Source organism: Acomys russatus, chromosome 20 (assembly GCF_903995435.1).
Source record: "Acomys russatus chromosome 20, mAcoRus1.1, whole genome shotgun sequence".
Classification (NCBI taxonomy): Eukaryota; Metazoa; Chordata; class Mammalia; order Rodentia; family Muridae; genus Acomys; species Acomys russatus.
This window is the reverse complement of record NC_067156.1, coordinates 34882222-35170579: the sequence shown is the minus strand read 5'-3', so window position 1 is coordinate 35170579 and position 288358 is coordinate 34882222. Positions and strand designations below refer to the sequence as shown.

At 43.7% G+C, this 288358-nt stretch overlaps 1 protein-coding gene across 1 annotated transcript; it reads left to right on the top strand.

Moving 5' to 3' along the window:
• Nucleotides 1-66577: 66577 nt before the first annotated feature.
• On the top strand, nt 66578-183430 carry Sema6a (semaphorin 6A). Its single transcript, XM_051163069.1, has 20 exons — nt 66578-67360; nt 128946-129082; nt 131226-131343; nt 135502-135562; nt 136474-136536; nt 137230-137331; nt 142853-142943; nt 145001-145120; nt 145804-145892; nt 146813-147030; nt 149611-149742; nt 151085-151240; nt 152527-152703; nt 153246-153386; nt 153473-153553; nt 155641-155699; nt 158228-158248; nt 158367-158417; nt 163707-163871; nt 181702-183430. The coding sequence occupies exons 2-20, from the start codon at nt 128983-128985 to the stop codon at nt 182901-182903; spliced, it is 3147 nt and encodes a 1048-aa protein (XP_051019026.1). The 5' UTR covers nt 66578-67360; nt 128946-128982; the 3' UTR covers nt 182904-183430.
• The last annotated feature ends 104928 nt before the right edge of the window (nt 183431-288358 follow it).

Genomic DNA, 288358 nt, shown 5'->3' with positions numbered 1-288358 from the left:
AAACTGACAAGATTCACTAGGCCCCTCCCTCCTCAAGCATATATAGGCAGGGACCAGCTGAGCAGACTGAAAACAGCAGAGACCAGCCAAACTGTCTGGAAGAGATAGAGAACAGCCAAGCTGCCTAGAAGAAAGCAGAGAATGTCAGTTGAGCTGCCTAGAAGAAGCTCAGACCAACTCAGATTACCTGGAGAGGAAACTCTGCCAACCTGTTGGGCTGCCCGAAGATAGTGGAGTGTGCTCCAGGTCCCTAAATTTCATGAGCTATCCAGCACCTATGCTGGGGTGGGCTTTGGCAATGCAGCTGTCTTTGCATTATTTCTGCTCTATAAGTAACCCTTCATTCACGTTTCTGTAAGTAACCCCTATAAAACTCATTGGTTCACCAAGTTGGACTTTGGTCTGTCATCATTTCCCTTTCTGGAGTGATGAGACGTTAGTGTCTCTCCAGGAATAGTGTAACAAAACATGAACTGGTCCCTGCAAGTTGTCCTCTGACTTCCGTGGGTGCGCGATGCCAGGCGTGCACGAGGACACACAAACACACACGTAATGTATGCATACTGTCTTAGTTGGGTTTTTATTGCGGTGATAAAAATACCATGACCAAGAGCAACTTGGAGAAGAACGGCTTTGTTTTCTTTTATAACTACTGGATCACACTGTATCACTGAGGGAGATCAGGGTAAGAACTCAAGGCTAGAACGGAAACAGAAGGCGTGGATGAATGAATACTGCTTATTGGCTTGGTCTTCATGGCTTGCTCGCTCAGCTTGCTTTTTTTTTTTTTTTTTTTTTTATTAAGATTTATTTATTTATTATGTACACAGTGCTTTGCCTGTACGTACACCTGCATGCCAGAAGAGATTATCAGATCACACTATAGATGGTTATGAGCCACCATGTGGTTCCTGGGAATTGAACTCAGGACCTCTGAAAGAGCAGTTCGTGCTCTTAACCTCTGAGCTATCTCTCTATCCCTCAGCCTGCTTTCTTGCACAACTTACAGCCACTTGCCTAGGGTTGGCACTGCCCGCTGTGGGCTGAACCTTTCTACATCAATCATAAATCAAGAGATGCCTGGCAGACTCACCTATAGACCCATCTTACGAAGATATTTTCTCAGTTGAGAGTCCTCTTCCTTGATCTATCTAAGATTGTGTCATGTTGAAAAATAATAAACATACCAACAAAAACAAAAACAACAACAACAACAGAAACAACCAGGACATATACATAAATAAATGTAATTTTTTAAATGGTAAGAGGCAGAATTGGCATATGAAAGTGAAAATTAGTTGAATTCTACTTTGTATTTTAAGTCTTGGAATTTGGATTATATTTTTCAGCCCATTATCTCCAGTTCTCACCTTAGAAGAGGAAATGTTAATTCTGGCTTTGTGAACACCACTAAGCTATTAAGTAAAAAAAGAGACAATGAATATTAAAGTATTATTAAAAATAGAGGCTCTTTCCAAATAGCAATATGGAGGGAGACCCTTTAACATAAGAGAATCGCTAGTTCTACAGACACGTTGGATGAAGGTGTGTTTGAGAAGCCTATAAGGTCCAGTGGCATTTTAGATTACTCCAGAAGCCAATGGATAAAGAAGACACCAGTGATCATGTTGTCTAATTTTCACATCCCTTCTGATTGGAAGAGTATGGATTCTATTTTAGAGAACTTTTTGCTGGACATAGGCCTGATGGGAACTTGAGTAAAAACCCCTCATCTTGATCTTGGTAAGTATAAGTAGGTGCTATGGATCCAGGGAGGGTTGAGCCTATTCCCCTCCTGAGGACATCTTGAGAGACTTCCTATGCCTCCTGAATCCCAGATCCTCAACTTCAGCAGCTCTTTTATTCTTTCCTTCAGTTCTTTGGACTCTTCCACATACTTGTAGAAAGCCCTTTCAATGACATCTAGTCATAATCTCTGTGTTACTGAGTTAACTAGTATGAGACCCAGGACTTGCAAATTTCCTGGATGAATTAACTGAGGGAGAATACTTTCCCCTGCAATGGGCAGCATGTTTTAGTAGTACCTCAAACATAAAGGGTTCTGGGGGAAAGCAAAGCTGCTCTTGTCTGCTTGCTTTTGCTCCTTGTTGGTAAGTACCTCTACCCTGTCGCTGATGTCACTGTTCCCATTCTTTGTTGACCCAGATTCTTAAGCCCTCCAAAGTGGTCTCAATACCAGTAGCTCTTCAGAAATCTCAGTGGCCAGCAGCAACATATTGGGATTGCTGATGCATTCATCTTCATGGTCTGAGTAGCTATCATGTTCTTGGACTCTCTATCGTGCAGTCAGTGTTAGACTACCTAAGCTATTCTAAGCTATTGTGTTGTATCAATAAAGATTTATTTAAAGTAAACAATATAAACTGAGAATATATGGTGTGCTCACCTCTGTGACTATCACCCTTCCAAAGGTGGGTTCGTCAAAAGGGAAGTTGGTTGGTGCTATGTTATCACAGAATTAAGTCACAGGAAAGAGCTGTATTCCAAAATCCTCACAAGAGCTCTACAAGCAGACAGATATCCAGAGCCGTTTTTATGATGTTTCCAGATGATCATATATGGAATAAAAATCAGATTTTCATATCCAAATCCAAATAAAAGCACCCTGCCTCATTTAGTGTGTATCTAAACATTAACTTAATTTTAGTGGTTCTTCTTTCAAAAAATCCTGTTCTCTAACTGTTGTAGTTTAGAAGTATGGCCTAATAAATGTTTATTATTAGGCTAATTATTATTACAGTGGTATTCTTTAACCCGCTAGCAACAAATGAAAACACAGACACCTGTTATATTTTAAAATAGCCTCAGTTCACCTGGGGCAGGGCAGATATTAGTCCCCTAAACTACTTCCGATAACTCTCTACACCAATCCCATGCCATCTGGTTCTAATAATTTCTACTGAGGTGCCTCCCATCAATAATCCCAAATACTTGCTAATGTTCATCATCTGAGCCAAATCCTCCATCCATACAACCCATGTGCTTCTTCTCCACATCACCCATGGCAGCGGCCTTCTTTCTTCTCTTCCTCTACTTTCTCCTTCCCAAGATTCTCTTCCAGTTTCTGACTGTTTCTTTTCCCAAGAACCTCTCTGTCTTCCCAAGCCAGTGAACTTTAGCCATGTCCATCCTATTTGCTTGTCCAGGTGTATGGGCTTTTTATTGGTCAAACAGGAGAAAGTTTTTAGGCAAGCTTACACAGTAATATTTTGGGTACATTAAAAGACAACAAGCAGTAATTAACAACAAAATACATCAGACCAACCTCCAACATCTAACCACTGTTAACTAACAAAGCATTCGACCATGCTAATAGCCTCTCTCTGTTCTGTGATGTCATGGCCCTATGCAGAGAAGACCTATGAACTAGGGTGGCTTGGCAGCTGGAAATGAACACCATGTTACTTGCATCCTTCTCCCATCTCTTGTTGATACTGGCTACCAGATGAAGATAATTGGACAGAGCGTCTACATGTAACTTTTACCTGCAGCTGGGGCATCTTTTCAGCATGACCATACCAGGGGAATGGAATTTCTCACATGAAAGCTTGGACTGTCCCAAACCTGAGTCTCTTTCTTCCAACTTCCTCAGAGGTTATGTAGCGATGATTCCACAGGGCATTGTTTGATTACAAATGAGTCGCAAGCCTACTCGGATTCAAGACAGGAAGTCATCAACACCAACTCCTGGTGGGTACCTATGTCTCCTTATAGAAGTGATGGAGGGTATGAGAGAGTGGTAGTCATCCTTGAAAAAGTATAATGTGCCACACCTTCCCAGATGTCATTCCAGTTGCTGCTTCTCTAAGCTCTCATAGCATTCAGTCTTGAAAGTGATGCTTACCAAATTTCCATCTATCTGTACCATTATTGTGGACATGGTACATCTTAGCCATTCCCCTAAGAGCTGCAAATCACCCCCCTTTTGTTTCCCTCTTTCTCTACCACCAGTCTTCCACAGCATATAACACTTAGTAAACACTTTCAATACTTGGTAAGCACACAAAGTAAAATGTATTTAGGAAGTGTGGATTATTTTAGAGCAGTTTCAGCTATGACTATTATATGCCCAAGAGTTAATCTCAGGCTTGAGAGAGGGCTCAGTGGCCAAGATTACAGGTCCTGTGGACCCAGGTTCAATTCCAAGTACCTACATGACATCTCACAAGCGTCTATAACTCCAATATGAATATCAGACATCTTCTCAGGCCTTTTCAGGCACCAGGCATGCATATGGTGCACAGACATCCATGCAGGCAAAATACTCACACATATAAAAATACATTTCAAAAAAGATGAAAGAGAGTTACTCTCAAGTTGTTTTCGAAGGAGGTAAAAGGAAAGAGGAAAAAAGCAAGGGAAAAATTTTTAAAAGGATAGAAAGTGTGTTACTTCCCCAAATATTTAATTGGTTTATTTTAAAGACTTGAAAGGAGAAAGAGCAGTTCTTCATTTTTCATGTTCACTAGCTATGAAGCTGATCATCCCTAGAGAAAAATCCTCAAGTATGTTGACAGGACTCTTCTTAAATATAAGATGAAGACTCTTAAACAGTCCCTCAGTGAGTCCTGTCAACTGTGCTGCAGTCCCCTTGTCCATCTGTGTTTGCGTTTTCCCATCTACTTCACACCTCACACATGAATATCTTTTCCTACACTCTCATTTGCACTTCCTGTCTTTCGTGCTCTTCTGACAAAATGAAGCAATTCGGGCAGAAGGTAGACCACCTCCCCTCTCAGCCACCCTCCTCTGCACATATGCCCTTCACTTTCCATCGCTCTCACTCACCTAGGGCCAACCAATCTGCAGTTACACAGATCTCCCCATTGCTCACACAGCAGTCTGGCTCCCTGTCCATCCCTACACCAGTTCCATCCACATATCAAAGTCGCTTACTTAACAACTTTAAAAAATACTTCTTTGGGTCTTATTTCTCCCACATGTCCTTTCCTTTTCTCTAAAAACAAAACAAAACAACAAATCTTCTCTGAATAAAAAACAGAACCAACCTACAAACAAATGACAACACTGGAGTTTTGTTTTTTTTTTGTTTGTTTATTTGTTTGTTTAATGCTCATTTTATTGTTGGGCCTTTTCCATACTGTTTCGTAGCCTCGTCTGGAGAAGGTTTCCCATCACTACTCCACCAATAATTTCCTCAAAGGTTTATTTTATTTTTGTCTCATGTGTGAGGGCCCAGGTGCCCACGGAAGCTGGAGAGCATCAGAACTCTTGGAACTAGAGTCATATTGTCGCGAGCTGCCTGACATAGGTGCTGGGAATAGAGCACAAGTCCTCTGCAAGAGCAGCAGTCACTTTTAATAACTGAGCCATCTCTCCAGCCCCTAAAACTTTTCATAATCAAAGTCATCTTGAGCCATCCCAGTACTGAATCCAATTTCTGATTCTGTTTCCTCGTCTCTCAACCCATGAGCATCCTTTGGTGTGGTTGGATTCTCTTCTCCTCTGTATGTTTTCTTCAAGAGCACCACAGACTCCCCCACAGTCTTCCTGATACTTCCTCTGTATCATTCCCAGGATCCTCATCCTCTCCTTTATTTCTTATTGTTGAGGTGCCCCAGAGTCAGGCCTTAAATCTCTTCACCTACCCTCACTACTTTTGTAAGGTCTCCACTCTCTCGGCTTTAAATACCATCTATATAAGACAACTCTCAAAGCCTGGCTCCACTAGAATGTTCTGCAAACCTGAGACTCATTGGCTCTACTCCAATTGTCCAGTATGCTCGTCACCCTTTGCGTGCTCCATATTGAATTATCTGAAATAAAATTTATACTGTTCTTTCTGTAGTCTTTTCCATCTCAGATGTTGGCAGAGACCATTCTTCAAATTCCTGATGCCAAAACACTCACATCAGTCTTGATCTCTTCAATTTCATTTAATGTTTGTTCTGTGGAGAACTACAGCTGGTTCTCTCTAGTATCACACAAGTCCCTGGCATCCTTGCCATAATGAAAGTGCTTCCTGAGTGGGCTCCCTTCTGTTCTGCTCCCTCCTCCACTGTCTGCTTTTTAACAGCGCAACCAAAATTATGAATCAAAATATCAGACATACCATGTCTCCTTGCTGTTTAAGTCCACGATGCCTCCTCACCTCACTAAGAGGCAAAGTCTGTGTTCTAAGATGGCCAACGAGTTATTACATGACTTGACTCCTGCATATTTTACTAACTTCACCTTTTATAGTTTCCCTTCACTGGCCTCCTGCCTTCCTGCCAACACTCTGGGCTTGGCCTTGCAATAAAAACTTTGCCCTGACTAATCCCTTTTGTGACATGCTCCAAGCATTTGAATAGCATATCACTTCCTAGTCTCTTAAAAACACACACACACACACACACACATTGCTACCTTGTCAGAGCTACCTTGTCAGAGAGTCCTGCTTGAATCTGAATCCTACAGGGGCCACTGACCCCCAGCATCCTTAACACGCCATCCACAATTCTATTGATTGGTACATGCTTTATCCCACTGGACCTGCTCTAGTGAGAACCGTAATATACCAATTTATTTTTTTTTAATAGTTACTACTCAGTCTCTTATCTCACAAGAACAAGAAGCTGTTTCATTCACAGAGTTGTCTTAAGCCCCTAGAATACTGCCTGACGTATGTATGGTAGGTGCTGAGTGAATAATTTCTGAATGACTAACTATTGGGAAGACAACAGTCCAAGCATGAATGAAATACAGGTCAACTTACATGAACTTATTAGAGATCTAGTTGCCTTAAAAAAAAAAAACTCCAAGTTGCTTTCTCAATACAACATGAAACTATTAGTTTACATTTCTCTTTAACCTACAGGGATAAGCTTTGTAGTACTTAATTATAAGTACAGAAGAGTAGAACCAAGGAGTGAAAAGGTAAAGGAAGCAAAAACAGAGTGATGCTAGAGAGTATGACCAACACTTACAAAGAGAAAGGCAGAGTTTCCCTGTGGGGTTGCATATATTGGCCCAGCTACTTTAAGGACAGCATGGCAGTGTGATCTAAATCATTCCTAATCTCGGAAACTCTATTTCCAGTTGGATGTCCTATCACAACACTTGCCCAACCGCAGGTGGCATTCCTGTAAGGTCATTTCTTTGCAGAAGAGGAAGCAATCCATAAATCCATCAAAGGGGAGCTGATGCTATAAACAATAGTAGATCATCCAGTGTAAAATAATACTATGTGGCCATATAAAAGAGAGAGAAATTTTGGTACTGATGTGGGAAGAGTTCCAGAGTTCTGAGGCATGCTGATGGGGCCTGGGGGGAAGGGCAGAAGTGAGATTTTGATAGGAATGCATTGCAGGTTGCCTTTATGTTAAAGAGAGGCCCATAGAAAATCTGTTTGCACCTGCTATGCAGGGATCTAACACAAATAATTCATCTAAGGTAAGCAGCAGGGACCAAAACTGTTCAACAAGCAAAACTTATCCCTGCATATATATGCTAATGGAACATTCAAATAGTCTTAACTAAGCCTCATGATAGTAATACTTGGTTAAACTTATACAGAATACATTAACACTGAAGCATATTATAAATTGCATGAGGAAAATTGATACTATCCCTCTCTAGGGGTGGGGCTATAAGAGATGTCTTATGGCTGTTTCTTCATCTGAAAGTTTAAAGGGCAAATGACCACTGTGCTTCACCCATAAAATGAAGTAGAACATATAATAATATCAGATTGGGAACCCAACAGCTATATTCAAGCTCTATCTTCCTCATTCGGTAGCCTTAAATGCACCGTCATTCCCTCATGCTTTCTTAGTGGTGGGGTGATGAAAATTCCCAGACCCTGGAAGAGGATAGTCAGGGTGTATCCATATAACAAAAGGTGAAAGGTCACAGGGAGGCAATGGGAAGGCTAAGAGTAAGCCTGCCTCCACTGTCTAGATAAGACTATGAGAAACATGGAGTCACTTCTTATAAGAGAATTGGCATGCTATCGCTCCATCCGTTATCTACGTCCACTTTGAAAATCTGAGAGGAAAGCAGTCCCCACGGAGATTGGGCAGATAACTATCGTATAAAACCACAACACCAAAGACAAAGGTGCTCGAAGCAGGAGCATAAAATCTGGCCAAGCCAATCCCCAGGAGCCCACTTAACATTCACAGGAAAACGGACCACGAGTCTACAGCTCCCACTGCACAACCCAAGCAAGGCATCTCACTCAGCAAGATGTCAGCTCAGATCTATTTATTTTCCAACTTAAAGTCCATAAGATAGCCACCGATGGCTTGTTTATACTCTCCCCGGACTTTTATGGGCTACATCACCTTGAAAATAGATACAGACAATGAGTGCCTACAACCCACTCTCCCCCGTGTGGTCCCGTATCCACCCTTCCTTCCTCCTGCTCGGCCTGACTCCTTTCCTTCCCGGTGATTGTTTTGGAGTGCATCTCAAGCACTAGTTACAGGATTAAGAAACAGCAGAGCTGCTCACTGCCGCTAGCCAGACACCGAAAGCAGACACTAGATGACTGCTCTTAGATGCAGTTGCAGAACTCATACCTGAAGAAAGGTCAAGGAAGCCGGTTACGGAAAGGAACAGGGATTTCAAGCTGGTCCAAGGGGGCTCCGAAGACTGGCTAATGCTCACTCTTTGTCCTGCGCTGGTGACACCTTCAATGGCTTTTCTGTGTGTTTGTCCTACAGTGTTTAAAAAAAAAAAAAAAAAAAAAGACAAACTCTGAAGTGCTTTTGAGGAAACAGACTCCATTTTATTAGCGAGCAGGAAGTTCAAGCACACCAAAGTATTAGGTCAGTTCCATCCCCACATCCAGTATACAGCCTAAAGGAAACTAATCCCAGGAACAAATAAATCCTACCGGGTCCTCACATGTTAGAAGTCGGCTGTCAAATTATCCAGATATCCTAAGTGCAAAAATCTGAACTCCCCACATTACTGTGGTAGCCATCCCCAAATAAAGATGCAGCGTATGCAACCTTCGAGCTTAATTAACGGTTGAAGTTTTGGCAGTGCTGTACAGGGGCTGAGAGCAGAAAGGAAATTGCATGCTTCTGAGACATTGCTCAGAAGAAAAGCCCATCTGTCAACAAATTGTAATATGGAACCTGTCTTTCTGCCTAGGTTCCAAGCTGTGAGTTATAGAGAGTGCCTCCAGAGAAGAGAAGAGACCACTGCAGGTGACAGTCCCTAAGACCTTAAAAGGAAACTTCACAAAAACCTCCTTTCCTTAGAGGAGATGAATAGAGGCCAAAATGTCTGAATTTAGAAGTTGAATTCTCTAGAAAAAAGCATCAGGAGTGTAGGCTAAGCCACCTCATTCCCACTTATAAATACCAGGTTATAATTAATGAATTAAAAAGTGTATGTTGTATGAGTGTGTGTGTGTGTGGTTTTGTTTTTGTTTTGTTTGTTTGTTTGTTTGTTTTTTGAGACAGTGTCTCATGTAGCTGAGGCTGGCCTTGAACTAGCTATGTGCTTAAGAATGACACTGACCCTCTAGCCTCTACCTCCCAAGTGTTGGTGTATATACCATCACACCCATCCAAAAGGTATCTTTCACTAATGCAATTGTTGCTAAAAGTACGTTTCACAAAAATTGTAAGGTACAAAGAAAGGAGTGTCAAAAGGCATTCGTTGAACTATATGAAATTACTGATTATTTTAGCCACTTTTCATTTCCTGCGAAGTGACATAGTGACCAAGGCAACTTGTTTCTGGGGTTTACAGTTTCATAAGGTGAGTCCATGACCGTATGGCAGAGACTATGGCAGCAGGCAAGCATGGCCTTGGAGCAGTAACTGAGAACTTACGTCTGTATTCCAAAGTGTGAGGCAGGGAGGAAGCTAACTGGGAATGGTGTGGGCTTTTAAAATCTCAAAGTCCATCCCCATTGCGTGCCTCCTCCAGCAAAGGCCACACCCCCTAATTCTGCCTTAACATAGCTACTAACTGAGAACTTAGCATTCAAATATATGAGCCTATGGGGGCCATTCTTTTTCAAACCACCACACTGATACTTAGCCTTGTTGGCCCATGAATTATTAATTTTGTATAGCTCAAGATTTATCAAAAGGAGAAATAGAAGGCTGGTTTTCTTCTGATTATTCAATAGTAAGGATTTTCTAAAGGCCAAGATTTGCATCAGAATTTGTGAGTAATGGGCCAGGAAATCTTTCTTGGGCCAAAGACACTCACCAGCAAGCACAGGTTTTTTTTATGCTCTAGGTCCATTCAAAGATGGTTTCTTTCTTTCTATGTATGTATGTATGTATGCATGCATGTATGTATGTATTTATATTTTGGGTTTTTTTTTTTGAGACAGGGTTTCTCTATGTAGCCCTGGCTGTGCTGGAACTTGCTCTGTAGCCCAGGCTAGCCTCAAACTCACAGAGATCCACCTGCCTCTGCCTCCCTAGTGCTAGTATTAAAGGTGTGTACCACCACCACCCAGCCAGAATGGTTTTCTCAGCCAAGAACTTTGAAATGGGTAGAATGCCCACAGATATGAGTGATGGTCCCCCAAGTAAACGTTAGAGGTTTTCTCAGCATTTAGCTTTAAGTTAATATTACTTTCCAACTGAAAGACATATGAAGTGGCTCTCCTACTCCAGGGGAGTGCCCCACAGTGTTCCTCACAGGTAAGTGCCCACTGTTTGGATGCAATTGCTTTCTATGTTTATCCACGATGGTATAAGATACAATGAAGCTGCAGTTTTGCTGACATGGCTATCCTCTATTTTGAGACAATCACTTTCATTACAGGACACCCCAATTTTAGAAAAATTAATTCTTACATTGATTCAATACCAACACTTCAATTTCAAACTATTGGTCATAATTTATTATACCAGGATCAGTAAAGCCAAAAAGCACAAAGAACAATCGGTTTTCAGGGTTATATAACATTTTCTAGTTAACTATTTCTGCATGCATTCTTAGCTAATTGATACAGTTTGGGTTCTTTTTTGTTGTGTTTTGGTTTGAGACAGGGTCTCTCTTTCTGTCTCTCTCTCTCTCTCTATGTCTCTGTCTCTCTCTCTCTCTGTGTGTCTGTCTCTGTCTTTCTCTCTGTCTCTGCATCTCTGTCTCTGTCTCTCTCTGTCTCTAACTCTCTCTGTCTCTGACTCTCTGTCTCTCTCTTTTCTGTCTCTCTGTCTCTGTCTCTGTCTCTGTCTCTCTCTGTCTCTCTCTGTCTCTGTCTCTCTCTGTCTCTGTCTCTCTCTCTCTCTCTCTCTGTCTCTCTCTCTCTCTTTCTCTCCCCATAGCCCTGGTTTTTCTTCAACTCACTGTGTAGACCAGGCTGTCTTTGAACTCCTAGAGATCTACCTGCCTTTGCCTCTTGAGTGCTGGGGTTAAAAGTGTGGGCCACTACACCTGGATTAACTGACAGATATTTAACAAATAAAAGTGCAAATGTCCAGGCTAAGGATATAGTTTGTTGGTAAAGTATTTGCCTTACATATCCAAAGCCCTGGATGTGATACTCAACATCAGAAGAAAAGAAAGGCAGAGGCGGGGGGGGGGGGGGGGAGAGCAGACACCCAATTAAATCTGAAATTGAATTTTGGACAACAATGAATAACTTTTAATATGTTTGCCTGTGAAATATCTACTATATAATTACATTTTAAAGTATTCATTGTTACTAAGGAATTTAAATTTAGCTAGATCTCCTGTATTAGCTGATAACCTCACTCCTGTTTCTTCATCTAGCTAACTCTGTCCTCTTCCTATGGTCATTGCTCATTTGCTTTTACTGCCATGCTCAGCAAGATTAGGTTCATCCCTAAACCACGGCATGACCTCTACAGAGCACCAGAGCTACATTGCCCCTCCAGCACCGTCAGCCACTTCTACCCAGCCCATAATGATTTTACCCCATCACTGAACTATGAGAACAGAGAACACACATATTTAAGCCCTACTATACCAGAGGAAGATAGGGCGGTTCCCAAATGGAAGGGGAGTAGGCATCTCTGGTATCTCTAAACAGGTCACCAGAAAACAGCTGACCAGTCCTGTTCTGCTTCCTTGCTTCTCTGACCACTGGACCCTCCATACAAAAGCAAGTGGCTCCCGGAGACTGGAATGTTTCAACTTCAGCAATCTGCAAGCTCTAATAATAGCGCACAGGATAATGCTGCTGGCGCTTTCCTCAGCAAAGACACTATATTTTTATTGTTTAACCTGTACTTTAAGATATTTGCTATTCGAATATTTATTTTAGCTTTCTCAAATTGTGGTTTATCTTCAAGCTTTCGAGGTAGCCAGAGCAGGCAGATTTCCATCTAACACATTGTATTGCTGCTCAATTAAATATTCATCAACCGGAGTCTGTGAGCCAGGGTGAGGGCCATGGATCCATTTATTTTGACACTTTAACTAGCAGTCTGGATTAAAGATGTTGTTTATCAACTGAGTTCAACTGGTTGTTAATGAGAGGAAACACAAACAGTTCATAAGACATAGATTTGGCTTTTATCTTTAACTGCTACAAAGCAGTGATTAAGGTAGGAAGGTAGCAGGAAGGGGAGACAGAAGCAATGTAAGAAAAATGGAAGAAGCGAGCAGGGATGGGCACCAACTGCTCTGTGTATTCTGGTTCCTCTCACTAAACCCCATGTATTCCTATTGGCAACCATTTTTGTAAGTGTTATGCTCAAATTTTGAGAGACTCCCTGAACAGATCACCCAAGAGCCAAGTCCAAATGCAATGGCAAGGAAGTCTTTATTGAGGTTAGAACCTGGGCCACTCTCCTTTGCACTGACACAGAAGATGCAAGAAAGTGGCCTCAAGGCTCAACTGTTTATAGGTTTAAGCCAAAGAAATGGGTTTTACAGTATATGATTAGATGACATTTGGGCAGAAAAGCTGCAAGCAGGGAGTTACAAGCCTTGGCATTTCATGGTTAGGTAATAGGTATAGGGGCAAGTTGACCTACAGAAAAGATTGGTTTAAGCAGTCATGGGGGATTTAGGAACTTTGGCCTAGGTTCTCCTAATTGGTTCTTGATATGTGCCAGACCACCTGCTGGTCAGCTTAAGGAGCAGAGAGTATATTTGGACTTTCCCAAGGTGAGCTGATTGTGTTGCTAGGGAATATTTTTCTGTTTAGACTAGTTTGTGGTTTTTCTGGAATCTGGGTTCAGCCCTTGGCTAGATTTAACACAAAATGGAGTGTCTTTTTCAAAACGGGGTTGTCTGGTCCATACAGTAGGTAGCCCTGATTAGATAGCCATACTATATCCATCACTCTATAGCCCTCTTTTCGCCTAACAGTATGCCCTGGAGGTGTTCCATGTTAGCACTGGAATCTTAGCCTCACCTGTTTTACAGGAGTATTCCATGTCATTGTAAAAAATGCACAGTTTATTTAGTCTCCATTAAGTTGTTGCCCTCTTTAATTACAATCACAAATAATTCTGAGCTAAATATACTTATTTATTCTGTCTTATGTATAATCAAAAGTTTTAAAAGTATAATTGCTGGATGAGATGATTCATTTATTTAAAAACATGGAGGCCTGGAGAGATAGCTCAGCAGTTAAGAGCACTTGATGCTCTTGTAGAGGATCCAGGTTCAAATCCCTGCACGAACAATGTGACTATCAATCATCTGTAACTCTTGGTTCCTGGAGTTGTGACTTCCTTTTCTGGGCACCAGGCACCAGGCATCTGTACATGGCACACAAAAGTACATGCAGACAAAGCACTCATATACATAAAATTTTGATTATATATAATATATTGCATTTAATATATTCATATTATATATTAATTATAATATAGACATGTGGGGGTTGGGGAGGTATTTCCATTGGTAAGGCGCCTAGTGTGCAAGTGTGAGATGGAAATCTAGGTCTCTAAAACCCACATAAAAAGCCAGGTATGGAAGGCTGTTCTTGTAACCCCAGAACATTGGGGTGGGTGACCAAAAGAAAGGCAGAGCTTTGTAACTCATTGTTCACCCCAGTCTAGCTGGATGCATACACTTCAGATTTAGTAATCCTATTTCAAAAAATAAGGTGGTGCCAGGCTATGGTGGCACATGCCTTTAATTCCTGCACTCAGGAGGCAGAACCATGCCAAGCTCTGTGAGTTTGAGGCCAGCCTGGTCTACAGAGTGAGTTCCAGGGCAGCCAGGGCTATACAGAGAAGCGCTGTCTTGAAAACCAAACCAAATCAAACCAAACAGTAAAATTAAATAAATAAATAATAAAGATAGAGGGCTGGAGAGATGGCTTAGTGACTAAAAGCTCATAATTGTCTCGCAGAGGGCCCAGAACCCATTATTCCAGAGGTTGTCATGCCTTCTTCAGGTATGTGCATGCATATGGTGCACATACATACACCCAGGTGCACAAGCATGTGTACATGCACATGAGTGTAGACACAGATGCATAAGTTTTTTTTTTTTTAATATTGCTAAATGGGCATAATGTTACAAGGACTCCTAATGACTTACTGATGTGCACATAGATCACCGAATCTATCAACTTTAATCAAACAAACTTCTTGCAGTAGATAGTAGTTAACACAGAGACTTACAATGGTCAATTAATAAGAATAAGAGACCAGAGTTCTCAGCCCTAAATGGGATGTTTATATCACTCCCCTCCCCCAAAGATTTGAGACTCTATGAAGAAGGATTTTAAGAGCCAGAGGTAGTGGATGATTACAAGGACACAGTTGTTTTCCCAACACATCAAGGCAGATGCACACACAAACTCACATGATTTATCCGGTGGGTCACTCTGACCTTTGTCAATGAGATCTGAGCCATTCTTAGGCTGTGGCTGTAACATTTGTCCATTTGCTATTAAAGATAAATGAGAGAGTTTCCAGACCACCGCAGTGTGGGACAGCAGCCCTGCCTCTTTGTCATCATCAGGATTCCTTAGTCTCTCTGGGAAGGATGGAGGCTAGTCTACCTGCATGGTAGACCTTGGCACAAAGATCAGACAGCAGTGTAATTAAAATTAGTCAGACTTCTGACGAGTTTTCTGAAGCGAATGTTCATTCTGGAAACTGAGACCTTCCAACCCTAGAAACCCTGACATAAGCAGGGTCATGTCTGTTTCTATTCCTTGCTTCCCAGATTCACAACGCTACCTATGCAGAAACTGTCCATAAACTTGCTGCTAACTGGAGTTGGACACTGTGTCCTGGAAGATGATGTCCTCCTCTAAGCTATGTGGTTATTACAAAATTATGTCATCACTTTATCAGACTTCATCCTCTGGGTGTTGCAGTGTGTGATAAGGCCCATGAGGACTATGATCATGGGTCTATTGCTGCACCTCCTCAGCTTTAACCAGGTTCCTCAGTCCAATTTATGCTAAATAGGCCCCCATGTCAGTGAGCCAGGCATTCTGTAGCCCTTTGATAACCATGCTGACAGATGCCTCTAGGCAAACACGACAGACTTGTGCCCAATGTACATGTTGACTCAGTCAATACACATCACTGGCTCTTCCAAGATGGAAGGTGTCCAATGTAATCATTTGCCACCAACTGGATGCTTGATCTCCATTGAGGATGGAGCCAAGCCAATGGCTCAGTGTTGATTGCTGTTCCTAGATGTCTGGACATTTATCAGTAGCATGTTAGCCTTAGTGAGAAGGATTCCATGATAGTGGGTCAATGCATAATTTTCACTCTGTCACTAGGACATGAAGCTGGTAACTGGTGTCAGCCGAGGAAGGACTATGCCTACTTTGGGGTTTATTGCTTCTTTCATGTCAGATGCTCACTGGAGGCATTACTGTCTAACACAAAGCTTGTCACACATCACACTCCCTCATGTACATGCTTCTACACACTTCTTCCACAGATGTCTCCATTTTGAATCCCACACGCTTTCTTTCCTTCCAGGTCCTCAGCATTCAAACATGTCACTTATTCTTAAACATGATGTTGGCATTCAGACCCAGGACAAGCGGCTGAGGCGCCTTTTTAACCAAAGTGGGCCTGGCCTTCAGGTTCTCCCAGCATCCCTCAGTCCCTACCTGTTACAGCATATGGCTGACATACCCGGCCCTCTACTTCCTCTCCTCCAGAAGATCTTCCCTGTCTAACCCAGACATTTTGGTTCCTGAGTTCTCTGCTTTTTCTTCTCTCTCTTTCTGTGTTTCTTCTCTCTTTTTCTCTGCTTCCCCTCCCATCTCTCTCTGCATTCTCTCTCTCCCTGTGCCCTCACTCTATCTTCTCCCCATTTTTTCTGTCTCTCCCTGCATAGCAACTTCCCGGGACCCATTTCTTGGGACTGATGAAACCTCCAAGAGCTTCTCCCAATAAGCCTGCATTTATATACCTTTAATTTGTCTTGAATTGGCTTGTTTCACCAGCTTATTACATGGGCTCCCAGGTGCTTGTATGTATGTATGTATGTATACATATATATTTTAACATAAATTGGTCATTATGTATTCCCCAAATATCTTTACTGGTATTTTTTCAGGGCTACCCCTGAATAAAGCTGTACAAAAGCAAGTCATTTTCAACTTAACCCCTATAACAGTCACTTGCAAACCAAATTTAGCCTTTAACTCTTTCATCAGCTGGGCAAGGGAGCCTCCTAACCACATGCAGTTATAGGTGTAACCTGAGAGATATGTGTCACCTGCTCATGTTGTTCCCTGTGTCTTGACATTGCCCGTGCCCAACCTCAGATGTTGCTCTTTCATCCTGCCATGAATGCACTTTTATGATGCACTGATTCTCACAGTAAGACATAAGACAGTGAGGACTGGATTAAAAGGCAAATAAAGGGAAGACGTCCGTTTCAAGATGACCCTGCTCCCTACCCAGCAAAGGGGCAGAGCCCTGACACCACAACCAGTGTTCCCAGTAGATAGCTCCACAATTCTTCTTCCCCAATTAACCAGTTAGTAAGGCTACTTCTCAGGGTGCTGAACAACTGACTGGACAGAAAGAAGTCAACAATGTACTTAAGGAAAGTTTTGTTCTTCCCACTGGAAACTCACCTAGTAGGGGAACAAAGCATTTCTGCAGAGGTGAGCCTACCAGGGCCAGGAGACATAAATGCAATTAGCTAGGAGGACTTATTAAGACCATGAAGGTCCCATGGCTGTCCAGCTCCAGTGCTGTCCGACAAAAGTTCTGCAAAAGCCAGAGTGTTCTACAGAGTTTCGACTGGCTACACATGGTTCCAAAGTGCTCCAGAAATGTGGCTGAAGGGGCAGAGAAACTGTGCTGTCTTGTTGTATCTCGGTCAATTTACATTTAAATGGCTGCAGGTGGCTTGCAGCACCTGCCCAGCTTGGAGATTGGGGAATGTGTAGGCCTTGGTCCTAGGGAATGAATACCTATAGAGGCAGGCCCCATGGAGTGAGTGGCAGCTCAGACACCTTCAGGTAAAAAAGTGAAAGCATCCAGTGAGTGTGGCTCAGGCCTTGGAGTCCCTGAAACTCAAGTCAGCTCTTGTCAGACGTTTAATTCACAGAAAGTTGACATTCAATTTAGAAGGACAGTTTATAGAACCTTTGTGGGTATTAACTAACAGTGGAGCATCTGGGAGGCAAGCTGTCCACTGCAGGTCGTTAACACTGCCTCTGATCTCAACTTCCTAACTTCACCTCTCATCTTATTCTGCATTTCCAAAGGTAATCCCCAGAACAGCACCCAAGCCCGGATCCTTGGTCTAAGTCCCGCTGTCCTGCTGTGAAGGATGTGGGAGGTTAACAGCACCTCCTGGGTGGGACATTCACACTGACTGGCCTTTGAAAGCGGAAGGCATGGATAGCTGAGTGTCAACACGGAGGATGCTCTAATCACTTCTTAGGGTGTGAAGAATAGAGCTTGTTTCATAACTTCAAAAATAACGACATTTCCTTCCACGCTGCCTTTAACTACCCCACTGACAAAACTGCCTAATAAAAATAAGCAGCCTTGTTGCATTGGGAGAAGTGAGATTCTCACCTAATTTTTGCCGTCAGTTCCCAGGAGTAAAAGTCTAAGGGGGAGCTGAAATTTTCAGCGGAGAGCCCTTGTCTGGAAGTGACGTAATTCCCACAAGGCGGGCAGCCAGAAGCTGGGTTTGGCAGCTCACCAGGGTTTGCTGGGGGCTGACTTCTCTGTTTGGCTCTTTAGCAAGTTGCTTTTGTTTTGGTTTGAGATGTTGGGAGTGATGTTTTCAACTTTGCAAGTATTCTCAGGTCTGCTCTCTCACTGTTGTTGGAAAAAAGAGAGAGCTCTCTTTGAGATTAGTAATGACCTTGATATTCATGTGGCAGGAGATGTGGGGGAAGTTCAGAGGTTTTTGGATTTTAATCTAGCTCCTTGATGGGTCCCGCTGATGAATGTATGTTTTAATTTTTTATCCATGTCTCAGCCACCACACTGCCTATCAATAAATGAATACATAAACAAAATTCATGAATCTGGCCTTGGGATTTGAAACAGAAAAGCCTTGCTGAGTTTCAGGGATGAGTTTTAACATCAGAGACCTTCATCTTGTTATTTATTAGTCCCCCGTGCAAAACTGTGTAATGGAGGAGCAAAGTAGGTCACTCCAGCTGCACTAGAATACAAGGCAGCAGAGGTGCTACCAGGAAAGTCCTCAGCCTGCTGTGTCCACTGTAAGAGGACACAATCACAGCTTTTATTTTGCTGGTAATCCTGGAAATCAAAGTCCTCTGAGTGCATTGACTCTTCCACCTTTGTCAAAGCAACAATAAAAAGGTGGCACTGCCAAGCATCTCATGTGGAAAAGAGAGCATGTTGTGTGTATGAAAATCAAAAGTTCTGGGAAACTCGTGGCCCAGGTCTGATGCTAATTCTTGTATCATTTTCTGCTCTTTCTTGGGGTCTTGTTTTCTTATGAGAATTGATAAAACAGCATCAGTTAGCTCATTCTGATCTCTTTAAAGTCACTTTGTACTCTTTAAAGAAAAAACAAAACACAGAGTTCAGTGGCCGTTCTTCATAGTTAAAGCACTTTACCAGTTTGTAAGCCCAGCTCTGGTTTTTGAAAAACAGGAAAACACACACACACACACACACACACACACACACACACACACACACACACACACACACACACACACACACACACAAAAAAAAAAAAAAAAAAAACCCCACCAAGTTCTGACAATTTACTATCTTAAAGTGAACCCAAGTCAGTTCCCTGGAGAGAGGGGAAAGCAGCAACAATCACATCCCAGTTTCTTCAAAGACAAATACAGCAGAGGGAAGGCTCAGAGCAAGCAAAAAGGAAACAATATGTCCTAACCAGGCTGCCTTTCGTCAACAATTGTAAATTCCCTTCTTATTGTCTCTTTTCCCACCTCCACTCAGAAGGCCACCTGGAGGGCAACCAGCCCTAAATTGACGCCTAGAAAAACATGAGCATTTCCTGGGAGCTTATTATTTGTCTACCCTTTGTTCAGTATTTATCCCATAGGCAGGATGGGCTAAGAATTGCATCCTCTACAGAAAAAGGTTGGCCCGCCACTACTTTCTCGCCACCATCTTCTGCCTATATTCCTGGTAGCATCCATGACATCAGGTAGAGTATATAGCACTTGTACACTGTGTGTACCCATTCTCCTACTGTGACATCAGGCTAAAGGAAAAAAAAATTCTCAGAACTGAAAGGAGTTCTGCCACCTGTGTTACAGCAACGGGTCCCAAGCACAACCTCTTTGAATGATCATTTCTCTTACAGTTCATTTAGATAAGGATACCTACTTCACAGAAACAATACAAAGCTCAAATAAAATGATATATAAAAAGTTTATTGCGTTTAAAAAAAAAGAAATATAATAAAAAATGAACAAAAATTAAAAACAAAAAGTTTCTTACTAGGCATGGCAACATGGTGGCTCATGCCTGTTATCCCAGCACTTTGAGGAGGATGGACACAGGAGGATGAAGAGTTCAAGGCCAGCCTCAGCTATACAGTGAGTTCAAAACCAGTCCAGGCTACTTGAGAGCCTGTGTCAACAACAAGCAATAACAGAAACACTAACAATAATAAAACCACCTAATCTCAGGTGGCAGAAGCTCCAACACCGATGCTTTGTCTTGTTTTTATTCTCTTGAAGAAAACATTCAATGATTTTCTCAATGAACAAATTGCATGGACTTTCTCTATCTCTGTTTATTTCTCTCACCTAAATAAAGAATGACAAGATAGGAGGAGCAGAGGACTCCGTGAGATGAGTGCCCACCCAGCTGTGGACAGGAGACAATCAAGTTTTCTGCATCCCACTGGCCTCAGCTACAAAAGAGAGACATGGGATTTTGAGGATTCTGTGAAAAATGAGCTGGTACATGACTGGGGTCAAGAAAGGAAATAGTAACAAGAAATCAGTACTCAAAGCAGTCTGGGAGAGCTAATCACAGTCTATACATTGCTTAGAAGAGCAATTAGGTGCCAGGCGGTAGTGGCGCACGCCTTCAATCCTAGCACTCAGGGGGCAGAGGCAGACAGATCTCTGTGAGTTCAAGGCCAGCCTGGTCTACAAAGTGATTTCCAGGACAACCAAGGCTATAGTGTGTGGGTGTGTGTGTGGGGTGTGTGTGTGTATGTGTGTATGGGGGTTGGGGGACTTTGCCTTTGAGACGACTCCTTGACTCCTTGCAATACCCAGTGGCACAGGGGACAGGATGCAGGAAGACATCAATTCAGCCAGTGTAAAGTCTACTAGGCAGATGATTGGTGACACAACCAGCAACATACAAACACTCAGAGCAGATTAGAGATGATTCTTCTCCCCAGGTTCTGGCATGCTTCAGTGTGGCATGGAGCCACAGTGGAGAGGAGTGGGAGGCAGGAGAGGCCCACGCAGATCACACCACACTAACACCTTCCTGTGTGCTCGCATCCACAGCTAGACCCCAGGAAGATGCCATACCATCCGGTTCTTCAAAATACATATTAAGTGTAGACGGTGAAAACCGTAAGGGACATCACTTTCAAAATGTGTCCCCTCAACAAACACAGATTTCAAACTGAGTGACAGATAGACATTCCCTCCCTACTTGGCTCCCCTTCACCTGAAAAAATGACCCTTCTTACAGGATGCTGAAGTCAGCCAAAACTTGAGCCACAGCTCATCAACAGGACCCTGAAAGAGGTTATCAGGCAGAATGAATAAAATGTCTTTTCTAGTGAGTGTTTTCTTGAACTAGAGTCTGGAAGACACCTGGCTGCGAGGCAGAAGCACGGTGGTCCTGGAGACCCGCCAGACATCCACCCATTCTGTGCTCAGTACAGAAGCTAAGCAACAAAATTCTTCACATTTCTGGAAAAGGTGTTGGCTTTTGATTCAAATCCAACTTAATTTCCCTCTGAGATAGCCAGAGGCGGCCTGTTCTTGAGAGAGTAGAGGGTTGCCTTTGAGGCCTTGGGTTGGTGACTCCAAAGCTCTCTCAGGCAGGGTGTGATAAGTGAAATGTACGGAGGTGGAGGAACGAAGGCAGCTGGATTGTGCTCACTTATCCGAGAAGATAGCTCTGCATTCCCTAACAAACACCAACCAGGAACACAAGAAAGGAAGCCAGACTTTTTTTTTTTTTTTTTTGCTAGCAAGTAAAACAAAAACAAAAACAAAACCAGAATAACAACCCCCCCCCCAAACAAAAGAAAAGAGTGGGGGGAGAAAAGGGACCAAGATTTGCCCTAAAATATACTTTCTTTGTTACCAGGGCTTTGATTTGATCTCAGGTATTTCCCCCCAGGTGCTGTGATATAAGATATTAAATGCTTCCCACAATTTTCTCAGATCCCAACTCTGAAGTAAGGTCCACATTTCAACTCTGTTCCAGTCAGCCTCCATTTCTCACAGTCAGACTTGCGACTGTGCAGCGCTCAGGGGTGACTCTGGCTATCTAGCCTGTCTTCCCTATGTATGAATGAAAGAAAAGGTGACACAGGAAAGCGTCGCCTCTGAGACCCTCTCTCCTTCTCTTGTAAGTTGACACAGAGCCTGTGCATACTGTTGAAGAAACTGGGCAGGGTTCTTTCTTCAAAGTTAGGCTGTTCCTTACCTTTGCATCTGGAGGTTCAGTCAGAACAGGCATTTTATCATTATGGTTTGTTTCTTTGTTTTTCCAAAACGGGGTCTTTCTATGTAGCCTTGGCTGTCCTAAACTCACTATGTAGACCAGGATAGCCTAAAACTCACAGAGATCCATCTGCCTCTGCCTCCTGAGGACTACAATTAAAGGTGTGCGCCACTATGCCCTATTCATTCTGCATTTTTATGCAATGTATTGTTGAATTTTTAAATTTTTCTTCTGTGTATGTATATGTGCCTGTGCATCTGTATGCACACAGAGAAAGCCAGAAGAGGCCATTGGACCCCTTGGAACTGGAAGTTTAGGTGATCATGACCCATCATATGGTACTGAGAACCAAGCTTGGGTCCTCTGCAAGAGCAGCAAGCAGAACACAGAAGTACTTTCAACTGATGAGCCATCTCCACAGTCCCTCATTCTATGTTTTTTCCACTAAGTGTCTAGCACTATCCCTAAGCATTATTAGAGTAAACAGGAAAAGTGTAGCAAAGCCCAGAGCTAAGCTTTTGGCCAAAAGGAAGGCTAGCTTGTAGTCTGTACATGGTTGGAGCACCCAAACCAGTGGTGCTAGATAAACTCCTTTGACTTAGTGGCTCCACCAATCTGACCTTTTAAATGGTTTCCTAACAGAATGAACCAGCTCCTGGGAAAGTCATTCTGACTGTAATTTGCTACTAATTGTAGTTTCAAGTGAGCTACTCTGGGCACGGCAGATAGTGAGACATAAATTCAGGTCTCTGCTTTCAGGATGTCCTTGGATGAAGGTGACACTTGAGTTCTTACTACCTAGGCTTCTGGAAGGTGCAGGATTTCTCTGTCGTCTGTGTAGATAACTCTATTCCCAAATTTAGGTAAGTACCCAAATTATTGGAAAAGAAAAGAATGGTTCTAGGTGGCATTTGAAACTCTGAAAAAGTCCGAGAGGCTAATTATACATTTTGCTTCCAATGTGCTGTCCCTTTGGCTGTTCACCTTCTGAGATGTTTAATCTTCTTCTGACCACTTACTCTTCAGGTCACTGTCACAAATTTTGGTCCATGGATCACCTTCAGCTCACCTGACCCCAATCTGTTAAGTCAGAATTTAGGTGTAGTATGGGAGGATGATGCCAGAATTGGCATTTGAAATATGATCCCAACTGCTCATTAGGTCAGTTGGTTGTATGTGGTACTGATAATAAAGCGATCCCTGGGCTGGAGGTATACCTGCTGGCAGAGTGCTTGCTCAGCATGGACGATCCCCTGAGTTCCATCCCCAACACTGGAAGAAACAAAAGGATCTCCCAAAAGATTCAAAGTACATGCAAGTTTGTCTCTGTCTTATAGAGAGTAAGTTGGTTGTCAAGAGGGATTTTTTTTTGTTTGTTTGATTTGTTGATTTTTGGTTTTGTTTGTTTGTTTGTTTTGTTGTTGTTGTATTTTTAAAAGCTTTATTATTTATTTATTATGTATACAGTGTTCTGGCCTGCAAGCCAGAAGAGGGCACCAGATCTCATTATAGATAGTTATGAGCCATCACGTGGTTTCTGGGAATTGAACTCAGGACCCTTGGAAGAGCAAGCAGTACTCTTAACCTCTGAGCCATTTCTCCAGCCCTGGTTTCAGTTGTTAAAGCAGGGTTTCTCTGTGTAGCTTGGGCTGTCCTGAAACTCACTCTAAAGACCAGGCTATCCTTGAATTCACGGAGATCTGCCTGCCTCTGCCTCCCGAGTGCTGAGATTAAAGGGGTGTGCCACCCTGCCCAGGTTCAAGGGGGATTTTTAAATCAAATCTTCTGTCTTTATTTGAGTGACATGGGGATCATGGAGTTGGAGAAGCCGGGATGAGTTCCCACATCACCCTCCAGGCAGCAAACCTCCACTGATTGTCCTTCCTCTCTTCACCATCACAGTCCCAGGTTGGCCAGGCTGGCTCCAGAGGTGCCTTCAAGATCACGAAATATATTTCAGGGTTCTTTGTATTTTGATCTTTATCTCCTTTCTCACACATCCCACTACAGGTTATCCAGTGGCTGTTTTTCACATCAGCCAGGCCATGCCTGTCTCTGTTTATAAAGACCTGCATCGGCTGGAGAGATGGCTCAGAGGCTAAGAGCATTGGCTGTTCTCCCAAAGGCCCTGAGTTCAATTCCCAACAACCACATGGTGACTCACAACCATCTGTAATGAGATCTGGTACCCTCTTCTGGCATACATCTGTACATGCGGGCAGAATACTGTAAGCATAATAAATAAATGTATTTAAAAATAAATAATAAAGATCTGCGTCCCCACAGTAAGCATCACCTCTGCTCATTGGCATCTCTTGGTCTCTCCAAATGAAGCTCTGAAACCAGAGTCCTTGTCTAACCCATTCTCTGAAATTGTGTTTTGTTTAGAATTAAGAACCCATATAGCACAATTCACATTTAATTTGTATAATTCCCATCTCACCAGCCACATTTTTAAGTCCTCTCACCAAAGAGACAATTAGACATTTCAACATCTTTCCCCCACGGCTAGCACTGAGCACAATCACTGACTGATGGAACAGTTTCCCACCAGCCCAGAGAACTGTGCATTCACCTCAGCAGTCTGCAGAGCTGGCACTAGCAACTGAGAGTCAGCAGTGTTACATAAGAGTGAGCATCACACCAGGGGCTGGAGACAGGGGCTCAGAGGTTAAGAGCATGTGCTTCTCTTCTTCTAGAGAGATGTGGCACAGATCCCAGCATCTGTAACAGGTGCCTCACAGCCACGTGTAATTTCAGTTCCAGAGGAACCAAAGCCGCCTTCTTCTAGCTTCTCCAAGGTCCTACACTAATGTTCACATACACACAAATGGACATATATGCATAACTTTAAAGATAATTGTTTAAAAGAGAATTATATCAAAAGGATACATAAGCTGTTTTTTAAAGCTCAACTGTGCTCCTGACACTGGTCCCTTGCTAAGAACATGGTTGTTCTAGTTTGCTTTCTACTGATATGGTAAAACACCAAGACAAAAACAACATGGGGAAGATGGGGTTTATTTCAGCTCACTACTCCAGGTGACATCCCATCACTGAGGGAAGCCATGGCAGGAACTCAAGGCAGGAAGTGAGGCAGAGCACAGAGGAGTACTGCTTACCGGCATGTTCTCCATGGTTTACTCAGGCCGCTTTCTTACATCACCAAGGACCACGGGCCCTGGCGTGGCACTGCTCCAGTGTTCTGGTCCCTCCTATATTTATCATCAATCAAAAAGATGCCTCCATGGACTTTCATATAGGACAGTCTGATGGAAGAACTTCTCAAGTGAAGTTCTTCCCAGATGACTAATACTTGTATCAGGCTGACGAAACAATAATCCATCTCGACAATGAATACACCACTCACTAAGATCTCACAGAAACCCTCACACCACTCATGGAAACAGACGGTCCTTCCTGGTGGTTATAAAAATTAATAGAAGATTATAGATTATGCATCATAGGATAAAAATTGCAAGGGTGGGATGGGGAACCCTTGGTGAGCCCGTGCTCACCCTGAGAAATTAGGCCAGGGAGAGAGAGAGGAGAGCAAAAGGCTATCTCAGAGAGGGGACATGGACAGGGGAGAGACAGAGGCAGACAGGCATGAGAGAAGGTGGGAGGGAGGGGGTTTGCTGCTGAGAGAAAAGCACAGGAGAAAACAGAGAGAGAGAGAGATGAGTTGGCTGGAGGCTCTTTTATACACAGCACACCTGGTGGATGGTGGTGATGATTAAGCAGCCACTACATCCCTGAGAGGAGGCTAGTGAGAGTCTGTTTACTAACAATGCAGAACTCAAAAACACACACAGTACCTGACCTTGGACATGGGATCAGAAAGAAGGGAATATTGTTTGGCTAAAACTGACTCGGAGCTCAGATATAACACTGTGCAAAACTCCTCCCCCATACATACTTCCCCGCAACAGAAATAGAAGTCATAGACAAGCCTGCCCAACCATGAAAGAGCTTGAGTACACGAGGGTGAATTATGGAAACTAGATGATCAACCTGGTTTATTCAGAACTGATGAAACCCCTAGACTTCTCCTTGGATTGCCTGCTAATAAAATGGGTTTGATAATAGCGTCCCGCTGGCTTCACACTGTGGAGATTAAGGAATGTAATATTTGCAACTCCTGGAAAGAAGGTAGAATGCATTGTCCAGTCTGTGGAGGTTTGAGCCTAAATGCTTTGCTAACCAATACCAGAGCAAATGTGAAGAAATTGTGTGTGTGTGTGTGTGTGTGTGTGTGTGTGTGTGTGTGTGTGTGTGTGAATATGATGTGTGTTGTAAACAAGAAAACATTTGTTAGAGTCCCAGTGGGCTCATAATAAAACTTGGTTGTACTGCTCAACTGTTCTCTTGTGATTTTCTGTGAATTACAACAAAGGGGCACTTTAGGTGGTTCCATAACAGTCCTCTTAGGGAAGTCTGACAGCCTATCAGATGACACAGGGTATTGTTTGTCTGAATAGCCTTGTCTGCAGTAGGCAAATTTAACAAGATAGTTACCCTAAATACTCAGTGGGTAGAAAGAGCAATAACATATGGAGATGTGTTTTTATTGCTTTTCTTTTCTGTAACTCCCATAGAGCATAGTTATATGTGTGTACCTCTCAAGAGTGCGTAGGAAGGTTTGGAAGAGGTGATGGGGAGACACCAGATATGCTGGCCACTCGATATAGCTCCACTCAGTCCAATGGGTCTTATCATGCAGATTTGCATGTTGAAGACATTTCTCTTCAACCTTTAAGACACAGATTCCACATCGCACATTGTCAGACCCAGAAGACTTAAATAGATAACACACTTGACTGTGTTTAACAAAATGCTTTTGGTGAGATCTGCTAACACCTTTGCATTAGATGTGTTTTTCTTCTAATAGTCATTTAATAACTAAACCATAAAGGACAAAGAATCCTGTGTCTTAGAAATATTGCTTTTCTAGACTGCCTGTCTGTGTGTCTCCCTTCAAATATAACGAGAAGACAGTTCAACACACCCCACAGAATCAACTGGCTGGGACTCATGGGGGCTCACAGGGATTGGGGAGCCTGCAGGGGTCTGGCCTAGGCCCTGTGCATATATGTTACAGCTGAGTAGCTTGGTGGTATTGTGGGCGTCCTAACAGTGCAAGCAGGGGACCCTTCTCCTTCAACTGGGTTGTCTTTTTCCGTCTTAATATGATGGTCTGTACCTATTGTACATATTAGTCTTGTTGTACCATGTTATGTCATGTTTTGTTGATGTCCCTGGGAGGTCTGCTCATTTCTGAAGTGGGAGGAGAGGGAGGTCAGAGAGTAGGGTAGAGACTGGGAGGGGGGAAGGGAGGAAAACCTGTGCTCAGGATGTGACAGATGAGAGAAGAATAAAAAAATAATAATAATAAAATAATAATAATAAATGAAGGCAGTTCAGTAAGAATCCCTACCTACGCTTCTTTCTACAGCAAGCACACTTCTAAGCTTTGACCATCTGAACTCATCTCTTTCCTGTCACAACCCTGGGAGGAAGGAATGACCTCTACTTACCTCAAAATCAAGAAAACCAAGGCACAGAGAGGACTGGGAGCTTGCCTAAGGTCACAGAAATTCAGTCACTCTTGCCGGTGATTAGCTCTGTGACCTTAGGCAAGCTCCCAGTCCTCTCTGTGCCTTGGTTTTCTTGATTTTGAGGTAAGTAGAGGTCATTCCTTCCTCCCAGGGTTGTGACAAGAAAGAGATGAGTTCAGATGGTCAAAGCTTAGAAGTGTGCTTGCTGTAGAAAGAAACGTAAAGAGTGACTGGAATCCAGGCACAGAGATGGGGGTCAAAGCTCCTAATTGTCCTTTTCACAGGCTGATGAAGAAAGATTTTATACTGAATGTAATTGTCTTTGAGTCGTTAGGAAAAATGTAATGTGTCCCTAGGCTTTTCGTAGGCCAATTTTCAAAACTCTTGTTTAGCTTGATGGTTAATGATGAGAGAGTCGCAAGTTACCTCACGGCTAACTACACGTCATAAATAAATCAGAAATGGCTAATTTGAACAACCTAGCTCAGAATTTGCAATGAAAGCAAGGGGGAGAAAATATTTGAGAAAACTATCTTCAGAGGAAAAAGCAATAAGTAAAAATTGACTCCCTGAGGTAAGTAGACTCTCCTCTTTGCAATTCACCCAAGCGCTGGGAGGTGACTTACAACTCCCAGCCTTCGCTCGGATGTGAGCTAAAAAGTGCTTCTTTTAGCAGCTCTTGCAGGATAAATTATGACTTCAAAGCATCGATGTCTCCATTCAGAAAATGGGTCTCTGACAAGAGCTCTAGGGTCTAAAGAAACTATAACAAGCAAAGAAATATGGCAACAAGAAAAATGAGTCCTTAGCCTGGGTTCCACCCCCTCTCATCCATTTCACACTGTATTACAGAGAATTTCATTCCGCCTTGTCACAGAGGGAGGGCACCTGCAGGAACAAACTCAATTCCACACACTGGGTCTGGTCCACACAGGCCACCAGGATGAGGAGCCCTATACTTTTGTGAGGCCTGGTGCCTCTCACAGCGTACCCTAATGGACTCAGACCCTTCCAGGTGGTTGGCCAAGAAGTTAAAGCTTCAGCTGGGCCTGGGAGTATGGGGCCAAACCCCTGTCAGCCTACAGGCAATTCTGGTTGAGTGAGTCCAGTGGCTTACTTCTGCCCATAGTGAGGTTTCTATAAATAAAGGGTGAATACAGTCTTCCGTCACAGTACTGATGTGAACGGGTAAAGCCCGTGTTTACAAACAGGAAGAGTGACTCTTTCCGACAGTGTGAACACCGGCCAACATCAGTGATACAGATATTGAGCCCTAAGATGTCAAGAGATGTATGTCACTACGTACATGGAGGGAGCATCAAGGTACACCCCACCCTCTAGTGAGGAACTTGATAGGAAATATCATTCCTCTGTAGAGTTGACCCTACAGCCGGTGAACATGGCAAAGAGAGGCTGGAAGCAGCCTGCCTCCAGCCGGCACTCTGGGCTTTGCCTCTGTGTGAGGCCCAGCACTGTAGCTTTTTGGCACTGGAGCCCAGCTGAGTTTCAGAGCACTTGTCTGCTGTTCTGATGCCTTACTTGGCTTTTGGCCTCCTTTCTCTCCAACCTGGCAGCAGTCATAACGTTTCCTCCTGCTGTAACCCCAAAGGAAGCAAAGTTGCATGTGGGGCTGGGGAACAGAGGGAGGGGGAGGAGCTACAGGTCACGATTTCTTGAGAGTCCTACCTGCTGGTATCACGCAGTAACTGTTGGTTCCAGAGCAAGCTTTGTGTCAGGCTCTCTAGATAGTGCTCCCATGGGCTCTATAACGGATATACTTTGTTCCCACTTTTGAGAGGAGACAGATAATAAGTTACAAAGTAGGTGTGACTTAACAAAACGCCAGCGCTAGGTGGCGGAAGCTGGACCCAGGCCCTCCATGGCAGAGTCAGTGGCTACCACAGTGGAAAGTCATCTGACGCTGGCTGCATACTACATGGTCACTAAGGAAATGGAAATGTCATCTTCTTCTGGGACAAAATAAGGATTAGGACAAGATCAGTGCTCCAGCCTTTCCTTGTGTCTACACTGAGACACAAAACCATAGGAAGCAGACCCAAGGCCAGGAAAGAGTATGGAAAGAAGGAAGAGTTAGCTGGAAGCCCAAAGTGGGCAAAGGATTGGATGCATGAATACATGTAGAGAAAGTGAGCGGGAGAGCCACAGTAAGGTCTTTCATCAGAACACAAGTGCCTAGGAGGGCTGGGGAGATGGCTCAGTGGGTAAAGGACCTTGCCGCCAAACCTGGTGGCCTGAGTTTCATCTCAGAGACCCACATGATTGAAGAAGAGAATGGATGCACTCGTGCAAGAAGTTCTCTGTCTCCACACATGCTCTCTGTAGCATGGACACAACACACATACATAGTGTGTGTGTGTGTGTGTGTGTGTGTGTGTGTGTGTGTGTAGATAGATAGATAGATAGATAGATAGATAGATAGATAGACAGATAGATAGATATCAAAAGCAATACTAGGAAAAAATAAATAAGGAAATCACATCAAAGAAAGAGGAAAAGCATGAGACCAAGTCTTGTCTACGGGGCAAAGACCAAACATCTGCTGTGAGCATCGCTGAGGATCTGGCCAGGTTTCTATCTGGCTGTGACAAGAGCCATGGCCTCACCCATTTTTGGCCTTCAGTTCTAAGTTGATTCAGCAACTATCCTAACAGACGCCTTCTACTAATTAATCAATTCACTGGCTTCTGCCTATTAGGAACTGCTCTGACAACTGTACGGGTAGAACATATATAGAAGTAACAGTGCTGGGGGACATGCCATATGAAGTCATCAGCTGCCTTCTCAGACAACTGTTTCATTTCAGTACTCTTAAGAACTAATACAAGCAAATGTTTTGCTCATGCATTTGTTTTTAAATTTAATTTATTATTATTATTAGTGTGTGTGTGTGTGCATGTTTGATGTGTGCATGAGTGCAGATGTGCATGCATGCCTTAGTAGACTTGTGGAGGTCAGAGGACAATTTTTAGAAGTTGGTTCTTTTCTTCTGTCTTGGGTTCTGGGCATCAGGTTGGGGTCCTTAGGCATACACTGCAAGGGCTTTTTTTTTTGCTGAGGTAGTTCATCCCCCCCCACCCCCTGGAGTTTTTAATGAGTTTTTAAAAGTATTTAGACTGACATTTAAAGAGAAGGCGTAGAGGAATATGCCATGAACCTTCACATTGCCCTGCTTGGGTTTCACCATCATTAAAATGTGGCCAGACCAGACATCAACCATCGGGGCTTGGGGAGGAGAACGCATACTTCACCTTGAGGAGGAGCTCAGATTGTAGTCGGCACAAGGCAGACTAGCTTGGGAGTTTGCTTTTAGGATTCTGCCCTAGTCTGCCTAGCAACCTGTGATGTCATTGCATACCTGCCACTGGGCATCCCCTGCCCAGGAGTATTTAAAAGGACAAACCCACCTACCTCTTCCTCTTACACCCTTACTTCCCTTTTGTTTCTTTCCTCCTCCTCCTCCTGCTCCTCCTCCTCCTCCTTCTTCCTCTCTCTCTCTCTCTCTCTCTCTCTCTCTCTCTCTCTCTCTCTCATTTCTCTTCTTCTCTTCCTCTGTCTTTGTCTCTCTTTTTCTCTCTTTCTGGGGTGCTTCCCCTTCCTTCTCTCCCCATTCTCATATAGTAAACTTTTCCATATAACATCTGTTCTGTGGAGCATATTTCATATTTTACATTTCATATCTTAATTCATATTTAAAATTTGCCTTACCCCCTTTTTGTCTCTAGTATTTAGGAAGTAATATAGGCTTGATCATAAAAACCCAAGGTTTTCAGGACGTTCTCTCTTAGCGAGTGAGGCTGCCATCCATGTTTCTAAATGTTAAGCATGAACAGTGTGGGGGAGGCCAACATCTCCAGGCCATCCTGTCTCAAAATTTATCCTCCCGTCATTATTGAGAGCTCTGGAGTTTCTCTGAATGTTCTGTGATTAATTTTTAATAGACATCAGAAATGAAAATAACAGCCCTTGGGTGGAAGAGAGAGCCATGGGGAGCCACTCTATATGCCACTCACCTATAAGATGCCAAAAGGAGGAGGCTCACAACCTTTGCAATGACATGCTTTTTATTTAGTGCACTCAGTGATTTCATTAGACTGACAATATAAATCTTAAAATAAAATAAAATAAAAATGGCGGCAAAGTCAGCAGGGGTCCAAGTACGGATGCCATTTTGCCCACTGCTAGATAAGTGATTTCCATCACCAGACCAGAGCCTGTGTCCTCATTAGCATGTATGAAATGAGAGCAATAGGCATTGGGAGACTTACACTACACCACGTCCAACTTCATTAAGAAAGAGAGCACAGTTTTAGGAAAGGAGTCAACCTTTAGCAGTCCCTCATACCTGTTCAGTTACTATCATAAATCCATCATATGCACTCGACTTTAAAAGTATCCATGTACTTTCTCTACCTATTACAGGCGTTAACAAAATTTGTCTATACCTGCGGATCGCTAGGGTGCTGTGATCTTAATTTGCGTATTGGCTTATAGCCAAGATCTTTTTTTTTTTTTTTTAATTTATTCTTGTTACATCTCAATGGTTATCCCATCCCTTGTATCCTCCCATTCTTCCCTCCCTCCCATTTTCCCCTTATTCCCCTCCCCTATGACTGTTCCTGAGGGGGATTACCTCCCCCTGTATATGCTCATAGGGTATCAAGTCTCTTCTTGGTAACCTGCTGTCCTTCCTCTGAGTGCCACCAGGTCTCCCCCTCCAGGGGACATGGTCAAGTGTGAGGCACCAGAGTACGTGAGAAAGTCATATCCCACTCTCCCCTCAACTGTGGAGAACGCTCTGACCATTGGCTAGATCTGGGTAGGGGTTCAAAATTTACCGCCTGTATTGTCCTTGGCTGGTGCCTTAGTTTGAGCGGGACCCCTGTGCCCAAATCTGTCTATCATAATGTTCTACTTGTAGGTTTCTAGGACCCTCTGGATCCTTCTACTTTGCTGTTCTCTCATGCTTCTCTCATCTAGAGTCCCAATAGGATGTCCTCCCCCTCTGTCCCAGTTTCCTGGTAAGTGAAGGCTTTCGTGGGACATGCCCCTTGGGCTAGTATGCAGATATAAGTGAGTATATACCATTTGAGTCTTTCTGCTTCTAGGTTAACTCACTCATTATGATCATTTCTAGCTCAATCCATATAGCCAGGATCTTACGCATTCCAGGCTGGCCTCAGATTTGCCCCGCAGCCAAGGAGGACCTTGAAAATTGGATTCTCCTGCCTCTACTTCCTGAATGCTGAGATTACAGGTGTGCAGGACTGAGCCCTGCTTCTGCCATGCTGGGCATCGAACCCGGGGCCTTTATGCTAAACAAGCCCGCTGTCACTTGAGCTACATCCACAACTAATCCTGCTGTGATCTTTAAGCAGACGATTTAATTTAATTATAACCTTAAAGTCTGTACCCAGTACCCAACTTAACTTAGCCACCATTCAGTCAATATCAAGTAAGTGTCAGCGGGTGGCACAGGGTATGTGTAAGAGAGAGCCTGGGTTTCCAGTGGCATTCAGACAAGGCACGGGTATGAAGTACAATGAGATTGAAAGAGATTCTGGAAATACATAAATAACCAAAAGTGCCTCCGGCTACAGCAGTGGAGGGTGGAAAGACAGAAGGAAGAAGTTTCAAATGGAATTAATAGCTGAACAAATAGGAATGCAAATAGCCACCTCCCCCAGAGGATTCTAAAACCTAGTAAGAGTAAGTAACCAATAAATGTTGTGAAAGAGTTACTAATGGACGTTTGTCAGGGATGGGAGGAAATGACAGCATTTTAGGAGGAGGTGCGAGGGCTAAGGTCAAATGGCCTTGATCTTTTGAGAATGATGAAGAAGTGTGATTTGAATGAGGAAGTGATGAAAGGTAAACTGGAAAAGAATTATTAAAATAACAGCAACAAGAATACACCAACAAAGCCTCCTGGTCCCTGAGAAGAGAGTAACCTTCCAAGAACGACTCACAAAACCCTGGAAATGCATCAGCCCACAGGGCAGGCTCATTCATGAGCAAGTACAATAGGAGAAATACCTTGAAAATCACTGGGCATTGTTCTCTGGCTTGTTTACATGGCAAAACCAATCAGAGCCAGGTGTCTCTGCAATGTCATGTGTTTATCTCCCCTGTGGTGGGTGGCGGTGCTGGTTGCTCAATGATATGAATGTATTAAATGTCATTGAACTGTATGCTTGACATGATTCAAATTCTACAGTTCAGTTATGAGCATTTTATGACAAGCCAAAAAAAATGTATTTCTTCAGCATTCTAGAGGTAGAAGCTAGAAGGTGGAGAGGCCAGCCTGATCTACATGACAAATTGTGGACCAGCCTGGGCTACATAAGGAGACTTTGTCTCAAAATGGAATGTAGCTCAGCCACAAAGTGGCTAAAGTATTTCCTAAATGCCTGAAATGCATAGAGTTTACATCAGGGAGTTTTGGTTGTCATTACCAGGCTCATTGCCTTTAATTTTTCTTTTTGGTTTGTGTGTGTGTGTGTGTGTGTGTGTGTGTGTGTGTGTATGTGTGTGTGTTGTATGTGTTCATACACAGGCCATTATGCCCACAAAGAGGCCAGAGGAGATCATTAAGCCTCCTGGACTGTCATCTTCCACCTTATTTCCTTGAGAATGTATCCCTCACTAAACCCAGAGTTAGGCTGGGAGGCAGCAAATCCCAGTGATTCTCCTGTCTCCACTTCGCATTGTTCTAGGGTTGTAAATGTGTATGGCCACACTCAATTACAGGAGTGCTGAAGATTTGAACTCAGGTCCTCATGCTTACACACCAAACACTCTTACCCTCTCAGCTCTATTCTTTGTCAAGACATAAATACATGGAGGCCTCAAACATGCACACAGTCATTATGTATGTAAGCACTAGTGCCTGAACCCAGCACCTCCATCAACATACTGCCATGCCCAGCACTGCAGTGGTCCTGTCTACACCCTCCCAGGACCTGATTTCCCTTGAAGCTAACTGTATTTCTGATTTCTACCATGTTAGTTGGGGACGATATATGCTGATTCCTGTGTTTTCTCTGCCCCTTAATGACACACCCACTTAGGCTTTGTTGTTTGTTTTTATTGTGTAACTGGCTTAGAGCAAGGCCGTCTTAGGATCTCCAGTTCCCACAGATCAGCATTACAGGCCCTGGTTAACCTGGGCGCTCTGCGAAGGACCTTTCCAGACTGATGTCAAGGTGTAGGCTGGGCTGTTAGCTCATCTGAGGCAGCGTCCTCCTGTGTTGGCAGACTTCGCAGCTGTGCTACCAAGGCCTTCTGGGCTTGCCAGATCTTTCAGCCCCTCTCAAGGACACCTCTGTCCTAGCCATTCATAGGCCACTCACAGGCCCCTGCCCCAACACAGCTGAACTCTCCAAGGCCAGGTGAGGGGGCTAATGATTCCTGCTTCTCCAAAGCTTGCCTAATTAGCACAGGCCCATGCAGAGAGAGTAGTTAAGTGGTTGGTTAGCTGAAAATCACTGAGGTCGGACTTTCATCTCATCTACAAAAATCTCTTTGCCTTATAACACAACATTTTTTGGCATTCACAGTCCCACCCACTCTCAAGAGATCATTATGCCTGGCTCATGGGGTGAGGAAGGGGGTTCTCAGATTACCTGGAATTCTACCCTCTTCAATTGTTTCTCCTGTATTTCAGCTGACCATGAACACAACAAGATCATCATTTTTCTCTTCAACACATTTGACATAGAAAATTTAGAAAATTAAGCTAAGCTGTTGTGGTAGTGCACACCTTAAATGCAGCACTCAGGAGGCTGAGGCAGGTGGATCTCTGAGTTTGAGTCCAGCCTAATCTACAGAGCAACTTCCAGGACAGCCAGGGCTGCACACAGAAACGTGTCTTGGGAAAAACAAAATAAGAAAATTTAGACCGTTGCAATTAATTAATTAACAGAAATTAATGTAAGGCTTTCTATTATAACCAAATGTAGTTAACATTTCAGTTAATCTAAAACATAAATATACACATGTAAGTATGTATTGACTAATATTAGATAGGAAGATAACTGAGTTTTAAGGTGCTGTAGTCAGGCATTTTGTCATAGCGCTAAGACAAGTAAAAAATACAGAGAAGAACCTTGAATTCTGATGTGATTTTTGAATAAGGGTACACGTAAAGGAATCATGGGAGGACTCGGTGCCCCTAGAAGCCTGTCTTCAGAGAATACCTTTCATCCATGTGACTTAGTGGAAAAAATTGGAAACCGCGGAAGATCACAGTAGTGCTGGTTAGATTTAGAGCTCTGTACTTACCTTAAAATTCAAATTTCTCCTTTGCCAGTTCCTCAGGTTAGTCAGAAGCTGGCATGAAAAGCACGCAAACATTTGTTCAAGTTGTTAAAACACAACCCTAGTAGAATTTCTGTTTAAAAAAATTATTAGTGTATACTCATTGTACAAAATAGTCAATTTCATTGTGACGTTTATATACACACATATAATGCACTTTGATCATAATTCCCCCCTCATACCCCTAAAATTCTCTTTTGAAGGTAGGGCACCATAAGGGACTGCTTTCAATATATATATGAATAGGCCTTTATGAACACTCAGCCCTTCACAATCGTACCTAATATGAATCTTCCATGGGTAGAGTCTTCTGACTCAATCCCAGGAAGAGTTAGTACTTGTAAGCCTTAGGCATGCATGAGTCATAGGTTTTGCTGTTAATACAAAACAGTTAACAAACAAAACCCACAACCATCAAGCCAGCCTAGGGTACCCGTGATGACAGAATGTTTTTAGAGATGCTAACTGTTAGCTTATCAGGTTGCACAGTTGTTGTATTTGAGGCTAAATGGCTTTCCCAGCATCCATTCGGCATCCATTCATTGTTGTATCTGGCCCATATATAATATTTTTTTCAGGTAGCCATACCTCCAATGAGCCATTGTGCCATGACCAAGATGGAATGTGACACGTTTTCCATTGAAGGATGGCTATGATGCTTGGGCCTATGAAGCTCAGGCCACAGCCAGTTGCTACCACATCTCCACAAGCACAGCAATTGCTTCAAGAATACATGACACAATAGCTAGGCCAGCAGGAATGGAGACATTTTAGTGACTGTGAAGAAAACATCCTACTCTTTCTTGAGACCTCCTTGCGATGGCTGCCCAAGGGCAAAAATGGGAATTTGTCGGCAACCATATAGATATACCAACGGATGAGACCAGCCTCACCATGAATCTTACATCAAGGTAGGAAAAACAGGATGTGTCTCCCTACCACACTCCCATCGATGACATTGTCAGCTTGTGAACTTAACTCACCCAGAGTTACATCCTGCTTTCAGAGTTTTCAGTTATATGCACCAATATATGTATGGGTTGTTTTTTTTTTTTTTTTTTTTTTTACATTTATTTATACATGTGCCATAGTGCACAAAAGAGGTAAGAGGATAACTCCAAAGAATCTGTCGGTTCTTTCCTTCTCTCATTTGGGTTATGGGATCAAACTAAATCCCTTTCTCCCCATTAACCGTCTTTCTCTAATACCTGGTGTTGGGTGTTGGAAGGGACTGGGGTGGAGCATGAAGAAAACCCAAGGAAAATAAAACAGATCAAAAAGTACGATAACAGTGCCCTTCTGCCAGTGACCTGCTCAGACTCCATCTATTTACTTGCTCATATTGCTGAAAGCCTAAGTTTTTTTGTTTTTGTTTTTTTTTTTAGAAACAAACTCTCTGTTTCTTCCTCAGTTTTTCCCTAGAAAGGGCTGGCGGTGTAGGATGAAAAGGCACCTATTTGAAAGAAGATGTCTTCTTGTTCAAAAATATAGCAACCTTAATTAAACATACTCCAGAGTACAAGTGAATAAACAGATACACATTAACACTTGGAAAACTCTTGTCCTTGAGCTAATGGTGCCTGCTGCTGCCACTGCAAATGTAAAGAAAGCACTGAGTGAGGTGAGGCAGGCGTTTGGATCCTAACTTATGACCGGGGTGTCTGAAGGTATTATGAAAAGCACCCCCGAATCCTGAGGAGATGCTCCTTTCAAATCTTCATTTTCCCCCTTTTCTATATTTCCCATGTTTTCATTCCTTTCCAACAAATCTCTCCCATCCTTCCCCCTCTAGCACCAGATCAGTTCTCTCTCACTCCAGAGAACCACACAATAGAGTGGGAAACAGGGAAAACCACAGCTTTTGTGTCTTTGTTTTATAAAAGCCTAGCCCTTTGGGGGAAGAGATTCTCTATTCACACCCTGAAGAAACAGGATGAAGACGGTTCACCAAACTTCCCAAGATCTCTGAGTTTAGAAAAGAAGGGAAGGGGCGGAGGCCTGGAGCCAGTCCCAGGAGCAGAGGGGCCAGCACTCCACATAAGCAGCCCACTAGGAAGGCTGCCAGCCTGGAGCGGGATGGCCACATTGTGAACACTGACAGAAATATAAGCAGCTTCACAAAGATCCCCAGGCTCCCAGCATGACATGGGAACAGCAGAAGACCATGAAAACTAGGGACAGAAATGACAAGCTCTCAGCCTATCCTGTCTCCAGCAAAAACAGAGAACCCAGTGTCTCTTGGCCCCCAGAACTTGGCTCTTTGAAAGATAGCAGAACTGGGCCATAGCCCCAGGGGACAAGTCAGAGTACCCAAAGACAGATGAAAAATCCACTGTTTCGTATGTTGACTTGTTTTTCCACGGACCCAGCTGAGTAGGCAAATTATAATAAGATCTCAAGTACAGATAAAGAACGTATGAGAGGGAGAAACACTGCTTACAAACCTGAAGTTAGTGTGCAGAGCTCAAGGATGCTGCAGAAGAGTTGGGTGAACCCTCTGGAAGAGTTCAGGGTCTTCCAGATACAGAATAGAGCCTGGTGAATCAGAACCAGGCACACAGAAAGAGGTCAGACGCAGCAGTGTACTAAAACCAGATAGGACCATCTACTGTCGATCCCCACAACCCTCAGCCGAAAGGAGGTATTTGACCTAACATCCTGACAGTATGAAAGTAAGGGTGTGTGGAGGGAGGGCAGCAAGAGCTCAGCGCTGAGCATGAGTGTATTAATTCACTGAAATGGGAGCAGGAACGTTCGTCTGACAACTGCACAGGAGGAGATAATGAATGGCGAGATAAAAGCAGGTCACACTTAGAGGGTCCTGAGATCCTGACTCAGAAGTTTGAGCTGGCCACTTTAAGCAAAAAAAATCTCACCATAGGCTGTTGAAATTATTTTTACTGCTAATCGGCCAAGATTATCTCTCGTTGGCAGGATGACTGGCAGGGAGACTGGGCGGAAGAAGAGTAAATGGGAGGCCGTTTCAGTGATTTAGGGAAAAGTGGGATGAAGGTTTAGCTTTGAATGAGTAGAAAAATAAGCACAAAATGCTTTGCAGAGTGGGATGGGTGTGGTCAGCTGCAGCTATGGGTTTCTCATTCTGTTCAGGGAACCTCACAAATAGATTGATCTCTTCAGAGCCCACATGGTTCATTCACTCTAAGCCTTGCCACTTGTCAGACATCAGGTGCCATGCTGCAGTTGGCTGTTTCTAACGACTGTCCTCCCTAGTCCTGGCGGGGTTGGGAAAGACCCACAGGAGGAAAAACAAATGTTTTCATCTTTATAATGCTTTCATTCTTATAATGTTCTGCCCTACTGATGGGTAGTGCCTTCTGACACTTGACATGTGGCTGCATGAAACAACAGGGGGGGACAAAGGCTTCGAACTATAGGAACAAACTATGAGTTCCTGAATCTGATCGTCCGGGGGAAGTAAGAAAGAGCTGACAACAGAGCCAACAGAGTTTGTGCAAAAACTACCTCCAGCAAGTAAAATACATTTAAAAAGCAGGCAAGGGGGGGGGGGCTAGAGAGATGGCTCAGAGGTTAAGGACACTGACTGCTCTTCCAGAGGTCTTGAGTTCAATTCCCAGCAACCACATGGTGGCTCACAACCATCTATAATGTGATCTAATGATCTCTTCTGGTGGGCGGCATACATGCAGGCAGAACACTGTATACATAATAGTAAATAAATAAATCTTTTTTAAAAAAATCAGGCAAGGGATGAGAAGATGGTTCAGTGAGTAAAGGTGCCTGCTGCCAAGCCTGACAACCTGAGTTTGATCCCTGGTCCTGCAAGTTATCCTCTGACCTCCACTATGTGATCTCTACAGTGGCAGATGCACACACACACACACATACACACACACACACACATGTACGTAATAAAGTTTACAATTTACTTGTCATAATACTGATAACAGCAAAGCAACAACAACGACATTTAAGCATGCAGGGAACTGCTTCAATGGCACGCAAAGGTTTTCAGTTGAAAATCTGAGGTTCAAATCTTGACTTTAATGCTGAACTGTGATGTGGTCTTTGGCAAGGTTCTTAACAGATTAGCCCTGAGGACTTGGGTGAAAATTAGGAGCAGGAATGCCTCTTGGCAGGTGCAGTACCCTGGAGGCTGGAGGCCTAGTCTTTAGACCTCCACTTACCACCTTGATCGACCACCCACGTGCAGTAACAACCGGCACCACTATGTATAGTGGTTCTGTTATTTGACGTGTCTGCATTTTCATTTCCTCCTCGTACATTGAAAGAAATGAGAATGCCTGCCGCATGGGGGCTGTTGGGGGGGGGGGATTTAATTGCTATAGAGCATGTAGTGTTTAGTACAGTGATTGGCGCATTTTAAACAGGCTGCGATGGTTTATTGTGACTACTATTATTACTACTCTAAATCTCGCACGTCTTAGGGCAGAGGTTGGCAAACTGTGACCCATGGACTGACTCCACCCCACAGACAGCCTTTGTAGAGTCTGAGAATGAAGCATCATGCCGATATTTTTTCATTTTAATGGTAGGAACACAATCAAAAGAAGAGTCTCGTGACACATGAACATTTGCAAAAATGCAAATTTTATTGTCCATAAAAAATTTTATTGTCCCTGATAAAGCTCTGTCAGTACACACACACACACACACACATACACCGTTTTACTCATTTACATACATGTCCATGCACATACTTGTCTATTCATTATGTAAGGCTGTTTCTGAGTGACAGAACTCAGAGGTAGCAACAAAAGCAAGTCCATAAAACCCCAGGTATTTTCCTATCTAGGCCTGTGAAGATGGGTTTTGCAGCTCCTATTATAAAATGCTTTCAGCAGCAGCAAGATTTGCTCCTCCATCATTTCCCAGGATTAAAAGAAAATCAAAATGATTTTTTAAATTCTTAAACACCCATGAGCTTCAAGCTGTTAAAAGGGAAGAATTTTCAGTCTTCCCAAGTATTTGGGAATAGCTTTCGAAATACTGTCACTTTTTTTTTTTTTTTTTTTTTTTTTTTGTGGGTGATGACAATGTGCCTAACATTAATTCTCCTTCTAATACACAAAGATAGTGGCAGCTTAGTGCTGTGCTGGGGCCAAACCAAACACACGCCTGCAAAAGCTGTCTAGAGTGAGACTTCACAAAAACGGAGTCAGAGAGGGGAATATATTTTCTATGGAGAGATGCCAAGCAGTTTTTGGCTGTCATATCATGTCACAATACATAAACGCCAAGTAAAAAAAAGTTCAGTCAGTCATTGAGATTCTTTATCTATTTGATGACAAAACCCTAGATATTTGGAAATGTCTGGCTAATCGCCTATTTCTTGCTTTTTGTACGGATTTGGTACTCAGTCTGTTTTGGTTAATGAGAAGAGCCGGATATTAACCACTAATACAAAAAAGAAAAAATATTCTCTCTAGCCTCTCCTTAAGCCTTCTGACTCTGTGTCTTCCTTTTTTCTCACACCTTTCTTTGCCTCCTTCTTGGGTTTCTAAATTTTTAGCCTTTACCATTTTTTCCACCAAAACTTTTCCTGTCAAAACTTCCCAAGATTATCATCGTCGCCTCAATCCCATAAGGAAGAAAATGGTTTGCTTTATAATATTCGAAACTCTCAATTAAAACCCAGCATTGATGCCTCCAGCGGCAGAAACCGCTGCTTACTTTCTAGGAAGCTGTTTTCTGTACAATTTCCAGGCAGAGAACCCCAGAAACCGGACCAAGTAACATTTACCTTCTTTAAACTCCTTATCTCAGGTATTACTCACGGCAATGAAAAAAATCTCACTACTCTATCCTAGGTCAAATCTAGGAACTCCCATACGTGGAGATACGTGCTCCAAACCCTGAGCTGTACAACCTGGATCTAATCTTTAATTAGACGAAGAATAATTGTCAGCAAGTACCTTACAGCCTTCACACACATGGGCTCAGGTATGTGACGTTTCTATGTCTTTTATTTGTGTTGAGGGGAAAAATAAAAAAACGAAGAAATAGAGCCAAGATCATCTCAGTTTTTATACTGAAGTGTCTATTCTTCAACCCGGGCTTCAGGCTCTCAAGGGAGGGAGGGAGAAGTCAAACTCTTTCTTTCCGCCTTCCTTGGCTGACTCGGCATTAAGTCTCAGAAGCAGCTCTGTAAGTTCCTAAAACGTACACCATGAAAGAAATTCCTACAAGTTATTTTTTCCCGGAAGCATACGAAGCCTTACCCATCTCCTCAGAAGTGAAGCTTCCTGCTTCCCTCAGGGAAAGGCCAAATGTTTCCTAGGAAGACGTACAAAGCCAGGGTATCCAGCCCACACGCCTAGGCTCACCCTGTCCCGGGGTTCCGCTCTTTCTGGAGAAAGTATTCAGCCAGGTCCACACAGTTCACTCAGGTGATGGGAGGTCCAACTCCTCCCTAACCCCCTAAAGAGGGCATCAGTGTGGCTCTGCTGCAGGTCACCATCCTAATCCTAAAGAGACCGTGAACCTGGGATTGTCTGGAGATGCAAGGGTCAGCCTGAATTTGGGGGCGGAGCCAATGTCATCACAGGGGTCTTTGGGCTAGGTCAGAGAGAAGACTTGAAAATGCCAAGCTACTGACTTTGAAGGGAGGTTAATAAGCCAAAGAATGCAGGGAAACTGCTCCCACTTTAAGAATTTCCATAAAGAAAATAGCCCTGCCCACGTTTTACTTTTAGCCCAAGGAGATGCATGATGGACTTTTGACCTAACAATAGGATAGATAAAATACATTTGTGTTGCTTTGAGATTCTGATATGTGTAATTTGTTATAGCAGCAACAAGAGGCTCAGTAGCAACCTCTGCTTCTACCTACTTTCAATGCCCTTGGCCACCTTATTTTACTTCGCAGCATTTACCACTATTAGGCATTGCATTGCTTTCCTGCGCTCGGTGTCTATCTGGCTCCTCAAAGTGATGTAAGCTTCGTGAGAGCAGAGATTCCCCTGGTTCCTGCCTCTCTCAAAAATGGAGAGTGCAGGCACTCAGTAGCTTCTGGTCAATGAAAAACTGAATAAATCAAGAAAGCAGTACATACTAAAACCAGATCCTGTTACAACATACTTTAGATATTACTGATACATGTGTGTCCATGTATGCGTGTATATGTATGTTATGTATATGTCTGTGTGTGTGTGTGTGTGTGTGTGTGTGTGTGTGTGTGTGTGTGTGTTGTGTCTAATAGTGGAGTACTAAGGGATAAGTAGGTATTAAGAGCAGCAATACCCATACAGTGGTAGTATGGAGGAAGTTGACTTTGTATGTGATACAACAGTGCCCTTGACTCATAATAGCCAAAATTCATCAATTATTTTATGAAGGCTACTGATTGATCCACATGAAAATGTCCTCCTTCTAAAAGCTCAGAGTCATTCTGAATGAGTTGTCTCTACCATTCAGCTAAAGCCTTCAGCAGGAAGGTCCCACCTACAGAGCAATTATCAAAATTTGAGCTCCAGTCATACGGACCTGATTATGTACTTTGACAAATTTCCAGATTTATGTGGCCAAAGAAGAAGAAGTCAACCTAGTGCGATAAAAGCTGCAAAGAAACAAATAAATCCCCAGGAATATTTAAATTCATGGTGTATAAAACAGAAGACAATCTATACATGACAGAACAGAGAAAAATCTGAGGAAATAATTGGTCCCAGAAATAGACCTTAAAGGATTTATGGACCCAATTAGCAAATTGGGGCTTGGTTGGCAGTTCTGGTTCTAGTGTAATGATGTATTTATTTAACCACCTTCAGAGAGTCTTTGCACTTAAAAAAAAAAAAAAGTAATTTTCTTTAAAATACTAATGATCCTTCAAAGAATAGAAGGATAATATCTAACTTTCTTCAGCTGCCTATAGACCATTTGGCTATCATGCTTACCACAAATAAGCCCTCATGCCAACCAATTAAGTCAATGAGCATCTTTTGCCCACTGGTCCATGCGCTTTCTTGCAGTGTGCTCAGAGCCAGGGCTTCTGTTGTAGAAGTTTTGTACACCACTTTCTAAGAATGAGCCTTTGTGAGAACAGTACAGTGAAATACCAGACCCAACACAGTTGTTGCCTGCATTTGGGGTCGTCGGAGAAGGAAGGATAGTATGGCATCAAGCCTTCTTGGAAGAAGTAGAAGAAAAAGTCAGAGGTATGAGGAAGGCTGGGAGGCATGAGGAATCCCAGCAGGATGGAGCAAACCCAAATCCACCTTTCTATTTACACTGTGGATTCTTTCCTGCATTTTCAACATGGAGGACTGTACTGTATTCTTGTATGAGCTATGCATGCTGATGCATATAGGGACAGTTTGCCTTTGTGTGGTTGATGTTTTAGTCTTTCAAATGGTCATATTTTGTTTCTTCTTTTCCCCATTGATAGATAGTTAAATTGTTTTTGGCTCTTGTTTTGCTTTTGATGTTACAGCAATGCTGCTATCATCACAATGAGAGGTAATAGTTTTGTTGCTCTTCCTTATGTATACGTGTGAGAAACACTATAGGGCAGCCTTCTAAGAAATGGACAGCATGCACCTGGAATTTCCCAGGGCTCCCGAGTGAATTCTCATAGGTAGCCAAAGAATCCAAAAGGAGTCCGTAGCTACTTCAGTTCTTTCTTGTTGGGTGGAAGCATGGCCTTTAAGTTTAGGCAGCACGGCTCTCCCACACGGGACTTCATGAAAGGAAGAGGCAAAACCTTGTTGTGTATGTCTAATGAGACTCTGAAGTTTACATACTATTACTGCATATGACAAGCCAGTGAGAATTAAAGGATAGTGTCAGTATTACGTAGAGATTGGTGAGAAAACCAAATTCTTTGGCCCCAACCCCTACCTCAAAACTCAGAAAAGCCATAATAAGAGTACTGAAGCTTTTGTTGTTGTTTTTGAATTTTTGATTGTTTTTGTTTTGTTTTGAACGTGGTCTGTCAGGTGGTTCTGATGTGAAGTCATGTTTGAGAACCAGTGGTCTGGACCCATTTGACTAACCACATGAGTCGCACAATGAAGCCTTAAAAATGAGAGTTCTTACTACTTGGTCAAGCCACCTGTGACAAACTAGTTATTGCAATTGAGTAAACAGACTCCTGATGATGATGCATGTGATAAAATGTGTTGGTCATATTTTATGAATGGAGTCTGATCCCCACTTAATGCCTTTGCTATTGGGATATGAAGATGCTGGGACTGTTAATATGATCAAGAAACACAGGATGTGACAATCCAGATGCTAAAGTCAAGTTTATGGTTGCAATTAAATTGATATGTGAGCTTCATTGGGGAGGTTTGGAAACCATGTCACCAAAGTTTATAAATATTTCATGATCAATTGTGCAACACAGCTGCAGTTTCCAAACTGTAGAGCTCAGAAAGTTGCAGTCATTTGCGTTCAGAATTCTGTTTGCCTAACTGAACTTACGCCGTGTGTATGTGCTTGCAGCCAGAACGGTGAGAGTGGCCTCCTTTGGAACAATTCTGAAATGTAACCCTAATTGACTCATTGCAGCTTGTTTGCTTTCTTTTTATTTATTCACTGTATTCTGTTCAGGACCTCTAAGTGTGTGTGTGTGTGTGTGTGTGTGTGTGTGTGTGGTGTGTGTGTGTATGTGGTGTGTGTGTGGTGTGTGTGTGTATGTGGTGTGTGTATGTGTGTGTGGTGTGTATGTGGTGTGTGTATGTGTGTGTGGTGTGTATGTGGTGTGTGTATGTGTGTGTGGTGTGTATGTGGTGTGTATGTGTGTGTGGTGTGTGCAGTGTGTATATGTGTAGTATGTATGTGTGTATATGGTATGTAAGGGTTTATGTGGTGTGTAAGTGTGTGTGTGGTGTGTGCAGTGTGTATATGTGTGGTATATATGTGTGTATATGGTATGTAAGGGTTTATGTGGTGTGTAAGTGTGTGTGTGGTGTGTGTGTGTGGTATGTATATGTGTATGTGTGCTCCTCTGTGTGTTCCTGTGTGTGCGTTTTATGCATTGAGTAAATTTGTGCTAAGGTGCTCCTGTGATATAAGGTGCTCCTGTGATATAAGGTGCTCCTGTGATATAAGGTGCTCCTGTGATATAAGGTGCTCCTGTGATATAAGGTGCTCCTGTGATATAAGGTGCTCCTGTGATATAAGGTGCTCCTGTGATATAAGGTGCTCCTGTGATATAAGGTGCTCCTGTGATACTGGGACAACCTCAAGTGTCAGTCTTCCCAACTTGACAGAGCCATGGTCTCTTCTTGTTGGTACAGTGTTGTTCATCACTGTGGATACCAGGGTAGCTGGCTTGTGATCTGCTGGGAGAATCTTCTTTCTCCACCTCCCACCTTGCTGTAGGAGTACTGGAATTACAGACCCACCCTACCTTGCCTAGCTCTGTGTGGGTTCTGGAGACTGAACTCAGGCCCTTACATTCGCTTGGTAAGGACTTTACCCATTGAGCCACTTACCTAGACCCAGGGTTTTTTTTTTTTAATGGCCTAAAAATGGTAATTGTTTTATACAGAGTTGAGTGGTAAGATAATCCTCCCACGCTAGTCTCATTAATAAAATGTGATAATCCATTTTTCTCTTTAAAGTGCTGAATGACATATATTTACTTGTCCTAATTAAAGAGAGTTAAAAATAAACTTTGTTTTAAGAATTTGGGGACATGCCTGGAGATTTCTCAGAGATCAGCAAAACTGAATCTAGGGACTACTTTTCTAAGACTATTACAACTCTGGAGGTTCAACTCTGAACTCTTAGTTTGGTGAGAGTGAGAATCAAAACTTTTTTCCTGGTCTCTGCTATTAGGCTTTGTCTTTTACATTACAACCCTGCTCCCACCAGTATTTCTTCTCAAAAACCTTGGAGGGACTCCCCAGCTGACCTACCTTATTTCCTGTTGCTGTGATAAACCGTGAAAGCAACTTGGAGGAGGGAAGAGTTTCCTTGGCTTAAGGGATCCAGTCCACTATTGAGGGAAGCAAGGCAGGAACCAAAGACAGGAACTGCAGTACAGACTAGGAAGGAATTCTATGTGCTGGCTTGCTTCCAGGTTCATGTCCTTTCATAGAGAGCCCAGCCCTACCAGCCCAGGGAAGATGGCACTCATAGTAGGCTAGGCCCTCCTCCATCAATCAACAACAATAACAACAAAATGCCCTATAGACATGCCTACAGGACATCTAGTGAAGAAAAGTCTTAAGCAGTAGTTCCTTCTTTCTAGTTATGTCAGGTCGACAAACAAAATAAAACAACCAACCAAGGCACACACTAATGAGTGAATGTTTATAAACTCATTTCATTTTTTTATATTGCCATTCCTTAAAATTTTTTATGTCCACCCACTCTCACTACATTTGCAGAATCCATTCGTTATTTAACCACCATTTCTCCCACTTGTTTTTAGCTATTTTTCTACTTTACTTCCTGTGTCTACCTACTGTGTGCTGGAGCAGCCATTCCAATATTTAATGTGTATGCTTTTGTTCATGCTTTGACAAAGTGCAGGTTGTTCTTCTGACTGCATGTATTTTTACGTTCGTGGTATTGTGCTATATAACTAATTTTCTTTCATGTATTTTATACTTAGCATTATATGTTTTGATACAAACTTAGTATGATGTATACTATCAATCTGTTTTTGATAACCCCTTTGCTTTTTGAGGCAAGCATCTTACTATATAGCCTTCACTGTCCTGGAAGTTGTTATGTAGACCAGACAGCCTTGAACTCAAAGAAATGCCCCTGCCTCTGCCTCCCTGGTACTGGATTAAAGGAATGCGCCACCACGCTTGGCAGTTTTTTGCTAACTCCTATGTAATTCTTCATGACCCTTATTCCATCAAGAGTAAAAGGATCAAGGGCTGCAGCTATAGCTTGGTTCTATACCTTGCTGAGCACGTGCTGTGCCTGGCAGTTGATCCACAACACTACAAACTAGGAAATAACAACAACTCTCCACTACAGTGACAAAAGAGGATAAATGTTCAGACAAAAAACTTAGATGTTTCTACAGAGGGTTTTTGTGTGTGTATGTGTTTGGTTGGTTGGTTGGTTGGGTTGGTTGGGTTCGGTTTTTCAAGTTTCTCTGCATAGCCCTAGCTGTCCTGGAACTTGCTCTGTAGACTACCCCTGCCTCCCAAATGCTGGGATTAAATGCACCATCACTGTTCAGCAGTCTTATTTTAGTTGCTGAATGGATATTTAACAAATATGTATACACAGTACAATACGTGCTCATCACTCTGTTTTTGGTGTGTGTGTGTGTGTGTGTGTGTGTGTGTGTGTGTGTGTGTGTGTGTTGGTGACAGACATTTATTGGATAGTTTTCATATGTTTCAGATGCTAAGCACTGACAAGAAAATAAAGATGCTAAAGGAGGGAGGACCTGCATTGATTACCTAAGTCTTGTAGATCATAGCACAGATTTAAGGTCAGTGGAAACCTCCTGAGTGGCTTAATGCATCGAGGTGATATGCTGTAATTTGTGTCTTTATTCTGGACACAGGATGAATAGCGAGTTAGAAAGAAGTAAGGGCAAATTCCATGAAACTACCTGGGGGGGCTGCTGCAGTAATACAATAAAAAACAGGGACAGTGTCAGTCAAACAGAAGAGAAAATGGTGTGACATATGTTCGAGACAGAACAAAGAGGCTTTGCTAGTAGATTAATTGTCGGGGAGAGCATGAGGAATCCAGAAGAATCCTGGAGTCTCTAACCCCGAACCAGAGAAGGTTGAATGTCAGGTAGGAACTGGGCCTCAGGATCTGATTCTGCAAGGATTGCTGAGGAGTGGCAGGTGCATCGAGAAATCATCATACACGGATGGACTTTAAAATTGCCCTGCTCAGAAGGGTTCTGCGGGGTCAGAAGGAAAGGGACCTAACTCCTTGAAAAGCAATTTGTCTGAAAGTCGGTGTTAAAGAAACAGGGTCTCAAAACAAGACCTCTCTATAATTTAGAAGAGAACCAGATTCTACATTGTCACAGGGCAAATTTGGGTGGAGAGAGAGCTGTCTGGTGGACAGAAATTACTCATTTTGTCTGGGATAAGACCCTGACAGGTTTTGGTAGAAAGTTGACAAACAATGCTGATTTCCATCGCGCTTGATGAAAAGCTGCACTTCCCTTCCTTGTTCAATGCAAGAAGCCACACAGAGCAGAAAACAGATTTTCCATGATAAATACAATTCAGAAGTATCAAAATATCAAGGAAATATCATCAGTGAGATAAAGCCAATTAATATTCATTGGGGCCCTGGAGACCTCCCTCTGAACTCAAGTCCTATGTTGAAGTTTCTGCTTAGGCTTTGGGGGAAAGCATGTGCAAAATGGAGCAGTATGTGCTAATAGGTAAAGGCCAGATGGAAACATACCTACATATACTATATCCATTCTCAAAATCTTGGCTAAAGTGTACAAATGTTTAATTTACTTATTATAGTGTGGACATGGTAATAGTAAAAATGTCATGGCACTTTCTGAAGTCATGTCCTGCACGTGATACATTTACTGATTGCACCTTGTTTTGATTTTCAGATTTGTATGTCCTGGATGAAGTTGATGGCTCACAATGCCATCACTGACTTGGGGCAACAACATTATAGGCAGAAGAGCTCAGAAGAGCTAATCCCACCCAACAATGTTAGACTTTCAAACCTAAGCTTATATAATGATGTTTTGAGGCTAGAGAGATAGCTCAGGGGTTAAGAGCATGGGTTGCTTTTGGGAAGACTTGAGTTCAATGTCCAGAACATGGCACTGTGGCTCTCCTCTTCCTTGGGAGGCTGTTGGCCACCAGCTTACCAGGGCAAGAGGAGCAGAAGACAAGAGACAAGGCCTAGAAGACCATAAACATGATGGAGATCAACACTCTGGAAACCACTTCAGGAACTAGTATGATTTTAATCAGGCTATATGCCCCTTGGGAGGTGGGTAGGGGGCTTTTAGGATAGAAGTTCATAATTGATTGAAGCCAGGCACTTCCATGATGCTTAACTTACATTTGGCAGCCCGTTGCTATCATATGAGTGGGAACGCAGTACCTAACCATCTTAGAGACACAGGGAGGGGAGAGCTAGCAGGCAGATGTGTCAAGGGCAATATATCAAATGTGGTTAGGGGCATCTATGTCTAAAGACACTCTCCAGATGGAGTCAGGCAGACAACTGGAGGCCCTGCTGGGGAGAGGGAGTCCTGCACCTAATGCCAAGCTTAGAGGGGCTGTACGGCCTGCAAGGACTACAATGTCAAACAGCAGGGTTCTTCTAACATGGCACCTCACAAGTGGCTGTAACTTCAGATCCAGGGCATCCAACATCTCCCTCCAGCCTCCTCACACCCGTGCACATAAGCATTCATGCAGTCAAAACACCCATACATATGAAATAATAAAATATTAAGTGATGCTATTAATCAGGATGTAGGGGGTGGGCGATTCACTTGCTGCAAACAATGCTGGCTTGGAAACTGTGAGGGTTAATATAGATTGTCAACTACACAGGATCAGCATCTCCTAAAAGCTGTGTCGCTGGGCATGGCTATGAGGGACAACCGAGATTAAATTAATTGAGGTGGGAAGATCCATCTGGATTGTGGGCAGCATATTTTCATGGCGAGGGATTGTGGATGAGTATAAAGGAAAAGGTGAGCTAAGTACTGACATTCCTCTCTTTGCTTCCTGACTATAGAAACACTGCGGCGAGCTGCCTAGGCTTTTGCCACCATGAGGGTCCCTCCATGATACACTGTACACAAGAACTATAGACCTAAATAAACTCTGTCCCTTAAGTTGCTTTTAATTGGCATGTTTTGTCACAGCAAAAGGAAAACTGAGCAATACAGAGCTCTCACATTTAGTGCTGGCCTACTATCAATATGGTTATGGGGGGTAGGGAGAAATTGTTACGCTCATCTCTCCATCTTCAAAGTTCTACCTTAGTTATTGAAGAATCTGGTCTAGGCCTACAATCCCTTGCTGTGATTAGTTTGATACCGAATGACATCAACATATCTCAAATTGATGTAAGAAAGAAGGTAAACCTATTGGTTTAATAACTGAAAACTCTTGGCAGCTGCCTTGATGGCATCTTCTGAGAAACAGAAAAAGGGGCTTTCAAGTGAGCATACATGTTGATTAACCTTTATTTGGGGGAAAAATCAAAGCCAAAAACTTGAAACCAAAAAATAGCCTTGCTTGCTCTCAGATCCAATCTCTGTGAGTGGGGGTGGGAATGTGGAGATGTGAGAGTAAGAAAAAAGGAGAGAGCAGGAGGGAGAGAGAGAGAGAGAGAGAGAGAGAGAGAGAGAGAGAGAGGAGAAGGATAATATCAAGGCAGAGAGAATAAGAGATGTAGAGAGGCACAGGCACAGAGAGAGTGTTGCCAGTAACTATGTGACCATGGCCAGCTTGCATGTTAAAGCGGAAGAGTCCAAACACTGCCTCTGCAGAAAAGGAACGGAAGCTGAGCCCATTCCTGTGTTGCCATGGTTTTCTCCCCAAGAAGTCTTAGAGGTTCTCAGGCACACTCTTCTGAAGTCTTTACATCAACAAAAGTCTTGGATTGATGCTAGCCAAAGCTGACAATGCTGTGAGGAAGCTGGTACACTTATGCGTGACTGGTGGCCTCATTACTGGGCACAAGGCTTTGGAAAGTTATTGATCAATTTTGATCGATAGTCATAAAATGTGCTTATATTTGATGACTCAGTTATCCCCCTAAGGAGTTACTGCAGAAGAATAACTCAAATTTAAAAATGCATGCATGTAAAAATGTTTATTCACCATTATCTATGCTAACAAGCTGGGAATAGTCTAGATGCCAACCACGAGGGAATAAGTAGGTAAATCATAGCACAGTTGAATGAAATATTGAGTGCTCATTAAAGGGCAATTATGAAGAGTATATAACAAGCATGCTGAGTGGAAACAGATATCTACAGAAGTATGCATACCTTTTGATAACACAAGATGTGTAAGTGCCAGATCCAGAAGTCTCTAGGGATGGAGTTGAGTGGAGGCACCAAAGGAAAAGAGAAACGATGGGTGAATGCACAAAAAGCCTGGGATCCAGCAGATGGAGATGGGAAAACCATAACACCCAGAAGGTCACCTTGGTTATTATATAGAGTTGAACATTGAAGCGAGGTTATTTCATGCACCTGAACAAGCAGCTGGGGTTATTACATTCAATGAACATGGCATTGGGGTTTATACAGTTGGATCAAGCAGACAGGTTCCGCTAATCTAGGCCAGGGCAGGCTCTGTGAGGAAGCATCTTCAGGCTGTAAGCCTCTCTCAGGGAGAAAGCTATGGTACATATTTCCTATACACATTGTTAAGACACAGGAAGGCTTCGGCATTTTTCTGTGGGTCTGAGCCTAGGATCTTTGATGTGGCCATGTCCTTGTCATCAGCACACGTTGTTCTCCCAGGACTTGAGTCGCTCTGGGCTTCTGCTGACCTCCCACATGTAAGTATATAGCTAAACTTCCAAAAGGAGCATCTAAGAATAATAGTCATGTGGTTGGAGGGTGGCTATAATGGGGAAGTTGTTTCTTTTTTCAATTTCTTACAATATTGGTATAATAATGAATTATAGCACAAATAATTTATACAAGATTTCTATGACTACAGAAAGATTATCTCAACTCCTTCTTAAGGAGTATTTCAAGGATTAATGAGGTGTGTCTAAAATGTTTAGGAAGAGCCTGCCACGGCCTGAAGAAACAGTAAATACTGGCCATCAATACTAAGATAACACACAGAACATAGCTCATACTGTTACAAGATAGAGTGCCTTTTTCACTGGAGCCTTTTCTAGTGATAAGAGAAAGTGAGTTCTCCACACCATAAACCTCCCCACCAAAACACACTCCCTTACTCTACTGGTGTGACCTCTACAGATTCATGTTGGATGCATGTTATTTCTAGGGAGTTTGTGGCAAGAAGATTTATTGTCCGGCCTTGGACCTGAAGAGCAGTCTTCCTGGGAAGTTTTGCTGGGAGGATCAGAGAGTATTGTACATGTCTGTCAGTGCCTTGATTAATATTGGCCAAGTCCAGGCAGTGGGGTGGAGAAGACTGATTTTACAGGAAGCAAGAAGAGAAAGTTGACTTTCAAAAAATAAGCATGTAAGTAAAACATGAATGCATCCCCTTTCTGCAATCTGAGAACCTGACAGCTATCATTTCAGCTCAGCCTGAAATCCTCCGTGATACCTATCTTAGCTTGCTCAAGCCACCATAAGAAAATTCCACAGACCAAGTGCCTAAATCAACAGACATTTATTTCCTCACATGTCTGTAGACCGGAAAGTCTAAGAACGGGGTCGTCACCAGATTTGGATTTTAATAAAGGCTCCTGTTTTGGTTCACAGCCAGCCATCTGCCCTCTCACTCTGTCCTCGTGAGTCCACTCCTTGGCAGACATGGTAGGAAGAGGAACTGGAAGACAGAGAAAGACAGTCCTATAATATAAAGGCAATTATCTCATCTACTCTGGCTCCACCAACATCCCTTCTGGCTTAACTAAGTTACTTCAGTACTCCAGGACTTCAGTACTACAAATGAAACCATTTTGGAGTTGAGGCTTATCATGTGACCTTATTCTGCAAAGATGAGAACAAATGACTACTCTCCCCAAACAGGGAGTTGAGGGCAGACCACAGTAAGGATACCACCAAAATCCAATTTGGCGAGCCAATGAGTTTTATCAGAGTTACTTGCAGAAGTATGGGTGAGGAGCTACTTAGAGAAGCAGAAATGACTCAAAACCAACTGTGGGCCCAAAAGCTCACCCTAGCCTGGACAATGTCTTATGAAAGCTGGAGACCTGGAGCAAACTTGCAGAGCCTGCAGGCAGCTCAACAGCTTGGAGTTTGTCCTTTGCAGGTAGCTCAGTTGTTTGAAGCCTCTTCTGGCCAACTTGGATTGCATGGGAGTATCTGTCATCAGTTCTTACTGCGTGAATAGGGAGGAGCTAGTGTATCTGCTCAGGTTTGTGGCCTTGTGAAGCTCTGAGTTGTTATTTCCTAAGCCTTCACAATCCTGACTTTAGGACACCCTGGATCTTAACAAATTTCCCTGTGGAGTGGAACATTGCACCTCTGAGGAAACTGTTATACAACAAATCCACACAGACATTTTTGGGAGGACCCAAATATTTAGTTTATAACAACACCCTTTCCAGTTATGACTTCTATCACCATTCTTGAAGATTTTCCTGAAAATGAAAAAAATATATATAGCCATAAACTTTATGGAATTATTTTTGCTCTGAAAAGTTTGAAAAATCTTCCTGACCATAGATTTTTCCTTCCTTTCTTTCTTCCTTCTTTTCCTTCTTTCATTCCTTCCTTCTTTCTTCTTTCTTCCTTTTTTTTCTTTCTTCCTCTTTTTATAAAATACATATAATATCTTGGTGAATTTTCACAGCAAGACATAAATATTGACTTAAAAATTTAAGATGATGTTTTTATTCTTTGGGATGACTTTTAAATTTTACCTGTTGTATAATATTTAAAAACATGATTGCCACACTGACCTAACTATTCTAAATAATTGATACCACATTACTAAACGTTAGCGTGTAAACTCTTCTTACACTTGACTCAGTCAGTCAATGGGAGGCTTCAGTTATGCCTCCTGACGTAAACTCTGATGGCTTCTCAAAGTGAGATGATGGAATATATACATTATCAGTTTTAATAGCAATTGTTCCACTGTTGTCCAAAATGGCTGCATTGACTCAGAGCCTTGTGAGGAGGCTCCTTCATCACCCTGGCCAACATCGATATTATCAAACATCAGTACTCCTGGCCAATTTGATCAGTACAAGAAAGAAAGGTAGCTTACTGCTTAAACTTGTATTTTTTTTCTGGGTGATGTTGCAGTACAGTGTGTTCTGAGCTATGTATTGGCGAACCACATTTCTAAGTGTTGCCTTTTTGTGTCATTTGCTCGTTTATTCCTAGCATAAAACAAAACAGAACAGAACAAAACAAAAAACCCTTCTTATCCAGTCTCTATAACTTCCTATATGTTATGCCTTTGCTAACTGGGTCCTAATACATTCTCCCAATATGCCACCAGCTTTCTTACTACCATTATGGCATGGTTTGACTTAAAAAGTATTAATTTTGGAAATAGTCAGATTTTCTGATAGTTTCTCCTGTATAGTTTTTGCCTTCCATGTCTTAAAAAGGTCTCTTCTGTCCCAGGATCAAAACTGCTCTCACCAGGTTGTAGTATCAAGTATCAAGTATCAAGATGAGAGACGTGCCCACGTTTGGCTTGGTACATGGCTTGGGCTGAGCTCAAAATGTTTCTATCTAACTATCCCTAGGGCTAGGCCTGAAAGCTTTTAGCCTCTATACAATCTAGTCTTCTGCAAGCCTGGACCTTGAAGGTTTCAGCTTCCTGCCTCTGTCTGCTAGCTTAGGCCTAGAATATTTTTTAGCCTCCAAGACTTATGTAAGTTGAATAAGCTCACCCTTTCTAGCTCTTTCTGAATTCTGGCTGGCTGGTTCAACTCAGCTGTTCTAACTCAAACTCCTCTGCAAGCTCACTGATTCTCTCCATTTCTGACTGAATTGTTCAGCTTGGGAAAACTACCTCTGAACTCCATGAACTGAACTGCACCAAACTGCCTGCACAAACTCTACTGTACTCCTGTACTGGCTGTCTAACTCTTTCTGTGTGCTGCTCTTAAATAGACCCTCCCTCCTTCCCTCCCTCCCTCTCTCCCTCCCCCCCTTCTCTCTCACTTTCTCTCTCTCTCTCTCTCTCTCTCTCTCTCTCTCTCTCTCTCTCTCTCTCTCTCTCTCACTTTCTCTCTCTCACATTATTGGGCGTATCCTATCTCTCTCTCTCTCTCTCTCTCTCTCTCTCTCTCTCTCTCTCTCTCCTCTCTCTCTCCTCCTCCCGCCTCTCTCTCTCTCTCTCTCTCTCTCTCTCTCTCTCTCTCTCACTTTCTTTCTCTCACATTATTGGGCGTATCCTATCTCTGACTTATACTCCCATATCTTTCTCTGATTCATCACTTTGTCTGCCCCTCAGACATCACTGCTTGTGATTAAATATGCATACTTAGGTATGTCTGTATTCCAGCCAGATCATACTGTAACCCAGGGTATGTTTGCATTCCAGCTAGATCACACAGACCTAGGAAGTCTTTGGATGGGATCCCTTGTCAGAGCAGCCATGTTGCTGGATTAAAATTCTTCTACATGATGGTGCCTCACATCTTTAATCCCAGCACTCAGGAAGCAGAGGTAAGTGGATCTATGAGTCTGAGTTTCAGGACAGCCAGGGCTATACAGAGAAAGTCTGTCTCAAAAAGTAAACAATGAACAGACGAACACAGACGAACACAAACAAACAAAAAACTCAAACAAGCAAACCAACTTCTCTAACACAGTTAGGTCTCATATTCCATTTTCATTATAGCTGCATCACATTATCTTTTTCTTAGTTGACTGTTAGTTGTCCAGTGCAGACATCAGACATGTTGGAACCTTATTCCTCGGATGGAGAGTTGCCCTGGCAACTCACTGCCTTTGGACCAAGATGCATGTGAACACTGCCATTCCTGCTTCTCTGTGAAACAAGTTGAAGGGCAGAGCCTAGGGCAGTGGTTTTCAACCATCCTAACGCTGCAACCCTTTAATATGGTTCCTCAAACGTGGTGATGCTCCCCAACCATAAAGTTATTTTTGTTGCTACTACATGACTGAATTTTGCTATTGTTACAAATTATAATATAGGTATCTGATATACAGGAAAACTGACATGTGACCTCCAAAGGAGTAGTGACCCACAGGTTGAGAACCATTGGTCTAGGGTGTTCTTAGTCTCCATAAAACAAATACAGGTTGCCTGTGTAATTTTAGCAAAATCAAACATTAAACTTGAATCAAAGCTTACTTTAAAACTAATCCCTCTCAAAAGCCAATCATCTTCTTTACAGATCTAATTATCAACCTCTGTGTTTATTTCTTTTATAACTAAATGTTTCCCTATAATTTGGTTTTTGGTAGAATGAGCCCATATTCAAATATAGATAATTTGCTAACATTGTGTTAAGGAAAGATTTGCTGTTACATTAGATGCCTTTGGAACCAACGTCTGTTCTGTTAAATTACCAGCAACATTAAGCACCATGTGCCACAAAGTTATTTTGAACTTTTATGTACTTTTCAAAAAAGCAGAGATAAGGGACATTTTAGGTGCTTGATTCTTCTGTCCTAACACACTGCAGTTGGGGGTTGGCAGTCATGATGGCCTGAGTCATTTCCAAAACATTAAACTTTGGCCAAGATGCCTTAATACCCAGTTGCCTCATTTGCTTTGTCTGTTGAAAAGGGGTAATAAAAACACTTGTATATTAGAGTCATTTCAATGTGTAAGTGGCCCAATGTCTCCAAAAGGTTCTAGAAAATCATCTATAGGACAGTTTCTTAAGTTGGGGAGAATGTCAGCTCTGTGGGGTGCTGCTGTGATGACATATTATGTTTGTCCATTAAAGTCTTTGCACGTTTTCAAGTTATCTTTCTATTATCAGTGTGTAAGTGTGTATGTGTGTGTGTGTGTGTGTGTGTGTGCATCTCTCTCTGTGTGTGTTCAAGAGAGTGTCTTTTTCTCAAAGTCATTGTTTAAGAAAGTTGAGAGATGTCTTTCTGACCAGTACCCTGACACTCAATATACTTCCAAAGAAAAGCGAGCTTCACACACATGTAGGGCTGACTCAAGCCTGAGTTATGAAATGGATCTAACAGACTCTGGGATATTCTACAAGCCCCTGTGAGGCTTCTAGATCATGCTTCCTGAGTATAGACAAAAGTACCTTTTATGGGCAGCACTCTAGAAACTGCAGGGATATTATTTCAGAAAAACTAGGGCTCAGGGTTGTCTAGGCCATCTGGGTTTTGTTTTTTTGTTTGTTTGGTTTTGTTTTTTCTTTCTGGGTCTTGAGCCTGCGCACTTTTATTATACATGCTATCTTTCCCACCTATCATCTTATACCTTCCTCACTTTTCCCTTTTCTTTCTTTCTTTCTTTCCTTCTTAATCCTCCCCTCACCCATGGTAAAGACATCTGAGGCACAGTAGGAAGATAGTGATCTGCAGGCCAGAAACTGAGAGTCTGCAGCTGAATCATCATCATGGGCTGAATGTCGTACCTTGACCTTCCATCTCAAGAACTGTAAGAAACTAAGCTTCTCTTCTTCGAAGAACAGAACACAGATATCTGGGTGGATAACATATGATGTTATAATGTAACAGATCTGTTATAATGTAACAAGTGTATGGATGTGAAGGGCTAAGCGGACTTCAGCTAGAGAGAAAAGACCAACCGGATCATCTACACCAAGCCTCCCCTTCCCAACCTCCTTTCTTAGGTAGCCATGGGGCCAAAAGGCTGTGAGCTTTTAGTTGTTGTTGTTGCTGTTTTCTTTTCCTACCAAACCTTTAACAAAGGCAGGTTAACAAAAGAAAGACCTTAACTGAGGCTTTATGTGGTAGGGGTAGTCTTCAGAAATAAAGACCCAAAGCCCCAGAGAAAGCTTGATTTTTGTGTTGGGTCTTAAGAATAGGATGGAGAAGACACTGCATAAAACCTAAGGATAATGGGGGGAGGGAAAACCCAGATGGGCCCATTTATTCTGATTCTTCTTGGGATCTCTGTGTGACATTCCTTCCTCCTAAGCTAATGAGGATCTTAGATTGACTGTCAGGCAAGGTGGGTTAGAGAATTACTTTATGGCCAGTTCACACACAAAGGAGAGAGGAACTCAGGGTATGCTTTCTAGGTTTTATGACTGGTTTGGGGAAAGCGAGGATCTGTTTTCCATGCACCATATTAGGGAAGAGGAATTTTCATTTCCATGGCTTGACCTGACCTGGAAGGAAGTAACAGGAAGCCAGAAAAATTTTGCTTCTGTCAGATCTTCCATGTCTTATAGCCCAAAGTACTCACCATGCTAATGTACTAGACTTTGGGGTTGGATTTCCTGAGTCCTGACAATATCCATTCTTACTCTCATGACTAAACAGTGGCCACCCTTGAAAAGTAAATTGCATTATTTTGAAAATAGACTGAAATTGTCTACTGTAACATTAGGCCAAGACATTTCATTCAAGAAAGCTCTATACTTGAAGACATTTCTTGACTTGAGTTTATGTACTTTCTTCCAACATTGCCTGGTATATAGTATGGACACTTATCGGCCTTACTATAACTGGCACTAAACGTGATAAACCATGTTTATACACTTATCTGCTCAACAAAAGTTTAACACAAATATTGGATGTGTCAGTCACTTCTGCTATTTTTGCCAGGGACATGACAGCAAATAAAAGAATTTTTTTTTTTTTTTTTTGCTAATTTGTTTGTTCTTTTGGGTTTGTTTGTTTGTTTGGCTGGTTGGTTTTTGGGGATAGGGTATGTTTCCCTGGCTGTCCTGAAATTTGATATGTAGACCATGGGCACTGAAATTGCAGTATCAGGTTTGTTGTTGTTATTGTTGTTGTTGTTGTTTTTGACCCAAAGAAACTCATGACATACTGGCAGAAAACAGATAGTAAGCAAATAAGGAGCAAGTACCTATAAAGTCAGATGTCAAGGGAAGCTAAAGAGCGGTGAATAGTGGAGGAAGTAGGCGAAAAAGGGGAATTGTTATTTTGTATCGAGTCAGGAGTGCTTGCTGAGAAACCCCGTCTTCAGGGAGGATCTGCTGGAGATGAGGAAGCATGCAAAGAAAATGACCACCTCCCCTTGGTGGGGAGGCCTGATGCCACTCAAAGAGAGAATAAACAGGCTACCAAGATGAGACTTGATAGCCTATGACCATATAGTGGGGGAGGAGGTCCCCCTCGGTCTTAGACCTAGGGGAGGGGAAATAGAGTGAAAGCAGGAGGGAGGGAGGAACAGGAGAATATAAGTGATGAGATAACAATTGAGTTGTAATCTGAGTAAATTAAAAAAAAACACAGGTGTATAGATTTTCAATTCAGATGCTATGCCTAGTATTCTGTTTTCAAGTGATGAACAGGAGGAGTGCAGATCATGAGGAAGTCCTAGGGGCCAGATCATTTGAATCTCTGGCGGTGTACCAGTTACATGTGTTAGTTACACTCACTTCAGCCTAAATGTTATAGGTGGGAACTCTCAGATCTAGCTAGGGCAAGGTTAGCAGTGTTTTATAGAACAATTAACTAGAGACTTCTCTTGAATACAAAATCACAAGTAAAGTTAATTAAAATTATTCTTATATTTTGTTGTTATCCATATATAGAATAATTTCCCTAGTCTATATATATATATATATATATATATATATATATATATATATATATACTCAAAACTATTATTTTTATTATATTTTAAATTACATTTATTTATCTATATGTGTGTATAAGTGTCTCTTGGCACATTCTGTGGACATCAAAAGACAACTTTTGGAAATCAGTTCTTTCTTTCCACTCTTGTGGGTTCAGGCTCTTTACGGTTGGCTGCAGGTGACCTTACCTGCTGAGCCATCTTACCAGCCCAAAGCATATAATTTTTAAAGTATACTCATTGTTGTTGCCCACAATTATCCACCATGAGTCTAGGTATTTGAAGCAGCTATCTCCTGTTTTACAGTTTCCATGTTAAAGCAAGGGTAACGGCAAGCTGTTACAGTGTCTAAGGTTAGGAAACAACTCCTAAACACACATTCATTGGAAAAATCTCTCAGTTGATATCAATATAGTTTTCTAGTGAAATCTGAAAACTAAAATAGGGACAACCTGAAGCATAAATTTGTCTCTGAGCATGCGTGTGCCACAGTCTAGCTGGAGCTAGGCCTTCTGCAAAGAGAAGGCCTTCACGTGGGCCTCATAAACAAGTGTATTTCAGTTTTCATCATTTCTCTGCCCAAATAGCAACTTACAAAGTGGGATTCAATCAGTTGATTTATCTAATTTTGAGTAGGATAAACTACATTTAGGCAGTTACATTTCTAAACAAACTCATCTCAAAGTAGATACTGTTAAGTCTAAATATTAGGAAAAAGGGTGATTACAGGGTTAGGCTGGAAAAAAAGAAAAAAAAATGATACTCTTGGCTCTGTATCATGTAACAAGTGAATCCAACTGCATCTAAAGGGCTTTTGTGAGAAAAAAAATAGAGTTGTGAGTTCTGGTTTACTTAACATGCATTGTCCATTCATTATCTTATTTCTAATCTACCATTCTCTTAATCTTGCAAACAATAATTTGATATGTGAAGTGAATGAGGAAGGCTTTGCTGTGGTACAGTGGAATGATTGTTATGCTCTGGGGAGGCAGCAGGGTGCAGCTATTCACAGAGGGGCGGACAGTAAGGCACTGTTAGCAAGCCCCACTCGCAAGGAACGGATTCAAACCGCGGCCTCACCTCTTAGAGTTGCGCTTCTCATTGCTCCCAATTCCCAAACATCTTGCCGTATTTACTTATCACTGGTGTCTCTAAGTCCTGTTTTTCCTTCGATCGAAAATGCCAGACACTGTAAGGTGGCAGTTATATGTCTGCGGTGGTCTCTACTCATCTTTAGACTCTGAGCCACAAAACAGGAAGGGCACAATTGGTTTCTAGTGCTTCATTTTCTTTATCATTTTTAAATAATGCTCTTTTACCCGCTGATCTATTCCTCATGTTACTGGACCCTTGAAGAGGAACTTGGCTGCTTTTACTAGCTCATCCCTTGCTTTATGAATGGAGTTCTCGCTGTCTGCTATGGCCTGGGGACAACAGCAAAACTAGAGCCTGTCCTAGGGCTCACGGCTTCCATCAAACAGGAACAGAAGACACTCAACGCACCATCCTACACCTACGGTTCTACAATTCTACACCTACAGTTCTATGGAGACAGTCTTTTAAGAATGAATGAAGAGAGAGAGAGAGAGAGAGAGAGAGAGAGAGAGAAGACTCTCTTGAAGTGAGAGATTTGATACAGATACCTGAAGGATGAGTAGGGTTTTTACCATGAAAAGGGGTGGGGGGGAGGAGGGAAAGTTGCAAGCAGAAATATGTAGACTGGCCTTACATAAAAGGGAGGAGTCCAGCTTTTTAGGAACACACACACACACACACACACACACACACACACACACACATATACACACACAATTTGCCATATATGTGCTGGGAACCAAACCTGGGTCCTCTGGAAGAGCAACAAGTTCCCTTAACCACTGAGTTGTCTCTCCTGCCAGAAAATTAAGCTATATAACCATGTCATATTTCTTTAAAAGAAGAAAAGAAAGAAAAAGGACAGCAAAGAAGTGTGACAAAAAATTGATATTAGTTATAATTCTGTGTCTTTTGGTTTTATTATTATTATTATTATTTAATTTTTTGGAATCTGGAAGAGAAGCAGGAGACCAGTAGTGTGGCACAGAAGTCAGGGGCAGAGTGTGCTTCACAGGAAGGGAAATAACCATTCACTCTGCTGAGAATTCAAATAAAATGAAAACCTTAAAATACCCATGGCACTAGATGCAACTCAAGAATTTGGGGAAAGCCTTCTTGATGGGCAGCTACTAACAGACTCCAAAGGACCAAGTGAGCAGAAGGACTAGGTGACCACTGATTATCTTTGACACTTGGCTTTGGAAGAGACAAAAGCAGAAGGTGGCCTAGAGAGGAAGAGAGGACTGGTGGAGGGCTTATTTCTAAGCTGAGGGACAGTGTTGGGGAGATGCAGAAAAGGGGCTACGGTCAATTGGGCAGGGTTCCTGAGAATGGGTCAACTATGGAGAACATGGGAAGAGACTGGCGTCATATTGAGAGAAATACTTCCACCACGTAAGAGGAGACACTTGAGAAACAAGGAGAGGAGTAAGTAAGCACATCCCAGTATGTTACACAATAGCATCTGCATAGTCCAGCCAGGGCCAGCCTCATGCAGCTGAATCTGTCAGCAGTCTCAGTCTGACTCCTGAGGGCCTGGAAAATTCCTGAAGAGTTTCTGATCTTCAATCCATGTAGGGAGGCTGAAGGCGCTAAGCCTAATGTTATTGAGGGATGGGAGCAGTAGCGACCACAGATACACTCACCATCAGAAAGCAAAGACAGCAAGGCAAAGGACACTGCCTTCTCCACAGAGCTGTTTTTGTTGGTCAACTGTTGGAGGGTGCCCTCACAGCGCTGTTTAAATGTTTGTCTCTTAGTTAATCCTAGATCCCATCAAATTGACAGTCAAGATTAACCATTAGAATACAGCTGTCCAGAGTAAGAGCAGAGACGGCTGATTTTAATATAATTCAGGGCTGGCTAATGAGGGTCAGATAGGTGTTGTTGAGAGAGCAACTAAGAAACTGGAGAGAGGGGGAGGGGAAGTAGAAGGAGGGAGAGAGGAGAGAGAGAGAGAGAGAGAGAGAGAGAGAGAGAGAGAGAGAGAGAGAGAGAGAGAGAATGCTCTGTCTCTCTGTGTATTAGAGAAAACAACATTTTAGAACATTCCCAGGATGCACTGTGACAGTGGTTCGGTGAGGCTGCACATTAGAATCAGCTGGGAAGATTCAACAGATACCCATGCCTATGTCCCATCCCAAGTTGAAGAACTTGAACCTTTGTACTTGGGCAGCTGCATCCTTAAAGATGGTCCCTGGGGGTTCTCATAGCAAATGGATTTTGAAACCACAGATCCAAACAGAAAAGAAGTTTGGATAAGATGTGTGGGGTATAGACAGGTTTCTGGTTGTGAGTGCGTACATCCCAAAACTTGGCTCTCCAGGGTTCCCCCAGGATTTCATACCCACAGGGTCAGAAAAGCCAACAGCTCTTTGTCCCAGGCTTTTAATTTTAAAGCAGCAATGTGTCTCATCAAATGCCTGGGTGTATTCTTTCTTTCTTTAAAGGAATGTTGGATGAGCTTTCATTTTTCAGTCTTATTTTAACACCTCCCCCCCCCCCAACACACACGTTTTTAGGTGATTTGAGGTAAGTGGATGTGGTCACATAAAGATCGATCGAAGGGAGTCACTCCAGGCAGCTTCCCGCCTGGACCTAAGCGACACCTAAGTCTCAACAAATATCTTTTTCCTCTGGGCCTCCATGTGACCCACGTATCTTGTGGAGGATGACAGGTATGCTTGCTAGTGCTTACCAGGCACGGAGTGTCCTAGATTCTCTATCCAGACCTGCTAATCCACAACATTCCTGGGAAGTGAGTAAGTTAGGAACCCCTGGGACAGGTGAGTCAACCGTGGCTCCAGAAATATAAGTGATTTGCACAAAATGACCAGACCAGCTACTATGTAGCCTAACCCCAGGTGGCCTCCTGAAACACTCCACCCGGTGCCACTAAACTACAAAACAACCTACGGGTTTTTAATTCCAGCGTTTTGTGATTCTTCACTCTCATTGGCTTTTCCGCTTCATTAGCAGGGTAAGTTGCAGACTCCAAAAGCTTGAGAGGGGCAGCGATTTTGCTGAAAGGTTGTTTGGCTTTTGGGAGCGTCTTAGGCTGTTGGTTCCCGCCTCCTTCCCCGGTTCCTGGAGCATCTTTTCTCAGGCAGGTGTAAAAGTAGTGACACGTGGTCAGGACATGGGCGCCTAATTAGTCTGTGAGCCTTTAGGATCTAATAATTGCCAGGAAGATTCTGGGTGGTATTTCTTTACCGTCAAACGTAAATTCAAATTCTTTCCCGCTTGTATTCATAATTTCAAATTAGGTAAATTTAATCTCAACTCGTGGTTCGGTGCTACTACAAGTTAAACATGGAAGTATTAATATTGAAAATAATTACTCTTTAAACAATATCTTGAAACGCGATGTGGGGCACTTCCAATATATCCATAAAGCAAACAAGACAGCTTAATTGTTTGTTTCTCCAAGGGAAGGAGCTAAACCGGAATTAATTTGGTTCAGTCTGTGAAACAATTCGTTTGCTCTGCCTAATTCTGCCAATTAAAGAACTTTTCCCAGACATAATTAGCATGTAAATCAGCGGTAGGGAGCGAAGAGGGAGCCTTGGCGACCAGCTCGGGTGGAGATGCCGGATGAAGGACCGACTGCGACTGAGTCTGCCCCCCGCCAGTTTAAACTGGGTGCTAGAGAAGTCTCCGCCAAGGGAGCCTGTCGCACCAAGCCCCAGGGCTAGGAGGGCAATACAGGGCAGCAGCCCTCACCCAAGCTTCTAGAACAGGAACAAAACGGCCACCTCCCACGTCCAGTCTTTTTCCAGAGTCGCGCCCAAGAGCCGCGGGCGCTGCGCGCGCACCTTGGGCCGCGCCCCCAACCACTCGGGATCTGTATCGGTTTTCACTGGCCTAAGGAAGGGTGGGGATACCGGCCCCTGGTGGTAGTTTGGGAGAACAGCAGAACTGATTTTCGCCTTTAATCATTCTTCCCACTCTTTCCCCAGGTGGTTTTGTTAGAGGGGGAAAAAAAAAAAGCCTGAGGGTGGGGGAGATGTCGAGGACGTTGTCACGAATTCGTTTTTCTTTCCTGAGCACTCTCGAGCAGATGTTTGCATATGCAGGAATGGAAATCAGGGAACATGGACTTAGTGGCACTAACCCCAAATTGGGAAACAGGTACAAAACGAAGCTACTCAGCCAACCTGGGTCTGAGACTCCGATCCTCCTCCCCACCTGCTTTTCTCCGCTGACCTAATGTGCAGTGGATGGCTCCGGAAACTGCTTGGCCACCCAGCGTTAGTTTCTTTGAAGGCTGCGGCCTCAGTGGGCACCATCTGCGAACCCTACTCTGAGAGCCGCAGCCCAGGCGCGCAGTTGCTTGCGAGGCGCAGCCGGCACGGTCGGGAGAGCGCCTCGAAGGGGGGAGGGGACTGTGGCGTGGCCTGACCAGTTGGCACAAGACTGTAACTGCAAGACTTCTTTCCTATTGTAAGTCCAAGCAGCGGAGGGAGGCTGTGCCTGCCATTCTTCATGCTCTCGTAACAATGGAGCCTTGGAAATTGTTGCGCTTTCCCTTTTCCAAGAAGCTGTTGGATTCTTTTTGGTATTGTTTGAGTCTTATTTCTAAAGTTTACTCATTTCTAAGAACAATCCTCTTCGCGGACTTTGACACTGAGACGTTTAAAAACAGATCGCGGTCGTTAACCACGTTCTCATCAACGCAGTTCATGTTTATTCAATGTGTGCTATGACCGAGTGTGTGTGAGAACTATTTTTAACCACACCGTCTTGTATCTAATGCATACAAGGTAGGAAGAGGAACCACCACTTCCAGAATCTGCCTTCTGATACAGTAATCAGAAATGGGAAGGCTCGCCATCTCTTTAAAACTTTTCCATTTAAGAAAATCGATGGAGAAACTCTTTCTTGTAACTCGCTCCTCACTAAGTCTATTTCTATTTATTTTTCTGATTTGGCAGGGCTCAGCAGTGTTGTCTGAAATTTATTCTCTTTTTCTTCTTCTTCTTCTTCTTCTTTTATTTATTTATTTATTTATTTTTTCCTTTTGCTAGAGCAGATGTGGGGGTGGGGAGACAAGGGTTGGGCTTTCCCCTAGAGTCGCCCCCTTTGGACCTCCCGGGTTTGCGCCCTAGGGAGGGAAACTGAAGTGGTTAGAAGCAGGGCGGGCGACTTAGTCCGAAGCTCCACCTGCACCCTCTCCATCCCTCGCTCTCTTTCCCTCGCACACACTCCCCAGCTCTCCTTTGGGTCGGACAAACACGCCAGCCCAGGGAGGCGGGGTTGCTGGAGGAGAGTCCTCTCTGCGCAATCCAGTCCGGGACTTGGCTCCGCCCGGAGCGTCGGCCTCTCCAGTGACACAAGAGTAGTGAGCCGCGCGGGGTGAGGCAGCAGCCAACTCCGCTCTCCACACACTCGGCTGCCTAGGCGCTCGGGACGCAGCACAGGCGCTTTTCCGCGGGGCCGACTGCCCGAGATGCCCGCTTAGGAGCGTGCGGCCGCGGCCAGCGTCGCCACACCCGGGACACTGCGCTCGGGGTTGCAGAGCCGGCCAGAGCCCTGCACCTCTGCCTCAACCCCCACCCCGCCCCCCGCCCTGAAATGACTAGTTAATGGGCGCTGGCACCGCTGAGGGGACTCAGAAGTGAATCCAAGTGGAATTTGGATTTGGAAAAGACTTTCTTGAACATTTACCCCGGTCCTCGCTGGTTTTTCTTCTTTTTCTGTTTTTCCCCTTCTTTTCTTTTTCTTTTTTCGGATTTTTTTTTTTTTTTTTTTTTTTTTTTTTTTTTTTTTTGCCTTCCTCTCCCCTCCTCTTCTGTCATTGGAGATGAACACAGCTCGTTTGCATCCCAGAAAGTAATCGCCGTGACTGTTGCCCCCAAAGAGACAAGCACACATGTAGGAATGACAAAGGCTTGCGAAGGAAAGAGCGCAGCTCAAGGCCCAGAGCGATCTTCTCGATAATGGATTACTAAATGGGATCCACGCCGTGCCAGTCCGCTCCGAGCCGCGGCCGCCTGCCCGTCGATGCACCGAAAAGGTATAGCCCTGGCGTCCTTGCGCGCCCCACCTCCTGGATCCAGGCTGGGTTGAGGGTCCCGGGGTTACCCCGGGTGCGCGTTGCGGGCTTTGTAGTGTCTGTGTTTTATTCGGCTTCATGTCTCTGTTTCCTGAACGTTGTCCCTTTCTGGGGGAGAGTCCGAGCCCTGCCTGCAGCTCTTTTCAGTCCCGAACCCCAGAGACCCCGGGTTCCATGTCAGGAGCTTTCCCACCCGCGTCCCACACCACCGGCGCCGCCCCGGACCGAGACCGTGCGGATGGCTGACCTACCCAGCGGTGTGGTGTGGTGTGTGTGTGTGTGTGTGTGTGTGTGTGTGTGTGTGTGTGTGTGTGTAACCCGAGGCTAAGAGCTCACTCTTGAGCCAGTAGGAAGGAGAGCGGCCCTGGAGGGTGGGATTCTCGAAAGCTCCGGGTCCTGGTGTCGAATGTCGGGGCAGGGGAAAGGGTTCTGTCCTCGAGGGCTAGAAAGGGTTGGGGAGTACAAGGCTGTTTGTGTCCAGCCACAGGTTTAGGTTGTGATGTCGGAGAAATGGTTGTGTGGAGAGGGTGAAGAAGAGATGATGAGAATCTTTTGTTATCGGCGCGGGGTCTGGGCTGGGCTCGGTGGAGTGCGTGAAACTTGTAATAGCCCTGAGCATCTGCGCACCCTGTCTCTTGGTGGGATCCACTCTTCAGTCGCCGCTGGCACCAGAGGTTCCGGGCTTTGTTTGCTAGAGAAAGTGCCTAGGAGCGGTGTCTTCGTATTGCATGCGCCCCCGCCCTAGGTCCTGTCCCCTGCCTCAGCTCCCACCCGAGCAAGCAGGGCACCATTTGTCGCAGCTGCGTCTCTCTCAAGCACCGAGCTCTACATTCTAGGGCTGGATCCTGCTGCGCCTTCCTCCAAGACCTGTGCGGTCTCTCTCGGGAAAGGATGTACCCCGGGAGAGGGAAGGGTGGAGAGACTGGTAATAGATAGTTCTGGCCTTGCCACTCTGATGTAGGCTCTGCTAGGCTGCAGATTGTGGGTGTCCTGGAGCTCTGTCTCTCAGGCTGTGGGGCGCCTGAAGCAAGCTGGGCAGTTCCCTGTTAATGACCCTACTAGGTGGATAGTGTCACTTTTCCCAGTTTCAGCGTTTTACTCAGCGCCCCACGGAGGGACGCGGTATAAAGCAGGATCCAGAGGTCCCGCGGGCGGTACAGAGCCAGGCTGCTGTCCCAGTCTTGCATGTGTCAGAGAAAGAAACCGAACCCGGACATTTTTCCCGCTCCCTCACCGCCCCTTTCCCAACGCCTCCTCCCCTTTACAGTGCAGGGTCCTGTACCCGGCGGAACTGGAAAGTTTCTGTGATAGCTAAAGACTCCTGGAAACACCAGACGAGGGCTCAGCGAGCTCATTCCGACCTCGAGCGAATTGAGCGGACAACTGGGATATGACTAGGATCTAGCTGCCTGTTAACTGGAGAATGGCACCTCCTGGCCCGTAGCACTTGCCGGACCAGGGTCTCAAGCAAATAGAGCCCGGCCGGGGAAAGGGGGCGCGCGGGGGGGGGGGGAATGGAGGGGGATTGGAGACGTATTGAATTCTGGATGCTAGTATGACCACAAGTGTCGGACAGAAGCTTGTGTGAGGACGTGTGTAGACACTGGTACTGGCTTAATGACTCACGAGTTTCTAGCTCCAAGAGCAGCATCTGGAAGCCCCTGTGCCAGGCGCAAGGCTTTGCGGCTCGCACATGTCCAGGGAAGAGAAGAGCAGGGCCAGGTGTTTGTGGAGTGGAGGAGAGAGGAACGATTGGAGGCGCTGTCCTCCTAGCCTGGGCAAGCATTTCCAGAGGCGGCCTCCAGTCCGTGGAGAAGTGGGCAGTCCCGCCGGCAGTTCCGCCTCTGTCGGTGTAGAGCAATTGTGGCTGCCTTAAGAGTGTGGTGACCAAGCACAGCCACAGAGGGATCTCTCTCTCCCCGTTCACTCTGGATGAAAATCGAGTTACTCCTGAATGGAGATCCTTGAAAGGAACCAGAACACAACCACACTGTATTTGTAACTTTTCTTGGCATTTAATTTAGTTGTATTGTTCTTAATTAATGGGTCTCAGGGAAAAAAAAAAAAAAAAAAGCTAGCGCTTAAAGCCCCTCAGCTTCGGTTTCCATGTGTTTCTCGGGTAGGGCATTCAAATGCCTTTGCCTTATTTTTCCTTAATCCTGGTGATTTGGGCCTTCCTTCCCCTGGCGGACTTATATTTTGGCGTCAAATCCACCATCTGCTACTGTGATGGCAGGGGTTTAGTGGCTTCAGATACATTAATCCTTTATTTAGCTTGCCCCACGCCCCAGGTAAAGATGCCTGTGCTCCATTTTTTGAATGAAAACACCACCCTTTCCCCCTCCCTGCCCAATCAGCTACCAGAAGGCAAGATAACAAGCATTTGTGTGGTTTATAAATTCCACGTTTAGTCTTCTACAATAAACTTTTATTAAACTACTCCAGGCACCAGAGTTAATTATTAACCTAACCTTAAACACAGTGGCAAATCTGCGTCTCCCCCTATTAACCTAAACTGTCTGTTAAAGCATAATTGTCCTAGCTGCTTGCTTTTGGTTTACCTATTTCTGTTTCTGTAGTAACTTGTACTTGAATCTTAGGTGTCCTGTACTCTTGTTTTTTATTTTAGTTTCATACATTCTTGAGTGAAGGTCTTTGCAAGCCAATATAAGCAGAACAGAATGAGCAACAGATCCGAGACCTTGATTTCCTTAGGAGTCTTTAAATTCATCTTGATGCAAAGAAGTATTCTATTTGTGTTCCTTATTTGCTGTGATTGGGAGTGGTGGCCTCCCTCGTGGGTCACATTTTACAGCCATGACCACTTTGCAATCTCCACATCCCCAAGAGCACAGGCTGTCTGCTTATATGAATGCTGCACAGACAGCCTAAGGCATTCCCTTTGGAATCTTTATCTGAAGACTATGTGTTGGACAAAATGCCTACATTTAAATAGAATAAAAATACATATGCCCTTGTGTAGAACACTCAAGGAAATGATGAATGAATAAGTGGATGAATGAGTTTGTCACACATGGTTCACTATTTTCTTGTAGAGCAGGCAGGCTTACTCTACCTGCTGTAGGAACAGCCTATGCTTTTAAGTGAGTGCCTATTACACAGTGATAATAAGGATTACTCTTTGTGTACACACACACACACACACACACACACACACACACACACACACACACCCCTCAAGTTCTCTCCACATCTAGTAAATGCTTTTGCTATCATTTTTAAAAAAAGAGAACATTTGCATTTTGAGGAGGCGTGTAACGCTGCACCAGTGAAACTGAGTGTGTTTCAGGATGGCAAGAGCTACCCAGGCTGTTACCATTGAGCAAAAATAAAGCATGCAGGTTTGCAGAGCTTGGGCTAAATTTACAGTAAGCACCTATGCTTTCGAAGTGAATGGGTAATTGCACGTTCAAATGAAATGGGGGGAAATACTGTTTTGCATAAGGAAGTTTATATACAACCCATATACTGCAGTTTATTTCTTTTCAGAGGGTGTGTTGATGGGTGAAAGGGCCTCTTAGAGTGATGTGTGGAGAGCTGGTATACTCTCCCATCTAATTTGTTTACACAAAGGGAATCACAGAACAAGCCAAACTAATTGAAATGCCTTAATTAGGCACCTGCCATTTCCCTCCACGTAAACTCTATGTCTACACTGCCGCTCCCAGCCACACCCTTTCTCAGGTTAAGACAGTTTCTTGTCTTCCTCCCACAGCCCACACTTTTTTAAGAACTTTGTGTTATAGCACCTGTGTTTGTGCCAGCGGAAGGTGAAGCCTTGGAGCATCCTGCTGTGCCCTCCCCCATCAGGGCCTATTCTCTTAGGGTACCCTGGAGCCAAATAGCTCGGAGATATTTTTATTTCAGAGTGAAGGCTTTTCTCATTTGCCTTAAAATGTACTGCAAGAGTAACTGAGCTATTCTCTCTGGCAACCACATGGCTGTCTCTTGGGGATATGGTAAGGTAGGAAAGGGAGGGAGGCATTTAATCCCTTTGAAATGGGCAAATAAGATGTCATACCCACAACTCCCAAGGGAGAAGAGAGTTCAGGGCTACTCAGCATGGGACTAGTACAGTGTGGTACATTGCATATATACACAAGGGCATCTTGCTTTGTGAAACACAGGAGCTCTTGCAAAGTGTTTTTATTAGAGTAATTGTAATTACACTCGTGGAGAGTCATATTCCACTGCTAGTACACGGATACTTATATCGCCTCTTCACCCAGACCACAGTGGTAAATAGCCAGGGCACGCCGGGTAGGTAGCCCTTCTTGGACCTTATCGATATCTCAAATCTAACATGTTCAGAAAGCTTTACTCTGGTTCATTCGACCCGAATTAGCTTTCTTCATCTCCACCGTGCTAACTCCACGACTTGCTCGGGCCCCGGAGCTTAGCTTCAACTCCCGCTTCTATCACACCGCATACCTGTTGCAGCATTGTACTCCACCTGCAGGATGCACAGTACCACCCAGTCTGTCCCAGACAGTGGACCACACACTCTGTCCTGGTCTACCACCTCCCTGGCCCACACATGGTGTCCCTCTGCTGGGTTATTGTGTCAGCATCCCTCTGCTTTTGGGTCCTATCGACGTCTCTCAACAGAGCAGCTAAAACCCAACAATAATTACAAGTACATAAATTCCTCAGCTAGCTCAGCTAGCCTATCTTTTTCTACTAAAAGATTAAGTCCATCCTCTGGCACAGGCCCATCCCTGGCTCTTACTGCTCCTTGAGTTTACCTGCATCTGCAGGCATGTGGCCCTGGAGGTCCTTCGCGGGGTCTTTTGCACAGGCTTTGAGGGTGGGGGGAGGAGGTTGGAGAAGCTCTTTCTCCAGATTTCTGCATGATTTGCTCCTCATATGCTGGAGAAGTTTGTTCAAATAACACTTTCTCAGAAAAGCCTTGCCATGCACCTGATTTACTTGACCTCTGACATGAAGTTAAGGGTACTTTGGTTTTTTTGAGACAGGGTTTCTCTGTGTAGCCTTGGCTGTCCTGGACTCTCTTTGTAGACCAAGCTGGCCTCGAACTCACGGAGATCTGCCTGCCTCTGCCTCCCCGAGTGCTGGGATTAAAGGCATGCACCACCACACCTGGCTGAAGGGTACTTCTTAACCTCTTGTAGGCCTTATTTTATTATTCTCAGAGTCTGACAAACTATTATCCTTGTTTATTTTTGGCCACCTTCTGGAAAACAATACCAAGAAGGTGCATAGTATCTATCTTTATGTTTTATTCACTATAGTTAACCACTCCAAACAAGCAAACAAACAAACAAACAAACCCCGCCTGGGCCATCACAGGCCTTCCATCTTAAGTGTTTGTTGAATGAATAGAGAAAGCGTCTTTCTGTAGATAAGTGGTCCGAGTGTGTTATCTTTTTTTCTGCCTTGTTTTTTCTTCTGTCTTAAATGAGACCCTTCCTTCCTGTGTCTATGACTGTGCGTCTGCTGTCTTCCACATGCACAGGCATAATTTCTCCTCTACTATTAGTGGAATAGTCACACAGTGTGTTGTTTTTCCAGTGTCGATAATGGATTGGAGTCTTTTCATTCCCACAGGCTCACCCAGTCCCCTTCTAGGGCCAGGAGCACACATCTGTTAGACACCTGGTTGTAGCTGGAGGGAGACTGCACTAGGGTAAATCAACTTGCAAAAGGAACAGAGCTAAGAAGTAGCCAGCACGGATGGGGACCAAGTTTCTGACTCTGCTTTCCTTTGCTCTTCATCCTAACCACTGACTCTGAACCTTTTTCCCCCCAATAATTTTCAATTTTTGCTGTTTTGGGGGAGAATGTAACCTTTATCTTTGTCTTTGCCCTATGTCAGACAGCTGTTAAAGAACCTAGACCCTGAAGACTTGATCTCCAGACTCTTATTTTCTTGGATGAGACACTTTACTTCCCTGAGGCGGCATTACGTTGGATGAGTTCTCTGAATTGAAAGCCTATTCTTTCCACCTTGGAGGATTGTGGACAGGATAATATGAAATAATAGGAAAAGTGAATATAGTTTATAAAACAACTACTGGAAACGCGGAAAGTTTGATGTCAATTCTTCTCTCCGACTCAGACCCTGGCGTTATGTAGACCCTACATTGTCTTCTATATCATCAAATGGGCGTTGTACACTGTTGACATAGTTTGAATGTAAACCACATTATGAAAATTAACAATTTCCTGGGAATCATTGGAAACACACAGTCCATATCTAGTGTGGATTGCAGCTGAATCAATCAGAATGTCAACTGCATCAAGTAAAGATTGCTTTCAATATGACCATTTCTGGCGCAAGGTCATGAGAGTGGCACTCTGCCAGATATTATAAGGGGGAAAAACACAGGAACAGAATTATTCTGCAATCATATGCATCAACGTCAATGCAGCCATTAATGTAGAACAGATATGTCAGGGCAAACTAAGGGTACTGAAGAAAGTTTCCATATTTTTAATAATAACGGCAAGTTCACTGTGGTTGGGGAAGTTTAAACTGCTTATGGAATGCAATAGATAGGTCCAGAACCAGTTCTGAGGTCAAGTCTGGCAGATGCAATATGTGTGTGTGTGTGTGTGTGTGTGTGTGTGTACGTACAGATATCAGCATATGGAATGTATGTGTGTATTTACAAATAGGATGACTTTATTTCTTCTCAGTTTCCATTTGTAAAATTTGAGATTGGTGGTAGCATTGTAGATGCTGGAAGGACTAAGCGGGCTAACACCTGCACATAACACAATGCCTGGCACACACAAGCACTCGTTAAATACAAAGGCTGACTTTTATTTGGGTAACTGCAGTCATGGAAAATGGCCTGGGAACTGATTTCAGAAACGCTGATACTGCTTTGTGGGGGCAGAGTACAGAAGGAAATGGCTGCAGGTCTGTAATGCAGAGAGTGGATACAAAGGAAGCAACCCTTGGACTGCAGAGGAACAGTCACACCACAAGCCAGACCTGGCGTTACAGGGTTGAAAGCGTGTGAACCATCTGCTTCAGAGGAAGAGGACCTATGATCCTTTTCTAAGTTAGGAAGTTGAAATATCACACCCAAAATGTGGAAAGGGAAACACAGGCAAAAAAACAAAAACAAAACCAAAACAAAACCCCACAACATTGTACAACTAAAACAATAGCAATATCAGGAACCAAAGGATTGTTGTTGTTATTGTGGCTGTTGCTACTGCCACTTTCTAACATTTAAAAATCAGTGCACAACCTTTACCCATACTTAGAGTCCGAGGGTCATCTCTTCAGGGATGAGCCAAATTCCCAAAGAGAAAACTACACAGAAGAAAAGCCTTGCTGCCTGTTGCATTCTTCCTGGAGGCTCTGCCTGCAGGCTGCCTCTACAGGACCACTTTCAAGGTTGGCTGTATGGTCGGTCTTTCCTGACCACACTTGAAATAAGTTTGGAAGAGCAGGCTCTCCAAGCAAAAACAAAGGGCTGCCTTCTCTATGACTGGGAAACACTGGCTGCCTGGAGCAAAGCCCAGGACTTATTCTACTGACTGATACCTTCCCCACGGAATCTGAACTCTGAGTCAAGGGACAAGACTTAACAGTGAGGAAAAAAGAAATCTGATTTCTAAAAGACACAACAGAAGGACAAATAAACTGATGTTACCAGCAAAGTTCCCTGAGGATGCTACCTGCCTGTGTCCTCCAGGACTCCCTCCTTTCCCTGAGAATTACAGTTATTTTCAGCTCCAGAGGCCAAGGGGTTTTTGGAAGTTCTGTAAATGGAGAGGTGATGGGAAGAGACAAACAAGTCAGTGACTAACATGCCCCAAAGACTGATGGTCTGGCCTCTTCCAGGATAATGAGCAATAGATACTTCCACATGGATACCACCTTTAGACTTGGAACTTCCCTTTAACATGGCAACACACGCCTCTCAGTGGTTTCCAATTCCTCCTTGGCCCACCTTCTGCCATGGTGTGATTTGGTGTGTAGATAGACTAGGCTAGGGCAGGAACTGGCATTTTATACAATGAAAACGTAGCCCTGGAAGAAAAAAAATCATTGGATGGGCCAGAGAAAAGAGGAAAGTGATGTCTTACTTACTGTGTGATGCTATATGGGAGTTCTGCAGATGAGGAGCAGGCTGAGATGGGGCCTCCTTTCCTTTTGCCATTGGGTATTTTTTTCCCTAAGGAAAGTCGTCATCTTCTCATCGGTGTTACAACATCTGCAGTACCGCCCTCCCCTTTACCAGACTCCGAATGCCCTAGAGTGAGCTACCTAAGAGAACACTTATAGGTCCAGTGCCTGGCCATGCTCCTGTCCCCAAAATGGAATGCTTCATGAACAATCGCATTCTGCCAACATCCTCAGATGACCCAGTCCCTGTCCTTCCTCCTTTCTACCTCAGAGAGCCCTGTGACTTCATTCACATATTTGGGGCTTTGAATGAGTTTGCTGGGTTGCTCTTGGGCCTCAGGCACCCAGGTGGGAAACTGTTTCTAGTCAGCATTTCTTCCACTAGTCTAAAAACAAGTGAGCACCTGAGTCACTAAAGCAGAGACTCATCCTTGAATGGTGAGTGGGAAATAGCGACTAAATCACCCCAAGACTTCGGAACTCCAGCGCGTGTTGCAGAATGGTGGTGTGTTGGGTTGTTTGGTTTTTGTTTTTGTTTTTGTTTTTGTTTTTTTTTTTTTTTTAGAGAAGACTCACTAATGGTTTTTGAGATGGATTCTGCGCTAATTCTGCTCCCATCATGAATGATGGTCCCAGCTAGACACTGTCTCGGGGATCTTCATCTATTAATCACGGAGGCTGCTTTTTATTCGGTTGCCATAGTTTCTGTGCCTCAGCTAGTATTGGGGTGTCTTGGGAAAGATTTGAGACATACTAGGGCTTGCAAGCCCTGCAGTTATTTTGGCAATGGTGCTCTGGCAGAGCTGAAAGCCGCTTCTGGTGTAATTCAGTGCTAGATTAAAAGAGGCAACTTCAGAGATCATCTCCCTGGACCTTGTTATGTGCGCATCCAGCTGCTGCTTATTCCAGGACTTGCGTCTTCGTCAGCCTTGAAAAAAATCCCTCCATGAAAAAAAAAAAAAAAACAAACTACAGTCCAAAGGCTGATGCCACTTTCGTCTTCCAGAAAGAAGGCAAGGGGTGCACACTCCTCATTAAGGGCTATTCATAAATGTGGAGGTAAACAAAGGTATTCATGACTTTGCTGACAATTTCATCTTCTCCTAGCTTGGTTTGGGCACTGCAGATTGCTAAGTGCAATGACATCACAAGGGTCATGCCTTGTGTTTGGCCTTGCAATGGGAAGGTTTGACCCTTCAGGTTTAGTTTTCGCTGTTCTTAAAGTTCAACACTAATTACTGAGGTGTTTGAGGCTATTTTGTTGTCATTTACAACAAAAGGATAACCATGGACCAGTCAGTCTCCTGCCTGTGTCAGCTCTCCAGCAGATTAACATTTTTCATGTCTTTGTTGTTACAATATTTTGCCTTGGGGTTGCTGATTAGGGAAAGTTTTCTAATTGTGAATATATTGTGTGGGTACATCAAGAAAAGATTTAGAGGAAGCGGTTGCTGCAGGAGGGAGAGACAAAGGCTGTGGTGCTTTGCCTCCTGTGTGAGGGAGGCCACAGCTGGCGCGTGCTTTACCCAGTTTAGTCCTGTGTCACACATGCTCCTTAAAGTCTTAGTTCCCATTTCTCAAGTGGACATTCTGAAACTCCTGCATGTCCAGGCCAAGCAATTTGATTCCTTTGCAGATTAAAACATGAAAGAAAGAAAGAAAGAAAGAAAGAAAGAAAGAAAGAAAGAAAGAAAGAAAGAAAAGAAAGAAAAAGAAAAAGAAAGAAAGAAAGAAAGAAAGAAAGAAAAGAAAGAAAAAAAGAAATCATAACACCCAAAGGAGCAAATTGGGCTGAATTCTGGACATGCAAAGCAGCCAATGAAAATGCAGGAGACTCCAAAGAAGCAAGCTTTGAATTCATTACAAATGGGACTAATCTAGAAAATTAGTCACTTAAAGAAAAAAAAAACTGGAAAATGCTAGTTTTTATTTCAAAGTGAGCTTCAAAGCAGCCGTTTTAAATTTCCCCAGATCTGGCTTGCCAAAATGCCTGTGTAAGATCAGCAAGCGTTTTTGAATGCACGCGCTTGTTATAAAGATGACTCCTCACCCAACCACACTGAATGATTGATTTTAGAGACCAATAATATGAAGTAAATGAAAAGGGTTACATGGCCGTAATTGCTACTGGCTTCTCCAGGCTTCTGAGCACCGGAATTCCTTGTGGAGAAACACTTTTAAGTGTCACATCAGTTTTTGATCATGTGGTCTGCCTGCCTTACCCATAGGTTGCAATTACTGGCTGGCCCTTGTGTCATCTCCCCCTCATGTATCTCCCAGATGGAAGGAAAGCATGCTTTTGTAAATTCAGTAGCTTGGTTTTTTGGAGGGAGGTGGGGCAGGGTAAAAAGAAATGTTCCTGCTCACTTTGCAGTATTCTGCATATGTTTGCACATATGGATGCATACACATAAGCACAGGTTCTCATCCACACACACATACACATACATGTGCACACAGCCTTGTACACACATGCATGCACAGATGCACACATGAGCACACGCACACACACACATGCGCATAATGTAGAGATGGAGGAGAAGGGGCAGGGAATGACTGCATTTAGGTGAAGCATTGCCAACAGCAAGCCTGAGAGCATGTACCCACTGACCTGTGAGGCAAACCAAACCACATTGGGCTCTCTGTGTGATGGAAAGAATGACCCTGCCTCTTCACCAGAATGGCCATGTAAAGACAGCAATGACTGGATCCTGTGAGCCAGGGAACCTCTGTGCCAGTAGAGCTGCTATTTCTTTACGTTAAGAATTTATCTGTCCTATCTTCTGATACTTGCTGGCTCCATTCTGGGTTCAAGACTGCTTCTTCCAGAGACTAAAATGGCACTTTCGGTGGTGTCCCCATTCCTTCAAATAGAAGTGTACTATATGTGGGAGGCTGAGGACCAAGGGGCATTTCCTTTGCCAAAACAAAACAAAACAAAACAAAAAACCATCTTTAGTGGGTGCTAAACATAGCACTCAGGGAACTTTGAAAACTCAGGAGGAAGCAGCCTCTAACTTTTGGTTAAAAGTGTCTTTCAGGGTCTTGAGGTTTACAACAGATATCAAGAAACTGAATTATAAATGTTAATGTGCTATTTACATTCAATTTTTAACTAGAGAGCCTAATAAAAGTTAGCTATAATATATAAATGCCAACTTATGAATTAAATTTCGGACTGAACAATCATTCTGTAGCTTATATGAAACCTTAATGACATATAGTCCCATCTAGTTTAGCATAATTTGTGCTTATAAATTATAAATGCTTAGCTTTTACAATTAGACTTACCCATCTGTAGGCGTCTTAATGAGAAATTACCAAAATTGAATTAATTTGTAATATCGACGATGCTGTGTTCTAGAATAGTGATTACCCAAGGTAGTTTTCAGAGTCACCTCCCACAGCGTGCAGCAGAACATTATTTTACTAGAAAAATCCTGTGGTGTGATCCATGTTTGGCCAGAGGAGAGATGTTGAAAGTGAAAAGAGCAGAGGAATTCCATACGTAGCCAAGACTTTTTTTTTTTTTTACTTTTAAATTTCATTTATTTATTATTATTTTGTGTCTATGCATGAATGTGCATGCAATTCTTCACATGTGTGCTGTGTGGGCATATGGAGGTCAGAAGACAAATTTTAGACGTGCTGTTCCCTCTTTTCACCTTGTTTTGAGGCGTAGTCTCTCTTGTTCCTGCCACACCTGCCGCTCTGATGTGTACTGCAAGCTAGCTGGCCTATTAGCATCCAATCAATGCTTGCACATCTGCTTTTTCCATAGACCCGGGGATCAAATATAGGTTTGCCAGTAAGATTTTTTTATTGGCCAAGCCATCTTCCTAGCCAAGTGATGTTCAGAGTCCAGGGATGTTTCTATTAAAAAATCAACTGTTATATACAAGGTGTTTCCTCTCATTTGTGATGAGGGGAAGTTGAACATCTTAAATATGCTGATTAATTAATTCTCCAGGGATATTTTACAGGGTGGAGCTTTTATGTCACAATTTGCTGGCCCTAGAACACAAGCCCCATAACTACTGCCCAGTCACCTCCATTCCCAAGAACGCAGAGGACACCATATTCACCTTTGCCGTGAGAAAACAGCCACATCCAGCCTTAAACAGATCTCCCCACACCCAGCACACCAGGTGTGGAAGAGAAGACTTCGGAGTGCTGGGAATAGCTTGACATTATCAGATTATTATGGAAATGCAAGTTCTTCCCGGCAGAAATAAAAGGGCGAAGACAATGTATTTTCTTCCATGTTATCAACTATATCTAGCCTTCTTAGCCATGACTGGAGGTCTTGTTCTATGCAAAGTATTCATGATGTGCAGGCAACGTACTTTGCCCATGTTTACTGTGTGCCCTGCACCCCTTCCCAGGTGTACACAATGCTTGTCCTTATCCTCAAAGGAAAAGATGGGCTGCCAGCCGGAAGCTGCTCTTATGGGGCCCGCCTGTAAAGGAAGGCTTTCCTTCCAAGCAGTCTTCTCAAGTCCCACATCAGGACTGGCTGGATATATTGATCGTTGTCAAGAGTGTTCGTATTAAAGACTCTCTTATATAGCGCTTATTTTTTTTTTTCTAGGTATGTCAACAAACATTGCCTCACATTTCAGCTCATTACATCTCTGGGTTGTAGGGCAGGTATGGTAATGGGTTAGGTGGGGCAGGTGTTATTATGCTCAGTTTAAAGAGGAGATAACTGAGAGTCAGAGAGGTCACATCATCTGCTTGAGAGCACGGCTCTGACCAGAGAAAGGCCTGGGACAAGGTCTCCAACTTTAAAGCCTCCCCGCCCCCCCCCCCTTAAATCTGAAATGTCGCTGTGTTGTTTACACAGACTTTAATAATTTGTGAAAGGACTGCAGTTTCTAGCCACAGTTGAACCCCGATAAGGGGCACATTTAGAGGGAGCTGTTGGAGAACGTCCTCAGAGGCTGCAGAGCGACTAGGTCCTGAATGCTTTGCTTCTCAGAGGAGGGGTGTTGCCTTGTCCCTGGAGAAGTATTAGGACAAAAGTCTCCTGAAGAAGACCCACTGGCACTAGAGGGTGTTTTTATTTGGGATTCTGCTTCGTGGCTGGAGTGAACACGGTAACATCAGGTAGCAAGTCTGTGACACTGACCAGATGTTTCTGGTGAGGATAATTTCCTAGGATATTGCACCTTGCACCTATGGGACAGAAATGCATTTTTTAGCAGGAATAAAGTAGACCTCATAAACACAGCTGGAGCAGCTCTTCCCTCTGGCAGCCATCTTACTCTGACTCAAGACTAACTACCACTGTAATGAAAAGAGCAGCCGGGCTTGATTCAGCACTTAGACAATTTAGTACTTTCTCCAGGTGAGAAAACACCCTACTCTGCTGCACCCCAGTGCGGTGAATGGGTTTAGAATGTGCCCGTCAGTTAGTTGTGAAGCTGTAGAGGGGCCTGTGCTTCATGGTTTTCTTTGTTTTGTTTTTTAATTTTGCTTTTTGGATTTATTTATGTATGAGTGCTCTGTCTGCATATATGCTTGCATGCCAGAAGAGGGCATCATGACCCTCTATAGATGGTTATGAGCCACCTTGTGGGTGCTGGGAATTGAACATGGGTCCTCTGGTACAGCAGCCAGTGCTCTTAATCACTGAGCCATCTCTCCAGCCCCCATGCTCCATGTTTTTAGCAAGAAGGTGACATCACCAAGTAGATCTTTTCTGAAGTGAGGATAGACTGTGGGTGGACAGAAGGAGTAAGCTCTGGTTGTTTGCGAACGGTCCAGGAGGCCTTGGGACCTCATTGGATGTGTGAGGTATAGAGTCAAATGAATTTGAAATAGCCCTGGGATGTTCAACTGGATGAGAGTGGTGACACTGGCCAAGACAGGAGGCTAGGTTTACAAACAATGTATTTAATTAACTAGCAGCCACCACACCCAGTTCTTAAGTCACATGCAATAGGCTGCATACCAAAGGCTTCCGTACAGGTCCACTGTGCACATCCTGCCTCTAAGTGTGTTAAAGGCTTGTAGATGGAGGGTTTCTTGTGTCACCTGACAGCACTGACACTTTCTCTAGCCTTGAGAGGGTTCGCAGTATGTTCAATGGTAGGTAGCAGGAAAATGACCCTGTGCATCCATTGTCCGTGTGAAAACCAGTCCAAACATGAGCCACCAGCTTTTCACTTCTTTCCTTCTGAATAGTTGTACTTTTTGAAAACTATTGAGTTTTGAAATTACGTATCTATATGCTTGTCCCTGCCTTCACTTCTTCTGGGGTATCTCTAAATAAATTATTATCTTTTAAGCAACTGAAATGGCACAGGTGACATTACCACAGAACATAAATAATAGTTCAACAGTGCTGTTTATTTAATGAGACTGTTAATAAGACAACTAGTGTGTGTGTGGGTGTGTGTGCGCATGTGTGTGTGTGTGTGCGCGCGCAGGTGTGCATGAGCGTGCTCTTGTGTGGGCTGCATTGTACTAAAATTCAGCACTGCTCATACAGTGGAAAGGAGAATGTGATGTTTAATGTTTTACTAAAAACATCTTCATTGTATAGGAGATTGATGTCTCACATATTTCATCTTGTGGTTCTAACCTTTATATAAATATTGACATTGTATAGTTACTCAGATGAATCTCCCAACGTAATGTAAATATTAAAAAATATTTATCTTTTTGTAGAGTCCTCAGAAGGATGAGTATTCTATGTTTACTTTCATGTTGCCTTTTTCTTACAGGGTTTTCTAAATTAAACTTGTAGCATAAAAGTCTTATTCTTATCTAATATTCCCAAAAGGAGACTGAATAGTATGACAAAATAACAGAACAACATAAGCAAGCAGTAAGAATAATAAAGACGAGAAACTTCAAGTATTTTCAGGTGGCTTAATAGACTCCAGTTTCTAGACGGGAAAAACCTATATTTTAAGAGCACATTCAAATTGAAAATGAATACTTTGATTCTTTGAAAAAAATTGGCACCATGTTTGAGTTGGTGACATAATGCCGAGAGCGGAATTTAGATCACTATCGATCGCATGTGGACTTGCTGCACAGATGTGGGGCGGCTAGTTTCTAATTTCACTGGTAGGCTGCCCTCTAGCGTCACTTGGTCTCAGCACACCCACTTTTGTTCAGACTCCCTGGAAGGTGAAGGCAGTGTTACCGGGTAATCAGCAGCCACCCCCAGCTATATGGGTCCCCTAAAGTTAAGACACTTACAATAAAATGTGTGAATGGTTGTGATAAATTAAAACATGCCCATCACAAATGTCCTTGATGGCAGAGGACCATATTATATGGAAAAACACATTGGTGACTGTAAATCAAAGCCAAAGTCAGTCAACATCAGACAAGTTTCAGGACTAGCAAGTAGGAGAACTTTGTTTGTTTGTTTGTTTTCTACTTTGTGTTGCAATAGATCCATAAGTGCTAAAGCAAGCTCTGCAAATAAGTTTAGAAGGAATTTTCAATAAGACTAAGTAAAGGTAGTAAGTGTCAAGGGACTATGCGGCCATCCTTGGCTTTCTCAGCCTGGTGCATTTCCCTGTGCCAACCCTGGAAAAGTAAGTTTAGCACTTTGTTCTCTGATGCTCTGAAGAAGCCTGGCTAGAGCCATGCTGGGTGTGAGTCCTGTGACAACAGTGAGTGGCAACTCTGCTCTTCCTTGGCTGGGGAGTGAGTGTCCTCCAGGGTCTGCAGTAAGTCCAGAGGAGTCATCAGACTCCAAGCACATCCAGCATGCAGCGACAGAAATGGCTGCCATATTTCATAACAATGGCGGTGTGATGCTGCCGCCGCTGCCGCTGCCGCTGCCGCCAGTGGTGTTTGTCCTGGCCTTTTAAAGGACAGATCAGAAGGAACGATGAAGAGTGTGTTGATGCCCGGCCAGATTACAGCATTCTTGTGTCAGAGAACAGGCACCCTACACTCTGTGCCCTTGCTCGAGACTCATGTTTGTAGAGCAGTTGCTCGCTGGATTGGTTTTCTGAATGCAAAGTTTAGATTGTGGGTGATATTTAAAACCGTGATGCTCAGAGATTGTCACTGGAAAGCCAGTGGAGAGTTCTCTTCTCATTTAATGTTAGACCAAAAACCAACATATAAATGCAAACAACTTTATTTTCTGGAACAAAACACTGTGCTTAGCTGCCCCTACTGGCACACACTGGCCTATCAAATCGAGGCATGAGCTTTACACCCTTGGCTTCCAAAAAAACCTAATTCCTGAGCAACAAAGCGGTCAATAGAAAAGCAACTCCCTATTCTGACCAAGACTGCACCCTGTACTTTAGGAAGGCACCATGAGGACATGGAAAAAATTGGAGACTAAAGAAGAGTCCGGAGGAATGGCTCAGAGGTTAAGAACACTTATGTCTCCTACGGGACTTGAATTCCGTAGCCAGGTCCAACTGCCTGTAACTCCAGCTCTAAGAGATCCCATCCTCTCTTCTGGTCCCCACTGGGCCCCCACATTCAAATACACAAACCCACACACAGGCACATGGGTGTGCACATGATCAAAAGTGAAGTCAATATTGTGTACATATCATCAAAAGTAAAATAAATATTTTAAGAAAAATGTATATGATGAAAGTAAGTGGGCTGGGGCTGTAGCTCAGTTGGTGTGGTGCTTGCCTAGCATACACAGGCCTGCAACCCCATAATCTCAGCACTCAGGAGATGGAAAAATCAGATACTCAAGATCATGCAAGTCTGAAGGGAAACCCAGTCTCAGAAACAAAATATGAGAGAGAGAAAGAGAGAGAGAGAGAGATCGGGCTGGAATTAAGGGCCAAGCTGATCACTAACCCTCCAATAGGCAAGAATTACTTCTGGTCTTATCTACTCCAAATGTTTACTCAAATGGGCAGTGCAGTCTAATTCACAAAAATAAGGAATTTGTTGGGTCAGTGTTTGGGGAATGTGCTAACAAGCAGGACCCTGAAGATGGGGTGTCTCTGGAGACAGAGGATAGGAATGGGGGCCCTCCCCAGTGGTATTCAACCAAAGTTGGAACCAGCTGTTTGGAGTTTCTTATGAAATGAATTCGGACTCTGAGCAGATGCTGGTGGGCAGATGTTTACAACACAAAACACCACTTCATCAGAATAGGCACCGGCTGGCACTGTCCTAGCCTCTTCACAAGTAAGGCAGGGATGGGCGGGGTCACCAATGGCCTTCACCACCCAAGCCTGGCTGTAACCTGAGGGTGGAGGCCCTGTTGGCACACTGAGCCTTCTCTGCAGCCAGGGACTTTGGGTTGCAGGACTTCTTGAGTAAAGCCTCCAAAAGGGTGTTTAATACTTCTTTATGTATGCCTATGCTTGTGTGTGTACTGGGCAAACCCTTTCAAAACAGTCAGCAAGTCAGAGGCCATTTGGATGTCACCATTCCCTAGTTACTAAGACAAACCCAATACAGATTTTTCCCCGTAATTTTGCTTTCTGTGCAATATTTGTGAACAAATGTCTTTTCTCTCTCTCTCTCTCTCTTTGTTTGTTAGCCTTGGCTGTCTTGGACTCATTTTGTAGACCAAGCTGGCTTCAAACTCACAGGATGGCCTGCCTCTGCCTCCCCCAGTGCTAGGATTAAAGGCCTGCCCCACCACGCGGGCTTGAATGAATGTTTTATAAAAGTTATTATGTATCGCTTTCACACGAATATCTCTAACTGAACCAGTTTAGTCCATTCCCCCCTTTGCTAATTAACTGGTTACAACTGCAATGGGGTTTTGGTTATACACTTTAGCTAAAATGTACTTTAAAAAAAAAAAAGAAAGAAGAAAGAAAAGAAAAAAAAAAAGAAAGACATTAAAGCAAGTGCTTTGGGGGCAAACTGGCTTGACAATGGCTCATCAATAATTATATGGGCTCCGCACCTACCTGTGTAGCCTTCAATTAGCTACTTTCAAATTCAGCAGTCATTGGAGTGTCTGAGGCACTTTTTTGAGTTAGAATTCTCTCATCTTTTCCTTAAAATTTTGCAAGTTGGGAACAAACTCTAAGTCACTCCTGGTGTGTACTGAAGGAATCTGCTAGCCTTCCATGGACTGGCGGATGAGTCTAAGTCAGAGTGAGAATTTACAAATGGGATGTAAAACCTTTCCATCCACATTACTGTTCATTGCTTCTCTGTACAGTCAGGCCATATATAGACAAAGAGAGGGACGCTCCCTAACTAGAGGGCTCTCTCTGTGCTCTACGCCTGTCACTCCCAGTCATTCCTTCTTTCCAGAGATAAAGATCCAATCTGTACTCCAGGTCTTCCCAAAACATGATCTGTAACCCAGCTAGGATGCTGGATGCATTTTTTACCAGCCATAGCTTTTTATTTAAAAGAGATTCTAGTCTCTGTTGAAGCTGTGTCGTCCAGGCGGGTGTGAAAAGGCTATATGTTTGTCCTGATCCTGGCACTCATCCTGCTTGCAAGTATGTTGGGGTTTTCCTGACATCTTACTCTCAGCATTTTTCTCCAACAGTAAGACAGCCTCCTCCCCTCTATTTTCCAGCGAGGCTCCTGCTCCCGTGAATGAAAGGCAGCTCTGACTAAAGGAGCCAGAATATGCCCAGCAACCAACGCCGGCTACTATTGAGCCCATTGTTTTCTCCCAGCACTGTGGAGCCAAATCTCATTTTATAGCACAGTGTATTCTAGGAATTCCACGCTATCAGGACAACAGGCTCTCTCTAATGCCTTGCTATTTTCCCCATTTGCTGCTGTCACAGGCAGCGCCACACAGTCCTGCAGCAGACAATTAGAACTTACTCCTCCCCAAGGCTCTGCTCTGCCCCATTTGCAAGGGGACTACAAGGCATCAGCTGCCATATTAAGTAGACACTAATGACAGCAAGCCTCGATCAGTGAACGCCATGGTGGAGAGGATGTGTTTAAGAGTTGATTCCTGTGAGGGACTAAACCTGGAATTCAGACATGCTCCCACTCCTGGGCTAACGCTGAGGTTTAGCAGAAGTTGGGCTAAGATTATGCTTGATGGATTTTTCAAATACTTAAGAGTAAATGAAGTGAGTGTGTTTAAAGTTAAACAAATTAATTAAAAAAAAAATTCTCCCAATAGGGTCATAGAAAGTAGGCCTGATACAAAGTTACATTGTGTGCTAATCAATGTACTGTACTTATTCAGTTTGGTTTTTCTCTACAGTTTTCAAAGAAGACTGCAAATTAGTATTACTGTCCTATTTTCCAAATTAGGAAGTGTCATTTGGAGACTTCCAATGCATCTTGGAGCCTGTCCTCTTGCCACTTGGGCCCCTCATGCTTAAATCTGGGTTGTGGAGTCTGCATCATTACCAGCTCACCCCTGAATACAATCCATACACTTTTAAAAAAAGACTTTGTAGTGTATTTTGGCAATGGCTGAATGACAAGTTATTCATTTTTGCCATGTCTGGAAACACTTGGGACCACTCATGAAATAATTTCCTATTGGATTTATAAAGCTGCCCTATAGCTAATATTCCCTGTGAGGTCAAGTGTGAGGGATTATGGGTGTGAACGGGCCTTCTTGCAGTGTAGTGGTAGTCGTTCTACCCTCTTTAAATTGGTTGTCACCTCCCTCTCTGTAGAGAGAGCACACAGCCTAATGCACATTTCGGACGGGCTGTTTCACCTTCCTTCCCCTCAGGTCTCTTTAACTAGACTCTTCCATGGCCTGTGCACTGGCCTGAGGATGGCGCAGTGCCATCATCTTCTGAAGCTGACTCTGGAAGACTTCGTTGAGGACCAAATCATTAATTGACCCAGAAGGTGGCCAAGTAATCAGTGTAGTGTTTCTCAAAGGTCTTTATTCGCGGACTCATTTCATTTTGACGGAACTGCACACACCTGTCTTTGCCTCATTTTGAGAAATGGAAGGCGCAGGCTTCTCTCAACAGAAAGAGAGCCCGTGTAAAGTTATGAGATTTAAAAAAAAAAAAAAGTCTTTTCCCCCCAGATATTACTCTGTGTACTCTCCAGCTTGACAAACTAAAGCGAGTTGAAAGGATGGCTACTGCAAAATCCTTCTTTTCATAGGTATGCCAACATTGGAGGGTGCCCTAGGCCTCAGACGGTATATTTTCCGCATGGTTTGGGGGTGCAGGGTGTTAAACAGTGCAAGGACTAGCCAATGGCTCTGCTTACAGTGCTCTTGGTCACTGCTACTTCTTCTGCAGGTGTCAGTGACATTCAGGGGCTCCTGAGTGGCAGGCTTTTCTCTTGCTCTTCACGCGGGCTAGTCTAGGTAACTACAGGGAGCTCGACAGACAGGGCAACTGTGTTTTACCAGAGAATGCTCATGATACACATCAGGCTGATTGTTCCAAAGCTCTGCCTTGGCTGTCAGGCAGCTGATGGTTCCTGATGCTTCAAGTTGTCCCCAGACACTCGCACATCCTGAGGTTATTGATGTTGTCCTTGTATCTCTGCATTTAATTGCAGACACAAAGCTGATAGTGGAGGTTTTCATTACAACTTATGTAATACCTAGTGTGTACATGTCCAGTAATCAGAACAAGACTTAGAGGTGGCTGGAGGGACATGACTCCAGCAAAGAGAAGGACGTGCGGAGCAGACAGCATGGCCAGTGTCCGTGTGCTATCACTCACTGGCTTTGTGACCTCGGGCAACCAGCAACCTCATTATGTCTTTATTTGCTGTCTTGTACAGTTGGAGCTGCCTCGTAGGTAGCCATAAGGATTACATGAGTCAATATGTGTAGACGGATTTAAGTACGTGTTACACTGTTAATACTGGGGAAGAACTTACCACCCCTATCGTCTGCAGATTTATGTAAGCATGGTGGGGAGAGATAAGCCCAGAGAATTTGCGTGTGTGTGTGTGTGTGTGTGTGTGTGTGTGTGTGTGTGTGTGTATGCACATGTACACATATGCTACAAAATAGCATACAGTAAGTACTGGACACTTGGATTTGGCCCTTGTAGCAGCCTTCTTCACCCATTTTAATATCTTCACTGCTATCAAAGCCATTATGTCCCACCCTCTTCTTCCATGATCCTGCTTCTACTCTTCCGTGTTTCTTTTAGTAGTGGCAAGCATCTCGACCAGGTGACACTTCATGAATGCAATAAAGTCACCAGTCATTTATGCACAGTGTTACTTGTTGAATGTGCTCATGGGTGACAAATGAGTGAAAGTGGAGCTAATTTCTTCTGTCAGTGTTGGAATCCCGTTTTGTTGATTTGTTTTGTTTTTGAGACAGTGTCCCGTGTATCCCAGGTTGGTCATTTACTCTCAACATATTTGCTTGGTTTAGGATGGCCTTGAATTCTGAATCTGCCTGTCTCCACCTCCCGTGCGATAAAGATTACAGGTGTGTGCCACCATACCTGACTTTATATTATGCTGAAGTAATCAAGCCTAGAGTCTTGTGAATGTTAGGTAAGCACTCTATAAGCTGAACCATATCCTCAGCCCAGAAATCTGCTGCATCAAAAAATCCTCAAGTTTGGGCTGGAGGGATGGCTCAGAGGTTAAGAGCACTGGCTGCTCTTCCAAAGGTCATGAGTTCAATTCTCAGCAACCACATGATGGCTCACAACCATCTATAATGAAAGCTAGTATCCTCTTCTGGCCTGCAGTCATTACATGCAGACAGAGCACTGTATACATAATAAATAAATAAATCTTTTTTTTTTTTTTTAATCCTCATGTTTGTGACCCAGGGAGTCAACGGGAGTAAATCCCCTTCATTTGCCAGCAGCCATAATCCATTCTGGAGGCTTCTGACTAGGGAACCAATCAGAGAGTAGCATTCCTTGTTCAGGAGATGATTTCGGTGCTGATCACATGGTGTCCTATCTGTTTCAATGCACCACGATGCTCCAGCCAAACCTAAGGTGTCTCTAATATTGTTAGCTGCAGAACACCAGAGTGCTTGCTTGTTCAAGGTCCTCTAACTACAGGGCACAGAGATGTCCACTGGGCACCTCCTGACAAGTCCTTCCAGAGCTGGTCACTGGGGAAGATTACGTCAACCTGTCTGGGAAAAACATCTCCTTGTTTTCACCAAGGTTAGGGAAATCCAGTCAGAGGCAAAGTTTCAGGGCCAGAAGACTCATGGGGCTCTTCATGTCACACGATTTGTTGGCATTGGCACTTTAGCAGTATTGTCTCACAGATCTTATTTCAAGTTCAAGACTAAAAGGCAGAATAGTGGTGTCAGATAACCCCAGTCTCGATAATCTCCCTTTCCTAGAGTAATCCAGACATGGCTGATGCTGTGTCACTTGTGAAGACCCTACAGTAAGTATGCACATTCTTGCTCTTAAGACAAAGACCTAGGAGGCTCAGAAGGAAATGTTGGGGAAGTTAACTACTGAAAATAATTAGCAGGCATGTGTGAAATTTATTTCTTGGAAACGACAGTGATCACTTTAGGTTGGGTAAGCGCCAAAATAAATGAATGAGTGAATACAAACAAACCAACAACTCTTTAAACCACCAACTCCTTTCCAGGCAAACTATAAAGGGCGACGTGTGCCTTCTCATGTTCTAGGTTGGGCCCTGTCGCCAGTGTAAGTGTGACGTTACAGTGGCCATTCAGCAGAAGCATGAAGGATGTAACTGGTATTTTGGGGCCACAGCTAGTTACATTTGAATGTGTGTCATGATGGTCTATATAGATATTATATGCCATTGTCAGAGAGATGTCTGTGCAAGAATATCGGGTGAGAATTCTAACTATTGTCTGTGAGCTGGCGGGTGTTCTGAAAAGTATGAGAATTTGCATGTAGCCTAAAGGATTGGGGGTGGGGGGAAGGACTCATGAACTTTGTGTAAATGGTATGTTTCATTCCTGTGGTTGCCAAGAAGGCATTCAGGTGGTACATTCTGTTAACAGTAATTGGATATTTATGCCTCATTAGAAGAGTGTAACTTCCTAGTTATTACAAATAGCCTCGTTTTTGTTTCGTGTCTCGAGTTTCTACCTCTGCTTATGTGTCTAGTCATTGTTGACAAAAGGAAAAACGAAGAGTGGATAGACAACTGGGGGGGGGGCACTGGGTCTTCCAGTTGAAGCTGTCTCCATGGTAGCCCCCATTCCTTCCTCTTCCTGACACAAAGCTATTTCAGTATTGTCTTCGGTCAGACAATAGCATAATTAAGAATCTGTTTCTGGTCCCGCTGAGCTGTGGTGTTCTTTTCTTAATGTCTCAGGTTTTCCTATGCCATAGAATGTTCAAAGCAGGGGATATATTCAGTTTTTAAAGGGAAAAATTTATCTCTTGAATCAGTTCTCAGATACTAGAAATTCATGAGGCTTATAAAATAATCTTAGCAGATCTTTGGTTATATTCATGCATTCAATACGTGATTTTTTTTTTCTTCCCAGGTTTTGGGCATTAAGAAGAAAATGCATCATGCTCACTTTATTGTTCACACACACACATACACACACACATATAAACACACACATATGTACACACACACACACACACACACACACACACACACTTATTTGACCTTTCCATAAGATAGAACCAAAACTCCCTTTAAAGCTAGTTTATAGTACTATCTAAAACCATGTTCCACTTCTTGTGTGGTGCTTTCTAGAAGGAGGAAGTGCAGGTAGAGGATGCTGCACATTCCATTGTGCCTTTTGTTTCTAAGACAGAATTCTTTTAAGTATAAAGTACTTTGGTATCCATTGTGGTTTACAGAAGGGCACTGCATGGTTGTGGGGAGATGAATCAATGTCATCCAGATGGTGAGAATGAACCTTCTTATTTCTTCTACTGGCTCCGTATAATCTGCAGGCAACTGTCCCCTGGCCTCAGTGCTCATCCCACTGAAAAGCACATTTTTGGGGGATGGGGGTATATCTCAGACTCCTCAGCTAAAGATGTTATGTCAGTGAAAACTGTACTGTGAATGTGCTAACTCTTCCATGGCCTGCAACACTATCTTTATATACCATGCAATGCAAAGAGCTTTGCCCAAGCAGGAGTTTATTTGTCATCCCAAAGCCCATTCTTTGCTCCAGTGTCACAAAAACTGTGATGTTCACCAAGATACAGAATGAACTCTGAGAACCATGTTTAACCGCCTTGACATGAGACTACCACGTATAGTGTCAGGATCCTGTCGTTCTTCCCCTGGAAGCAAGAATTAAGGTTCAAAAATCTAGTACCATGTTCCGAAAGGAAAGCAGTCAAGGAGCGTGAAGGCACTCTGCAGTGGCCTGAGCTATTCCAGAGAGCCCAGTTGTCCTAATTACTGGAGCTTTGGAGCCAGTTTAAGATCAATCAACCCAAACATCCCTATTGGTAGGTGCGAATGAAGAGATAGGATAGATGGTCTTACACAGTAACCAGCACAGACCATGAGGCTAGAAGCCCCGACCCCCCCCCCCCCCCACACACACACACACAAAGTGCAACCCAGGAAGGGATACTCTGCTTCATGGCTGGAAATGGTATCAGTTTGCAACACCTAAGGACACTGTATCTCTCAGAAAGAGGAGTGTGCATATTGCAAGCGTCTAAGTGTAGTATACTTAATGAGCCATGCTGGTCGTGTCCCCTCCTTATTTGCAGACTGCTTTACATTCACTGGTATTGACTGGAGGTCGCTCAGTATCTTAATAAAAGTATCAGATGTATAGCAGTTTACATCATTGCATTTTCTCCTCTGATTTAGATCCTAAGATATTATCTGGCAGTCTTAATGCTTGCTTGTGAATAGCACTGTTAGGAAATAAAGCTCCTAACTTTGTAGGGCCCCACTGTTGTAGGGGCTCCCTTAACAGTGAAAACAAAGTCTCTTCTTCATCAGTGTATTACTAAAGAGAATCAAAAAGTGGAGTAATGAAGGAAAATGATAAAGGCTTTTAAAAATCTCCTTTTTAAGAATATATAAAACTGATTCATTTTGGATACCACTCCTTCATATGTCTAAATACTGAAACACAGACATAAATTGCAGTGTGGATACGCTCAGAAGGCTTAGTGTATGCCTCGGTAGCAATCCAATTAGGATGACCTGGAAGAAAGGGATCAAAGCAGGGTTTTCTATAACATTGAATATGGAATTTTTCAGCTATATCAATGCCCACCTTTTCAGGATGCTGAGTACTCATGGCATTACCAACCATTTTTCTTTAATGCTACAAGATAAAAAAGACAGCTTTTTTTTTTTCTAATAGATTTTTTAGAAATCCTTTTAAAACCTTTATAGAACATCAGGAAATAAACTGATTCAAAGGCAGGGCACAAACAGAATGACTTAATGGAAATAAGGCAACAAACGCAAGGGGAAAAAACTAGGTTTGGAACCTAAAATAAATTGAATATATAACACCTTTCCATTTGGTTCTCTCTCTCTCTCTCTCTCTCTCTCTCTCTCTCTCTCTCTCTCTCTTTCTCTCTCTCTCTCGTGAGAATCTGTATTTCTGTATTTATGGAAAAGCCAGTTGATTGCTTATCAGGTCAAAGCTTGTGTTTGTTCAGGCCCAGTGATCAGGAACAGTACAAAGAGATAGGAATGGCTGCCGTGTGTAGGGATGGGACAGGGAAAATGGGTGGGTTCTGCATAGGCTGTGAGAGCCCAGTCTTGAAAGCTCTGGAATTCCCTGCAGTGCTCTTATGTTAATTGGAGGGGGGTTGCTATAAGGAACTGTAATGAGTATGGGGGCTTCCCAGGCAATCTCCCGGCCCCAGGGAAGCGCTCTCGGTAATTACTTAGTTACAGCCCATGCTTGGGTTGAGAGGCATCTAAAGCCTCACTGTGAGCCAGCTGCAGCAGGGTGACCTGAGTGTTGATTAGAAATGCAGATGCTCAGACTCATGCCAGCCCACCCAGACAGGACTCAACCGGTCTGTGATTGGCATGCAGGTTCGAGCATGAGAGGCACTGCTTGAAAGGACACATGGACTTGAGGTATAGGGTACAGAACTGGAGGTTATCTTAGGAAAAGGAAGGGCAGGCTATTTCTAACTAGCAAGTTAAGCACTTCATAGACACATGAGGGTGTTTGTGAGTAGTTTATCTCTCAAGATGGAAAAGGACCACAGTGTCTCTGGGAAGGAATGATCTGGACCTTGACTTGCTTGGGACTCCACATAGTACGTGCAGACTAACATTTACCTATGAACCCTGGGGCCACGTGGACAAATGCAGCCGAGGTAAGAAAACTGGGTGCTACTGAGGATTGTCATTTCAGCGGCCTGTAGGATTATAATTATCACCAAGTTCTAGGCCTTTCACATCAGTAAAACATGACACATACTTACTATTGCAATGACTTATCATTTTATTAAAGCTTCTCGCTTCCAAAATGTTTTATAGCCAAAAAAAAAAAAAAAAAAAACCTCAACCATCCTAACAAACAACTTACAGCTCAGAGCTGCGTCCCTTAATTCTGTGAGGTAAGTGATTTCTGCCCTGGCACCTGCAGAGTTATGACAGATGACAGAAAATAAGGACGCAGTGAGGATGGTGGGATAAACAGATCCCTCCTTAGAACAGGTTGTCACCACATCTGAATGATAGATACCCCTGAACTTACATCAAAGACTGGCCGTGCTCCTTTTCCTCACTCAGTGCTGCCATTTCCCGGAGCAAACAAGCCCATTAGGTAGTACGTGAGCCAGCTACATAGTTGTCTGTAACAGTGGAGGGTGAGGCAGATAAGTCATCTGCCAATTCATCTCTTAAGTCAAAGTTTAAAAGCAATAAATACCGAGGTAGAGAAACATTGACCAGAAAGGATGACATCATAGTAATTACAAGTCTTTCTTTGTCCCTGGATTTTTTTTTTTTTTTTTTTTTTTTTTTTGGTATAATGGTCTCAGTCTGTTTGACAGACGGACTCCATTCTCAGGGTCATGGGAGACCTCTCCACAGAAGTCTAAAAGGAAGCTGTAAAGTTGGTAGATACCACAGACCCTGTGTCTGTGTTACCACACATTTATGTCCCAGGGTCAACCTTGAAGAAAACTGGGAAGGAAATTCTTTAGTGCACTTTGACAAGGAAGGGCCACTCATTGTTACGAGGCTTGGAAGGGTTGCCTTCAGACTTCCTACAAACAGCAAGGAAACAACCTGTAATTATGTTCCTAGAAAAGAGTAGGCTGGCCCCACCTTTCCCAAAACCTAAGTTATTAAGGAGAAACATTGAGGGATAAAAGAACATTCTTTGTCTTATCTTTACCAAGGTGAAGGTGCCATGCCTAAGAACACCATTTCCTGAGATGCATGGGTAGAAGCCTTCAGCTCCAGGTTTGGGTTTGTGAGCGTACCAACAAGCCCACACATAATCAAAGACCCTCTGTGTGTACTTGAAGGAGCCCCACCCCCAGAGGTCACAGACCTTAATGGAGAAGTAAAGAAAACAGAGACCTCAAGACAAAGAGACAAAGGCAAAAGAGATAAGGGCGGGGCGGGTCCTGAATTTAACCATAGGTTGATCAGGAACATGGAGGCGTGGCCGCGGTATCACCCCAAACATGCTAGCTTTATCACATCACCCCTCTTTACTTTTTCTTCTGCCAGCCAAAACTCAGGCCAACATGTGAGAGTGTTTTTTGGTAATCTGTGTTCAACAGTCCTGGAGGGTCAGGAAGCCAGTTAGATTATAAACCTTTGGATAAGATTAACGTCACCACGTGTTAAACACCCTGACACCCTTTGGGTTTGAAAGTGGAATTCTTGGCCTTGTTTTCAAAAGTACTGAGTTTAGGTGTTAATGGCAGGTTTTAGCTGAGCTGAGTGAGGATTTCTCTGCAGCCAGTTAGTTATGTTTTGGGCGTAATGCAAATAGCCTGGGGTGGGGAGAAAACCGTGTTCTCAGCAGAACCTAGCAAAAGTGAAAAGCAGAAAATTAAGGACGATAAGGCGGCAGTTTTGAAGAACGCTTCAAAAAAGATGAGAGCAGAGGGCTTTCGAATGAGAGAAAACCACTTCTGAACAGAATCATTGTGTCACCTATTATATGGGATGGGGTGGAGAAGGACACTTTATGGTACCAAAGGGTCTTGTGAGAGTCTTCCAGACACATTAAGTACAATTGAATTAGTTGAAGTGCAGGGTACCTCTTTTATGACTTAAAAGAATATAGTTATTGTCATAACAGTAAAACCTGTCACCTCTCCATCGTACTTGGAAATGCCTTTGACATCCTCCTGAAAGCAAAGCTAGCATTTCCTGAGGTTGGGGTAAAATCCTTCAGCGCCCTGTTTAGGTTTGTGAATATTCTTACAGGCCTACATACTCCACATACTACCAAATTGCAGCATTGTAACCCAGAAGTAATAGTGTCTCCAAAATGCCAAAAATTGAGAATAAAAGAGGGAAAGGGGCAAAGATTTGAGTGTATGTGGGAGCAATAGCCTCTGGTAGTGAGGGAAGTAATGACAGCCTAGGAGTAAGTAGAGGCACTGTCATGGCGCCTGCACTTCCTTTCTCACCCCCTTCACCACAGACACTTCCTGCTTCTCAAGCTTGATGCAAGGACCGCTTTATTCAGTTTCTAGAGTGATGGTGACACTACCCTTTTTGGGTCCCGATTGATGACTTTCCAAAAACTTCATCTTCAAAGAAATCCAGACTCTTTGAATCCCAGTGGAACGTAGTGTATGGCTTTTATATTGTTAGTTTATTTGATACAACAGATGTGTGTACCCATGGTGCTTTTAAATTCCGTGTAGTAGAAAGTTAAGGGAGGAGGAGGAGACAAATGTTTTCTGGATGCTGTTAATGGAAGATAAAAGGACAGGAAGAGCTGCTGCTGTAAGGAGGTATTAGAGTTACATGTCTGTGCATATATGTAGACGGCTCGGAGGTGGTTCTCATGAGAAGAAGCACACTAGAGCAGGAAGAGGAGACTGGTCTGGAGGCCCTTGAGAATGGAATTTTACTTCTCACAGTGATGAGATACTTTATTTTTAAGAACACCCAAACATCGATGTGTTTTGGTAGCAGACTGGAGCGGATGAGATGCAGGATCCGATTAGTAGATAGCATCCGAAAATGATGTAATAATTATTCACAGTCCTAAACTCGTTCGGGCTGAAGAGTCTTAGTGGTTAAAAGCACTGGCTGTTCATCCAGGGATCTCTTCCCAGCACCCACATGGTGGTTCACAAGCGTCTGTGACTCCAGTTCCAGAGGATGCTGTGACCCCTTCTGGCCTCTGTGGGCACCAAGCACGGGTGGTTTGCAGGCATACATGCAGGCAACAAAAACAAACAAAGAAAACAAACTCGTACACATGAAATAAAACCTAACTTTAAAAACTTCTGCATATCTGCTGAAGAGAAGATAGGGAGACTTAATTTAATGGCTCCCGAAGAGTCAGGTACAGACTCCTCAGAAAACACAAAAAAGATGAACGGGGAGTTACTTAGTAGTACCTTTGCCAAGACATGATGTGTGTTTCTGCTAAGATTTCCTGGCTGGTTAAAAAAGACATCTTTAGGAACATTAGGGTTGCTGTTGTTGTTGTTGTTGTCGTCGTCTTTCCTGGTGTCCATTCATATGTAAGATGTTTCTAAGTTACCCCTAACTGCTAATTAGTGTTTGAACTGGTAATGACAGTCATGCAAACTTAGCACCCACAGAAAGAACTTGTATGGGCAGCCTCTCAGCATTGAACAGGCACAATAATTAACTCTCTACTTTGTCCCATTTGTGTGGCAGGGCTTCCTTTGAGAACATTGGTTTCACATGTCACTGGATGCTCATAGTCATTTAAAAAAAAATAAGCATAGTAATTTTTTTTAAATTCCAACCCAATCTATAGCATAGGACTTCTGAAAACTAACACATCAGGTTTAGGCAAAGACCAAAACCTTTCAGGTATTAACTTGAAGCTGCCAGATTTTGAACATTTACTGAGGAGCAGACACATTGACTACGTCCAGTTTGTAATCTATGCAGCAAGGACAGCATGTGGTTTCGCTGGTTGCCTTCCTCTCTGTCCCCACTCCCTTCACTGCTGATCCTCATGAATATTATCAAACGTTTGCAGCTGGAGAAAGACACGATCCAGATCTGACTCCCGAATTTTGTCCCAAATAATATCAAACAAGGCAGCAGAAAAGTCTGCCCTGTAAGTAATTTATGTTGTCATCTTAATATTATCGAGATTGAGAATTTTATTATCTTGGGGATGGATTGAGAGCTTTGACATGAGTTCGATGCCTGTGATGGAAAACATTATTTACACAAAGACTCTTTCCTGGCTGCTTTTAACCACGTGTAGAAATACACTATTATCTAAGTGCCAAAAGATGCTGATCTGAAGTAGGAATTGTTGCTAGGTGCTGGTGCCAGTCAGATAAGAATAAACGATGCAAGTAGAACCGATAACCTAGGCCATTCGTTCCCATACTCTCTCCCTCCCTCCCTCTCTCTCTCCCTCTCCCCGTTTCTCCCCCCTCTACCCCCACTCTATCTTTCTCTCTCTCCTCTCTCTCTCCCTCCCTCCCTCCCTCTCCCATCTCTCTCTCTCCCTCTCCCATCTCTCTTTCCCTCCCTCCTCCTCCACCTCTCTTCTAGGTAGTTCATATTTATAATGTGAATTCTTTGGAATTATAAAGCATGACTGACTTTGAGACAACAAACAGGGAGCCTCTGGAAAAACTCTAAAGCCCACCCCCAATGTTGCCCACTTTATGGCCAGCCATGTATCTCTCCATAGCAGGGTTCACATCAAGTGTTATACAGGTACGAGAGGGAGTTGATTTCCTTGATATTTCAGAGTGAGACAAGAGCCGGGCCCACCAAGGAGAATGATAGTGAGAACCATGAGTCTTCCTGTGAACCCCCAAACCAGGAGGTCACCCAGAGGGAAGGACTTAGAATGTGGTAGAGGTGACACAGGCCCCGGCAGAAGGCAGCTTCCAGCCATCTGCTTATGTATGTCATGATGGCAGAGTTGTCTGTCACTCCAAGGCACCATAAAACTTTCTACTCACTTACTTTAAGGGAAATGTTTGAAATAATTTTCAATCAAGAGCATGATGATGCAGTTTTTCCACTGAAAACATGACTGTTTTAGTGTGTTAGTGTTACAATAACTATATGTTTGAGCATGGTATCTGTCATTATGTAAAGAAAACAGACTAACTTACTTAGCCAAAATGTTATGGTGCAGAAAGGAAATTATGTAGAAGTTATACAGTGAATAAGACAAAATAAACTTGTAATGGGAGGGAAACCTAGCAGTAAGAAAGCAACAGCAATAAAGAATGGGACCTGTTAGCTCTCAACTTTTAATCCACAAGCTAAAATCTAACCAGACAAAACTGTATACTGCTTGCTTTTGGTTTAAGATATTAAGAACAAGTGAGGCATCTGAAAACATAAATGATTATACTTTTATATAAAAATTAAGAGGCTCATGTTCGGACCGGAAGTAAAATAATAACTGAGTGTAAAGTATGTGGATTTCAAGAATTCTGGGAAATAATTCACCTGAACATCTGCCACTGGTGTTAACCCACCCAGGGGTGAAAATAAAGAAGCAAAATCATTGGTCTTTTGAAATTGTGTGTGTCTGTGTGTGTGCATGTGCACTCGTGTGTTGAGGGGATTTAATTAGGTACAAATTAAAGAAAGAGTGCACATGTCAATGCAAGAGCAGTTGTTGAAATGTGCTGCAGTGAGGAACAGGGGCACCAGGCTGGCCTCCCAGGAGCCTTCCTCCAGAGAATAAGCCTGGCACATGGGAGCAGCTCTGTACACCACTCCACACAGCTGCAGCAGCACGACACTCTCCCTTCATGACTCTTGCTGGTTTGTTTTGTTCTCAGATTGCAAAACAGGGCAACCGTTTTCAAAGCATATCATGTTATGTGCACACCCAACAGTCTATAGAGCTTTAATTACCTTCAATTTAGGAGTAGGTGACATATTTTTAGGAGGAACACTGTAAAATGACACAAGAACTGCCAGAGCAACCTACGATGGCCTCCAGCTTTAGGAGGCAGAACCACAATGCAAAGCTTCATTCACACAGCAGACTTTGCAGAGTTAGCTCTTGTGGCTCACAACTCTGACCCCAGCACTAGAGAGGCAGACACAGACGGATCCCTGTGAGTTCGAAGCCAGCCTGGTCCACATAGTGAAAACCTGCCTTGAAAAAACTAAACAACCAAACAACAACAACAAAGAGTTAGCTCCTTCTAAAGGAAGAAATGCTGTTTCTTGGCACCTCCCAAGATGGAGGCCTGGTCCTGTTGTGTATAAGGAGGAGAGTGGAGAGGTGGAGATATTTAAACCTCTGACTGATAGATAATGAAGAGTTTGCAGAACACAAACTATTTTGCTTGCTGTTATTAGTGACTTCCAGTGCAAACTATAGCCAACTAACTCAAAATAAAATGTGTCGTTGAACAAACACGCAAAGAAAAAAGAAGAGGAAACGTCAGAAAGTGTACCAGAACTGGCATGCTTATGAAGGTCACCTGTATGGGACATATTGGGCGTGTTGTAGGGTGAGGGAGTTTAGTATTAGAGTGATGGTCATGCTAGACATGATCACTGTTTATTATGTTTACTGATTTGTATTATGAGGAGCTCACCATGCACTAGGTGTATAATTTATATATGAAAAACAGCCACATAAAAATAACGAGTAAGCAAATGAATGAGGTGGCACATACAACATTACCAATTATTACTGAGATTAAAAACCGTATCTTGTGACTGGGATTGTAGGTTAGTTTGTAGAGACCCTGGGCTACATGACCAGCACTGCATAAGCCTCCCAGGAGTCTCTGTACATGTGCAGTTTTGATGCTGGGACAATCCGGGGTATTGCTTCTTGGCCAGCCACATACTACTTCAGGGTACCCACTGATCATCAGGAAAAAAAATTAAAGTGTTCAGCAACAAATTATTTTGAGAAAGACAACGATGCTTTTAAAGGATCAATGAGCCTTATCACTAATATTGGAAAAAACGAAGTCCGACCTTTGAGCTTCTTTAGCTGGCTGAGAGGTACACTATTCATGTCTAAGGGCAGCTGATAATTACTTACACTAAGCACTTGGCCCACGTTTTCAAGAGCAGATAAAGCCATTAAACTTCTGGCTTGTGTGACCTGCCTACATCTGTCTACCCCTCCCAGGCTGACTCTCATATACCTCTGTAGTTACGCTCTATGTATTTCCCATTACCGTGTTCCTCCCTCCTCCCCTCCCTGCCCCCTCTCTTTTCAACGCCTGAGATAAAAAGCACACTTCTACTTTTAACAGCTGTAAGCTCGTCAAGCAACATGATTATGATGCCCACAGCTTATCTTGGTAGCAATCCTAAAGACATGTTAATCTTATCCCTATTTTGAGTCAAGTCACTTGAGATTTGTAAGAATAAAGGAATTTCTTTCCCCCTGAAGCCACAACTAGAAAATTCTAACAATGAGAGAGCCTCAAGTCACTGAAGTAATCCCTAAGGTGGTCATGAGGTCTCCACAGAGCTTTCTACACCACTTCAGGTGCAAAGAGGGTAGAAGGGCCATGCCATCCCCAGCAAAGGGTGTGAAGACAGTGGTTGTTTATGAAATACACAGGTGCCTTTAAGTGAGTCCTTTAACCTCTCTGAAGAACAAGTTTGTCCCCACGACTGAGGCATCAACTTCCCTTATTCTCTGGTTCGTCCTGGCCCTAAGCTGCCTGTGATTACATGTTCTTGTACTGTCTCAGTGTCAAAGTGTTCGTTATGAAGATGTTGCTTCACAAAGATAAGTCTGTGTGTGCGTGTGCGTGCGTGTGCGCGTGTGTGTGCGTGCACGTGTGTGTGTGTGTGGGCGTGTGTGCGCGTGTGTATGTGTGCGCGCGTGTGTGTGTGTGTGCGCTTGTGTGACTGCTGCCTGCAGACACTCACCTTCTAACTGCTGGCTAGGTAGGTGTCCCTAACACTGTCTCACTCTTGCTAGGGACTTCATTCTCAGGGACACCTATTCTTTTTGTCCACACATGCTAATACATTGTCCGCCTTGCCTCCCCTAATGGCCCCTGAGTCTTGAACTTGGAGCCGGCAAAGTGCTGCCTTTGTCAAGCACAAAAGAACACCAGTTTGGTGGCTTTCTTTCTTTTCTTTTTTTTTAATCACACAAGGCCTGAATGAAAAGCCTTTCGACTATTCAGCGGCCACTTGCATTGTGCAGCTGGCCCTAGACTGCTGAGAACATCTCGAGGCTGACAATAGGGTACCTGACGGAGACTCCGCTCCGAGGACTTATTCAGGAGCCCCCGGCCTGGGAGCGGTGCCAGCATGCTCTGGGGGAAGGTTGAGGCCCTTTTCTTGGGCAGACCCTGATAAGCATATTGCAGTGTGTTGTCACTGTTGTTTGCCGCTTGCCTGTCAGTGAGGGTTTCACAATCTTAGTGTAGTGCTGGCTTCCCAGCAGGCTGCCTCTCAGGGCAGGTTTTGTTCCTGTTTTGGTCCCACCTCTGTGAAATGTACTGTGAGACTCGGGTCACAGTCCACGCACAGTGAGCGATACGTCACTGGGTGGACTAAATTCCCATGCCTCTGGCTCCTCGGGACAATGTCTCTTTCTTCGCCAAGCTGATGGTAAATATCGGGGCAGCCTCATCTATTTAAAACCAGCCAAGCAGGAATCCTGATGCGGGGAAGTGGAGTCTTTTATTTATTTGTAAGTAAACAGCGGACTCAGCTCTTCTTAACTAAAATTAAATTCCAATCACTCCTCACGTAATACCAAAGGGCTAATGCAGCTTCAACAGCACAGAGGGAAAGGGATGCACTGAGGCAGATTTGCTGTTTCTGGCTGCTGTTTCGCACCCATGCCTAATACCTGTTTTCACGACAGATGACCCCTGTGCGAAGAAACTCACACTCCTTGCTGACAGAACAGGGCAACTCAAAAGCGAGATGGGCATCTTTATTTGAAATCATTCTGTTCTTGGAAGATAGGATTGGATTGATTGAGATACTTGGGGGTTGGCACGCAAACGTTTGTGGATTTTTATGTTTAACTAACTAAAGGGCTGTGCCAAATGACCAGGATGTATTTACTCTTGCTCTGCGGTGACCTCGGGCTTTGGAGCAGTCTCTGTAAGTGGAAATCTGGTGCTGAGAACTTGAGCGAGTCTGAAGAACGCGTTCTACGAGCCCCGCTGACCATAAGCTCCGCACTTAAGTGTATTATAATGTGGTATATTTTGAAGCTGGACTGGGCTGGGTAGATGCTTGCCTGGCATAGGTGAGGCCCTGGGTTTGATTCTCAGGACCACAAAGACTAATGAATTAACCAATTGATTAATTAAGTAGTAAATGCTATCTGTGGAGAGGAGCTATGTGTTCCCAACTTCCTCAGAGCTGAGATCCCCCTGGTATTCCAGGGTATGTTAGTACACTCAAGGATGAACAGTATGCAAATGATGTTGCCTCTAGGCTCCCTGTGAATCAGAGCAGGTAGGCTGTGACCCCTTCAAGTTGAAGTTAGCCTCTTCCCCATAACCTACATTGCTGTCTAATACTTAACACCACAACCTTTTAGCCTGTGTTTCTTTTTTCCCCCCTTTTATTGAAAATAGATTCTTTTCTCACATAGTATAGCCTGATTATGGCTTCCCCTCTATTCCTCCCAGCTCCTCTCCACCTCCCCTCCCATCCGGATCCACTTGCTTTCTGTCCCTCATGAGAAAAGAACATTGGCTGTACCTCTTGCTGGATACAAACTCAAAACAATACTATACTACTTTTATCATGGTGCCAAAATCCAAAGATCACACACCTTCCCTAGGCTGTTGCTGCTTGCTCAGACGACACAGTAGCCTCCTATGCCAGCGTGCATTTTCTGTGTCTGGTCATTTCTACCCAAGTCCTTGTCCCCTGGCCTTATCCCCTAAGCAGCAGTGAAGCCAACTGGTGCTACGGTTCTGTTCTCTACCCAGCTTCCCTGTCTCCTCATCAGGCCAGCGACCTTACCTTAGTACTTGGCCCAAGTTTTACCACTTTCTAGTGCCCCGCTTCTTCCTCTGTGGGTCTCTATGCTGCTCCCCCCTCCTACTCTTAGGCTCCAGGCTGCCTTTCCACGGTCCCTCTAGTGACACTAGTACCTACTCTTACTGTGTTTTCCATATTCAAATGCTTTTCTCGTCTAGGCTGAGTGGCTTGATTTACACACACACACACACACACACAAACACACACACACACACACACACACACGGGTCACTAAGTGCCCTTTCTAGTATTTTTTTTGCCGGAAAGCTTAACATATGAATTTCTTCAACTGCACTTCACTGAATAGGATTTCTGCAGTTCCAGAAAAGCCTTGTATTGTAAAGGAATGCAGTCTTCATCTTTTCATTGTAAATTCAATAACGATGTTCCTTAGCACCGGGGCTCACAGCCTGGAGGATGTTCATAGTAACTCAATGAGCATGCATATGCGGGCATTGATCTTCTCAGCTGAGCCTCACTCCCGCATTAAAGAGAATGCTGTGGTGAGGAAGGAGAGCCGAGATCATCTCCAGGCCAGGAGCTAGCTCTACTTACTAAGCTCAAAAGGCAGTTTGGCTGGAAGTCAGGGACAAAGCACCAGCTCCTGGAAATGGAGCAGCGGAGCTCTGAGCGGCACAGGAAATCTGCCCTTTGTTCTCTGCTCTTTGGGGAAGCACTGATAAGACTGGGTACAAGTTAAGTTAAGCAAAACAAAATGGTGGCATCAGTATGAGCGGAGAGATGGAACGCTACGTGCATTTAGGAAGAAACAGGCCTTGGATCTGGCAGCTAGTCCTTGATTTGATGGAGGGTGCAAGTGGCTCTGGGGACGTTACTGGGGGTGAGAGACTCGATTCGGAGTGGATGGGAGAATGAATACGCAGTAAATGCTGCTCATAGCTCAGGCAGTTGCCTTCCGCTAAAGAAAGGTGGAAGAAAAGAGGTAGGCATGTTTATAGAAATGCCTGTGAACTAGAAAATGACACCAACAGAGAAAGGGCAAAGGGGCCGAGGGCCTTGTGGAGAAGCGGCGGGCCTGGGCAGGCTTAACTGAGGCAGGGTAGCCTGGGAGTCACCGGCTGACTGAACGTTGGTGGAAGGGCTGGCACCTCCTGTCTGTTGTTAGGTCCCAGGGTAAGGGAGGAAGTTACTGCTACAGGGGCAAGAGGCTTTGAGAAAACAAAAACAAAACAAAATTTTTAAAAAAAGCAAACAAACTCGGAATCCTAAGCTGCCTCAGGGAGAACCTCTTTCTAGCAAGAGGAAGGACTGGCAAGCAGTTAACAGCTTTTCTAAATTTGTTTTTCTGCCCTTCAAACATTTCTCTGCCTCAGCTCTACCTCACTCCAGAGAGAAGTGTGCTGAGATACTTTGGAAAGATTTTCAATAACAAGAGCTTTCTAAGTAACTTTCGGTTTCTCCAGGAAATCATTCAACCAGAGTGCCCTTCCCCCAAGAATTCCAGTTAGTCAAAGTTTTACTGAAACATGTCAGCACTGAAAAATGCAGAAGGCAGCTAAGTCCATCCAATCGTAAGGCGTAAGAAATTGCACATCTGCGCAAGAGCAACAGTGTGTGGCTCTTCCTCCGCCAGTCATTTCAAACCTGCCACATCGGATGCCAAGGAGCACACTGGCTCAACACAAGAAGCACAAAGGAGAGGTACAGCTCAGAGCAGATAGACGGCCTCTCCTCTGCGGTCCAGAGCGTGCCCAGAACACTCCTGAATATTAACTTAGGAATTACCCATTAGCATTGAATAGCTTTACATTTTTATTTACTTAGCTTTTTGTTTTTCTTTTCCTAGAGACAGGGTTTCGCTGTGTAGTCCTGGCTATCCTGGAACTCACTCTGTAGACCAGGCTGGCCTCCAACTTGCAGAGATCAGTCTGCCTCTGCCTCCCAAGTACTGGGGATCAAAGGCATGTGCCACCAGTGCCCAGCTTAATTACTCACTTATGATTGTGTGTGTGTGTGTGTGTGTGTGTGTGTGTGTGCGTGCATGATGTGGTGAGGGGAGTATATGTAAAGATCAGTGAACAACCTTGTGCGGTTGATTCTCTCCTTCCACCTTTTTGGGGGTTCAGGGTTCAGGGTCTGGTCAGAGAACTGCACACAAGTGCGTTCACCTGATGAACCATTTTACCAACTCCTAATAATTTAAACGTGAACGTGAACAATGAAAGAGTCGCAAATGGCCAAAGGGCTACCAAATATGCACTACAGGATTTATTTAAAAAAAAAAAAAAAAGCCCTGTAAGAGTGTGTACGGTGCATACACAGAGAGCCAAGATCAGGTGTGTTTGTGAGCAGTTGGCAGAGGGTGTAGAGAAACCCGATCCTGCACATGGTAAATTATGAACTGTTTACACCTGTCGACTCTGTCTGGGTCACTGCTAATGATACCTTAACAACTGGCTATGTGTGACAAAAATGTGAAGAGCCAGCTCGTTCAAGTTTTGTGATGTGGGTGAGGGCTTTGCCACCAGGTTTGGGTGGTCTGAAAGGTGGCACTTGGGGATGCGTGGGTCAATGGGAAGGTCCTCACACAGGGTCCTTTGGACTGGCCACAGGCCATAGCATCAGAAGAAACCAAAGGTCCTAAAAGGAGCAACCAGGAAAGAGCACTGTTTACAACGTTGGTGTGCAGTCACTGAATCATGTCCTGCTCGCCCTCATGGTGTGAACGTGGAGGGATGTATGATGTGTGCACAGGTATGTGTACATGCGCGTGTACACAGGTGTGGAGGCTAGAGGTAGAGGAGGGCTGCCTTCCTTGATTAGTCCAGGAGCTCACCTGTCCCTGCACAGGAACAGAAATATCCTAGCACTGCCTTTACACACGTACCAGCTCTTAACTTAAATGTGGCTGCTCCTCAGGCTTGGATCGCAGGCTGAGTTTCCTCCCAGCCCCTGTTTTCCTCTCTCACCCCCTTTTCCATTTTATATCTTTCTCCACCTCTAGGACAACAACACCCTGTCCAGACTAAGTGGTAACTAAGTGGCACATATTAAACGTTTAGTGCGTTGAAGATCAGAGAAATGACTGTGGTTAAATCAACAATACACATAGTAGTTAGGACTGTGGGCTGTGGAGCCAGCCCGGCCAGCTCCAAACCCCTGATCCCCACTTACTAGTTAGCGTGTGGCCTTGGGGAGTCTCCTCACCTGTAAAATGGGGGTAATAACAGCTTACACCTGAAGGTGCTGTGAGGCCAAAATGACTGACTCATTACATAGCAACAGCTTGGCCTGAGCTCAGGAAACCTACAAAATACAGTTTTGTAAAAAATCCCTTTGAGTGAAGAACTCACTTAATGAAAATATACTACATAAAGTCAAGCCGGTACTTTTGGTCACCCAGCCCCTGCATTTCCAATAGCCTGTTCTTAAGTTATAAACGTCTTGTAAACATGGGCAATCACTCCTCAGAATCCAAATGAAATTGTAAAAAGTCCAGTATAAATCTCCCAACAGCAAGCTAATTTTTCTAAAATATTTTTCCCTTTTGGAAGAAAAGAAAGGCTTACTAGAGTTTTGTTTCCTTTTTAGAAATAAATTCACATCTTGGATGCCAAATATCAATCTCACTATAGTGTGGACCATCTGAGTTATAATTTGTTAGCCTCCTGGAACACACAGGCTTCTGATGGGGACGTGGGAAAGAGCATTTATCTTTTCAGTTCAATGAAAATGGAGCCCACAATAGTTTATAGAGAACTGAAAGGAAAAATTCATACTTAAAAATTAAGACCATGTGTGATGGGGTGTGTCCACATAGCTGCAACTCTAGACTCCATGAGCTCACCGTCCGTTCAGAGATGGCTGTCTCTTACTAATGATCAGAAGCCTTAGCAAGTCGTAGATTGTGTAAGTGCGTAACATTAACGGTGGAAGTGTAAACAAAGGAGGTACAACACTTGGCTCAAATGGATGGACCTGCAGCCACAGTGAATCCCAGCCACCTTCTGACTGGGAAACAAAACACTGTACTTGGAGAAGAAAAAAAAAAGAAAGAGAGAGAGAGGAGCTAGAATTCCAAAGTTGCTTCCTTAATGTACAATTTTCTTCCATATAACACCATTTTATATAGATAGTTATAAGTTTTAACGATACTAAAATAACTCACTGAAATAGAAAGCATGTCCTTATTTATATCGAGGATTCTTTATTCGCCCCAGCTAGATTCTGTTTGGCCCTTGGTCTGGATTTGTTGAGGCCTAAGGTTAACGATTCCCTCAGAGACCGTGGAAACATCCACCCGCCGCCATCAGCGCTGTGGCTTATTGTCGCTCCAGTTTCCCAACTAGAATCCATTAGTTAATTTAACAGTCAGAGAAAAACCCATTTGTCTCCTTCACTGGGTTTCACAGTCAAAGTGACACCTGGGCAGCACTGTCTGGTGGAAAGGAGGCAGTGAAATCAACCAACCCCGACCCTAAGCCCCACACTGGAGTGTGCAAGCCAGGCCTAGCCGTTCACAGCCCTGGAGTGGATGAGTGTGGGGCTGGATATAGTCAGAGAACCACAGCAGCTTGCACAGTCCACGGGGGTCTATGAAGTATCCGTGCCAATGAAGCACAGTTTTGTGTACCATCAATCAGGAGTTAGGCAAACCACTGTTTGCTTTTGGGGAACTGGAAATGCAAACATTTCAGTTCAGCTTCAGCCGGGTTTTGAGACGAGAGGGAAGGATAAAGGGCTTGGAGAAAGACTGCTAGAATGCCGACACTTCTGCCAGGGTCCTATCGCAGGCTCATTAGCTGAGTGGGACATTTGAGCCTAGTCTGTTTTAACATGCACGGAGTCCTTGGTTTCACTCTGATAATTCACCTGAGCTGGCGTTCCGTTCCTGCAGTTCTGCGGCTCCTGTAGTATCAGCTTGGTATTAAATGCAGACCAGAGTGGGGCTGGCAAGAGATACTCAGGTCTGTGTGGTTAATCCTTCTTTCAAGAGAGCGGTTCCCGACATGCGCATTACATCCGTGGGTGTGAGAGATAGCAGGAGGTTTGCTACAGCTTGTTAACCACTTTGGTTTCAAAGAACCATGTTAGAATTGGAGGCCGGCCGGTGGTGGCGCACGCCTTTAATCCCAGCACTCGAGAGGCAGAGGCAGGAGGATGGCTGTGAGTTCCAGGCCAGCCTGGTCTACAACCAGAATCCAGTACAGTCAAGGCTACACAGAGAAACCCTGTCTCGGGGGCGGGGGTTGGGGGGAGAGAATCGGAGGCATCCTGCTTCAAGTTAATCACGTAAGAATATCATGCAGCCATTAAGGAGATGGGCCGAGGAAGAAAGACTACACATTGGTTGATTGCGTGGTTGACTCTGGTGGGGCTGGATAGGTGGAAATTGCTTTACAACTTGATCCTCTTGCTTGATAAAGCCTAAAGGAAACCTGACCTACAACATAATCCCCAGTGAGAAGAACCTGCTAGTGGAAGAAAAACCAGTATTGTTTTCTCCCACTCCTCTCCCTTTTACCTCAAGTGTTAGTTTTCTTTTTTTAAATTCATTTTTATGACCGAATAAAACATGACATATTTAACATTCATCTGTTGATGGACACCTAGGCTGGTTCCATAGCTTGGCTTTTGTAATTTTTGCTACAATAAACATGGGTCTGCAAGCATCTCCCTCACACACTCACTTTGAGTACTTTGGAACTATGCCCAGGAGTGATGTACCTGGGTCATATGGTGCTTCTATTTTTAGCCTCTTGAGAAACCTCCACACAGATTTCCACAGTGGCTGCCCTTGTGCGCATCCCCACCAGCAGTTTGCACCCCTTTCCTCTATATTTGCTCTTCTTTTAATAAGCGTCTGCTTTGTGCCTCTTAGACTTGCAAGTTACTAAATTAGTGTCACCTGAGTTGGACTTTTCATTCACTAGACAGGTTTGTATGCTCAAATCTGAGCTGTTTGTCTGCTATAATTTAATCCTATCTATAGTCTTGCCCAGCACTGATTGGCTCCTACCAAAAACAAACAAACAAACAAACAAAAAAACTTACTATTTTCGCACCATGCTTATTGGTTCTGGCAGCCTAAGACTAACAATAAGCCCTTGCTAGAATTGACTTATTGGACAAGAAAAAAATAAAACAACTCTCAAGTGACTCACATACAAACACACACACACACACACACACACACACACACACACACGCGCGCGCGCACAAACAAGTGTTGGGCAAAGCGTTTATGTAAATGCAAAACTGCAAATATGTGGAGCTAGTTTCCTCACATCAGTGGTCAGGTGGCGGATGGATAGGATTTTCCCCATCACCTCACTTACACTTTCATGTTTTCATGACTTACTGGGTTCAGACCACTTTCTGAAAGCATTTTGAATCACACATCACAGTGTACATGTGAAGCATTCGGGCCAGGGGAATGCTTCCTCTCCTATCGTGTGGGACCAGGGTTGTTAGGCTTGGCAACTGCTGTGACCCACTGAGCCACCTTGCTGGCCCATTTCCTGAAAGTATTTATGTAAGAAATGCTTCCTTATATGTAAAAAAAAAAAAAAAAAAAAAAAAAAAAGAAGCCCATGTATTTTCTTGAGCTGAAGCAATAGAAAATGTTTGTGTTATCATCATTAGAATCACCACCAGCACTACCGTCATCATCAATATTTTAAAGCAAGCCTAGATCCAATTACTTAATTTGACAATGCTTATCTTCTCGCCGTGGTTAGTTTTTCTTATCCAACACCCACATAGCCTTTGCTGGCCTCGAACTAGCTATGTAGATCAGGCTGGCCTCAGCCTCATACAGAGCCACTTATCTCTGCCTCCCTAGTGCTGGGATTGAAGGGGTGTATCACCATACTAGGCAATTGCCCATTTTTGTTTTATTTTGTTTTGTTATTGCTTTTTAAGTTTAGATAAAAAGATGTTTAATGTTAGGTATGACTGACAATAATTGCCTTCTTCTTGAATTCATATTTTGCTGGTAGTAGCTTTGGTGACGGTGTTAACTTTGTTGTCAAGTGCAGATAAAATAAATATCATCAGCTTTTCACACTCAAGGGATTCTGGACCAGCAACATTTCTCTGTGTTCTTTTATTGTCCATATAATTGAATAAAATATCTACTCTAATGCCATGATAAGGTCACAGATTTAATAATACAGAACTTGGGAATACAAAATTTACTTTTCTCAAGATAAAAAAAATTTTTTTTCTCTGATCAGCCTTATATCCACTTAACTGTACTCCAGTAATGTAATGAGTTCAGGGAGTCCATGGAATGCTGGGATGTTGTGTTACCTTGGGAATTCTCGCATCTTACATTTCATGAGCTTGTGGTTTTGAGGACAAAGATAAACACGGCATATCAGTGTGCTGGGTTACCAGGATGTGTATATGCAATATGCCTTTCAAATGGAAAATCTAGTGCAATCTATAAGAACCACTTACTTCAAGGACAGCAACTCATATAAAATAAAAAGCACATTGACCAAAGCCATAGAAAAATCTACAGCATAACACATACAGAGTTGTTCCTGTGTGTTACACATGCATGTAGACTGTATTTTGCAGTTTCTTATTAGCACATCTGTCTCCTTCATGAATTGCAAATTCTCCGAGGACAGGGGTTGGGTGTAGCACTGTTCACTGATTCATTTATTTATACACCAAGCATTTGTGAGCTCTTGCTGATTTCATCATCTAGTGATGTGGAGAGATCACGAAACCAAAACCGTCCATGAGATGGCTGTGATAGAGCATGCGCAGATGCTGGGTGGGAAGAAAACGAAGAGAGAAGCTAGTGATGATCAGTTGTCAGTGGGAACTGGGAGACTTCACAGGAGAGGTCGTGTTTGGGGGAAGTCTTAAGGGAAGGGTAGGAATGCCAAACACAGAAAGAAGAAATGGGGTAGAAAGCTGGGCTGTAGAGGGGACGTCAATAGTACAAATCATTGGTGGTAAAGCCAAGCACTGGCTGAGCGAAGAGTAGTACAAGATTCGAAGGGAAACAAAAAAAGAAAACAGAAGTCCCAGAAGAACCTCCTTCCAAATTCTTTGCTCAACCTGTCCAATTCACGTGAACTGGGAGAATTTCTGAAACTTCGCCATTAGAGTAATGGAACCTAGAGCGTACTGTTAATCCCCCAGCAGTAGATAGGAGAGCCCCAGTGTGGAGTGGAGGCGGAACAGCCCACCCCACTGCTCCGTGAGAGACTGTGGATTCCTCTGTCCTGCTGCCCATCCAACCCTCACCCTCATCTCTGTGAGGCTCATGGCATCTCAATAGGGCCTAGCTGCTAAACAGACACTCCATGCTCAGTTGGAATTGTTGGAAAGAATTTGAAATAGACCCTTTGCTCTGGGGTGATTGTAGTGTGTCTGGCAAAAAAGCCACGGGCGGAATAAATCATGACCAACACCAGTGGCTGCAGGTGGTGCCTGTCTTTTTACATAGGCATGACATTATCCTGGAAGGAATTCTTTCAATGCAGTCAAAGGCCACTATATTCTGGTCAGAGTAGCAAGAAAACACGGCCAATGTCAGCTGTTGTTATGAAGTCTGGGATCCAGGAAAAAAACCCTGAAACTGTAGTGATAAGATAGTTTCAGGGGAAAAAATGATAATGTGTAGATGTGAGACACCTACACAAAGTTCAAAATGATGAATCACACAGATACTTAAGTTTCCCAAATGGCAACTCCAAAGGACATCGAGAGAAGATGCGAATGCACATTATACATTTTTAAAAATGGGTTGGGAGCTTTTCATCCTAAGGATGACCAAAGGAAAGGAAAATGCCATTAACCCATTTCACATTCAAAGAACCTGAAATTTACCAGGTTTAAACAGCCAGGCCAAGGCCACACTGGTCACTCATGAGAGGAATCTGCCAGTCACTAGAATATTCGTTCCCCGAATGCAGAGACTCTTGTCTGGTGAATCCCAGTACGTAAAGCATGCTCACAAAGGAGGTGCCTCGAATACTTAACCCAGAATTCAAAGTCCACATTTACAAAGGGCTCAGGGTCCAGTTAGCCTCAGAGATTATAAACCCTTGTACCTGCTCTGAGGAAAAAGAATTGTTGAGATAGGCAAGCAGGCAGGCATTCACATGGGATAAAAAACAAAGCAGAGTGAAGACATATGAGATAAAGAAGATGCAGGGCTGGAGATAGTGTTGCCTAGATCTTTACCCCAAATATTTTTTTTTCTTATAGTAGGAGGAAAAAAATATGTTCTTCTTGTCATTAGAACAATTGCTGAGGCAGCACGCTGAGTATCTGGCTGCTGGTGAGTCACTTCTAAAAGTTGTGTGTGTGTGTGTGTGTGTGTGTGTGTGTGTGAGTGTAGGAGCCATGTAACACCGTGTGACCTTACCCAGATTCTATAGGAGGAAATCCAGTAAACATCATTTGTTCTATATTTGTTCTGTAACCCTGACTTCAGCATTTGCTAGTGGAAGCTCTATAATAACTGGTAGGGTTTTTTTGGTGGTGACTGCTAAAATTTTCTTTCAAGGCATGACAGCTGCCCTCCTGATATTTATGTGTTTCTTGCTAGGAGCTCAAGATCACAACTCCAGGGCTTATAATGAGGAAAAGAACACAATACAAATAACGCGAAAAGGACTGCGAGTCGGATATCACCGGAGAGACCGATCACATATTCTAGCTGCTTTAATTGGAAAACGGCTCTTTCATGGGGTTACTCTCCCTTCAGCTGAGATAATTAAGTCTGGGCTGACATTGGCGACCAGCGCCTGATGATATATAGTTAGTCACTAACAATGCAGCAATCAGTAATCAAAATTTATATTTCCCAGGTTACGGGAGCACAGTTGAAGAGAAAGGCAGTTTTGATAAGGCTGGGAGATGGACTTCCTAAGGCGGTCTTCACATGACCTCTCCCACTCCTCAGATCTGGGCGGGTTAATTAGGCCTGCTTTCTCTCAGCCTTGCTGTAAGAGAGGGCTCACCTATCGTCTGTGTTTACATTAGGAATACCTTGCAGGCCCCATGCTGGAAAAGAAGTTGCTGTATGGCTCCCAGTAATTTTTAATGGATTATTATATTGGTAACTGGGTTGGTGTGAGGGGTAGGTGGGCACAAAACAACCCCGGATGTTTTTAAAGGCTCTCCAGGAAGCTGGCCCAAGCACAGGCTTTTGAATCAGGGTTAATTATCCCTGCCTGTGGATGAAAGTTTAGCAATGGAAGGGATTGAGATTAGAGTTTGGAAACTTTGTGTCTGTGTGTGTGTGTGTGTGTGTGTGTGTGTGTGTGTGTGTGTGCGCGCGCGCGCGCGTGCGCGTGTGCGTGTGTGTTAGAAGTTCCCAAACTGGGTCTGTTCCCTAGTAGAAGCCCCTGGGGATCTACTAAAATCTCTAAAGCCCAGGTCACATGCCCCCAGGACAATTAAGTTACCATCTCTTGGTGTGGTGCACAGACATCTTTAAGTTTTGTTTGGTTGGTTGGTTTTGGTTTTGGAAACAGGGTTTCTTTGTGTAACAGTCCTAGCTGTCCTGGACTCACTTTTTTAGACCAGGCTGGCCTCGAACTCCCAGCCATCCACCTGCCTCTGCCTCCCGAGTGCTGGTATTAAAGGCGTGCGCCATCCACGCCAAGGCAACATCTTTAATTTTTGAAGCTTTCCAGGCAGCTCTAATGTGCGGACCAGTTGGAACGGCGGGAAGGTTCCAGCCCGCAGTGTCGAAGGTGTTCTGTGGTTGCCTATGGACATGGTAGTATACCTAGCAGTAGAAGGGAAAGAGGGCAGCCACGTCTCAGTGACATCGCTTGCGTCCAGGTTTTTCAGGTTGGAGTTAAAACTGGAATAAGAAAGTATTCCCTACCCAGTGAGAGGCCTTGAGCTCCACGAGTAAATGGAGTAACAGTGACCCACCCACTGCACGAGAGGATCAACTTCAGGGGCGATGCAGTAGAAGGGGCCACGTAGGGCAACGATGCCAAGAGTCCGTTGTGCTTCCTAGAGTCCACTTCAATGTTTGTAAATGGGATAAATGCAAAGATCAGGCAAAGTGTCCCTTTGCTTTTCTCACCTCCAGACAGGAGAGCGCTAGCCGGAAGACCCTCTTGGTGATCACATCCCTATACCATGCGTAGCTCTCCACGCTGCCGTGTTTAGCTCAGTAGCCCTGGGCCGTGCTATAAAATCTATAGCAGAGAAAGGGCATCCATTCAACTTCTACAAAGCAAGTGTCCCTTGGGTGTGTTTCCAAAGAAGGATTGGATCTTTTTCTTTTCTTTTTTTTTTTTTTTTTTTTTTTTTTTTTTTTTTTGGCACCGAACGGGAGTGAGGAAAAGTTAGTGAAGTTAGGGATCGCGGGACAGGCATCTGTGCAGACAGGCGCTCCGGAGGAGGAGAGGGAAAGCCCAGAGAAAGCGGGAAGCCCTGACTTTGGGGTGAGAGAGAGAGAGAGAGAGAGAGAGAGAGAGAGAGAGAGAGAGAGAGAGAGAGAGAGAGAGGAGAGAGAGAGAGAGAGAGAGAGAGAGAGAGAGAGAGAGAGAGAGAGAGAGAGAGAGAGAGAGAGAGCATCTGCTTTGGACTTGCTGACTCCTTGCTTTGCATTTCACTGTGTTCTGCCTTTCTGACTTGGCCTCTCTTACCAGGATTCTGGGAGTGGAGAACTGGGGGATATTACTGGGATAAAATTTCAGGTTTGCCTCTGGAGATAAAGTTGTAGGGATTTGTTGTTGTTTGTTTTCTGTTTTTGAAATACAGTAATAGCTCTTTTTATCAGAAAAAAAAAAAAAGAAAAAGAAAGAAAGAAAGAAAAGGAAAAATAAATAAATAAATAAAATCCCTTCCTCTCACCCTCCTCTCCCCAAACCATAAAAGCAAATAACAAGTGTATTTCCTTCTCCCTGTGACCCTTTGTCCTCCTCCCTAAGAGACACTGTTGCAGATGCTTACATATTGGAGCAAATATGCACAACATTTTTTTTAATCAGTCAGTCTTGGCTTGCATTTCCATTTTCATTAACAAAAATAAACCCTTTTACAACCATTGTAGGACTTTATACACGGAGATTTAAAAAAATATTCAAAGATACTCAAATCAAACCAACAGTTAACAGTATGTGTGCTTTTTTGTCTAAGCAAGCTATTCTGAGTGAGGATTTTACACACATATTCCATACTTTTAAAAACAGTCACACTAGCTCAAATTTATATTAGCACAAGACAGAAGTCTTTGTTTCAGATTATTTTCAGCAAACCAGAGGTGATCTTTTTCCTTTCCCTGGCCCACAACTTCCCAGCCTTTTATTTATTCTCCAGCTGAGGTCTATGTTCCAGGCCCACGCTAAAGGGTGGGTGGTACATTCTGGTCAAGGTGCTATCTCTTATCCCTTCTGCAAAAGATTTGCCAGAGACCTGCCCATCCCCTCCCACACCCCCCAAAAAAAACTTCCTCAAACTGGAGACAAAGAAGAGCTGCAGTGTGCTGGTTTCACACACTTGTGTGCTAAAGGATGAGAGTGGTCAGGCAGACTTGCTCTTCCCACCCACATGGGGAGAGGAAAACTATCTACTCCCATGGTCCACTGAGAGAGTCTAGGAGGACAGTGTGAATGGGAGTTCAGAGCCCTTGGAGCTCCAGCCAGCAACATCTGTACGTCTTCTTTCCAGCTGGCTGGCCCAGATGTTCTGATGTCAGGAGAAAGTTATGAGTCACTGGGAAGGGATTTGAAACAAGAGTGAAGTTAAATCAGCTCGTGGGGTCTGTTTGTCACTGACAATTGAGTCTCAGCATCAAGCCAGTGGCTGACATTCCTGGAAGGCCACACACCCTGCCACCCTCTGGGACTGAGCTACCTAGAGTGAGATGAAGCGGGATTACATGGATGTTGTGGGGCTCCACTCTCAGAGACCTCCGCCTATTGCCCGTGTTACTAATTATATTGTTAACCTCTGTCTCCATGCAAATATGCTTTGACTATTGACCTGTATACATACTCCCTGGCCAGACTAGAAAGCTGAGTGAGTGACACGTGGCCAAAGCCCGAGGACTCGGGTCTGTGGATCCGAGGCACATTATTTCATCAATAGAGGAAAGCAGCTGCCCAGAGTCTAAATCCCAAGCAGGATTTTGCTGGACACTGTGGTTTCCTGCTGTAAGCAGTGCTTTCCCAGGATGGATTGTCAGAGGATGTAAGAACCATAGACAAGCAACCTCCCCACGGAGACCATAAATGCTGTGTAGTTTGGCTCCAAGTCCTCCGTCTGGGTCCCCTGGATACTATTTCTTCTGTCCTTCTACTCACCTGGTCCTGCTGTACCCCAATGTAGGCCAATTCATGTTTGTGTTACTGGGACCGTGGGAAATCTCTCTTCATTACCAGAAAAGAAAATGTTTCCTCACAGTTGCTACTCGTTACTCTTACATTCATCCAACAACTGCTGTCTTCAAGATTTCACTTCAGATAGCTGAAAATGCCTATCCTTGCCTTTGACAGCTCTTCCTTTTTTTTTTTTTTTTTTTTTTGGTTTGTTTTTTAATGTTAATTTATTTATTCACTTCATATCCCAATCATAACCTCCTCCCTCCTCTCCTCTTGGTCCTGCTCTCCACCCCTCTTCCCCGCTCCCCTACCTCTCAGAAAAGGGGAACCCCCCAACCCACCCCAGCACATCAAGTCACATCAGGACCAAATGCATCCTCTTCCTTGGTGGCCTGGCAAGGCAGCCCCACCAAGGAGAAGTGATCGAAAAGCAACAACAGAGTCCACGTGGACGTTATATTCCAGTAAGATAGGGACAGACCATCACAGATGAGAATATAAATATGAAAATATCATCTAGATTCAAATCTATTGCAAAAAATAGGAATAAAATGATACAAAGTAAAAAAAAAAGTATGAGGATATTTTGAAGAGCAGAGGAGGGCATATCTGGAGAAGTGATGCTTTAACTGAATGACAGTGAGCTGCCTCCATAAACCCGGGTATGTGGTCCTTCTAAAGAGAAGGACAGCAAGTCCATATACAGCCTATGCCTTTGAGGAAGGCAGGGCAGACTGGGTTGGAGCCGAGTGGAAACTTTTGGATTGGAAATGCAAGAGGCAGGAGGTAGGTGATACCTTTTAGCTGGAGTGTGAATTGTAATTGTGTTATGAAAGGGATATGAAGCCACTAGAGAGCTTTGTGCAAGGCAGGACACTTCACCATATATGTTGTTGTCCTTCCTTCCTTCTTTCTTTCCTTCCTTCCTTCCTTTTCCTTATTTTCTTTCTTTCTTTTTTTTTTATTTTATTTTTTTTATTTCTCCTGACCATTAGTTGTTGTATAGAGATTAAATTGAAGGAAGACTAATTAGAGAACTCCTGCAGAAATCTGGACGGTGAGAGGTGGGGTTGTATCAAGAGGGCTGCAGTTGCAGATACGCAATTGGACAGTAGGGCATGCGCTTGCAGTCAGCACCTGGATGGTGCCTATCAGTCTTAACAGTATAGCTACAGCTGTTTCTGTGTTACTTGCCTTGGTTGTCAGATCCTGGCGGAGCCCATGGCTGCTCTTCCCTACTCCCCTTCCCTTCTCTTCCCTTCCCTTCCCACAGCACGTCCAGAGCAAGCGGACTAGTGAGTGAGCAAACAAAGTGAACTCCAAAGGCAGTTTCTGTGCTTTGTTGCATATTGAGAGTGATGCTTTCCTTCAGTGTTTACACACTTGCACGGTGCTTTCTGATATCTCAAGGTTTTTTCTGGCAACTCCCCAAACACTAAGAGAGGGTTCTACGAGGTACAAAATAACTGTTTTCCTGGAGTAAAATTACTTTCAAAGAATGGAACTGTCACTGATAACAACTCACAATACTTTGGAAGGAAAGGCATCCTTCTGCGCCCCACTCGCAGCAAGATGGAACTCTCACCCAAGCTTCATGTGACATCCCACTTTCTGCCCTTCCTACATCGAAGATTCTGGAGAATGCTTAGACTCTCTGCCTTGCCTTGGTGCTTCTAGAACGAGCTGATTAAATGGACATATGAAGAGCATATGGACCTAGTCTTGCATCACACTTGAGGATGACTTTTCTCCCGACTCTTTGGAGAGATGAGGACTCTGCTCACTAAACAGGAAGAACATTGTTATTTTTAATCTTTTGGGTATTCAGCGTGAGCTTGGCCTCCCTCCTTTCTGAATTGATGCTCCTGCTTTATTCACCTCCAAGTTTCACAGCTGTGCAATCCCATTGGTGCGTTCTGACCCTTCAGTCCTTTCCAGGGTGAACCTGGACAACCCAGGTAGACCTTTGCATCCCAGTAGCCAAGGGATCACAGGTGCTCAGAGCCCTTGTCTGTGCCCTGTGCCTCTGTCTCCTCTCAAAGGAAGACAAGCCGGTGCTTGTTTGAGTCTTCCTACTGCAAGAGGGGCACTAGCCTGGACTCCTCTGATGCCAGATGTCCCACATTCACTTGTCACTGATTCATCATTTCTCTTTTGTTTGACCCTAAGCACATTAATTTGGTATCTGCCTGTCATATTCAAGCTCATGGACAATTTCACTTTTCCTCCTATTCAGATATCTCTGGGAGAGATTCCAATTACACGGAGGATTGTGCTATTAATTATAAGAATTGTGATTTCCCTTTTGATGTAAGGGTTAATTGGTGATAACCATGTGTTATCTTCTCCCCAGGTAAATTGAACTATAGCAATTAACCTCATGTACAGGTTGTATGATAGTAACGATTTCCCTCCATTTTGCTACATAGTTAAAATTTATTACCATTGTATCTGGTGCTCAGTGATCACTTAGAAAGGACAGAGATGGTGAGCAGAGGGCATATCAGAAAGAGAAAGGAATATGGTGGCCTGAATGACAGTGGCCCTCATGGCCTCATGTATTTGAATACTTGGTCCCCAGTGGATGGAACCGTTTAGGAACTGTGGCCTGCGAAGTAGGTATGTCATTGGGCGTGGGCTTAGAGGCTTCAGTAGACTGCAGAATACTCTTATTCTCTCCATCCCCGCCCCCTCTCGGAGTCTAACTTATGCATCAAAATATAAGTTCTCAGCTGTTCCTGCTGCCACGACTTTGATCCACTATCACAGACTTTAAACCTCTGAAGCTGTAAGACCCAAAATAAACACTTTCTTTTGTAAGTTGCCTTGGTCATGGTGCTTCATCACAGCAATAGGAAAGACAAACCAAACCAAGCGAAACAAACAAACAAACAAACAAACAAAAACAAAACAAAATCTAGGACAGAAATTGGTACCAGAAAGTAAGCTGTTACTATTACAGACATAACTATGTATTTTTATGGTTTGTTTTAAGTTTTTGTTTGTTTCGGGGAATATGGAAAACTTTGGGACTTTGGACTAGAAAAGAAGTATACTGCTATAAGCAATACTTAACAGGCCTTCCCAGGAGCCTGGAAGACAGTGCTGAGAGCCATGTGGACTGTGGAGGCCCAGATTAAGAGACTCAGAGAAAAGCAGGGATTTTAAACAGGAACTGGTATAGAGGTCACCCTTGATATTTTGGCAAAGAATACAGCCGCTTTTTGCCCTTATCCTAAGAATTTGCCTGAAGCTTGATTGAAAATGAATAGCGAATTTCTTCGGCAGAGGATATTTCAAGAAAGTCTAATAGAAAAGTAACGGAAACTGGGAGGGAGCGTGCGTGTCTTCCAAGCCCCTGTTGTCCATTGGAGAGATCCTGCAAACCCAAAATTCCAAATTCTCCCTTTTGTTTCCTAGTTCAATAAGCTCTGGTTTAAAAAAAAAAAAAAAGAAGGAAGTCAGGTGGGGGAGAGAGGAGAAAATAAATGAAATGAAATTTGCAGGTGTTTGGCAATTAAATACACAAACAAAGAAATGCTGCTATTCAGACTCTGGCAACAAATGGAAAAGCCCCTTGCTTCACTATTACATAGGGGTAAGAGATCACTAACTGCTTACATTGTAGACATCACGTGGGAGAAACTACCACCAACAACAGAGAAAGGCCTGTGATCCGTACCCTCTTTACAAAAGAAGGAAGGTTGAACCCCTTGTACTTGAGGTCAAATGGGAGAAAAAAAAAATTAAAGCTTATCCAAGCAGAGGGGTGTCAAGCCTTGGGAGGCAGCCACTTCCCACAGGACACTTTAAAGTCCTCCCTACCAAGATTATGTCTGATTTGTGAGCCTCGTTTATTTTGTGCAAGTCTTCTCCTGTTGGTGTCTTGCAGGGAGAGGAGACACAGAATAGAGGAAATTAAGAAAAGGCAACTCAGCAATTGTTAATCACTGAATTATATCCCTGAAGAAGAATGTGACACCAGAAGAATAAATCAGTTAAAAAGTGGGTTTCTCTTTTTGTTTTTTTAATTCTCTGAAGATTTCACAAGAGACTGTGTGATGATCAGAGTTTCCTGTCTCAGTAAAACAGAGTTGGCGCCTCTGTCCTGAGATGTTTCTTTCCTTACTACTTATCCTGTTTCCACTCTCTTCCAAGGCCTCTGTTTTTTAAACCTTGGAAAACACATGTTTCAGAATTTAAAATTTAACAGGTGACAGAGAAGTGGAGAAGGAACAGATACCCAAATCAGGTCTGTAGTGATACTTAGCAAAATTAAACTTACTATTAGTTTTGCAGTGAAACGTATAAATATTTACCTTAAAAGCAGTCAACACATGGCCTCATGCTAGTTCAAGTCAAATTGCTATGCCAAATAAGGAGGAGGAGAAACTTTTTGGCATTTAGGAGGTTTGTTTTGTTTTGTCTATAGTCGCCAATGTGTGCCTGTATTTCCAGAGTTAGCACACCGCATGTGACAGAGCGGGGTGAAACAAACTTTGTTTTCCTTTAAACTTAGGGAGAGTTGAGACAGATTTAAAAAGAGCTAGGAACACCAAAATGGTTTGTCCAGATGCTGACCACCTCGATGCACTCTCGTACTTTCCAATAAACAAGCCCGTAAAGCTGGATCTGTGCTCTGACCCGGAAGTCACCTAGGAAGAGAAGCAAATCACTAGGTAGTGGAGACATTTAAACAAAGTCCCGACTTCCTGGAACTTACTTTCATTGGCCTTAAGGAAGCACTTATTGACGATGTTTGGGAGTAATGATTGATTTGAAGGTAGTACTTCTTTTTTCTTTCTTTCTTTCTTTTTTTTTTTAAGTGAACATTTTAGGGAGTGGTCTGACCGAAGTTGACTCCAATTTGGGCAACCAGCAAATGCCTTTCCCTCTATCCCAAAGCCAATTGATAACTGCCTTTGGGAAAGTCCTGGGTTATTTTGCTCTCAGTATATAAAGCCAAACTCATGAGTCACTGTTTTATGTGTAAAATACATGAACACGGCCAATAAAAATGGTATTAACTTAGGCAAACTTGGCAGGAGCTACCCAATTTGGCAACTGATTTAAATATGTAGGCTTGCGATTTCACCAAGATCATTAGCACATGAAGCACGCTTTCTAAAAAGCTACCTCAGTAAGCATCCAAAGGAATGGAAGGGAATTTGGGGAATGGTGCTCCTTTCTCATTTGTTCTGTTTGTGGGTGTGTGTAGACATACTCAGACATTAAAAGGCTCTTGTGAGCACCGAGGCTTCACCAAGGAGTTTTCTCTGTTAGGAAGCCGTCTCTGTAATGATATTATGTCTCTTTTTGTACAACCAGAAGCCATTAGTCAATTATAAGTTCTATTTTCGGCTCTCGCCGTGCAAAGGAAGCATCAGAGCTCATTGCAAGAGGAGGGAACGGAAGACAGGGTGGCATAGGCAGCCAGCGCCAGAGGACCTGACCGCAAGAGAAATGCTCCGCACTTGTTCTAATCTTTGCTTTTTAAAAACAAAGACAAACCTTTATAAGGAAGAAAACAAGAAGGGATTGTAGAATTTCAGAGCTCCAGTTCTTCACGATTGGCAGCATTGCTGTGAGGTGAGAGGCCATTTCTCAGGTTGTTTGGATTTCTTCTGAACCATCTTTGAAGTTGATGCCTATTCCAAAGCTGGGAGAGGACGTTTCCTTGCAGGATGGAATCCCAGCAGGCCAAGGAGAGGAAGGGTCAGGAGGTTAGAATTGTGGTGGAGGGAAGGGGAGGCAGAGGGTGGTGTCTGTTCTCTATTAACCAACTGTACTGAGAGAAAACAGGATAAATTAGTAGACAGAGTTGTCCTTTCCAAGCACAGTGATTGCTTTATTTTGGTTTGCATCCTCCCTATGTGTGACAAAGACCATGACAAAGCCACAGTCACGGAGTTTTTGTAGTTTGCTCCTCTCAAGTCATTCCGTACATAGTTTTCTGAGTACCTGGGGAAAGTACCTGAGACCTAATGTGTGTCACTTAGACCTAATGGGTCTTTAATGAATAAAAAAATGTACAAAAAAAGTCAGGGGACTAGTATAAAATGGCACACAGGCTCAGCTGTGGCTACTCATAATGACATCCTTAGAAGAAAGTCGTCAGATACGATCTTCACCCTAAGTTACAATACTTTGACTTAAATGAAGAACAAAACATCTATCCATTATTTTGGACAAATGCTTGCCTTTCTTCTTTAAGCAAGTTTTCCTTTGCTACAAGAAGACCAGAGTAAGCGTGTCTAAGTCCAACCAGCATGGAGCTGTCCACTAGCTGCTTTGTGTGGTCCTTATGTCTGAATGGTCTGATCTCCTACAGTAACAAGGGTCACAAAGCCTTCCTGGGCTCTTCCAAAGCTCCTGCTGGTCTTCTCAATCCACTTACCTCTGCAACACCCCAGCCCAAGGTAAAAAAAAAAAAAAAAAAAAAAATTACTGTTGCATTTGTGTTCTATCTTGGTGCAATGCCCAAGTGCTGTCAGACCCATCCACTACACGGGAGAGGTCCAGGGCATAGTCACGGGTTCCCATCTCCACATCAGCATCTCTGCACAGTGCCTGACTCCTCGTAGAAAACAAAGTCAGTGAGATGAAAATCAAATGAACATCAGGCAACGAGCCAAGGAGAAATGAATGAATTTTGGCTCCTTTTCAGAAGGCAGCATCATGTCGGGAGAGCTCCACCGAGGAGCAGGGAACCCTCAACTGCTGTTTGGCTTTGCCACTTTCCTTAAGTTCCACATTTGGCAACTGACCTCGCTTCTCTGGGTCTCAGTTTTCTTAGCAGTGGGATGAAAGGAGTGGTTGTTGCTGCAGCTGGAAGCAGACATTTGAGTTCAGTGACATTTTTTAAAGTTTAAAAGAGACAGGAATGGCAAAAAGCTGACCGTGCCATGGGCACACAGGGGTGGGCCTTGCTGATTTCTGAAATCAAGATGCCTTGCCTCAGTGTTTCTAGGAGATCATGACTACAGTAGCAGAGACCAAATAAGCCCTTAGATTCTATCTGAAGCATCCAAACAAAGTCCATGGAAGGCAGTGGCTCAGGGGTGTATGTTTGGGGAGGGCCAGCGTCAGGGAAGAAAATACATAAGAGAGAAGAATCAAAAAACCATGACATGCCTTCTTCTACCTGAAAGATCACAGACATACGCCACCCTTTATTGCAAGAATGAATAAACAAACAAACAAACAAACATTCCAGAAGTACTTCTGAATTTACAACTGCTTTTCTGTGCCTTTGTGCCTGTGGTTTCAGACCTGAAATGGATCATCTATTATACCCAGTCGATATTTATTACAAGCCTCCATTGAATGCCATCATCGTTCTCCAAAAATGTATAGAAGTTGGGTCTGTGGCATTTCCCTTTCCTCCAAAATGGGCGCTTTTATGTCTCTGTTAATGGGCAAGAAGAAGAGAGATGGTGCCGTATTAAGACACCAATGCTTTATTAAGAGGCCGATGCTTTATTAAGAGGCCAGAGCTATCTTTCTCCTTTTCTGTGAACCTTTAGCTCTCAGTGCAATCATCAATGAGCTGGCGCTTCTATCTCTGTGGTCCCCCGATGGCTGCACACCGTGACCATTTCCACCACAATCAATGGGTCCAAGTTGTTTCTAATTTCATTCGGGAAGTGTTCGTTCACCCTGCTCCACATCCTGTGGACGGCAGCACCCTTCTCATGCTGCAGTCCTTGAAGCAGGCCTGGTCAGGTCAGTGAAGGACGCCTGCTAGTGAAACACTCATTAATTCTTTACATTTTCTCCTAGTGTGAGAATAATCAGCGGTTTTCCATCTCTGACAGGTTCCCCGGCCTTCAGTGAGTGTGTTCTCTGCACAAACACTTGCATTCTCACTTCTCTGTGGGTGAAGGCTCCTCACTGCCTTGAGAGAGGTAGCCACTCAACCACAGAAGCAGGCTGCCTCAGTCTTACCCTTGACAAGTGACACTGTTTTCTACGAAACATCCGATTTTAAAACATCACCATCTAGGGAGGCTGGAAGGAAGCAAGTGGTCCCACTTAACACAATGGTGCCCCGGCATAATCAATCCATCCTAAATCTGTCGTCCAGAACCATTTGCACCCTTCTGTTACCCTAGGTCTGCCATCACGGGCCTGTAAAGTGGAATGAGCCCGAGAGCCTACATGCTTTGAAAGTGACTGTGTACTCAGTTTATGGGTTTTTATGACTAACGCCATTGGGGACTTTGAGCTATGCTATCCGCATCAACCAGTATTGAGTTATTATCTGAAGTGAAGTTTCTACTTATGCCCCCCTCCCTTACCCTTCTCTGGTCCCCCTTCTTGATGTCCTAGGAAGGACATAAACTTTGCAATGATGCACATCTGGGTTTAAGAGCTATCTCTCCCCTTTGACTATTGTGCCTTTTCCCGTAATGCACTATAGATGTTCACTATGCGCTACCTAGAAAGGAACTTAGCCTCCAGCCCGGGCCTTGGTTTCCTTGTAGGGCATGATAAGGCCTGTCTGTCAGGATCACCATAATGTTTTGATGAGGCTCAGTGTACACGCCAGCTCACCTCCCGGACTATGATTAGATCCCGACAGTAGCGCTCTCTTTGGGCACCTTAGAACTGCTTGACAGACTTATGCTTGACCCTAACATGGAGATGAATGACGCAGTGTGGCCTGCTGGTGTGACCCTCAGCAGAAGATGAAATGTGCAGAGCCTTCTACCCTGAGTCCATTGGCGTCCACTAGAGAGATGCTAAAAGGTCTTTTCCACCTGTCCTGTTTATCACACATAGTAACACACACACACACACACACACACACACACACACAGACACAGATTGTCTCACTTTCCAGGTACTTGGACCTTTTCCTGCCTGGTTTATCATAATCTCAGAGCCCGGCTGCTTCTCCCCGTCTTAGGACCTCTCCTCATTCTGGGCTCTTCATTGGTCCCCTGAGTCTTCTTCCTGCCTCCAGATGCCTCAGCCTAGAAATCGCGATAAGGTGGCCTGACTCAGGGTCACTCCCCGTGCTGCTGTGCCCCCTAGTCTCCTTTCTCTTCTCCCCTCTTTCCTTCCTCTGCAGCTTCACTGGGTACAGTCTCAACCTGGAGGGATTTTTATAATCCATTACATTTCCTGTCCTTTCATTTTACAGGTGACAAAACCGGGGAGCCAGGCAGTCCAGCTGAGTTGCCTAGCACCACACTATTAGCATGTCCTTCCTTCTAATAATGACAGTGTGGATTGATTATTATTAAAACTTCCTATGATATCAGTAGAAAATGTGTTTTTAAAGGAATTGCTGAAGTTTCAGAGCAATTAACTTTGTTCATGTGGAAAAAGCCCCACCATTACTGTTATGTCCTCCCTCTATTCCAGGCCTCACTAGGGTTTCCAAGACTTGTTTTTCACATCATACCACTTATTATGAAAACCTTCTTTGGGTGTGAACATTCCGGAAGATTCCATTGTTTGTACCCAAACAGACAAAAGTTGTATCTGTACAGTCAGGTCCATGGGCCAATGATACCCACATGTTTCCTACAGCTGGACTTGCAGACAGTAAGGGGAACAACCCCACATGGTCTTTAAATCAAGCATCATCCTTTCACTTATGCGTGTGATGCTGGTCCCACAAGATGAACTTGGTAAAGCCGGCTAGGCTAGGTTTAACCACTTTCATCCGTGTGATGAACTTGTTAACCACCCGATGACGGGAAGACAGAGGGACATATAAAACGACTCTGCCTCCCTGGCGGAGAGCCCAAGTGTGAACCTGGAGATACGTCAGTGACATATCTGAGTGGTAATGCTGACTAGAAGTGAGCATTAAAAGAAGCCGTGGGGCTGCCCAGCAGATTTCTCTGCACTGCTCTTCCTGCCAACTTCAGGGCTTGAGAATCTTGCCCCATGTAATCTTAAGGTGGAAAGAATTAAGATACAATCTTCCAAAAAAAGTGGGACTTTGTCAGGAGCTCATAGGACATTTGTGCAGAGGTGGGTGCAGTTGTGGAAAGACAGAGGCATGTTGGTTGTGTCAAGGGGGAAAAAAGGCTTTTAAAGCATATACTGTATATTTCCCAACATTCTAAGGGAATGCAGCTCTGCCTTCCGAGTCGCCTTTATTCTCACTCCGTACTGTGAACTCAGGCTGCAGTTCTGTTCCTTGCCTCATGTTTTTCACCCAAATGTAACCACTGATGTGTGTTGTGTTTGTGCCTGGTTACTGGTTGCTCCGCTTTAATGTTACACTGACCAGCGCTCCTGGGAAGCAAAGGGGGACCTCAGAGCTTCTTTCCTTTGTGTTCAGATGCCCCAGATTAGGGAGTACAGGCAAGAAGGGAATGAATGGGCCTGTTGTTAACTGTCCTGTAAATACATGCTATGTCTGTCTCTTCCTAATGGATTGCCTTTGCGAACAAGTCATCATTCAAGGTTTAATTTTAATCTGCACATCAGAGATCGAGATAGAGAATTGTTTAGGCTTTTTTCCCTCAACTTCTTTCCCGCTTTGATTTTTTTTTTTTTTTTTTTTTGAGATAAAGCAAATTAATTAATGTGTACTTTTCAGTTGAAGAAATGATTAAGACCCAGCTGTGTCTGTGAAATTATAACCTACAGTGCACCCGGGACTTGTTGATGCTTTTTTTGGCATGAAGAGAAGAGACATAGGTATCTAGTATTAAATGGTGTTCCATAAAGTGTAAGTTAGCAGTTTGTTTGCCAAATTGACTTTCAAAGACATTTAGGTTGCTGGGTTTGACATTTCTAAACACGAATCCTAAATGATTGATGGACTACTGTAGAATAGCTTTGTTCAAAAAAAAAAAAAAAAAAAGATAATCTTTGGCAAGCTGCTTCAAAGTCAGCTTCTCTGCAAAGATGAAACGATACCCCATTTTACGTTAATTTCCCGATACATCAATGCTTATTTGAAATACTCCTGAGAATGATGTGATATTTACTGTAGCGTGAGGCTGTGTTCGCTGTATCTAGCAGTTCCCTGGGACTTTTATTTCTAAGCTGTAGAAGAATCTTTCTACACATAAAAGCTACCTTAACAGGATACAGCTGAGCAGAACATAGCAGAGCAAATGTACAGAGATACAATTCTCTTTCAAAAATCAGTAGTGCTGGTCCAGGGTGCCAGTTCAGATTCTGGTCACAGACGCGGAAAGGATGTACTTCTTTTTAAAAATAGATTGTGTACCCCAGACAAAGAACTATAGGCAACTAATGATGAAAAGAATTGAGAATTGATCTTCTCCGCAATGAGCTCCCTAATATGGGGTGGTCAGCCCTAAAAATCATATAATATAAGTAACACTAATCAGACTTGGCAGATTGTAATTATATATTTATGCATATATATATATATTCATCAAAGAAAAGAGTTTGATAGAAAGTAAGAGGGCATGGGAGGGGCTTGAGGGAGGAAAGGGAAGGGGGTAACAATAAAATTATATTTTAAGTAAAAATGTAGATTTTTAAATGAATTTTAATAAAAAATAATTGTAATTTTTATTTAGGTCTAAGATCACTGTAACATGACATAAACAGAAGGTTAAAACTCTCAACTCAACTAAGTAAGGGGCTCTATAAGAAATAAGAAAATGAGGTCAGTTGTGTGTTTTGTGTGTGTGTGTCACATGCTAGAGGCAGAGGTATGGTACTATCATAGTGTCACTAGGTCACAGTATGACATATATTCTGACGTTTTCGTGAAGTCAGTTTTGATCATTATCAATTATAAACATTCTTCACTATTGACAAGGCCATCACATTTCTGAGAGCTTCCTGGCTGACCAAACAAAACATGTGTGGCAGTTGGCCATTTTTGACCTCTGTAACCCTCTGTAAAGGAAAAGAAAAAAATGGCTTTCACTTCATACTCTTTGCAATTCAGAATTTCATAATTGTGAGATTGCAGCCACGGTGGCCTGTAATGGCCTAGTCAAAGGAAGTGGGGCTTTTTGTAAAAGTGCATGGTGCCAGGGTGACATTGGATACAGTGGTACTGGATACAGTGGGTACCGGGCACTGTCTTTATGTAAAATACTGTAACCAGTGAATTCATTGTGGCCAAGACAGAAAACAGAAGCCTTTTGTCTTGAATTATCTTCAAGACCATTGCATTTTATGGAATTGAATGAAGCTGACTTGCAAAAGGAAAAGAACACAAAAAATAAGCAGCCTTCTTCGCTCTTTGCAGGGTGAAGTAGAGAAATAAGTCTCCCCGCTGAACTACTATGAGGCCAGAAGCCTTACTGCTATGTCTCACACTGCTGCACTGCGCTGGGGCTGGCTTCCCAGAAGATTCTGAGCCAATCAGTATTTCGCATGGCAACTGTAAGTACCACACTCTCGCCCCCACTGGCTTTTGAGGACATTTTAGCCTTCACCGGGCCAAGCCAAAAGTAAAAAGGAAGGAGGGAGGGGACGCAGGAATTTTAAACTGTGTGTGTGAGAAAGGTAGGCAATTTATAGCTGGGTAGATGGATGGAGGTAGGTGGATGGGGCGGCCACTAATGCCTTCATCAAGTGTTGTAGGAACACCAAGTCTTTGAAATGTCCCTGGAGCCTCCTGATGAAATTTCGCTCTACACACGGAGGCATGCTCCTGCCTTCACACCAACGACAGGGGAGAATATTGCTGTCAGTTGAGCAGTGAGGCTGTTACATGTCTTCATCTGTAACTTGTATGTAGAAAATAATGGGCATTTTTTAAATACTTAAGAGGAAAAAACTTGTTTAAAAAAGTGTTTAGAAACTTGCTAGTCTCTGCCAGGGACTGACTTTGAATTTATAGAGGATTTAGTCCATTTTTAGCTTCATTTTTGGTAACTGCTTCTGTCAGAGGTAGATGCTGGAATAATTAAAACTTATAGTGACTCCCGAAAAGAGGAAAGTTTTACCTCTGTTTTAGAAAGAACACCCTATTTCTCATTTTATTGTCTACTCTCCAAAGATCATTGTGTTCCAGTAAAGGTAAAGAACATTTTCCTCAAGCACCGTGTTCCATGTAATTATGCCCCCCCAAAACACTGAGTGAACCAAACCAAAAGATGTTCAGGATATTAGGTAGATACACCAGTGCTCAGCTTCCAACTGAAATTTATGAAAAAAGAAGAGATTATTTTATATATAAAAATGAGGAGCCAAGACTGAAATATGTAACAGTGAGAAGACAAATTGTTAAAGGTCAATGCCATACTTCAGAAATAGCTAAGTTCCCCCACACTTAGGATTAGACACCAAGTAATCATTTATTTATCTTCATTTATATAAGAGTCTATCCTTGGTGTCCCACTACCTCAGCCCAAATATGTTGTTGACAGTCATTAATGGTCTCGAAATCCCCTGATAACGAAGATGTAAGAGTTGTCATAGCAACCCCCACGATGACCAGATACATGAAATTAAAGGACCGTGGAAGGAAAAGCTTAAGATAATTGTATACCAAGCCTATTTGGGAGTAAAATATATTGAAGCTCTCCAGTAACACACTGCTGTGAGAAAGGCCAGATACCACGGGGTAAAAGTGTAGTCACCCAGGCACAAATCTGTGAATGGTTTCCTACTCAGAGTTACATCCCCATAACTCCCCAGAAAACATAGCCTTTTGAATGTGACTCATCTTTCTTTCCTCCTTTTGGAGGATTGCCAATGCTCTGGAGACCATAGGTTTAGAAACAGAGAGATGTTGAGCTTCAGGTATTTCTAAAGGTCAGCTATTATTACACATCACAGACTCAGCCAAAGCGCACTAGAGGAAAGAAATGTGCTATAGGCTCTGCCAGATCACCCGACTGGCTACACTCACTCTGACCCTGTCCTGTCAAAGCCCACTCTTCTGTGAGATTAGCCAATTGCTTAGCTCCAGAGTACACTTCCCACAGTTCCTAGAATGCCAACCAACCTAGCAGAGCTGCCCTCAATGGCAGATTATTCCACCGGGACGCCTGTGGAGACTGTATTTTTCTTCTGGCTCCTGGATGAAGGCTCTCGCCTCCAGACCACATTGCCTTTGTGGTGATTGATGGGAAGGCAGCTTTGAAATAGTTTTGTCCGGAGACAAGATCTTTGGCAGCCTGCCCCTCCAGGCTTAGCACTCCACAGAAGATGAAAAGAAAACCAGGGAAGAAGCACCTTCATGCAAGGGTTGACCAGCAAGTTTCAGCCACAGAAACTGTGACACTTGGAAATGTTAAGACCGGGCTTATTATCATCTGGAGTTGCAGTGTAACTTGATCATCCTTAAGGAACACTCGCATAGTGTTTCCTGAAATAACAGCTTTGCTGGAGATGGGAAATGGTGGCACGATCTGAATTAAACATGGTTTTATTCCGTGGTCCTCCTCCTTCCTTCCCCTCCTCCCCCTCCTCCTTCCCTCCCCTCCTCCTCCCTCCTCCTTCCTCCTCCTCACATTGCCCTGTTGGTTCTTGGCTTGATCTGCGTTTCCCTCTCTTACCCGATCTCTTCTTTTCACAGATACAAAACAGTATCCGGTGTTTGTGGGCCACAAGCCAGGACGGAACACCACACAGAGGCACAGGCTGGACATCCAGATGATCATGATCATGAACAGAACCCTCTACATTGCTGCTCGGTAAGGGGCGTGGCTCACATGCACCTTCAGGGGACCGGACAGTTCCAGCCCCAACTCAGCCGTGATGCATCTTCCTGAGAGCTTAAGGTTCCTTGCTGTGTAGTTTTAGCTAAAAGCTTCTTGTGTTTGTCAAGCAATCATTCTTTCAAGATGTTCTATGTCTATTTAACCTTTTTGAGATTTTTCTATGTCTGTTTAACCTTATGCGGATTCACGGAGAAATAATTACATATTTTGAAGCTTACAGCTCAAATAATCCACTGTGTTTCTTGAACATATATACAAATATTTACCCAAGTACACAGTAGAGAACTCCACCACTTGATAGTTATTTGTTGTATCAACATGCATTATATAGTGTGGAGAGATGTGTGTCTTTTATACCTATTCGCGTTTTTGCGTTGAATACAGAATGTTGTGGTGACCAAAGAAAGTGCAATACTGTGTATGTTTCATAAGTGTTTTGTATTTGACAATCATCATCATCATCATCATCATCATCTCCTCTCCTCCTCCTTTGGGGAATGACATCTGGATGAATATGATACCCTAAGGCAGAAGGGAAGGACAGGAATCCCACCTAGGCAGGGGCCACACGGAGCCGGGCTCTTGTTCTAATCCTGCCTGTAGTCCCACAGCTCCACAGCTCCCCTGGCTGTCTGTGCCCTCCACCTGGTGAGAGGTTAGGCAGTATCTTCATGAAGCCCATGCTGATCCCTGCAAGGCGTGGAGCTGTGAAGAGAACAGTTCACAGATGTCTGAGTCAGCCTGCCTCTCACAGGTCCAACTAGGTTTGGAGTATGTAACTACTCTGGGAGAACCATCCAGAAGGGTTCCTCTGGGCACTTGCCTAGCTCTCAATAACATGAGTCATTTCACACTGGGAAGAAGACGATGATGTTCATATGTGGCTGTGAGCCAAGGACCAGAGCAGCTAAAAGAACAACAGTACCTGATTCCTTGGTAGTTTACATACGGGTGACAATCTCTGTAGTATGAAACGAAAAGCCATGAATGTGATGAGAATGTCCCAAGCCCAGAAAACACACTTGGTTACAAGAAGCAACAATGAACACACGTGCACATGTGTAAATATAGTCATGACTTCATAAATGTCAGTTTGCTGGATCCTGGAAACAGCCTCAAGAGAAAGAGCAACTGCTGTCCCCATTTCCTGTAGAAGGATTCCAAGATGAGAAATAAATGGGCCCAAGGAAAGTTGTAGGATTTGAATTAGGGTGGCAATGCTCTGGTGAGCACACAGCCACTCCCTGTCCTGTGCTGCCCACAGAGAAGTGAAACTCTTTGTCCTGGCTAATAGCTGTTGCCTGAGAGCATCCTTTGTGGGCACTCATTATGGAACATTCCAGTGCGGTCTCAGTACCCACCTCTTTGGAAGCATGGCAGCGCTTTCAGTGTCCTTTCCATTTCCTACATGTAGTAAAGCAAGATGACATTTATATCATAATGTTAAAAAAAAAAAAAAGGCTGATCAAACCAAATGGTTAAACATCAACCTTTGAGAAACAGATCGCCTGTGAATTGCTTTCTTCACAATCGAGTAAAGATGGTTGAAACACACAGCCCTCGTAGGCAGTGATTTAGCATAGGTGTGGGCTGCAGGCACCAGGCAAAGGAACAGCAGAGGCCAGGTGTTGTGGAGACTAAGAAACATTCATTATTCCAGCTCACTAAAAGCAAGACAGTTTCATCTGAACTCTCTACTTCCAGGAGAGGGAAAAGGAGGGAGGGGGAGACCACATTCCTTTCTAAAGCAATGAAACAGAGTCACATTCATTGAAGGTCAAGTGTGTAACACCCTTCAGGTTGCATTCACTCCACACCCAGCCATTTCCTTTCTATATACACTCCGGAAAATACCGAAAGAAGTTTTGTGCTTGCCTTTTTAATTCCCCGTTTCTCAATACTGCCCTGAGACATCCAGGTTCCTACATAGCAAGTTAACGCAGTTTAAATAAAGTTAAGTCCCTTGCCAAGGTTCGAGTCCTGACAACACAACTCAGTGGTGGTCAATGGGCTGGGAAAGAGGAAGTCCTAGGACTAAGTTGGTTTGTGTTCACATTGCTATGTTCAAGTTGCAAGAGCATCGTAGGGTGCACAGGGGCTGCTAGAAATAATCTTGTACCCTGGACTGTAGCTGACTGGCCATAAAGCACCATTTCTATCCACTGGGGCCATGTGATCTTTAAGACGTTGAGAAAGATCTGTCCAGAAAAGGGTTTCCCTCATGTGATTGTTTTTTAAAGGTTTCCCAGTTCTCCTAGACAAATGAAGTCAATGATTCAAGGCCAAGTCCTATCCAGAACCCTGGGGACTGATGAGGTTTGGTGGCAAGACCGCCTTCCAATTCTTTCTTATTATTATCCACTTTGTAAATTCTTTTTTCTTTTTAATCTCTAAACTACTAATTAACATAAACAGACCATGCCAAAAGGGGGCAATCTGAGAGCTTTCTGAGGAGCTGCCAATGCATATTAATCAGTTGTTAATTTACAATTCATATATTCAGCTTCTACTGAAGTTTTGAAGGGAAGAGGGGCAAGGAAAAGCCTCATCTAGTCATTTCAAACCGAATACCAGTGTCCTAGGCAATTCCAGTCTAATAATGTGCCTGACCACAGTGCCATCGTAAAGTCAAACAAGTAATAAGCGAGTGCAATAAACGGCCTCAAAATTAAAGGGCAGAGGGATGTGGGCCGCCCCCACCCCGCCCCCATCCCTCCACCCCCGACACACACACACACACACACATACACACACACACACAATGAAGCTGGAAGAAGTTTCCCAGTTCAGCAGCTCCTCCTCACCCTTCCCTTCAGTACCCTGATACAAACTCACGTCTTTCTCTGCCAAGTGTACTCACGCATACACAAGAGCATGCACGCGCATGCGCATACAGAGTTCAGGAGCAGGCAAGGAAATCTGTAAGCCAACACCCCTGCTTGCTCCTTTTATTAACGTTTTTTTTTTCCTCTGAAAGTGAAACAAACAGACTTCTCAAGTATTGAATACATATATGTGTATATGTACATATATCAATACACACTCACATATATATCATATGTGAATCTTATAAATAATTGTTTCTCCTACTCCCCCAGCCCCTGTTTCTAACTGACAAGGGGGTTTGGAAGTCTTCACAGGAGCCCTGAGGTCCTAGTTAAAAGCTGTGGATAATTTTCCAGCCCCAGGACTTCCTGCATTTTAGAAAAAGTCAATGTTATTTCAAGGGAAAATGAGCTGTTTGGATTTACCCCGCACCCCCCCCCCACCTCCTCCACTGCGTGTGCTTCTTCTGAATTTCAGACAAAAAGACCCTTGTGCTCCGTGCGCTCACACAGAAGGGAGGTTTAAATATAGCCCCACACCTGAGCTGCTGATTCTGTCTCCCCTTCCAAGGGGAGACTGGCAGCAAACTGTGAAGACAGCCAAACTCAGAACGAAACAAGCGGGTAGAGGAAGCACAGAGTGTCAACCTTAGCTCAAGTACATCTATCCTTTAATGCAGCGTGGTCTTGTGGAGGGAAGGGAAGGGTAGCTTCTGGGAATAATTTTACCTTTCTTCCATCCTGTCTATCAAAATAGCAAACGTAGCATGTTGCGTACCAAGCAACTTGTGCATGGGTTTGAAGGTATTGGGGGCAGTGCGAACCCATCTGTACTCCAGCTTCTAAACCAGGTTAGCCTTCGGAGCCTCCCCGCTGAGATGAGGAGAACAGTTACCAAAACTTTTCATGTATCAACCTGGTGACATGATAAATTATACCTGTTTAGTTAATGTGGTTCAAGATAATTTCTCTCTCTCTCTCTCTCTCTCTCTCTCTCTCTCTCTCTCTCTCTCTCTCTCTCTCTCTCTCTCTCTCTCTCGTTTTTCAAGACAGGGTTTCTCTGTGTAGCCTTGGCTGTCCTGGCCTCAGTTTGTAGACCAGGCTGATTTCGAACTCACAGAGCTCCACCTGACTCAGCCTCCCTCAAGATCTCTTTCACTAACTTCTGTCCTTTTTTCTAGCATGTGAATATCTTCTGTTTTAGCAAGGATGGTCATGGGTTTCTCTGCCCTGAATATGAAAAATGTATTCTGTAGAAAATGAGCTGTCTTAACTTTTGTGTTTGACTTTAATTTTTCTTTTATAGGGACCATATTTATACTGTTGATATAGACACCTCCCACACAGAAGAAATTTATTGTAGCAAAGTAAGTTGTTTTTAGAATCAGCTTTCTAAAACGGGGTCCTTAGGGGATCTGCACTTTAACTGCAGTGACTGACATGGTATGGGAAATGCCAGCACTCCTTTTGTGAAGTCGGATTTAGTGGTTATTGAGAGTTTATTACACACCCCAGAATTCGTATTTCATCAGTGTGTGCATATACATTTTGGGGTTTCGTGTAATTTGTTATATTTTTCAATAGAACATTGCCATATCTATCCCCAAAAATCCCAATTTAGAAAAATAAAATTCTGTCCCCAAAACATATTAAAAACTGCCCCAGTGTTAATGCTCCCATGAAAGTTGCTTGAGCGATGAGATTCTGGAATGTAATCATACCCAGACGTACATAAAATCTAACGTAAGCTTTCCTTGTGACTCCACAGGGAGGTAATTTAGTTAAGAAGACTTTGCAGCAGAAGCAAGAGATGTAGCCCACGAATTGACATGAAGGAGCACAATTGAAATTAAACCCCTGTCCGCCTGGAATGAATGTCCATTTTATGTTTAAGAAAATGGCTTCCATATTATAAGAAAAAAGTCTGCTTTACAAACATTGATTGATTAGCTGAACGAAAAGGGCGGGGACACCTGTTTTATTAAAATAAGCATGCTTTGCTAGCTGATTTGGGTATCTTATATGAAATTCCCGCGCTTTTCCTTTATCTTCATCTCAAAAAAGGAGACCACCCTGTAGTGTAGTGAGCAGATAAAAATTAAAAATTTAGCAAAAAGTTTTCTTCTCTAATATTTTGTTGTTGTGGTGAGTTAATCGTGGAGAAAGGGTATAGAAAGCTTTCAATAACAGCCTCTAGTCGCCCCAAGGGAACTCTTACTTCTAAAATCAAATGCAACAACCTCTGGGCTCTAATTGATTTCTTTCTTGATCCCTGCAGAAACTGACATGGAAATCTAGACAGGCTGATGTAGACACATGCAGGATGAAGGGAAAACATAAGGTAGGCAATTTTCATTTCTCCCGCGGCTGCCACTTCGGGTTACATTTTTGACGGTTATCTTCTGCCGTAGACTACGATTTGAATGCATCTGGATAGTCCCTTTTCCCCAGTAATTGCTTTTTCCATCAACTTATTGAAAGCTTTAATTTGCAAAAATAGTTTGCTCTTAATGTGATGAAACGTTACAACAGCTGCGTGGACTGCATCGAGAACTCCTCAGGCACAGTAAAGGACTATGGACTCAGAGCTGGTCTCCCGAGTCTTCTGCGTGTCCTATCGCAGTAACCCATCTCTCAGGCCAGGACACGCCACCAGTCTGTGGAAACACTCATGAAAATGCCACAGTCTTCACCCAGAAGCTTTGCACATCAGGGGACCCTGGAATATCGGGCATCCAAATCAGTGTGATGGGAGGTTGCTGCATTCACTTCTCCATTCTTCTATGACATAAGAGAAGCATGCGTTACGGTTCTCTGCCATGTTTGTATTTACTGTTGTATTTACTCATTGGCATCCTTTCTTGGTTAGCATTAGCCACAACTTGGCCGTGTGGCTGGGGAACCCAGCTATGTGACCTTACACACTGTACTCTCCTCACTGTAACCCTGCCGTTGGCGGATCGTGGTCCAGGTGATGAGTGAGCACTTGTACTGAGTTAGACTCCATCCCAAACCGTTCCGACTTCTGTTTCAGGATGAATGTCACAACTTCATTAAAGTTCTTCTCAAGAAGAATGAGGATACGCTGTTTGTCTGTGGAACCAATGCCTTCAACCCTTCCTGCAGGAACTACAAGGTAAGTGCCATTTGTCTGTCCCGACCACCCTGCCAGGAGGTATTCCATAATTTACTGTCATTACACCTGCAGCAACTGAAGAGGGGTAACCTGACACCACATGGGTTTTCTTTCCTTCTGCAGCTTAGTGTGTTGCTCCAGGACAGTGATCCTGAGCAGGCCTCTCAGCTTCCCGCTTGTTCAGAATTGACTGTCTTCTCTAAAGAGCATTTCTTGGGAAGGTGGTTTCTTGAAGCCTCTAGTCTTTATTGTTCTGAAGACTGAATACTTACCACATATAATGGCATGTGGATTTCCTCTTTCTTCTTCTCTTTGTCCTACCCACTCCTGTATTACCTCTCTGGCAAAAATTCACTTAAATGCCAAGGAATTCCTATTGTAAGAGATATGGCCAAAGCATGCTGTTTGAACCGTACGCTCTCTTTGTAAGATTTTCAAGAGAGAAATTTAATTCCATTTTGTATCAGCTTACTTGGCCATGGCTTTACTTGCTTTGGCCTTTATACATGAAGAGGAAAGAAAAGAAGAAGAATTGGCCTCAAAGACCCAGGAAATCTAGTATGTGGGGTGAGGCGCAGGAAGGGGCGGACAGCTGAGAAACCTAGGAGCTCCCAAGCTGCTAAACAGAAGTGCCAGGACTCTAACATCATGGCTTCACCTCTGTTAGCTTTGTGTGTGTGTGTGTGTGTGTGTGTGTGTGTGTACATGCCAGCAATGGTTATTCCTCAGAGAACTTATGTTGATTTTCTATTGTGGCCCAGCACTGAGACTGTAAGGGCAGAGGCCTGTTCGCCAATAGGGAGGCCAAGCCCTGAGTAGACTGTTATGTGTCTGTGGAGTTGCTGCTATGGCCAAACAATGTGACAAGTTGAGGAAGCATAGCTCAAAGGTCTTCACCCTCACCTGAGAAAAAGTGGACATGAGCTATAGGAAAGAAATGGATGAGGCTATTCTAAAAAGTTCCCTCCTGCTGGTCTCCTAGCTGGAATTGTTGACATCACACAGAGACTCTGCCAGGGCATGGAGCACAGTCACAATTGCTCAGAGCCTGGGATGGAGTCTCCCAAGCTGATGCCTCATGGGATAATCATAGAGGAGATAGTTTCTATCCTTTGTCTTAAGGGACAGTAGGAACGCAGAAAAATGAAGGCCGAGAACACTCTGGGTAAGGAGAGCAGCGCAGACAGAGAAAGACATGGCAGAAGAGCAAGAAATGATCTACTGAGCTGGGGAGAGATCATCTAGCTCTAAGATGTTGCACCCTGAGGTGACAAGGGACAATGAGTGACAAGGGACTGGAGAAGTATGTCGTCCTAGGAATGAAGGAAAGAGAGTAGATTCAGGAAATACTTAGCCTACGCAAACAAACAAACAACCTCAAGGAGGTTTAATAATTGATGAGCAGCACAGACAAGAAGAGAGGAGTGTCAACAGGACCTCCTAGACTGTCTCTTGACAAGTAGGTGATGCGAGTTCTACCATTTAGGTTATAAATTGTGTTGTGCAGGGGGTTTAGTTTTCATGTTTTTATTGCTGTGATAGAACACCATGACCAAAAGCAACTTGGCAAGGAAAGCTTACAACTCCAGGCAATATTCCATCACCAATGGAAGTCAAACCAGGAATGGAAGACAGGAATGGAAAAGCCGAAGCAGAGGCCATGGAGGAAAGCGGCATACTGGCTTGCTTCCATGGCTTGCTCAGCCTGCTTTTATTTCCAATCCAGGACTACCTGCCCAGGCATGGCACCACCACAGTGACCTTTCTCCCATCCCACATCAATCATTAATTAAGAAAATGCCGACATAGACCTTCCTACACATTAGCCTTATGGGGTCACTTTCTCAAGTGAGATTTCTTCTTCTCATATGACTCTAGCTTATGTCATGTTGATCAAAACCAAACCAAACCAAATCAAAAGGCCAACTAGGACAGTAGGTAACATGTGTGTAGCATGAATAGACATGTCCAGCAAGGACATGTAGGGGGAAATATGTGGGGCTTTGTCATAAGAAAGCAATACCTTAATAGCATAGAAAATGTGAAAAAGCAATGGTGAGCTTGGATCAGAACCATCAGATTCACCAGAAAAAAAACCTGCCCATCTCCCCAACCCAGGGCTTTTCTTGGCAAAAAATGTTGAAAAGTGGGTCTATTTCATCTTCTACTTTATGGTTAGAAGCCAGGGTGAACAGCATTAGAGTGAAACAATAGAGCTACTGTCTTCTTTGTCACAAAAAAGAAGGCAACACTCAAAATACAATCATTAACATAAACTAAAATGAAAAACAGCACAGAGAAGTCCATACTAAATGAAAGACCAAGTTTAACAGAGACATAATATATCCATGCTTATAGCTCATCCAGCCCAGTATTTACTCCAGCCAGTTGCAGCATTCAGCTGCAATCTCAACTTTAATCCTACCACTTGCTACTCCATCCCTGTTTGTCATGCTTCTAGCACATTCCCAGGAATTCCCTGGCTGGAAAGCTTGCTTTCCGGAGAAGTTACAGGTTTTCTTGTCACTGTGATGTACTGACTCCCTCCGCCCCGGCTCCTTGCATTCCCCACAGTCCCTCACCTGTAGTTGCACTGTCACCTCGTACTTGCAGTCGCACCCATGGTGACATGTCCAGCACCCTGGAGCTCTCAGAAACTATACGTGGAATAGTGTTCACCCTCATCCTGCCTCGGTGCCCAGCACTGTGAATGTTCCATTAAACTCAGCACAGTGTGGCCTTGGTGATGATCTGGCATGTGGCGTAGGGTACTACTGCAGTGGCTCTCAACCTGTGCATTGTGACTCTTTGGGTCCAATGACCCTTTCTCAGGGGTTGCTTAAGACCACCAGAAAATACAAATATGTACATTACAATCCATAACAGTAGCAAAATTATAGTTTTGAAGTAACAACAAAAATAATCTTATGGTCGGGGATCACCATAGCCTAAGGAACTGTATTAAAGGGTTGCGGCTTTAGGAAGGTTAAGAACCACTGTGCTGCAGGGAGGCAAGAGCCCTCTCTTCCATGTTCTTTATCATAAAGATCGGGAGTAAGGGCTCAAAACAAAACCAATGACTGCCCCTCCACAGCAAGACTCCAATCTCCTCCTAGTGGAGAAGCAAGTGGCAGTGTTACTAGAGTGATTCGGTAGATGCCCTTTCTCTGCCTCTTCACCACACCTTATACATTTCTTTTCTTTTTCATTTTAAAAGAAAGTTGAATGTGCTAGAAAGATTTTTTGACCCCAATAAAATCATCCAGGGAAGAATGTGAAGGCTTCCCACCATTTCTAAAGCTCTACTCTTTTCTCCTTTGGGACTGTAGACCTCCTGAACTTGCTACAAAAGTCAGCCAGGTTCTTTATATAATTATTTGTCCTCTATGGGATTTAATTTCCCAGGGGCTGTGGTTTTGTTCAGACATTTGACTACAAGGATTAGTTCTCGCTTCATGGAAAGTGGTATTTCACCATGGGTTTTTGTTTTGTTTTATTGTTTGTTTTGTTTTTGTCTCTAGACCATTACAAAGACACAAACCAGTACATCAATTCTTTACTCCTTCCTGCTTTGACTCAGCTGTAGCTATAGCCTCTTTTTTAGGAAAAGGTCTCATATTCCCCCTGCATTAGGATTAGAGCAGGTCCCACTTGGGATAGGTCATTTCAATAGCACAGCATATGCAAGGGTCCACTGCTGAATACCTGCCATACCCACAGACCACAAAGTCTTTGCAATTCAACAGAAAGCTCCTGTTGGGATAAAGTACTGGAAAAGGGCCTGTGTAAAGAATGTTCTGGTACAGGGAAATACATTGCTTTAAAAAATGTCTCTGGCTTGACTTTCTTTCCCCCAAAACACAACTACATTTTAAACACTGCTCTTTTATGTGATTTACAAACTCAGGATACCATCAAAGTGGTCACAAAGAGAAAAGGCCTGTCACAGTGGAGACATTAGGGCGTGAGGGTACTACTACTTCAAGGGCCTTGATTGGGGCAGCTTGTTGCACTGCAGGTGACCTTTCTGCTTTAAGTTCATCTTCTCTCAGTCCTCAGATCAGTGGCCAAACTGCGCAGCTCTCAGATGAGAAAATATCCTGAAGCTAAGAGTTTGATTAGGCCTAAAATGGGTGTGGAAACAGGGATGATACGGGGATCATTTTTGAACTTGGTATCGGCCTCTTTCCTGCTAGTGAGGTCCTAAGAAGAAAGGACAAAGAGAGCAGGAGCCAGAGCAGCACTGGTGAAGGTGGGCTACCATATGACTCGCGGGGAAAGGTTTCCTCCATACTCTCCTCACAGTCACTGTGGCCAACAAGATGGGTCTGTTCTATGAAGCTACTTAGAAGACGAGGCCCTTTCCTGAGAAAACCATTGCCATCTCTGAGGGCTCTGGTATCCTCCGTGATAGGAGGGGAAACAGAAAGGGCCATGGCCGAGTGGTAGCCTACAGTATACTCACACATCATTGGCCAGAGCACGGTCACGTGGCTGCGTCAACATCAGCATGCAAGGGAGGTGGGGGAATGTGATCTGGAGGAAAGAGCAATGGCATTTAGTGCTAAATGCGTATGGGCCTGGTGTGTGTGTGTGTGTGTGTGTGTGTGTGTGTGTGTGTGTGTGTGTGTGTGTGTGTGTGTGTGTGTGTGTGTGTTACCTGTGGAGTAGAAAGATGAATAATGGCCACATGAGTAAGAAAGACATGCACTGACATTTCTACTTTTCAAAAGAAGGAGAAACTCCAGAGGTTTGCATGAAAATTTAAAATTGGTGTTTCTTCTCTTTTGCTGCCATTTTCTCTCTGCCTCTATCACTCCATACTAACAGAACCCAATGTACTTAGCAAACACCTCAGTTAGAACCTCTTATTGTTTAGTGTAAAGGAAGCAGGCGCAGGATGACCTGCATAAACCCCTCATCATTGAGCCCTCCCCGATGCTCGGCAGCTCATCCTGGGGCTGGCCTGGTATGCGCAGAGGCCATCTGAGTTTTTCTAGCAAGTGTGTTTTTTCATCTTGGCTGATGCCACACTGTTGTGCCAAGCAACTGGAGGAAAAATTCCAGTGTCTCCTACTGGGATTTAATCCACAAAGGAAGGACTCATCAGGCAAAACAAATCCAGAAAAGGAGCTCATTCTCTATAGAGTTCATGACTCAGGAGATAATTGGGGCAGGTAGATTTTCCCGGTAATTACCTCAGAAATGCCTTAATTTAAAATGCTTATTTATTGACCATCCCACTAGGATACGGAAATCTGTCTATTGTAATGAGTTAAGAGCCAATCAGCCATACTCAAATTTCACACTCCCCTAATTACAGAGTCTTGATCAAGTAACTTATCTCTCAGAAGCCTCCATTTCCTTATCTGAAACAAATAGATTTACCTCAGAGAGCATTTACAAGGATGCATTTGCAAAGTGCCTATGAATTACTTTGCATGTTAACCACTTTTTAAATATCAGTTTCTGTTACTGTTGTTGGTGACTGGCTGTAATTCAGCCCTGCTATTCTGTTTAGATTGATACTTTGGAAACTTTCGGGGATGAATTTAGCGGAATGGCCAGATGCCCTTATGATGCCAAACATGCCAACATTGCTCTGTTCGCAGGTAAATGACCTGATTTCTTCTCATTGACTTTGGTTTTTTGTTTTTTGTTTGTTTTTTGTTTTTTTTGTTTTGTTTTGTTTTGGTTTGGTTTTTTTTGCGTCTTTCAGCCTGTGGCTGAGAATCTGCTTGGAACGATTTGTGGAGTCACAGTTGTACTGATTCTCTGGTGAATACTGTGATTAAGGATGCCTCTTCCATTTGAAATTAGGATGGAAACTGGAGATTTGCTTCTCTTACGAGGTCTCTGCCCCACTCCCATAGGCTTTTGTGCCTTCAGGAGAGGATGGAGGCATAGTGCTGTCCAGGTGAAGGCAACTTCGGGCTCAGCTACAAGAAAGCCACCAGTGTGAATTTAACTCTGGAGGTCAGGTTAACTTTGGCCTCTACTAAGGTAGTCCGCACCATGTCTCTCCTAGCTGTCTCCCGATTCTCATTATTTCCTTCATGAGACAGCTGTTCTCTAAGGCTGCAGGTTTTCTACGTATGGAGCAAAAAGGGAGAGAAGCAAAAGGAAGCTTCTGGAAGCTTATTCACAGCCACAGAGCAACAGACTTCTCAGATGCCATTGACCTGATTTGGCTATGTGTATATCTCTGACCAAATAGGCATAGTGTCTGAAAAGGTGACACTGATGGCCTACATGGGCTCAGGCATCTGCTGAATAAGGTGTAAAGAAGTAGCTAATCGACCCTCATTTTCAAATTTGGGTTGGTTTTTTTTTTTTTTTTTTTTTTTTTTTTTTTTTTTTTTTTGTATATGAGTATGTTTAAGTTGGGAAGTTTATTTAGGAATTCATTGCCAGCTGTGTATGTGGACGTGGGTACAGAGAGAAGTGCTGGTATAAAAAGAACTGATCCTTCCAGCACACAGTCACACCGTTAGCTGTCTTTCTCATTGTGGCAGGGAACAGCTGATGTAGCCTAACTGGGAAAGGAACTTTTGGACAAGTATTTTGTCTACATGCGTAGTTGTGTACCACGTGCATGCCTGGTGCCCCTAGAGGCCTCAAGAGGGTATCAGAGCCCCTGGGACTGGTGTTACGGATCATTGTGAGCTACCATGCAGGTGCTGGGAACCAAACCTGGGGCCTCTGCAAGGGTAGCCCCCTTAAATAAATGGCCTAATTTATTTGGTTTCTGTTTAATTGACACAGATCTTATTCTTAACTATCTCCTTTGGCTTTTTTGTGTTTTGTTTTGGGTTGTTGTTGTTGTTGTTGTTGCAGAATATTTGCTAATACAGAAAAGAGGCAGGAGTTCAGGGACTCGTTTTCAATTTCCTTTGTGATCTTTGCTTTTGGACATACCCTCAAGCCTAGCTCCCCAAACAGGGAATTCCTAAGGAAAGGCCAATTTGAACTCAGCTCTCTCCGCCCCTTGATTCTTTGCTTTGGATACTTGTTTATCACAGTGCTTCCATTTTACGACTTTGGACATCCAGAAGCAAAGATCTGTTATTTACCTAGATTGGCAAGGGTTAATGAGTCATGTGACTGAGGAAAAGAGAGACTGTGACTCTCAGGACAAAGGTAGTCATCTCATTAACCCTGGGGCCTTTGTCCCTTCCTTCTTCCATTCCCCTCCCCCGTCAGTCTCAGTTCAGGCTCAGGTCATCCATATTTCTGAATGGAATTAAACCCTGTGTTGATAAAACCGCTTTCTTATTTCTCAGGGATCTCTCCTAATCCAGTTGACCGTGGCTTGGTGGCAGTAGCAGTATCCAAGGGCCCTTGGCCTTGAGATTGCAGTCAAGGTCCATCTAATCAAGAGAAGCAAATAACATATTTCATTTACTCTCTTCCCTGGGCTGCAGCCACTGCCACTGTTGCTTAGAAAAATTGCCATGCAATTTAAAAAGGAAAACGGTTTCATTTCTCATGATCCCAATTTAAAAATGGTGAGGAATGTGGGCCAAGCATTTTCCTAGTGACTTCAGATTTTTCCCAGTTGTCCAATCTCATTTGCCTGATGTAGGAAAGCAGTCCGGGAGATGATATAACTGTCATCTGTCCTTGCCTTGCTCAGTACCCTGTTCAACTCTTTCCTTTTTCTCCTAAGATGGAAAACTCTACTCGGCCACTGTGACTGACTTCCTGGCCATTGATGCAGTCATTTACAGGAGCCTTGGAGACAGCCCTACCCTCAGGACTGTCAAACACGATTCAAAGTGGTTGAAAGGTGAGCAATTAAGTGAAGAAAGCCAGGAGGGGATACATATCTCGTAAGAGACTTAGAGCCTGGCTGGACCAGACTGTAGATTCATTTTAGTAATGGATTTTGACAGACAAAACCATGTAAATTGCATCTTTTGCCTCAACTGATTTATTTACCTCCCCTTTTCCCTTCCCATGAGCTTCTGGAGTATTAACAAAACTACCAGTGCCGCGACAATAGAACACGCCACATTCATCTTTCCCTGCCTCAAACTCTCATTTCAGAGTCCCCCCCTATAAAAAGAGCTGAACAGAGCATTCATGAAAGGGACCCAGGGATTGGAAGTGGTGGGGAACAGGAAAGCAGCTATTCACAGCCCTGTGTGAGTCAGGGTGATGGGGCACTATGCAAAACCTCCTCAGGGCAATATGGACATTCCATTGTGGAACATAAAACTACAGAGATTTGCAAAATGTACTTATTCTTCATTCCGGTTGCAAAGCTTGTGAAAGATGTAATTTGTAGGCTCAAGTGCCTCCTGAAATCACTAGCGCTTGCACTTGTGAAGTCATTAGAAATGGTTAGTGTTAACCACATGTCTAATAGCCCTACACTTCCAATTAATAACATGTCTTCGGCTACACTTGATTAAAATTCTTTTAACACTATGTGACATATCTCCAATTAAAGTGCCCATTTGTCTGCAGAACCGTACTTTGTCCAAGCGGTGGATTATGGGGACTATATCTACTTCTTCTTCAGGGAAATTGCAGTGGAGTACAACACTATGGGGAAGGTAAGAGGGGAGAGTGTCTCTGGCTCCCTTCATGATGTTTTCAGAAACCCAATTTTGAACCAGCATTGTTAAAAATTACCTTGGAATGCAAACTGGAAGCCCAGTGACAACAGAACCAAGGATGGCCAGAAGTGACAGACTGAGCTGTCTGGACGCCTGAGCCACTTTCTCAGAGCAGTAACAAATTATAGGGAACCCTCTTGAATCTTTCTACTGAAGATCTAAGCAACAGATGTTAGGTTGCTTTCGTACCGAATTCTAAGTGTTTTGAGATGCCGCTTCTAGGTGCAATTTTCCCTTTTAATTGAGTTACTGCACAGAGAGAATACATACCCAGTGTCTCTAGGCAAACTGAGTCTTGGTTTTATCATAAAAAGAAAAAGAATGCTTAAGAGGATGTTTATTTCAGTTATTTTATATCAGATCAAGGTCACTAAGTTAGAGGGCACAAATAAAATACCAGGGTGGCTTGCACTGTTAAAGGGACTCACACTCCACGTATGAGATTTCAGGCCCCAGAGGCAGCCAGTGGGGATGGCAGAGATGGTGCATACAAAGTGTGCTTTTGTCTGAGGAAATAAAAGCTAAGCAGTCTGTATGGAAATGAGTTTATGTGGCTGGGAGCTGATCCCCTGAAGGATTTATGGCTCCATATTAAATGCCACTGCCTTATCTTTTAAAACATTCTGTTTCTATGCTGAGTTTTTCTTTTTCTTTCTTTTTTCCTTTTCTTTCTTTCTTTTTTTCTTTCCTTTTTTTTTTTTTTTTTTTTTTTTATTCCTGATTTTAGACATGCAATATTGAATTAAGCACCTTGTTATTCTGTTTCTGTTGTTAAGCAAGGCCAATTCTTCTAAGATCTTCTGCATTTCGGAAGGAAATGACTGCATTTTATTTTCCCTATGCACTTTTCTCTGCAGGTCGTCTTCCCTAGGGTTGCTCAGGTTTGTAAGAATGACATGGGAGGGTCTCAGAGAGTCCTGGAGAAGCAGTGGACATCTTTCCTGAAGGCTCGCCTGAACTGCTCAGTGCCTGGAGACTCTCATTTTTATTTCAATATACTCCAGGCGGTTACAGATGTGATTCGCATTAATGGCCGTGATGTTGTCTTGGCAACCTTTTCCACACCTTATAACAGGTAACCGTGCCCTGGCTGTGTTGACCTAATAAGCCCTTCCCAGCCCCCTTTTCTCTGGGGAAGAGATTTGCAACTGATGGAAAAGCACCCATCAATATTTGAAGATAAGAAGCACTTTTCTCTGAGTTTTCATCAATGACTAATTAGAATTTATGAGCATTATTAAACTAACATATCTTCTACTTATATGGCTGACATATAAATACTTTGTATGGGATTCCTTTCCTACCAAATTTTATTGTCCTCTTTTTACACATGAGGAAATCACTTAAAATATTTCTTTACCTGGACCAGGTAGTTAGTGATAGAAGGGATGGGTTTTGGATTTAGAATTTTTCTCTGATCTCTTTTTTCTTTTTATTTAAACACATTTTTATTGAAAAATAAAATAATTCATATTACATCTCCTTTGCTATCCCATCCCATGTATCCTCCCTCCCTCCCGCTTTCACCCCATTCTCCTTCCCTGTGACTGACTGAGGGGGATCTCCTCCCCCTGAATATGATGCTAGGGTATCAAGTCTCTTCTTGGTAATCTGCTATCCTTCCTCCGAGTGCCATCGGGCCTCCCCGTCAAAGGGGTATGGCCAAATATGGGGCACCAGTTTCTCTGATCTCTTATAGGTCCTCTGGCATTTCTGTTTCACTAGTAGTCTTTTCCTCACTGTGTGTGTGTGTGTGTGTGTGTGTGTGTGTGTGTGTGTGTGTGTGTGCGCGTATGTGTGTGTGTGAAGATTGGGCATTTATTAAAATGCTACAGTGAGAAATTTAGGAGCAAGGTGCCAAGGGAGTCTAGTTATCATCCTACATGAGGCTGTAAACCTCCAATGACTTCAGGAAGTTGGTTCATGGGCCAGACCCCAAGCCCAGCACAAGTGTCTCTGGACGAGTCCAGTGAGGGTTCATACGTCGCCAAGCACTATCCTAGAAACACCGTCCATCACTTCATTTGTATTTTTCTGTTTAGTTCATCAGAAATTATAATTAACTAAATGACACATTAATAATTGCTTTCAAAGCAGTAGAAATAACAGAATAGGAAAAAAAAACCGAGAGTTACCATCTTTCTCTGGCATCCAGCTCTGTATAGAACAATAACATTTCAAAGTTTCAATACTGTTGAATGAAATGAGCATAACTCTGGGTTAGAACTCCTGGCCATGAGCTCTAAATGCATGCACCATGCTCTCCTGTCCATGTAGGGTTTGAGAGATTCTATACAGAATATCTTCTTCTAGGAGTACATATTTAATTACACTCTTTACATGGACTTTCATGAACTCTTCTCCAGTGTGTGGATGACAGGCATGAAAAATGATAAGATTCGAAGATAGCACCTAGAAAGGCATGCCTAGGACCTGGGTAGAGCCCAGAACAGAGCAAGCCGAGGGATGAACTCATGCTCCTCAATTACAGAGGGCAAGTGTCAAGAATTTCTCACTGAAGATAAATGAAAGTATGAGCTTATATTGCAGCAAGAAGTATTCGATTAGATTTAGGTAAGCTTTAATCATCTTTAGAGATTTTTTTTTAGACTTGAGGGTAGAAAAGATATAAAATGTTTCAGGCCTTGTGTATTCACATTTAAGGTCCCGTCTATCTAGGATGTTTGGAAAACACACTGTCTTCGTATATGGGAATGCAGGGGTAGTGGAATTTAAGAATACATCTCTAGTTTGGGAGTTTTGTTTTTATTAAAAGTGTAGGTTACTTTGTGATTATAATACTACAGTGAGTTCTTATGCATTATAGTTAATTCATTTATTTTCTCAAGTGTCCCTACGGTTATCTTCTTGTTATGCTTATGTGGTCTCAGACATATTTGTTCAATAAGAGCAGACAACCTAACTTGCCAATCTACAAATGTGTTTAACATTTTCATCCTAAATTATGCGTAGTCTTAACTCACTCTTATTTCATTTCTCTGTACTTCTCTTGGTTATGCCGCACTGCTAGCCAGCCTTGAGGGGTGCCTCTTACCTGGGAGAAAGAGAGAGAGAGCAAGCCCCATCATGATCCAGCTCCCTTCCCTTCCCAGCCTGTTTCTTTCCATTCTTGGTCACATACTTTATACCACCGGCTTAACAGACCTAAGGTCTGGTTCTCTAAAATGTGCCTTCTTCTCTCTGTAAGGCCCTCCAAGCTGACCAATGTCTGCCCACCAGAATCCTCTGAAGGAGTCTCATGTCATGAAACCTTGTGCTAGCTCACACTGGCTTGCTCTGGAATGTTTATACCTGTCTCCATCCTAAACTTTGATCTAGCTATGCTAAAGACAGGACCCTGTTTTCTGTGGGGTTTATGAACCTTCTATAACTGGCTCATAATTCTCCCCCATAAACAATAGGTTCCCGCCCACCCCACCCCCACCCCCACGCCCTGAGTTTACCTTAAGACTGTTGATGCAAATTTGGTTGGCAGATACATACTCTTTACACATTACAATCCCTTCATTTGCAGTGGTCTGGGTATGGGCTTTAAATTCTCCCTGACTGTAATAAGAGTTTCTTCAGAGTATGTTTTCTAAAGGAATGTGTTACAGTTACCTGAGTGACCCCTTGCGTGAAATGTCATTTGCAGCATCCCTGGGTCTGCTGTCTGTGCCTATGACATGCTTGACATTGCCAATGTTTTCACTGGGAGATTCAAGGAACAGAAATCACCTGATTCTACCTGGACCCCAGTTCCAGATGAGCGAGTCCCTAAACCCAGGTACATTTATTCAGCTATTTTTAAATTCCAAAATGGTGAAACTGGCTTCTCTGATAGTGAGCATCCTATGGACCACACATGAGTGGCTTCTGTCACAAGCTAGGCAGATAGACATCCAAGAACAACAGAAAGACCCTCATGACCATTTGTTTTCATCCTCTCTGCCAGAACCCAGAGTTATCTTTAGTACCTACAAACCATGGCTTTAGCCTTCTGCTGTGCTGCCCTCTGATTTTATATGACCTCTTATCTTTAATCTCAATAAAATGTGAAATGTAAATGATATTTTGTGGATCTTTGGGAACAAGTGGGATCAGAGCTGAGTCCAGGGCTTCAGATCAAGGTCAAAAAGTGTGTATAGTTGGTACAGTAGGTTGCTTTTCTGCACCCACATACAGTATAGTGGTAGCCCTTTCCGAGCTGTGCCCTAGACCCTCTCACACAGAGGCCCATGATCCAGGGACACTGGAGAAATTCCTTGGTCCTATAAAACCTCTTCATAGCTAACTCTGGAATAGCACTTCTCCCATCCTGTTTTCTAACTCCATGTAGTACGTACTCCACACCTCTGCCTTTGTGGTCTAAGTTACATGGAAACCTCTCCACTGAGTTTTCGCCTAGCAAGACATCCTAGTTTGCTTTTTGTTGCTGTGATAAACAGCAAGACCAAAAGCAGCTTACAGAGAATTTATTAAAGTCTGTCATCAAGGAAAGCCAAGGCGGGAAGCCAAAGCGGGAACCTGACACAGAAATCACAAGGCATACTGCTTCCTGCCTTGCCTCCTCTAGCTTGCTCAGCTACATCTCTTGTATGTCTCAGGCTTATTTGCCTAGAGATGGTACCACCCACAGTGGGCAGAGCCTTCCTACGTCCATTACCAATTAAGAAATGCCTCACGGACAAGCCCATGGGCCAGTGTGATGGAAGCAGTTTCTTAGTTGAGATTCTTTGTTCCCAGATATGTCTAGGTGTGTGTCAAGTTGAAAGATAGAGTATCCCCGAAAAGCATGCCCCTCACCAACACACACACACACACACACACTTATTCATATCCAGTTCCATCTCTGTTCACTGGAGTTTGTTTGTGCATCTGAATGGAAGCCAAGCTGCCTAGAGACGAAACTGAGCCGTACTGGCTAAGGCTCCTTCATGGAATGAGAAGGCGGTCTAGAGGAAATCTCAGCATATTGTACTTGGTGGCATTCTGTATTGTTTAACTTCCTCTTCGCTTTCTGCAGTACAGTCTCCTTCGTGCAGGGTGCTTAGTGAAGCAGTTCATTCAAAGAATTTGCCAGAAGGTATGAAATAACCCTTTCCCTTCCACCCCTTGCTTCATTTTAGGCCAGGCTGTTGTGCTGGATCATCCTCTTTAGAAAAATACACAACCTCCAATGAGTTTCCCGATGATACCCTGAACTTCATTAAGACGCATCCACTCATGGACGATGCAGTGCCTTCCATCATCAACAGACCTTGGTTCCTGAGAACAATGGTCAGGTGGGGGTCAAGCACACCACATCCTGAGTGGACTTCCTTGACTTTATCTTGTGCTCAGGGATCTTGTCAGTGGATCATTGTTTTGAAATGCCAAAAGCATCTTCTGCTATGCTGGGCATCGATTCAGCTACGAAATGTTGACAGGCTGGGTAGATGCCACCAAGTCCCCATCGCCACATTCTCAGTGAGAAGCCTGCCAGGGTTTTCAGGCTAGTTCTACATGTGCCAGCATTTAGAAGGAAGAAAATAGTTCCTTCCAGATCAGCTTATTAATCCAATCTGTGCGGTGCAGAGGCGTGGTGAAGGCGAGCCTCTGAGAAGTGGATACCTGTTTGTGGTTTACACGAGATTGGGTGGCTGGCATGAAGGGATGCTGTCTTTGTAATGGCATGCCAGCGTGATGGAATTATACTTGGGTATTTGCTATATGAAGCGATGCCAAGAGAGGAGCAGTAGCTGATTGGAGAGCTCCGATAGCATTAAATATCCTTTCTAATTGGAGGTTATTTTCAAAAGAATACAATAGTCTTTTCTAAACTGTGGCAGTCAATAACACAAAATGGTTTTCATCCCCTGACCCTATTGAACACACTATGAAACCATGCTGGTGTTTTCTAGAAAGTCCCTGTTTTGGCACTTAGGACAAATAGGTATCGATGAAAGGTGGAATGATCATAGAATTCCCCAGAAAGAGGATGCCCACTAGGACTCAACTCTAGGCCTGTCTCCCAGCGTTCCCTTCATGAATGTGGTTTGGCTTGCATGTTCTGAGAGTAGTCCTGCTCCGAGCCCTCCACCGTCAGGCCCCTACTTACTCCTTTGCGTACAGCCAGAAAGGTTTCCAATGTTGTGGACAGAGGTTCTGTGCCTCCTAGGAGAAGTATAAAGAATGCTATCACTGCTTTCCTCTTTGCACATTCACTTCCTATGCCCGCCCCCTCCATTGGAGCCATCAGTCTTTCCTTATTGCTCATGGAAGGGATCATTGCTGAGCGGTTTCATATGGTTACGGATATTTATTTATTATGGAACTTGCCCTCTATACACACATACTTCCTTCTCCCTGCTGGATCATACTAGTGTTCTGCATATGAAAATAAGGGACAAAAACAGCTTGAGAGCGTTACTTACATGCATATATTTGTCATGACATTGCTACTAGAAAGCTGTGTCACAGTTGTTTGAGGTGGAAAGCGGACCTTTAATGATAGGCTAACAGAGAGTTTCTTCCCTCCGTCCCCCACCCCACCCCACCCCCATCCCAAATGTGATCCTGTCATTTTTAGATACCGCCTGACCAAAATTGCAGTAGACAACGCTGCTGGGCCATATCAGAATCACACTGTGGTTTTCCTGGGATCAGAAAAGGGAATCATCTTGAAGTTCTTGGCCAGGATAGGAAGTGGTGGTTTCCTAAATGGCAGCCTTTTCCTGGAAGAGATGAATGTTTACAACCCAGAAAAGTGAGTCAAACGTTGGGTCGTTTCTTGGTAATTATTTGTCATGTTACTGCAGCCTTTTCCATTCATGGAAAATCATGGTAGACAAGTTAGCTTATGCAGTTCTAGGTGGCTTTTCATACCATCTCTAAAAAAAAATATACTGAGCATATGAAAAGCATTAGTTTTCCTTGCCAGTAATGTATGTCCCTATAGCCGCTCATGTAGGGTGTCCACATAAGGTCTGTAAAACCTTTAATTATATCAGATCATGAGACCAGCATGCCAGTCCAGAAGTGGAGTAAGGGTGGTGGTAAGAGATAGAAAATTGTTCCTAGCCGGGAGTGGTGGCGCATGCCTTTAATCCCAGCACTCGGGAGGCAGAGGCAGGCAGATCACTGTGAGTTCGAGGTCAGCCTGGTCTACAAAGTGACTCTAGGACAGCCAGGGCTACACAGAGAAACCCTGTCTTGAAAAAAAAAAAAGAAAGAAAGAAAGAAAAAGAAAAGAAAAGAAAATTGTTCCTAAGAATCTGCTGATGGTCTTCTCGTACCTCATAAAACCAGGTGCAGCTATGATGGCGTGGAAGACAAAAGGATCATGGGCATGCAGCTCGACAGAGCAAGCGGCTCGCTGTATGTTGCGTTCTCCACTTGTGTGATAAAGGTGCCTCTTGGCCGCTGTGAGCGACATGGGAAGTGTAAAAAGTATGTCTTTTGCTTCTCTGACCATTAGAAAATCCATAGTGGTAGAAAACAGTCCTGTGTAGCTGACCATCATCCTTTTCCTGCAGAACCTGTATCGCCTCCAGAGACCCATATTGTGGGTGGGTAAAGGAAAGTGGTTCCTGTGCCCATTTGTCACTCGTTACCAGGTAAGGAGCTTGAGATGTGGGAAGGCAAATTGTCTTGGTCCCTCTTCGTGCTAGATGTAGGCTTAGTTGTGTTCCTGCAACCCATCAGCACCCATCCCTTGGGGTACAAGGATTTCAGCCACAGAACCACCAGGTGCCTTCTCCATCCCCAACTCAGCCCATAGACTTTGCCTCACACCTAGCAGAGTGTCCATAGAATAATCACCTTCAGGCTGGTTGAGAACACAGAAAGGAAACACAGTAGGCTTCAAAAGTATTCTATGTCCCCTAGAAAGTGGGACATGATAATACCCATCTTGAGCATCACAGTGTAAGGACAGCAGAGAAAGGAGCCGCGGGGAACCAATTAGATTAGTGGATGGTTTGTCCAGCCACAGCACACTGAGTTTCCTAATTGACCCACCATACAAGGCTTTGGAGAAATGGCAGAGCATTTATAAACCCACGTGATCATGCTTTGAGCACCGTGTTCACATTCAATAAAGCTTTCTCCTGTGCTGAACAAACCTTGGCCTTATTGTCCGTTAGGCACATGGTCAAGGTTTGGAAATTTCCCAATTGGTCCCATAGATTGAGCCCCTCTGCTCTGCCTGTGATTTTTTTTTTTTTTCTTTCTTTCTTTTTTACTTCAGTGGATGTGAAATCTAAAATAACATTTGGAAGAAATATTCAAAGCATGTCTCGGAGAGATTGTGCATAATGCCAAGGGAGGTGTCCAGGGCACTGCAGGGTTTCCTTTCAACAAAAGAACTTCTCCAGCTCCATCTGGGAAACAGCGCTGTTTTCTCATACTGGGAGCATCCTTTCTGCTCTTAAAACAGCTAGACAACCAGAGAGCGACTATCTGGTGACCACCACCCACATAATTTGAGAAGTTTTTTCTTCAACTGGGCTAATGAGAAACTGTAAAATATGTCCTGGGAATCTGAGTGCTTCAGCATTGACCCGCTATGTATTATTAGCATGGCTTTGCAGGTAGCTCTGCCGACTTCAGATAGAGTAGGGGCTTTGTATCTTTTCATGAAAATCCTTGGGGTGGAGCAGAAAGTGGGGGGTGCACTGAGAGGTGGCTCATCATGTGTCCTATATTCAACAAGTGAACAAAGATAACAAGACTTTTATAAGCTATTTTAAAGTTACTATCAGAACCCCAGCGGCTTCCTTTAAGTCCTAGATTTATATTTCAGTGCCAAAAGCACTGCTCAACACATGTGTAGCTCTGCTGGGAGAGTGGGCTCTGAGACTGGATGCATACTGGCTTTCATTACAAAAAATCCATATCCTTAGAGGATGAATTTAATTTTTGTTACGGCCAAAGACATTAGCAGCTAAACATGGATTATTAGATCAAGGTGTGACTTTCAAAGCAGATTTCTCATGTGGTTCATGATAGCCTGTGAGGCAACCACATGTCAGAATTTCAATTCCAATGGACAAACCGAGTGCTTGTTTTAAAAATTAAAATGAATAGCGATGATCCATAGAATGGAGGAGGAGGACAGGCACATTGAGGATTAGAGAGAGATTGAGAGAGAGAGAGCACGCAAGATCCTTGCCAGGGTCTGCCCTCACCCAGGCTTCACATGCTCACTGGCCAGCTGTGCCTTTAAACACTTGGTTATGTGTGTTTTGTAGAAAAGAAATAGAGAAAGGGGGCCTGGGAAAGCAAGGATAAGGGTGGGAAAGGATGCAGAAAGGAGCAGATGCTTTAATCTACACTTCCCATACTGCTTATACAAGGAGTGAGCTTTAGCATGCAAACCTTTTAGATGTTTAGGCAGCGCTCAAGGAACCAGAGTAAGGAAAGAATAAGAATAACACACAAACTAATTAGCGGCCTGAATCTGACCTGAAGTCACATGTATCATAGCTTTTCTTTGGAGATTCACATTTACAAATATATAATATAAATGTAAAACTCATTTTATAAGGTTCAGAGAGCTGATTCTCGTTTACGCCCACCACTCAGCATAGCCAAAGGGTCACTTTTTAAATGAAATTTAAGGCTCATTCCTGAGTGATGATTCATGGCATTGTATGTCTTTCTCTTTCCTTGTTCTCCAATTTTTTTTTTTTTTTTTTTAAAGACTGGCTTTTGAACAGGACATAGAGCGTGGCAATACAGATGGCCTAGGAGACTGTCACAGTAAGTAAAAATTTAAATCTCTGTCTGCTTTTATCAAATGGTCTAGAACACCAACCTGTGGGTCATGACCCCTTTGAGGTCAACAGACCTCTTCACAGGGGTCACCTAAGACCATCAGAAAACACATATTTACAGTATGGTTCATAGCAGAAAGCTTATGGTTATGAAATAGAAACAAAAGTAGTCTCATGGTTAGGGTCACCACAACACGAGGAACTGAATTGAAGAGTCGCAGCCTTAGGAAGGGTGAGAACTGCTGGACTAGAAGCATCATACCACATGTAGACCTCAGTGCAGCCGACTGTGGGCATAACAGAAAGAACGTGATGTGGTGGAGCACAGTGCTGCCATGGTTATTGCAGGCACCTCTCCCTCTGCTCTAATGCTGTAAAGCAAAGCCATGCTAGAGGATAGTAATTATAGCAAAGCAGTAAGTTATGTCATCATTTCCACTACAAAAATGAATTTTGTTGTTTTTCATAATGTGCTGTTACACTGCATTTTAGCTAAACAATCAAAAGTTTAATCACCGTGCTGTAGCTTTTTAATTGGCTGGGACTGTTGTAGTGCCCTTTAACATTTCTACCGAGGAAAGTAATTATTTTTCAGAATGAAACCATTTGAGATGAGAAAAAAAAAATTCTAAATGACCTCTTTGTAGAAAGCAACCCACAATGTCATTCTTAGAGTTCATGTCCCATACTAAAGTGGCAGCATTGTGCTTAGAACTTTCTGGAGAGAGCTCAGAACTCTGTCCCATTGTCTTATGACCTGATCAATATCAGGCGTCTCCTGAAAAAGGCTTTAGTATTGTGAATATAAATAATAATTCTATGCTCTTAGGAAAAAATGCGTTCAGTTTGTAACTTGTTTTTTAAAAGCAGAGTTGGAGGTTACTAAGACTTTTAACCAATCTCTGAGCACTGGAGTTAAGAGAAAGGCATTCTGGAAGAGAATAAGGCAGATCTGAGAATGGGCGTGTGGGTTTCTAAAAGAAGAGTCACCTAGCTTGTGATTTTTTTTTTTTTCTTAATGTTTCGTTTGCTGAATTTCATGAAACTTGCATTCAAAATGGCATTGAAAAACAGCTCTTAAGGGAACAAAACTGAGTGACTAATGGCATTTGACCCTATAAAACAGATCATGTATTAAGTGCTGAAATTTCAGACCAGGCTGTAGTGCTTTTGCAAGAAATACAAGATAATCAAAGAAAGAGCAATTATCAGCCTTATCTACAAGTTTTCTTGACTTATACATAATTTGGTTTATTAGTAAAATATACGGCCAACATTTTCATATCTTCACATGAAATATTTACACGTGAAAACTGGTGTAGGAGACATGTTATCACCAAAGCGTCTGAGCCATGTGTGTGGCTATTCATCTATATCAGTAAAACAGTTTGAAGTTCGATCATTGGACCTTAATATCTTGAACCTTGTAGTTTCAGTTTGGGGCATACAGGGTTTTTTTGTTTGTTTGTTTGTTTGTTTGTTTGTTTGTTTTTTGTGGGGTTTGGTGCTGTTACAGATGCTTAATTAAGTTAGCTTTCGAAAGCATTTTCATTGCATTTTCGTGATCCAGTTGTGTGAGCGTCTGTAGAAAAATAGGAACATAGATTTGGCTTGAATCAGGAACTGTCCAAAAAAGATGCTGATGCATTGCTACTGGGCATCAAGTATCTGCACATACCTGTGTTCTTAGACAGAGGAACCTCCGAGAACAAGGACATATAAAGTAAAAGGTCCCAATCTACTGATTAAGTCTTTACACCCAGGGTCAACAGTAAAACCTGTTTCCTCATGTTCCGTTCTGGGGTCCCCACTCAGGACAGAAGGTGAGACTATGCCTCTGCCTGCCTGCTGTCCTGAGAGCTTCTCTCTCCACATGCTCCCACCGCAACAGGAACTACTTCTGCCTCACACAGTTATGCATGTGTCAGTATTCAGGGGGCAGTTACATCACTGCTGCACTGACTTTGTCAGGACTTTTAGGAAAGTCGTCTATGCCAGTGTTTGCTGAGCCAGTGATCTGAGCTAGACGTTAGTGCACAACCCTACATCTGTGGCTTCCCAAGGGTGTGAGTTTGGATTTTTTTACTTAAACTCTCTCTGAGTTCAGAACATTGTGATACTGGTCGTGTTCAGTCATTTATGAGGATGAACCAGATAGAATATGTAAGAAAGTTACTTTGTCCACATCCATGCCTCCATCTGTATAAAGTTGAGTGTGGCTTCCTGGCTCTCATATCATCCCTGCAGTGCCCATTTCCTCTGCTCCCTCTTGACTTTTCTCTGCCAGTTAGCAGTGGCTTTTGGGGGAAAGGCGCCCATGGAAGAGATCTGGAGATAGGAAACTGGTCCGAGTAGGAAGTGGCTGAGGTTACACAAGCAGAAAGTAGGAAAGGCTTCCTTCCCAGTGTTGGCTCCCACATTGGCCAGGTTCTTATCAGCTCCTCCCCACTCACCGAGTAAGCCACACTGATCGTGTGCAGCTAAAGTAACCACCTCCCTGCTTTTGTCTTTCAGATTCCTTCGTGGCACTGAATGGTAAGGAAGACGTTACTGTCACAGTTTCATGTCCATGGAAATCTATTGCACTAATCCATCTGAATATTTTTATACCTTAGGATTCTTTTTAATTAATCTTTATCCTCATTTTTTATAGACATTTCAACTCCTCTACCAGATTATGAAATGTCTTTCAACACAGTGTATGGTCAGTTTATTGATATATACATACATATCAATATTAATACTTAAACTTACTTATCCTTTGGTAGTTTATAGTTTTCATTCCTAATCCTAGACCAGATTCTCTGTTACTTCAGGGCCCCAATTCACTAAATTTATTTCTAGATTTCACTCTATTTTAAAAAAAAATTATTCTGCTTATATGAGTCAATAATGAGGGAGACCAAGTCTTAAATATTTAATCCATATGATAAGAAACATGCCAACATTCAAAAATTTGGTAAATCTACCTAATGAACTCTCGACAGAGAAGAAATTTCTTCTTAAAAAGGCTTGTATGTGTGGAGATTCAGGATAAAAGAATAGTGCTCATAACCCATAAACTATAACCGCTCAGCTGATAGAGAGTACTATCCTCCTAATCCTGGCTGTACGGATAACCTGCTCAACAGAAGAATTCCTGTATAGGGCACAGACAATAGGGCTTTACTAGGCAAACCATTGTATACCGCACAAAATCAACCGAGAAAATGTAAGCTCAGAAAGAGTCTGAATATTTAAACACATTTCCAGCTAGACTTCTTCAGAATATATACTAGGAAGCTTGAGGCGGAGGGTGTGATGTCCAAACAGGATTTCTCCCATTGTTCTCTGCCTGAAGCACACAAGCACACACTGGGCTTCCGGAAGTCTCCTTACTTCTTCACATGCAAGCCAAACTGCAGCTGTTTCATTTTTTGTTTTTCAAAGCACCTCCAAAGCATTCATCAAGTTCAATAATCGAATGTGTCCTTAAAAACATATAGAAAATCATCTCTGTGGTATCAAATTTAAGCTTCTGCCTTTTAATTTTGACCATGAGTCCAGCCATTTATAGTTGTTTTTTGTTTTTTATTTTGTTTTGTTTTGTTTTGTTTGAGATACACAACCAAAGAATGGCTAAGGAGCAGTATTTGAATGTAAGGGTAGGTGAAAATGGGAAAGACAGAAAGAAGAGGAAAGCCACAAAATTTAGGAAGCAAAGAATAGTTCAAGGTGGCTACAAATGTGCTCAATCCCTCTATGTGAATTTTCAATCCCTGAACCCGATTAGCGTAAATTAGAAGGCTTATTGAAGTCTTCCAGACTGTCTTAAAGGCCAGAGCTGTGCAAGCTAGTCTCCCCCCCACCCACCCACCCCCACCCCACCCCTGCCAACCCCCTCACTGTGCAAGTCAGGGTAGAGCAGATAAGTCTGCAAGATCCTTCCACCTTTGACATCCTTGCATCTATGATTCGAGCAGTAATATTGAACAGCGCTGGCTAGGGAAAATTGCTCAGAAGGCAAATGTCACCTAGCTTAACCTCAACCTTCAGGAAGGAAACTCACTTAGCACCTGTTCTTTGGCAACGTCAGACTTTGCAATCATTGCCTATAACCCAATAATTTGTATCAGATGTTGAGAAATTCAGACCTTGAGATGAATTGAGCAACCTTCCTAGCACTCCTCAGCTGCTCAAGGCCAACAGTAACTCCCAGGGGATTCTTCTAACAGACAAACACTGGGATGCTCTTTAAGGACAAAACTCACTCTCCAAGCAAGTGTGGATCATTCCTTTCCTCCTTAAAAGATAATGCCCAGTTTTGTGAGCTGTTGATCTGAAGCATCTGTAAAAAAACCAAAGAAGAGTAAACTTGCCCTTTAGCTCATGGTCCCAGCCATTGCAGGAAGGAGGTATTCAGTATGCAGTGGCTAGGTGGCTAATTGACCATCCAGATGAGTTGATGGCCCATCAGAGAGGTCAGGAAATTACTAAGGGGCCATAGGGAGAGGCATTCAAGGGAAGGAAAACGCAGTACATTTTTTAAGGGGAAAAAAAAGTGTGATACTATAGATAGATAGTACTTATGTATTTTCATAAATGATGATTATCTTCATATTAACTAAGAAAAGATTTAATTGATTTATTCAGCAAATATTTGTTGAGTGCCTGCTATATGCCATGCATGGAGAATGTGCAGGATTTTAATCTCCAGAGAACGGACCAAATAAATGACTACATTTCTTGGTGTGACTATAGTAAGGAAGGCAGTCCGGAGCGCACCTGCACTGTTAGTAGCTGTGTCCTCTGTGTGCCCTGCACTTCCTGGCCAACTTAGGCCCACAGAACAAACCTCAAAAGTAGGATTTCTTTTCTCAGTTATAGGGATCGTTCTAGTGCACTGTGCAAGCTTTCTGTTGGCTAAAGCTATAGGCAACACCAGTCACATACACAAGAACCCTTTTTAGTGAATTGGGCCCTGATTGTTTTCTCTCTTCTTCTTCTTTTTCTTCTTCTTCTTCTTCTTCTTCTTCTTCTTCTTCTTCTTCTTCTTCTTCTTCTTCTTCTTCTTCTTCTTCCTGTCTTTATTAAATGAAATTGTTTCTCTTTTATGTCTAATCAGTTACAATCTTTGTTAACAGTTAGACTAGTGGGAAGACTCTCTAATCTCTAGAATCATAGTGCCTTGTAGATGTAAAGAAACAACACGATGCATGAAAATTAACTTTTTGAATATATCTGTAGTTGTGTATCTTTGCAGACTATCATAGCATACGTCCTGTTGGTTAAAATGTAACTCCTCCTACTGCACTGAAGATTTACAGCAAACCTATGGACATGCAACACCATGCCCATGAGCCATTGCCCTTTTTTTGTTTTGTTTTGTTTTGTTTTGTTTTGTTTTGTGATGTGGTTTTGGTTACAATGTCTCATAGATAGTGCCTACAAACTAGACAGCCTGTAAGGCCAAGCTGTGAGAAAGAATCTCCTTGACTGACTTCCTAGCAGCCGCATGTAAGCGTGGAGAATCAACAGAATGCTCATCGCCCTTGCTTGTAGGGCGGCTGCTTCTCCACGCTCTCATCTGGCGGCTCTGCACTTCTTGAGGCTTCACACTGTTTGCTCTCCGTTTCCTTCATCGCCGGCCCGTGCTTCCCATCCTTAAGCACAAGTTTAAAAGATGGCAAAGCTTCTTTCTTTCCCCTTTTCTGTTGAGCAAATCAGATGCATGGTTTCTCTAGATTTACATACAGAAAATCGAGATATGATGTGTATTAGACTAACACCACTTCAGAGATAAGAAGAAGGCTGATTTCTCACATTTGTGTGAAACGTTTTCCTACCTAACTACCATCTGGTCCACATTAATTTCCTCTCGTAGCCATCACTTCCCATCACCAATGAGTTTTCCATGTATCTGTAGCATATGGTCCAGGAAATCTTTCTACGGAAAAATGTGTCCCTTAGGCATATATTTTCCCCTAGATTACCATATTAAGAAATGTTCTCACTAAACCGTACTTATGGCATTACCGTAAAATTGCCCCTTGAACACAGTTAAATTGAAAGTGCTCAAAATGCCTATCAATTCAGGTAGAGGAAGTTCTTGCTACTTGAAGGGGAGCCGAATCCCACACCACCCTACCCACCTACAAAGCAATTTCTAGTTCTTTTCTTGTGTTGGGTGCTGAGTTGTATTTTTCTTAAATGTAGTCTTGAACTCAGGCATGGAAGGAAACATGTTTCAGACCTCAGTGTGAGCAGGAAGGAGATTCTTACTTTCGTTTCTCTGGCTGATTTTCCTCACCCCTGTTCTTTTATCAGCATTAGGTGGGATGCAGAATTCAGAAACGCAGGGTCTAGAATCACGTGTTTCCTGTGTCTTAAATAAGCATATTTTTAGCAGTGGGCTGCTCAGCAAACTATTTTCAACAAAACAGATGTTGGAAGCTGTGTGGGGGAACCACCCAGGTTCCTCACAGGCAGAGACTTCTTAAGTGTTACCAAAGCTTTGTGGCAGCACACAGGTGTGGCGTTCCCAAAGAAATCTCCATTGCTTATGTGAATGTTTTCTCATGCATGGGTTACTTTTCCCTGAAGCAAAAATTCAAGTTATATAATGCTGTTTTTAAAAGTACATTGTTTCATAATTTGTAATATTAAAGTCTCCTGGGTCTTCAGCTTCCAATGATGATTGCAGATGAAAAGAAGAGAGAGATAGGATTTGTCTAGAAGGAGGATCTGTCTTTCGGGTGGTCAGTATTTTATCATGTACACGGTGATCATATCCTGAGGCTGGAATGTTTAGAGTTACTCTGACTCTATTCGCCTTTGTGCCAAAGATGGTGATCACACACATACAGTAGCTATCTTGGTTTCTTTCTCAGGCTCAGCTGGAACTTACTCTATATAGCATTGGCAGGCCCCAAGCTTGCAGCAAATCTCCTGCCTCAGCCTCCAAGTGCTGGGATTACAGGCACGTGCTATGATGCCCAGTGATATCTTTTTCAAAAAGTGCTCAGGATGTTGCTTTGGGCAAGATGGTTTAATAATCCACTCAAAAGTCACAGAGAGGCTATATTTTATTTCTACAAGGGAAGATGCCTAATCAGCCTTCTTTAAATCATTGTGACAGCCGGGATGAAAGGATCCGATACAATCTGCATTTAATCTTGTGGCATGATGGAGATCGAGCTTCTAAATTGTGTTCACAGGAAATGTCTAGAGTATCTGTCATGACTCCCAGTCTCACCAGTCTTCTGGCACTGCCCTATGCTGGGCCACATCCAAGATTAGAATCTACCTTTTTCAAGTTTAATCATCTCAGTAAGTGAGGCAACAAAACCAATGCCTCATAAATCTGAGTCAAAAAATGCTGAAACCAGCTTTAAACATGGAAGATGCATCCCTAAAGACAGGTAGTGGAGGCGGCTTTCATGCTAGTGAAGTGGGAACAGATCCCTTGGGAGAGGGAGCTCCTCGCAGGATGAAGAGTGTCCCTGAGCGTGGAACACTAGACACACTATGAAGCTTGGCCGGAAAGGAATTGAGATAGCTGAGTTATTTGGGATGGGAGAGGCCGTCCACTTTCCTCCATGCCCCATCAGCCACAAACCATGTCCCTGGAGTGTCCCTCATCCTGCCATGGGACGTTTACAAGAGAAGGGTGCTCGCTAGCAGTTTTTGAGCATCTATGCATTGGGCAGTGTGACATTCTCACTGTTGTTCAACTCTATCATGCCAAGGCTGGGAGGGGCTCATTGTCCTTACGGTGTGGCAAAGGACAGGGTAAATGATTTCCCAGGCTCACCCCACTTGTGGCAGAGACAGTCTCCGGCCCTTTGTCTACTAACTAACTACAAGTTCAAAAGATCTTCAGCACAGCCCACCCCCCACCCCCCGACCAGCAAGCCTTGTCATTGCTAAGGCATGCCCTCGGTCTTCAGGTCTCTGAGCAAAGGGAATGCTGTCTGAGGTGATGTTTCCCTAACTGTATTTGTGATGAAAACAGGGCACGCCAGTTCCCTCTTGCCCAGCACCACGACGTCAGATTCGGCGTCCCGAGATGGGTATGAGTCTAGGGGAGGCATGCTGGACTGGAACGACCCGCTCGAGGCACCCGGCAGCACAGACCCTTTGGGGGCAGTGTCCTCCCATAACCACCAGGACAAGAAGGGTAAGGCCTTGGAAGTGTCTCTTCCTCTGGGGTGGGGGGAGAGGGGTGGGGGAAAGGGGAGGACTGTGTACCTGCTTCCAGCTGGATCCTCGCTGCACTAGGAGCTCCCTGTGCACCATGACTGAATGGGTCTCGGAAAAGACTGCAACCCAACCCTTAAGCCAGGCTTGATCCCCAGTTGTTCCTTAGCCTGGGAAAAACCACGCAGAACAGACAGCACTTCCTCTCTTCAGATGAGGCATAGGCTGCTCCAGAGCAAATGCTTGCTCCTCAGTTCCCTTCCCACTCTGAATTCCTCCTAGTCTGATGCTATGAGTTTTTAGAGACTTTCTCCCACAGTGATGGGGGAGCGGAATGCTATGCAAGCTTTAGCAAGTGAAAGCAATGGAAGCAAAATCCCGCTTGCTAGTCAGCTACTTGAGGAATAATGGCAAAGTCTTTTCCTCACGCTGGCATCGCCCCCTTCTCTCTCGTGGTGCTGAATCTGAATAGGCCGGTGGTCTGCAGGCTACTGTAATCACCCTTAGAGGGCAAGAGCTGAAACAAAAATACGTGATTTAATCAAGGAGAATCGCTGTGCATTTACAACGGAAAGGGAGCCTCCTCGCTAAATGAAAGGGGCTCTACTGTGAACTGTCCTGAATTCTCCTTGGCTCTCTTGTGCTGGCCTCCAGACAGGAAATGTCATGGCTTTTCTAGCTGTTTGCTGCTTCTGGTAACACACTCCTACTTCAGCTGCAGCTGCGATCAGAGAGGCCTTTACTTCTCCCGAAAACAGTCTTGTTAATCAGTGCCTCAAAGGCCCGGTTATGTTGCTGCCCCATCTCCACCCCCCCCCCCATTCAGAATTGTTTGCTTCTATATGTTTTTAAGAGTTCCATCCAAGCTGAGGTTCGAGTTTTGAGGGTCAAGCATCATCCACAGGAACCCTTGGCGGACAGTCTGTGTCATGCCCTCTCTTGGGGTTTATTTTTTTTTTGGCATTCACGAACCCCCACCCTCCACCCCATGAAGTCCTTTCTAGACAGGCTCCCATGCTAATTTTCTCACATAATTTTTAATCCGCTTTTGTCCTATGAGCACTGTGCCAACTCTCTTGCCCTAGTTTCCGAGCCTAAATGGTAAAGGTGGCCCTTTTATCCTGTTTTTCTATGTGTCCTCTTTGCTGACCGTATTATTCTTCCGTAGACTTCTGCTTCTTCCTATGTCCTGCCCCAAATCTATTTAAAGAAGAACAAAGCTGGTTTTGTCTCCTCGGCCTCTTTAAGTTATAGGGCTATCTGTCCTTAACAGCCAAAGAAAGTATTCAGTAAAGGGAAAACTGCCCAACCAGCTGCAAGCCCCAGCATGTGCCATTATTTGTATGTGGCTTCTGATCTCAAGTAGGAACAACTTAGTTGGGAAAAAAAAATCACTTTGTTTTTCTCTGCTACAGTTTTCTGGAGGGGGGGAAAGGTCTTTCTAGTCAAGCTTGGGTTGCAGTCATTTTCTCTGCTCTTCACTGAGAGGGGCAGCGTGGATTTTTCTCCATTCATCAAGTTCCCTAAGGAGCGAGGCTCTCAAGGAGTCCAATTAGCACTTTGACAGATTGTTTTAAACCTCAGCATTGCTCACTCTCCCGAGTCTTATTACGAGTGCTGACGAAGCTGGAAGCAGTGTACACAGGGTCAGACAATGGTGGCAGAGGTGACTGCATGGGTGTTTAACATGGTTGCTGTGTTCTTGTGCTATGACCAACCTCCTTGCCTTGCCCCATCCAATATGAGTTTGATTCTTGACAGCGGCAGTATGTGATTGATGGGGCAATGCCAATGAGTTGTTACGCAGACATTGGAAATGATAGAGCTTAGTGTTCCCTGTACCATGATTTTTTTTTTTATGATTTTGATTTCCCTCTTCTCTGAATGACCTTTCTGTTGGCTGTTCATGATTTGTCTCCAACTTTCATTTTGTTTTTGCCAAGCACTGTGTGGTATGACTTGGTGATGATGTTTACTCTGTTGGAAAAGTCCTCGTCCCTTTTCTGACTCACTATAATGTGTCCTTCAATCTGACCCAACCTGTGGCTTCCTGGCTTCTTTTCATCTCCTGATGTTGGTGCTTTAATGACGTCGCATCCTCGCATTTGACATCTGCTGGGATGCTGGACTTGTCTGGGGTTCCTGAGGGCCTCTGCTGGTGCTCTTCTCACTGGGCCGATTGTCTCATGGGAATGTGGCACATGTGTGCTCCAGCTTTTCAAGCCAAAGATACTCTGGAATCTTTTCTGAGATGCTTCCTATTTCTTTCTCTACTAAGCAGAAGCTGTGTCCATGGACCAGCTTCTGAGGAGGAGTCGGGTGCCCAGTGCCCTTTTATTTGAGCCAGAGAAAATGCCAGTGAGCTGCATGAGTCCATGGCTCAACTCTGAATGGCTACTGACTGATCCTGGGCTGGGCCCATCTTTGTTCACTCCACCCTCCAAAAACACACCTACATTTCCAGAGTATGTTTGCTGCTTTTTCTTTGTTTTCCTTGTCATGTCTTTGGTCTTGGTTTAACCCTGTGCATCCCGCACTTCTGTCACAGCTCTGTCCTCACCTTGCAGTCTAACCCCCTTCTGCTACCATTGCTCTTAGCCTCCCCTTTCAAAATAGTAGACCCAAGCCCTCTGCCCCCCCCCACTGCTCCCCCACCCCCAACCCCCCGTGGACTGTTCCAAGGCTCTTTCCTTCTATTCCGTGAGTAGCATTCAGATGCTCTGTGCCTATACCGCCACACTAACAAAGCGAGAGAGGAGACCTGCGAGGCACAAGGCACAAGGCATATAGAAAATGAAGTGGTTTTCTGTCTTGGTAACTGGCCTTGCTCCTCATTACCCTACTGGCCTTGTCTAATGTCTCTTGCGATGCTTTTCTTTAAAAATGCCTGCTACCTTCGAAGCCCTGGCAAACACACACACACACACACACACACACACACACACACACACACACACACACACAACTAACCGCTCTGTTTTATCTCTGGGTCCCTAGATATCTGGAGCAGCTTAGGCCAGCCTTTTAATCATGTAGTTGATAAATTAGATGCAGCCCAAACTACTTCTTTCTTGGTTTTTGCCACATCTAAGGATGTATATTATGTACTCATCCAATAACCATTGAGGTGGTAATGGGTAGTTACAAAGGGGCTCTAATTACATATAAATAAAAGAGAAATGCCAGTTTATTTTTAGGTCTGGCTTACCCTCCACCGCACCTCCCCACAGCAAAAGAAATAAGAGCTCCCTTTTTCAAGTTAAACAAACTTGGGGAGTGAATGGCTACCCTTGCACCTCTTTTCTTTTTCCCCCCAAAAGTGGGAGTAGGATAAAACCAGATCCCCAAGAGGGTTAGAAGATACAGGCGGGAGCTGGGTAGGTACAAATCTGCCACTGCTGTAGAGTGGCACAAAGATGAAGTGTTGACCCCAAGCTCACTCTGGGATATACACATGGACTCCGAGCCGAATAATCCCCCTCTTCAGACATCATTGCATAGCACTCTTGCGACGTCTCTCAAAGCAGATGAAATGCTAACTAGAAAAGTAGATGTTCTCATTTGGTGAGAAATGACAGAATTGTTGTATGCTTATCCACTTCAGGAAATTGATAGAATGAGATGTTATCTGGCCACACTTACTCAAAATGCTACGGTCGTTATTGACAAGGGGCAGAAGTACAAGCAGCATCCAAATTAAAATAAAAGGAATAGTAACTGTAGACAGTACTTTAATCAGTGTGTAATTAGTTTGGGAAATAAGCTTCTAGTAAGACTTGTGAACTCTACTGGAATTGACAAGTGTATTGCCCATGTTTTCGTGCCCATCCTGGATGCAACTATATGAATTAGAATTTGTTCATGGTTCTCTTTATTGCCAAATGCGTATTCTCTTAATGCACCGTAGCCTATGGCAGCCTCCAAGTGGGATATGGAGCACCTTACATGGGATGAGAATGGTTCATGTGACCCAGGGACATTATGGCCTTTAGGAATAGCAAGTGGTAGTGGAAGGAATTTATGCTCCTCCCCCCATCCCCCCACCGCCCCACCCCCACCCCCGGACGATTATGTCAGGGAATAGTCTCCACTCAATGTTTTGTCATCAGCAGTTCCCAAACCTTGTGTGGCCAAGAGCGAGCAGCAGGCTTCAGAGTGGAGCTTTGTCTTGCAGATGGACCTATCTAGAAACAACGTTGCTTTGCTTTCGGTAGATTTTAAGTTATCGTTCTGTCCGTGAAAGGTGGCAGTCCTTATATATGTAACAGTAATGGAAACCTTCTACAGGAAATACATTGTTAAAGTTCATTTTAATGCACATATTAGGTAAGGACTGAAACTGGAGGCCATGGAGATATGCTACAACGTAACCAACATGGAGAGAGCTGTTGATGTTGCTGGAGTTGTAGAAATGGTACATGACTTACTAAAGTTTGGGTGATGCTGGCCTAGAGGAATCAAAAGAGTCCAATAGGGATGAAACTACTACCAAGAACAGCATCCACGGGGCTTGGGAGGAGGTCTGATAACTTGCAAACCCCGGCCTCTCTGGGTACTGCAAGGCGAGTGAACATGAGTCAGCGTTGAAGTTGACAGCCCTGCGTCCTCCTGTCTGCCTTGGCAACCAAGCTTTGAAGGTAGGGAGGAGAACTTTAGCAAGTATGAATTGAAAGACAAATGGATTTAGACTATGAAAACACCAGCCTCTGCAGGCTTATAGCACCTGTTATGATTTTCCTCCACCAGCAGTGAGCTCCCTAGGTGAGAATTCAGCTAGCTTTTAAGGACACTACCACCTGAAGAAAGGTTACCTCCATCATATCTGCCTTCGGCAAGGCTGCCACATGTTCCCCTGTCCTGAAAATATACACACTGACCCTTTTCCCCTTTCTTCCCACTTACTCTGAGTTCTAGACCCTGAGAGCCAGGTCCTCTGTACTGACAGGCTGAGGGCTCCATACAGCTGGACCACAGAGCCCAGGACCAATTATTCTTGCATTTTAATATGCTCCAATGCTTAAAACCTACCTGATTTGATATTTTAAAGCACAACAGTTCTCTCAAAAAGAAAAAGTAACTTCTTGCTCTTATCAAAATATATACACGTGTTTTGCACAGAAATGTTATTCCTCATGACAGTATGTGAAGGAAAACAGAGATCTCTTCTTGACTGAGGCCAGATGTTTTGTGCTCTTCCTTCAGGGACACACTGTAACAAAAATGTTTTCTGAAGTGTCTCAGCAAAATTCCTCACTGATGCTGTAGTACAGTTTTGTATGCCATTGAGGAGTCCTCTCGGCTAACAGGAAGTGAGACAGACACACTCACTTCCTGTCCAAGGCATATTAAGTGCAAGTAGAAATGAAAGTGGCAAAATGCCTGTAGTGTCAGCATGTCCTCTATGAGCCAGGTCAAGATACATACACTCGACTTTGGAAAAAGATACAGGCCCTGTCTACACACAGCGACGGTGTGGCCCTCTGATGGCTGTTGCATTCCAGCGCATTTTTCTCACCAGTACATTCCTTTGGTGCCAATATCACAGCAGTGATAGATCACTGAACTGGGAAGATAGGAAAAGAGAGAGTTAGATACAAGATTTATATCTAAAATTTTGCAAACACTGACTTTTTTAATAGCTGGCACTTTCTCTAAAAACTTTAAAAGCCACACTGATTGCATAGCAATATGAAGTTCAAAACAGCAACACGAACATGCCTGGTCAGAGGCAAGGCAGCTGACAAGAGAGAGGACTGGCCTTCAAGCAGACCTCACTGATATCTGTTTGGGGAGAGAGGTTAAATGGCAGGTATCCTGCACTGTTCGTGGGAAAATGGTATACACGCTGCTGCTGATGGTAAGGGAAAATAAGACTCTTAAAATACGAGCATTTGAAAGTGTAAGCTGGACTAGGCCCACCCCATAAAGTCTTAATATCATTTGTACAGCTCTTGTCAAAGCTGTCCTAACCTCCAGAACTTTCAAGAGTGTATGAAAAGGGTTCGTGTGTAAACCCCTAAGGACGTGAGTTCAATCTCTGGGATCTCCATGATGGAAGGAGAGAACTGATGATCACAAATTATCCTCTGACCTAGACGTGCACACCATAGCATCAACATGTGTGCACGCGCACACGCACGCGCGCACCACATAAAAATGTTTCTTTGTTCACTCAACAAACATCCATATACAAACGTAAGTCTCGTGCTGGATGCTAATAGAGATCAAAGGAACCTGCCAAAGAAGCAGCTTCCAGTAAGTGGGGGAGTTGCACGGCTAGCTTCTGCTGGGGCCAGGGGAAGTCCATGCGAGAGAAGTCAAGGAAAGATCAGGCAGAGCACGCGTGGGGTAAAAGCGGGCCATGAATGGTTCTGAGTGCGGTGGGCTAGGGAAAGGCCTTGAAAAGCATGGGAGGAAAGGCTGGATTTCAGTAGCGAGGGGAGAGAGTTGATGTTGCAAGGAGAACACATTGAGGGGACAAGTCACAAAGCTGCTCCAGTACAGAGTGAGTCACTAAGAGGCATGTCCTGCAGGGTGGCCAAAGGGATCAAGACTGTGAAGGGCTGGGAATGTGAACTGAGATCAAAATGGGAGCATGGTGCCTTAAAAGCCGTGGGAAGGTGCCTGAGCCTTCTTGGCAGGCAGTGGGGGCAGAGTGAGTGATGGCAAAAGGTAGAGAAAAGAAAAGGGGAGATTAATCAAGCATGTCTACCAGGCTTGATGTCTGATCACACACAGTTATGGATTACATATATTCTGTGAATTTGGGGAAGGGAATTTTGTATCACTTTTGGTTCTAACGAGTCTGTTGCTGCTTGCTGTGACATTTTCCCAGTGAGTGCTCATGGCCAAACCAAATGCTTGATTCCAGGTAAAGCCCTGCGACCTGAACTCCAAAGTGGGGCTTCTCTGTCCCTTTAGTTAAGTGCTAGAGTGAGTGGTTTCACCCATGACAGAAGTTGAAATCATGGGAGGCTAAGAAAAAACAGGGAAAATCCACTGTGCTACCCCTTTAGCTTTAGAATACTTCTCATGTCACCGCCCAGAAAACAGACTCCAACTGCAGTCTCTGATCTTCTTTGGGAAAGACCTAGGACAAAGGCACCGTGGACAGTTTATGTGTGGGCCTTGGGGTGGAGAATATGGGGACTTCCTGTGTGCACTTCTCAGGGAGGCAGCTCTGGCAGAGAAGCCCGGGCAGACACTGCAGTTGTTCCTTCATTTGTGCAGGCAAAGATGCAGAGCCGATGTAATTAATTTTCTATCCTCTTGACAACCAGCTGAATTCATCTCAGGTCTTGACGAGATTATTGTTGAAAGGGTAGAAAGGGGAAAAAAGTTAAATGTCAGCCATGCAAAAGCTATTTCATCTCCCTGCTTGCCTGAATCAGTACAGCAATATTAGAATTTTCTAGACAAACCCACTAAGCCCCCCCCTTTTTTTTTACACATACCATCCATTTTTCTCCCAAAATGATGGTCTTAAATTATGATTAGTAAAGCTTAAATGTTTACTTTTAAAACAGCAACTTGAACCACAGTATATTAAAGATAAATTCACTGTCCAGTTGTACTTCTTGCCTTTTACTCTGGAGCTGTGTTCTAGGCCCTGTCATTCCTGATGTGACAGTTTGCCACCACTTTGCCCCTCTGTCTCTCTTTTTTTCACACTCTCTCCCAACTTTTGTACACACACACACACACACACACACACACACACACAAAATGACAAAGTTTTCTGACAGCTTTAATGGAGCTTTCGAGGACTCTGGGGACTAGGCGAGGCCTATTATTAAGAGAACATCTGGAGCAGCTGCACACTTGCTCCTCAGTTGATTCCACTGCACCCTAGGTTCCTCTGGGTTCCGTTGTGTCTCTGTAATGAAACTGTGAAGAGTCAGTTGAAGAGTTTGGGTCCCGTGTGTCGTTTGTTAGTCTTGAGACATCTGAGACAGCTTTCTTTGCAGCTCCCATTGTTATGTGGGCAGACTGGTCCACAGAGGGCTACATAAAATGGGCAGTTTCCTAAGAATCGCTTCTCTTTTCTTAACGTTACACGTGAGGATGGCCTCAAGCTCTGTAGGGCTTGTCCAAAACATACAACAAACACCACTGCCCCGAGAAAAAGGACATGAAAAGCTGTGTTCTGTTGTTGGCACCAGGGAAATACAGGCTATTTAAAGTCTTAAGTAAAGCCCCGTAAAGTGCATGGCCTGCTGAATGGATGGTCAGCAGCCCCGTGAACTAACTTCATTAGACATCAAGCTCTTTAGCACTTTAAGTCTTACCAAGGCCCTGCAGCAAGCTACTGGGATGTAGTGGAGTATGTTCAGATGCTGGGCACATGTCAGATGAGATCTTAACCAGTGTCAGAGAGCTCGTTACAGACAAGGTTTGTCGTCTCCAATTAATATGTCTTAACCTCTTCTAAGTCTGCAGCTTGTGACAATCTCTGTGAAGTGGTTTGTCTTTAATGGCGTAATCAGAATTCGCCTACCATGGTTGTTTTTAAAGTTTGTATTTTCACAAGGATGCATTTCTTTTCCAAATGGTGCATCTGCCATTAGTTCATTGGGGTTGGAGGCACTCATTATGAACGGTATAGAAATAACAGAAGTTCCATATGGACAGCCACTGACAAGGCTTTATTCGAAGGGGGAAATGGTGTCAAGAAATTCATAGGACTGTAAGCTATATTATGCCTAACCTTTGAGACATATTAAAGCGTGTCATTCGCAGTCCCCTAGCCCCTTGTTATTCATAAATAATAGATAACCCTGAACACAATCATCTGACATTTGTTAAGGTAATAAATACACCCTAAGTGCTGATTGGCCTTGCCCTCTGTGATTTAAAAGCACGCAACAGAATCTAATGTAACTTAAAATGTCATGGATTTTGATGGGTTTTTAGATTCAGTTCTCCTTAACAGACCCGAAGTGCCATATTCCACCGAGTGCTCTGCCTTCCTGGGCTTTTTCATTATCATAAAGCAGAGTGAACCATGAACTCAGGTTCCTCCTTTTGTTTAAAAAATACTAAAAAAAAAAAAAAGAAAGAAAGAAAGAAAAAAGAAAAAGAGGACCTTCCTGTGTTCATTTCCTTGTGTGTAGTCATGCGGGGGGTGCAGGGTTGGGGGGTTGCAGTTTCACATGCCCCAAGCACTTTTCAGTAGTCATGAATGGACTTTAAGGAGCTGATTTGGGTAGCCATTGGATGTGGTCCATTAAAGGAAGCCACTTTACTCAGTACTGGACACTCAGAAGCATTTTCCCTCTTATTCCCGGGAGATCCAGGCACACCAGGGCCAATCCAATCAGGGACACATCAGGGTTATGTAACCCAACCAATACCCAATGGCCACTGTTACAGACAGGGAGCATGTCCTTATGTTAGGGCCACTAAAGGCCATAGGCATTTTCTCAGGAGCTATGGGACTAACAAGCTAAGGTGGTTTTGTTTGGTGTTATAAGGGCAATAAACATATTTTAGAGCATATGTAATAGTTTTGTAAGGTACTTACATGCACATGCCCCCACACAGACACATATACACGAATAACAATAATAGTAAATCTTTAAAAAGACAAAAGAAAGAAATTTGTGCAAGGTAAAAAAAAAAATGTGATGGGATTTGGCTGTTTTCCAATAAAATAGCATCACTTTTGTACTCTGTCACAATGTTAGTGTTAACCAGAATAAAGAAACCACACATAGAGCCTAAAGATTGGCACTTGAACACCAAGGCACACTTGGTTCATTTACTTCTTATGTTTTTCATAAAGCATTTTGGAAATCTGATTACCCATTGTCTCAGTTGTTTCTGAACTAAATCATGTAGGTTTGCTGATGACATTTGAGGCAGGGTTCAAAATTGTGTCTGGGCCCAGCAGAGAGCTGGTACAGAATGACGGTCAGGCTGGACCTCAAAACCACCCACAACAAATACAAAAAGCCAGGTACAAGATACCTACGGCCTAAAAAACATTTTGTTGATCAAGATAAGGACCAAGGTTAAAAAACAAACAAACAAACATACAAGCTGCCTATGTAGGTACAAGATACCCACTATATACATAAACCCTAAGATAAAATGAGAATCTATCTGATGTTTATTTAAAACTTAATGCCTTCTCTTTTTCTGCTCAGGACAACTGACGTGTTTCTAAAACCAGAAACATTTTCTCAGAAAACAGGTTGTGGCCTAGCTTATACATCAAGCACCACAGAGCCTTTTAAGAGGACATTTAAAACTATACAATCTTGTTTTGATTCCAATATGATAATAATTGTATGTTCATTGTTAATAGTTATGTTATATTTTGTCTTTAAAAGAGATCAAAATGAAACAGACCTAAATAAAAGAGAGACTGCTAACTTTAAAAAGTCCATGTTTACATGAATTCAAACTACAGTACAATTAACTCATATTGCTAATTCCACTACATGGAAATAGCTCTAAGACTGGGTGAGACATGGGCATAGTGCACACTTTATACATTTATAGTTTTGAGGCTGTATAATGCTTGTGAAAAATTATATGTTTTCAAAATTTAAAAAAAAAAAACCTGGACACTAATGCTGGATCAGACCTGACAGGATTCAATCCTCCAACATGCTGAGACACTGACATCCCACATCCTTCATGTTCCAGCCACGAGTGCTTTTTGGTTGCTGTTCCTCATCAGAAAAGGACAGCTTCAAAAACGGCTCATGATCCCAACTGGTTTAACATCTCAGACACTATGACTCCTCCCAATGCCTAATCTATGTCCTGCCAGGAAAAAAAAAAAAAAGAAAAGAAAAAAGAAACTTGTTTGAGTTATAAATTCTGAGCCCATTTCCAGGGATGCTGGCATTTTCAGTCGATTCCAAACCATCTGGTTAGCGTTAGGCCCTAAGACTAGAGGAACGCCGTTGCCTGCCAAGATAACCACAGAAAGCTACCATTTCATTCTCCGTGTGGTCATCCCTGTGGGCTGGGGTGTGGCCCCGTGGGAGACTGTCTGCAGTGGATGCTTTTACCGCTTGCTTTCTTCTCTTCCCCAGGGTTACAGTGGGCCCTGTGTGGTTAGCCCTGGTGGTGCTGGCTCATGCCTGGCTCATTCATTCTGATTGCCTTGGAGGACTCTGAGCCTGACAGTTTGTTGCAATAAGATTTTTCAAACAAGAAAAATTGGGTAGTTAGATTCTATTCACTCAAGTTGTTATGAGGATTTCAAGGAAATTGCAGGCTTGTCTTACAGAACCGGGAGTCTATTTTTAGGGGATCCTACTCCGGGGCTTTTCTTGGGGTTTTGCCATGGTTCTTAGTTCTCAGACCCAACACAAACCCCCTCTGGCTCAGCGATGGAGGAAATGTCCATCCTCCTTCTTGCCTTTGCATATTTCTCTAAAGGACACAGAGAAGCTTTGTTGTCTTTGTGGTCACCGGGTCTGCTCTACACAGATGCCTATTAATCACTTCACTATGGAGACAGACACATCCATCATACCACCCAGCTCTGAAACAGGCAGCCCACTGAAAGAGAGTGAGGGGCTAAAGTCCACACTTAACCATTTCGAGTTTCCTGGCCGCCTGCATCTTAGACCAGGAGAGAGGTCACTGGAGGGCTTGGGGAGGGCTCCTGTTCTTAGCTTAATAAGCAGAGCTGATTTTATCTAAGTTTATCTGTTTTAAAGGGTCATTCAGCATCTCCTAGGTCTCTGTGTTAATAGCAGGTAATGGCACACTTGAAGATTGAGAGTTCTAATTTTAAAAGAGAATAGTGATGATGATGATGATGATAATAATAATATGATAGCTGTACTTTTGATGCAAGGGTGCTTGGCCCTGGTTTCTTTGTAAGCTAGTGGTTTTTCAGTGGTGAATTCAATATAGAACAAAGCAATATCAGAGTCCGCTTCCCCCTGACAAGAGGCAAAAACTTTCCTTCTAAAACTGCCAGGTCTTCTTTTTTTTTTTTTTTTTTTTTTTTGGTCATTCAGGGCTGTTCAAATCCTCCCAGATGTCTGTAGTTTCTATTTTTCTTAGTTTTCCTTCAGCTGTATTCATTCACCCAAGTGTTTGTTTACAGTTGGTTTAACAGATATCTGCTCAACATCTTCCTTCCTGGGACTAAGTGATGGATTCATTTCTCTTAGACTAGCCTTGCTGAGGAAGACATGCCTAAAGTATACGTATCCCACCACTGATGATTATAGGAGAGATTATCAGAGGCCCAGGGTACACATAGAAAGTAGAGCTGGCCCACTGAAGATTAGAGTCTGGTAATCAAGCCACCTGCGTGAGAATGTGGGCGATGCTTCTCTGACAGAGGGGGCAAAGATTTGTGAAACCCAAGTACCAAAGGGTGGTGCAGCAGGGTGGGGAACCAGAAAGGAGCTAGGCTCCTGCCTGTTGTTGAACATGCTGTCGCCTTCCTCCATCTCTACAGTTCTGCACATCTTTTAACGTTCGGCTCAATTTTGTCTCCTTGTTAAATTAGCCTCGGAGTAAGAATGATGCGTCCTGTTCCGATTTTATACTTTGTGGAATGGAGGGCAAGGTCTTCCTTCCCCTTCCTGGCTTGTGCCTCACTCACCACCGCCCCAGCCTCCCAGTTCTGCATTAGTGTACTCAGGGAATTTCTGTCTAACCAGGGCTGCCACAGAGATGCTAATATTAGGAGGGTGAAAAGAAAGACACCAAGAGAGTCTCAGTCTCACCCAGAGTTAAGAGGTAGCATCCTGTCTGCAGTACGCTGTCCCAGAGGCCAGATCTGGCTTTCATGGCGCAGATGAGACAGGCCCAGAGCAAGTGTAGTCAGATCTACCCACCTAAGCCTTCTAAACAGAGGACTGGGTTTCTGACCCTTCAGAATTTATTTTCAAGGTCATCATGGGGAAACTCGGAACTCTATCAGGGCTCTTCTTGATTTTAGAATAGATAATTGCTTTTATTTTGATTCATGTGTTACAGGGCCTGGGGGCAGTATCATTCATAATCTTTTCATTGCTCTGGCCTCTAAAGAGCTTCATATTCCCTCACTGAGGCCTCCAGGCAACCTGAAAACTCTCACTTCAAAAAGAAAAAAGAAAAAAAAAGCACAGAGAATCTACCCTTCTTAGTTCTGCCAATTTAAGACATGATTTCAGAGAAATCGCTATGCCATTGTGCTCCTTGCTTCCTGCAATAGGAAGGTGGGAATGAAGATCCACTTAGCACCTTATGACTGGTGACAAATAGCTGGTGGTTAATGAATCAATGCGAACCATTTTTCAGATACTGTTTTTGTTCCTAATGCCCCATTTTCAACTGGTGAGAACAGAAGTGCCAGGGATTGGTAGAAGCATGTCAACAGCCCAGGGTAGGATGCCTATGCTTTTCCTTCTGCAGCCTGGGGGTACTCAGACAGGTGAGACTGTCACCCCCCAGTCTTCTGTATAGCACCTGAATCAATGGCTGGTCATTCATTCCTGCCCCAGCCTGTGGCCCTTTGCCCTTTGCAGAGATGCATTTGTTTCAAATGAAGCAAGCCTGCGGAGCATCAGTTGTCATAGACAATACTTTTACCCTCATAGGCTCCTTTGGAATTACCCCAAAGACAATTTCTTTTCATATAAGACAGTTTCTCTCATTGTTTCGAGCAAATACCAGGGTACCTTTATAGATCTCTACTTGTCTGATGGGTGTCACAATGATTATTGAAGATTATGGCTTTCTGAGACTACAAAACCAAGGTTATATAGTCAACCCAAAAATAACTCACAAAGTTAGGAATGTATTTTAAAATGTCTCCACAATATACTGAGAACCTATATGTTCAATAGTAACTCATTAGGCTACCCAACTCTGAGTGTGGGGGAAGGCCAAGGTGACAAGTGCAAATAAGCAGTAAAAGTGGCAACTGCTTCAAGGAACTGAGTATAGAATTAGCCACTGGGCATGTAACTGTCCTTGCTCTGGTTTGCTTACTATTTTTCAGCTTTGTTTTAATTATTTCAAAGTTCAGGACCTCCAAGCTGTCCTGAAATACTTGGCTACATTTAACAATATGAGGAGCAGGAATGATGTGTCCACCTGCCTCTGGGAAGATGGATAACTGGCAGGCCCAACCAGAGCTGCTGTGACTTACCACACTGATGCCCTCAGAGAGCCACTGACCCACCATTTACTTTGTATAGAGTCCTCTGACTTTTAGCTCCGCCCCCCAAACTGTGACATTCAAATTTGGTGTTCATTTGATTGTCCTACCCTCCTTCAAGACAGTAAGACTATGTTGGGCTCAAAGTATAGATGAAAAGTCTGAGGTCCAGAGCTGTTAAACCACTGTCCAAAGTGTCACCGGTCTGTGGGCAAGGACCTAAGACTCCAGACCTTAGGTAATATTGCTTGACTCAGCCCCATCAAGCCTCTCACACAGAGCTTTGTGTTCAAACCTTCTCTATGGCTAAATCACAAAATTAATTTGGTCACTGCCATGAACCCTCCTTTCTTGATTTCCATGGTGTACACAGACGTCCTTACGTTTAGAAGGCATTTCCAAAAGTAAAGCTCCCCCTCCCTAGCTTCTCTTTCCATTTAATATCTGGTCTGTTTTTAACACGGAGCTTAGGGTTTCTGAATTTGTCTAAACAGAAGAATTAAGCCCCCTGCTCCACTCAATTGAAAGATGGAGAGATACCGAGAGGGTTTTTGTTTTATTTTTTTTCTAAAGGTACTATTTACATAGAAAAATGATACTGAAGAAAATAGCCGCATCATTTTCCTGAAAGGTCAGATCCTACTTGACTGGTTAACAGCCAGAAACCTGAACTCAAATGTCATTATCTAAAAAAGTCTTGGCTGCCGAAAGAGCGAGCGGTTTCTATGAGTCTCAGACAGCTAAAGACCTTTGCACATGAAAGAAGAATATTTAGGAGCTAAAATTATTAATAAGAAGCAACAGATAAGTGTGGTAAATGCATTGTTCTCTAGCCTTACTGTGCTGAAGTCGCCCTCTGCTCATCATGCACATGTGTGGTGAGGGGCTCGGGGACAAGACACACATATCCACAGGCAAGGAGCTGGTAGGGGCTGAACTCAGTCACATGAACAAACTCATTTTGAGATGAAGGAAGCCCCCCCCTTCTTATAAAAGGGCAACCTGCAAGGGGGGCGACTGTGTAGGAGATGGGTGATGGCAGGCAGACTGGCATTTTCTTAAAGGTGGAGGTGTGTGACCATATGACACACAGCTAGTGAGGACACTCTGGCTAGAAGATGGCTTTCTGATTTGCAGGTCTTTAGAGCGAAGACTATTCTTTTCTGGGACCAGCCTTCTGGCTCACTCGTTTGGCCCCATGCACATCTGTCTACACATCCACAAAGGACAGGGTGAAGGGAGAAGCTGCCTTGCATTCCTCTTGCTCATCGCCAAACTTGCTGTAATGTAGGAAAACACCTGGTCGTTGCATCTTAAGGGAAAACATGGAGGTTAGATGGGGAATCTTTACATATCTGGTGTGCCAACGCTCTGCTTTAGTCTTACCTTTCCTTGTACCGTCTAAATGGAGAGAGCCATTTAAACTCAAAGTCCATAGTAGGCAGCTTCCTCTAATTAGCAAATTTTGGGGAGAAGACAGTCCCCGCTAAATATGAGCACCTAAAGGGACACTGTAAGTGGTGAGAACTTCACCTACTGCCTGCTGTGGATGGGAGTCTTGTCATGGCTAGAACCGTGGAACTCACCAAATCAATGAGAAAAGCGAAGCCATTTTCTTCACAGGTGTACACACCAGTTTGTACAATTATGTGTAGGAAGTTAAGCACGCGTGCAATAGAATTCCATGCACATTCAAAACTGAAGGAAAATCAGTTGGCATTTTAACACAACAATGAGGAAATGCAAATTTTAGGAAGAATGTTTCATTAGCACATTTTTTCAGGTGTAGGTATTAAAACCTATTTGAATGTAAGACAGCCCACCGGCTGGGGCACACTACACATATAATGTGTGAGTTAGAGCCAAATTTCCCTGCTGTGTTTTTTGTTGTTATTTTGTTTTGTTTTTTGTTTCCTCTCCTCTTTGGTTTTTAACCCCTTAAAAAGATCATGAAGATAAGTCTAGAAATCTTTGAAAACTGTCACATTGGGAAACTATTCCACAACTCACCATCTTCCACGGTACTCCGTGGGGTTCCTCGCCACCCCCATCACCAAGGGTACTTGTTTAATCATAAAGCTTTGCCTCTTAAAAGGTGTTTGCTACTTCTGTTTACTCCCAGTGGAAGTCACAATCCTTTGTCACAGGACGGTCACACCCACACCTCCACGCCAAGGCAAGCACACGTGATGTCACAATAGGAGTGAATCCTTGAGAGGGAAAAAAATGTGATCTTCCAGCTAGGGCCTCTGGGTTTCTAAGCCGTCACTTTAGTAATCAAAATATTTTAGTCAAAACCACCAACCTTCCCCCATGACAGGTCTGAGCTGTGACATTTAAAAGATAGCAGCAACAATCAGCCAAAGTTGAAGGGTTGAATGGCATGAGTTTAGGAGTGAAGGGTTGAATGGCATGTGTTTAGGAGTGGATGGAGTTTGGTTTTTTGTTTTTGTTTTTAATTTCATTTCATTCTAATTCAGTGCCACTTACATTTGCCAGTAAAATACATTAAACATGTTCCAGAAAGAGTTGATTTAGCAGGTGTGAAAAACTCGTCTCCAGAGAGCAGAGGAGGTACATTTTCTGCCTTGCCATCTTTCCACAACAGGAGCAATGTTTACATTTCCTCATGCAGCACTTTAATGTATTCTTCTCTCACTCTCCAGAGGCAAGGAGGGAAGTATTTGAGGCTTTATTTTATTTTATTTTATTTTTTAGCTAGTGGCACCAAGCACTTAGGATCTGAGGGTTGTGATGTCTCTTCTCACTTGATATTAAAAAAATAAGAGCTCCTGTGTTTGCATTCGATCAGAGCGGCTCAGCTTGGTGGCCGATTAGGCAGGATAGAAGCAGCAACATTCTCCCCCCAGAAATGAGGCTTCTTGGTTAATGTAGTGGAAGCTAATAGATGCGGGTAGCAACATAATTTGTATTAAATCGAAGAGATCAGCTCTGTTGAAGAGTCTCAGGGTGACAGCAAGCCCTAAGAGTAATAATGGGACCTGACACTTTACGTGCCCACAATGGATTTAAATAGTCTTTCAGTTCTACTGTATATTTACCTGAAATTGAGTGTGGGCTTTCCCTTTTGATGCAAAAGAAATGTAAATATTGTAACCTGTGGGCTTCAGCTGTTTTTCATTGTGGTGACATAAACCCTCTATGCTCTCGTAGCTTCGAAAAGCAAACATGCCTGTCTTCAGACAGAGGCCTCATTGTCACAAGGCAGTCATCGAGAAAAGACGGAGTGGGAAGCTTGGATTGTTATGTGATTTGTTCATTTAACATGCGTAAAATTGTTGCCACTTCCTCCAGCCTCAAATAGCTCATTTATTCTAATTCTATGAGAAGGTGAGAAAGATCAAAAGGGAAAGACAGATAAATAAATCTTGAACCTGCCATCATCCTTAGAAAGGAGTTGAAAAATCGTGTACCAGAGAAAGCCACAAAGAAGGCAACAAATAAAATCAATTTGCATACATCCCAGGGCTGGCTGGGGTGGGGTTGGGGGCTGGGAGGATTAATTAGTTAATGTTTGGCAAGCTGCACCCAGAAGACAAGCTATGCAGAGGTGCTATTGTCACTTATTTCTGTTATTAATTAACAGTGTGATTGCCAAAAAACACCAGTAAGCCTCACAGTGTGTTTTTTCATTTTTTAATGCCGTGTGCGATGTCTATTACAGGAGTGATTCGGGAAAGTTACCTCAAAAGCAACGACCAGCTCGTTCCTGTCACCCTCTTGGCCATTGCAGTCATTCTGGCTTTTGTCATGGGAGCCGTCTTCTCTGGCATCATCGTGTATTGCGTGTGTGATCACCGGCGCAAAGACGTGGCGGTAGTGCAGCGCAAGGACAAAGAGCTCACCCACTCGCGTCGGGGATCTATGAGCAGTGTCACTAAGCTCAGTGGTCTCTTTGGGGACACCCAGTCCAAAGACCCAAAGCCCGAGGCCATCCTCACGCCCCTCATGCACAACGGCAAGCTGGCCACGCCTGGCAACACGGCCAAGATGCTCATCAAGGCTGACCAGCACCACTTGGACCTCACCGCTCTGCCCACGCCAGAGTCCACCCCGACGCTGCAACAGAAGCGGAAACCCAACCGCGGCAGTCGCGAGTGGGAGAGGAACCAGAACCTCATCAATGCCTGCACCAAGGACATGCCCCCCATGGGCTCTCCTGTGATTCCCACAGACCTGCCCCTTCGGGCTTCCCCAAGCCACATCCCCAGCGTGGTAGTCCTGCCCATCACTCAGCAGGGTTACCAACATGAGTATGTAGATCAGCCCAAAATGAGCGAGGTGGTGGCTCAGATGGCACTAGAGGACCAGGGTGCCACCCTGGAATATAAGACCATCAAAGAGCATCTGAGCAGCAAGAGTCCCAACCATGGGGTGAACCTTGTGGAGAACCTGGATAGCCTGCCCCCCAAAGTTCCACAGCGCGAGGCCTCCCTAGGTCCTCCGGGAGCCTCACTGTCGCAGACCGGCCTGAGCAAGCGGCTGGAAATGCAACACTCCTCCTCCTACGGGCTTGAATATAAGAGGAGCTACCCCACGAACTCGCTCACGAGAAGCCACCAGGCCACCACTCTCAAAAGAAACAATACTAACTCCTCCAATTCCTCCCACCTCTCCAGGAACCAGAGCTTTGGCCGGGGAGACAACCCGCCTCCCGCTCCGCAGCGGGTGGACTCTATCCAGGTGCACAGCTCCCAGCCCTCTGGCCAGGCCGTGACTGTTTCGAGGCAGCCCAGCCTCAATGCCTACAACTCACTGACGAGGTCGGGGCTGAAGCGCACACCCTCGCTAAAGCCAGATGTACCCCCCAAACCTTCCTTTGCTCCCCTTTCCACATCCCTGAAGCCCAATGATGCGTGTACATAATCCCAGGGGTTGGGGGCCAGGAGTTGAAGCATCAGACGAGGCGAGACACCCACCCAGCTCAGCAAGGTCTCCACTGCCTCGAGTATCCACCCGACCAAGATGGCCCTAGAGGAGCTGAGGACGCTGGTTCCTCCTCCCTGGGACAGGGATACTCTCAAAAATCGGGCCATGTGGTTTTGTGAAGGTTTAGCAACAGTCACCTCCATCTTTTCCTTCACGCGCCTCCACGTCGTACAGCAGGTCGGACTCACAAAAAAAAAAAAAAAAAAAAAAAAAAAAAGTCTTCAGTATCATCACAAACATGAGCCAAAAGCACATCCCCACCCCATGCCCACATGAACACACACACACACACGCACAGGCCACACTCACATGTGTGCACTACACACACATACACACACACACAACAACACACACACACACACAAAATGGTAAACAGTAACTACAGCATTTTGTCCGTGACGGCACAGGACATTACCAAACTTGGCTAAGCGTTCGAACATTTTTTTTTTTAAATCATGAAAATGAGAAAAGCAAAAAAACAAATAAATAAAAAAATAAAGAATTCATTGATAATTCTAACTCAGACTTTTAACAATGGCAGAAGTTTACTATGCGCAGATACTGTGAAATGCCCACCAGTGTTACAGCTTTGTTATAGCAGGTAAATGCCACGTTGGGCAACGATGTCATAGATTTCTGCTCCTCTTCGCTTTTAATGAATAACGTGACCGTTAACGCAAGTAACTCTTATTTATTGTTCACCCTTTTCTTTTTCCTTAAGGAAAAGACTCTTCCAAATAACCACCGTATGAACAGCTCTGCAGAAGCCCGTGGGAAGTTAAACTATTTAACGTGAAATCCATTAACTGGAATAATTGAGTTCCTTTATTTTTACAATAAATTCACTGAGCAAATAAGTTGGAGCTGGAATTCTGAGCTTCTTGTTTGGACTATCGGGTCAGTAGCTAAAAGAAAAGTGCTAAGAGAGGATATTTATCTAAATCTCCCAGTTAATTTGTCACTTGGGTTTCTGGCCAAGAAAAAAAAAAGTTTAAAAATCCTTCCAGATCCTAGCTTCCAACCAGGACAGAAATGTTTAGAATGGCACCTCTACCCCATTGTCGCAAACATGGCTTTGTCTAAAAATTCCCACTGTCATGAAGGCACCAGCTTGTGAAAAACCCCTCATCTCATTTCACCTTGCATGTGAAACAGCAAACAAAAATCCACAAACTGTGTGAACTAATTAATATGCTGGCTGCTACTGTGCATAAATTAATGATTTGATCACACCGGTGTTTCATGGGGTTACATCTGTGAATAGCCTGTTTTCCACATGTAAATTTGTGCCTTACACCCTGAGTTGTACACACTTGTAAACTGTTGTTGTGATCAACTTTCTTTTCCTACTTGAAATAAATGCAGATATTTATTTAAACCCCACCCTCCACTCAGCCCTCTGGAAGATTGGAGTCAAGCAAATGGGAAAAGAATTCAGTAGGTAGGGATGGTCGCAATGCCGAAGGCTGGCTGACACCCTTTAATTCATACTGCCTTCAGTCGTGCCAACTCCAACCACTGCTTGGCTATGTTGCAGAGCATGAACACCACCACCACCACCCAAGTGTTGTGGGTGGAAAAGCCCCTTTCCCAGAGCTCTCTGCTCCCCTTTATAATCCCAGATCATTTCAATATGGTGACATCCTCCTGAGCCAGCAGAGAAGGGACTAATGCCCCAGCCCTCCTTTCTGCTGTGTCCACTAACTGGAGAATTTGCTGTGGTGGTTGGGCAGGCAACTGGGAGGAAGTCTCCAAGCTGTGCCTTCAGCACTCCCATGCAATGCGCAGAGAATCAACAATGAAATAGACCAGGCAGGCAGGTCCCTGCTGTGATTAATGGGTACCCCCAAATACAAAGCAAACCACAATGGATGCTGCAAAATCCATTTGGGGGGGGGGAAGGTGTTTGGGTTTGTTTTTGTTTCTGTTTTTAAATTCCTTTATCTGTTTGTTGTTTGTAGAAGGTTGGGAGGGGGTAGTGTGCGTGTTTTGTTTTGTTTTTTTCCCTCCTCTCCTTGGGTTTCATTTGCTAAAGCACACAGAAGGAAACTTTGTTTACTCTATCATGAACAAAAAAAAAAAAAATTGTCTGCACACTGTAAACCCTGAACATTGTTTTCATATAAACAGTTTATTTGGTGGTCTCTTTGTCTCTTTCTTTTTCCGGTTTGATCTGGATTTAGTTTTGTCTTAAAACTAAAAAGTAAAAAATAAAAAAACTTTCAGAAACAACAAAAGATTGACTAGGACAGATTTGAATTGGTTAGTTACTACATTGTATCCGCCGTCAGAGCAGTCCCTGAGAGCCCCCAGTGTACAGCTGAGCGCATGTGCACAGCCCTTTGTTCTGAGGGCTTCTTGCAGATCAGCTAGGCTGTTTGAGATACCTAAGAAATCTTTAGGTTTTTCATTTGCTTTTTAGTAGAGCTATTGCTCACGGCCTGTAACCACTGTGCCCTGGAACCATGAAGACTTTTCTAGAAACAGATGCTGTTTTCTCCCTTTCCTTTTCTTCACAAATGCAAAATTTTTTTAAAGGTGGTGAGTATCAGTCATCCTGATACCTTCTCTTTGTGTTTGACTCCCAAGACTATCGCCCCAATCTTGCGTCCGTGTTAATGGGCGTCATTGCCTCAGCTGTGTTAAGGAGACCTGTGTCAAAACCCGCATCCCTGCATCCCACTGGCCTGTTATTTTCAGTGTTAACCCCACAGTGTGTTGAGCTGCTCTTCTGCGTTTACATGCCCCCTCTCCATTTCTGCCCTCATCTTGTGTGGGGTGACTGTCCACAAACCTGAGCGTGCCTTTGCTTTCCACCATGGCTAGACACTGTAGATGCAAAAAACTCAGACGTACATTGGTTGTAAAGTTGTTAAAAAAAAAAAAAAGTTGTGATGTCACCAATTTTCCTTCCGTCTCCACACATCCTAACATCTGACTCATAGTTTAATGTATGTTGTAAAAAAAAAAAGAAAAGAAAAGAAAGAAAGAAAGAAATGAGAAAGAAAAGGAGGAAGAAAGAAAAATCGAGGAAAGGGCTCGTCATTACTGAAGAGTAATAAAAACCAGACTGTTCTACGTTATCTTTTGTGTCCTGAATGCTTTTGTTTATGTCTTCAATTTTCATTTTTTAGCCACTCTCCTGCCCCTTGCCCTTTTAGCATATGACTCTGTTTCTTCTGCCTCTATCTGGTTTCCACATTATAAACAACCAGATAGTTAGAGGTATTTGTTTGCAGTACCCTCACCCTGCTCCCTCCACCCAATGTATTGATGTATTTTCTGTGCCTGCACCCAGCCTGGAGCAGGGTTTCTGCAGAAGCCTCTGTAATTAAAAAGCAGAACACGCGTTGACTCCCTCTATTCATTTCATGTGCTTTCTTTTTATGGGCTTGTTCATCATCAAACATTTATGGTCGGCTTGATAGTTTAAGAGATCAAGGCTAGGATTTTAGTATGGAGGGTCCACTAAAAATAGATCCTTGTGCAGATGTGACTTCAGCCTTCTTACATATTGATAAGGTGGAGGGGCTGGGAATGCTCCCTGCTAGCATCTCTTTCTTGTCACTGGGAAAATGGCTGAGGTTATATTGGGATGGAGAGTTTTTTTTTGTTTTGTTTTTTTGTTTTTTTCCAAGATAGCATTATGAAATGCTTATGTCAGGCTTTCCCCTCTGGAGACTTTTTAAAAAACAATTATTTAAACAAGTCTTTAGTAGTGAAAACATGTTGTAAGCCAGTTTCTGAGCGAGAAGCTGCAGGGTGGGCCTTAGTTCACATCCAGAGTGATGTCTTGATCTGGACCTGACACCTTTTCATAAATCACTTCTAAATGTGTTTGGGTTTTTTTTTTTCTTTTTAATGCACACTTGTATTGGTACATAATCGTCGTACCTAGTGAGTGAGTATCGTAGTGATGCTCATAACATGAGCGTGTCATGGAATAGGTCGCGCTCACTAGTTGTATTTCTTGAAGTCCATCCATACTGCCAACACATTAGCCGCAGGGTTGACTCTTTTCTGCCTCCTCATTTGCATAGAGAGATTAACATAGATTCTTTAATCTCCAAAGGTAAGGATCAAGTACTGAACAAGTTCCCCAGAACCTAGGTCATCACGTGACCACCTTTGAGCTGGTCCTGAAAGGAGGCATTCTCTGGCCAGCCAGCTCAGAAAGGGGCTAGCTTACACAGAGGCAGCTTGGGGTCTGTCTGGGAAAGGAAAATTTGGTTTTCTTTGAGCAGGGCTTTTGAGAACTGAGCACCGGAGCCCTCCTTGCTTGAAGAATGGGCAGCACACAGGTATCCAGGCTTTTAGAAAGCGACCTGACAGCAGTGTGGAAAATAGTGGGCCCCAGGGCAGAGGTGCAGGTATTGGAGACCGAGTCGAGTTACAGGCGCCATTGACAGGAGCAAGGTAAGAGCAACACTCACACTCAGAAATTGTCCTTCCAACGCAGGCAAAAGTGTTCTTTTTTTTTTTATTTTTTTTATTTTTAATCTGTTAAAAGCTTCCTTCTTACATGATGGGCAAGCTTATCCTGCTCAGTTGTCCCCAAGTGTCCTCTCATAAAACTGCAAGGATGGCCCACAGCTGGTTCATTAGAAAAAAAAAATGGAGGAAGATGGGACAGAGGGAAGGATTTGTGAGAGACCCCAAAGCTGATAGAGAACAGCTGCACAGAACACTAGCCCATCATCTCTTGCCCCCGTTCACTCAGATCAGCAGAGCAACATTTGATAGAAAGATCTGATGCCAGCCAGGATCCAGCACTCAGGGAGGCAGAGGCAGGTGGATCGCTGTGAGGTCAAGGGTTCAAGGCCAGCCTGGTCTACAAAGCGAGTCTAGGACAACCAAACCTACACAGAGAAACCCCATCTCGAAAAACAAGGAAAGAGAAAGAGGGAGGGATGACCTGATGCCCTCCTTCAATGGCATCGCAACCCCAGTCCTTTATAAACTAAGCACATGGAAAGCTTTCCTTTTGCCGAGGCCAGGGGTGGGCAGGTTTGAAGTAAGCCATCCTAGCAGGACAGCCTCATATTTATCTGGTGCCATCGGCTGCTGTCTTGCAAGGAGGCAACAGAGGCCGAACAGGTGTAGCAAGTATTTTAGCTGGAGCCCCAGGGATGCCCTCACTTAGATTGGGAAGAAAACAAAACAAAACACCTAAGACAACCCGATTTTTAATTGCTGTGTTTGCTTGCTTGGGTGCTTGTTAACAAGACTGGAGGTTTCTGCAGGCTGTCTTTAAACTGGTGCCTAAGGAGTCACTGCCCTCACACAGATGCCAGAGCGGACATGTTGGACCTGACTTCTTTCCTTAAGCTCCATGTCAGGTAAACACAGCCTTGCCATTTGGCAGAAGTCAATCAAGATGCCCTGAACCTCAGTGCATGAGTTTTGCTGTCTGAACAAAGGCTCTTTCAAAACAAAGTCATTCAGCAAGTGAAAGTGTCAGAAAGGCAGCTCTGATTTCACACACTGGTCCATTTGGCTGGAGGGAAAAGGACAGGAGAAATTTAAAGGAAGCCCATAGAAATGAAATAATGTGATTAAGAACATAATCCTTTCCCTGGCTCAGCCCTGTGACAGCTGGGCATTTGGACCAGCAGCCCTCAGAAACTCCATCTCATGCTTGTCTTAAAACCAGGTGGTGACGTAGCTCCCGTACAGAGGCAAGATGGAAGAGCTCACATTTATTGATCGGGACTACCAGACAGATGGGGATCTTCAATATTCCATTTAGAGTATTGTCTATCCCCTGAGATGGGGGAGGTTGACCTCGACGGAGGGTTAGGGCTGAAGTGATGCGCATTAAATGTGGCTGGGCAGAAAAACTGTGCAGATGTCCTGGCAGTAATGGAAATGAAATTTGAGCAAATCCAGGGAAACATGCATCAGCATGTACACACGAAGAAATTCTATGCTGTGGCTTTTTTCTTGAACCAAAACTGTCACAGAGGTCAGAACCGCAGGACGGGTGTCTTCTGAAGGGAATCACTTCAGATGTGCTTTCTCCTCTTTTCTTGGTAAACCTGAGTTCAACCTGAGCACTTTTTTGGGGGGGGGGGGGAGTTGTGGTGAACAACAAATTCAGAATTGTGAACAGAGGAGGTTGACAAGGAGCTTTCTGTAGGTCTCTTACACTGCCAGAGGTAGCTAACAACTTCTTCAGTCTTCTTAATCACCTTCAGAAGGAAGACTCTCCGGGGATTCATTAGCGTCATCCCCAAGGCAAGCCTCCATCCTGCTAGCCCTCTGTAATACTGGTCCAAATAAGGGAAGCTAATGAAAGGGAAAGTAGGTAACCATGAAATCAGAAGCGGTTTGCATTGGTGGTTTCCAACAACAGCAATAAAAGCAGACGAAGGCGACCTTGAACATGATACTAGACACGGGGAAACCAACTGCAAAGACATTTGGGCCGGGGTTCCTGCTTCCTTCCTATAAAGACAAGGATGACAACTCAGCCAGGACCAGATCGCTTCTTGGGTGTCATGACAACTGTCTGTGCATGTGTAAGGGAGGTGAGAAATTGGGCTGCTCTCAACAAAATCTTGTGCCCACTCTCTGATGTAGACACTGAATGTTTGGCATAGCTAGTAGTGTCCTGTCGGTGAAAAAAATGTGAATTTTAATAGTAAGGCTAGTAATTTTTTATAAATAAATAAATAAATAGTGCAATGATCCCACCATCCAGAGAGGGTCATGCTTTCCAATTACCGAAAACCATGATATTATGCGTTTTTAGCATATTGTATTCTGCAAGCATCGCCTTGTTCATGCCATCCCTTCATCTTCAGTGTGATGGACAGTAAGGACATGATCGTCCCTATTTTACAGAAATTGGAATTCGGGGAGGGACCTCTTAGGACAGCACTTAGCATGGAAATGTAGTCATGTTTCACAGACCTTTGTGTTGACATCATCCCTGCAGCTCTCTCAGGGACACCTCAGGTTACACAATTACCCAGCTTCACTGAAGGGAAGAGACTCCTTCGGTGTTTCCCAAGAGGGATGATCACAACAATAAAGTCCCCAAAATAAGGGCTCATCACACATGGTCTATTTTAAGGCCATTGTGCTCTAATATTTTTCCATAATTAAAGATTACGACTCTTCTGTCCTATGTCTGCAGAGTCCCAGGGCCAGCCATGTAAGAGCTATCAACAAAGCGGGGACAGAGGGAGCTAGAGGCAAACATGGTGGCTGCCCTTATGAGGGTAGACCCTGCCACTTCAGACATGGTGATAACCTACCTCTGAGCAAGAGAGGACAAAAGGCTCAGCCTTGGCAGCTGCTTTCTCCTATCTTTGCCACACAGGTCACAAAAGAAGTTTCAGAAGTTTATAAGAACACAGGCTGTATGAAAAACAGACATAAAACCAAGAGCAAACAAAACAAAAAAATCCTACATGGGACAGCTTGGAGAATTTTCCCAACCTTCTTACAAAGGACAGAGGTCATTAGAAAAAGAAAAGTGTGGAAGAAATGCCCACTCTTGTCTCTCTGTCCCCAAAGGATGATTTGAACTCAACACCTGCTCACTACCTCGCATTCCCCTCCTCATCCATTCCCCAAGTTCTGTGCTGTAACAGCCAATAGACTAGACCTCCTGGAGTAAATAAGCTAAAGCAACGTGCTCTACGGGAGAGACTCTGCTGTCCTCTCTGTTGTCTCCGGGCTACTCAGCAGGCTGGACTTCTGCACAGCACGATGATGAAGCTGAACTCCTCCAGCCCCGGGCAGATGACCTAAGATCCTGCTGACAGGAAGATGAGGGTGGACATTCCTCAGATCCCACTGTTTTCTTTATTCTGATTGCTCTGTTTCGTTTGCTTCCTTGTTAGACAGTTAAAGGCCTGTTTCCAATCTATGTAGGCTTTCCTCTATGCACAAACGTGCTTTGTGGTAAATAAGGAGCCTTGATTGCGATCAACTACACCTACAGTAACTGGGCATAAAACACGTATGTAATCGCACCTGCATTGCAATACTGTTTACTTAATTATGCACTTATTAAAAGTAACAACTGTGGAAGCAATGAACTTTTCCTGATCCAAAGGGTCAGAGTCAATAGCCAGTTAACTTTAAAGAGGAAGTTACAGATTTCAAAGTGTAGATTGCCATTGCTGAATGCCTGACTACTCCTTTCTCGGAGATGTGTGTGTGTGTGTGTGTGTGAGAGAGAGAGAGAGAGAGAGAGAGAGAGAGAGAGAGAGAGAGAGAGAGAGGCAGAGACAGAGACAGAGACAGAGACAGAGACAGAGACAGAGAGAAACAGAGAATCAGAGACAGACAGGACACACAGAGAAATTGTCTGTTGAAGGTTGGTGTATGTGTCAGCTGATTTGAATTCTTATTGGTGTTTAATTTTACTTAAGAACCAAAGATTTATTCTCTTCTCTTTCTAGGGTAAAGAGAAAGCCTATGATCACATTTCTTGCTTCAGGAGAAAAGATAATGTGTTAGACCTATAAGTATGAATAGAAACACGTATATAGTCATATTTCCTGACTGTGTAATTTAAACAGTGTAAGTCAGTAGGGAAGGGCGGTAATTGCAGCCAAAGTAAGCGAGGTGAAAATTACTAGGTGCAGGAGCATCTGCATCTCATTTTAATTAGATGACTATAATAGCAAGATCAAAAACTTTTCCTTGTCACTCAATCTTTCTAATAGAGAAGCCAAAGGGATCATTTTGTCCCCGGGAAAGTTACCCCAAAACAATTCTCTCTCTCCTTACCTAGCTAGAGCAACAGATGGATCTGGGCCCAGGAACACAGTGCAGTGTGTGTGTGTGTGTGTGTGTGTGTGTGTGTGTGTGCGAGAGAGAGAGAGAGAGCGCGCGCATTTGTCTGTATATGTGTATGTATCTTTGTGTGTATGCATGTGTGTATATATGTGAATGTATGCATGGGGGGGCAGGGAGTACTGTGAGAAAGAAATGTTCTAAGACTGACCCACAAAGGCTAAGAACAATCATTCTTAACTCAGCAGCTTGGCAATTTCCCTTCACAGGGTAAGATACCAGAAGTGTGCTGGACCTGCTCTCTGTGGGTCACTGTTTGGGACAGTAGTCCAGATTTCTGCCCTGTTCTTTTCCTCACCTGAAAAATAGACTTAGTAACACCTCCCCATCCACCCTAGAGGAGTGTGCAAAAGTCAAATCAGGTGAAGGTTTAAAGCACTTGACACACTCCAAATTCTATTCTGTCTCCATTTTCCATTGTGGTCAACAAAATGAGAATCCCAGCCCTTAGAGTCTCCATCTTGCTGATAATGAGTGTCTGTCTGTCTGTCTGTCTGTCATCTGTCTGTAGTCTGTCTGTCTGTCTGTCTGTCTGTCTGTCTCTCTCTCTCTCTCTCTCCCCACCCTCCACCCCCACCCTACTCACTCCAGCCTCCTCTTAGCTCAAAGCAAAGTCAACCAGCGGTACATGGCTAAGCAAGCCTTGCTATCCTGCCTAGAAGACTAAAACATTCTGTTTCCATCTCACTGTTGTAGCATACCTACCATGTGATGCCCATATCGTGGTCTAGGGTCAGAAGTTCTTCAGTGTTATGTTAAGTGAAATAAATTAACAAAGAGTGTCTACATAGTCTTTCTAGTATGTAGACTATACACAAAGTTGACTCACAGGGACAGAGGACACAGTGATAGTTGCTAGGAACTAGGGTAAAGCAGAAATAGACAAATGTGGGTCAAAGGGTACAAACTTGTTATCAAATGAACAAGTGATGGGGATTTAATGTTCAGCATGGGCATGATAGATATGTTAATTAACTTGACTGTGGCAATCACTACTCTATGTATATGCATATACATCCAACAGTCACATTGTATTTAAAATAATCATACACCGGACATAAGTTCAATATTTATCAATTAAAATTTTTAAGGAAATCTTTATTTAAAAAAGGAAGAATGGACACTGTGAGAAGTCACCCATCTGTCACAATTTATATATATGCGAAGTCATACAAATCTTACTGTACGTTGTGAAGATACAGTAGCCAAGCAGGACCCACAGTGCACCAACACTTAGGTGCCTGCCCCCAGCAAGCCTTCCCTGGTCTCCTCGGCTGAGGTGTGCTCCTGACTCTCAGAGTACCCCCAGCCTCCACTATAAATTTCTACTGCCCATCATAAAGCTTTGCTCACCCTTGTGCTATAAGCATACTAAGACCAATAATTTTCTATTTCCCACTTTTATATGCCCAAAGTCTACACTGAGCCTAGCGAGTTGTAGGTGCTTAGTAATCATTGCTAAATGGTGCATTCACTAACAGACAGTTGGGATTGCGTCTCCATGTACCGCAGAGGCAACATTGCTGCTAGTGGTTGCTATAAATGTAGTGGTACTTGATGGCACACTCACTGCTTGCACACTGGCCTAGGTGTTTTCTGGATAGTAGGCTATTTGATCCTCACAAGAATCTTATCAGGCCTGGCTGCCTTGCCTGGCCTCAGTGGATGAGGAAAAGCTCAGTCTTGATGCGACTTGATGTGCTGGAGGGAGGGGGTGGGGAGGGGGGGGGGGAGGGGCACACTCCGTTTCTGAGGACAAAGGGTGGGGGGATAGGAGAGAAGAAGGCAAGAGGGAGGAACCAGGGGGAGAGCAGGGAAGGAGCTATGATCAAAATATAAAGTGAACAGATATATTAAAAGTAAATTTAAAAAAAAAATAGTAAAATTTTATCTACCCAAGGCAGAATTGCAAATGTCCTTTCTTTTATGTTTATGTATCTCTTTGCTAATATTGCCACAATAAACAAAAATAAATGATGGCATTAAAAAATCCTATCAAGTAGGTAGTCCATGTTATTTCCATTTGACACATAAAGTAACTGGTAGAATAGAAACATAAAGAATTTCCTCATACACACCAAGCTAGTAATTACTGGATGGGGAGTGTGCATTCAGGTGACCCTGTAACCGAGGCTTTCAGTTATCAAGTCTCATTAGGTGGCATGGGGACCCTTTTAAAACATGATCAAGAGTGACTAGCAGACACCAAGAGACAGCCTACACTGTAGGAACCAGTGATTAACAACGCAAGGGAAGGGAGTCAGACTAAGCCCTCAGCAGCTCTCTTCCCTCAGCAGCTCTCTTCCAACGGTATACCGTAGAAATGCCGCGCAGCTGATCCTGCAGCTAGTCCATATGTGTACACCCACGTCAGTCCTGCTCAGATGTGCATGCCATTTTTCAAAGGGCTTTAGCATCTGAGATAAAGTAAGTGGTTGAAATTTCGCATGCTTCCAACACAACAAACAAAACCGCCTAGTACCCTCACACTCAACCCTCACCACATCCCCACCCCAGTGCACGTTAAGGTCCAAAGTCACTCACAAAAAAAAAAAAAAAAAAAAAAAGAAAGAAAGAAAGAAAGAAAGAAAATAACAAGAGAATGTCTGCATTAGTGGAATCTCAATCTGAGTTGACCCACGATGGCTGGGGCGGGGGGAGGGGGGGGTGGACAGGGGGGATTCTGACCAGAGTGACACAGCAGGCACATAAGCATATCATTTGTGGGGGCCAAATGTGTGCTTACAGATCTTAGCTGAGAATAAGAGAAAGGAGTGGGGACTGAGAGACGGAGTTTGTTAATGCTCTGCTGTGTAAGTAATGATAAGAGTCTCCTAAAACCACCTTAGGAGGTGATTTTAAAAGCAACTCGGGCATATTTCAGAGACGAGGGGTAGACTCGTAATTTGGAAGGGGGAAAGACAACAAGATTTGATTTCACGGGTGCTCCAGCAAAAGGAGCATAATCTTATCCAGTTCTAGCAAATACAATCTGAACCATTCAACCTCCCATAAAGGTGTATCGCCTTCACTGGAGCAAACTGCAGATTAAGCTTTTTTTTTTTTTTTTTTTTTAATGCTGTTCAAATTGCCTGTGAAGCAACCTTTCATGAGATATGATGGCTCAAACAATTTTGCAAAGAGCAGAAGACAAAGAATACATTTTTACACTGAACTGGTTTCCTAGGAAACACAGAAAAATGTAATACCATATTTCCTAGAGGTGGTTCAAGGCCCAGGGCTCCTCTTAACTTTTTTTTTTTTTTTCAGCAATGTTTAACATCTGCCTTTCCCTCTCTCCACAGAGGGAAGCTGGATGGCCCAAGTAAACGCATCTAGAGGCCCAGGTGTCCTTTCATCAATTGACTGCCCATTCTACACAAAGGGAGTAGACATGAGCCTCCATTGCTCTCTGAAGCAATTGGAAGTAGAAAATTAAGAAAAATGCATACCATTTTGCTCTTCCGTTAAAAAAAAAAAAAAAAAAAAATCCTCAAACCTCAACTAAGAAACTAAGGTGGAAAAAGTCAACTCACTCTTGAAAAGAATCACGTCTAAATTATTCTGCCTCCAGGTCTCTAAATACCATTTATTTAAATTTTATTTTTGCTTTGGCTCTTCATCCAGCCCTGTGATGTGCGGGCATATGTAGGCTGACAAGGACGAGCCTGAATTAGCAGGCTTATGCATTTTTCAAGGTCACGTGCAAAGGGTAGAGGTGGCAGAGAAGCTTGGGATGCAGGCTAGGAGAAGCTTTTAAGGAGCAAGATATTAGAAATGGCACCTCTGGTGGTCCTGATGTCCTCCACCCTAACCTGCGTCAAAGGGATATTGTAAGAAGTCTGTGGGAACATCTGGGCTGTGTGGGAAGGAGTTAAATTTGATTTTAAAACAAATAGAGAATCAAAACTTCAAGTTTCACTTATTCAAAAAATTGGGATGAAAAGCAAAATGATGTTTTTGAGAAGTTTTGGGACTTTGTGGAGTGTGAGTGAAGGATGCGGAGGCCGTAGCTTCATAGCAGCCCTTGTTCTGTGTGCTTCCGTGTCATCTGCCCTGAGACTCAGAGAAGACACCAGATGGAGGGGATGGGTGGGGACAGTAGGTGCTCACCTGTGTGTGCGAGTGTCAATGTGTGTGTGTGTGTGTGTGTGTGTGTGTGTGTATGAGTGCGTGTGAGAGAATGAGAGAGAGTGAGTGTGTGTGTATGTGCACGTATGTGTGAGATATGTGTGACTGTGTCTATGCGTATGTGTGTGAGTTGTGTACATGAGTATTAGAGAGAACGTATGTGAGTGTGTGTGAGAGTTGTAAATGTGTGTGCATGTGAAAGTGTATGTGTGGTGAGTATGGTATGAGTGTGTGTGTGTGTGTGTGTGTGTGTGTGTGTGTAAAGTGCAACATAGAAGTCTAAGTCAGGTGTCCTCCTCTATCGCTCTCCATCCTTTTTTTTAGTGATAGTGTCAATCACTGAGCCCATTGCTCACACATTGGCTAGAACAGCTGGTCAGCCGGCTCTGGGAATCCCCCAGCGCTGGAGTTATGGGAGAGCTGCCACATCTGGCTTTTACACAGGTGCTGGGAATCTGAGCTCGGGTCCTCAGCACTTTATCTGATGAGCCACTTCCTTAGCCCCTCCTACCCATCTTCCTTCCTGGGCAGTGTATGTCTGCCTGAACAAGACACTGAGAAGAAACAGCTTCCATTTGAAGACAACACCAGTGTCCTGCATTTGGGGCCTTAATGGGAGGGAGCTGATACGAGAGCTATTCCAGTCGTCAAGACACAGTTAGCAACCGCCTGTATAGATGCGACACCATGTGAGAAGTTGTGCAGAACAAGGGAGGAGCCTTTCACAAAGCTAGGAACTCAGAAATGCCAAAGCCACAAAAGCTTGTTGACACAACGCAATGCTTCTTAAGAGTTGCTGAAGCCCAGGCCCCTCCTAATGGACACGGCAACATGAGAAGAGACCCCAGTTCCCATCCCACATGGCTTTACTGTGAGCTAAATTGAATCTAAATGAAGATGTGGGGCTTCATCCAAAAATGGGACATTCTGTTTCAGAAGCAGCCTATGAAAAAGGCAGAGAAGGGATGAGGCCATCCTCCCTGCTCTCCTCGGTCTGTAAAGGGGGCAGGGGTAGGGCTCAGAGACAGAAGCCTTGCCCAGTGTGTACAGGATCCTGGCTATATGCACTCATGCTGAATAACCACACCCAATGCATGAGCCGCACAGCTGGAAGCTGCTGTGCACCTGGAGATGGCACAACTCCTCTATTCCAGAGAACTGGGGATAAGTGCATTTTGAGGAGGAAAGTGCACAACTGGCCTGCAAGGCGGTGGCACTGGAAGTGGCAATTTTTGTATGAGGCCTCTGTCTAAAGAGGCGGGGCTATAGTCAACCTTACTCAGCTGGATTATCTTGGGACATTGCCACTGCCTGATTCTCTCTAGTTGCAGGTCTGACATCTCCACCCCCAAAAGGCAAGCTAGGTGTCCAAAGTGCAGTCCACCATGGACCAAACACTTAGCAGAGACTGGCCAGTGAGTGTCTTTCAGCCTAGGCTTTGCGGACTGGAGCCCTGGATCTGGAGCTGGGGTTCTCTGGAGGCCTAGCAGCCTTCTAGCCTGAGCAGATCACAACTTACCTGCAGCCTTCACATGCACAGGTACTTCCTTTTCCCAGGGGCCACCCGAGGACACAAGAGGAAGTATAGGTGGATGCTGGGGTTCATGTTACTTAAGTAGCTACAGAAAATCACTTACATTTTTCTGCTTCTAGTTCTTCATCTCAATGGGCCGTTCTTCCATCTTGCCTTTCCAGGTGATCAAAGGCTACCCTCCTGGAATATTCACAAGGTCCAGGGATTCCAGAACATTCAGGTGTTTATCAGCTGTTCTCAAGGTGTTGGCTGTGCACACAAACTCACTGAGCTTGCTCTAACATCCAGAATTGGTGTGTACGGCCATTAGGTTGAATGACAGTACTTTAAGCAGTCTCTAAGACCCAAACATGTCTAAACAAGCATGACATTCTATGTGGCTAACGTGACTCAATAGGCATTTCTTGTATTTTTTTGTGCTTTAATGGTAATATTGAAATATATTTTCCCAGAATATCAGAATAGCAGCTGTCAAGTAAGGGAGGGGGGAAATAACTCAGCACACAATTGTATTCACAGATGAGGAAATGTGGGGTGCTTGGGTGCAACGGGTAGGAAATGGAGTTTTAATAATACAGAGTTCCTCTTGGCTAAGCCAGACTCTCAGTGTTTTGATGCTAGGATCACAAGGATTATAGCAGAGTTCTAGCGGTCAAAACATACAAACTATTTTCCCGAAAACGACTGCTAGAAAAATTTTGAAATTGTTTCATTTAGTCAGCAAACACTCCACAGACCACGCTTCATGTGCTGTTCAAGGGAATGGGGGAAATGAACAAGTCAAAAGATGGACGTGCCACAGTAGGCTGTGCACTCGTGTGTGACTCACAGCAGAGCTGGAGGAGGGCTCCTCCTCCACACGCTGTGGGGCTGGATCGAGCTTAAGAAAGCATCTCTGGGGGCTGGAGAGATGGCTCAGTGGTTAAGAGCACTGCCTGCTTTTCCAAAAGACCCGGGTTCAATTCCCAGCACCCACATGGCAGCTCACAACTGTCTGTAACTCCAAGATTCTGACACCCTCACACCAACACACATAAATTAAAATTGAATAAAATATTTTTTTAAAAAGAAAGAAAGAAAGCATCTCTGGGGCTCAGAAGACTCCTTAGCCAGTAAAACAATTGCCAAGCATGTGTGAGTACCCGAATCTGGATCCCCATACCTGATATAAAATGTCAAGTACAGTGGCATGCACATGGGGTCCCTGCACTAGGGAGGCAGAGTTGTTAAGATCTCAGGGTTTGCTGGGCCCATCTAGCCAAAGTAGGGGACTCCTGGCTCAATGGGAGTACCAAGTTCCATCCCCAGAATTTACAGCGGAGGAGAGAATTAACTTCCCCAAAGTTCTCCTCTGGCCTCCACGCTAGCACCATGGCCCACACGTGCCTGCAGTCACACAGCCCTGCATGACGACCCCACCCTCCACTCTAATATTAAATTAAATTAAATAATTTAAAACTAAGGTGGAAAGTTATTGATGAAGACACCTAGCACCAACCTCTGGCCTCCACTGACAGACACCAACATACATGTTGGTGCATACAACATACATGTGCATGCATACAAACACATACATACACCATACGTACACAAGGTGACTTGGAGGTATTCCCAACTTGTACTTTAAAGGATGAGTAGGAATTATCTATGGAAATAGATTTTAGTTGGTGGGTACCATAGTGGATTTGTCTGTTGTTGTAATAAAATCCCTTGATACATGCAACTTAAGAGAGAAAAGGGTTATTTTGGTTCACTATCCAAATAGTGCGTTGTGCTGAGAAAGCCAAGGCGGCAGGAGCTTAAGTAATTGACTACATTGTGGTTGCAGTCGGGAAGAGCCTGGCAGATGCTCCTGCTCAGGATATGTGTGGCCTTGTTGGAGGAGGTATGTCCCTGGGGGTGAGCTTTTAGGTTTAGAAAGTTCATCCCAAAAGCACCTCCTTAGAGGAGTAGGCAGCACACACCAGTCTCATAATCGGAATGTCAAAAGCCCATCCCCTTTCCAGTTAGAGCCCTTTCCTTCCCCCTCTCTTTCCCCCCCATACTTGTGTATCAGAGGTGAGCTCTCAGCTACTGCTCTAGCACCATGCCTGTCTGCATACTGTCATGCTTCTCCCATGAAGCACCACGCCTGCCTCCATACTGTCACACTCCTCCCATGACGCACCATGCCTGCCTCCATACTGTCATGCTCCTCCCATGATGCACCATGCCTGCCTCCATACTGTCATGCTCCTCCCATGATGCACCATGCCTGCCTCCATACTATTATGCTCCTCCCATGATGCACCATGCCTGCCTCCATTCTGTCATACTTCTCCCATGATGGCCATGCACCCTAGCCCTCTGGAACCAGGAGGCCCTAATTAAATGCTTTCTTCTAGAAGTTGCCTTGGTTAGGGTGTTTTGTCCCAGCAATAGAAAAGTAATCAAGACAGGAAATAGCATAATCTACTTGTAGGGCAAGTCATCCCACCTCAGCTGATCTAACTAGTCCTTCAGAGGTATGTGTTTCCTCCCTCCTAAACTGATTAGCAATCAAGAAAATACCACATAGACCAAGATAACTGAGGTGATTCCTTAATTGAGGTTCCTTCCTCCAAGATATGTCAGATGGCAACCAACATTAGCCTTCACGGGTGGCTTAGAGGTGTCCCCTAAGGAAGAGCAGAGGTGTCCCTTAAGAAAGTGAAAATCTAGACCCTATGAATGTGTCTCCTGTAAGAAAAAATCTCAGAAAGACATGTTTCTCCAGATGTTACTATGATGTCAGCTCTATTCTGTCTCTATTTACACACGTTTATTCTCTGAGCAACCTACGCGCGTGCACGCACACACACCCACACACACACACACACACACACACGCACCTGCTCCATTCACTACTGACAGTATGATGTACACCCTTACATTCTTTGTCTTTCACATGTCTCTCCACCAACCATATACTGTGAAATTTATTATTTGTATTATCTAAATGCCCAAGACAATGGCAATATTATACACCATAATATTATAATATTATGAATATACAGCATTGTGCATTTGATCAACCAGGCTACAATATATAAAGTTTAACTTATACTTTCAAGTGCAGTTATACTTACTTCATGGGTTTCTAAGTTATGCCGGGCGTGGTGGCGCACGCCTTTAATCCCAGCACTCGGGAGGCAGAGGCAGGCGGATCGCTGTGAGTTCGAGGCCAGCCCTGGTCTACAAAGTGAGTCCAGGATGGCCAAGGCTACACAGAGAGACCCTGTCTCGAAAAACCAAAAAAAAAAAAAAAAAAACAAAACTAAAGTTTAGGTTACTATGACAAAAGGTTGTGTATCTCAATAATAATAGTTATTTCTTAAATATGTTCCTATAATTTACAGTAATATCAATAACAAGTAAAATTATTCTTCTCTCATCCTCATGTCCCCATGAAGGGCCTCCGTCCCTTCAAGTTTGGCCAGTCTTATGTGTGTATGTCGGGGGGGAAGGTTTGTCATTTTAGTTTTCATGTTCTTCAGTATTAATCAAGAAAAGCAAGTTTACATTAACTTTGGAAAACAAAAGAATTTTCCCTCTTTATTTCTTCACTGACTTTCTTCATTCTTTTAATCTCAATTTTATACATGTTTGAAATCGTCACCTCTTCTGCATACACATAAGTTGTCCTAACCCTGTGTGTTATGGGAGTCTACTTCTCACTGGTTTGCAACACCAGTGTGGTGACTTTGACCTCTGTTCCCTCGGCTAAGCTACAACTCCCTTTTCCGAAATCCTCTTCTCTGTGTGGTTCCAGGAAGAAACAGTTCAGGAAAAATCTGGAAGTTGGTCACGACGCAGCTGTGCTTTGAAGGTCACGGCGGGGTGCAAGGTGCTGTGCCAGCTCCTATGTGCTTCTGGCTGGGACAGCACCCAAGCCTGCTGCTCCTCATCTGACAACTAAGCCTGCTGCATACTGGCATCTGTGTCGCACAGCATTCCCTACAGCTCCCCCACAGCCTCAAGGCGGGAGGGTGAGAGAACAGACTTGGCCCCATGTTTCTCTGTTTCTCCCAATGTCCTTTTTCTCCCAGCTACGGGTCCAGGTTACTGACCGTGGGCCAGGTTGACCTCTGCTGGCTCAGACCCTAACATCATTTCCGTGAGATTTTGTTGCTGAACAAGGCCTACGTCCCATACTCAGTCCTTTATAGTTTCTTAACCTCGTTGTTATTGACCTTGGAAGTGGCTGAATCTTTGTTATGGGGACTACCCTGTGCATCACAAAGTGTGAGCAACATTCTGTCATCTCTGTTTATTATGCTCAGCAGCACCTGCATCCAAGTTGTGACTATAAAAATATTGTCCAGGATACACGTCCAAATGACCCCCAGGGATAAAATCATCCCTGTTGTAAACTACTGCTCTGTCTTACTGGGGATGGTTTTGCTCCTTTGTGTGAGCCCCGAAAGAGATCATCAAGTGTATTATATGCTTTTTAAAGATTTTCTTAGATCTTTGTTCCCTTCTTATTCTATCGACTGATCAGTAGGTGCATTTGTGTCAGCACTATGCTTTTTAAAACTGTAGCCCTTTACAAGCCAACAAACACAAGCTGCCACGCTTGTTCTTTTATCGTCTTGGATTTGCCACATATTTAGTCACCTACATGACAATGTCTCCCTGAAGCCAGTCCATAAGAAATAAGTTTCTAAACTCAAGTGCAGCATCCACTTGAAATTGTATGTAAAATTGTGTTGCCAGAGATGGTATGTTGGTTGTCACTTTGTGCCTTAACATTTTTCTAATTATCTTGCTTTTCCAACATCCTGTCTAAGTATCTTAAATTGCCTGGCAGGTATTGGGGCATTATCTGTCCATGGCATAGGTAAAATTATTGCATGCACACAACTACATACTGACATTTGCAAGAGATCCTGAAAAGGGGCATAAGCAAAGATTCCCTTCCTGGGTCTCATCTGTGGCTGCTATAAAGAGAAACAAACTTTGTCAACTCCTAAATGTGACCCAGAATTCAGGGTGTACATCTACAGCAGGAGGCGGGGGTGCAAGAGAGCAAGAACACACACCCATGACAGGGAGAAGTTGCCTGCTGTAGCGGGCAATGAAGCATCATTAGAGTGCCATGCCACATGTACATCTCATTTATTATTTATACCCCACCTGCTTCCAAAAGGATGTCACCCAGCTTTCAGTGGAAAGTGTGGATATGAAAGACCTGCCTGACTCTAAAACTACTGTCAGAAGGCAAAAGGCAGGAAGGAGATGAGGTGATTCGGGGAAGGAAGATTTCTACAGAATAAATATTCCAGCTTACCTATAAACACACACACACACACACACACACACACACACACACACACACACACACAGAGAGAGAGAGAGAGAGAGAAGAAGACAGACACAGAGAGACAGACAGAGACAGAGATCTCACTGATACACAGCTGTCTTTAGCTCGCAAGTCACCAGGAGCAGCATAAACAGCCTCCAGGGAACTCTGGCCCCTTCAGTCAGCAGAGAGCTGGGCAAGGACACTAGGTCTAAGTCTATTGGAAAACATCCAAACCTACAAGACTCTGTGCCTGGTTTTGTTTTGTTTTGGGGTTGGGGTGTCTTTTGCTGTTTGTTTGCTTGCTTGTGTGTTTTTAAACTACCAGTCTTCTTACGTCCAAGGGAAAATTACCCTTCTAGAACTAGTCATTTTATCTACCTGCTTGCCACACGTGGAGCTGATAGCTTACCAGTGAGAATAAGGACCCAAACTATCTTTCATGGAACCCATAGTCAATTGAGGAACGTAAACATGAGCAAATAATTAAAATGACTTTTGATGATGTTCCAGAGGAAAGTGGAGGGCAGTGCTATTGCATGGCTTGGGCCCAGGACCCTGACTATGGGGGATGAGAAAATGACATACCCTGAAGAAACTACAGACACACAAAAGTGGTGGTCAAGTGGTCTAGGCTCTCCGATGGAGAAGCCACAGTATCCAGAAGCTCCTTGTGTTTATCCTATACAGTGTGGGGATGGGGTGGGGTTATTACATTGACCAGAACAAGAAGAGGAAGGGATTATGGTACACACTGAGCAAGGAGGCAGATTTAGCCAACCCTGGTAGGAGCAGTCTCTATTAAGAAGTCTTCAGCTTGTAAATGTCCAAGGGAACTAAAGCAGCGGTGGACACTTTCTGCACACACTGTTGACGTTCACGCTCCAAACAAAGGAAGGCTTTGCCATCTCTCAGAGCCTCACTCACAGAAGCTTTCCCACCCCTTGGGAGTCATGGAGGCACGAGTGTCCCTGACATGGCCATGTCCATGTCAACAACAGGACTGAAGTCTTTACCCCTACAGAAGATTGAACTCAAAAGAATGGCAATAATTCTATGTGGAAGATGTCAATGCACAGAAGACTGAGATGGAGGAAGAGAATCTCACTTGTACAAAGAAATCACAGATCCGTGTGGCCAATTTCAAGGTAGAACAGATGGTACATGGGGTGCAGAGTGCATGCCCATGGAGGACTAGGACCTGGGTACAGTTAAGTAATGAAGTCTTCATTATGGAAAGTCAGCTACCATGCCTTTGGTACAGCAGCCATCAAAGTCTTTTTTTATGCAGGTAGTGATGAACTCAGATCCTGGATGGAGATATTTAGTTTAAGATCCTAAATCCAAGGGGCTCAGTTGCACGAAGCCATGGCATCAATCCTCATCACTGCATAAAACAAACATGGTATCCTATGCCTGCAATCCTAGCACTCAAGAGATGCAGGCAAGAGGATCTGACATCCATCTCTGGTCCATGCGATCCAGCATCCCTTACTAGTCTATGGGATCCTGCATCCATCACTGATCGATGGGATATGATGCTCCTCACCGGTCCACAGAATATGATGCTCCTCACCGGTCCATGGGATCCTGATCCCTCCTTAGCCCATGGGATCTGACATCCTCACTGGTTTGTGGTATCCTGCATCCCTCACTGATCCATGGGATCCTGCATCCCTCACTGGTCTGTTTCCATAAAAACCTGCTCACTGCTTGTGCCCAAAGCTGAGCAAATCCAGTGGAAAAGGAAATATTTTCATAAGCTTGAACACAGAACATACACATTATTTACAATACCAGAAAGCCCAAGGAAGGCTTAGGATGCAAGGTCATTCTAGACTACATGTATAGTTTATAGTTTGAGGCCAGCTTGAAATACATGAGGCCTAGTCTCAAAACAAACTAAGAAAAGATCCTTAAATCCACACCCAGAAAGCTCACGTAAAGGCTCGGATTCATTAAAAAAAACTCACCTGGAGCAAACTAGAGCTGCACCAAGGGCTTTCCACGTGAACTCAGTGTTCTTTCTCAGAACTGAACTGCATGTCCTTCCTCATCCTTAAGCAGATAATGAGAGACTGCACAGCAGCCCTCCTTAAACACAGCCAAGAAGAGAAATAAAGTCAGCAGCAGGGGGGCTGCTTCCAAGAATAAATCTAGGAGTTTGAGGAAAGGGAAAAAAAAAAGAAAAAGAAAAAGAAAGAAAAGCCACATCTGCGAGTCATCTAAAAATACATTCTGTGGTGAAGGACGCACAGGTACTCTCTGCCTCTGTGTAGAGAATAAAATGTGGCCTGCCCCCATTAATGCCAGTGATGAATGCAGGTTTCAGTAGAACGTGAAGCCCAGGGCAACACGGTTGAATGAGGTGCAGGAGCTCAAAATAGGATGGGAACCAAGGCAGTGAGTTCAGGTAAATCCCAGGAGTTTAGGACAGGGGTGCACATAAGAAATATACCTATTCTAAATGCCTGGGGCGGGATAAGCTGCAGGAAGAAAGACAGGCCCACCGACCTTGCTCACTCTCTGACAATTATTCTTCTCTTCCAGCATCAGCCTCTGCAGGCTCTCCATGGGATCTGATGCTCCTCACTGGTCCATAGCATCTGCCATCCTTGACTGGTCTGTGGGACTCTGCATCCTTCATTGGTCTATGAGATCCAACATCCCATACTGGTCTGCGGGATCCTGCATCCCTCACTGGTCCATAGGACCCAACCCCTCACTGGTCTGTGGGATCCTGCATCCCTCGCTGGTCCATGGGATCCAACATCCCTCACTGGTCTGTGGGATCCTGCATCCCTCACGGGTCCATGGGATCTGATATCCTTCACTGGTCTGTTTTCATAAAAGCTTGTTTCCTGCTTGTGTTCAAAGCTGAGCAAATCCAGTAGAAAAGGAAAATTTTTATAAGCTTGAATGCAGAACATAGACAAAATTTGCAATACCAGAAAGCCCGAGGAAGGCTTGGGATTCTATCCAGGCCAAAAAAAATTTATTTTAAGATGATTGTGTCCTCAAAGTGCAGGCGCCAAGCATCAGTTGTGACATGCTGTTTGATATAGAAGGCCTTCTCATAGGGCTAAGTGGCCATACTTGTTGGCCTTTTAAAGGCTACAATGATTTGTTCTTCCTCTGTGAACCAATCTCTCAGAGTCCCCCATGGTTTCCATGACTGCCCTACAGATGCTTCTCAGGCCAGGGTTACCTATAGCTACCTACTCCTCAGTTTTCCTAGAATCCGTTCTACAGATGTGTTCTCAGAATTTTAAGCCCAGCCAGAAGAATCCAGATCCAGTAGGCATAGTGCATGCCTGCCACCCAGCCCTTCGGGAGCTGAGAGCAGGAGAGCTGTGAGTCCAAAGTCAGCTGTGTAGTGAGTTACTGTCTTAGAAAGAAAGGGATTGCTGAGAGGGAGAAGGAAAGGAAGGAAGGCGGGAGTGGGAGAGGGAGTAAGGAGGGGACGTGACATGGAACAAGGAAATCCACTCACTTTATGTTTAGAGGGGGCATGGCATGTGATAGGAGCGACCCACTCACTTTATGATCCATCGGAAGGGCTGTCCACCCAGCAATGTGACTCTGCTCTCTTTCTGCACTCATCCCTACCCTGACACCAGACTCTGCTCTCTCTCTCTCTCTCTCTCTCTCTCTCTCTCTCTCTCTCTCTCTCTCTCTCTCTCTCTCTGCACTCACCCCTACCCTGAAACCAGATGGCACCCTATGCTGTCTGTGCACAGTGCAGAAAATACTGGAGGGCTCAGGAGGGAAAGTTTCTCCCTCTTCCCCATAGGAAGGCACTGGCTCTTGATTGTTCCTCTCCTATGCAGATGGAAGAACCAAGACTAAACGTGTCATGAGAAAGCAGCGTGAACGCAGTAAAACTTCACTTCAATGTCCCATGCTTCTGCTCTTTCTATGGGAGCATTCATATCTATACATAATTCCATATTGTTATTTTAGATGTTCGTCATAAAGCAGGCCTTCCAAACTGCATAAGCGAGGGGCTCCCACAAAACTTGGCTCTCTCCCCAAATGCATTACAGAGGAAAGAAAAATAAAACAAGGGAATGCAAAGATGTACACTCTCTGAACAAAATTAAAGGTATGATTTTGAGTTTTGCAGCAGAGATTTATAATTGGGGGGGGGATCTCTGGACCTTTCTCTTTATCCCACAGGGGCATATCTCTCACTACCTAATGGGAGCCTACAAAAAAAATCAACAATATGCCTATACTGCCTCAGACCCTCTCAGACTTGGGAAGCTGCTGTAGCTCCCTCTTAACAGCCCAGTGGGGAGGGTTGGGTGCTGCTGCCAATGGGTCAGGAAACAGGTGCTTCCTCTTTGGAAGGGCCACATCCCTGACTTCCCCAGAAGGAGCCACTCTGAACTCAGCAGGACACTCCACTGGAGGGACAAGAAGGCATCCCAAGGCAGACACAGTCTACAAGCCGGATGGGAAGGATTATTTTGCTAACATCACTCCTTGCCCCGTGCAAGGATTGAGGTAGAAGAACAAAGCCACAAAAGAGTTGGCCTTCAGGGGACATCCCACATCCACAATGCTTTGTTCTGGCTCAGAGCAGGTGCTACTTTGCACTGTGACTATAGGAATTAAAAAATAAATAAAAACACAGAAAGCTCTTTTAAGTTACTAGTCATAAGATGGGACCGAGTCACCGAATTTGAAGCTGGCAAGATTTTTAGGAACAATACAAAGTATTTGGAGGTAGTGACAATACAATTTTTTTTTCAAAACCGAAAACAGTGAGTCTGGACCATTTCTGGCAGTGCGTGCCCTTGTTGCATGATGCAACCCCACTGCAGTGCTGGCTCTGAAAACATGGTGTGGCCATTTTGCACTGCATATGCTGACAACCACATGGTGCCACCAAACAAGTCCTGTGCCTCTCTTCTCACATTTCAGACCATGTGTCATACCATACAAGGTTTTTACTGTACATACAAAGTTTTCTGCTCTTATAGAAACACCATTGTTTAGTCGTGCAAAGCAAAGGCTTTTAAGTTTTTTCCTACTGTCGTCCCACAACATCCATGTATTGAATTAGCCTACCTTTGATAATATTGTGTTCGAACATCTGGTTTTTAAAAATGCAGCTTGCACGCCTTTAATCCCAGCTCGTGGGAGGCAGAAGCAGAGGCATCTCTGAGTTCAAGGCCAGTCTTGTCTACAGAGCTAGTTCTAGGACAGCCAAGGCTACAAGAGAAACTATGTCTCAAAGCAAACAAGCAGCAATGCTGCTTACTGTGCTCACCTGAGTTTCATTGAAAAATTCTCCAATGAGTTTTGTCTTAGGATTCGGATATAGAATTTGAGCAATTTTTGAAATAGCCCTAAGCATCCTTCTTCCATTTTGCACTCCTTATTTATGTAAAGCAGGTTCACAGCATAGGCAATTATGAAATCAAAGTACCCATCAACTCTAGAAAACATTGAAGACCCTCTGTATTTTGCAGTATCAACTATTCAGCCAAGATTTAGTTCTTTATGTGATAATAAATATGTGAATTTGAGGCCAGCCTGGTCTACAAAGTGAGTCCAAGGCAGCCAAGGCTATACAGGGAAACCAATAATAGTAATTATCATCATCATCATCATCACACTCATCTCATCTGTATGCAAATTTGTTTTTCCCTTTAATAAATGGTGAGATTATATATGTACCAAAGAATTCTCTTAAGATAAATTTCTGGGCTGAAGAGATGGCCTAACAATCCAATATGTGGGACTTCTATTCTACTATCTTATACTCCTTCCCAAGAATTAAAAAAAAATCAATTGGGTCAGAGAGATGGCTCAGAGGATAAGAACACTGGCTGCTCATCCAAAGGTCCTGAGTTCAATTCCCAGCACTCACGACCATCTATAATAAGATCTGATGCCCTTTTCTGTCATGCAGCATACATGCAATAGGGTGCTTACATACATAAATAAATAAATCTGTAAAAAAAAAACCCATAAATTTCTTTCTAATTTCTTATCCTTAAATGTTTGATTTGTAGATCTATTTTAACTGCCTAAATACCAGAGGTAAGATAAACAATTTCTTGGAGGGTGAAGAGGAGGTGCCAGCTGAAGAAACCTGACTGTAAGTGGACACAGCTTTATGCCAGACACCCAGGCTTGAAGAATAGCATGAGGGCAAGGCTATAGTTCTCACACACCTCCTCAGCCCTTTCCCCAGTACAGCACAGTCTCCAACCCTCTCTTCCAGTCTCTTACTCTAACCTATGTGGCCATAGAGGTTCTCATGAGGGCCAAGCTGCAGGCCCAGTGGGAGGCAAGTCTGAAGTGGCACAAGGTGTTCTCGCTCAACTTCTGCTTCCGTTTGCTGCCTGTAAAGCAGAGAGCAGTGGGTCCTGTCTCCTGCTCAGCAAAGATCCACTTTCAGTGTCTCCACCATTGATGATGGCTCAAGCAACTTTGTGATCTCTTAAGAGCAAACCAACACATCCATTCAGAAGCCATTTTCTCTTTAAATATTAATCTGAGTTCACATACACATTTGTTTCTCTGCTAATTAATAAATGCAAGGTTTATTGTGGGCTGTGAAAGTCATACTGTAGCTGTTGGAAGCTTCTGCAATAATGCTCTCCTAACTCTCCTAACTCAGAGGCTACCGCGTCCACTTCTCTTGCATGCATCTGCGGATCGGCTGGACATCAGCTGGACATCAGCTGATCTAGGCTGCATGCAGGCTGAGTCCTGATCTCCTCCATGTGCCTCTCACCCTCTGCACCAGCAGCTTCCTGGGGGCATGTCACCCCCATGATAAGGAGTGAGGATGCAAGAGAAAAAAGCTCAACCATAAAAACACAGCTTAAGACCCCACTCACAACTCTGCAGACACTTCAAAGGCTGGAGTAGCTAGTCGAGCTCAAAATCAAGTTCACAAACTCAGGACCATTGGAGTAGAAAAATATGCTCAGCCTCTAGTGGGAGCACATTGGAAACTACACGGTAGACTATACACAGAGAGCAGCGAGCGGGGAAGGGCAAGAAAGAGTGGCAAAGGAGATGGTGGTTTTAGGAACTTGTTTCGTATCACATACGTCATTGTATTCTTTGAACTCATTCTCATAAGCGCCTTATACTGTGGCTGGAAAGCTGATGTCCATATGGGGAAGCTGGCATGCCACAAATGCAGGATTTATCCCTCGCTCTAATAGACTCCAAAGTGATTTCATCAGACCTAAAGCCCGAGATAGCAACTGCTGGTGCTTAAGTCCTGCTCTTTTCTAGCTACTCGTGGCTGCTGAGTAAGAAAAGAGGTGAATACACTGAAATCTTCAGATTCGGGCTCTTCCAAGGACCACTGTAGGGACGTTAAGCTTGAAGTAATCATTACAATTTAGTGGTCCATGGTCTTTCTCATTAGGCTGCAGTTTTGCTGTTTGCGTATCCCCCAAGTTCTTCTATGCATGTAAACTCACAGTAGGCTGTGTGATTCATACCACAGCGCCCTGAAGACCATACTATAAAACAAAACAAAACAAAAAAAACCCCAAGGGCCACTTTCAAGAGCAACAGAAAGGGTTAGAGAGTACTGAAATGGCAAAAGTTTTATACATGTCTGCAGTGCTTTCTCAAATTATTGTAGTGTGTGTTCACGCAAAAGGTAAATATGGTGGAAGATGATACTGGAGACAGGTTGGGAATCCCTTAGCATCACAATTTAGATCAACAAGAAAGCTCTTAGGATGAACAAAACAGAGTGCAAGTGTGTGGATACCATATTAGCTCAGTTGGTGCTGAGTAAATATTTGTCAGAGGAATGAATTCATCAACCAGGGCTTTATACCTGTGTTGAGCTAGTTGTTTGGCACTATGGGCACAGTCTTTGAACCTTGAAAGATTTTTATTAGGATTCTTCAAAACCACAAATACTCCTCCACTCAGAGAAAAGCCTCGTCTCTGAGGCTGGCTCCACCCTGCCCTTTCCCCTTCTCCTGAAATCCATGATACCAAGTACAGTGTCATTAAGTGGCCCCTGCGCTGTGTGCTCTTTCTCAGAATGGTCCTCTTTGGAGCCCAGAACAGCTCTAGGACGTAAGGGAAGCCCTGTTTGAGTTTTCCACAGTCTGGGGTACCAGTCCTTGGAAGATCAGCCATGGCACTGCATATCTAAAGTAGAGAATCTGTGGCTTCCCATCAAGGGTTCATTCACAAAATGTACAATCCTCAGCTGACTCCCCAGTTGTCTGGCAATATCATGGCAAGAGTGAAAATACCAGGAGACAATGTGTGAAAAGGCTTCCGTGGCTGAATTTGTACACTCCCAGCCTGGACTGAATTTCAACAATGAATACTGTTAGTCTCATTTACCATCCTTCCATCACACAGCTGTCAGCAGTACATCTTGCTGTGGACCATCACTCTCCTGCCTCCAAGATGGCACTGAGGAAATGTGTTCTAGCCAGTTCCTGTGTCTATGCGTTTGCGCCCAAATTCCAAATCTCTGGGTGCCATCAAGATGGCAGTATTACAAACCTCCAGGTGATACACTCACAGGGGATGTGGAAGCGTTGAGGTGCTCAGCTCCAGAGTATGGACAAGGCTTCAGAGACAACTCCAGGGATAAGAGCAACTGGTACCTGGTAGCGACTTGGGCAAATACCTCATGAAGTGTCCACTGAAATGACCTCAGGCATATCACTGAATTTCTTTCCATTTCAGTTCGCTCTACTCAGTTTGTCAGTTCTAGAACACAATCCCAGGATTCTCTGAGACTCTGCCCACTAGGAAGCATGGGTCCACTTGAATCTGGGCTTCTGGTCAGTATGGCCTACAATCACGGTACAGATGCTAGGCTTAAAAATCCAAAACCTTTTGCTCCCTGGAACTCTGATGCTATGCTGTGATGAAAGCCAAGTGGCCCTTGGAGAGGCTCCAATGAGACAGTCAGTACCGAACAGACACCCAGACAAGTGAGCCATTTTGGAAGTTCACTCTCTTTCCAGCTCCCAGTGTAATTGCTTCAGTTTCTCCTTGTGCAGCAGGGATGAGCCTTCCCCGTGGCACACTTCCCATAGTGCAAACCCATGAGGTAATTAAAGGAGTGAGTATCGGAGATACCGTGTTTGAGGGTAAGCTGTTATGTTGCAATCATGGTACTCTGGCAATCTGATGGGAGACGCCATGAACAGTGAACACCGGGTAAACCAGAAAGAAAACCAAGTCAGCTTTACATTGCATTATTCCAAGGCACACTAGCAGCAAAAAAAAAAGTCCCTCATGCCAAGTCAGCAGCTGGCCTGTGTTCAGAGGAGAGGAGGTGGCTGTTATAGACACAGACAGGAGGGGACAAGAGGAGGAAGGGAGCACAAAGAAGGAGCCAATAGAGGCTGCAGTTTATCAAGGCTTGGGGCTAAAGGTGACCCCCCGAGGTTGTCTGAGACCCTTCCTCCAGACAGATACATGAAGAACATTGATTTTGTTTTTAAAGTTCTATGAGGAAACAAATGTCAGTGTTTAGCCATAAGTGTGAGTTATTCTGCTTTCTCTGTCAGGAAATCATAAACCAAGTCCCCCTGGTTTCCTATTTGGCCTATATTTTTGGATTATGTTGGCAGATAAATTAGGGAACAAATTAGAATGTCTAAAGGAAAAGCAATTTAGTGGAGTTGCCTAGGAAAGAAAATCCAAGCAAAGAGGGAGCCGGAGGGACAGGCAGGCGCCAGAGGTTGGGGCAGAGAAAGTGACCAAGCTACCTGTGTATGCTTTACACCCTTAGCTGCAGTACAGGTGGCTCAGCGTGTTTTCATCACTGCTAGGGGCCATTTGTTGTCTTTTAAGAAGTACTTTGTTTGTTGTTTTGAGACAGTGTTTCTCTGTGTAGCCTTGACTGTCTTAGAATAGCTCTGTAGACCAGGCTGGCCTCGTACTCACAGAGATCTGCCTGCATCTGCCTCTTAGAGCACTTACTTTTCTTAATTTTAAAAGTATATTTTATAAGCAGTAGAAGCGTGACTGCCCCAGCAATTTGGTAGTGGATATCATAAACTACTCAGCTCACCAAGGCGCAGACACCAGCAAAGTGATAGTTCTGAGCCAGGTTCCACGGCAGAGACTTTCTCTTTTATCACCCACCAGTAGTTTATTACACAGGAGTCACTGAGCTGCTGAGAAGAGAGATGGGCAGGGCTGGATCAAGGGTGGAAAGCAAAGACAATGAGGCAGCTGGTGCCATTGTCACCACATTAGTAGCATATCACATCAAAACACTACTAAACTCACTGAAATAGAGAGGCGATATATCCTGGGAATGTTGGATTTGTGCCCCAGCCAGCAATGCCTGAATGCAATCCTACCCTTCCGATGGCAGCCTGCACACCAGCAATGCATCCTGGTACTGGATCTATCACATGCAACCCAAGTTCTTAAGTGGCCAGTGTATGAAGAAAATGCCCTGTAATGACCAAGGCGAGAAAAATACAGGTGACAGATCTCAGGAGGTCAGGGTCAATAAGAAATTCAGGTTTTGTGGAATGAATAGGTATTGGTCCCATAACGCCCAGCCAGTAGGAAGTGGCAATGTTGATTCTTAGGGGAGGCTATTTTGTCCCCTAGAACAAGGCCCTCCAGGCATTGGAAGAGACTGTCCTCAACAGCAATTTGTTGACAATAACTACTAAAGTCAGAGCTAGTGGGGACTGCCTTAGTTTACATAGTTGAGCTGTGACCATCCTGATTTGGGAGTTTGAAAATACAGCTGCTATTCATAACCAAGCTTGCTTCTTGTCCCAGGGAACACAGCAACCATCACAGAAGGTAAAAGCTGCCTATTTACAAGGGAACAGGGAACATCTGTGCACTGTCCTTATCCAGCGCCAGGGAGGGGGCCCATGAGAAAAGATGGGGCAGGCAGTGTTAGAGTCCAGAGGGTCCCGAGCAGTAGGGTCCAGAGCATGGCTCTTGATCCCTGAGAACAAAGCAAGGTGCCTCAAGTGGTTTCAAAGAGCTGCCTAAATATTTTGCTTTTCCATTGTCGTATCCTGACTTAAGGGCATTATAAAGAAATGCTTGCTTCCCGGACCACACTTCCTCAGCATGTCCAGTTCCATGGCTTTGTCTTCCTTCTACCCGCCATGGACCACACAGGCCACTGGGTAAACATGGAAACATCACAGTCAGGTTTCTAAAAAATAGTGACCAAACAGATGGGCTTATAATACCTTTCCAAACTATGCTAAGAGATCAGTTTGTCACAGAATATAAGTGTCACGGTGGTGACATGTCATGTAGGGTTCTAATATACTTTGTACATAAAGGCTTCATGGTAGGGCATAAGATACAAGGTTGACCTGTTTGTAGCTTTCTTGACTTTTTTTAAAAAATCATAATTCAATGCTTCACATTTCAGTTAAAGGGATAGCAGAATTAGGTACCACTGTAGGAGACAGAAAGGGTGAGGATCCCATGGCAGAAAGACAACATTCTTTCCATGCTTAGAATGCTCCAGCTATGGGTCTGAGACATCAAGCTACATAACCCAGCCAGTCCACATTTCTGGGCACATTTTAGATAGCCTCGTATATTCTGTATCCTGTCTTTTTCAACACCACCTCAGAACCAGGCAAAGGGTCTCTCGGCGATAGAAGTCAGTGCCATAAAACCACAAGCTTAGAGTCCCAGACTGAGTTATAACCACAAAGGCAGCACTGGGAGGAAAATTGGGAGACACAGTTTGAAGTCAGAAACTCTGAACTCAAATCTTCACTGCATTGCCTGCAGTTCCTTGGCCACAGGGCCTTAGGCAGATTCCTCCTTCCTGTCTTCAGCCTTGCTTTGCAGTGTTGGCAGCACCTGCCGCTCCAACCTGCCAGAGCTCTTGTGGCCTATTCAGATAGATGGGTTTGTCTGGAGCACGTGGCTCACGGTTGACACACGTGGTCCCCTCATTCTCTTCTTTCCTGCTTTGCATGTACAAGGCATGAGAAGAGAAAGGCTGCAGGGAGCTAAGCAAGGTCCTTCCATCAGTCTCGGCAGAACGTACAGGCAGGAGCAGCACCCACGGCATTCTCAGGAAAGCCAGCTTATTGCACACCACCTAGATGCATAGTGGCCGTAGGTAAGGCTAGGACAAAGACAATCGGCCTTCCACGAGAGGCTGAGGCTCAGATTCCCAGCCCACTCTGCCCAGCTTTTCTCAGAGACCTCTCCCTTGCTAGGTAATACATTTTCGACTTCTTTTTTGTGGATGGCTTCTCCAAGTCACTGGCCTGTCACAAGGCAGGATGTGAGTGACAGGGTTAGGCCTCGGATCACATGCTTGGGGTCATCTGGACTTGAGCAGTTAAACAATGAACTGCAGCCACAGTATAGAGCAATAGATTTGAGTGAAGATAGGCAACATTTATGTTTTTTTAATCACTTATTTCAGAATGAACTTATGATGGGACCAAGAAAGAGGCAAAATGATGAAACATTTTCAAAAAAACTCATCTCCCTGGGAGCATCACTATGGGTGAAATTTACCCCAACTCCTCCTTGTCAAAAACTGAATTTATCTGTCTTATTTCTTTTTAAATTTTTTCTTTATCCATTTATTCTTAATATGTGTGTGTGTGTGTATGCCTGCATGTATGTACATGTATCATGTGTGCACCTGGCTCCTGTGCAGGTAGGAAAAGAGCATCAGATTTCATGGAACTGTGGAATTGTATTATAGATGATTTTCAGTCATCTTGTGAATGTTGGGAACTGAACACGGCTCTTCTCTAACAAGTGTCCTTGACCGCTGACACATCTCTCAGGCCCTTTGTCATATTTCTTATTGTGCAGCCATCTTCCAGTTAAACAAGGCACTCACCTGGTAATTTCTATGGATTCTGAATGTGCCCCAGGTTATACGTGTGGAAGTAGACTGTCTCTGGAGTGGTCTTTCCACCATAGCCCAGGTGGTTAGAGGAGCCACAAACTGTAGCCAAAACAACTGGTTAAAATTTAGCAGAGAGGGGGAAATGGCAACTTGCTGTATCCGCAGATTTTTGCAACCATAGGACAAAGACAGGTACAGACACAGAAGAGAGGCGCGGGCGTCCCTCCCCTCTCCACTGCCTCACATCAGAGTATGCTTTGGGCATTTGTCCCGGTTACAAGGCCTTGCAAGGGCAGTCCATTCTGCTCACCTGTGCAGTTTGAAAGAGGGTGGGGGGGGGCTTATAATTACAACACACTGTGTTATTATGAATTAAAGTAATATCCAATTAGTGAAGTGTGCATTTAAATGGCTTGTTTATGATGCATAATTGATTGAGTTCTGTGTACACAGCTCTGCAGAGTCACACTAAATGTTCCCAGGCCTCAGAAAGCAACTGAGTTTCTTCAGCCCTCGGCAACCTTGCCATCTGCTGCTTTGAAGTCCAAGTCACCAAGAACGTGTCAGCCCTTACAACTCTCAGGCTTTTGCTTCTTTTGCTTTCAAAGCAAAAAAAAAAAAAAAAAAAAAAAAAAAGATGCCTCTCCTTTTTTGGGAGGCTGGGAAAGTCCTTGTAATTCAGTTGCCAACTTGGAAGGAAAAGACAGGGTAAACAACAGGTGTGGACGCTGGGGCCTGGACTCCAAGAGTTAATAGAGCAGAAAGGAGCCGCTGGCTGTAGAACCACAGACGCAAGGGTGAAGGGCAAGTTCTTTGCCTCAGCCTGGGCCTCTAGCCATGGCTTCAGGCAGGGCTGAACACCTGGGAGTTGTGCTCAACTGCCTCCCATCATGAGCTCACTGGCTGCCTACGCCACTCACGTGTCTGCAAAAAAATAGAATGGGGCAAATTGAATTGGGGGGGAGGGGCGCACTGTACTCATCTGTGAAGCCTGCCAAGAGAAGGGCCCACAGAATGGGTGGATTAAAAATATAAATGTATTCTCTGGCAACCCGAGAGGCTGGAAGTGTTAGAAGATCAAAGTGTCATCATGGCTGGAACCTTCCAAGGCTTCTTGTCTTCACTTGTAAGTTGCCATATTCTCCCTGTGCCCTCACATGGCTTTCCCTGTGTATAGGGATACGAGTCACATTAGATTGAATGTAGAATATTGATCTTTCCCTGTGAACTCATTTTAATTCAGCTATCTCTTTAATATAATTAATTACAGAATTTGTGATTAGAACTTCAGTGTAGGATTTTTACATGTGATTGCTCCACACGGGAATTATGCCTACAGCCCTCTTTCCACGCCCCCGTGACTTCTGCTCATTTCATGAATATCTCACCTGGGTATCAGGCTGTGCATCATGCAGAATATGAAGAGCAATTAGATGCAGAAGAAGATGGAGGGAAGGTCCAGGGCAGCTACGTGGCCATGGAGAGATGGCTGGTTTTGCCTTCTCAGGATCATGTTTACTATCAGCCCTAAAAAAGGATTTCACTTCTTAAGTTTAATTTAGCAGCTATCTCATAGACTTATTTAGACTCTCAGTCTCTCTCTCTCTCTCTCTCTCTCTCTCTCTCTCTCGTGTGTGTGCATGTGTGTGTGTGTACACGTGTGTGCCATAACTCTCTCCTGATACCTTGAGGGACTCTGGGATTGAACTCAGACCCTCAAGTTTGCACACAAATGTGTTTGCCCACTGAGCCATCTTCACAGACCAATTCCACAAATATTTTTAAGTGGCAACTATATTGTGCAATTGTAGAAGTTGCCCTGTCCTCTCACAGCTATTGAAGAAGGCAGGGTCTAGGCTGTTCTTTGATGAAAGGCAGGGGATCAGAATCCCCTGACATCCAGTACTGCTCATTGGGCCAGACTCACTTGACCAGGAACAGCAAAGCAACTGGCTGACCTAGTGGGAAAAGTGCGTCCTAACTACAAATGACTTTAGCTATGGCAACCTGATACAGTCTCTTCTCTCCATGCCTCCTATCTCCTTTGTTCCCCTCCCCTCCTTTCCTTCTCTGTAATAAAATTTTTTTTAAAATAGCTGAGAATCTATAAAGAGCAGAGAGAGAGAGAGAGAGCCTAGAAAAAAGAGTTTCTGATCATAATATTCATAAGATTAAAGATTCATCCTGACTCTATTGGCCAAGGCTTTTTTAAATTCATTCTATCATCATTAAGTTCTGGTGGTGGTGGCACTAAAGATCCAACCCAGAGCTTTGCATAGTGCTCTCTTGCAGAGTGCCAGGCAAGTGTTCTACTACCAAGCTCCATCTCGCTCTGGCTTCTGACTCAAGGTAGGCCCAGGAACACCTCCCAGATCCAGCTACCCTGGGCTGCACCCACACTGGGATTTGAATTCTGAGGTTCTGGGAGATTGTTTTCCTCAAAGAACTTGTTTGAGTCAATCCAGACGTGTAACTACCTCTTGCAATGGACACAAAGGAAACCTTTAAGGTGGGCACCAGCCAGTTTAAATACAACGAAAATCACAAGGGCAAATTTTAATCTTCTCGTAGCCATATTAAAAAATATAAAAGAAGCTGGTGAGACTAACTTTGCTGATGTTTTGTTTTTCGCAACTTTTAAATATTATTCTAATGTGTAATCAGTCTAGAATTGCTTAATGAGCTATCTAGAAGGTGTCAGTGTCTGAGATGCATCCCATACAGACAGAACTGTTTACATTCAACTTTGTGCTCAATAGCCTAGAGGCTATTACATTGCATGTGCACCTTAAAAGCCCTTCCCCAAGAGTGCCTCCAGTCCCACCAAGCACATAGCCAGCACCACTACAGAGAATGTGGGTCCTAAGCTCACTCTTCTCTACAATGTAAGATGGTTGCTTGTATTTCTCTAGAACACTAACATTTTATTGTATTTAAGGCTAAGGATATGTTTACCCAGGACCTGAGAGAGCCACCTTCACAATTTAGGTTGGGAAGGAAGCGGAAGAACAGAACAATGTGCCGCCCTAGGAAACAGCACCAAATATTCTGCATCAGATGACTTTACGAAGCTTGTACCTCGAAGGAAGAACAACCATGAAAGCTCGCAAGGGCACCTAGTCCTCAGCCAGGCAGAATCGCACCTGTTCCTGTGTCTACTGATTAGGACAGCTGCTGCGCATCAGGCATCATTATCCACATGCCTCTGGACACACTCAGTGTTGGGTACAGTCAGGATTTAAGCAAGAGTCTATACAACTCCAAGATGGGCGTTTTGTATGACATCCCATGGTTCCTGGGGCCTGGGTTTAAACACAACTGCTCTTAGACAACGAAATAAAAGATGTGTCTTGAGAAGTCATTGTTGCTGCTGCCGTGACTGTGTGAGCTCAGCCTCAAGTGAAAGGCATGTGAAAGCTCTCTCTTCACCAAGCAACTGTATGATCCATCCCTAGAAGGAATTCTAGTTTCTTTGCCTTTCTGGTCTTCTGAAAAGCTGGTGTGTAGAGACAAGTCAGTTTGGAGCTTGCTGCCTGAAGCACCAAATAGGAAACATGACAGTGTTATAAAAAGAAAAAGATGATCCTAAGGATGTAAGGTGTCTTAGAATAATAGTCCTCTGTCAAGCTCTATTTATAGATGCAAGTCTGCCCTTAGTTTGCTCTGCTGCCTGCAGATGACCATCCTTCCCTGCAGACTGGAGAATGCTCCCACCGTACACCTAGCCCAGCCTTCTGATCCCAAGGATGTGCGGAGCGGCTCACCTGTGTGGGTCGGAGTTTAATTACACTCATCAGGCGAGGGATTTGGGGAGCTTTAATTTAAAGCTGGTGTCGAAGGCCTTTAAATTATTTTAAATTTTCCGAGGCACCCAGGCGCAACACACATCTTTTATAAATTACAGAGTAAATGCTGGAGAGGGTGAGAGCACGGAGGAGCTGAGGATCAGAACGGATCTCAAAAGATGAAATGGATTCCAGGCACCGAGGAAGAGCTCAGAGCACACCTGTCATTATTGTTAATGGGGCTGGGGTGTTCAGAGGCGCACAGCGCAATGCAAATTTGGCTCTTGGAATTCAGTCGCTCATTGCACCCTGCCCACTCAGGAGCGCTGAGCCCCCCATGAAATGTGTGTCAGGTTCTTTAAAACAATTATTGCTGCGGGAGGAAAAATGATCAGTGAAATAGTCCAAATTTAACACCTCCTTAGAGCTGGAAATGAATTCTAGAAATGTTTTCATTCGGCTTAATATGAATCTACAGACGTCTCAGCTTGCTGTGTGAAAAATGGGAGAAAGATTTTAACAGATAATAATGGGTTTAGAAAGAATCTTGCAAGGTCTAAAGGCCACGTATCCTCCGAGCTCTTGCCATCTTGGGCAACCTACTTAACATATTGGAGGAGCCCTTTTGGAATCAACTCAAAAGGTGTTGGTGCCAGTAAGAGTGCCTGGTCATCTTATCAGTGTGACTGAAGTTGTTTTGTTTTGTTTTGTTTTGTTTTGTTTTGTTTCTGCATGAACACTCCTACAGAAAGGTGAGTGATTTCAGTTCCAGGACCACTGTGGACTCACTCTATTCTTCCTGGACAAGGGATGACTTGGAAAAAGATCCTCAGAAGCCAGGTGGTGGTGGCGCATGCCTTTAATCCCAACACTCGGGAGGCAGAAGCAGGCAGATATCTATGAGTTCAAGGCCAGCCTGGTCTACAAAGCGAGTTCCAGGACAGCCAGGGCTACACAGAGAAACCCTGTCTCAAAAAACTAAAATAAATAAATAAATAAAAATAAAAACCGAGAAGGGGAAGATTTACTAAGTATTGTGTTTGAAAATACAAGACATTAGTTTTTGTGTATATTAAGTGCATCTACACATTCAATTAATGTTGCCCTTCAATATATCTTTCTCCGTACCTTGGTGATGTAGTTTTCTTACTGTAATGTAACAAGAATGCCCATGAGAAGGTCTAACCTTATGATGTATCAGTTGGCCAGCCTCAGCAAAACTGAGGAGACTCCCCTCAGTTGTTCCAGTAAAAGCCATGGGTTGGATTTCATTGATCTGGTTTAAAACACAATGGCCATGGTGGACCAAATGAGCATAACTCTCCATCCTTTTCCCTGGGGCTAAAGGGAAAAGATCAACTCTAGAGAAAACGGGGACTATAAATGGGAAAGAGATGCTGTTACCTGAAGATAGGACCCGGGCAATGGATAGGTACAAACAGCATGTCCATCCTGGGCATCCAGGCGGCAGTGTAGAAAAACTAATACAATTTCCATCTTTTGAATTCTAAGCCAAAGGTTTGTGTAGACCTTATATATAATTCCATTGATGTATCCCTTTTTTTTAACATTTATTAATTAGTATTAATATGGTAAAATTAGGGTTCAAGCATGAATTTACCCTGCCCTCTTGGGTAAATTACTTGCCAAAAATAGACTCATGTAAACAATATTATTTTCTGTGCATGACAGCAAATGAAACCATCAGCCTTGCTTTATTAGTGTTGGTCAAGAAAATCATCTGTGCCCTAATTTGTTCTGACACTAGAGAAAACTCTAATTTGAGAAACTCCTGGTTCAGGATCACAAAGTGTCACTCCTTTCACACCACTGAGACGACATTTAGAGTAAGGCGCCAAGAGAGACAAATGTTTTCTTCAGTGCTCTCTGGAGTTCTGTCAACCTATCAGGGTTAATTCCAAGAGTACAAAGAGCCTAATATGACTTGTGGAAGTGACGACATAGCCGTTCATTTGTCTGACAAAAGGTCAAAAGCATAAACTGAATGATTAATGCGAAGTTTAGAGGTTTTCTTTTGTTTGTTTATTTGTTAAAACAAAAACAAAAACAAAACAAAAAAAAAAAAAAAAAAAAAAAAAAAAAAAAAAAGAAAGAAAGAAACTTATTTTTTCCCCAAAGAAAAGATACCTAGATTTTTTTAAACTGCATTTTTGCTGCTCATTACTTCAACGCTTCTATGGAATAAGAGTTGGTTCAGTCTAGAAGTGGCCTGTCCCTAGTCCCATCCCAAGACACTTGGAAAGCAAAACATACGGTCAGTCAGAGGCATGGGTTGCTGATATGCAACAGGGCTCCCACACCTCTCAACATGTGCCGTGCTGAATTTACCTGGGACCGGTGTCCAATGTGTGTTCTGCATTGCCTAAGTTGAAGTAAGACGCGTGGGCATCTGGAAAGCCAGAGGGAGAGTGCCTGGGTTAGACACTGCAAAAGGTGCTTCGTGTCATTGAGAGCACAGGGGTGCGCAGATGTCATTTGAGAGAGATTTTCAGTTAAATCTTTGTATCCACACAAACTTCCTGAGAAAGATGGGTTCTTCTAACGTTAAAGCGAGAGGACTTGGACGGCGGGTGGCTTCCATTGGACAGCGGGTGGCTTCCATGGCGTTACTAGTCTAAGGACAGGACTATACTGAATCCAGATTTGTCTTTTACCAATCCTTCTACACTTCTGGCCTATAGCCAAGCATTGAATGAAGGCCTCCTTGAAGTTAATAGACATCTACCCACCTACATACCCATCTATCCAACAATTTGACCCAGTTGCCCCACGTCTCCTGAGAAAAGAGAAGGAAGTCACTCCAAGAGGAATGGCCGTTACTGGGGAGCTTAGTAAAGGGGCGGATCTCAACTCTGTGATCCCGCTTTCAGGAAACACTACTACCCCAGGTGTGAGTCTCAGAGAGTGTCACAGCCATCAAGGGACAACAGCTGGAAGGACGGGGGGGGGGGGGGGTGGCGTGCCCTGCACAGAAGGACGGCTTTGTACTAGCTCCGTGTGGAAACTCTGAGTGAGGGCGGTGAGGGCTTTCAAATGAATTTCCTATCATTTATCTTCTTATCAAAAGGTTTAATCACTTTCCGCTCTCCTGACTCTGAGGGATAATGAGCTGGTTCTAACCCTACCGATACAATGCACAATAGAAGCAGTTGAGAGTCTATCTGGCTTTCGAAATGAATGTTTTTATTGTATAAACATCACCGAAAACACACAGCTAAAGGAATGCTTAAAGATGAAAATCAATCTTCCTAATCCCGCTCACGGCTGCTCCGTCCCTGTGATGCCTGTTGGCCGTCGTGCGCACGCCCCAATGAAATTTATGTGAAGTAATATTAGATGCCATCTCAGAGCTTCAAGGAGCTGAATACACTTTGACATGTGATGGGCCTGCAGTTTTTGGAGAATAAAGCAGCTCCTTCATGAGTTTCCGTTTCGTCTCTAGAATATAAAAAGTACTCAGAAACAGTGCTTTCTGAACGGTCGGGACTGCCTTATTCTGGAAATGGTTAAAAAACATGACTGTGCGTCCCTTGAGGGCCAAGTCTATATCTTGTATCTTGAGGCCTGGATTAGCACAGCTCTTTAAACAAAGCGCCTTTATGTGTTGGCAGCTGTGTTAAAGCAGCCCGAAACCTGAGCCCTCGGGGAGAGGGGTGGGTGGTTTTTTCTTGCTCCCCTGGCCGGGCTCTAAAAGATTGTCTTTAAAAGTTAATTCTGGCTTCTTCAGCCTTCCATTTCTGTCCTCTTCCCCAGGTCAAAGTCAGAGACCTCGCGTCTCTCCACATCTCTCTCTCCACCACCAAAGGGACAGTTCTTTGCTGCCCATCAGATCATTTCATCCCATGGGAGGCTCATCTCTAATGCTGCCACTTACACTGCCAACCTCTTCTCTAACTGTGCCTCTTCTCTAGCTTGCAAGTAAGTAAAGTATAGAAGGCAGAGTACCACCCAGTCTGCTACTGGCACTCAGAGCCTCTATAGTTGGGAGGCTCCCAGGCTCCGCCCCTAACAGTCCTGAATCTGCACACCTCAGGGCACCAGGGCTCCACCTAGTTGCTGATGTAGATAGGGACCACACCTTGAGGGCCCAGGAACTACTCAATGAATTCACTCTCCTGGTGCGTCCTGCTCAGGTCTAGGGGGAACAGGAGAGACAGTTTCTTGGTTTTTGATATCTTGCTGCCAGAGCATCCAGCAAGGCAGCTGTTTCTCAGCTCTACCCTTCCCCCACAGCCCACCTCCTCATCTTCCTTAGCATCGATTCGGTCCCGTCTCCTCCTGCACACATACTTTCCCTGGCACATGGGATTCCACTTCTCTGTTTCAGTCTACTACTTTTATAAAGATGACAATTGTGCAAATGTGAAGCTATGTTTTGGGAAACTGGGTTGGTAGAGTATCACATTATTCACAAAACAAGAATATGAACCCTGGGGGCAAAAAAAAAAAAAAAAAAAAAATCCGTTAAGAATTGCATAATTCCAAGACTGGCAGATGTCCTTGGAAACAGTTCCCATGTTCCCGAATGCCCGGCCACACAAATGCCTGCCATCCCTTTTCAGGGTCTGTGGTCGATAAGTCTATTGTTTACATGTGTTAACATGTTAAGCGGTATCTGGTGACTATTTTGCTAAGAATTTAACACCGACAAATATAATTTATTATGCCTTAAATATCTATTAGGGCGTCATTGTCTAAAAGATCCCAAATGAGCGTGCTCACACAAAGGCCAATGAAAATCTACTCTAAATTGCATTTCTCTGCAACAGAAGTCAATGTGGTTCAATGCCAAAACAAAACCCAGCCACACTCTCTTGTGTCCTGTTAATGTAGGGGGAGAAGTTCTGCAACATATTAAAAATAATACTAAGAAAATAAAAAGCTACTTTACAGAAAAAGACAACACAGTAAATTCAGATTTACACTCTCCTGGAACACATCTGACTTTGTAGTTGTTGCTATGGGAAAACTTGTTTTGACTTATGCAAAGTCTTCAGAAAAGCATCCTTGTATAAAATATAACACCGTGTCTATGAGAAGATTCTATTCCTCAAGTCCTGGAAGTCCAAAACATTCTCTGCTGTGTTCAATGTCATTTCTCTACTTGGCTTAGAACACATCCCCTCATGTGGGTTGCAGAGGGAACTCTGTCTCCCTTTGTTCCCAGAAGCCCCACATACTATCTTGCATGCTGAAGATACCCAACCATGTGGTGATTTCAATCTCATGATCAAGAACAATAATACTTTTTTATGAGACAGGAATGCTCTACTTCGTCATGGCTGTGCTGAAGCTCACTGTATAGACCAGTCTAACTTCTTAAACTCACACAGATCCTCCTATAGTTTGCTGGGATTAAAGGCATGTGCTATCATACACATCTTAATAATAACCTCTCCCCTTTTATTTTTGTAAGTTTTGGTACTGACCAAGCACTCTTGTCTGTTCTGAGCACAAGGTATTTTACTCAATGGTACCTTAGTTTCCCACCTATACAAATGTGTTTTGCTTTTTGCTCTTGAAGCCCATGCAAAGTGAGAAAGGGCAGTGGCAAGGAGTGGGCCAGGCCATTCTTATTCCTGGACCCATTCTTGCCCTGCATGTGGATGTCATCATAATTTAGGGCACAACTTACTTTCTCTTTCTCTCTGCCAGACCTATGGTGGAATCTTCTTTGCAGTAAAATGTATGGCGGCATCTCAGGAGATGGGGTAAGGTTGGTCCAGGGTCTCTGTGGAACAGAAAGTGTGTAATCCTTGAGGATTAAAAGATAATAATGCAGTGAGGAGGAGCCTGTAGAAAACAAGCTAAAAATGAATTATCACAGTTGAATGACAGGGACTAGACTCAACTGCATACTCTCTACAAACAGCTCAAAATAGTATCAGCAAGACCAAGGAAGATGGAATTCAACTATATGAAACAGTTGCTCAGGGGTAAAATGAGTGACTGCTGGCAGTATCATATGGGTTAACCTAAAACTACCTATGCTTATAACTGAAGGTGTGAGGCCCTTTGAAAGCACATGTGAGAGTAAGTGATGCCAAGAAGGAGGAGAGCTCTGTCCCAAGCCACAGAGTAGAGCGAGGAGTGGCCTTCAGAATCAGCTCCCTCCAGGCAGTAAATGCATGGGACACAGGGGACCATTCCTGTTGAGTGGCTACCATGTCATAGGGGCTCATAGCACTCTAGTTATGGCTTGCTTTCAAGAGCATCCTGAGGGCAGGGACAATATCTTAGTTCTCCATGTACTGGACCCAATAAATAATCTCTGAGTGAAAGTGGAAGTCTCATCAGATCAGTGAAGGACCAATAAAAACACAAGTCTCCTTATTCTGCAGAGTAAGATAACACAGCAGTCCCGGGGAAAGTGGGCAAAGCAAAACTGTTGCTTCCCAGAATGCCTCTTGGCTGATGAGAGACAAGTTGAGCTGAAACAGTATAAACTATCTATGAGCAAGAAGTTCACAGTGTAAACTGGGCTTCTATTTTTTAAAAAGGAATATTAAAGTACTTCAGAGAAAAGCAAACCACTTCCAAAGACCTCGGACTTATTTCAGCAACGCCAAATACATATACATAATTGATATAATATTAATAATAGATTAATTATTCATTGAAATAGGTTCCCTAAAGATATGGCCGAGGAGAGTCTAGATCAGCCCAGTTGGCAATAGATATTTGAGAGCAAAATTGCTTCAAACACATTCATTCAAGCTTTTCAATAATTCAAACTGTCTCCACCATTTTATTCTATACTTTAAAGATTTTAATCTATCCATTTAATTCACTAATTCATTTGAAAATATATGAAAGGTATCATGCTTAGTGTCATGGCTCTACAACGATAAATCAGGTAGGGAAATTTGTCTTTAAGGATATTTCTATGAGAGGCACTAAACTAGGAAGATGAGAGGCAATAGTTAGTCTTCAAAGTAAGGATGCTAAGTAGCCTATGAAAGACACAGTGCTAGGGCTTCCCAAGAGAGGGTGTTGCCTCCAGTCGGGCCTGAGGAATGACTTCTGGAAAAGAGAAACAGGGCTAAAGTTGCTGAAGGCATCACTTGCCCAGCAAGGGAAGAGCAGGAAGAGAGAGTGTCCTATGAAGAGGAAACTGTGTAGCTCTGGCTGTCCTGGAACTCACTAGGTAGATCAGGCTAGCCTCAAACTTAGAGATGTGCCTGCCGCTGCTGTCTCCCAAATATTGAGTTTAAAGGTGTGGACCACCATGGTCAGCTTGTCTTGGACAAATTATAGTATGCACTACTATTATGCTTAAATACATACCATGTTTTATCACTTAATTTTCTCATCAACACCATGCACTATAGTACTTATACTTGTTGATAAGCTTAGGCTCAGAATAGTTAATAAGGCTGAGAAGAAGCAAGATGACAAACTGCAGTAGGATCTCAGTTTTAGTCCCGACCCTTGTGTCCTTAACCTTCGCCTTTAAAAGTGTAGTATTTTCTGGGAGAAGGAGGCAGGCGCTAAATTGCCTTGTTTTGTGGGGACTTTTTGAAATTCAAAGGCAAAGGTACATGTATGTGTTGGTTAAGGGTTGGGGGGGTGATCCAGAAGCTGTACAAAATGCAACCTCTTCTAGAACGACACGTGGAACAACTGGCTGGCATTGGTATTTAAGAGATGCTCAAAGGATGTGATAATGAAAGAAGCACATGTGTAAGTGATGGAAGAGTGAAAGATGGGCGCCCTGGGCTCTTGGCTTTGGCTGACAACACTAACTCTGGTCCTAATTATTCCTGGAACCATTCCCCTTCTGTGCTTACGACTTCATAGGTGAAAGCCAGGTCTGCAGAACTACCTTGTGGTGTCACACAGTGGCCAAGTACTGGTGCTGACAGCCCTGAGGCAAGGCCACCACCAGCAACTCTTTTGTTGGCATCCATGAAATTTATTATCAGAAAGAAATGCACTGAAGATGGAGTGAGCAAGCCTTCCTTTCTTTGTTAGCAATGGGAGCCCATGGCTTCTCATAGTCTGCATGATAAATCCATTCAAAGACACCAGCTTCATGGACATAAGGGGCCCCTGTCTCATAGGGCAAACACTGCCAGTGCTAAGGAATTTATTTTCTTGTTCCAGAGCAGGTTTTCCCAGCTTGCTGAATTCCCTGTAAGAGGAACCTTACACTAAGTCCAAGGCTAAGGCACTGTTTCTCAATTGTGGCCCCTTGAACCCAGGTGAAGGTCACTAGAGAAGTGAGACTTACTACGAAAACAACAAACATGGTTGGTGGGGAGATAGAGCTTATACTTAAGTGAAAGACAAAGGAGGAGCTAACATTTTGTAATGCACTGGGTAGTCCCCGTAACAAAGATTCAGCTACTTCCAATGTCAATAAATGTATGTAAGAAAAATGGCAATTATCCAGAAAAAGGTCTCTGTATTCTGCTTAGCTCTGGAGATAGTGAATAGCTGGATTTGGGACCATCGTCTCCGAAAGCATCAACCAGAGCTTCTGTTAGGCCTCCAGACAGGTAGCAGGCTTTCTTGGCCAAGTATCAGTGAGTTTGTGGACTTCCTGAATCCATGAGCATCATTGTGTCAATTGCCCATACAAGTAAGCATCATATTCCTTCTTGGGATTCTAGGGGTGCCTGTGGGTACCCTACATGGATCTTCAGTTTTCTTATACCTTGAGAGAAACAAGATCTAAACTTTCCTGTGTCCGAAGGAAGAATGACTTCTGTTCTTGTTTCCCAAGAAGCAAGGTCCTTTGCTCCCACACTGCCATGATCTGTTGTCACTCACCTCAAACATTAGCTTGAGAATTCGGTGGCACAACTATGGCATTGGTACTCAGCATTTTAGAAATTGGCTGTACTTCTCTTTCCCCACTCCCCCCCAACCTCGACTCTTTTGAGGCTGCTTCGCCCCACCTTTCCTGGCCCTTCTTTCACAGTTTCTAAAGTAGGAACAGATACTCCTCTTAATTTAGTTTAGGTACCAATGAGATTGCAGCAAGGCTTCCTCAAACACAGAGCACAAGGAAACTCAGAGACCTCTTAGCATTTAGAGTCCTTCTGAACTGAAGGAGCATCGGCCCAGGAAAGCTGAGTGAGCTACATCATACTGTTTTAACAGAAAGCATACCCCCTAGAGGTTAACAGGGGCCATCAGAGAGACCTCTGAGCTGCGGGGGGCCTCCCAGCCTGGGGAAGTGTGACAACAGGAGAATCATAAGAACCTAACTGGCAACACACACACACACACACACACACACACACACACACACACACACACACACACACACACACGCACGCACGCAGGGAGAGAAGCCAGCTTCAAATGCTGGGGAACTGAGGCAATGGAAATGCAAAGGAAGCCTCAGAAAACCTCTCCTCCTGCCTCTCCTGAATAGATGCCCCTAGGGTCCTTGCATACTAGTAGGGCTCAGTGGAGATGCAGTGAGGGTTGAAGGCTTCACTCCACTGAAAGCCCAGATGCCCTGCCAAGCATCCCGGCTGTGCAACTGCTCCACTTGAGATGAGAGCAGGAAACCATTGCTAATCAGAAAGCCTTAGCTCCATGCCATTTCCGTAGTGCTCATGTGTACAGAAGAACTCTAGGCTCAGGGGTCTCTCAGAATGCAGACACCTTCGCTGCTGTTGTCACTTGCTTAGCAAGGGAAGGGTACAAAAAACACTCTCTGCCTCCCTTCATCTCTCTTTTAAGAACAATTTTTTTGAGAATTTTATACATGAATATTATATTTACATCATCAGTAATCCTCCAACCCCTCTTTTGTCCCTCTTATGTTCATGACCTCTACTTCAGTTATTGTTACACACACACACACACACACACACACACACACACAACCTGCTGCATCCACTAAGTGTTGCTCATATGTAGATGCATTTAAGGATGATCACTTGAGATGGGACATCCTATCAGGGGTATCTATCATCTGTAGAGGAAACTGGTTCTTCCTAACTCAGCAGCTGTTAATTCCTAAAGCTCTTCCCTCTGGAATTGGGTCTTGTGAACTTTCCCCCATCTACACAGGTAAGTCAAATAGTGTTCTCTTTGTGCCGATCCTGTTCAGGCAGCCATACTGTTGAGCTTTCATGGATGTATTCTCCCTGTCACAGTTAGAAGATGCTATTGCACTGCAGATTCCCTTGTCCTCTGGTGTTTACAATCTGTCTGCCCCCTTTTTCATGATATTTCCGGAGCCTTCGGTAGAATGGTTGTATAACATGTTTTGATTAGCCATGGGCACCCCAAAGTTAATTGATCACTGGGTTTTGACCAGTTGTGGACTTCTGTAATGGTCTTCATCTACTGCAAAAGACTTCGTTTTCTTTCACGGTGTCCTGTGTTACTGGCTCTGTTTCTTTGGGGGCAGGGTACAGCAGAAACCTTAGCACTCACTTCTATCATCTCTTCCATCTGTAAGTCCCTACAGGCATTAGAAGTGTCTGGAGCAAGCCGGTGAGAAGAAACCCAAGGCAACCCAACCTCCTACAGTCCCAGAGAAGGCGTGGCCAATGCCACAAGTCTGATTTTTTTAAAGAAAGCAGGAAATCTGTGTTTATAGGTGAAATGTTCTGTTTATAAGAGTAGTTATGTAGGACAAGCTTGGCCTAGGGCTACTGTCTGCTCCCCTTCCTCTGAGGAGGAAGCTCCCTTAGCGGGCTGTACTACACAACCCCAGCCCCTGCCTCCAAGCATACTGCTAATGTCCTGGAGTCACACAGGGCACAGCTGGTGCTGTCATGCAGAACAGCTGGAGCTAGGGAGTCCTGAGGCTGAATAAATTACTTCCTTCTTTATATAATGTACCACAAACACCCTGATCTGAGCAATAACTTGAATCTTTCCACAAACATCAGTTCTGACTTGGACCAAGCTATCATTTCCTCACCAGCTGTTGGAGAAATGGTCCCTGGCTTTGCCTCATATGGCCATGTTGGAATGTAATTGCCCTTTAATGTTCCTCTGAAATTTAATGCTCCTGTGAAAACAGATAATAGCTCAGTTAGGGCATTATGAAAATAATAGGTATTGGTGTTGCTATGAATCCTTGGAACTTCTATGGCATGACACTCTTGCCATATGTCTGTGGAGTTCTAGAAACACTCCTGATTTCCCCTACTCCATGACCTCAGCTGAGAGGAAGCTAAGGAATGAAAATATTGAGACTGTGCAGGCGTCACCCGACGGCACAAGCCTGTCATCCCAGAACTCAGGGAAGCTGAGGCAGGAGGAGCTCAAAGCCAGTCTGAGCTAAACAGCGAGGCCCTATCTCTAAAAATAAGAAAAGGAAGAGGAGGAGAAGGAAGAGAGAGACTCATTTAGACAACCATCCTTAGAATTAGGATTCGGGTGTAGAGGCCTCATCTTCTCATTCTCTACATGAGGCCTCCCTTGGTCCCACAAATTCTACCCTCTTCAGTCTATGGCAGGATAGAGATTATTTCCCATCCTCCCCCTGCTCCGTCCTCTTCCTCTATTTATCCCTTTTCATGAAGTTAGAGGAAATATTTAAAGGTCTCATTATCATAACAATCCATTAAAATTTCTCCCTGACAATTTGTAAATACCAGGAAGGTTGTTTTGCTGTTGTGAGGAGACTGAGCCCAAATCCTTCTTCATTAGTACACTCTGGACATCACTGACCAGATACCTGAGCATCTGTCGCCCACATAGTCCTTCAGGCTCATGATATTTTTAACTGGTGAATTTTTTTGTCTGCATCCACCTTTATCCAAGTACATAAACAAAGCAGTTGCCCGTTTCTACATGATCCTTGTGAGGCATATGCAATTTGGACTGAGCCAGACATAACTGTAGTCTCAGCATACAGGAAGCCAAGGCAGGAGGGTCAGAATTTCAAGGCCATGTTTAGGTATACAGTGACTCTGAGGGCAGCCTATCATATATGAGGTCCTGAAATAAGTGAGTAAATAAATGTATAAATAAATATTATTTCTTAAATAGAATATTTCTAAAATATCAGAATAAGATATGGGGATGATGGTGATGGTGGTGGTGGTAGTGGTGATGATGATGAGGAGGAGGAGGATAACTGTGGTGGGAAGACCTCTCATTAATAATTACCATCTATATCACTGTATATTCCAGCTTTGCTTTTGAGTACAGAAATACTATTCATGACTTTACTTACTCAACTATTTGATTAGCCAATCAATTAACAACTGTTCACCTCTACCACTGTCTCTAAAAGGCATTTTGTAAGGATTACTAGAAATACCAGATCTTATCAGAGTATGGTAGCTCATTCTTTTAATCATAGGACTTGAGAGCTGAGATAGGAGAATTACCACTAGCTGGATGCCCACCTGGTCTACATAGTGAGTTCCCATCTAGACAAGGCTACATCAGGAGATAGGGTATAAAAACAAGAAGAGACAGCTAAATACAGACAATTAACAACAATGTATTATATATTTAAAACCAACAAGAAAGCAAACTTTAAGTATTCCTAGAACAAAACCATGGTCAGCATGTGAATTAATGTATGTTAACTTGACTTTGCTGTTCCACAATGATATGTTCAGTCCACATTTCAAATCATTCTGCTGTATGCAATAAATATGTACAATATCTATTAATTTTAAAAATAAAATGAAAAAAATTCTGGGTCCCTCAACAATAAAAGAGAGCCTGTGTGTGTGTGTGTGTGTGTGTGTAGACAAAGTATATAAATGAACATATTAAATTGTTAAACTGTATGATGGAGATAGCAAACTCTCTTTAGCTTCAGGAAGGGCAAAAGGAGAATGTTGAGGGCAGGAGAAATCAGGGAAATTTCTTGAGGGAGGCAATACTTGATCTACAACTTGGGTAATGAGGACAACCTTTTGGATCTCCAGCAATAGGAATAATTCTGTCTCTAAACTGAGATGCAAAGTAAAGGGAACCAATCAAACAACAGAAAAATAAAAAGATAATTCAATGGGGAGATTGGGAGGCATTTAAATTCAGCATCTGTTAAAATGGTTTTGTCTTATTATTTTAAATTATGTGTAAATTTATGTATTTATGTGGGTATATGCAGAAGAGTGCAGGTACCTGTGGAGTCCAGAAGAGGGTGCCATATCCCAAAGCTAGAGTTACAGGTAGTTGTAAACTGCCCAGTGTGGGTGCTGAGAACTAAACCTGGGTCTTCTGCAAGAGCAGCACATGCTTCTGGCCACTAACCCACCTCTCTAGCTCCTGAACTCATCACTTTTTAGAACTTAGTATAAGCAAAACTGTTCTGGTGGTGGTACTTAGACTTGGGGCAAAACACAAAGGAGCCAGAAGGATAACCAATAAAAACAATGGACTAAGCACCAAATATAACTGAACATTTATGCTCCTACAAGTATTATGCAAACATATACACACATATGAAAGGTTACAATAGTCAGTTTTAGCAGTCTAAACCAACTAAGGTACTGATATCTTGGTATGATTTACTATGAAATGTCTCCCATAGTCTCTTGTTTGTTAGTGGGCCTACTTCAGTAGGCTGTGAAACCTTTTAAACATGAGACCTCCTTGGGTCATGGAAGCTGAGCCTTGAAGGTTAACTATAAGGCTAGTTCCCACCTGCTTCCTGATCTACCACAATGTAACAAGCTACGTTGCCATTTTTTCATAGCCATGGACATTCCAGTCCATACTCACTAGGCTTCCTTGTGTTTGAACTTGTGGCGATACAGCATAACATGTTAGGGGGTGACGTGTCGAGGATGCTTCTCACTTCACGGTGACCAGGAAGACAGAGAGATAGGAGGAGGCAAGATTTCAATATCCCCATCAAAGGCACATGATCTACCTTTCTTCCTCTGAATCCTATCTCCTGACATTCTTCCAGCAGTAGTATGGACTAGGGTCAAGCCATCTGAACACACCAGTAACTGGAGAACAGTCCACAGCCAAACTACACTTCTTCCAACACAGTGGCTACCTAAAGCAGCTAAAGGGTTATGTGGGGTAGCTATGAATATCTCTAAGTACGAGCAATAACCAGTTGCCCCTGGTACTCTCATCATATCCATCCACACTTACGAAGATGCAGAGAAGGAAAACCCAATTTGCTGAGGATATGTTCACTCTAGAGGCTCCCTACATGAAGACAGTTGAATTCAACTCAAGAATTCCATTCACCATATTTGTTGACTGCTGCCTATTGAGTTCTAAGCAGCGGTTTTTCCACCATGCCCTAGAAATAACACTATCAGCACAACACACCATTGTGTCCTTATGCCAACCAATCAACTCACTTTCACAGCAATGTCATTATACCCATTGTACCAACAGGGAACCCAATGGTTAGGGGCATAATCTGAACTTGACCTAGATACACTGACTCTTCCCTAGAATACTCCTTGGAATATTTTAAAAAACAAAACTCATTTCCAAAGCATCATTTATTCCAAACATGCATTGCAAGGTTGCATATTTAAGCAAAGGGAAGAGGACAATCGTGCCTGTGTTTTTCCTTATCTTGCCTCATTACACAATCAAATTAAAGTTTCCAACACATGGAATAGTAAGCCCCCTTCTTGCTTTTGTTTTTGTTAATTCTACAGTGGAGTTTCTGGTCTACTAATCAACCTCATGCTTGGCTTTCCTCCCCTGGAGTGTTCAGTCAGGAAGAAGAAAACTCTCTCACAGGAAGCTGACTGTGGGCTCCAGGCCATAGACTCTGAGTGGACCCTGCATCTCTGCCTGCCCCTTAACCTCCTAAGGCTGAGCTCTGCTGTTCCATCCTGGTCCCTCTTGAGGAGAGCCTGCAGCTTTAGGAGGAAGAAGAGGGCGTGAGCAATTTCCTCACTTGTTTGTTTACTCAAAAACAGTGTGTACAGGCTTCCTCTAGGCCTCTTTACAGACTCTTCCTCCTGCTTTGAAACACCCTAATAGCTTTTAAACAGAGGCTCTGCTCTTCAAAACTAACCCTTAGAGAAACATCCCTTCTTCAACCTCCTTTTGTGTTGGGGGGGGGGGGGGAGAGCCCAGAGGACAAAAGACTACCCAGGAGCAAAGGTCCCCTGTGTAGTGTGGTCAAAGCTGCATCCCTCCCAGTGCACTGACTCTGAGCCAGGGAGTGGCCATGCCTGGCTGCCAGGAGGGCTCTGATGGCTTAGAGGTTCTGCTTGCTTGCTTGTTTTGTTGAGCAGTTCCTTAGAAGTACATTTGTTTTGGTTTCTTTTTAATTTTTGAAAAAAATCTACTTATGTACTTAGATTTTATAAAAACAAATTATTATTATTCTGGGGATGGATCTTGGGGCCTTGCATGTGCTCGGCCACGGAAATCTATCCCTGGCCTGAGTTAATCGGTCTAGTTCCAAATGTAAAATGGCAGGGTCATGAAGATGGCTCAGTAGAGTCAGGATCACCTGCCGCTCCTGCAGAGGACTGAAGTTCACCTACATTGGGCGGCTCACAATGCCTATAGCATAGCTTCAAGAAATCCAACACCCTCTTCTGGCCTCCATGGGCCCCCAAACTCACACATGAATACATATGAATATACACAGACATACATGCAGACTCATAATTAAAAATAACAAAATATTTAAAATATATTTAAAGGCAAAATGACATTAAAATGCATGTGTAAAGACACCTCACATCTGTACCTTCACTTCCCCATGCCTTCCCTTCCACACAGGTAGCGGTTTATATTAATTTCTTATGTGTCTTTCCACTTTGTTGTGGAATATGCTTTCCCCTTTTTTTCTTGAGCAAGCATTCTCATTGGGTTTGCTCTCACTCCCAAGACAGGTGAACACTAGATTTTGAAAGTGAAAAATTCTTACTCTTTTGTCTATAAATCTCAAATCTACATTATGCATACAGGAATAAACAGATGTTCATGGTATTAAATTTTCATGGCAAGGTAGGGATTGAGGGGGAAATGTCTTAAGAGTCTTAAGAGAGTGGTAATACAGGAAGGTGAATAGCATCGCTCCAGAAAGCAGCGCGCAACACACCCTCTTCAGCACCGTCTTTCCCTGCTTCATGATATAGCCTAGGGACCTTCCCATATCAATTCATACAGATTTACCTCGTCATTTTTATAGTGCCCTAGAATTCTATTATGCAGGTGAGCCCTTATTTATTTAACCATCTCCCTACTGAGGAATCCTGGAGTTTATCCTAATCTTTGGCTGTTGCAGTGTCATGGGGGTGAGGTCTTTACATAGACTGAAAAACATGCACAGGCAATGGGGCTGTATGTTTAGGAGTAAATTATTCCAAGATGTGACCACACGTGGCCACATTCCCATTACTTGCTCTCAAACCCCACCCATAGGTGATATGAATCACCCTGATACTTCTGGAGGCGTGTGTGTGTGTGTGTGTGTGTGTGTGTGTGTGTGTGTGTGTGTGTGTATTGGTTGTTGAACCAGAGATAAGGTAGACACACCTCTGGGGTCTTCTCTGCAATATGCTGGATCATTAATTTATGCAGGATCATTAATTTAAGAAGGGTAGCTGGGTCGTTGACTTAACAAAGAAAGGACTGTCTGTGATTCTTTATCAGGGAGGAAAGGGAATTCTGCATGTTGGCACCTTATGGAACTTGACACACTTTCCCCACAGTCTGGGGCCCCCAACTCATAAGCTGGAAGCTTCCAGTAAAGCTGATTACAAACCAACCATGACTTTCTAATGCATGGGAACAAAGGGCCCCTGAGTAGGGAGGTCATGCTGCATGGAATACCCGGGCTGCCACATAATCAGCTCCCCTCCTTATCATCTCATCCTGCAGCCACACAGGAAGGGAAGTCACCTTTCCCTGAACACTATGGGACAGCACTACCTCCCCCTACCCACGGCACAGGCAGGCAGGGGCACAGCAGGTACACTGCTCTCCATGTGGTCCAGCTCCCCCTATGATCTGGTCTGCAGTTAATCGCTAGCTCCTGACACATTTATGCTTAATGCCGCAACCAACTCGATGAAGATTTTATTTGATCCTTAAATTATTTAAGCCAATGTAATCATATTTGCTTTCAACAGAAATCTGCTGTATTCATGAGTTTGAAAGCAACCTAATAAAGCCTCTAGGTGGCTCACTGCCACTGGGGGGTGGGGGGACGGATCTGCTCGTATCCCCTGGTGGGGGGGGGCTGCACCACAGTAGAAGGGGTAGTCCTTCTGCGCTTCCTGGAGCTTGTTAACCAAGGTCAAATAAATCACAAAGCACAGACATTTTATGCAGCATTACAGTCACCTCTGAGCTATTGCTGGGCAGGATTTTGACTCTGTAATTTATTCAAGACTTCCAGTCCTTCATTTCCCAGGCAGCTCCCTGAGTGAACAGACTTCCCAGCTTCATTCTGTAAGCAAGCCTGGACTCCCAGGCAACCCAGCTCACAGAATAGTTTTTGGTTGAGTGAAGGAATTTAAATAAATAAGCAAACATCTGTCAGAAGCATGACTCCAGAGATGAAGTGAGCATGGCTCCTTCTCCCTCCTTTGCAGCTTCTGGAAGTGCAGCAAAGCTGTGTGCCCTCAAGAAAGGTGATAGAAGTGTCGAACTACGCTACGCATCACACTTCCGTCTGCTCTGCCAACAGTGTTAAAAAACGCCAGGTTTTTCATACAGAAATAGAGCAAGAACCATGAGCTTTGGTATGTGAGCCGACACAACACTTGTACTACCCACGCGGACCTGGCTGGCTGCACCTCCTCTGCCCCCACAGCCCACTGTTATTTAATTTATGCTATCGACAGTGGAAACAGATGTCAAGATTCCAGCATTTCCTTCCCCTCACTGGCATCCTCTTCCCTTCTACTCCCAACCCACCCATGGTTGCTCTTCATCAACCCTCTGACAACAGATCTCTCTCATGCTTGTACCCACTCTCTCTTTATTTCTCTCTCACTCTTACTCTTGCTTTTGGGCTCTTGCTCTCTTGTCCGTGTTTCCCTGCCCCTATCTGTTTGTAATCAACACATTTTCTCCTATCTATTCTTCAAGTTCAATGACGTATGTGTGTGACCGAAACCAATGGGCCCTGAGTATTAGAAGAAATGGCCAGGTCTTTTTAAAAAAAACTGTGTGGGGTCTAGGAATGGTGGGACACACCTGCAACACTGCATTTAAAAGGCCGAGACCTAAAGATTGCTAGTGAGAGGCCACCCCTGCAACATAGAACTATGAGATTGTATTTTCTAGAAATGAACACCAGAAGCTACACCCATAAAGTCCCACCAACATGGCTTCCTCAATATGAGCTGAACAAGGATAATAGCAGATGTGCTAAAGTGTGTGTGTGAGGGTGGGGGAGGTCACAAGGCTTCAATCCTAAAGAAAGAATTACTGGGCTGGAGAGATGGCTCAGAGGTTAAGAGCACAGACTGCTCTTCTAAAGGTCCTGCGTTCAATTCCCAGCAGCCACATGGTGGCTCATAACCATCTATAGTGAGATCTGGTGCCCTCTTCTGGCATGCAAGCAAAATAATAAATAAATACATCTTTAAAAAAAAAAAAAAAAAAAAGAATTACAGGCAACTAAGAAATGCTGAGATGGAAAGAAATACTGTTTCCCTGGGTAGAGTACACCAGTTGGTTATCCAATACCAAATGGTCAATAACGAAAACAATACATGCAAGAAACATTATACACGCTGAGCAGGAGTACACACACACACACACACACACACACACACACACACACACACACACACACACAGTTTCTCCCATGAATTTGAAAAAGAATGGAGGAGTATATGGGAGAGCTTAGAGGGAGGAAATGGAAGAGGTAAATGATGTAATTACAGCCTCAAAATCATTTTAAAAAGTCGAGGACTGGAGTGTGGCTTGGTGAGGGAGTGTTCACTTAGCACACACTAAAGCACTAGGTCCATCCCAGTAACATGTATGCAAACAAAGGAGTGTGATGATTTCTTCCCAAATGTTAAAGGTTAGAACATTTCTTTGACGATTATATTCCTTCCTTTGGTCTTTTGGTCTTTTCTATATCTAGGGAATTCTGAACTTTGTACTTCTACCTCCATATCCCCACCCCTGGCCTAGCTGGCAAGGTTCTATCTAATGTGCCAAACAATACTGTCAGATGTGAATTAAGTCCAAAGGAGAGGCCTATGCCTAGTAGTGATGATATTATTATTATTGTTATTATTATTATTATTATTATTATTATTATTATTATTATTATTATTATCTAAAAGATTTTCTTTGGGTTACAGACTCTTAGAAGACCAAGCAAGGCTGGCCTTATACCATCTCTAGGCAATGTCATGCAAACTGTCTCGGTATTGCTCCTGGTCAGTGATAGCATGGGACAGCACTCTGAGCAGGAAAGTGTGTGATAGTTCTGGTTACCTTGGACCAGTTCTTTTTTCTTTCTCACTCATAATTCCAAAGGATAACCGTCTAAAGTGCTATGAGGGCAGCGTCCTGAGATGAGTGTGTTCTGACTGAAACAGGCCAGATGAATATTAACATATTATTCTTACACTTCATGTTGCCTCAGGGCACTACACCCAAGGCAGAGTGCTCTCCTGAGTCCCTCCACTGCAGTGCAAGTAGTTTACGGAAAGTCAGATTGCATACAGTGCAGATAGCCCCTGAGCCTCAGGGCCTGACTCACACTGAGTTCTAGGCTGGTGGTGTTTCTCGTCGCCTATCTCTCATAGATGAACTTATTTATGAAAGTGTGTGTGTGTGTGTGTGTGTGTGTGTGTGTGTGTGTGTGTGTGTGCACGCACACATGTACATGCATGCCTTCAATGTCTTAGTAGACACAGTTGGGAGGCAGTGCACAATGAACCTGCTTCACAGAAATGCTCATCACAATATATATTATATTTAGGAAAACATATTAAATGTATACATGAACTCAAAATCAGCCTTGTGAAACAGCCTGCAAAACAAAACTAATGGGTGGTAATTAGGTTAATTTACAAAGAAAAGAAGTTGTATTTATTCTACTTATTTCTTATACAAACATATGTCAATATGCAAGGTCTGTGTAACAGAGTAGAAATACATACAAGATAGGAAGGCACAACCATAGTAATGATAAAAAATAAAATAAAATAAAACAGCCTTATTGAGCATTGCCAGTCAGTTCTACATATAGAAGGGGACTGCCCTACTTGCTTGTATGACAGTCCTATGCAGTAGTTTCTGTTGTGTTCATCTTACAGTTGAAAGGATTGGTGTATAAAAAGAGGCAAAGTAGCTTACCTAAAAGCAAATACCTAAACCAGATTTTGTACCCAGAAAACCTGATTTCAGCACCTACATACCTAACCACTGCACCGGGGAGCTAAACAACTACTGTGTGTCTCCAAAATGATAAATGGGATCCTGAAAATAATATACAATAAATAAATATGAGAATAGAGAAGGGACAGAGATTAACCAGGAGGTAGAGGGATTGGAGTCTCAGGCGCGGCTCATGGAGCTGTCGTCGGATGAGCTTTTCAGGTAGCGGCCTGTAGTCCCAGCAGCAACAAGCAGCAGGGGGCTTGGAGAGGAGGAGTGATTTGTCCAGCAAGATAGTTAAGGGAGAAGCTTGCGCAGCAGAAGAGAAGAGTGTGTGTTTTATATTCCAAGCATTTGAAGGTATGATTTCCTCACACGGGACTGTATAATTGGCAGAATGTCAGAGCATATGCTGGGGTGCTAGGAAAAGTGACAGGGCTGGGAACACTTAGCAATAGGTGTTAAAGGAGGGAGTCACTCCTCTGGCATGGCTTTCAAAACTCTCCTAGGAGAACATAACTTTTAATAAGCTGATGGATGCCCTAAGCTGGCTTGGTTCCTCTTTTGTTTTGCTTTTGTTTCTTGAGACGAGGTCTTGCTCTGTGGCCCTGGGTTGTCTTTCTCCTGGCTGTGTCATCTCAGCAGCTCTTAAACACGTGGTGATTTTCCTACGTCAGCCTCCAGAGTCCTGGAGCTCCAGTGTCATTTTTTTAAGGTGCGGTGTCATCAAGTTCCAAACGGAAATGACGTGGCCTAGACAGTGCCTCAAGCTGACCAGTAACTACATCCTTGTTCCTCTGCTCTCTGTGAATGCATGCCCTCTGGAGAAAGGTAGACGCTCCCTTCCTTGAGTTTAGTGGCATGTCACATTGCTGAAAGGACCGTTTGTAAAGCAATGTGACCTCTGATGGACTACTTAGGGCTGTCCCAGCCCCAGAGTTTCAGGAAGAATGATTTACACAAAGGAGAGCTAGTATTTTACAAGTCTGGGCAATGCCAATAGAAGCAGAATGCAGCAACTGGTCTACCTGGGGCTTGTCTACAGCGCTGGCCTTGCCAGATGTGGGGAAATGCAATTTGGTCTGCAGGTCTCAGTGGTCATTAAACTGGAAAGGCCTGATCAGAAGTTACAATGGGGGAAGAAGTCCCCTGGTTTGCTTGGCGGTGGGGGGTGGGGGTAGGGAAGCCTAGAGTAAACATGTCAAGAGGAGATGAAGTCCTGGGGGAATGTTTATTGGTGACATGGGCACAGCCATGTCAAGGGCCCCATGCCTCGGACATACCCTGGAGTGGCAATGCCTTCCTCAATACAGTTCAGGCTCAGAAATGACAAGACCTTCCCTTGGTCTGAGTGAGAATGCTGACAGTGTGCACAACAGTGTTAAGTGATTGACTAGTGTGTGCCAAACCCGGCAACGGCAGCTTCCTCCTCCCTAACGCTTACAGCTTGAAGCTGCTGATGCACAGAGACCTTCTACCCAGACTAGCAAACTCCTCCCACTGTGCCGCTCATCACAAACTGCTGAGGCTCCAGGTTGCTTTAGGTAGTGGCTACAGCTCCATCAGAGCCACCTGATGCACTCACAGTCCACCCGATTCTGCCTTTTCTGTACGTGTGTCTGTGTGTCTGTGTGTCTGTCCTTTCTTTTATTCCCTCCTTGCCTCGGATGGTTTTCCATGATCAAGCCGTGCAGGACCAGGGCAGTGGTTCACACAAGTTTTGAATTCTTCACTTGATTAACTATCTAACAGGGGGACCAGATGGTAGTAAGATAACATCAAGTGCTTCCCCTTCCTCTGCCTTCCCCTTCCTTGTCCTCAAGGGAGTTCAAAGGGTTTTGTTTTGTTTTTGTGTTTTAACAAAGGAAACCAGACAAAGCAAAACATAGACATCACTGGCACAGACTGTGTAAGCTGTGTGTGTGTAAGCAAGGGGTGGGGGTGGTGTCCTTGCAGAAGGGTAGCTGGCAATCGTCTCTGTTCTGCTTGGATCGGTGGCTAAGCAAAGGAACCAAGCCAGCCAAGAGCAGCAAGACTTCAGTTCTTGAGCACGAGACCGTATCAGGCCAATTAATTGGGCGTCTGCTCTCAGTCAAAACCCATCACAGTACAGTGCATGACGACATGAAAAAGGCAGCGAGCGACAAGTTGCACATCCCATAATAAATTCTCCATCCATGCAGGGGAAAACAAAGTGCTTTTTTTTTTTTTAACACGTTCATTTGTCAGACATCTTGGGCATACTGAGGTGAGAGAGCTAAGAAATAGCAGAACTCAGAATAGCTTAGTATTGCGTGGGAAGGGTGATAAAATTATGGCACTTTGAATGGTGACAGACACTGAAGTTGTGTTTCATCACTCTCTGAAAGCATGCCTTGGGAGGTTCACTGTTTCTAATGTTCTTTCTCCATATCCCCATGTTTTCCTCACAGGAATATGTACATTGTCACATATTTTACTTCAATTCTGCATGGTTTTTTTTTTTTTCCCTCATTTCATCCTCCCTCAGATCCACACAAGCCTTGTTGCTCAGTGATGGCTGTGAGTCCTTATTCCTGATCACCGTGCTAACCTATCTGGTACCTCTTGTGAAGGGACATTCAATAATATGGAAACCTCTAGCTTCAGGCGAGTTCCTGGGCCTCCTCCTTCAAAGACCAGGGACACTGCTAAACTTTGGCAGTAAACCGCCCCCCCTCATCCCGCCTCCCACCTGCCCCCAGCGATGGCAACTTGAAGCAGCTATTGTACCTTCCGCATGTGAAACAGCAGTTTTGTACCAAGCAGGTCGTTCCTCCCTAAAGGCTCCACAGAGGTGGAGACTGCAGCCACTGCATGGAGAGACATGGTAAGGACGGTGGGAGGATCACAACAACACAAGAGCAGAAGTCAGAGCTCCACAGGCCTTCTGGTACCAACCAGAACCCGGCTGGCTGTGAGGCAGTGCAGGAGATGACAGCCCAACATCTGGGCTCACCACATCTCTGATGATACTGCCAGAACACTGCCTGTACAGTTCAATCATAGTTATTTTTCCCATTATGAAGAAAGAATCCAAAGCATGACAGGTGAAAGGTGACTCTCCTTGTTCACAGTGGCTACACTGGAGCTAACATTTCTATCTGGACCTGGACCTGTAGTTCCAGACATGCTTCTGTAGCTCCTTCCCCAAACTCACCAATTTCCACTCCTCCTGATTGCATAAAACTGCCTAGTAAGGTCTGAACCACCAAATCCTTCTGAGGAGGACATCGCTGTACAAACTACACAGCTAATCAAATGCTAAACTCATGAGTGCTTCCTGTTATTTAACCTCTGATTAGTGAAGGAAACCCCTTCAACTTTGTTTTTATTTAAATATTTTATTAATTTATTCATATTACATCTCAATTGTTAGCCCATCCCTTGTATTCTTCCATTCCTCCCTCCCTCCCACTTTCCCCCTACTCCCCTCCCCTATGTCTGTGACTGAGGGGGACCTCCTCCCCCTGTATATGCTCATAGGGTATCAAGTCTCTTCTTGGTAGCCTGATATCTTTCCTCTCAGTGCCACCAGGCCTCCCCATCCAGGGGACATGGTCAATTATGGGGCACCAGAGTTCCTGTGAAAGTCAATCCCCACTCTCCAGTCAACGGTGGAGAATGTCCTGTCCATTGGCCAGATCTAGGTAGAGGTGTGAAGTTTACTTCCCGTATTGTCCTTGGCTGGAGAGAAGAAGAAGATTATGATGGGCGGATCTGGGCCCAGGAGTGCTGCTCAAACTATGACCCCTTCAACTTTGAACCAGCAAAATTATAAAAGAGAAGCTCATAAAAAAAGAATAGGGCTTTCCCCACTGGGTGGTGCAGACCACAAGAGAGTCTAGAGTATTGATCTTACACTGCATGCTTGATACCATTTCTTCTTCTTCTTCTTCTTCTTCTTCTTCTTCTTCTTCTTCTTCTTCTTCTTCTTCTTCTTCTTCTTCTTCCTTCTTCTTCTTGTTCTTCTAAAGCAGGGGTTTCCCCTCCTGGGTTACAGTTTTCTTTTATGGAAAAGATTTCAACCATATGGCTCAAATGCTCTCATAAATGTTGGAAATGAAAATGTTCATGCAGGGGAATAAATCACCCGAATGGCTTTGCAGGCCAGCAGAGAAATCAGAGGTTCCTCCTGCCTGGGATAGGGAGCTCACCAGACCACCTGCCTGGCATGGGGAGCCCACCCCACCACACCCCACACGCTAAGAATTGTTTCAGCAAGGAGAGGCCTGGCTGAGGCAGTGAAGCAGGAACGAGAAAGGAGCTCAAGCTAGTAAATGTGTCAATTGACTTGGACTCCCTGCAATTTAGAAGCTGATTTCTAAGAAAAATTGCTTCAGGCTCCAGGCTCCTTCTGTTCCTACCAACTGTGGCCCATTTTTACAGCTGACTGGCCCCCATCTAAAACTGAGGATCCCTAGTAGTCCTGGTGGGCCTTGATGGATCCTCAGCTGCCCAGAGCATGAGTCATAAGCATAATTACAGCTAATGGCGGCAGGTTGGGACAGACTATCCCCGGTGTCACCACCACCTGCTTCCCCAAAGTCACCGCAGCGGTTTGTTGATGCAGCTGTTTGTTGTGAATCCCAAGTCAACAGCTGACATGATGCAGTACAACTTCACACGCCTTCTGCAACCCCTCACACCTCGCACAGCCCGCGGCTGCTGAATGTCATGGCCTCCTGCATGCACCACTCAACCACATGACCTCCAAAGCTATGCCCCCAGGGACACCACAGGGAAGGAATTTGCTGAGAGTGACCAGTCCGTGCAAGAAGTCTACCCCTCCCACATCAATCACAGCAGTGGCTTTCTTCTTCTTCTTCTTCTTCTTCTTCTTCTTCTTCTTCTTCTTCTTCTTCTTCTTCTTCTTCTTCTTCTTAACAACCTAAATCTGAGTATTGCTCATTTAAAACTTCGGCTTCTTGAATTGCCAGGGAAAGACTGGGGATAAAGGGACATCAGACTGCTCTGTGGTGATGAAGAATACGTTAATTCCATACTACTTCCTGAAAAAAAAATAGCAGGAGTTGTTTGGAAGGTTAAGTCATTGATGCACTGTCCCCTTCAGTAGACGCTTTGCATCTGTGTTATAGCCTTAGGAGGGAGTGACTCCAGTATAGCTTAGTAGCTCAGGGTGCTTGGAAGCTCTTCTGCTTCTGCTCAAACGAGGGCATGTTGTGAGGAAGTGGCCAATACGGAAAGTGCCAGGGTGGATGACACTTTAGTCAGCAGGGTCATGCTGGGCTATGGTAACATGAAAGAGACCAAAGCAGATGGAAAAGGGTAGCAGTGACCAGGGACCCGGATGCAGGGTGTGGTCTTGATGACCTTTCCCCTACTTGTGCTTCACCCCTGGACTCCTTGCCCACTCCTTCTCCTATTATGAAGAAGGTAATGTAAGGGAACGGTGATAAGCTTTCCAGAGCAGCCTCCATGACCGTCTGCAGGCACATGTGCACGAAGGCCTGGAAAGGTCACCCAGAAAATGCAGCGTCAAGAAGCATCCTCCCAAAAAACCCAACTGTGACAGTTGAAACAAAGCACCCTTCTCATTGGTGCTGCAGAAGCAGCTGTGGTTCAGGATAGCTTGGCTGGCGGGAGCCTGTGGCATTTGTTACCTGAAGGGAACAATAGTTTCTTTTGGCATTTCTGTTGGAGGAGCACGAACTATATGACTGGTCCTCAGTTTTAAGCTTACAAAAAAGAAACATCAGAAGAGTGTCTGTTCAGGCTACAGGGTCTTCCAAACACCCTGGACTCCCCAGTTGAATGCACACATATGGACCCAGCACATGATAAGGTTCATTGCTTTGCTCCCCAGAACATGGTTTGATGCAGAGCAGGCCATAAGTGAGTTTTTCCTCTTTTATTTACTTTTGAAATAGCCATGTCACCCATGGTTTTGTATTTGAAGTGAAAACTAAACACAGCAGTGTGTTAGGGTTTGGATGTAAATTGTGTCCCATAGGTTCACATGTTCCACCACTTGGTCTTCACCTGGTGGTACTGTTTGGAGAGCTCATAGAACCGTTGGGAGGTCAAGTCTGGTTAGAGGAAGTACATTGCTAGGGCCGTGAGGTTTAAAGCCTGGCCTGCTTCCTTCCCTGTACCTGTCACCTGGTCAGCTGTGATGCAGCTCACGTCACCTGTTGTTCCGGAGCCACCCACTACCGTGCCGCCCTCATCATGAAGGACAGTGTCCCTTAAAACCAAGAGCCTGACTAAACCCTTTCTCCCTTAAGCTGCTTCCAGTAAGGAACTTGGTCACAGCAACAAGGGAAGTGATCAACATCCTCTGTTCGACTCAAGGGTACAGCCATCTCTTATTGCCTCCCATAATTTTCCAGTCTCATATAGAACCAGATCTTCTATGGAAGCGGCCTCTTAAGATCCTTCTAAAACACTCGTAATTGTTGCTACTTGCCCTTCAGAAGGAAGTTGGCCTAGGAAAGCACTTGTGGTTTATATACTCTAACTTGAACCCATTCTACACTCCTCCCACACAGATGATTAGACCAAGAATTACAAGTCTAACCCAACTGACAAATTTCTAATCACCTAGGACAGTCCTTCCTCCTCACCTTCCTCTCTCTCTCACACACACTCACATGAAGATCAGAGTGTAACTTAGGTAATTGGTTCTCTCCTTCTACCATGTAGCATAGAAGTGGGAGATCTAATCCAGTTTGTCATCAGCCTTAGTGCCATGTTCCTTTACCCACTGGGAAATTTTGCCAGTGGAGGAAAAGATATGTAAATTTGGTTGGTTTTACTTGTTGTTGTTGTTTGTTTGTTTTTTTGTTTGTTTGTTTGTTTTCTTTTTTGAGACAGGGTTTCTCTGTGTATCTCTGATTGTCTCACTTTGCAGACCAGGCTGGCCTTGAACTCACAGCCATCCATCTGCCTCTGCCTCCTAAGTGCTGGGATTAAAGGCATGCGCCACCACTGCCTGGCTAAATTTGTATTTTCAAGATAGGGTGTCTCTGTGTAGCCCTGGCTGTCCTGGAACTCACTCTGTAGACCAGGTTGGCCTTAAACTCAGAGATCTTCTTGCCTCTGCCTCCTGAGTGCTGGGATTAAAGGTGCATGTCACCATACCCAGCGAGAACAGACATATTCAATGGGTTCAGTTCTCTTCCCAATCATGAATAAAGAAAATTTCTGTTGGCAGAAGAAATTACTTATGAATAGTCATGAAGTAAACATAAAACTTAAGCACTTACTGGGGCAATGGGACAGCACAAGAAATTTATGGCTTTGGTAGTGAAGGAGACAGTGGCAGACAACAAAGGCATTTAATCTCAGGAGTGGCACACGTGCATCAGGCCCTCAAACATCTCTGGTTGATGGTTACTGAAAGCTCCCACCCAACTCCACCCCTCTGAGTCCATCTGTCCCAGCTGCAGGTGACCTGGATGTCCAGCGCTGTCTGTCCTGGACCTCCCAGGAACCTCCTGACCTTCTCATGGCTCCATCATACACCTCATCATTTCCTCTTCATGTCACTCAGCTGGAAGAGGCCTTGGTTTCTTCCCTTAAAAAAACAAGCCCAGAAAAAGTGACCCGATGAGGATGGTTGTTTCCCAGGTTCCCACAAGAAGAGTGATTACATTAGGAGCACACACAATTGTTGCTGCTCTACTTGATTAAAGGAAAGATGACAAAAAGCCCTGACTTATGAAGCAATCATTAGATTCAGAAAAAAAAAAAAAAAAAGATGATCCAGGCAGCCAAGCCCGTGCTGATTGAGTAACCCAATTGCCTCAGAGGGAACAGACAGGTGTCCTTATCCTCCCACCGCCACGGCTGGCCATTTGGTAACTGGAGAACCTGGAAGTGGGCCAAGCACCAGCCAGCTCACCCTGTAGGTACTGCAGCCGACCTAGGATGGAGGTCAAAACCCTGCTCTTGCCTCTCAGAACCTGACAAAGCCGAAAGGACTGGATAAATTCATCTGCTAGGCCAAGGGCCAGTCGTGTCGAGGGCTGTTTAGCTTTTTCCTGCTTGATTTACAGTGAACATTGTTCTAAGACCTGGAGAATCCACAGTGTTTGTATGAATATGACAAAGTCTCTATGATATCACATGTTGTTCACAATGTATTTCGCGTGGCTGGTAGGACAAGGCTAGAACAACCTATGGAACGTGAGAAAGAACTCTTTAATTATCTAGAAACCAACAATCCAAACTCCTCAACCAACCAGTTGCCCCACTTACTTTTGTAAGCATAAAAGATGAAGTGACAATTTGTTTTAATGTCACAGTAGGTTATGTCTCATAAGCTGCCCATACAGATCTCCTAAACAGTGGTCTGGAGGAATGACAGCATCTCGGATGATGTGAAAATCTTTGTTATTCTCATTAAACTCTGCTCTCTAAGGCATGGCTGAGGCCACAGATATCTTTAAAAGATTTGTAACGAGCAAGGCTTGTTTTGTTCTCATGGAAGCAGGTTCACCCATGAGACCCTTCGGACTGTGTGGGAGCCTGGGAGGCACTTCCTCTTCCAAGAGGGAAGGCCATAAAGAGATTGGTTCAACTGCCCATGAGCTGGACAGGAAGCACAGGCACTCAAAAGCATCCGTGAGATGTTGGGTGTAAGCAACGAGGGATTAGGACAAGGGAGTGAAAAAACATGGAGTCACATCCCTAGTCTCATTGACCTCAGCTGTGAAGTAAAAACAACAAATGCATCATTTTAAAATATTTGTCCCCAAAGAACAACTCTCTCACGGTATTCTCTCCTGCCATTTGGAGAGGAGCCTACCTGCCCGACTCTAGGCAAGTCCCAGAGCCAAGTCCTTTAGACTGAATCCCATGCTCTGTGGCATAGTTTTGCCCCATAAGGATAATTCCATCTGGCCTAATATTCCTGCCTGTCTAGTTCCAGTGTACAAAGACCTTTCCCAATACAGAAAGATCCTGACGGTTCCACCCAATTACCCAGATCTTAGCACTTAAAATTGTACTCCATTCCCAGTGGGAAACTACTGTCTAGATTTCAATTTATATAGCCTAAAAAGTCCTCTCCATAGCTCAGATCTCAGGATCCTTAATAATAGTCCAAAGCCAGGAGTTCGTCCAACTTCACCTCAGGGTGAGGAAGTGGGAGGCTCAACTTGAGGAAATGATGACGTGCTTCCTTCCTCCTGAGGTTGCATGAGCCACCTTGTCACCACTACTCCCACGGCCCCAGAGGACAAAATTCAGAGGCTGGAGATATGGGACAGGCCACAGACAGCAGGTCTGATTCCAACCTAACCCATTGCGATAGATGTAATGTAAAACAATGTAATCAAAACATTTTTTTGAAATAGAGTATTTCTAAGTGATTGCCCTTCTATGCTGGATGAGTGAACTCATGCCAAAGCGTTAGCCTTGTTGCCTATAGAATGGATGTAGACAAAGGCCCTATTTCCTAAGGTTGGCAGACCAGTTCAATGGATAGTTCATGCTAAATACTAGGCATGTAGAAAGTACTTAGCAGCATATAGCTGTCACTTCTGTTGTGTCTCAAAGATGCAAACATTCTTTATCCTCCCTCTTGAGCACACAGTGTCATTGAAACTAGGTTTATGTGGGCCTTGTGTCTCCTCTGGGAGTAGGGGTGGGATGTGGATTTTCTGGTTTAGGGTGCACATGATGAGGTGCATTGGCTATAAGCCAGCAACCCTGATTTTTGCACCTATGACTTCACTTCACTCAAAAGTCCCAAAGTATCACTTCTACCATCGTACGAAGAGGTGAGAAATGAGTCATTTTTGCCACCCTCCTAAAAGTTCTGATAATTTTAATCACACCCGGGTTCATTAGGGAAACCTAAAATAACTTTTAGCCGAAGTGTGGACATTGAAATGCTCACACGCATAATTACAAAAGATGTTGTAGAGTTTGACCCAAAGCAGAGCAGCCAGGGACTTGGCGTGGCACCTGAGGATGAGGCAGTGGCACTGAGGCCACAGCCGTGAGTCATTCATCCTGGCTCTGTCATTTGAACAGCTGCAGAGCTGGGAACTGACTGATGAGCCTCTTCAAGCCTAGCTTCCTACTTTAGGAGGAAGAGGCAAAAATAACACTAATAATTTCTATTAATTAATGCAGGTTATAATTGCATTATTTTCTAGTTTCTAAGACCAAGTAAGTGCCTGACCCAAAGCAACTTATGAAGAAAAGACTGGTTTGCTCTGGCTAGCCGGTCAAAAGAATAAAGCCCATCATTAATGCTGTGCTGCCCCCAAGGTGCCACTCCCAATAACGACACTGAGGCTTTTAATTATTTATAAATTCTTAAGGCTTTCGTCTATGCTGCTGCCCAACTAGCTCCTACAAACCAAACTAATGCATCAACACAATCTACCTTCTCCCGGGTCATTCATCAACTCTCCTCAGTGCCTGCAAGACCTCCTCTCCATCGCACTGGCAAAATCCTCTGCTTCTCTCCTTCCCAGCATTCCTCTCTCTCACCAGAAGTCTCGCCTATTTCCTCCTGTCCACCTGTTTCCCATTCAGCTCTTTATTTTAACTAGTCAGAAAATGCCTTAGGTGGGGAAGGCTGGACAGAGAAACATCTTACAAAAAGATTCTCCCAACACATCACAGCAGGGAAGACATGCCAGTGGGATGGATGATGGAGGATGGAGGACAGATGACGGATGATGGATGGCGGATGATGGTGCTTGGCTTGTTTTTATCCTTTTCATTCAGCTAAGGACCCAGCCCATGAATGGTGCCACCTACACTCAGAGCAAGCATTTCATTCTCAGTTAAGCCCTTCCAGAAATGTCCTTGCTGGCAGGACAAGAGGTATTTTCTTTTCTAGGTGATTCTAAAATCTGTCAAGGTGATAACCAATATTAACAATTAAGTAGCCCCCTCCAGTGATCGTGATGCACACTGTGTTCTAGGTTGCAGCCTTTTTTGCTGCGATGTCACTATTGGGATTCTCTCCTAGATCAGAGATCAGGCGGGCAAGTCTTTCCACCATCTGGTACCCATCACCAATGTCAGCCACCTGTTCACCCTCTTTTGGGTCGGTCTCCAGCTTCTGGGAGATTCCCATCTATCAGTGGAGTACACATTTCCCAGTCACTCAGTGGAGCTGCCCTGAAGATGAACTGGAGTCAATCCAGTAGGAACTACTTTCCCTAAATTCCTACTGCCCATGTCTTGTCTTTAGAAGGTCCAAGTTCATCAGGGATTTGGTGGAGATCATGATGCATTGGTGGTTCTGGCCCTAAAATCACAGAGATAAAAGTTTCTTCTGCTGCCCCTGGCGCTCTCTCTCTCTCTCTCTCTCTCTCTCTCTCTCTCTCTCTCTCTCTCTCTCTCTCTCTCTCTCTCTCTGCTTCTCTGTCTCTCTCTCTGTCCCTACCCCACCTAACCCCCCACACACATTCACCCGCCTCCACCTGTTTATTTTTTTTTTAAGATTTATTTGTTTATTTTTATTATGTATACAGATTTCATTATAGATGGTTGTGAGCCACCATGTGGTTGCTGGGAATTGAACTCATGACCTTTGGAAGAGAGTCAGGGCTCTTAACCTCTGGGCCATCTCTCCAGCCCTCCACCTGTTTATTGTGATCTCAGAGCAGCTCTGTCCTTCCTGGTCCCGGGACAGTTCCTCTTTCTCTGGAACTATCTGTTTACTTGCACTTCAGTATCTCCACCCAGTCATCCACTACAAAAGTACTGAAGTGTATCTCTCCACCTCTACCACCAAGATTAACTCTAAACAATGAGACCAAAAAGAAAGAAAGAAAAAAAAAGGCAATTTTGTCATTAACTCTCCCCGGATGTGGTTGGCCCATAGAAGACCTCACTGTTAAACTCTATTTTTTTTTTTTTTTGGGTTTTTTGGTTTTTTGGTTTTTTGAGACAGGATTTCTCTGTGTAGCCTTGGCTGTCCTGGATTCGCTTTGTAGACCAGGCAGGCCTTGAACTCACAGTGATCCACCTGCCTCTGCCTCCTCTTTGCTGGGATTAAAGGCATGTTAAACTCTTATTTACCACTCAGGTAAAAGTTATAGAAACAGTATTCCAAAGAGCCACGGGGAGCCCTCTTCTGTCTATCCCTGACTCTCCCTCCTCTAGGCCTCCTCTCCCACAAGGTCTCTGGAGAACTAAGTCAATCCTCATGTAATGTGCTGGTGAACGACATGGGACACAATGTCTGGGCTATGACCACATGTGTGTCGCCAGAGGCAACTCTGAGCCTTTGTCAGCCCTTACCTACAGGCAAGACGCGAGATACTCCAGACATTTCCAAACAGTTACCCACCAGCTTCCAAGGAAACAAAGCTCGTAAATCACTTTCTCTCTCCTCTCAAGCTGTTCATGGACAGATAGAAGATTTTATGTCTGTGAGTTGAAAAGCTTTTTTTTTTTCCAAAGCAGGTACCCACATCAAAAGACTTTAATTCTAGATCTAGAACTAGATCAAAAATGAGAATAATTAAAGCAGAAGATGTAACTGTTAAGAAAAACATTCAAAAAAACTTCTTTGTCAAGTGCTTAACAGGTAAACCACATTTTTAAAAAAAATCTGAAAAATCTCAGTGTGAACTTTTTTAAATGTTTAAGACACAGTGAACTCAGCACTCACAGGCCATGGAGCAGGGTTTATTGAGCTCTCTGAAGTGTCAGCTGAATAATTACCTACCAAAGCCGGTGTGTAGGTGAGTCCCTATGACTCAGCCTCTTTCCTGTTTTGAAACAGAAGGTTATTAACCTCTGGAACAGAACTTGGCAGCACCAGGAACGTCATTTTAATGCAAACAGTACTTGCTTGTGGCTTTCCTTTTCATCCCATGACATTTAATTTTTAAAAGTCTTATAAATATACCGAACTCTACTCAAATAATCTTTTCTAAATACTCCAGAGAACATGCCAAACTTATTTAAAAACAGAAACAAAATAAAACAAAACAAATTTCTATTTTGAAAGGGAGTTAAAGCCAAATGAACATGGTCAAAACCCATGGTCAGTCTAACGACTGTTATTCCAAAGAGAAGGTGAAGTGGGGATGTGAAGGGTCGTATGCAGAATAGTGAGTCTGGGGTGGCAGTGGGGAATCTCATTACTACCAACTTATTGGCTTTTCTTAAAAATATGATTATAGTTTAAGTCGTGGCTTTAAAATGCCTGAGTAATTAGATGTTATCATTTCAGAGGAGAAGGGTGTGGGGTTTTGTTTTGTTTTGTTTTGTGTTTGCTTTGACCTGGAAGGACTCAGACAGCTGAACATTGGGTTCATCCTTTCTTTGCTCAGACTGTTCATCATATTTTGAAATGTATTCAACCTCTTTCCTGACAGGATGCAACTTAGCTTCCAGCAAAGACAATGCGTGTCATAATCCTAACTTGAGTGAAAGGGAGCTAAGCAGCGAACTGGAGATCAGACACAAAATCCGAAGTGGAGCAGCAATAGCACCTGGCTTGCCAGTGTCCCAAAGAAACCTTGTCTGAGTGTCAGAGTTGGCCATGCTACCTGGCTAGGCAGGAGATACGGGATTTGCAGGAAAAAGCTCACAAACTCATTCATTGAGTGTAGAAAAGGAAAGCCAAGAGTGACTTTGCCAAGAGCTCTCTAGCCTGCCTGAAGTGTAGTCAAATAGATCATTCATTGCTGTTTTGCTTTACAAAGAGAAAACTACCTACTACTGCTACCTGGTACTGGTGCCCAAAATCGAAAAGGCAGGTGCTCTCATGTTCACTTTGGTGGTAGGAGTGGAGGAGGGAGAAGAGCAATAAGAAGAAATGTTGTCCCATATTCCTGTCCCCAGCTGGAAGCCCTGGAGCTACAGGATCTCTACTATCCACATAGAGAATGATGGTTAGCAGAATTGGGTGGCCACCAAGGCAGCTGAAACCATGTCCTGATAGTACCTTCTCAGTACATCAGCCAGTGGTTCTCAAGCTGTGGGTCCAAAGCTTTGACCTTTGGAGGTCAAACAGCCCTTTCGCAGGGGTTGCAGATCAGATACTTACATTGCTATTCATAACAGTAGCAAGATTACATTTATGAAGTAACACCAAACATAATTTTGTGCTTGGGGCTCACCACGGCACAAGGAACTGTTGGGTCGCAGCATCATGAAGGGTGAGAACCACTAGTTTAGGTTCTGCTTTAGGAACCTGTACCCCGGTACTCTTACTGTCAATATGGCCTGAGAAACAAAGAAGCAAGCATGAACAAATGATCTGGAGGCCACGTACATGGAGGTGTCTACCTGGAGTCAGAATTAACTTGTTAACGGGCTTTCCTTCACCCTCATATTTTCATGTCACCCCCTTCCCGGAAAGGTACATGTCTCTGAGACTTTTTCCTACCTCAGGATGCCTCTTTCCCCCTCACCTCCCAGGATACTTCTTTAGACTAACACCTCTACCTCAAAGTGGGAGGTGCGTGCCATTTCCTCACTTTCTGCAGTGTTGCAATACCATAAATGCCACCGTCTCCTTTTTCTCCTCCAAAAGTGGAAAGCCCTCACGAAAACTGGCTGCCACGTTCTCTTGTATTGATGTCTTAGGACTTCTTAGTTCAGACATGAAGATTGGACCCAGGTTCGTTGTAAGCTGCATTTGAAATGAACGATGTGCAGGTAGATGGACACGGACATGTATTCTTCTCAAGAGCAGCCTGAGTTTGTAGTAAAGTGGGTACTCAGTCCACCAGAGGCTGAGACAAGTTCTCAGCATAGTCAGAACAGGGCATTCTCTGAGCATTCTTGGTGAATGCTTGTCCCTCAGTTCTGGACAACGACAGCACCACCAAATCGTATTGCAGCCAACCCAATCCTTCCCTGCTGCTTAGAGGCCAGCCATGGGCTGTCATTATACCTTCAACCCACTTTATTTTTTTCTGGATACCAGACAGCTTATGACATGCTTGAACTGACCATTAAATACATGACCAGATAATTACAATTCTTCAAACCCTATCAAATCAAAGAAAAACCAACCAACCAACCAACCAACAAACAAACACAACAACTTGACATCAATCAGGGTAAGAAACTAAAACAAAACTGTCCTTTTGATAGGTGGTTTACAACTGTTATTTTAAAATTTGACAACCACATAGTTTTGACTCATGATCTTGATGGAGAATTATTGGGTAAATGTTGCAGTTGGGGCATGTCTAACCTAGTTAAGCCCTTGGCTTTAACAACAGAATCAATTGCTCATGAAGATATTAAATTTAGTCCTGTGTAGCTTAGTTTGGAAAGAGTTGTCTATTTTATCCTCATGGAATTTTCACAATTGCTTATTAATGAAGAATACTGTCTGGTCAACTTGCTGAATTCTCATTAGTCTAAATAATTTTACAGTTGATTTGCATAGATTTTTCTAAAAAGAAAGCTGTATTTTTCTGCAAATGAAAACAATTCTTAGCTCCCCTTTTCAAGAATTGTGTTCTCCTTTTTATTGTTTCGTGCATTATCAAGAGGTTGGGTTGTCACTGTCTTTTTTTCCTTTCTTTTTGATTTTAAGCCAGTGAGCATGGACTTTGTGTAGGGTTTCTTCCCTTCAGTTACAATGAGCTGGGTTTGTTTTCATTTCTATTTTGTTAAGTATTTTTTTAAAATCATTAAGTGGGTCTTTCTTGAGTATGTCCTTCCGCACTCACATACCCACCTATCTGAGTTGTGTTTTCCCCTAGTTCTTGATCAAACAAATTATGTTCATGGGTTTTCTAATGTTGGGATGTGCTGTCGTTTCAAAGATAAAGCCTACTTAGTTAAGATGCATTAATTTTTAAGTATACAAATGGGTCTACCTTGCTAATGTTTTGAGTAGGGTCTTATAACTGTGACAGATCAGTGGTTTGTACTCCATGGTATGCTTTGTTTACTGTGGGTTACATGCACCTCTTGCAGAAGAGTGGAGAAGCAGCCAGTTTTGTGCGCTGCTGTAAATGAAGTGGTACAACTCCAAAATTGTCTGTTCCCTAGTGATCCACGCTTATGACTAACACTGACTGACTCAAGTGTTTCTATAATTATTTCCTTTCCTTTCAGTCAATCTTAGAATTCATGTTTACCTACAAAAATCATACATTTTAAAATCTCAACCAGCAAATGTATGATAATGAAATCGAACATGGTATGTTTTTATATTTTGAGCCTCCTGACAGGATGTATCTTCATATAGTGTGTATATATATATATTTATACACACATATATTCATTTTTAATGCTGTTTTTTTAATTTCTTCCCTTTTCATAAGTGGTGCCTTGGTAAACTTTATTAATATGATTTAAGTATGCTAATCATTTATTCTACTTTCTTGGGGAGGTTACTTTAGTGTTTGTGCTGTAGATAATTGATACATAAGTGTAGTCTACTTTAAGACAGCTTCTTCCTTAGGATATTTACAGCCAAGAACTATCATCTGAGCATCATTTTACACACATCCCAATTCCCTTAGTGCTGTGGTGACATTTTCATTCATTCTCACAGTTGCTTATACTTTCAGTAGGATTTACTCTTTTCCCTCCAAATTATTTAGAGATCTATACTAAAATTTCTAATAGATATAGCTAGAATATATTTAAAAATTTTACAAACCAAAAGTAAAAAGAAAAACAAATTATTACAAAATGAGCCTAAATTTAAACTAGCATTTTCAAGAAGATATTTGAATGGTCAATAAACTTGGAAGAGGAATTGAATATGAAATATAAATTAGAAGCATAGTGGAATACTTCCTCCTTCTCTCTTCCTTCCCCTGTCTCTCTGTCTCTCCATATATACATATACATAAATACTTTAAAATACAAATATGTATAAATGATGATTAGAGAGAATATAAGACATGATATGAGACTCCATAGAATTCTCATTCTATTGAAAGAAACTTTCAGTCAAATAAACAAATTTAACACACCACATATTGTGAAATATTGAGATTGCTAATATGGCTGAAAGTATTTTTATAGCCAGAATTTTGTGTTTCTCATGTATCCTATAGTTTCCTTACTTATCATTTGTTGAGGGATGGTCTAATGTATTTTGATGCTAAATAATAAAAAGCCATCCCACCTGCTCAGGGCAATGGAGATAGGTGTGGCTAAGGTTCCTGGGCTTAGAGAAGAGAAAGAGAAATCTTGAGAAGAAAAAGGAAAGAGGAAGGAGGGTCCCAAGAAGAGAAGAGAAGAGAGGAGGGCGGCCGTGGGTTAGATGGAAGAGAAGCACGTGGCCCTCATGGATGGAGATTCAGCCCAGATAAGGAACATTAGCAAGTATATGGGATTATGGATGGGAGGTAGCTTGATAGAAGTTGGTAGAAGCAGATGCATGGGATTGGGGCAGGTATGGGAAGTAGTTTAGAGGATTAATGTCTGCCCTGCCCCAGTTTAACTAAGGCTATTTTAAAATATAACAAGTGTCTGTGTCCTGATTGATTGCTAGCCCATTATACCGAAGTAATAATAATTATAGGCCTGATAATAAACAATTATTAGGTCCTATTGATTAATTAAAAACAATAATCATTTATTGAACATTTATACCGGTCTTAGTTAGAGTTATAATTGCTGGACTAAAACACTATGGCCAAAAGCAAGTTGAGGAGAAAAGGGTTTACTTCACTTATGCTCCCAGATAACAGTCTATCACTGAGGGAAGTCAGGACAGGAACTCAAGCAGGGCAGGAACCTGGAGGCAGGAACTGACACAGAGGCCATGGAGGAGTGCTGCTTACTGGCTTGCTCCCCAAGACTTTCTTATAGAACCTAGGACCAGCCCAGGAGCGCCCTGCCTAAAATAGGCTAGGCCCTCGCCCATCAATCACTAATTAAGAAAATGCCCTACAGGCTTGACTACATCCAATCTTATGGAGGCAGTTTTTCAGTGGAGGCTCCCTTCCCTCAGATGATGACTCTAGCATGTGTTGAGTTGACATTAAAAAAAAAAAAAGCCGAAACACCTGACTATACTTAAATTTGAATGCACAGCTAAGCATATATTATTCAATGAGTATCTAGAATTGATTAACATCGCTACACGCCCTGAACAAACTACTGATTTGATACAACTCCAAATTAGCCCACTTGTTTGTCACTTGCCCTGTATCCCAGAGACACTATGTTGAGATCATCTGGGATTCTGTTTCTTCTTTTTCACCCTGCTACACAATTTGCAAAATCAGGGTTAGTGGATGCTGGTGCCTACTCTCTTGTTGGCCGTACTTGAGGTTCATTTTCTTTCTTGCTGGAATGTTCTGCTGGGAGAAGGTGTGTGGGTGGCAATCTCCCCATCCTTGCATGGTGGTAGTTTTACTTTGCCCTTTCACTTTTATGTGCATTTGAGATAACATCACACGCTGGTTCATTTGCAGCTGTTCTTTTCTCCGCAGATGAAAAGCGGCGATTCCCCTAAGTTGCTGTTTTGTCATTGTTGTTTGTTTGCTTGCTTGCTTGCTTGCTTCTTTGCTTGGTGGAATATTTCTGCTTTTCCTTAGATGTCTGTTTCACAAATATTTGTTGAGTCCCCACCAGTGCCAGGTACAGTTCTGAGCACTAGGAACACAAGGATGTCTGAGGCACAATTGTTCAGTGTGCCCCTGTCCACCACTTTCCTCCATTCCTGGTCAATAGCCACATTCCTTAAGGTTAGCCAGTGCCTAGACTGGACAATAACAAACATTGTGATCCCACACTTAACCCAAAACAAAGCAAAAGTGCGAAAAAGTTAGCTATGCTGACTCAGTTCTAATCCTTATGCAACAATGTGGGAAAATGCCCAAAGAACGAAGCTGTGAAAATAAAGTTGCCTGCTATCTGGCCAGTGGCCCACTGAGGGCAGAGCTCACTGGGTCTGGTCTCCTCTGATAACTGCTATGCCCCAGCACTCACTGACAAGCCACATCTGGCTCACTATCACTTTCTGAATGATGCCATTTGGAAAGGACAGACTAGGTTCTCGGCAAAGCCATCCCCTGAAGAAAGAAAACAGGCCTGGGGTTAGGAAGAAGTGCTTATTAAATTGCCTGTGGAAATATTTCAAAGGGCATCTCCAGGATCCTTACTCCCAGAGAAATAGACTTGACTCCTTGGGGAGGCTCTTAGACGCATTTTGAAAAGGTGCTTCAGGAAATTATCATATGTGTATCACACACACACACACACACACACACACACACACACACACTGATCATATCTGACCTTATTGCTTCATCAATGGAAAAATGATGGCCTGACAAAGGAAGGGCTACATAGCTAGTGAGTGGTAGACAATGAGGGCGCTTTGGGTCCTAGACCACTTCTTCTGACACTGCCTCTGCTTCCCCTGAACTTTCATTGTCTGGGCATCTCTATTACCGCTACCACCACCATCATCTTTCCCACTCTGCCACTACCTTACATAAAGTTATTGGTCCATTTTTTGTTAATTCTGTAAGGCAAGTCTCTTTCTTTCTCTGTCTTCTTCTCTGTCTCTGTCTTTCTCTGTGTCTTTGACTGACTCTCTCTCTCTCTCTCTCTCTCTCTCTCTCTCTCTCTCTCTCTCTCTCTCTCTCTCTGTTCTTGTTCCCAACCTTCACAAATGAAGTCTCCTGAGTCCCAGGGTCAGCTATGATCCAATTTCCTAGTATTTACGATCTTCCATTTTTATAAGGTTACTTCATATTTTGCCTAATGGAAGCTGGGTAGGTAACCACGCTTCCATGGCCTTTCTCCTTCCCTGCTGGGATTCTGGGTAAAGAGGGGGTGTCCCTTTGCACGGTGAAGCTTATTCTCATCCCTCTTCCTTCAAAACTCCCACAACTTTTAAAATCCATGCCATCAAACTTCATCACCCACCACCTGCACTTGCTACTGCATCAACCTTCCACTCGCTCATTACTTTAGCACCTGGGGCCCCACCCCTACTCCTATCAGCATTCTTGGTGACTTCGTAGCCTGGAGGAATAATGACTCACTCAATATTTTACCCTCTGAGGTCCATGACCTCCTCACCTGCAAGCACCCCTGACTTTTGCTCCATTTCAGCTGTACTCTCATACTCCGTGCTCCCCGTGTCTCCCATCGTCACCAATTAACACACCACCCCTCACGCCTCTATTCCAATACTTCTCGCTGTCTGACACTGATCTTTTTGACCCGATAACTTCTATGTACGTATAAAGACAGTGAGGACCACATCATATGTAGACACAAACCAGGTGTGTGGTCTTCCCCATACCGCTTTGCTTTCTGGCTGTGCTTAGCTTCATGGTTTATCATTATATTACTGTCCTGTGGATCGTCTTATTTTTCCATGCCCTTCCGTCTTCATCAGATTCATCTGGCATCTGCTAGCTCGAGGATAAACACACTCAGCTATTTTGTGAGTTCTTCAGTCAGGAGGCTTGAAATCATGCTTGAAACCCCAAAGGTGTACGTGGGGCTCACTTTAGCACATCACTCTGTGTACCGTGTACACCTGGCAGGTTTTTGGTTCTGTTTTGTTTTGAGACAAGGTCTTATTATGTATCCCTAGATGACTTGAAACTTGCTATGTAGACCAGGCTGGCCTTAAACTCACACACACACACACACACACACACACACACACACACACACACAATCACGTGTGTCTGCCCACTGAGTGCTGGAATTAAAGATGGCATCTACCATGATGGCCACTCTATCTGGCAATCTTATGATATGCGTTTGGGTGCCTCCTTTTCTATTCCATAAAAATATTTTCCCCTTCTTCTTATACTCTATACATGGCTGGCTCAGTCGGGGTTCCCCTAAAAGCTATGCTTGAGTCACAAGATAGGGTCCTTGTGAAATGATTCCAGGGATCCAGAGAGAACTGAAGACCAAAATGGGCGGGGAAGGAAGTGCTGAGTTGTCCTCTCTTCCTGATGTCTGGTGATGGTTCCACTAGGACCACTTGCAGCCCACATTTCTCAGCTCACTGCATTGGTAAAGGATGGCCCTTTATACCAATTCACCTCCATCTCCAGGTAAATCCCACAGACATTCTGATCAGCAGTTGTGGGGCAGCCTTGAAACAGCCACTAACCCCCCCCCCCAGTGAGCAGAGCTGTCATTATTTATTTATTGTAACCAATTTATTTTGAGACAGGGTTGTATTATGTACACCAGGCTGGCCTTAGTTTCATAACCCTCCTGCCTCAGCTTTTTAAAAATTGGGGTTATAGGTATGTCCTGCCACAGTCAAGAAGGAAAACTGCTTTGAACCCTTGTGGGAGATTCAGTGCAACAATGCATTAAGGAGGAAAGGGTTTGAAAAGGAGCAAAGAGATGTCTTTTTCACCTAGCAAATCTTTTATGAACCCACTACTCCCAATTTCAGTCTTTCAAGATTGCAATTTTGAGATGCCAGGGATGCTTGTCCCAAGCCTAGAATCCCTGCCTATGTCTTAGACCATATTGACAGTCACAGGCTATATCACGATTTCTCCTTTTTCCTCCATCCCCAGCCCAGGCTTGGCTGGCGTAAGTTGTCTTCTTTATGCACCAACGCAGACACTTAGCATTTAGTTAGCTGTCTCAGGCCAGGACTACTGAGTGGATATTGGGCAAGATGTACTAAATGCCACTTTCGTACATCCTGTAGGACAGACACAGACTGCCCTGCCTTCAGCAGCTTGCTAGCACAATCCACCTCCTTGCAATAATGGCAAAGTGAGGCATGAAGTCTATCTGGACCAGGGATCAAAGATTTACATAAAAATGGGGGGGGATCAAAGGCCTTTTTTACCAACTTTGAGGGGTAGGGCACTTTCTCCAGGACATCCTTGCTATGTGCCTCAATTCCATGTAACAGCAATAGAGGTATGCTTGTTTTGTTATAAGGGGACACAGGGAAGTACTCAGGAGTTCAGTCAAACCAAGACTCAAACCTTCCTCTGTGTCCTTGCCGCCTGCCTCCACCCAGCGTGCCTGTGACCTGTGAGAACTCCCCTGTCAGGGCCCAGTTCGACGTGATGTGATTGGGGTTGGACATAACATGCATAAGAAATCACCAGCATAAAGCCGACTGTCAGAGTTAGTGGCCGGTCCACAATTTGTGGCAAGCGGCTCTCTCCTTTCTTCCCTCCTCGGCCTCTCTGCTTCTTTCCACACTGTTCCGGGCTTGTCTTGAGTGAACTAATACCTTGAGCTTCCTTCAAATTCACCAGCACACACGCACACCCCGTTTTCTTCCAGTTGCCCTGTCTTCTTGGGAGCTTCCTTGTCCATGGATGTCCACAGTCAGCAGCAAAACATCCAAGTAGGTCACATTTCCTCAGGGGCTGGACCGAGTCCACGAGGTGGCAGCGTTGCAGCGGTGGCCTGGGCTGGGCTCAGGGCCAGCAAGAGAGGCTGCCGCCTGCCTCCCCAGCAGCAACAACCGCAGTAATGACAGCAGGCAGGGTGCGGGCAGGACCCAAATTAGAGACGCGGGCTCTCATCAAGGGCAGGCAGGGACAGCAGCCAAGTGCTGGAGTATGCTGGACCCACTTGAAAGCATCCGGCTGCGAAGAGAGAACCAGAGGGGAAGCCCAAAATCTGGACCTGTTTAGAGCCACGGCAGCTACAGCAAGGACAAGCCGCGGTGAAATAGATTGGATCTCTGGGGCGTTCCCTGCAGGATGCTGTGCCACCAAGGGCGTCTTGGGTATCCAAAGGCCTGGCTCCTGCTGTCCTGCAGTCCTTACTCCTCAGAGCATCTTCACAAAGGTCTCAACCTTATTAGAATATATACCTGTTTGCTGGCTCCCAGTGTCATTGTCCTCCCACACTGGCGGCAGAAGAGTGCCCTGTTCAACTTGGCAACCCTAAGCCACTGGAAGAGCTTGGCTCACGGTTGGCCTTTTCTGGCTACTCATAACATCACCACGGCCTACTTTACTAAAAGAAAAGCATGGGCAGGTGGCACAGGCCCCAGGCCAAACTCTCTGCCTGGAATCTTGTCACTTACACATGCTGGCTGTGAGACCATGGGCCGCTTAACTCTGTACCTCTGCCTGCCTCGCCATGGCAAGGCGGGGGATGGAGGTGTGGCCTCCATACCATCTTCCTCCTAGGCTGCCATGACTGTGTATGGACATACAGGAAGGCACAGGCTGACTTGTGTCTTCACTCGTTCCTCAGAACAGTGTGTGAGTCGACACATTTTACAGATGGGGAAACTGAGGCTCCAAAGTGAAAAGGCCCTTAGCAGATGGCGCAAGACCTTTCAGGAGCTCAGATCTGAAATCACAACTCCTGACTTGGGGGGGGGGGTGGGGTGAGGAGACCCGCTCTTGTGGTCTTTTAATGCCAGAGACACAGAAAGACACACAAACAAGCAGAAAGGCAGGGAGAGAGAGAGAGAGACAGAGAGAGAGAGAGACAGAGACAGAGACAGAGACAGAGAGACAGAGAGAGAGACGGAGACAGAGACAGAGATAGAATTAGTTAGTTCCTGGGCAGGCTGAGCTGGCCTGAGCTTCTGCCAGAAATGGATTCCAAGTCGGTTCTACTTCACTTTTACTTCTATTTAGTATCTTGGATCTAAACCAGGGTCTGGAGCTAAAGTTTTGGTTGAGTCCAAATTAGGTGGGCAACAGAATAGCTGTAGGTGGCCTTTCCTGTCCTTGCTTCCTCTCCTGTCCACACCCTAGCCACCTGCAAATAGCTATAGGGGTAAGTGGGGGGCACTGTGGGACTCCGAGAAAAGCAGAAGTCGCAGGGAGCTGCAGACACATCAAAGCCCTGCCCCTGGGCCCTTTTCAAGGCCCTCTTTTCTGGACAGGAACCAAGCAGACGAGCAGAGTGTGTGGAGTTTGGGTGCTGTGCAAGGCTCCACCAACTGTGGCCTCTAAGCTCTCCCAGTCTGCTCCTTGTCTCCCTTTCCTGTGCCAAGCAGTCAGCTAAGTACCCTGCCTCCTGCCCCTCCCCAGGCAAATAGGTACCAGATGCACCACGCAGCATTCTGACAAGATGGGGAAGAACAGCTCCACTCAAGTCAGCAGAGAAAACACAATTAGGCAAAGCAAACAGAGCTGAAAGGAGCAGTAGGCAAGCCAAGGGTCCAGGAGCCCACCTGCAACACATTTCCAGGAGCCCCCTCAAAAACCATACCCTTATAATGTGGGACAGATGGAAGCTCCCACCCAGAAACGGGGGTCTCCAAGAGCATAGCAAATCAAGACAGACACTATGCCAGGAGATGGAGACGTAGAATGAGAGGGAAATATTTGTGTTTCACCCTAGAGTCTCTAGGAAGGATGTAGGGCCTGTGGCTGCTGTAAAAACACAAGAACTCAGTGCCAAGAAGCAACCAGAAAACTGGCCCAGATCCCTCCTTATCTTGCAATCTAGACCTTCCGGCCTGAGTGAGCCTGGAGTTGCAGTACTGAAAGGGAGTATGTGGGGTGGGCCAGGTTTACAATAATTTTCTTTTAGAGGCTTGCTCAGATCCTGGGCTGAAAATAGCAAGTGCAGCCCTTGGGCAGGGGATCTCCCCATGGCTTCTTGGAGTACCAAATAGGTCCTCAAGCAAACATCCAAAGCCCTAGGTGGTATGGTACTGACGCTCACTTCCAGTAGCAGCTGCGTTGGAGGGCTCTTAAACTTTCACTGGAGATTGACACAGGAGTCTCTTGCCTGGCAGAGCAACGCAGGGCTGGAAATAGTAAGGAAGCACTGCTTTGGGGAATCAGAAAGCTATAACCTCAAACGCCAGTTCTGCCATTTTAGACACAAGTCATTGCACTTTTCCTCGATTGTTCTCCTGTGAAGTATATATAATACACCTAAGCAGCCTGGACACTTCAGTGGGCTGCGCACAGATGATGCTGAACACATCTGTACATACTTAGGGCTTAATTAAATGAGCTCACTGAAAGAACCTAACCACTTATAGAGATGGGGAGGCGGCAGCAGGGGGTGGGAGATGGGGGTGAATATGAAGGACAAATCTGTAGCAGAAAGGTGTGAGAAGATAAAAGAGCTGCAGTTGGAAAAAAAAAAAAAACAACAGCAAAGTGTCAACAAACTGACGTCATCCTCACCCTCTTATAAAAAGAGAAACAGGCTCTGCTAGCTTATTAGCAGGGGGAAATGTTCTATTTTAAAAAAACAAGCCGGCACAAAGTAACATCAAATGTTCCACATCTACACTGAGAAAGCATCACCCTGGCTGCTTTTCTTCCCAAGCCCAAAGCGGTACACAGTATTTGGGCTAGTGTCCTACCCTCTTCACAAAGAGGGCCTGCCTTTCCTCTTTCCTACCCACCCACCCACCTTTTGGCACAGAATGATTTCCAGGTGAAAAATCCATGAGTAGATTCCCAGCTGGAAGGGATGCTAGGGTTCTCCCAGAAGCAGTTTAATGGTACAATCCAGGAGCTAGTTTTGAGAGCCCAGAAGCGTGGTGAGGGGTCACCAACTGTACTCATATGCCTGGCATCTCCATGCCCCATGACTGCAGTGCAGCATCTGCTGTGTGCCCTTCCCCAGAGCTGTGGACCTCAGCACTTGCAGGAGAGCTGAAAGGGAACCACATGGCTGAAACCGAAGTGGACAGGCCAAGTGCTACAAGTCCACCAGCTTGTATTTGGAGATTTAACTTCACAGTTTATACCCTTTAAACTTGAAAAACAATTCTGAGCTGTCAATCCAGTCACTGTCAATCCGAGCCCTCTCTTCCCTCACTGGGTCTAGTCTGGGAATCCTGTTTCGCTCAGAAGGCGTTGTAGAAAGAGCATCTCCTCTCCTCCATAATGGATCCTGTCTTGCCTGCGGTTGTCTCCAGTACCTGTCACAATGCTTGGCATCTTAGACACTCAGTAAATGTTTCCCAACTTGACCTCTGCTCTGTCCTGGGTTTTACTGCAATTCAGACAGTTCTGAGACCAGACACATCATGAGAGAATATTTCGTGGGTCTGCCATGTCAAAATGACAGAGATGTGTTCAAGAAAGTACGTAAGCATTGGAGGTTGATAGGAGGCAAGCCATAGAGAGATCTTAACTTTCAGTGTTCAGGGGTTTTGATGATAAGAAAGACTTGGAAGCCCTGTGTGGGACTTTCATAGAAATAAAAGTAGCTGTGCTTCAGACAATGAGTTTTGGATTTTTTTTTTCCAGCTGAAAGAAATAGAAGGCGGGGGGGGGGGGGGGGGGGGGGGGGGAGCGGAAGAGAAGGAAAGAGAGAGAAATAGATGACAACAAGAGACTTGCCCCTTCAATCACTTGTCAAGTAGCTGAGTCTAGCCCTTCCAGGCCAGACACTGACAATGGAGGATGCAACCCACAGGGCGCCTAGCATCCCAGCCCATTCCAGGTTCCTACACCACAGAAAACCCTGAGCCCTGAGGCATGAAATGGGCACTACCCTTCAAATTACCCTGTACACAGCCAGCTGCTCAGCGAGCCCACCTCCACTGCTCTTTGTCTTCTGATCTACGATTTAACTCCTTGCTGAGCTCAAAGTGGAAGGCACCTATCTCTTTCTAGAGCATTCTGCACTAAGGCGAAGAGTGCCTACATCTTAAAAGTCTCCCCAGCCGAATCTGTGCAAAAAGCAGGAATGTCTTTGTCCTTGAAAGTCACTAAATAATAGCACCCTAATTTGGTAGGGGAGGCAGAGGACACATGTCGAGGAAACAGACTGGAGAGCCAAATTAGCAATTCTGTGCCGGGTGTGTGTGTGTGTGTGTGTGTGTGTGTGTGTGTGTGTGTGTGTGTGTGTGTGTGTGTGTTAAATGTGAAATGTAGAGTCTCACAATTGAACCATTGTTTTCCCTGCTGGTAACACTATTTGGGAAGGTTGTGGAACCTTCAGGAGGTACAGTCTTGCTGAAGGAAGTGGGTTAAGGGGGACAGACCCTGAGTTTTTACAGCTTTGGGTCACCTACTAGTTAGTCACTCTCTCTACTTCCTGATTGCAGATACAATGTGACCAGCCAACTTCCTGCATCTGCCATTATGCCTTCCCTGCCGCGACGGACAGTATCTCTGTAGAAATGTCAGCGGAAAGGAGCCCCCTTTTCCTAAGGCGCCTTTTTCAGGCTATTCTATCACTGCAGCACACAAGTAACTAGGACATTTAAACTGTTAGTAAAGTCCCCATCAAATCCCCAGCGTGAGCACAGCACGGGCAGAGTAAGTGGAAGCCACCAGAGGAGCAGTGGGACTCGGGTGAGATTTCCTGCCCTCTTCCTTCTGCCTGCTACCACAGTCTCTAAGCATTCCTACCCATTTCTAGCTACCATAACTCCAATCACTGATTATTTTTAATCCCAGAAGTGAGTAAACATAGACATCTAACAAGGCCATAGAAGACTAGCTATTCTGCAACACAGGTCTTCTGACTACAACTAAGCATCCTTAAACTTGTTTGTGTTTTCCCACATGTGATTTCAGAAAGCCATGTGTTTTCAACCTCAAGGCTCTTGGTTCTTCTACGAAGCTATCCACACACAGTCTGTGCCTTCAACATCAAGGCTTCTGGGCAATTGCCAAAGATGCTCTTAGTGTGTTTCCTCTGCTCCTGCACGTAGTGAACAAATAAAACCGAGAAACGGGCCTTTAGCCAACTCTCACAGTTGCTCAACTACTTTGATCCAACCTGGCATCAGGCAGGTCATCTGCTTCAGTTTCCCTGGCTACTGAACAGCGTGTATACATTCCTTTTAATAGTCTACACTTATTTAGACATGGATCAAAACATTCAAATTTTCTCTTAAATTTTATTTATATTAAAATTATATTACGATTAGGAGGACTAGTTTGCATTTTTGCCATTTGGTGAGCTACTTGAACTTGTAGGTATAATTTTTATCTAGAAAAGTCTCAACAACTGTCTGTTTAAGTTTGCATGGTCTCCATTCTCCCTCCTTTCTAGGATTAATACTATAGTAGCTTTCCTGATTTTATCATTTGTGTTTCTCATCCTCTTTCCTCTTATTTCTTTAGTTTTTGGTCTTTCTGTTCTGCATTTATGCAATTTATTTCTTCTATTTTCCGGTTTACTAAATTTCTCTTCAGTTGGATTTAATGTGTTAGTTAACAAAGCTTTAGCTGATTTAAAAAAAAAAAAACCTCTGCACTCTCACCTTTGACAGTTTTCTATTTTCTATAGACCAAACTGACTTTTATATTAAGTTTAAGACTTTTAGAATCTGTGCTCAACAATTCCAGTCTTTTAAATCCATTTATGTTCTTTCAGCATTGGTTAGTTCTCATTCAAAATGGCTGACTATCTTCTAGGTTTGTTTCTCTATTGCGTTCTGGCCATTGTGTTGAAACTGAAACACTAAAAAGTAATTTGAAGTTAATGAAGATGAAATTACCTGTCTCAAGGGCTGTTTTTGTTTGATCTTCCTTGGCTCGTAGACTCAGGACCAGGCTGCCACACCTTAGTCGCAGTTTACTTTTTGAAACTTTTTGTTTTTTGTTTTGTTTTTTATTTTGTTTTGTTTTTCTATTTTTGAGACATGGTTTCTCTGTGGAGCCTTGGCTGTCCTGGACTCACTTTGTAGACCAGGCTGGCCTCGAACTCACACCAATCCGCTAGCCTCTGCCTCCTGAGTGCTGGGATTAAAGGCATGTGCCACCACGCCCAGCTTTGAAAAGTTTTTGAACAGTCAGGTGAAGCTATGAGGCTACAAGTCAAGGAAGGTAGGAAGCTGGCTGGCTGATTTATGTCCAATTTACTCATACCCTGAGTATGAAGCTTTTGGGACACCAACTTAGTAGGTATATTGAGGAGTAAATGTCAGATTCTCACCTGAGCTACAGTCCTTGACTTGGATTTCTTTGTCTCTTACCGTGAGTTCGCCAAAACTATAGTTCAGTCTTCAGCAAATGCCCAAGGATAAGGGTGGATTTAAAAGAATAACTTAACTCTTTCTAGATGTTGGTTACATAATCACTTTCTACATTATACACGGGGGAGAAGAGAAGGGGGAGCAGGAGAGGGAGAGAGAAAAATATGAAAGACAGAGAATATAAGAGAATAGACATTTGCTAAGCAGCTAACTGAACGTTCCTGTATTCTGGCCTCCAGTGGACTCGATGGTGCTCACCTACAACTGGGGAAGGCCAACTGCTTTACCCAATCTACCAAGTCAAATATTAATCTCTTCCAGTATTTTAATATCCTTTTAGACACATGTAGAAATAATGCTTAAACAGCTCCTCTATCTCCATGGAAGTCAAATTACCTATCATGAATCTATCCCTTGCCAACTTGACAACCGTAAACATATACTCAAAAAAAAAAAAAAAAAAAAAAAAACTTATTTCCAAATAAAGCCAGTAGGAAAGGTTATAATGCCACCTACTATGATACAACTATGTTGTATGTAATTTAAAACATGTAACTCCTCCCACGAGGAAAGGCAAAGCCCTTGGATAGTGTTTACTCTTCCCCTTGATATTCTATAAAGATAATATAAAATTAACAATATTTGTACATTATGTGTACTCATTGCTGTGATAAACTACCTGGCAAAAGCAACTGAAGGAAGAACGGTTTCATTTTGGCTCACAGTTACACTGCACATGGTCCATCAGGCCAGGGGAAAGGCTGATAAATGTTGATGCTCAGTCCAAAGTGAGTAGGTCTTTGATTAACCTAGTCTAAAAATCTCTCATTGACAGGCTCTGAGGTTTGCCTCCTTGCTGATTCTAAACCATGCCAAGCTCACCATCCCTGTACCATTGCAAATACACTCCTTGTCAGCTTGATCCCCAAGTGTCAGTGTGTTGGTGTTTTGTCTGCATGTATGTCTGTGTGTGGGTGCCAGATATCATGGAACTGGCGTTACAGACAGGTGTGGGCTGCCAGCTAGGTGCTGAGAATTGAACCAGGTCCTCTGGAAGAACAGCTATTATCAACTGGACTGTCTCTCCAGTGCCCCACTTTTCAGTCTTTTATCTTTCATCACCACAGGCATATAGCCATCTTATAATACAAAATGCTTTCGGTCTTATTTCAAAAGGCTCCCATAGTTTTTTTTTTTTTTTTAACAGTCCCAATATTGTTTAAAAGTTAGAAGACTCAAGGCAATCTCTTAATAGTAAGCTCCTATAAAGTAAAAAGCAAGGTACATATTTCCAATATACAATGACACAGAATATATATCCCAATTCTATAAAGGGATCCTGGGAGCATAGCAAGAAATTATTGGAACAAAGCAAGATTGAAACCCAGCAAGAAAAACACTGACCTCTTCCACTCAATGTCTAGCATTTGAGCTTGTCACCAAATAATGCAGGCTTCGAAAAGCTTGGGTAGACCTGCTCCTCCCCCAGCTCCCTCACAGGTAACACACAGAGCCACTCTCTTAGGCTGGCACTGCTCTGTGCTTCAGCTCTCTGCAATGGATAAGTAGTGTTTCTGGCACCCTGAGGTCTCCACTGGATTTTAAGCTTCACCTGTACAGCTTTGTGTACTGGCTTCCCAGGGTCTCCTCGCAGAGATCCCAGCCCTGCCATATGTTTCCTGCCTTAGCAAGTCTCTGGAATCAGCCAGCAAGCTTCCATGATGCCCTCATCTCACAACTTGCATGCCTGCAAAACCAGTACCATGTGGATGGTGCAGCCAGGGTCTGCTGCTGACTCAGAATGGAGCTTGGCGCTTTTAATGACAGTTGCATCAGTCTCTATGTGCTCATCCTGGGGAAATGGTCCCATGGCAGTTGACTTTTAAGAAGCAGGGAATCTTGGTATAGGCCAGTGGTTGTCAACCTTCCTCATGCTGCGACCTTTTTAACACAGATTCTCATGTTGTAGTGACCCAGTAAAAATTATTTGTTGCTACTTCGTAACTGTCACCTTGCTACTCTTACAGTTAAAATGTAAATATCTGATACAGATTATCTTAATGTGACAGGCAAAGGAGTTGCAACCCACAGGTTGACAACCACTGGTGTAGGCTCTCTCCAATGAAATGAATTTGCATTTTCACAAGATAGAACCTCTGATGGGTAGATTCGTGTCCCTCAGGTCACTTCCTCTTGTCCCAGTCAGTACAAAGTGCCAGGCTTCCCTTTACAGGTCCTAATCTGTTTAAGAATTATAGCTGCGTTAACTCACTCATTATGATCATTTCTAGCTCAATCCATTTATCCACAAATTTCGGGAATTCCTTGTTTTTAATAGCTGAGTAGTATTCCATAGTGTATATGTACCACAGTTTCTTTATCCACTCTTCTACTGAGGGACACTTAGGCTGTTTCCATGTTCTGGCTATTATGAATAAGGCTGCTATGAACATGGTTGAGCAAATTTTCTTGTTGTGTGCTGGAGCATCTTCTGGGTATATTCCAAGGAGTGGAATAGCTGGGTCTTGAGGAAGCCCTATTCCCATTTTTCTGAGATAGCACCAGATAGATTTCCAAAGTGGCTGTACTAGTTTGCATTCCCACCAGCAATGAAGGAGTGTTCCTCTCTCCCCACATCCTCGCCAGCATGTGGTGTCGCTTGAATTTTTGATCTTAGCCATTCTGATGGGTGTAAGATGGAATCTCAGAGTTGTTTTGATTTGCTAACCCTGAGTGAGTTAACCCAGAAGCAGAAAGAATCAAATGGTATATACTCACTTATATCTGCATACTAGCCCAAGGGGCATGTCCCACGAAAGCCTTCACTTACCAGGAAACTGGGACAGAGGGGAAGGCATCCTATTGGGACTCTAAATGAGAGACACATGGGAGAACAGCAAAATAAAAGGATCCAGAGGGTCCTAGAAATCTACAAGTAGAACAATATGATAGGCAGATTTGGGCCCAGGGGTCCCACTCAAACTAAGGCACCAGCCAAGGACAATACAGGAGGTAAACTTTAAACCCCTTCCCAGATCTAGCCAATGGTCAGAATATTCTCCACAGTTGAGTGGAGAGTGTGATACGACTTTCTCACATACTCTGGTGCCTCACATTTGACCATGTCCCCTGGAGGGGGAGACCTGGTGGCACTCAGAGGAAGGACAGCAAGTAGCCAAGAAGAGACTTGATACCCTATGAGAATATATAGGGGGACGTAATCCCCCTCAGGAACAGTCATAGGGGAGGGGAATAATGGGAAAATGGGGGGGGGGGAGGAATGGGAGGATACAAGGGATGGGATAAACATTGAGATGTAACAAGAATAAATTAATAAAAAAAAAAAAAAAAAAAAAAAAAAAAAAAAAAAAGAATTACAGCTGCGTTCAAACCGGCTTTATCTGTAAGACTAAACTCGTTCACACTCTTTTCATCACAAAGCTGCATATTTTATGTTTTCCTCCGTCTCTCGTTCCTTTCTTGCTGATGTCAGGGGCTTCATTCATGTTGGTCAAGGGCTCTAGTTCACTTTTTGTGCACTTTCTTTGTAAACCTGAATGAAAATAGTCAACAGTAGCCATGTAAATACTATCCTGTCTTGAAATTTCCTCCACCAAACAAGTAATCTGTCATCTTTAGATTCAGTTTCACTTAAGTTCTCAGGACATGGGAAGAATTCAGTCAGATTCTTTGCAAGAACATCACACGAATGCCCCCTAGTCTTCCCGGCAGAGTCCTTGCTCTCCTATGAAGCCTCATGAGCAAAGCTGTCCATGTTTCTCTTGGCATTCTTGTCTTCAAAATTCTCATCAGAAGGGCCCAGTAAGCTCTTCTGGCAGCACTCCAAGGGCTTTCATACCTCAAAAACTGCAAACTCTTCCACATCCTTCCTACAAAATAGTTCCAAAGTCCTAGGAACCACATGCTCAATTTTTACCAGAGCAATTTTCGGTACCAGTTTTTTTGTATCAGTTACTTTTCCTGGTGCTACAACAAACTGACTCATAAAAGCAGTTAGTTCTTTTGGCTCACAGTTCAAGGGCTAAGTCCATTGCAGTGGGCGTGGCACAGCAGCAAGAGCAGCAGGAGCCTGTTCACATTGTGTCCACAGTCAGGAAGCAGAAAGTAATTAATGCTGACCTGACGTCCAGCACACTTTCTCTTTTCTATTCAATCTAGGATCCAAACACACAGTGTGGTACTTCCCACGGTTATGGAGGGTCTTCTTCCAGTTTATATATTCTAGAAAATTCATCAGAGACAGAGACAGAGACAGAGGCTTTCCTTCTTGGTCAAACTACATCGCATCAAGATGACAATCAGTATTAACCATCATTCAGAATATAAATATCGTATTAGGTATGACCAGTGAATAAAAACAAAAAATACATATACAAATTAAAAGAAGTATTCATAATAGCTGTGTTAGTATTGCTATTGCTATGAAGAGACACCATGGCCAGCAACTCTTCTAAAGGAAAATATTTCGTTGAGACTGGTTGACAGTTCAGAGGATTAGTCCATTATCGGCATGGCGGGAAGCATGGCAGCATGCAGGCAGACATGGCTCTACAGAAGGAACCGAGAGTTCTGCATCTGGATTTGCAGGCAGCAGGAAGTGAACTGGCTTGAGCTCCTAAGCCCTCAAAGCCCACCCCCTAGAGACATACTTCCTCTAACAAAAGCCACGCCTCCTCCAACAAGGCCACACCTCCTATTAGTGTCACTCCCTATGGACCAAGCATTCAAACACGTGAGTCTATGAGGGCCATTCTTATTCAAACCACCACAATAGCTATAGTCATCATTTCTGTAACTGCCCGCATATTTATAATTGGTGTTTGTTCTCATCTTCTGCTGCTAACTCTGCATTATCTTCAGCAAGCACCTTAGCTGGTCCTCTGAACCAGACATTTAGTCCTAGAGGGTCATGGAGATTATTAACCCTGCTTAGATTGAGTTGTAGTTTTCAGATGTGACGTTAGTCACAGGACATGGAACTACTAAGACATCATAAAGAATCTCCTGCACTGCAGACAAGTTCTTCCTTGGCTCTCTTACTAGAGCAGTGGTCTAATTTTTCTTAGAGCAGTTGCTCCAGCCAGCACTATAGCCCCTTCCTTTGTCTGTTGATTCAGAGGCATGAGGAGCGCTAAGTAGCTGAGCAGAAGCCTTCGCCTCCATGTCAGTGGGCTCATTGCTGTGTTTCCTGCTGCCCTACACTCTTCTCTTTAGAACTAAGACCGCTAGAGCAAAAGAACATACTGTCATGAGAACAGAAAGAAAAAAAAAACTGTTAATAAAACACTGACTATAAAACGATGCACGATGCCATTTCTATCCCCTTCTCCAACTCCTGGACCCATCTCCTCACTATGGGAGAAACAGAACACATGGAGATTTATTTAAAAAAAAAAAAAAAAAACCATGCTCCCATGCTACAAAGGACTTTCACCCAGCTGTGCTATAACTGAGTCTTCAAAGAGTTGATCCACTACTGTCAAGCCAGCTGCCTCAGGAGAATAGCAACACTGACTCTGGTTGGCTTCTTATGCTTTGAGGTCGTGATTTTTCTAGTTTATATGAATTTTAGATTCCTGCAGTAGAAAAGCTGGTCTAAAACTTCTAGCTTGCCGTTTTAAGATTTATTACACGTTAATAAAACATCAATCCAGAAGATAGGAAAGAAAAAAAATGTCCAAGATATTACCAGTAGAGATATATAGTATTAATATTATAGTGAACATATTTATAGAAATCTCCATGCATATGGCCACACATAAGTCAATCTATATCAGTCAAAACTTATTACTGGCTGATCTGTAAGCTTTACAAACCGGCCATTTTTGTGTGTTCATGTAGAAAGCAATTAACAATGATTGTAGAATGACTCTAAGCTGGTAGCAGAGTGCCAGTTCTGTTCATGGACCCTTCCGCCATTTAATGTTTGTGACAACTTTGTAGAATGTATTTTATAGATCATGAAGCTTCCCAATAGATGTTATGAATTGTGAACATCTTAGAGATTCAGAAATGAAGACAAAGAAACATTTTAAAATGTGCCAGAATCATGAAGGTAGTAAGCAGTGGGTCCAGATTTAAACTGAGGGGATCTGACTGCAAGGCGTATGCTTATAAAAACCATATAAAGCATGGCATGATGCCACTATATGGATGCATTTAATTTATTAAACTAAGACCTCCTACTGGTGCATAATTAAATTATTCACAGGGTATTTTTGCTATTATGTAAAAATAACCTTAAAATTCCTTTCTGAACATCATTATGTACTTACTTTATTTATTTCCTTAGAGAATATTCCAATGGAAAAAAATCAGCATGTCAAGGGCATATGTATGTACATATGCACGTGTATACAAATATACATTTAAATGGAAACATTTGATACATACTGTTGAAGTCCACTGTACAAGGTTTACTAATTCAAAAATGCCCTTAACATACTTTTAGCATTGAATCTTGTCAGTACTTTTTTTCTCCAATAACTCGGCACATTGGAAAATAATCTCACTGTTTATATTTCTTTTCAGACTCTGCCAACGGAGCTGTTACTGTCTAGTGAGTTATCTGGATTCCGTTGGCTGTGTTTCCTGTGTACAGTCCCAGAGCCTACTCCTCCTTTTCCTCCTCATCAGTTTGCTTCCAGGAAAAGTCAGAGCTGTGTATCCATTCACAAAGGAAAGCCATCTTCAGGGTTCCATGGCAACCTATCTCTCCCAAGCCTGGTTTTCAGGTTCACATGGGCCTGCCTCAATCTGCTCACCTGACTGATCAGCAAGTCCCCTATCAAAGAAGCTCCATGGCTGGCAGTGCCTTGGGATTTTTTTTTTCTTTCCCCAAACCTACAGAATATACTCTGAGTGTATGAGTTCTTAAGCTAGTTACACTGTGGCAAGACACTCTGTCCATAGAAGAATTGTAAAATGAGAAAGGGACTTCACGATATACCTCCTTCCTCTCCCTCCCTCCCTTTCCTTCTTTTATTAACATTTCCCTTTAAATTTTTAAAGTTTATTTATTTTATTTTATGTGTATGGGTATTTTGCTTACAGATATTACGGGTGCTGGAAACTGACCCCAGGTCTTCTGCAAGATCTATGCTCTTAGCCGCTGAGCCGTCCCTCTAGTCCTCACCATTTCTTAAATACTGTGAGAACAGTGACACTTCAAAGTCTCTCTCCTCCTCTCGTGTCTTTCCCCTTGTTGTTTCTCTATCAAAATCACCACCACCACCACCACACACACACACCTTCCTGTCACAAACTCTTCTCTCTTTAATAAGATCTGCAGAGACTGTTCAATGGATAAATGATAGAGGCTTCCTTAGAAAGCAGGGAAGTGAAAATGTCCCGAGTGGATATCGTGACAGAATGGCTCCATCTTCTAAAGTCAACAGCAATGCTAAAGCCACTCGTGTGACTAGTCTCGTCCATCAGAAGTACAAGTGCAGAGCGTTTGGAGTTCAGGTGCTTCTGCCTAACTGATAGACAGAGGTGCTGCCTTCCCGGAAAGGCAAGAAGACAAGAGATGGGAGTAACCCGGAGATGTCTTACCTTAGGGATGAAATGAGAGAGAGCAGTGGGATAACCATGGGCTAAGGCTGCCACTGACGTGAACCATGAAGTGTTGTAGGACCAGAAAGTGTGGGAGATGAGACAGTAGGTTTGCAAAGCATCCTAAGCCCATCACCTAGTACCCCATCTTCTTAGCACACTGGGGGATATTTGGTGAGGGTGGCAAAGGAAGAGGGGGAAACTCTAGGCAAAACTGTTAAGCAATCTTTCTTGTTGCAGGATCACTCTGAAGCTTTTGTGTGACAATAATAATTACTTAAGTCGAGGAAGAAGTGACCATAAAATGTAGCTTAAACTTTCTGTACATTTCTTGACTGTGAAATACTTTGCTTTTGGATCTTCTACCTTATGTAATATAATTTGGTAAGTAGAGATATATTTGTATTTTTGCCTTTATTTATAGTTTAGATGCTTTGTAGCCATGGGTATTTTATTTGGTAATGGTGTACAGAGTGAGTGGGAAGGGCCTGCTGAGGATATTATGAAGTGTTTATGTTTAAAATATCCGAAAGCACCAAAAGTTTAATGTCTTTTAAATGTCCTTTAAAATGACTTAATAATAATGTTTGTTCAAATCATTTAATGTACCAAGATGCAAGACAATATTGACAATCCCGTCGAGTTAGTATTGGACTTTAATGATATTAAGCCAGCATGCACAAAGAATCTTCTTATTAGTCTGTGTCTTTTTACCCTGGGTTCACATGTGCATGCTAATGTAAGACAGGAGAGACTGTCCTCACTCCCTGCTGGGCTGTGTTTGTAGCTGGGATCCCTCTAATAAAAGACAGATTAACCAGAAGGAGAAGAAAAGCATATAAGTGAATTTAAATTTTACATGACACAGGAACCCTCAGAAATAAAGACCTGAAGAAAGAGGGATGGTGGAATGAGTGTGCCTAGGATTGATGAACAGAGGACCAGAATGCAGAAGTAAGTGTGGCCTCACAGTAACAATTGTGCATGGTGGGGGATGGAGGTGGGGAGTGAGGGGTGGGGTTGCCACTTCAGAACCTTCTTGGTGTCATGTGGTTTGGGGTAAAGCATGTACTCTTCCTTTGACTGAAGAGAACACAACTTTAGAATAAAGGCTTTATGATGACTTTATAACTTCAAGTGAAAGCCAGAGAATTATTTAATGTCCTGCCTCAAGAGAGAATGGGGAATAAGAATGAGCCTTCGGCTTCTGCTGTGTCTTCAAATGCCAAGGGACCATATTTGGGGATAAGATGTGCAGAACCTTATCACAGCAGATGCTTATATAAACACAGCTTTTTAGAAAAACCAGGTCAAGTGAAACTGGCACCTTACTTTTGCATTCAAAGCATTTTGAGCACGCAGTTAAATTTTTTCCAAAACTATATAAAGAAAAAAATGAATTTACTTAAATATTTCTGTTGTTTTCTCATCTGGGCTATCTTAAAACTTTCTCCGTTATAGCACCATGATGAACATCTTTTATATCTGTATTTATTTACTTCTTTTTTTTTTTTCTTCAGAATAAATACAAATGTGCACTAACTCAATTGAAGAACAAGAACTACATTAAGGTTCCTCTCACCTGTTGCCAACTTACATTTGAGGAAAAATCATTCCCACTGAAGGAATCATCAATAGTGCTTAAGATGGCTCTCCTAGTTACTGTCCTGTTGCTATAAGGAGACACCATGAACAAGGCAACTTATAATAAAAAGCAATTAATTGGGGGCTCGCGACAGCTTCAGAGGGAAAGGCTAGTCCATGACCAGTGTGGCAGGAAATATGGTGGCAGACGGGGCATGGTACTGCAGCACTAGCTAAGAGCTCGTATCTAATCAGGAGAAAGAGCTAACTTGGAATAGTGTGGGCTTTTTTTTTCTATTTATTTATTTATTCAGATTACATCTAAATTTTCCCTCTTGCTTGTCTCCTCCCATTCCTCCCTCCCTCTTTCACCCTATTCCTCTCCCCTTTGTCTGTGAGAGTAGAGGACCTCCTCCCCCACCATATGGTCACAGCTTATCAACTCTCATCTTGGTAGACTTCCTATTCTTTCTCTGAGTGCTACCAGGCCTCCCCAGCAAGGGGAAGTGGTCAAATATGGGGCACCAGAGTTCATGTCAGAGTCATGCTCTCCACATAACTGTGGAGAATGTCCTGTTCCTTGGTTAGATCTGAGTAGGGGTTCAATATTTACAGCATGTATTGTCTTTGGTTGGTGCAGTAGCTTGAGCAGACCCCCATGGGTCCAGATCCACCCATCATGATGTTCTTCTTGTAGGTTTCTAGGACCCTCTGGATCCTTCTATTTCCCTATTCTCATATTTCTCTCACCTAGAGTCCCAATAGGAGATCCCCACACCTATCCCAATCTTCTGGTAAGTGAAGACTTTTAGAGGACATCCCTGTTGGGTTAGTGTCCAAAATTCCACCAGAGAACTCCTACAGCTGATGAACACCTTCAGCAAAATGGCTGGACACACAATACAGGTCACAGGAGCTGCAGCATCATGAGTAAACTAAATCCACTAAAAAGCAATCCTAGGAGGGGCTTACCTAGGAGGGGCTTACCTAGGAGGGGCTTACCTAGGAGGGGCTTACCTAGGAGGGGCTTACCTAGGAGGGGCTTACCTAGGAGGGAGGGGCTTACCTAGGAGGGGCTTACCTAGGAGGGGCTTACCTAGGAGGGGCTTACCTAGGAGGGGCTTACCTAGGAGAGAGGGGCTTACCTAGGAGGGAGGGGCTTACCTAGGAGGGGCTTACCTAGGAGGAGCTTACCTAGGAGGGAGGGGCTTACCTAGGAGGGGCTTACCTAGGAGGGGCTTACCTAGGAGGGGCTTACCTAGGAGGGGCTTACCTAGGAGGGAGGGGCTTACCTAGGAGGGGCTTACCTCTCATACTCTTGCCCTCTGCCATCTGCCATGTGCGATCTAGCAAGATGAGGGCATGAATTTGATACCCAACACCATGTAAAAAAAAAAAGCTATGAATGCACATGCTTGTGACTTAGCACTGTGCGGGACAGAGACAAGAAGACTACTAGGCTTTGCTGGCCAGGATGTCAAACCTAAGCAGGGACCCCAAAGTTCAGTGAGTCAACATCTTCTGGTCTCCACCTGTGTAATCATAGGTGCACCCCTCATACAGATGCGCATATGTCAGATTTGCCTACCACACACACAGAGAAAGAGAGAGAGAAACAGACAGACAGACAGACACACACACACACACACACACACACAGAGAGAGAGAGAGAGAGAGAGAGAGAGAATTGCCAAAGTCTACCCTGGTTTTGAACTTTGCATCCAGAACTTTGAGTCAATAAATTTATTACCCAGTCTTAGAAATTCTGTTGCAGCATATAGAAATATAACTTATTCTAGAAACATTGGCTTAGGGGAATATCTAAGTTATTTTATACCCAACAAAATGTACACCCTTTAGCCCTTGCTTAACATAAAGCTAGGAGTCTGAAATGAAGGAAGTTGGAACCTAAACACAAAAAATGGCCCATCATTATACTAAGGTTAAGTAGATGCCGTCGTGCAGTATTTCCTTCTGCCACACCATCTGAGTAAGCCAGGTTCCATCACCTGATGCCATAGAAATGATTTAGGGACAACAAAATGTCATTACCCATTTCTCCTCTTGCCTATCACAATGAACAGAGGTGTTCAGAGAAGCCATGTTAGTACAAACACCCTTGCATTATCCCAAACTTCTTATAATGGCCAAACACCTCCTGCCCTTCTCTGACTTATGACCAGCTCTGGCAAGGGTGTAGTAGGATTTCGGAAGGGGAAAAAAAAAGACTTCACAGCAACTCTGAAAGCTATTTCCCCTAAGCCAATGGCACAGAGCCAACTGCCGATAGCTCACCCAGTCCTGATCTCTTTTCTACTGAAGAGAGAGAAATTGGGAAAACAGCATTTTCTAAGATGAAATAGTGGGATGAAAATAGATTACACATAATCACTTTAAGTGTTGGTATCAGCAGAACTGGAAAATATCCTCCGGCTAAATCCCGTGGTGGAAATCCGCTAATTTTGAAAGGATTAAAGCAACTGTGTAATTTGGGGTGGGTAGATAAAGGAAGCGACTATTCTGATAGTTAAACTACTCCAGGGAAAGAAACTGAATTCTCAAGTCTTTGGCAATAATTGCAAGCAGAACTCAGTGTTTTAAAAGCTGCACTATTGGGACTGTTTCTCAAGATAAAATTTACATTGCTATAATCTCTGCATGCCAGGAATGTTAACATTTTATTCAGATGCATGGTTTATTACTGTCTGAAAGTTGCTACACGGTCATCTCTCCATTTACCTTATCAAAAAAGAACCCAGGCCCGATTGGACCCAGTTGATACAGTAATCCCCATAAAATATTTTTCCAAGTTCCATCATAGTGGCAAAGCTCTGAGTGTGATAGTAATGTACTTAGCAGAGGGCAGTGGCCTGGAGGTCAGTTTTCCAGCTATGAGAAGCATCAAACTTTCTCATTCTATTGCTTGTGACTTCCCACTAGGTCAGTACTCACCAAAGGAATATGGAGGAGGCAGAAGCTACAGGCAGGAAGCATTGTTAAAAGAGTATCACTGAGCATTTTGTTAAGACTCTTGCCTCTGCAATTGATAGACCCTCAAACACTGAACAAAGGACAGTTGCTATGGTGTATATTTATAAATTCCAACACTGAGGAGGCTAGGGTGAAAGGATTGTGAGTTCAAGGCCAGCCTAAGCTATATAGCAGACCTAACCTATATATTCTCCCCTCTCCCTTCCCCCCCCCAAAAAAAACTGAAATGAGGAGCTGGGATAAAGTTTACTTTATTTTATCCTGGTATCTTTAATGCCTGGACCACTATAGGACACAGAGCAGAGTCCAGCATGTCATCCATGCATCTATCACCAGGAGTTACAGGCTGAGGAGACCCTCTGCGAAGGACATGCTTCTCCCTTCCCTGCAGAGGCAGAGGTGGGGAAGATCAGACAAAAGGACTTTTTTTTTTCCCCAGAGACATTTGTCACAATCACCTACACTTTACTTTTATGACCAAAATATGATACATAAGGGATAGGGAAAGCTCTCTCATTCTCATGACCCCAGGACCAGCTCTCCCACAATCAGACCCTTGGGGCAAGCTCACCCACAACTCCTGAAACCAAGGCCAGGGGTTGTCTCACGTGTGGTCTGCCTGCCCAGGCTGTGCAGAGCCAGACTGGTGGTTATTGCAGGCTTGTGCCTTTCTTTATTTTACTGTGTATGTCTGTGTGTATATGTATGTGTATGTTTATGTGTGGAGGACAGTCATGTCTTGCACATGTATAGAAGTCAGAGGACAACTTGTGAGAGATTGGCTCTCCCCTTCCACAAATGGGTATCTGGAGGGTTGAGCTCAGATCATACGCCTTGTCAGATTCCTTTACCCAATAAGCCATGGCACTAGCCACCCCTTTACCCTTCATGTGCTAGAGTGTGTGTGTGTGTGTGTCTGTGTGTGTGTCTGTGTGTGTGTCTGTGTGTGTACATGATATATGTCCCATAGACTATAGACATACACATAAATTAAAAATGTAGTGCATGAAATTTGCACTCTCCTTTTATCAAGGAAACTCCTCTGTTCAATGGATGGGGACCATTACAGGAAACCACAGCCCATCCAAATACAGAATTGTGAAGCCCAGTATCAAATGAAACATCTACAACACAATTCCTGCGCCTCAGCCTTGGGGATTATACTGGAAGTGGAGGCAGAAAGATTGTAAGAGTCAGAGGAACAGGAAGCTCACCAGGAGATTGTGTCTCCTAGAAATATCAGAGAGACTGTACCCATGAAGTCTTGTTAACGTGACTAACAAAACATGACCTGAACAAGGACAATATCAAGAGACATGCTAACATGTATGGGGAAAAGCTCATGAGGCCATAATCCTACACAAGAACTACAGGCAACTAAGGAACACTGAAAGCAGGAGAAACAGGCTTCCCCAGGAAAGAGCACACCAGTTGATTATGCTAAGACCAAATTGTCAGTCCTGAAAACATACACATACAAGTAATATTATATAGACTGAGCACATATCATATATATGTGTGTGTGTGTGTGTGTGTGTGTGTGTGTGTGTGTGTGTACATGTATATATTCATTTTTACAACAATTAATGAAAAAGAAGCCATGAATTTGAAAGAGAGCAATGAGGGTTTGGAAAAAAGAAAAGGAAATGGGAAGTTATGCAATTATATTATAATCTCAAAGAAAATTAAAATACAATAAATTAAAAAATAAATTTTTAAAAGAAGCTGGCCTCAATGCAATTGATCTTTTTGAAAATATTAACTATAAATCCTGGGAAAATGCAAAGAAAAAGAAAAAACCTAATTGTTCTGATGATTGAAAAATACATGCTGATCACAGAGGAAAGTTGAAATTTGAAAAGTGAACATCCCATTTTTATGTTCCTCTATCCTGAGGTCAGTATTAGGTATGCTCACAACAGTTCCATGCTGCCAAAATGCCACAGAAAAGCCCACAAACATATTGGCTGGAAGAAAGAGGAAAAAGATAAGGGTTCCGTGCAACACTGGAACCCTGAAAACCACATGCCCAGAGAAACCCTAAGTTCTATGTATGAATGTACCACAGTCTGTGGTAGATAAATGAACCATGCATACTTGGAAGAAACTGAAAGCAGGTAACAGCTAAAACTTTAAAAGTTAAGTTAAAATCGACAGTGCACAATTTGATCTGGCTTTTAATGAGTACAGTCCTCATTCTGTAGTCCTCAGTATGGTGTGAGAAGGGGATTAAACTCATGCTCAAGTACCATGGCAGGGTGGTCACAGGGGCTAGCCATTAACCCGAGACTGTTGTGACCATGTATATATCATGAGAAAAATCACCTTTAATTGAAGGTTGAACTTTAATTTTCCTGTCAGAGATGTTCCATAAGGCCTACTAGGTGCAGCAGGCTCCTATCTCTTAGTTCTTGGCTTGCTCACCATTACAGCTAGAAATAACAGAAAGCATCCATGATGGGTGGCTTGGGTCACATGATCATCTCATGCCCCTGCATTCAAATTCCACAAGAGCCCAGTGGCAAGCCAACAGTGATGCTGCAAAAGATAACACGCATTTTGTTAGCTCTCTTTGCTCCAAAATCTTCAAGGTTTCTCCACAGTCTCAATATGACAATATAAGCTGCTGCAGACAAAATCCCTGTAGAACCTGCCCAGAGGACCACACCTTACCTTAAGACCTACTCAGACCTTGACGTTTTTGATTTTGTTTTTTAAAATCACATGTCTAATGAAGGCTGGATTACCCTCCATTGTAACTAGGAGGATAAAGAGAGCTGGGTAAAAGAAAGGTGGTGTATTGTTAGTTCATCTTCAGTGACCTGTCAGCTTTCCGTTGCTGTCAGAAAACCCTAAGACAAGCAATCCATGAAGAGAAAGCATTCATTTAACACATGGTTTCAGAGCCTTGGTCTTTTAGTGACTGGCCCCATTGCTTCTGGATCTGAGGTGAGGCCATGTGTCACAGTATGAGCATGTGGCAAACCAGTCTAAAGATATCCAGGACTTTGAAAAAAAAAAAAGTGGAAATAGAGGAGGTGGCGTCTTGCTGTTCCCCTGAGGTCACAGCCCCCAGCCACCTATGTCTTCCCCGTGGGTGGCACTGCCTATAAATAGTACCAAACAAGAGGCTAAACTTCTGACAGGATCCAAAGTGTGGCGTAAGTTTACCTAGAGCTCTTTAAATCTGAAAATCTAGAAAGGAATTCATACTTTTAATTGAAACACATGAAGTAGGCCTTTTCCTAAACTGACTCTTGTTTGCATAGCATGATGCTGTTGCAAACTTCTTTCATTGCTTTGGTCACCTGAAGTTCTCGGATCAGGTATTCGGTGAATGGGCTACAGCAGCTGTGTCAATGAGAGATATCTCACTTTCAGAATCTAGCTAAACTCTCATGACTCCTCTGTAGTGAAAGGGGTCTTAATTCCACAACTTGCATGGCACACATTTGACTCTGGGCCAGAGCCTCACCTCTTTACCTGAGGTGTAAGGTCCTTGTGTGTTCATGGTATAGCTCTTTCCTGTGGACATGTGTCTTTACAATTCTTTAAGCTGGCAGCAGGTTGGTGGAGAGTTTAAAAGCCACCTATAGGGCTATGAGATGGCTCAGCAGCTAAAAGGACTTGCTGTCAAGCCAGATGGTCTGAGCTCAAGTGTGAACGCATACATGCACCCACATACAGACACACAAAACTGTAGGCTTAGGTTTTTCAAAAACCTACTTTATTGAGGGTTCTTAAATGCTTCTAACTCCCTTCCAACCCACTGAACAGAGGTAGGAGAAAACAAAGGTTAATATAGGTGGGGGATGTGGACATTTTTAGACATAGTTCCTTAGGGTGATTCCATTCTCTGTTGTCAGGATACCAGCAGTCTGGTCCAATAGCAAACATCAAACAGCAACATGAGTCAGTAGCAGCAGCAGGATCAAGCAGAAACAAGACTCCATCAAATTACCACGGCTCAACAGAAGTGGCCAGAATCAGCCAGAGTACTGGCGCATTTCTCTCTGTTATGTGAAATGTTGAAAAATGAAGACCAGCAAAGCAATGGAAACCTTTGCAAAGTGTAGCGATGGAAAGGCCTTGTCTCACTGTCTGTGGGCTTCTATTTATCTTCTCGCAGAGTCCACACAAGGTGGTTTTTACAGCCAGCAAAAACCATACCTCTCTCACAAGACAGCTTCCAGGAAAACATCATGTGACCTTTCACAGGTCTGTTTTCTGCTAACAAAGGTCACTAGGCTGTCTTCATCAGTAAGAACAAAACAAAACAAAACAAAACACTTCCCATATCCCATACTTGGGACCAAACAAAAACCACATTCACAGGACACAACTGAGTCTTCAAAGACACCAAAAACTTCCACTTCACAAGTCAATGTAATAAAATTTGTTCAGATTCTCTATAGTTATTGCTTATTTTAGTGTGCTGGACATTTTCTGTGTGTAACATCAATGTGAAAAATAAACTTAGTGGGAAGGGCACTAAGGTAAAGATTGCCCCATAGCAGTGATATTTGTTTTTTTTTTTTTAAAAAAAGGAGTTCTCAATATGTACAACAAGCTGTATTGAACATTTGTCTTATGTGTCTATCACAGTCTTTTTAGTGCACTCTAAATATTTCTGAAAATACATTCTGATTGATTAGCTATGTGAAAAAAAAGTCTAGCAATAGCTTGCTCCATTTTGAGCAAAACTTAAGCTCTGTGTCTATTGATGAGACACCAAGTCTCTCTTTAGCTGCACTCAGTCACCAGAGCTCAACCCCAGCAAGTACCCACTGGTTTCTATAAAGCATGTCCTGGTAACTTCAAGCCTTAAACAGTAGGCTTGTCACTTAAGGCCAAGGATGTCTTTACTGTACTCTCTAAAATCTCCTGCTCTCCTAGGCCTGCATTTTAGGAGTCATCTGACTGTGACCAGAATGTAGGAGAATCTTTTTCATGCTGAGCCCTCAGAAGCATGCCTGGAACCACAATTGTTTGTGAAACTCAAATCAAAGCACAAAGAAAGACTTCCAGCCTTTCTGTCTTGGGGTTGGTTTCCCGGGTCTCTGAGGAAGTAGTACAGTTTTCAATTTCATCTTTACTTCTTTCTCACAAGCATTAATGAATAAAAGGGCTTAACATCATCATCATCATCGTCATCATCATTATTATTTCTATGTCTTTGGGTCTTTTCAAATGCAAAGAATTCTGGGAAGTGATCATAGTGAGATTCCCACACAAATAGGGAACGGCTGCACATGTTCCTGTAAAGCATTATCTGCTGGTGCATGGGAGAAGATGGTCACACAGGCCTTCCCAGGCCTCTGCGTGGTGACCACCAGCAGGGAAGTCTAGATCATACCACAACTGTCAGAGCCAGGAGACAATAAGGGCCACGCTGGACCTTAGCTCTTTGTCCTGTGTTCTCAGCCGACCTAGGAAGGTGTTATCTGGGCACCTTCTTCAGGGCAGGACACTGTGGGGCGGCCTCAGTGGGGAGTGAGTGTGTTCTTTCCAGTGAGAGGACCCAGTCAATGCCCAGCACTCTTTTCTATGGAAATGAGCCATTTGGGCTGCTTTCAGAGGGCAGTTACCACATAACCTTTAAAGACATGTCAGCTGCTCCTAGCTGACTTTCCACATGGAGATTTTGAGAGACCCTTTACTTTTACACAGTGTAATAAATCCAGGTGAGGTTGGGAATGTAGTCTCATAAACTGTCTCTGTAAAGACTCCGCCAGACATACATTTCCCCACTCCGACCCCGGTAAAGGATGTGCTTTTACTGACTTTCATCTAAGAGAAAATTTTAGAATGGTTTTCATGCCCAAATTGTCCAACATTATTGTCAATTTTGTGTTTAAATTAAATTTATTAAAATTTATTTCTAAAAAGGCTTGCGTATTTGTGTGCTTGTGCACATGTGTGTATGCATAAGCACATGTTCTCATGCATGCATATAAGTACAGGTATTCATGGAAGCAAAAAAATAATAAAAAGATAAATAAGAAGAAGTCACAGACCCCCTGGAGCTGGAGTTAACATCCTAGTGTGAGTGCTGCGGGCTGATCCCATGTCCTCTGCAAGAGGACACGCTCTTAACTGCTAAGCCAGATCTCCAGTGCCTAGCTTTTTATGGTTCTTATCTTTTCGGCTTTAAGATGTAAAAAGCAAGAGAAGCATTTACCTACATCAACCTCAAAATTTATGAGATGACCAGAACTCAAGATAAATGATATTCAGTATAATAGTTTTCAATTTTAAAATGAAAAAAATTCATGGTGAATATGTCAAATGCTTAAGTAAAGAAAAAATTACAAACCTGAAGCAAATGAAAATATTAGTAATAGTCTCTTCCTCAGAGGCACATGATGTCTTTTTACACAGTATGGAGAGATAAAGTAATTATCAGTACCAGAATCAAAGTTGTATTGAGATGTTGGAATAATCTGACAGAATTCCAGATCCCTGTGATGTCAAAGGCTTTTGGAAAATGTAAATAATGTTCAAAATCAATTTTGTAATCTCCAAAGAGAACAGAACCTATAAGGAAGAATTAATCGTGATGTAAAAAAATTCCAAAAACAACTATAAAGATTGCCTTCCAAAAACTCAAGAGTATATCCACACAGCTCAGAAGAAAAAACTAGTGAACTTGCAGCGAGGACCCTAGAACCTACTCAATCTGAGACAAAATACACAATGGAGAAGCTTGTTAGGACACATGCCAGAGAATAGTGGGATACTTTTATATTAGTATCCACCAAGGAGAAGAAAAAAGTCAAAACAAATGTTTGAATAAGCAGTAACTGAGAAATTTCAAATGCACTGTTAGACACCAAACAAAACAACCAAGACCCTTAAAGATTAAAACAAAACAAAGCAGCCTGGTGCTGCAGTGCATGCCTGTAATCCCAGCACTTGGGAGGCAGAGTTTGAGGCCAGCCTGGTCTACAAAGCAAGTCCAGGACTGCCAGGGCTATACAGAGATACCCTGTCTTGAAAATCAAGAACCAACCAAACAAATAAAAACAGAACAATTAAATTAATCTAGATATACCACAGTCAAACTACTCTGAAAACCAAAGACAAAGAGAAAGTCTTACAAGCAGCCAGAGGAAGGAAGATACATTGAAAACAGGAAACAGAATAAAATCAGAGGCAATGTCTTGCCACAAACCAGGTAAGCAAGAAAACAACAGAATATCTTAAAGGGCTGAAAATAAAAACACAAAACAAACAAAAGAACCCTGTGGAATCTGATGTATAATTAAGTCAACACTTCTAAATGAAAGAAGAAGACTCTATCAATTCATCACCAACAGATCTAATAAAAATGTTAAAGGGGATTGTTTAAGCAGAAAAAACATAAGTCAAAAATTTGGGTCTGCACAAAGACAGGAAGAGGACTACAAACTGGAAAAAAAAGTGAACAAAATGTATTAATTCTTATGTTTTTAAATTTCAGAAAAGATAATTAAAACAAAATAGCAACATTGTATTTACCACACACGAAGAAGTGAAATGTACAAAAAAATGAAATGTACCAAAGCACAAATGGGAAGTGGGAAGAGTTGGAGTACGTGTTCATAAAGCCCACGAACTACACACAAAGTGGCAATGTGTTTGCTGAAAGTAGATTCAGATGACTTAGAACGTTACCAAAGTGTTAAAGCATGAATCGTAGGTTAATACAATGGATGAAATAATGAGGAACATTCAGTTTGATGCAGAATGGGGTGGGGGCTGGAAACAGAGACCAAATGGATTTCAATCCA

Coding starts and splice junctions, on each gene's coding strand:
- Sema6a (XM_051163069.1), top strand. CDS start 128,983: ATGAGGCCAGAAGCCTTACTGCTATGTCTCACACTGCTGCACTGCGCT. Junction 131,344..135,501: donor ACCCTCTACATTGCTGCTCG/GTAAGGGGCGTG, acceptor TTTCTTTTATAG/GGACCATATTTATACTGTTG. Junction 137,332..142,852: donor CTTCCTGCAGGAACTACAAG/GTAAGTGCCATT, acceptor TATTCTGTTTAG/ATTGATACTTTGGAAACTTT.